Source organism: Nelumbo nucifera, chromosome 3 (genome assembly GCF_055504915.1).
Source record: "Nelumbo nucifera cultivar China Antique chromosome 3, China Antique-T2T, whole genome shotgun sequence".
Classification (NCBI taxonomy): domain Eukaryota; kingdom Viridiplantae; phylum Streptophyta; class Magnoliopsida; order Proteales; family Nelumbonaceae; genus Nelumbo; species Nelumbo nucifera.
Window position 1 is genome coordinate 84,302,415 of NC_142651.1, and position 288,358 is coordinate 84,590,772.

General features: G+C 38.6%; 5 protein-coding genes, 1 long non-coding RNA gene and 1 pseudogene across 12 annotated transcripts; 4 read left to right on the forward strand and 3 right to left on the reverse strand.

Annotated features, from left to right (window-relative positions):
• The first annotated feature begins 19,582 nt into the window (after positions 1-19,582).
• LOC104585964 (solanesyl-diphosphate synthase 2, chloroplastic-like) lies at positions 19,583-43,318 on the forward strand. 2 transcript variants are annotated; one of them, XM_088901925.1, is made up of 6 exons: positions 19,583-20,307; positions 20,435-20,547; positions 37,835-37,962; positions 38,050-38,153; positions 42,497-42,624; positions 42,721-43,318. In XM_088901925.1, the coding sequence occupies exons 1-6, from the start codon at positions 20,070-20,072 to the stop codon at positions 43,267-43,269; spliced, it is 1,260 nt and encodes a 419-aa protein (XP_088758051.1). In that variant the 5' UTR covers positions 19,583-20,069; the 3' UTR covers positions 43,270-43,318. The 2 variants fall into 2 exon arrangements, with proteins under 2 accessions (XP_088758051.1, XP_010241326.1); XM_010243024.3 differs by having other exon boundaries at positions 19,586-20,307; positions 20,423-20,547.
• A 10,279-nt stretch (positions 43,319-53,597) lies between these two features.
• Positions 53,598-54,413, forward strand: LOC104585963 (large ribosomal subunit protein P2B-like). Its single transcript, XM_010243023.3, has 3 exons — positions 53,598-53,758; positions 53,855-54,090; positions 54,211-54,413. Exons 1-3 carry the CDS (start codon positions 53,671-53,673, stop codon positions 54,235-54,237), a joined length of 351 nt encoding a protein of 116 aa, XP_010241325.1. The 5' UTR covers positions 53,598-53,670; the 3' UTR covers positions 54,238-54,413.
• A 5,069-nt stretch (positions 54,414-59,482) lies between these two features.
• On the forward strand, positions 59,483-66,628 carry LOC148801555 (ammonium transporter 1 member 2 pseudogene; annotated as a pseudogene).
• Positions 66,629-82,991: 16,363 nt separating this feature from the next.
• On the forward strand, positions 82,992-88,286 carry LOC104585962 (mitochondrial ATP-independent inner membrane protease subunit 1a). Of its 3 annotated transcripts, none has more exons than XM_088900952.1 (5): positions 82,992-83,234; positions 83,347-83,571; positions 83,757-83,867; positions 84,285-84,348; positions 87,879-88,286. In XM_088900952.1, exons 1-4 carry the CDS (start codon positions 83,121-83,123, stop codon positions 84,327-84,329), a joined length of 495 nt encoding a protein of 164 aa, XP_088757078.1. In that variant the 5' UTR covers positions 82,992-83,120; the 3' UTR covers positions 84,330-84,348; positions 87,879-88,286. The 3 variants fall into 3 exon arrangements, with proteins under 3 accessions (XP_088757078.1, XP_088757077.1, XP_010241323.1); XM_088900951.1 differs by having other exon boundaries at positions 82,993-83,234; positions 87,884-88,286; XM_010243021.2 differs by lacking the exon at positions 87,879-88,286 and having other exon boundaries at positions 82,994-83,234; positions 84,285-84,585.
• A 2,605-nt stretch (positions 88,287-90,891) lies between these two features.
• On the reverse strand, positions 90,892-185,564 carry CAND3 (tobamovirus multiplication protein). Of its 3 annotated transcripts, none has more exons than XM_010243020.2 (14): positions 185,185-185,313; positions 184,637-184,694; positions 156,097-156,147; positions 140,984-141,017; positions 138,947-139,033; positions 138,773-138,824; positions 103,591-103,768; positions 103,341-103,436; positions 100,053-100,113; positions 97,908-97,972; positions 97,398-97,472; positions 97,236-97,311; positions 95,179-95,345; positions 90,892-91,344 (listed from the first exon to the last, which is right to left on the reverse strand). In XM_010243020.2, exons 4-14 carry the CDS (start codon positions 141,003-141,005, stop codon positions 91,321-91,323), a joined length of 903 nt encoding a protein of 300 aa, XP_010241322.1. In that variant the 5' UTR covers positions 141,006-141,017; positions 156,097-156,147; positions 184,637-184,694; positions 185,185-185,313; the 3' UTR covers positions 90,892-91,320. The 3 variants fall into 3 exon arrangements, with proteins under 3 accessions (XP_010241322.1, XP_088757076.1, XP_010241320.1); XM_088900950.1 differs by lacking the exon at positions 184,637-184,694 and adding an exon at positions 156,394-156,456 and having other exon boundaries at positions 185,185-185,290; XM_010243018.3 differs by lacking the exon at positions 184,637-184,694 and having other exon boundaries at positions 185,185-185,564.
• A 92,746-nt stretch (positions 185,565-278,310) lies between these two features.
• Positions 278,311-281,775, reverse strand: LOC148801556 (uncharacterized). The gene is made up of 2 exons (XR_016084740.1): positions 281,631-281,775; positions 278,311-278,545 (listed from the first exon to the last, which is right to left on the reverse strand). It is a non-coding gene; the product is annotated as an uncharacterized LOC148801556 (long non-coding RNA).
• Positions 279,419-281,632, reverse strand: LOC104585958 (transcription termination factor MTERF15, mitochondrial-like). 2 transcript variants are annotated; one of them, XM_010243016.3, is made up of 2 exons: positions 280,466-281,632; positions 279,419-280,252 (listed from the first exon to the last, which is right to left on the reverse strand). In XM_010243016.3, the coding sequence occupies exons 1-2, from the start codon at positions 281,589-281,591 to the stop codon at positions 280,209-280,211; spliced, it is 1,170 nt and encodes a 389-aa protein (XP_010241318.1). In that variant the 5' UTR covers positions 281,592-281,632; the 3' UTR covers positions 279,419-280,208. The 2 variants fall into 2 exon arrangements, with proteins under 2 accessions (XP_010241318.1, XP_088758449.1); XM_088902323.1 differs by having other exon boundaries at positions 279,419-279,626; positions 279,758-281,632.
• Positions 281,776-288,358: the final 6,583 nt, after the last annotated feature.

Genomic DNA, 288,358 nt, shown 5'->3' on the forward strand with positions numbered 1-288,358 from the left:
GAGCAAGTGAAGGCCCTTGCCTAAAAGTATTAAATTCCTCGGAACTATAGGCTTAGGGTCCCAAACAACGGTGATCGGCCATGGACGCCGAAGGAGGGCGAAATCTGCGTCTACCAACACTACTTAGAGTTCGGCCTTAGGTTTCCTCTTCCCCCCTGAGCTGCTGAGGTGGTAGAACATCACAATCAGCCAGCTAGCCCCAAACGTCCTCGGGACCATAATGGCAGTGCTGGTGATGGCTTGGCTCCGAGATATCAAGTTGACCGAAAAGGTCTTCTGAGGCATGTACGTGTCGAGGTCGCACCCTCAAGAGGCAGGCATATATTATTTCCAGGCTCGCCACGGCTGAGCTGTCGACAACCCTACGTCTGTGCACAATTGGAAGAGGAAATTCTTCTTTGTTTTCTATCTTGAGGATTGGTCGTTTAGGTCAGGTTGGGGGGAGCTGAACCTGACTGTCGAGAAGGCAACTCCTATCTTCGGGATGATGAAGCCGAGGTTATTACCCGCATTCGAGTGTAAGGGATGATCCGGGCCAAGCCCTTGTTGGAGGAGGAGTTACCCTTGGTGTTGGCTGGTCTCATCCTCGCTTGCCTCGGTAAGAGAGCTCCTGCTGTCAGCTTTCCTTCTCTTTCGTGTGAGTACTGATACGTTTTCTTTGTTTCTTTGCAGAGATGCCTCTCGATGCCAATCAGATGTTGCTAGAGAAGGCTAAGTCCTTAAAGAAGACGTCAGGCGATGGCCCGTCATAGAGACAGGCATCGAGGGAGGTAGTGCTAGCCAAGAGAGCCCCTTGGCCACCAGTGCCTGCTAGTGCTGGGGCCGATCGAGGGAAGAGACCGGTCGAGGGGGACTGGCACCGAGAGTCTGGCCAGAAGAGGCCAACTGATTCTTCTTAACCCCTAGTGGGCAAGAGGTTGGCAGATAAGGACCGCCCAGATGAGGGCAGGAACAGAGGAGGAAAAGGCGGCAACATGCCGAGGGGCCACAGGGGGTCTCATCCTTCGGACCCTCAACCTTCACCCAAGTCGCGGGGTGAAAGTCAGTTGGTGATGCAACGCACATACTGCCCTTAGTGGAGCATCAAAGAGGGGGATTCCCTCAACCAAAGGGGCGTCGGGAGAACCTTGGTGACTGGGATGATCCCTCAAGGGGATCATCTTGCAATAACAAACCAGGGCCTGCAGGATCTTCACAATAGTGCTCTAGACCACTTGGTCGAGGTAGGTTGCATTCTTGTCTCACAGTGAAACTTTGTCTTTTTTTTTTTACCTTAAGTTACTTAGGAAGGTGTTCTTGTTGTAGACGTCCCGCTACTTCGTTGGCCTATGTAACAAGGTCGAAGTTCTTCTACAGTAGTTGATGAACTCCGAAAAGAAGAGGGAGCAGCTCAAGGTGCGGGTTGCCAAGGCTGAGAGTAGCCGAGACTCAACTGTCTCAGCCGTGAACAAGAAGGAGATGAGGAAGGTCCTGGAGGAGGATCTTAAGGCGGAGAAGGTTCTCATTACAGAGCTGAAGGAAGCCTTGAAGAAGGCCGATGACATGCTGAAGCAGTCTGAGCTGGGGCGTGTCCAGCTGGACGAGGCTCTGATGGTTGCCTGGGCACAAGTGCTGGAGGCTGAAGAGAAGGCCAATAACGTTGTCAAGGTGTGGAAGACGACAATCGACTACAAGATGGCGCTCACCGACTATGCAGCCGAGTCTTACTTAGAAGGCATCGAGGACACCAAGCTTTAGGTGTTATGGCTGATACTTGATTTTCTGGTCCACCAGTTGGGGTTCCCTGAAGCCGAGGCCCCTTTTGCTGAAGTACCCACTGTTGAGATCGATAATGCCGAGGCCCCAGCTACTGACGTCCCTCCTTCCACCGAGGTTCTTTCTCCCACCGAGGATGTCGCCTGAGTTGCTCCTTTTTCCTTTTTGTTTAGAACCTATTGTAAGGGGCTCGGCCTCCCCCAACCAAGGCCAGATTTTTGTAAAGCCGAACAAACAATATTAATGAAACTCTTTTTGCATAACATGTGCCTTTGTTTCTTGCTGTGTTTGTTTGTTTGTTTGTTTTCTTTTTACTTAGGGGCCGATGCCCCCTTCCGAGAGGTCACAAGTAGCAAAGAAGTTGTCCGAAGTGGCTTGTTACTTAGACGTTCGCTTAGGAAGCTAAGTTAAAGGAGTTCAGTCGAGGCCGAGCTATGCCACTGAGAGGGAAAGGGAGGCGAAGGCCTTAGCTCTCTTGGCTTGTTCTCCACCCCCATCAGAAATTGGTTGAACGAGGCTGAACTAAGCCGCCGAGAGGTCGGGGCCCCTTTCCTTATTGAGAAGGGGAGGGAGGCGAAAGCCTTAACTCTTTTTCAGCCTATTCTTCATCCTTGCCAAGGAAGCTAAGCCAAGGCTACTTGATGTTGCCGAGGAGTGTGCTTTAGTTGGCCTGACTTGGCTTTCCTTGGGGGTGTTTGGGGTGTGAGCCTTCGGGTGGCCTAAGACACGGGAGCGTGCCTGGCCGAAGTCACGGTGCGCTTCCTACTTAGCGAAGTACTTAGATTATTTTTACTGTGTCTGTTTGTGATAGGCAGAGGTCTTTGGCCGATGCTTATTGCCGAGGTCCCCGTCGTTTCTTGCCTTAGCGAGAAGGCAAAGTAGGCATATGGTTCACAAGGAACCGTGTGCCTAGACTGTCGTCCAGCTCGAGCGTGTAACCTCGGAGGAGGTTGTATGCTTCGGCTGGTCACGCGACCGAGGGGTCCTAGCAATTAGCAGAATAAGATACACTAAAGTTGGAGCCGAGGGGGAGGAACTTTGCACTTTATTCACTATTTAGCCATCAAGAAGTACATTCATTGATAATACATCCGAAGATTTTTCTGAGTTCCAGGTCTGAGGAACTGGTATTCCATTCAAATGCTCGATCCGAAATGTGTCGGGGCCGACGACTTGCTAGATTCTATAGGGACCTTCCCAGTTAGGGCCGAGCTTGCCCACACCGGACTCGGGCACCAGAACTTTTCTAAGGATGAGGTCTCCTTCCTTGTAGTATCTTTCCTTCACCCGAGAGTTGTAATAGCGGGCTACCCTCTGTTGATAGCTGTGACCCTGAGTTGAGCCTACTCCTAGACTCCTTTCAACAAATCTAGGTTGGTTTTGAGTTCTTCATCATTTTTGGCTTCATTGTACGCCTCAGTTCAAAGCGTTGGCTGGTTGATCTTTGTTGGAATGACGACATCAGTGCCATAAGTTAGGTTGAATGGGGTCTTTCGCATGGCAATCCAAGGTGTTATCTGATAGGCCCATAGGACGTTGCATAGTTTGTTGGCCCAAAGGCCTTTGGCTCTGTCCAATTTGGTCTTCAATCCTTCCAGAATTGTCCTATTGGTGACCTCGGCTAGGCCATTGGTTTGTGGGTAGCCTATTGAGGTGTACTGCTACTTAATGCCGAGGCCGACACACTATTCTCTAAACCTCGCATCATCAAATTGTTTTCCATTGTCGGTGGCCAACATGTGGGGGATGCCGAAACGACAGATGATGTTCTTCCAAAAGAAGTTTTGAATCATTCTGGCTATGATGGTGGCTAAGGGCTCAACCTCCACCCACTTAGTGAAGTAGTCGATGGCGACGACGAGGCACTTCCTATTTTCAGCGGCTTAAGGGAAGGGATTGAGGAGATCCATACCCCACTTGGCAAAGGGCCATGGACTACTGAGAGCTGAGAGAGTTGTGGCTAGTCGATGGGAGATGTTGGAATCACTCGTCACACTTTTGTACTAGCTCGGTTGCGTCCTTTTGTACTATCGGCCAGAAATATCCCTACCTTAGTGCTTTTTAGGCCAATGCTCTACCTCCGAAGTGGTTTCTGCAGATGCCTTCATGGATGTCTAGGAGCACATACTCGCCCTCCTCCTAATAGAGGCATTGGAGGTATGGTAAAGTGAAAGACCTTCAGTACAGTTTTCCCTCGAAGAGTTTGTAATGGGATACTTGCCGTTGGATTCTCCTAGCTTCATTTCTATCTTCGGGCAATTGCTCGTACAACAAATAGGCAATGATGGGGTCCATCCAATAGGGCTCGGTTTACACAGGAAGTACTTGGACTTCTTTAATGCTGGGCATGCTAACTTCTCAACATAGACTGTGCGGTCGAGGGCTACACCGGAGGTGATTGCTAATTTGGATAGGGCGTCGGCCCTCATGTTCTTGAACTACGGGACTTGCTGCAAAGTGAAGTGTTGGAAGTGGCTGGCGAGCTCTTGCACCTTGGCCAGGTATTTGGTCATGCTATGCTCTTTGGCTTCATATTCACCGTTAACTTGGTTCACCACCAGCTGTGAGTCGTTGAAGGCTTCAATGCATTGGGAGCCGAGGTCCTTGGCGAGCTGCAGGCCTGCGAGTAGAGCTTCATACTTAGCTTCATTATTAGAGGCCGAGAAGTTGAACCTCAACACATACTCTACTTTAGTGTTGTCTGGGGTGAGGAGTATGAGACCTACTCCACTTTTCTTGGAGTTGGAGGATCCATCAACGAAAAGCTTCCAGGTCGACCGAGGATCTTCGGTCGACCGGGGTCCCTTTGCTTCTTCTGGGGCCTGGCCGAGGGCTCGACTGAAGGTGCATTCTATTATGAAGTCAGCTAAGGCCTGTGCTTTGGTTACAGGCATTGACTGATACTGTAGGTGAAACTCAAACAATCCGATGGCCCACTTAGTTAGCCGTCCCGAAGTCTCTAGCTTAGCGAGGACGGTCCTGGGGGGTTGGTTAGTTAAGACTATAATGTTGTGGGCTTGGAAATACGGCTTGAGCTTCCTAGACGAGACCACTAAGGCAAAGGCCAACTTCTCCACTTTGGGGTAGTGGGTCTCAACGTCGTAGGACCTTGCTGACATAGTAGATAGGCCTTTGCACTCCATCTTCTCTTATCAACACTGAGCTAACTGCCTCGTCCCCGACCGAGAGGTATATGTCTCTTGGAAGCGGCCGAATAAGCAGAGGGGGCGAGGCAATGTAAGACTTCATCTAGTCAAAGGCATGCTAGCACTCTTTTGTCCACTAGAAGTTCTTTAGTTTCTTGATGGCTCAGAAGAAAGGTAGGCAGCGGTCGTCTGACTTCGACATGAAACGGATGAGGGTGGCCACTCGTCCGGTAAGTCTCTAAGTCTCCCTGACTAACCGAGGTGGTGCCATGTCAAGGATAGCCTGAATCTTCTCTAGATTGTCCTCTATACCCCGTTGCGTGACGACGAAGCCTAGGAATTTGCCCGAGGTGACACCGAAGGTACATTTGCTAGGATTTAGCTTCATGTTATACATCCATAAGGTGTCAAAAGTCTCGGCTAGGTCTGAGGTGTGTTGGTCGGCTTTCAGGCTCTTCACAACCATCTCGTCTACATAGGCTTCGATGTTCCTCCCCATTTGGTGCTTGAAGACCTTGTTCACTAGCCATTGGTAGGTGGCCCCAACGTTTTGGGAGCCGAAGGGCATGACCCTATTAACAGTATGTGCCATGCTCGGTGATGAAGGAGGTCTTCTCCTCGTCCTCGGGGTGCATTTTGATCCGATTATACCCGGAGAAGGCATCCATAAAGATGAGTACCCTGCAGTGGTGTCGACGAGGTGGTCAATTCTCGGCAAAGGAAAATTGTCTTTGGGGTAGGCTCAGTTAAGGTCTGTGAAGTCAATACAGATCCACTATTTCTTATTAGCTTTCTTTACCATAACCACATTGGACAACCAATTATACCTCTCGGATGAAGCCGACATTGAGTAGCTTGTCAACTTCCTCTCCTATGGTTTTCCATTGCTCTGGTGTAAAGTTCCTCTTCTTCTACCAAACTAGCCTAGAGCTCAGGTCCACGCTCAACAAGTAATGACCAAAGGGTCAATTCCGGGCATGTCAGTTGCAGACCAAGCAAAGACGTCGGCATTAGCTTTAAGGAAACTTACCAATTTGGAAGGGCTGTTTGGAGGAAGGTTGGACCCAACGTGCACCGTTTTCTCGAGCTCAGTCTCATCTAGGGGTACCGAGACAAGATCCTCGGTCGGTTGGCCTCGGCTCGCTAGTTCCTCCCTGAGGTCGAGGCCCTCCAATGGTAAGGCTTCTTTTTTCTTGCCCTTTAGTGCCACCACATAGCACTGGCGGGCAGTTTGTTGATCCCCTCGGACAACTCTGATGCCGTGTTCGATGGGGAACTTAGATGGATGCCTTGAGCGCATGGAGGGTCAGTCGTCCGATGATAGCATTGTAGGAGGAGCCAATCTTCACGACTAGGAACTCATTCATCCTCGTCACCTGCTGGGGTTCTGTCCCTACCGTAACTGGTAGGGTGATTCTTCCCTCCACTTTAACAACATTCCCAAAGAAGCCGACGAGTGACACGTCGGCAGGCTAGAGGCACTCGGGCGCCAACTTCATCTTTTGGAAGGCGTCATAGAAGAGGATGTTGGTTGAGGAACTGCTATCAACCAGTATCCTTTTCACCATGAAGTTTGCGACAACGACCGATACTACCAGTACGTCGTCATGGGGGACTGAGATCCCCTTCAAGTCTTCGTCCGAAAAGGTGAGGGCTTCGTGTTGCTTTGGCTTCTTGGAAGGTGGCCCCTGGATGTTTAGCTGCCTGGCATAGGCCATTCGGGCCGAGGCGGAGGCGCCACCCGAGGTCGTGCCCTCGATGATGACATCGATGATGCTGACTAATTGGTGTTGTTACGAGGATGAGGCGTCGGCGTCGCTACCCATGTACTGCTTCAAGTGGCCACAGCAGATGAGGGACTCGATCTCATTCTTCAAGTCATAGTTTTCCTCAGTGTCGTGGACGGTGCTGCGATGGTACTTGTAGTACTTCTTCAGGCTACCCCTCTTGGGGTTCCTCTTCATCTTCTCCAGCCACTTTACGTACTCCTCCTTCCTTACTTGCATGAGGATTTCTGTTCGGGTGGAGTTGAGTGGTGTGTATTTGTTCTAAGCCAGGGCTGAGGCCGATGGCTTCTTGTTGTCCTTGTTGTTATTGTTGTTGTTGTTGTTGCCATTGTGGTCATCTCCATTTCTCCTCTTCTTCTCCGGGCCTCCACGGTGATGGTCAGCCTTTCCTTCCAGGCGGTCGTCGGCTGAGGCCTCCTCGGCGGCGATGTACTTCAGGGCCTTCTTCAAAAACTCCGCCTTGGATTTAGGCGAGGTTTTGGCAACAAAGCATTTGAGGGCCGATCCCGGTAGGATGTCGTTAATGGCCACGTGCATGGAGACCATGGGGTCATGGTCCCGGACCTCGAGCTCCTCCTTCTCGAAGCGGTCGATGTAGGACTGCAGGATCTTGTTGCATTTTTTCCGAACGGTCATGAGTCAGACGACAATCTTCTGGAACCGTCGGCTGCTAATGAAGTGGGGAAGGAAGAGATTGGAGAACTGCTCCAATGAGTTGATGGATTGGGGGGGAGCCCAAAAAACCATCGATGGGCTGCCCCCTTGAAGTTCACCTGGAAGGTTTGGCATGTCAAGGCATCGGAATACCCATAGAGGAGCATGAGTGCCTTGAATATTTCCAAGTGGTCATCCGGGTCGGAGGTTCCGTCATACGTCTTGAGCATTAGAGCTTTGAAGTGCGGTGCGAGGGGCTGCGAGGTGATGTTGGCTGCGAAGGCGTCCATCTTCCCGAACGAGGGGTTTGGACTTGCCGAGGCATTGGCTCGACTTTCCCTCACTAGGCGGAGTTCATCTTTGATGGTGCCGAGCTTTGCTTGTAAGTCGATGATCTTTTGGTCGATAGGGGCCTTGTCCTTGTCTTGGTTCTCCTGAACTCGGAACGGGTCAGCCTTATTCCCTAAGTACTCCGACACGGGCGCATTGCGGTTTCTTTTGGCGCGCCGGCCATTTAGGAGCTCTCGGAGGTCCAAGACACAGGAGGGAGAGGCCCAGCGTTGGCCCTCAACCCTTGGAGGTGGATTGTGGTGGCTCGATCGCTTGCCTTTGTCCCGAGGGCTTTCCTGTTGGTGGAGATGTCCTTGGTCTCGACGGTGATTGTGAGACTGTGCTGAGTCGTCCCCTCGTTGACTAGGGGGTCAGGAGGTCCTCAGCGGCTGATTGGAGGAACAACTACTATTGGACTCTAAGGGGTCGGCCCTATTGGGTTTGACTGGGCATATAGCTAGCGAGTTTGGAGACGATCGTCCGCTATGATGCTCCAAGCTCCTAGCTGGGCAGCTACCCTATGGGCGACCTCCTGCCGGGCGCCCCACCTCATCCAACCTCTATGTGAGGTTGTCGAGCCGGTCGAGGAACACTTGGAATTGGTCCATCGTGACCAAGTTCTGAGTATTTCTTGTGTTTCTTGCCATCTCGGTAGAAGACTAGAGTTTGATTTTAAGATGAGTTTTTAAGTTCAAGTTAAGTTGGGGGAAGTCTTAGCAGTCGTTCCCATAGACGACACCAATTGTTGCAGCCTTGGATGGGTCAAGGGAAACAAGGTAATTTTGCTTCCGAGCTAAGGGCTGATTGATGAGTCCGAGGTCTGCTGTGGCCGAGGGCCTGTAGGTCAGTCCTATAGAGAGAGAGAAGACGTTAGAGGTCTCGGGTGCTAACCCAAGGCAGAGACTCCGATAGTCAAGTTAGTGAGAGTGTAATGAGAGGTGGACAAGGCCTGAACTAGGACAACTCAGACGAGGTCACGATGGAAGTAAGTATATTCTCAATGGTGGAGAGTCCGGATCCCTCACCAGAGGGGGGTCACCCCCTATTTATACTTGGGAGTCCGGCTTTGTGTGCGTGGCCATCCGAGGTTGGCCCATGTGGCCGTGCCATTGGGCCCACGTTGCATGTCGGCTTTTGCTCCGCACAACGTCCCTATTGGGTCTGCGCTGTACGCCACCCTTGGTCTGCTACGCGCGTGCGTACCATTGGTTTGCCATAAGCGCCTACATTAGATGTTAAATGCAAAATAGTTGAAGGAGAAACTTAAAATTTAATTATAGCAGACCACCAGGAGCTATATTTGGTAAACATGTAGGAGCAACAGTTAAAGGTTGAACACAAAATGCAACACCATATTCAAACATTTATGAAAGGGAATATCTGAGTGATCACTTTGCGGACTAAGAATGGGGGTACCTAAACAAGTAGGTCTATGAGACTGGAAAATTTTAATTTTATTGCCATATTCAAACTTTTAGAACTCTAATTATACCTAATTAGCTCTCAAAGTCTTCAATTAACTGTTCAGGTTTTTCACAATGCTTTGCCAGTGAGTAATTAAAGCCTGCTGAGCAATTGCATTTGTCTGAAATATGGAATTGAAATAGGAACAACCGCCATTAAAGTGAACGGTTGAGGCAGTTGCTTTTGAAATGGGAGAATGGGGCAGCCATGCTGGGCATGGGGGTTGGAATTTGGAGAGAAAGAGAGAAGGGGGAGGGTAACGTTTAACGGTAACGATGTTAACGTCTTTCTTATTTTAAATGAATTTCTTTTTTGAAATGTGATTTAAATTTTTGTTTTTGAAATGGTTACCTGGGATAACCCGTATTCACCAAAACAGAAAGTCGAATGTTGATTGATCCATCTCATCCGATATGATATGAAAAAAATACTTTTTCTATATGATAGATTTTCCCTTTGGCAAAACATAGCTAAGCCTAACTTATGGATTGAGAGACTGCATCAGTCAAAAATTAGGAAGTTGCTATATACTTTCTTGAAAATCTTCTTGTTTCATGTAAATAGATCAGAAAATCAATCTACTCATATACTAGCTTATGTGGCATGTAAAGCAGAAGTATCTATAGGAACTAGTCTAGATAAGAACTCTAATGTAACTATTACTACATATAAATAAAGCTGCCTTCTTTTTGAGAAAAAAATGTACCCTAGGTTTTTCAAAAAGACTTAAATATACATTGTAACGTTTTATCCTTTCATTTTCTTTCAGATTTTCCAAATATAGTATGTCTGAATTTTTCAAACTTATGTGGGTGTTGGGCATATCAGTAAAATAATATGACGACTGAAATTTTGTTCATTTATATGTAAATCCATCCTATCTCTAACTCAATTTTTTTTTTCTTTATATGATTATTCATGTATTATAGATTTTTGGAACCATGGAAATGGTTTCCAGCCAAGAGTTGAAGATGAATAAAATGAACCTACTATTGGGTGTTAATATCTTGTAAAATACATTTCTTTATTTCTATTTCTTTCTAGAAGGGTAAAATAGGATTTTTTTTTCACAAATTTAAATGAATTTACATGTAATGTTTCATTGATGAAGGGTATGTTTAAGTTCAATAGGGTCAGCCCACAAGGTATATTTAAGTATTTTTTAAAACTTAGGGAATTAGGTTGGGTATGTTTAAGCCTTTTTCCCCATAAAGAAAGAAAGAAAAAAACTCTACCTAGTTTTGAAGGTTTATGCACCAAGATTTAGCAATATAGATGCATAATGGATTCATCTTCAGATTCATAGGTAGGACAAAATTTTTCATTAATAATAGCTTTACTAACAAACGCTACGCATTATACCATCAAACCATCTAGGGATCCGCCACAAAAGTAATTTGAACCCAGGAGGGAGTTTCCATTCACATAGTTTTTTTATACAAGATTGAATATAACCCCAAATAAATTTAAGCCATACTTTTGCCACTCAATCCAAAAACAATCTTTAACAGAAAACTTGCCACCTTGTGCAACAGTTCAAATTAATTTGTCATTAGTTGTATTTTTAAAAAAGATGCAAGTATTCATGATATCATGAATCGTATTAAAATGCCTGAGACTTATTAAACTTTATTGATTGACTAGACAACCTTTGAAACTCATTAAGAACATCAATCAAATCAACCACTTCCAGCCTAAATGTCCTGTGAAAACTAGTACATCATTCACAAAAGGAGGTGATAAATTATAGGGGTAATGGAAATGCCCTTCAATTTGTTCTCTCTCCACTTTAAAGAATAATCTAGATAAACCTATCATGGTTAACATAAACAGGTAAGGAGAGATAGAGCCACCTTAACGCAGACCCATTGAGGAAAGCAAAAAGAAAAAAAAAAAAAAAGCTTCTCACACCACTTATCACAAAAACCTAAAGATTTAAGAACCTAAAGAAAATAAGTTATAGGATTCAGAACGATCTAATTTAACAGCCATGCACCCACAACTAGAGGTGATCATTTTCAATTCCCTGGCCCAGCCCAGCCCAGCCCAGAAATTATATGCTTGGGCCTAGGTTTTATGTTTAAGTCCAGCCTAGGCCTGCAAATTTCAGGGTCAGGCTTGGGGCCAATACTTCAGGCCCAGCCTGACCTGCAGGTATGAATGCCTAACCCAGCCCATGATCGATCACCCTAGCTACCCATAACTAGATTTCTTACTTTTTCAAATGACTAGTGAGTGTGCATATGCATTTCATGTGGTAATTTTTTATGATGACGATGATGACGATGATAGTAAATAATATGTTTCCAAAATTTCTTATAATTTTTTTTTTATATTTCTATGTATATAAAAGTTATTCTTATTATTTGTCACACTTATTTTTGTTTAATACGATGAATATATGATATTAATTATGTGCCTAAGGCTCAGTTTGGAAGAAGTACAAATACAAAATTGTAGAGTGCAAAGTCTTACATTTTCTATTATTTTGTATGTATTTGTACTGTACATATTTGCATTTGCACTCCTTCCAAACTGATTCTAAATGTTTTCAATATTTTTTTTTGTATTTTTTTATATTTTATGTTTTCATTTTTTTTTTAATTTTTATTAGGGTAAATTTCCTAAACTACCCTTCTGGTTTAACTAATTAACTAAACATACCCTTACTGTTTCGAAAAATTACCATGCCACTAAAATATTAACAGTAAGACTGAAATATCCGTTTTGCCCTGAAATCAAATTCGAAGATCCTCAAATTCTTCTTCTAGGGTTTCTCTTAACGAGATTAACGGGTAGACTGTGCACAAGACATCTAGCACAATTGTTGAATGAGTAATGTTAATAGAAGAACCGCCATTAATGACCTCCCCATTGGCCCTTAAAACGTCTCCCGGTGGGTGGTAGCAGTAGAGACATTGTCAAGAACGGAATCAACTGCGACATCAGCCAAAAAGTTTCCGACTTGAATAACGCCATATTGCAAAACCTTTGTTTTGAATATTAGAAAGGAAGAGAAGCGTCAAATTCTCCATCCTTATCTCCAACACATCCACTCGGTCTCAAACGAGAACAAGCAGCAGAGAAAAGACGTAAAGTCTAATCTCAACACCATCGCCATGGATTCTGATATATAAGGTCAAGTCCGATCTTGAATTGTTTCTTAAATCAAAGCTACCCAGATCTAAGCAAAAGCTTGTTTAACTTCTCCTATTGTCTTATTTCTTGAAAGATAAGAGCATCAAGCTTTGTACACCCAAGGTAACTCTTCTTGCTATAGGGTACAGATCGGATTTGTTTCTCCGTTCTTGTTCCACTTGGGCTTGATGGTTAGAATCTTAGAAGCTCCATTCTTGCCATCAGGTATTATCACTCTCTCTTAGCTAGAAACTTTAGAAGCTCTAGGTTAGCTTTATCCAAGCTATTAAGCGATGGTTTCTTTTTGGGCTTCGACTTCCGAGTAGTAGCAAATATCTTAGACATCGATTGGAGGTATCTATTGTCCAACCACTTGGGTTCCTCCATTCTAAGAAATCCATTCCTGTTCACTTGCAAAAGTCAAAGAAAGTCGCCACCTTTTCTGCCATCGCAAAAAGAGATCTTCGTTCCTCTGCATTTGCGGGTGAAGGAGATGGGGATGGGGAAGAGGTAAGGGAGAAACCCATCCACCGAATCCGACAGGGGTGTGGCATTTGATCAGAGCTCCACCCAGAAAGACGTCCGATAGTTAGATATTGCTCGGACAGTCACGTTGCTCGGAGATTATCGGTCCTCCATTTTATTGTCATCACTCCGATGACTTGCGCCCTGAACTAGGAGAAATAGGAGAGAGAGGGGTCCGCCGTTGCAGTAGAGGTGATGAAATAGGAGAGATAGGGAGAGAGAACGAAGGGGAAGAAGGGGAGACAGAGAGAGAGAGAGGAGGAGGTGGAGGTGGCTATCGCCACCGGTTAAGGACCGAGCTAGCTCAGTTTGACGCTATTGAAAGGAATAAGAGGATAAGGGTAAAATTGGGTTTTAAAAAATATACATCACGTGTGCATGAATTTTGACGGATGTTAATGGTAAGGGTAGAGCTAGTCAATTGTTAGAAACAATAGGGGTACCGTTAGACAATAGTCAAACAGTAAGGGGGCTATCGCCACCGGTTAAGGACTGAGGTAGCTTGGTTTGCCATTGTTGAAAGGAAGAAGAGGGTATGGGTAAAATTGGGCCGGGTTTAAAAAAAAAAATTATATATCACGTGTATATGGGTTTTGATGGAATATTAACGGATGTTAATGGTAAGGGTAGAGCTAGTCAATTGTCAGAAATAGTACGGGTACTATTAGACAATAGTCAAATAGTAAGAGTATACTTAGTCAATTAGCTAAACCATAAGGGTAGTTTAAGAAATTTACCCTTTCTATTATTAATTAACCATGACATCAAGGGTTAACACATTTTGACCCCAAAAGTTGAATTGTTGATTTGCCACTAAACAGAAAAACAACTCTATTTTTTTGGTGAGTTTTAAATTTGTATTTTATTTTTAGGTCATTATTTAGGCACCTCTTATAGTCTTACATATTTGCTAAAACCTACCCTCTAGTTTGTGTTTTACTACAACTCCCCTATAGTTTGGAATTACTTTACTTATTCAACCCTCTGTTAGGAACCTCTTATATTTCTATTTGGGAATGGCCACTTTACCTCTTAAAGTGAGTGGAAAATGTGAAAGGGAATAGACCCAAGGGTTTTTATTCCAAAAATGCCCCTAAAAGTTCTCATATCACATGTAGTCTAACCCCTTTTCTAAGCAAAGTTATAATGTGGGAAAAGGGTTTATTTGTTTTCTAAAAGGCTGATAAGAGAATTATTAGGAATATTTTTGGAATAAAAACCTTGGACTAATGCCCCTTCATATTTTTGGCACACCTTAAGGGGTCATATGGCCATTCTGAGATGGAAATACAAATAGTTCTTGATGGAGGGTCAATTAAGTAAACCATATGCAAACTATAGGGGGTGTTTTAGTAATAAACAAAATAGAGGATAGGTTTTAGTAAATATGTGAAATCATAGATGGTGTCTAAGTAAAGGATCCTTATTTTTATCATCAATAAAAACAATTATTCTTTGTCACACTTATTTTTCTTATGGTTTATAGGATTCAATGAAAGAATGGGAGTTAATAACCTAAATATAAGGCTTAATGAGTGGGAGTTAAATGAGAAGAAATGTAGTAGTCCAAATTATATTAATTTTGTGCCCTGGCAATTAGAGAGGGGCCAAATTCAGAAATAAGAGTATTCTATCTCCTCTAGAATAAGATTCAATGAATCTTAGTGAGAGTTAATACATTAAATATAAGACTTGATTAGAGGGTTTTGAATGAGGAGAAAATTCATTATTCAAATTACATTTATGTCCTTACAATTAAAGAGGGACCAAATACAAAATTTAGGGTATTTTAGTCAAACAAAAGTTCCTGACTCTCATTCACACTTTTAAGGGCCCGTTTGCTTAACAGTTGGAATCATAATCAGAATCGAAGTTGAAATCCTTTGAAATCAAAATCGGAATGGTCTATTCCCATAGTTTGTTTGGTTCAAACAGGAATGGAAATGAGAATTGATATCAGCAGGAATGGGATTTCATTCCCAAGGAAGGAGCAGGGAATGACCATTCCCTTAAAGCTCAAATGGGGGAATGCCATTCCAGTAGGAATATGAATGAGATTCCGATTCCGATTCCAAACCTCTATTCCCATGAACCAAACATGGCCTAATAGTAGTATAGATTTATTAATGCATAAACAATTATAAATTATCATTAAATAAACAATTATAACATTATCATTAAATTGCTTGTTTGGGAATGAAAGCAACATGGAATGGAGATGTACATTTATGCAAAATAGATATTTAAGCCAATTCATTCTATAATCATTGGCTTAGGAAGGGTTATTTTGTTTTGGATACAAGGGTAAAGAAAGTGTGATTACTTTTTCAAGGATTATTTTATTTTTAAAAGTCTACAGACAAATTCATGAATATCCTCACAATCTTCTTCTAAAAGTTTCGTATATATACTAAGGTAAGGAAACCATTGGAGACTTTCAAATTTTCAATACACTCAATAACATATTGATTTTCTTCAAGAGTAGGTATCGGCAACAATATTGAATTATTTATATCACAAATAGCAGGTTTAAGCTGATCAGAAATAGGATTAAAGGTTTTGATCCTTTTTTTCAGCAAAATAAACTTTTGTGATAATCCACAAAAATATTGACAATACGTTCATGGTTATGAGTCCATTTCCCATCAAACTTTCTAATACAATCAATTCTATTTAGGAGCAATGGGTGGGGCGGGGCTGGGTAGATACTCCCCATCCTTGTCTCTACCAATTAGGGGTTTGTTTGGCACGTCTTTTTGGAAAGAGTAGTTTTGATAGTCAAAAGATGCATTGAGCTTTTGCACGAAGATCTGAGTAGGTAGAAGGTAGTTTGGCAAATACACGTCTTTCCGTGTGTCTTTCTGGGCGAAAATACAACGTAAAAAACGTGAAAAGCTTCATTTGGAGCTTTCCGAAATCAGCCCAAAATGGGTTTCTCACGTCTTTTCGGTGCTCCGGCTTTTGGTGGCTAAATCTTCCACAAACCAAATGGGAATAAACCAAAAGTCGGTTTGCCTGGCTTCTAAACTGTCGAAAGACCGTATGGAAAGACGTGCCAAATGGGCCCTAGGTATGGGATTTCTCCATCTCCACCCCTATGGGGATCCCCACTCCTTGCCATGTTTTGGTGTTGTTAAATTCATTTTATTTGTGTTTTATTTCACTTAAAAAATTAAGGGTTATGTTTTACTAAAACACCCCTATAATTCGTAGTTGATTTACTTAATTGACCTTCCATTAGGTTGAAGTGGAAAATGACAGTTTTGTCTTTAACATCCATTTGGACCAATTTAATCTACATAAAATACAAATGAAAATGCCACTCTTGCCCTTAGTAAAACATAGCAAAAGCTCTTTTCAATCAATTTTATTCTCTATTTGAAGAAGGAAGACATGTTGCGAATTAATTACTCAAGATGCATTCTTCTCTCTTCTTCTTCATTCTACGGAAACCAAATATTATGTGGTAGATTTGAAAAATCTATCAATAGTTCATTTTAGAAGCTTGATGTGAAACAATATTTTGAAAGCTGACCCGAAAATGGAACCGTTTTTCCCTCCAGGTCATGGGTCAATGGTTCAACCATCTAAGTCAATGGTTTAACCCGTAATTGCATTATAACCTTTAGATCATGATCTTGAATATACTGCGTTAGATCTAGGTTTATTGGGTTAGAAGAGAAAATAAGAGGGAAAGAGAGGGAGGGGAGGTTTATTGAGTAGATGGTAAAATAAGAGGGAAAAAAAGGGAGGGGAGAACCGGAGAAAGATTAAGATTGGAGATTTGTAGGTATCAAAGATTGGGAGAGAAAGGGAGGGAAGAAAAAGTTCAAGCAGCCACAACCGGTAGGCTGACAGTGGCTCTCTTGCTAGTTGCAATAGAAGCGGATGAAGGAGCACATGAGCAGTGGAAATTGCAGATCCAACTTAGCAGTTTCCCTTCGGTTGTTGCAGAGGAATAGTGGTGGCACAACACAGATCTACAGTGGTTGTAACTTGTAAAGCATTGATGGTGGCAAAAGATCTGCACTGACAAAAGTGGATTTGAGAAAAAATAAAAAAAAACAAAAGAATAAGTGGGAATAAGAAAAGGAGTCAAAAGAGATTTAGGGTTAGCTCTTATATACATGGTCTGAACTGTGACCCAACAACGGTTCAAATGGTTCATCGGTTTGACTGTTTGGGTCAATAATTTTGACCAAATTCAACGTTTTTTTTTTCAAACACCGGGTTTATTGTGAAATGGACCCATTTTTTTATCCAGTTGATGGTTCAAATGGTCCAACTGAATGGGTCAACAACAGTTTAAAAACATTGATATGAAGTTTTAGGGGTACTTTCGAAATAAAATACCATAGGCTCAAGTTCTTTAGCATTTTCCACTCAATATAGGCGGTCAAGTTACCATTTCCAAACAACAATACAAAAGATTCTTGATAAGAGGTCGATTAAGTAAATTGTAAATCGGTTGCAAACTAAAGGGGGGGGGGGGGGGGGGTTAGTAAAACATAAACTATAGGGTAACTCAGTGTTTTAAAAACTGACTAGGAGGTCGAACCGTTTTTGCCTCCAGGTCGTAGGTCACCGGTTCGATCGGTCGGGTTAGACTGTGCCACATCAGCCATATATATATATATATATGTGTGTGTGTGTGTGTGTGTGTAAACATGTATTTTATCAATAAATAATGTATAATTATATTTTACATGTAATATATGAAATATTTTATATTTAATTTATGTTTTTAATTCAATTTTAAATATTTTTACTTGTAAAAAATATTAAAAATTGAAATTTGAGGCCAAAAAGGGGGTTTTGGAAAAATAACGGGACAAGGGGACGCATAGATCTCGAAAAGTTATCCAAAATAATAAAAAAATCACCTAAATCTGACATCAGAATGCAAAGTTATGACCTCCTAAAGTTTGCATAGTAGGGGTGAGCATGGGTCGATTCGGTTTGGTTACATGGCAGAACCTAGAACCTACCCAGTTCCAGGTTTTTGGAACCAGAATCTACCTTGTGAAGGTCAGTTCTAGCCTTGGCAGTTCTAACTTCTAAGGTTGATTCCAAGGTCTACCCATGGAACCTGTTCTTTCTTTACTCTCCCCCGTCAAGAAAGAAAAATGAAACATGTCCTTCAAAAACTTGATTTTCAATATTGATAATATATAGTTTAAAACTTATATTTTCTTTATTGATTAAAATGATTAATTTAATATGTAGGGATGGTAATTTTCCCCATTTCCTTGATCCCCGTGAGGACCCACCCCTAATGGAGTGAGGATGGGGATAGGGAAATTTTCATCCCTGTTGGCAGGGATGGGGCGGGGATGAGGAGAGCACTCCCCACCTCGTGGGATCCCGCTAATATATATGTATATATGTATACATACGTTTATATATTAATATTTTTAAAAATATGGTTTAATATGTTTGAATCTTTTTTAGTAGGGTAGTAAATTTTAATTATTTTATTTTTAACTTTTTAAATAAAATAAAAAACAAAAACAAAACGATAAACATTATAAAAAATCATGGGGAGTGGGGATCCTCATGGGGATGGGGATGGGAATAACTTTGTCCCTGTTGGCGGGGGGACAGGGACAGGGACGAGGATGGGGAGTGGCTCCTGGTCCCTGCCCCACCCTATTGCCATTCCTATTAATATGTAGATTATCCTAATATATTAATATATGGTTGAAATTTTGTAAATATTACCTTTTACATTGTTTATTATACACATACAAATATTAAAATGAAAACAAATGTTCAAATCACTTAAGTAACTTGATGGCCAAGTGAGACCATGGCTTTTGTAACCATGAGTGCTTGGCCTCAAATCCTCACATCCTTAAAAATATTTTGGGGTTTATTTCAAGGCAAGTTTGATATCAAGACCAGTTCCACCAAGACCAATCAAGGTCAGTTCATCGGATTGGTTCGGGTAGGGTAAACCCCTAGACCTTGGAACTGACTTGGGTGGGGGTCAGTTCCAAGAATTTGGATCCAAACCCTATCCTTTAACAAATCGGGTAGGGTTGGTTCAAGGCCGTTTCGAGGTCGATTCCAGATAGAACCTTCCTATTTGTTCACGGCTCAATCTCACCCCTAGTTAGTATGTAACTTGCAACTCGGTCAATGGTCTAACCATTTGTGTTAGACGAACGATTTTTGACCAAATCAATAATTTTTTAACCTTCTCTGAGTTTTACTCAAATTGGACCCAAAATCTTGACTAGGTGACGGTTTGATCTGTTTAACTGATCGGGTCAACGACTGGTTGAAAACATTAGGATAGCTTTTAATAAATATATGAAGTATGAGGGTGTATTAGTCAATAACCAAAAAATTAAAAATAAAATAATTACAATTTACTGTCCCATCAAAATCATATTGAATATATTTATATTCTTAAATGACGAGAGAGGTAAATAACAAAAAAGGACATAAGTAAAAGAAATACAAATAATTTAACGATGAAAATACAGATTGGCAAAACCGATGATTAAATCATATTATTGAGAATATGAACACAAATTCATTACTAATAACAAATCATTTATTAGACTTATTACAAGAGTAAAGCTTTACACGGACTTATGACGGGTGCAATGACTGTTGCTTCACATGTCTGTACGTGTACCTTCTCTTCTTTTCTTAATATTTTTAAATGGTTGCACGTAACCATAGTACACATGGCACAACCTGAAGCCTTCACCTCCAGTGTATACAGTGCTATGTCTTCAATTTATTTCCTCGCTCTTTCTCCAAACCTCTTTAATCCAGAAACTGATAAACCAGACAATCAACTTCAATTTTCAAATGGTACGTACCCCAGCCAAAGATAAGAAATAGTATTGAAGTACTCGTAGCAGCTAGCACATGTGAACTTCATGGATCCATTGAAAATATCTCCCACCCAATAACGAGTTCTCCTTTAATTTAATATCTTCCCTCTTATCCTCTCTTTGATTATGAGATCGATTCTTTCCATATGTCTCGCCTACTCATTTAATTGTTGGGTCGTTTCTTTCCATGATTTACCTACCCATTTGAATTTTGAAGTTTGAACTACTTGATTCTTTTATCGTTTCTCACTTCTCTTGCCTGATCGACCCTGTTTCTGCTTTTCATTTGGGCGATTCATTTATTTTTTTGACAGTTAGCATGCTATGGAACTGGGTCTTGACTGAGGGGAGGAGGGGTTTTCTTGGTTTGTGACTGTGATCAGAATTTCTGTGTTCTGGGGTGGTGTTGAGGCTTGAGAATGGTGTTCTTGGCCTGCCGGAACTTCGATCCCAGTCCGTCGAGGTTGGACTTGGTGGCTTCTCGTTGTCGTTGGAGTTCCAATCGGTGCGGAATGTCATCAGTTAACAGATTTTCCTTCAGGAACTATGGAACGGGAGTAGATACTGGTGCCTGCAAATTGGCCTGGATCAGGCCGGGAATTGCTGGTGCTGGGTGTAGAGTTTCTTCGTTTCAGACGCCCCAGTCAAGGCTGAGTGGTACTGTTTGTTCTCTTTAATCCAGACCAGTCACTTCAATTTCTCTGTGCGTTCAAACTTCAAACAGTTTTGTGTTACGTTGTTTTTACTTACTGATCTTATTACGTATTCCTAGTGGTTGCTCAAGATTCTGCATCAACATTAGATGTCAGTCCAAAGCCTAGAAGCCCTGTTTCGGTATCAAATCTTTTGCAAGTGGTTTCTGACGACCTCCGAACTCTGAACCAAAACCTCAAGTCGGTGAGTAATCACCTCTCTGCCCTGAAATTTCTTTAAGTATTTTTGATACTTAGCTACAAATGAATGCTCTATCTGTTTGAACCCGTCCAAATCAAAATCAATTTGTATGGATTGGATGGACCCATAAGACATTGAATTGGACCAGTCTAGAATTAATGGTCCAAATATATTTGTTAGATTGGATTAGACCATTTGTAATGGGTTAATTTATATTGGATTGGGTAGGAAGGATTAAGCAATATCCGGTGCATTAGTAGAAGATAATAAGAATATAAATGAATCAGGTTTGGGCTGGAACCAATCTAAATTAAAACCAATTTGAACAGATTGAATGCTCCAGACATTGAATTGGACCAGTTCAAAATGATCTAAAATATTTATTGGATTGAATTAGACCTGGTCCATCTGTGATGGACTCATATTGAACTTAATTCGGTCCAATTGACCCCTCTCTCTCTCTCTCTCTTAAGGAGCACTTGTTATGAATTAATTCTAGTTATAGCTTTTAGAATAAATTTCACTTGATGTAGTGGAAACACAGAAGAATCATAGTATAGAAGTCAACTTGAACAATTAGAATAAAGCAGAACACTCTGGACCCATTAGACTTCTGCATTTTAAAGTGTTTCTGGAACAAGGAATCTTAAAACCTATTAGAAAGCGTACAATTTTGCTAAAGAGAAAGATAGTAGAAGGAACAGATAGTCTAACGAACATCATGAAGACAGCAAAGGAATTAAGTTTGTTGTGTAAATGAATATATTCTTCTTTCTATTTGCTTTTCTGTTTCATTAAGATGAAGTGATCATTAAAAAGATATGAGTTATGAATTCTACTTCCTTGTATTGATTGAATAGACAACCTTTGTCATTCGTTAAGCACAACAACCAAATCAACCACTTCAAGCCTAAAAGCCCGACAAAAAACCAACACATCATTTGCAAAAGGAAGTGATGATTTTTAAGGAGAATTTCTTCTTCAATTTGTTCTCAAAGATGAATCCTCTATGGCTAAGATAAACAGGTAAGGAGAGAGAATCACCTTGACAGAGACCCACGTCCCCTTGAGGAATCAAAAAAAAAAAAGCACCCAAAGCTGCCACTAATAAACACAGAAACATTAACCATAGAGATATATTCCAAAACAATCTCACACCACTCCTCACAAAAGCCTAAGGATTTGAGAACCCAAAGCAAATGGTCCCATTCAAGGCTGTTATAAGCTTAGATTACTTTAATGGTCATGAACCCATATTTATGCAAAATAGAGATTTAAGCCTATTAGTCATTAACTTAATTATAGTTTTACACACAAGACATTGCAAAGACCAATAAATCTATAACCATTATTGGCCTAGGAAAGTTTATCTGTTTTGGGTATGAAGGTAAGGCTGTGTTTGGTTGCTGTGCAAATTTATTTACACTGATGCAAAACCATGGTAGTATAAATGATCTTGGTGCAAATTATGATTTACTTTTGTTTCAAAATTTATCATCTTTTGTTTGATTGATTGTAGTACAAATGAAGTATAAAATAAGACCTGAAGCACACCAAAGTAAACTCCAAAACAAAATTAGACCAGAATTTGCCATTTTTAATTTTTTTCATTTGCATTTCCATACTTTTGTATTAGTACAAATAAAATTGCACTGCAACTAAACACATTCTAAGGAAAGTATGATTAATTCTTCTAGGGATTCTTTTATTTTAAAAGTCTCACAAATAAATTCATAGATATCCTCACTCATCTCCTTCCAAAAGTTTTGTATACTAAGGTAAGGATACCATGATTTTCTTCTATAGTAGGTATTGACAACATCAATATAATTGTCTATATCGGTAATAGCAAGCTCAAACAGCTCAGGAATAAGATTAAAGGGTGGTTCAGTCATTTTTTAGATTTTTTTTTTGTAATAATCTCAATATTTTCATGGTTATGAATCCATTTTCCATCCTACTTTTCAATTCAATTAATTTTAGGGTAAATTTTTTAAACTACCCTTATGGTTTGGCTAATTGACTAAGTGCACTTACTGTTTAAAAATTGACTAACACTACCCTTATTGTTTCTGACAATTGACTAATTTTTCCAAATATCCGTTAACAGAAAGGCAAAAAAGACTATTTCATCCTTTCTTCAAATTTTCAAAATAAAACAGAGAAAAGGGGAAAGAACACTGAACTCAGCACTTGCGTCCCTGTCATTTTTGCACCTAAAAACCCCTTTCATAACATCGGATTTTGCCTGGCGGAGAATCTACAGTTTTCCGCCGCTGTGACGTTAGCTCGAGTTTGGGAGTTTGACGATGGTGAACAACGATCCAAAATGCAAAAATAAATGAGGGAAGGGGTGGGAAAAAAGATAGGGAAGAAAGAGACAAAGAGGCGGCGAACCAGCAGCACCCCTCTTCGAACACTAAAGAGTGAAGATGCCGCTGCACACAACGGCGAACAGCGGCACTGGATCCACATTTTTCTAGAACCAGCTGGGTTAGCAATATTAGAGATATAGGCCACGATGCGGAGGATGTTATTGATGAATTTATCACCCGTGAAGAGAGACGGAGGCTTAAAACCCTCTGTCACTAGATCCGCATTTTTTCTAGCTTATCACAAAGTTGGGAAAAAGATGGAGTACATCAATAAAAGGTTTACGAGGATTGCAGAGAAAAGATCAACATTCAATAATCTTGAACCCACAAATAGGGATGATCATTCGGTTTCTCGTCCTGCAGCGGAGGGGAGGGAAGCTCCGAGAGATAGATAAGTCGATGTGGTGGGCTTTCAACAGGATGCTAAAACGATAGCTAGTTGGTTGATTCAACCTAAAGATATGGAGGATGGGCAATTGGGATTCTTTAAAAGGAGCTTTAGTCTTGGAAGATGATAAGAGCAACAGACTGTTGCTAACTAGTCATAGCAGAGATGTGGCCGAGCATGTGGGAAGATGAATCGAACTATCAACCGAAATCCATGAACTTAGCCTTCTGGATGAAAGCGAAAGCCTTGAGCTCTTCGGGAAGAGGGTTGGATGTAAAGAACTTGTTCCAAATGAATTGCATGATCTGGGAGAGGAAATGGTGAAGAAGTGTGGTAGATTACCATTGGCCATTGTAGTACTGGCAGGTCTCTTGTCCACCAAATTGAATTTACGTGGCGGTACAGTAGCCAGTCTTAATGCGTAGAAAAGAATTTCTGATAGTGTAATGGGTAACCTGCAAGAAGGTTGTTAAAAGATTTTGGCTTTAAGTTATCATCACTTGTCTCATTCCTTAAAGTCCTTCTCTTTGTACAAAGCCCGCTCCTATCCATAGCCGAATGAGTCTTTCACATTCTATCTCAAAGTCTTCTGGAAAGGAGAAGGTTCCATTGTTAGATGGATGGATCATCACGGACGACCACTGTTATCGCTGGTTTTGCCTTTGGTCTCTTGGTCTGTCTCTCTCTCTCTAAATCAGATTGAAAAAGGAAATGTTAAAACTGCAAGCCTGTGGGCTTTAATGGTCTTGAATGAATCTTTCTGTGTTATATTAGTTGGGGATGGCGAGCGCATTAGAGACGTTGTGTGGGCAGGCTTTCAGAGCAAAGAGGTACCACATGTTGGGGATCTATATGCAACTCTCATGGATAGTTCTGGTCCTCTGTGCGGTTCTGCTCCTCCTGCCCATGTACATATTCGCCACGCCTATTCTAAAGTTATTGGGGCAACCCACATATGTGGCAGAGCAAGCGGGGTTGGTGTCTATGTGTTCAATCCTACTTCACTTCAGCTTTGCTTTTCAGTTTCCATTGCAGAGGTTCTTGTCGAGCCAATTTAAGACAGTCGTGATTGCCTGGGTGTCGTTGGCAGCTCTGGTGGTTCACGTCTTCGTGATCTGGTTATTTGTTTACGGGCTTAAGTTTGGTGTGGTGGGAATTAGTATGCAAGCATACAATGAGAGAAAGATAGAAATAGAGGAAGAGAGAAGGGGAGAAAGACGAGAGGCAGAGTGGGAGGTTTGAGAATGGAGAGAGAGACAGAGGCAGAGGGGGAGGTCTTAGAAGAGAGAGAGTGGGGGCTCAGGGTACGAGGGTAATATTGGGTTTTAAAAAAATTGTATAGGTCACGTGGGGTCACATAAGCATAGATTGTGACGGAGCATTAACGTACAATAAGGGTAGTGTTAGTCAACTTTCAAACAGTAAGAGTACATTTAGTCAATTAGCTAAACCATAAGGGTAGTTTAAGAAATTTACCCTTAATTCTATCCCTCTTCCCAAGGATAATGATGAAATTAGGAAATACATACCTAGTATTCATATCCCTTTAGATAGTTATAACTACCTAAACTTTTGCTTCCAAAATTATTAAACTCTGTGGTTATAATCAATGTTTTAAAAATCGACCTTAAGGCCGAACCCTTTTTGCCTCCGACCTCGAGGTCGAACCCTTTTTGCCTCTAGGTCACAGGTCACTGGTTTGATTGCCCAGGTCAAACGGGTTAGATTGTGTCATATCATCATCTATGTATTTAACATATATATATATATGGTATATATTTATATATTTATCCTTTATATACATATATGTGTATAAATATATATTTTACCAAAAAATATATAATTATGTTTTAGATATGTTATATATATATATATATATATAATTTTATATTTAACTTATGCTTTTTAATTCAGTTTTTAATTTTTTTTATTTATAAAAATATTAAAAATTGTGATTTGAGGCAAAAAAAGGGGCTTTTCACAAAAATAGTAAGGCAAGGAGCATGTGGCACCTTGGGACACATAGATCTTGAAAAGTTACCCAAAATAAAAAAAAAAGGATCACCCCAATCGAATGTCGGTATACAAAGTTATGGCCCCTAAAAGTTTGCATGCATTGAGTATGCAACCCACAACCCATTGGACGGGTGGACGGTTGAACCGGTCGGGTCAAATGGTTTTTGACCAAGTCAACGGTTTTTGATTGACTGATGGGTTTTGATGAGGGCAGATTTGGCCCTCCTATGACATTGTGACACATGGCACCTCAGAACAACTAGGTGACACCCAGAACCACTCAGGCAACAACTTGCCAAGTTGATGGTGTCCAACCTAGCGGCATGGCCTAGGCGCGGCATGGCACGGCCTAGCCCAGGCGTAGCCTGGCGGCCTGGCCCAAGCGCAACTTGGCGACCTGCGAGACGTGCTCGGTGACAAATTCGGCATGCATATCGAAACACTCCCACGATCCTTGGAAGTTGGCCCACGTGCCGAACGATCCGGAGGGTTGTCAACGTGCATGGCAGTTACCTCCGGGAATCTCGGACCACTTAGATGACTACTCAGAAATCTCGGATATGGTGCGTGAAGCCCACGCCAAACAATGCCTATATAAAGGCACCAACCCCAATGGCATGGGGGGTGGCAAGTAAGCATATTCTAGCTCTCATACTTTGTGATTTTTAGCTCGCATTCTATTATGAGAGTACTGACTTAAGAATCAGAGCAACCTCGCCGGGTTAGCCACCCCGGGTCCTCTGACATTGATTCTTTACAGGTCTCTGAAGAACTATGAAGCTCAACAATCAATTCAGCTCGCCACCAACCAGCTCGGCACTCTGGTCAGCTCGGCACCCAATAGGCAGCTTGGCACTCTAGTAAGCTCGACAACTAATAGGCAACTCGGCCCTCTGGTCAGCTCGTCACCTAACCTGCCTAGCTCGGCCCAGTCAGCTCGTCACCTAATCTGCCCCCAACTCAGATCAAATGACGAAGTACTTAGCCAAAAAATTGATACAACACCAAAAATCAATTCATCAATTGGCGCCGTTTGTGGGAAACACTACAAAAAGCTAAGTTCTCATCCTCCGAAAGGCTAAGTCCTCTTCTTCCAGAAAGCTAAGTTCTCACCTTTTAGAAACTAAAAGCTCTCACTTTCTAGTTTCCATTTTTTATGAACTCAAAGACTATGCAGGAAGTTGATGGCCAACAAACTAAGTAGCTCTATCAACTTTATTTTAACTCGGATAAAGCCTCATCAGTCCTCTTCGAGAGGTACCCTCTACAAAGATGAGCTCTTTGTGGCTTCCGCGTGAGTAGGCGGCCAACAGACTGCATGGACACCCCTGCCGGTCGAGCCTTCCAAGGCTCCCGTTCGAGCTGGTGACCTAAAGTCAGTAGTGCTGCCCCCGTAGGTCGAGCTGGTGACCTAAAGTCAGTAGTGCTGCCCCCGTAGGTCGAGCTCCTAGTAGCTTCTTGTAGGAATGGGTAACCGACGTCACTAACAAGGCTGATGTAGCACAGCCGTAGCTCTAAGGCGCGACCTGACGAGTTAATAAAAGACTTTGGCTCCACATAAGACCCAGTTGCAGTCGCCTCTTCGATATGGGCAAAATCAAAGGTTAAGGAGAGTGGACTACGAGTCGCTCCTAGAGCCAAAGGGCTAGAGTGTCAAACTGGCAAAGACTTCGGCACCACATAAGACCCAGTTGCCTCTTCGGCATGGGCAAAATCAAATATCAAGGAGAGTGGACTACGAATCGCTCCCAGAGCCTAAGGGCTAAAGTGTCGCACTGGCAAAGACTTCGGCTCCACATATGACCCAGTCGCCTCTTCGGCATGGGAAAAATCAAAGATCAAGGAGAGTGGACTACGAGTCGCTCCTAGAGCCTAAGGGCTAAAGTGCCGAACTGATAAAAGACATCGGCACCACATAAGTCCCAGTTGCCTCTTTGGCATGGGCATACAAGTCCCAGTCACCTCCTTGGCATGGGCACATAAGACCTAGTCGCCTCTTCGGCATGGGCAAAATCAAAGATCAAGGAGAGTGGACTACGAGTCACTCCCAGAGCCTAAGGGCTAAAGTGTCGAATTGGCAAAGACTTCGACACTACATAAGACCCAGTCGCATCTTCGGCATGGGCAAAATCAATGAGTGAACTGCGAGTCGCTCCCAGAGCCTAAGGAATTGAATCGACGTTTACGAGCTCATTGAATTATTCATTTCGAGCCAAAAGGAAAAATTTACTCCCTTCGCCGAGTTACTTTCAGCTTGGGAGTGGGGGGCAAATGCTGAGGGTGGATTTGGCCCTCCTATGACATTGTGACACATGGCACCTCAGAACAACTAGGTGACACCCGGAACCACTCAGGCAACAACTTGCCAAGTTGATGGTGTCCAACCTGGCGGCCTAGCCCAGTGCGACCTGGCGGCATGGCCCAGGCGCAGGCCTGGCAGCCTGGCCCATGTGCGGCCTAGCAGCCTGGCCCAGGCGCGACTAGGCGGCCTGGCACAGGCACCGACCTAGCAACCTGTGAGACGTGTTCGACGACAAATTCGGCATGCATATCCAAACACTCCCACGATCCTTGGAAGTTGGCCCACGTGCCGAACGATTCGGAGGGTGGTCAACGTGCATGGCGGTTACCTCCGGGAATCTCAGACCACTTAGACAACTTCTCAGAAATCTCGGATATGGTGCGTGAAGCCCACGCCAAACAATGCCTATATAAAGGCACCAACCCCAAATGGCACGGGGGGTCAAGTAAGCATATTCTAGCTCTCATACTTTGTGATTTTTAGCTTGCAGTCTATTATGAGAGTACTGACTTAAGCATCAGAGCGACCTTGCCGGGTTAGCCACCCCGGGTCCTCTGACATTGATTCCTTGCAGGTCTTTGACGAACTATGAAGCTCAACAATCAATCCAGCTCGCCACCAGCCAGCTTGGCACTCTAGTCAGCTTGGCACCCAATAGGCTGCTCGACAACTAATAGGCAGCTCGGCCCTCTGGTAAGCTCGTCACCTAACTTGCCTAGCTCGGCCCAGTCAGCTCGTCACCTAATCTGCCCCCAATCAGCTCGTCACCTAACCTGCCTAGCTCGGCCCAATCAGCTTGTCACCTAATCTGCCCCCAACACAGATCAAATGACGAGGTACTTATCCAAAAAATTGGTATATCACCAAAAAATTGATTCATCAGGTTTTAACAAAATCGGACATAGAATCTTGGCCCGTTGATGGTTCGAACAATTCAACTAGTTGGGTCAACAACAACTTGAAAACACTTGTTATAATTGCCTAAACTTTTACTTCCAAAATTGTTCTTACTATTGTAAGTACAAGTTCTTCATTTCGGATAAATTGTGTAGTTATAACTGCCTAAACTTTTACTTCAAAAATTGCCCATACTATTATAAGTGTAAGTACTTAATTTCCAATAAATTCTGAATTTGAAGCTTTTGCCTAATCCATTCAACATTTTTTTGAATAATAGTAATTAGGAGTGTTTGGCAAGCTATTTTGTGTGGTCTTTTGGGATTTTTCTAAACTTGAAAGGCCAAAATTTGGTCTTTCTCCATTTTGAAGTTTTAAATGAAACTTCCTATCTTTTTGCACCTAAAATATTTCATTTAAAAGTTTTGTAGATCATCGTAAATAAGGATATTTACCAATTGGTCTATATCTTTAAAGATAAGGCCCCAAAAACTCATTACATCTTTTGGCCATTTAGGCTGTTCCGAATATCTTCATGAAAGGATTCACATTAATTAATTGTCCAAGTCACATTTCTCACGTTGCTTCTCAATTCCTTCAGAATTTTATGATTTTTATGAATTTTTAAAAATAAAACACGGAGCTGTTTACTTTTAATTATCACAACCAACTGAGATTAAAAAAAAAAACTAAATGTAGCATGGACATCTTTTTAACACCATAAATGGCGCCATGTCATATTGCCTCTCCTTATTCCAATCCCTCCTAATTTTTCTCTTTTTTTTTGAAAATTATTCTTTTTTTTTCAAAAAAAAAAACGCATCACGTCAAAAGTTACAATTGTCACATAGAAGCTTCACATATTCTATGAACTCCTACTCCTTACAAAAGAGAAAAGAAAAACAAGGTTAGTTTTGAGAGCTTCAGGTCCAAAAGTTGTAATCTATCACTAGGAAATCTCATTTCATAGGAACATTAATGGAACATAGAGACAGGAATGTTATTGAGCATTGAAATGTTTGATAGATTGTTGGCAAATATTAATGTAATATGGTTGTAAAATAGATCAAACCAGATTCCAAACAAATTAGTTCTGAATTGGAGGAAAATATATGTAGTAAACTAATAAGAAACATATGGAAAACTTATTAGTAACAGTTGAGTTATGACAAGTGTCTGTTCTCCTTAAAATCGATTTTGTTGTCTCGTGGAGTATTCCCATTGGTGTAGAATGTTTCCGATGGTTGGCCTCTAAGATACAACAGCTCTCAGCCTTGCCATTGTGTGCACTCACAGCCCAAAGCAGCGAACCAAATTGTTATGTATGCCCAACACGATTCAACAGTGAGGAAAACAATGTAAGAGAGAGCAAACTCGAAGAACAGACGCTAATTTTTCAATGTACACCAAATTATTGTTATCTTAGTAATTAAGCAAGCTTATTGCCACAACAAAAATGTCTTCCACTAATGTGAGAGTTCTCCCACGATTAGGAGAGTGCCGCGGTTACAAAGTAACGTTAGGGGTGGCAAATGGGTGGGTGGGTTGGATTGGGTTGGGTGTGGGTTGACCCTCTAACCCACCCATATTGACCCTCTAACCCATTTGCCACCCATATTTATTGATGTTAGTGGGTCACAACCCACCCTGACCCAAACCCACCCCATATGACCCATTTGACCCACCCTAACCTAAATTGTGACAATTTTTTAATTTTTCTCTATTTAATATCAACTAAGAGAACATAAAAATGATAGAAAGTTCAAAAAATATTTTTAAATAAAAATAAAAATGAATATAAAACATAAAAAATTATAGAAAAATAAAAATTTAAATGGAAGTATCATTTCACATTTTCACATAAAAACAGAAAATTGCAAAAAAATACAAATTGCAGAAATTTAGAAAAATATAAAATACGAAAAATAGAAATTACATAAAAATCGAAGAAATTATAAAAATATAGAAAAAACACAAAAATTACAAATAAAAAACAAAAGAAATCAGGAAAATGTATAAGATGGAAAAAAGCAATACAATATACAATAAACACAAATTTGAAAAAAATATATCAAAATCCATCTTCTTTTACATGCGAACCCAGATTTGTCTTCACCGAGAAATACAAATATACAATGAACACAAATTTGGGTTTGAACCAGATCTATCGCGATCTCCTCCTCTATAGGCGGTGGACCTATTTAGCAAAACCAGATCTGTATTCACATACGAAGATGATGAAGTTTTGAACGAGATCTATGATCTCTTCCTTTACAGGCGGTGGATCTATATTTTCAATAGAGGAAGATAATGAACACAGATCTAGGTTTGAACTAGATGTAGTGTGAATCTAATATTGAATGCAACCTCTGCCATGGCGGAAAAAGCAGAGAGAGATCTGTTATGCGAACTCAACCTCTCTCATGGTGGAAAAAGCAAAGAGAGATCTGCTATGCGAACCCAAGTTTTGGAAGAGAAGAAGAAGAAGAAGAAGAAGTGGAGAGAGGGAGAGAGAAAGAAAAAAGGGAGAAGGGAGAAAATCACCAGCAGTTTTGATGAGAATGGCAACCTAACTTTCTCCCCTCAACCTGGCGATTTGGCAGTACAGAGAACAACACAGTTGAGACTCCACCCAGCTTGACCCTTTCCCCTACAGTTTCAACCCAATTGACCCTAACCCTTTACAACCGAATGGGTACTCTTAACCCAACCCACCCTGACCCTCTTTTTCTGACCCAAATGGATGACTCAACCCATAATGACCCTCATCTTAAATGGATGGGTCAAGTGGGTAATATTGCCACCCCTAAGTAACGTTAGGAAAAATGACTTAATTAAAACGTTAAAACACCATAAACAAAAAAAGGTAAATAAATTAAGGTAGGAACAGGGGTCTTAGACCCACGTGCATGGTACAACACAACATGGCACGACATGGCAGGCAGGTGTGCGTGTGTTGAACCAGCCTAACCCGACCTGGCACGTGTATGTGAGTGGTGGTCCAGGTGCACTCTCTCCAAAAAACCCTATAAGACATAAACCAAGAGCACAAGACAATAGATAAACTTAAGAGGAGTGCTCTTCCGAGTCCATATAGGACTCAGGTCACTCGCTAACAAACAAAACAAAAAAGAAACAAAGGACAAAAAGCTATTAATTTGAATCTCTGTGGTTCAAATTAAAACAACACAAATTGGACACACTTGGAGAAACAAAACAAATTAGTGGTGATATCTTGTGGACTTGAATCCACACCTAGTGCTTATAAGGCATGTGTTATTAAAATTTGGTGAAACTAAGTCTTGAACCAAATTCTTTGTATATAACCTAATGCACTTATAACACATTAATAGGCTTTTGTTCTCTCTCCGTCTCTCAATCATGAGCTTTAAATTTTCTTTTTTAGTTCTGTTTCAAGGTTTCCTATGATTTTTTATGGTTTTGAGTAGCTTCTACCAATAATGTCAATAAAAGGGAAATATTGGATTTTTAATATATTTAATGATACACGAGGGTATATGTGATTAGATTTATTCTTAATGTAGGGGAAGTTTTTGTCCAATAACGTCATCCATAGGGGAGATATTAATCCATTTTGAAAAGAGAAGGGAGGTCTTTGCATTAATCCCAAAAACATATCAATGGAAGAACTAACTTAGTACCTATCATTAACTAGTCATCAGTTATGTATATCACATGACATCATCAGTGATTTAAAATTTTTGAAAATATTAAAATTATCCTTCAAAATAAAATACTGTTCATTATCTTTTTCCTCAAGAAGAAGAAACAAAGGTAAAAAACAGTGAACCACATGGGTGGTTTTCTCCAAATAGCTAAAGCTTTTCCGCCGGCGTTGAATCAAACAACAAACATTGAAACGTGTTCTCCGTGAAACTGACCTGTCTGAGCTGTATGACGAGGGAACGGATTTTGTGATATGCAACACGGTACAGGGGCTCGAACCAGAGACAATCTCAACTCTGTAGCTGGAGAAGTCATTCTTTGCTATTGGACCAATCTTCTCATTTAGTTTCACCAAGAGTATGGTCGCCACCAGCCTGTGGGCGGAGTCCGACTGTGCCAAGTGGCTTGACACCAAGCCTTATGGTTCTGTCTTTCTGTTACAATCAAATTACTCAGTAACAGTAAACAAAACCAACCCACCTCAACAGTTTCCTTCAAACTTATAGACCAACCACTCTTTACGATAAGAGTCAAAATCCAGGTCTCTTTAATCATTAATTTCTTCTTATCCCTTCTTGACTATTTAATCATCGAAAGGATCAGTCTAGTGGAGAAGTAGAGATGAATCATTGGTTCTTATGTTCATAGCCCCCCTTAACAGTCATCCCATTCAGTTAATCTAATGCCATGTTTTGGTGTGCTTAAAAATAAGTGTTTATTCGTAATAACTGCTTATTTGGGTTGGGATCACACCATTAAACACTTATTGGTGTTTGAAAAATAAACTCAAAATAAATGCTTATTTTTTAAGCCCTAAATTTTAGCTTTTTTTAAGTGCTTATACTGTATACAATAAGCACTTATTCAAATTTTTAGAATACCAATTAACCCTTTCAATTCGTAGGAATTTTAAAATACCAATTAACTCATACGAAAGCACTTTTATGAAAATACTTTTATATGAAAACACTTTTAAGAAAGCACTTTTATGAAAGTACTTTTATATTAACGAAAGTATTTTTGCAAAAGCACTTTTACGAAATAACTTTTATTAAAGCACTTTTATTAAAACACTTTTATTAAAGACCTCATATTAAAGAGGAGTGATTGCATATTTGGTAAAGGCCCATGAGGAAGCCATTACATTAGCTTTCCTAATAGTAAAGTAGCTCATGTTTGATTTTTATTTTATTTTTTAAATAAAAAATCCATATAATTTTAAAGGGGCTGGGAAGCAAAAGAGAGTAAGACAACTGCATTTTAGAATATAGTATAGTAAATAAATTGTTATTAAATATTTTTAATAATCAATGATAACCACGTATTTATTTTCTTTATTATTAAACAAATTAATAGTAAATTAATAAATGTAAAATTAATAGTAATATATTAGTGACAGTAATTCAAAAGAAATTAGTATTAACATAAAGGTAACAGTAAATTAATAGTAAAAATTAAAAGAAAAATAACATAAAATTAACAGAAACGTAAAGAGAAAATTTTAAGATAATACTAATAAACAAGAGAAAATGTTATATTAAATGTACACAAAATCTACCGCAAGCAAAAACTCTGCGTCGATAGAGGTGTTTAACATTGATGTTGTTGCTTTAAAGCCATTTTATGAGAAAACGGTGTTGTATGGATGAGGATTGGTTGCACCATTTTTTGAGAAAATGGCTCTTTTTTTTCTGTTTGGCATGATGTTGCCACATAGGATGCTTTTTGGGGAAACAATACTGGTTTTATTTGGTATAAGTGTTGTATAACTGTTTTTAGCATAGGTTTACATTATCCAACACTTAAGATGATGCCACATTGGTGCTACGTCATTGTATCATTGGAAGCAAGGGTTCTGAAAATGAGAAAACGCCAAAGACCACACCTTCTCGAATTCCAAGGCATGGTTGTTTTCTTTGCATTTTCTAGAGCCACGGTCCTAAACAAGTACGTGCTTCTTGGTGCACCAATTTTTTTTTTTTTTACGTGTCACCAACATGAAGCCATTTTCTGAGGCAACAACATCAATGCCAAACACTGCCAAAATGCATGCCGCACATTAGGAATATCTTTCGTACATAGACATTAAATTCGTACAGATGTTTCTAATGTGCGGCTGGATTCCATTCTTGTGTGTAGAGTTTTTGCATGCAGGAATCCCATTGCTAAATGAGATGCATGGGCCTGATATATATAAAAGCAAGATCCTCAAGTGAGAAGAAGAAGAAGAAGAAGAATAAAGAGAAACACGGTGATGAAATCAAATGATTTATTGAAGCAACAAAATCTGAAAAGCTCTTATTAATAGTGCCTAGGGAAGAATACAAAACAGTATAGAAGAAAAAAAAAAAATCCCTTTTCTTGCATTTGCAAAAGGATTTCTACTCCTTGACTGAAGAGCAGTCTATTCTTGCATGTCTCTTGTTAATGGCATCTGCCCATCTAGGGTTTTGCAAGCAAGCCCTTCGTTTGAGTTTTCCATTTGTTTTGTTTATCCTCTCTCATTCTTCAAATTACACAGTCGAATTCCTTTTTTTTCTTTTTTTTCTTGAGTTCCAAAAAAAGAATTTTAGAGAAATAACACTCCTAACTTGCCGTTTAATTAATTCACACATGTAAGACAGGGAAGCATGCAGAATATGACATGGTTGAATCTGATTAGATGTGCACCACCTCCCACACCAAAAGCAAGTGTAGGAAATTCGGGTTCTTTTCTCAATGGCATTTTTATGAACCCGGGTTTCTTGCACTCGCTTTTGGTGTGGGAGGTGGTGCACTTCTAATCAGATTCAACCACGCCATATTCTGCATGGTCCTCTGTCTTATATGTGTGAATTAAATTCAACGACAAGTTAGGGGTGTTATTTCTCTAACTTTCTTTTTTTGGAACTGAAGAAAAAAGAAAAAAGAAAGTAAAAAAAAAAAAAGGAATTTGACTGTGTAATTTGAAGAATGAATGGGGAAACTCAAACGAATGGCTTGCTTGCAAAACCCTAGATGGGCAGATGCCATTAACAAGAGATATACAAGAATAGACTGCTCTTCAGTCAAGGAGTAGAAATCCTTTTGCAAATGCAAGAAAAGGGATTTTTTTTTTCTTCTATACTGTTTTGTATTCTTCCCTAGGCACCATTAATAAGAGCTTTGCAGAGTTTGTTTCTTCAATAAATCGTTTGCTTTTTTACAAATGAAGCTACAACAAGAGTATTATGTTAAGCAACAGACCAGAATCCTTCAAATATAAACCACCCATGTGCTTATGTGAATTAGATTCAGTACTGAATCCTTCAAAGGAGTTAGGTTTATAAAATTTTGGTTATTTTTTTCTAGTAATAATGATTCTGAGAAAATGTCTTCTTAGTTCTATACTCTAAATGCATTTGAATGCAAATAAATTCCATGACTAGAAGTTTAATTGAATTCTATGCCTTGGCTGAAGAACAATCTACCCCTACAAATCGTTTTTTAATGGTGTACGCTTGTGACTGAAAATTTTCTGATAGCAATGGTTCCTTCTTGATTGAAGAACAATCTATTCCTACAGATCGTTTTTTAACGGTGTATTTTCATGACTGAAGCTTTTTGTATTATAATGGTTTTGAGAAAAATGTCTCTTTGTTTACCTCTTCCATCTATCGAACTTGATAGTCAATTTTTTAAAAAATGAATTTTATAGACAAAACGTCCCAAACTTTCCATTTAGTTTAATTCAAACATGCGAAATAGAGGACCATGACGAAGGGGACGTGGTTGAATATGATTAGAAGTGCACCACGTCCCACACCAAAGCAAGTGCAAGAAACCCGGGTTCGGAAAGAAAAGTGTTTTTTAGTGTTATGGGAGGAGGTTAGGTTTGGTGAGATTGGCACTACAACCTAAAGGATGTTACTTCACAGATTTTTCTTGAGAAACAATGGAAGGGGAGTAACTACTGGTGCATGCAAATTGACCTGGGCAGACTGGAAATTGTTGGGTATGGAGTTTCTTCGGTTCAGTCCCCCCCCCCCCCCCCCCCCCAGTCAATGTTGAGTGGTACTGTTGTTTGGTTCATTCACCACTGGTTCAACCCTTATCAACATGTCATTAGTCATGCCAAGACCTTATTGTATTTGGGCTCTTGGTTTTGCCTCACCTCAAATTTTTATGCCTTAGGGATCTTAAGAAACACTTGTTATGAATTAATTGTAGTTCTATTAAAATAATTTAACTTGATGCAGTGAAAACTAAGAGCATCTTAGTATAAAGGTCAATCTTGAACAATTAGAATAAAGCAGAACACTCTGAGACCCATTAAACTTCTATATTTTAAAACGTTTCTAGAACAAGGAACCTTAAGACCTATTAGAAAGCACAAAATACTGCTTAACAAAAAGAAAGTAAAAGGAATAGATAGGTTTCTAATACTTTCTACTGCTCTGCTTTCTTGTTCAGTTTAACCTAGTGTAACAAACATCACAAAATAATCTTTTCTGTTTCATTTAGATGATCTGATCATTAAAGAGAAATTCTACTTTCTTATATTGACGTCTGTGTTCATGAGTATTCATATGCTACCTGACCGGTAACCATGATGAGTAATCAATATATAAAATTGATGTTATTGCACTTATAGTGGAGTATATAATTTAAATGTAAGTAAATTTCACTCTGGACAACCCCATTATTGTTAGTCTACTCATAGGCTATCTGTTGAAGGGAAGAAATCCTTTCTTGGTCCAAATATATTTGTGTCGATGGTTCAACTCTAACACTATCTATGCATTAACATCTTAGGGGGCATTCTTTTTTCGGATTTTGACAGGGGGGGAAGTTGGTCAATGGGATTTTGGTTCCCGTTGACCAAGAATCCCATGTTTTTTTTTCAGATTTATGTGGGGACTAGGGAAAGTTTATTTTCCTGGGTATCACCTACCCGGGTAAGTGATACCCATCTCCTAGGTGGGTAAACAACTTTCCCACCTAGGGGGAAAGTTGCCAACACTTGGATGGAACAAAAATGCCCCTTTTAATAATGGATTTTTATGACTAAAATGGCCATTACTTTATTTACATGAGAAATAAAAGAACATGGGTAAATGCACTTACCCGGGTAAGTGTTTCCCAAGAAAAATTTACCCAGATAACTGCATTTACCTGGGTAAGCAACTTACCGAAAAACAAATGGGGCCTTACTACTAATAGACAAGGTAAAAACAAATGGGGCCTTACTACTCATGGGCCATCATACCCCATGAGTAGCTCCATTCCTGCCTACAAATGCAAATATTCAACCCTATTTTATTTATGTTATCTTGTGATTATGAGCATTTTCTTTTGAGATTAGCAATTCAATTTAGCATTTCTTGGTACCAAATTCTCTATCCTTTTGGTGTTTCCTGTAAGCAACTTCCTTTTTTCTTCCATTCTTTGTGAAGATAGAATAAAAAAATGTTATATCATAATGTAGAATTCTAATTTAGTAACTTCCTTATCTTCATTCAATATTTGCTCCTTCTATATGTAGCATGTTTACCTTTTATTCTATTTGCAATTTTCTTCACTTTGTCAATCTGAATGTGACTTTGCAATAATCATTTAACATCTTCTCACAAGTCACAATTATATCTGATTAAAATGTCCAACTAGATCACTGGTGCAGACAATCCAGTTTTAGTTTCTGCAGCAGAACAGATATTTAATGCTGGTGGGAAGAGACTAAGACCAGCTTTAGTATTCCTTGTTTCGAGAGCCACAACAGAAATAGCAGGGATAAAGTAAGTATTCTCTGATTTTTTTTCAAGCATTTGCAGTCTGTGCTTTCAAAAGAAATGTATAGTTTATTTGTTTACTATTTAATCCAGGGAACTTACCCTACAACATCAACGCTTGGCAGAGATAATCGAGATGATTCATACTGCAAGCTTAATACATGATGATGTAATAGATGACAGTAACATACGAAGAGGTATGCATCAATATCTTTCAATAGAAGCCCCTTTTTACATATTCCATATGTGTTCTGCCCTATCAAAATATACTCTATTTTCAGGTCTACCTTTTGCATTGGAAGAGATTATTAGAGCACCTATTTTAGATTAAATGCATTTCATAAAATCTTACAAATAATGTGAATAGTCTTCTTAAAGTTAATTTTCTTGCAAGTCATGAACAACTTACTTTATGCCATTGTGAATAGAACATTTCATATGAAACTTAACTAGGAAGAAGGAAAACTAAGAGGAAGAAAGTATCGATAGACCCGATAAGCACAAACTTGTGTATTGAGTGTTTCAACAGCTTATAACTTGTTTTTTTTGTAGCTTTTTTTTTTTCAAAAATGGTCAGGAGGTTGATCTTAGACCTATCTAACCCCTAAAAAGACCAAAATTCTTAAAAGTCCATTGTTTCCTGTATTGGCTAGCTCCTGATACGATACAAAACGCCCGATACGGGGCGCATTGTGTTGGAATTTTGAACCTTGACTAGACAACCTAGTCAAATGATTGGTCATCCTTGATGACTACATCATGAGTATCGATCAACTAGTTAGTGATGCAATTGATCTAGCCCTTTAATTGACTAGTTGGTTGAGTAGTTCAACTAGATGATGCTTTGGTAACATTGGTCCTATCTACCATTCCAATTCCATCTGTCTCAACATCCTTATCTTAGCTACACTAATTTTTTGAACATGTTATTTCTTGTTTACCCAACACTCTTTACAGGCAATATATCATAGATAATAAAATCATCCATTGTGTTCAGTTGGTTTATGAGCCTTCTATTTTGTGGAATTCCATGGGGTCATCTGTTTTTTGTTTTCCCTATTGGAAGAGACAACTTTCTCTGCACTATATAATGAAGGGTATCCCTCCCCCCAAATCCTCAAACCCTCATGAAGCTGGGATTCAATCCTAGGTCTGCACTTCAACCAGCAGGATACTTTACTAGCAAGGTAGCTAGTGAAGTTTTGAATAAGAATATGTCCAGGAGTTTGTGTGGTATGCCAAGAACTACAAGTGCAAGCTTGAAATGGTATAGCAAAAATAATTAAATCATCTACATTGGCTGCTTATGTAGCAGAAAAGGCTCTACAAATTAAATGTTGTTTGGTTGCCATCCAGTTTTGTTATGGCTGCTCGAAAAATGGTGAATGTTTTTAATTGGCAATAGTAGTCTAGTATAAGTTTCAGAAATGGAGTTGGGACACATGGTGTTGACCTTATCTGATTATTAGCAAAAACATTTTAGCAGATATAAATTATTGAGAGAGCAGAGAAACAAATCTTAAAATTGTGGAGGCAATCTCAAATAACAAAACAATTGTATGTGATTGATGACTTGAGAATTGACCGCTCTATCAAGACCATTAGTGCTAAGAATAAGGTAAAGAACCTTGTAGTTTTTTATGGTAAAAAGAAAATTCATTAAAAAAAGGAAAATATTACAATCCAGAAGGTGATGAAGGAAGATTTGGCTCGACCTCGCAATCACTCCACGTGGCAAAAACAAATAGCTCGGCACTTAAAACAGCGTACCCAGGGCACAAGCACCAAAGGGAAGAAACCAGCAGTCCGAACTCCCTTCGAGGAGACCGAACTCCCTTCGAGGAGCCCGAACTCCCTACGAGGAGCCCGACCTCCCTACTAAGAGCTTGAACTCCCTACGAGGAGCTCGAACTCTCCCTTAGGCCCCGAGCCTCACAAAGCAGTGACCCGAACTGGCCCGCCTCATGGCAGTTCGGGACACTGCCCTATCCGAACTCAAGACTTCACCTCGCACACCACCCCAGCACTTCGCCTCCAGGACGTCGAACTAGACAAACCACACCGTACTTGACACCGAAGGAGTCCGTATCCAAGGGCGGCGGACCTGACTGACTTGGGATCTGATGCTTGACAGCCGCACTTCAACGGCCACCTGCCACCGCCACCTGCCACCGTCATCTCCAGTTACAGAGACAGCTCCGACAAAAGGAGCAGTGGCGGTTCTGCCCCAACAGAGGTGATGACACCCGAACTGGCAGAAGCACGGAAGTAATCATACCCGACCTGACAGAAGCCTAGGAGTGAGTGTGCGGGGTGGTTATAAAAGGCTCTCTACCCCCCAAGAACAAGGTATGCAAACTTTGCGCTATCTAGTTTTATCTTGCCTTTGAAGGATTCTAACTTGAGCTTCGGAGCCTTTATACTGGGTTCCCCCCGGAGCTTCCTCATCTTCTCCATTTCAGGTTCCCTGCAATCCAATTCAGAGGCAAGGTCATTGACAGTTAAGACCGGCCGAATTGCGCACCATCAGAAGGTGATAAGGAATCACCCACAAACAAAACAACAGAACAATATTGCTAGTGAGAAGAATAAAAATAGGCCTCCAAGTTACAAAGTTGAACTCCCAAAATATCTCCCATTTTGTTCCCCAAATCCTCGCTAGAAACATGGTTAATTTCTAGAGATGACAAACCCAGTCTACAACTGAGTTGTTAACAGCTGCCACAATCTTGTCCAGATTCCAATATTTGTCAATACAATTCCAGAGAAATCTAGCTTTCTTGCTTCCTCTTAACTCCGGCCATGTAGAAAAAAATTTCTGCTGCAGATTCTGGCTGAAAGTATGTTAATCCGAAATTTCTTGCTTCCTCTGCCGATTCCCCACTATAATCACCCCAAATTTTGTTCTTTATTTTCAAACTGAAAACCTCCAACTTCGATTCCTGCAATAGAACTACATCTGGCACAATCTTTCTTAATACATTCCTAACTATTGTTCTTCTTTCTTCTCTCAGCCCCCTCACATTCCAGGAAACCAGTTTCACTAATTTAAAAAAAGATAAAAAGAAACATGCTAGGTTTATATAAGCACTATGATATTTTTAAAGCCAGGATATATAACAGTACTGAAGGTTTTAGATGTTGGCTATGATATGGAACTGCATATTGCATAGGGATATGAGCTTTGACGCCTACTGGTAGAAAAGACCACTAATCAGTTATATGATTCTGTATTGCGTTACTCTTCATCCATTCAGGCCTACCTTTTTCCTCACGTTATACTATTATCATTATGATGAGGAAGATCTTGTGTATTTGGAGGTTGAATGGATAATTATCATTCTCTGTGATGCATAAATCTTGACTGTGCATATTTGAAATGATAAGCAATGTGTGACTTTCTTTGATATTGCTTTCATATGTGAGAAAGGTGGACCAGAATTTTGTTACAAGTCTCTACTTCAGTGTTCCTCTCTCTTCCTCATTAAGTAAGATTCAACAACCAAATACACAAGATCTTCCTCATCAAAATGATACTAGTACAATGTGAGGAAAAAAGGTAAGCTTGAATGGATGAAGAGTAACACAATACAGAATCAAATAACTGCTTGGTGTTGTCTTTTCCACCAATAGGCATCAAAGCTCACATCTCTACGCAATATGTAGTTCCATAACTTTTAACTTCCAATGTCAAGTTAAGGGTTTGACTATGATACCAGAAAAACTTGCAACCAATGAACTGGTATAATAAAAGTGGCAATCAATCAGGTTGGTATTTATCAAAATTCAGCAGGTGGGGTGGAGTATGACTGGTCAAAGCTTTTCTTGTATCATGTCTTTCCAGCATCATAATTTTAGTCCTAGCTCCATCGTACAGTTGGGGGTAGGTGCAGCTCGGAATTGATGCCAATTCACGGCTGGATATGGGTGTTATAGGTGGAGCTGTTTGTAATTTTGAATTGTTGTAGGTCCTTTTCTTGTATCATGTCTTTCCAGCATCATAATTTTAGTCTTAAGTTAAAGGGGTTGTTATTGTTCAGTCCACCCCAGAAATCCTAGCTCCATCGTACAGTTGGGGGTAGGTGCCAGCTCGAAATTGATGCCAATTCATAGGTGGATATGGGTGTTATAGATGGAACTGTTTATAATTTTGAATTGTTGTAGGTCTGTAGTTTAAATCAGAATTCTGAAGTGGAGTGCAGTTTAAAAATCCCTAAGTTAAATAGTGAAAGAGAATCTAAATCAAACAGAAGTTGAAATGTACTAAAACAAACTAGCCAGACAGTGAAAAGTAGTCATAATGATTCTGGCACTTCACTTTCTGAGTTGCCCATGTTGCACCCCCTCTGTATTTCATTACATTACTAATTAAAACTTATTTTACTTATGCAAGAGGATGCGTTGAAAGCTAATACATAAAGAATAGCCCAAGGAGAGCATGATCTCCGGCGGGATAATATATTGACAGAGGGTAGATGATGAAACTAGTTCATCATTTTCCATGTTTAAGGGAATTTCTAGGGTTTTCCTTACCTTGCAGGAAAGGACACCATTCACCAACTATATGGTACACGGGTGGCAGTATTGACAGGAGATTTCATGTTCGCACAATCTTCATGGCACCTTGCAAATCTTGAAAACATCGAAGTCATAAAGCTCATTAGCCAGGTCTGCATCTGCAAGGGAAGTTGCTTTCATTTCTTGTCATGTAACAATCTCATCATGGAACCTGGTGAAATTTTCTATTATTTATTTTTCTGACAGGTAATTAAAGATTTTGCGAGTGGTGAAATAAAGCAGGCATCAAGCCTTTTTGATTGTGATGTTAAACTTGAGGAATATTTGATCAAGAGCTACTACAAAACAGCTTCCTTGATTGCGGCAAGCACAAAAGCTGCTGCTATTTTTAGTGGGGTTGATGGCAGCATATGTGAGAAGATGTTTGAATATGGAAGGAACCTTGGATTATCGTTCCAGGTAGTTGATGACATCTTGGATTTCACTGAGTCAGAAGAACAGCTAGGGAAACCGGCTGTCAGTGATCTGGAAAAAGGAAACCTCACTGCACCTGTCATTTTTGCTCTAGAAAAGGAGCCAAAACTTAGAGAGATCATTGAATCAGAGTTTGTTGAAGATGGATCCTTGGATGAGGCTATTGAATTGGTTAATAAGTGTGGGGGGATTGATAGAGCACGAGATCTAGCGAAAGAGACAGCCAAACTTGCAATCCAGAGCCTGCAATGTCTTCCTGTGAGTAAGTTCAGATCTGCACTTGAAGGAATTGTGAATTACAATCTTGAGCGAATTGACTAGACATCTATACAATTGAAATGAATAATGGCACTGCACTCCATGGCTCCTCCGTCCTAGGTGCAATTGCATCTGCTTCTTCATTTTTTTTTCTTGATTTTTTTTCTATGATCTAGGGGAATGTTCTCATTTCTTGTAATCAAGGGTTCTGCTAAGTGTCGGTATTACTGCTGTTAAGAGACAAGGATAATGGCGATACGTCTGGTAGCAGTAGGATCTAAAGCGTTTGAGTTTGATCTTTATTCCAACAAAAATTTCGATGAGTTAGGGATAACAGAAAGAGGACGAGGAGTTGACAGATGGGGAAGGCTCATCAGGGTAAGCCGATGGGAGGTTACAGATAAAATGCGCAGCATCTGCATTCCTGAAGAAGCAAACAAAAGCGGTTGGAAATCTTCCGTCCTTTCACTGGAACCTTTTCTGCATCTGGAGAGAAAAAGCAGAGTAGTGGCAATGGGGGGGTTCAGTTCATATTTTCGTTGTACATCAAACCAGCCCCTTTGGTAGTTGGAAATCAGCCTTCGTGTGCACTAAACAAGAGGATTTGATCTGGAAGCAAGTAGAGCTAGGGCTCACGACAAACTTCCATGTTTCTGAGTTAATAAGCCGAAAACCTATTGATTCGAACAGAGCTGTGGGCTTCGCCCCTTCATAAGTCTCTGTCTTTGGTAAATGGTATCGATTTCTCGTTGGTGGCCGATGGTGAATGCAGCTCCCTCTTATCTGAAGTTCAGCAGGTGGATTGTTGTTCAAGGTCTTCCGTTCCATTTGTGGACATAGGAGATGTTTGAGCTTATTGGAAGCTTGGGAGCTGGGCTTGTAGAAATCGATGCTAGAACCAAAGAATTATAGGAGTTGAGTTTTGCTCGATTAAAGGGTAGGAATAGGGGGACTCACTCCATTCCTCATCTGTTCGTATCCTTGGAAGGAATGCCGGGTTTTCTTGTTAATAGAGGGAGTCGGGATCTCCTGCCCACGGTACAGAGGGGTAAGAGCAGTGAACTCTGAGCGAATCAATATGGACTTAATTTAGACCCAACATTTATTCCTAAATTATAATTGAATTTATTCATCTACGAAGACCAAATGATATCAACAAACAATTAGAACAGGTCCCAATCAAATAACAATGATTCGAAGCACTTCTTTTTACACTATTTCGGAAACCCAAGGACTCAATCGTATGGATATGTAAAATACAGGATTTCCAATCCTAGCAAGAAAATGAGGGAAACGGATCAATTTAAAGTGAGTAAACAGAATTCCATATTCGATCTCATAGATACATATAGAATTCTGTGGAAAGCCGTATTCGATGAAAATGGATTTAAGTGAGATAAATCCTATGAGGTAATTAATCTTGTAATGATCTCTTATAATAATCAAAACACTGTTCAATAAGAAAGGACATCTCCCTTGGCTATAAGGTGTAGTGTCACACTCTTTGCTTAGATGAATCCTATGATTAAAATATTTTTCATAGAATAGTAGTATACAATATATAAATACATTTTGCAAAAACATATTTCAAATATAATTGAAATCCACTGTCGCTAGTTTAGGTTTCTATCTAAGAGAATATAAACCCTGATATTCACTTTGTCTAACTAGGGATGGCAATTTTTCCTATCCCTGACGGGGACTCGACTTCCCCAACCCGACTAGGTCGGGATCGAGGATGGGGGATTGAGGTCCCTACCACGACCCTGATTATATATATATATATATATATATATATATATATATATATATCAAAACATTGTTTATAATTTAATATTTTTATTCATTTTAAATAAATTTATTTAAAAAAACTATTATCTAAAAAAAAATTGAGGATTCAGGTCCCTGCGGGGAATCCATCCCCGTTAGGGATCGGGGATGGAAGACAAATTTTATCCCCAACAGGGATTGGGGACGGGGATGGGGGTTAATTTTAGAATCAGGGTCGAGGATGGGGAATATGATCCCCACCCCGACCCCACCTTGTTGTCATTCTTATATTTGATAAAGGGGCCAATCCTATCACTATGATCACCCACTTAAGTGAATTCTCAAACTGTTCCAACATACCCAGGTATTGGGATTGGGGACGAGGATGGGGGTTAATTTTAGAATCAGGGTCGAGGATGGGGAATATGATCCCTGCCCCAAACCCACCTCGTTGTCATTCCTATGTCTGATAAAATGGCCAATCATATCACTATGATCACCCACTTAAGTGAATTTTCAAACTGTCCCAACATGCCCAGGTGTTGACCCTTGATGGATCTCACTGATTGGTACATCAAAGACAACCTAATACAACACTTAATACAATACCATAATCAAGTTTGATGTTATATGTAACTTTCCAATTTTGTCCATCAATCTCTAAGGTTCAGGGCATAAATGGAAAATGATTTGGGTTCAGTGTTTCATCCACACACACATTGCATGTGCTTCGGTTTTAACCTTAGCAGTTGAGATAATCTGCCCTAACTTCTTTGCCAACACATCAATGTCACCCTTGGCAAGATAGACTCTCTAAGTCTATTCAACGACTAAGAAATATTCTAAAGTAACATGAGTATCATAAAATGTCTAGTTTAAGGGGTAATACACAAAAAACATACCAATATCAACATGAAACAATAATGTACTTTATTCATTTACAAAATAAATGTTTATGTACATCAATTTGATTGGAGCTAAAGACATATACTGTCTAACAATTTGGGCATTGAACTAAGAGAAGTTCAAAGGTGTTTTCTTAAATGACCTTCAAAGAAGCACAATAGAGATCTTGCATTCTTTTCCAACTTCTTTAAAAGCAATTAGTATCCCCCAACCAAGCGAAGAAGAGGAGGTGACTCTAAACTTTGATGGAAGTGCTCTTGGGAACCCTAGTTTAGCTTGGATTGGGGGCGTATTTAAGGGAAGGGATGGGAATTTACTGTGGGCTTATAGTGGACTAATCAAGATGGCAGATTCTACAAAGGTTGAAATGTTAGCAGTGCTAACTGGTCTCCGGATTGCAAGAAACCTTGGATTGTCTTCCCTTGTCATCAAAGGAAACTCGAGAAACACCATTGGATGGATAGGACCATGGAGACTCACTCATTATTTGGATAAGGCTAGGGATCTTCGAGAATCCTTAAATGTTAATATGGTCTGGATTCCTAGAGAGCTAAACTCAGTAGCAGACTGGTTGGGTAAATCGGGTGCCAATAGGGATGTTTTACATAGTGAGAGATGTTGTAATTTGTGTGCTTCCTGTTGTACATCCTCTCATGTACCACTTTTAGGGGTGTAAATGGATCGAATTCGAATTGGATCAGGCAATATTCGAATTTGAATCCGATTAGAAAATCTGATATCCGAATTCGATTCAATATTCGATGGATATTGAAAATTAATATCCGAATTCGAATCCGATTAAATATTCAAATATTCAATTCAAAGTCGATTAATTAATTATTTTAGATAATTAATAAATATATAAAATAAATATTTTATTGATATAAAGTATATAAATATATAAATTATTTATATAACTTGATTATTATATGTAAATTATATAAAATATTTTATACAAGAATTAAATAATCGATCGAATTCAGATATTTATTGAATCGAATCAGGTCATATCCGAATTCGAATCCAATTAACTATCTGATAAGAATAGGATATTCAAATTCGACCGATTAGATATTCGAATTATCTGAATTCGATTCAATTATGTTGAATATCGAATTCGAAATTGGATTTTTGAATACCGTTGACACCCCTAACCACTTTATCCTTCTAGTTTAATAAAATCTATTATCCTTCATCTCAAAAAAGAAAAAAAAATTAGTAATAAGGAACACATTAGGTGGCCCTTGGATTTTTTTACATAAGAAATCTATCAAATTGGATGAATTAATCAATTGCATCGTCTTTGAATTGTCAAAGAACAAAGAATTCTTTGAAGGATTATCCATTCATTTGATATTTAAGGACATCCAATTAAGTTAGATTATGCATAGTTGCATACTACCCTTTTGTTTGAGATCTTTTAGCCTTAGTAGGTATCCTCCTCTTCTTTCTTACTAAGGCCCCATTTGGTTTGTAGGAATAGGGATTGGAATCAGAATTGGAATGGGTTATTTCGATTCCAACTGTTTGTTTGGGAAGAATCGGAATTTCATTTTCATTTCTGTTGGAATGGCATTTCCCCATTTGAGGGAATGGCCATTATTCCCTGCCCCTCCCTTGGGAATAAAATCCCAGTCTTGCTGATTTTAATTTTCATTCCCATTCCTATATGAATCAAACAGATTATGGGAATTGACCATTCTGATTCTGATTCTAGTGGATTCCAATTCCGATTCCGATTCTGATTCTGATTCTGACTGTGAACCAAACGGACCCTAAATTCTTCATTCATCGGATGCCCAAGCAATTAAGCACCATACTGGCATTTCTATATTTGAAGAAAATGTGATTAAAGTTTCAAACCCTTTTTTTTTCTAGCAAACACATTTGTTGGAAAAACAAATGGGACGGGGGAGAAAGATAAAGCATAAAAGTCCAAAACGAAAGACAACTTATTCATAAATAGTGGTTTACTGCATCGTGAACAGGATGGTTTTTTTTATTCTTATTCGGTAGTTTGATGAATCATTTGGGTGGTCTTAGGCCACGGAGGAGAAAGATAAAGCATAAAAGTCCAAAAGCAAAGGCTCTCTAATGAATAGAAAAAGAACCATTTGGTGGGTCAGCATCTACCCCTATCGAGTAATTCAATCCAGTCGGTCCTCAGGCTCTGTAATGAATAGTTGTCTATTACTGCTCATTAGGGGTGGATTTGAGCCGAATCGAATAGTATAAGGCTTGAGCTCGGTTCAAGCTTGAGCTCAGTTCAAGCCAGAACCTTGAGCATGAGCTCGGTTTGAATAAAAAATTCATAAGCTCGAGCTCGACTTGGCTCGAAAATGATTTTGAGAAAAAATATTTTATAAAAATAAAAAATTATATATATAAATATTTTATAATATTTTTATTGTATATATAATAATTATAATATATATATATATATATATTCGAGCCAGTTCGCGAGCCTTACGAACCGAGCTCTAGTAGGCTCGAGCTCAACTCGTTTCATAGTCAAGCCAATGAATTGGGCTCGAGTTCGAGCTCGGTTGAAATCAAGCCAAACCAAACTTGAATAACTCGTAAAAAGCTCAACTCGTTGCCACCCCTACAGCTCATAGGGGTATTGTCAAACACAATATACTTAGGCCACAACAACAGAGCAGACAGTTGTATTTGTCGTGAACTCGAGCAGAGATTTTGATCTTTGTTGATGGTGCAGCTAAAGATCATAAGGCAACTAGTGCATGAACATTGATTCATTGGTTGAGAAGGACCTACATTTTATTGAGGCTAGAGTCGATGCATTAGAGGTTGTAGACATTGAATATGCTGAGGTATATGTAGTCTATAAGGTGGTGTTTTGTACAGAGAAATACCATTGCAATGGAATTTGGCACCATACGTCAGGCAAATATTTGGGGTACCCAAGGGTCCCCCAAATCCGAATAGTATTTCCATAACCAACTTTTCTAATACACTCCTTCAACACATATCTTGTCAAGCTTACAAATTCCTTTCCACACTCAACAATTTCCGGTTCTAGGAGTGGCCCCTATGAAATCATCATGTGAAAAGTGCTTTGCCTTAAGAATAATTGTCCAAATAGATTAGGTTTAAGAAGGATTCTCCACCCAATTTTTTCTAGAAATGTATCATTTATGTATTCTACGCTCCAACCAATTGGAGCATGACATTCTTCACCTTCACCCTTGCATGAACCACCTCACTAACCGCTCCATATCATCGCACACAATAGATGTAAGGGTCGAAATAGACATATTATAAGATGGAACTACAACAACTAAATCTTTAAAAAGAGCAAAGCATCAATGTTTCAAATTTCGATACGATACACCCGATATCATATCTTCAAAAGTTTGATATGAGATACGATGAAAAATTTACAGTATTGTCTTTTTTCCATCGTATTGGGGTGTATTAGGGCATATCAAAAGTGTATTGATCGATACGTTACAAAAAAGATACGACCAAAAACTAAAAAAGAAAAAAACTTCTTTCCCCTGAAGCAAATCTTCTTTCATCCCCCAAATAAAACTCCAAACCTCATTCCTAGAGTGATAAATATGAAAAAATTTGCAAGAAACAAGTGTGAATCGTTGTTTTTTAAGATTTTCAAAATTTGAAAAATATGAAAAAAATATGTAAGTTTTTCAATTTTTTTATAATATATTGTGATTTCTTTTTTTCTTGAATGTTTAAATCTATGTTGATCTACATTTCTTACATTCAAAATCACAATTTTTTTTTTTGTGTTATGAGTAGATCTACGGAAATTTCATGAAGATATTTAAGGAAAATATAAATTAAGATAAATTTGAAAATGTAATTTTTTCTCTACCTATAAAGACTTAATATGATTTATATCTATGGATTTATCTATCATATCCATAGAGCAGCTGAAATTTATTCTTTAATATTTTTTTTTATTTTTATATTTTTAGAATTAAAAAATAAATAATAATTAAATATATTTTATCATTTTATCACAATGATTGAATATTTTATAATTCTATGGATGATCTATCATATCCACAAAGCAATTGAAATTTCTTCTTTAATAACTATTTTTTGAATATATTGTATAATGTTTATATATTTTTTATTTTTTATAATTTTTGAAAAAAAGTAATAGTTATCTAAATAATAAATAATCATTAATTATATTTTCACTTAGAAGTTGTGCTAATGTATGTTTTATGGTTGGATAAGGGAGTTGGGTTTTTCCCATTCCATAAAACTTAAGAATTTTAGTTTATAAATTATAGCTAAGCACAGATTTTTTAATGAAATTATAATTAACTATAGTGTATTTCTTTATAAAACCATTAAAATATATTAATTTAATGTATATATACTTCATTGAGGTCTTAAATTTAATGTTATTGATGTATTTTTATGATTTATTGAAATATTTATAGTATTTTCGTGTATATCTATGTGTATCTTAAATTTTCTTTGATATGCAAGTTTATCCAAGGTGTATCTCGATACATCTCTTAAAATTGCCTTTTCGATACATTTGGCGATATTTTGGACCTTGCAAAACAGCCAGCAAATGACAAGATATTGACTTTCCAACAAACTAGATGATCATGCACCTGTCGAATGCTTCCTTATCCCATCTAATAAATAACAGAGCACCAAGATACTTCTCCTTCCTATAAATGAACTTCACATGTAATGATTGTGCCATCAAATTCCTTATACCCCTGGGGACATTTTTACTTAAAAAAATGCTAGATTTAGAGCAATTTACCTCTTCTAAGTTTTCACCAAGAAGCTTGAGAGCCTCTTTGATTATACCCAATTCCCCCAAGGATGCTTTGCCAAAAGCAATTAAGTCATCCACGAATATCATGTGAGAGATAGTGAGGCACCACGCAAATTCTTAATAACTTCTCTTCATGAACCAACTTACTCATTAGTAAAGAGAGAACATTCTTACAAATTATGAACAAATAGGCAGAAATTGGGTTGCCTTGATAGAAACCCTGGCCTACTACTAGAGAACTTCTTAGATTGTTCACCATTCACCCAAATAGAAAAGGAGTGAGTGGAAGTGCAAAGTTTGAATAAGTGGGTCCAACTAGCAAGGAACCCCAAAGACTCTAGAGTTTTAATAAGGAACACCCATTCAACTTTATTATTCACTTTTGCCATATCAACCTTCAAGGCAAAAGCCCCATTCTTCCTCTCTTTTTAATGTAATGTAGAAATTCATGAGTAATCAACACATTATTAAGAATTTGCGTCCTAGGGATAAATGCAGCTTGACAAGGAGAAATAATCTTGTCTAACAAAGGCCTTAGTCTATTAGCCAGTTATTTAAAAATTGTTTTGTAAATTACTTTACAAAGATAATAGAACTGAATTGTTGTATTGTTTTTGGATGGTTCATTGAGAAAAGAATAGCTTGCTCATCTTCTTACAAAAGCATTAGGTGTTGATTAGTTCTCTACTTTAACTCACAAGTTGGGGATTTGTTCTTCACATGCTCCAACTTGAGGGGGCTAATAGACAAATAGAGTCGGTGCAATCTGTTATAATTTGTTAAACAATTATGTGGTTATTATGCCATGTTTGATTATCTTATATATGTATGTATGTATGTATGTATGTATGTATGTATGTATGTATGTATGTATGTATGCATGCATGTATGTATCAAATCCCATAAATAAATTAATTGGTTGCCGATTGTTTTCCACTACAAGTTTATTAGGGTGGATCCATTTGAACTAGATGATTAAACCACTAACTTGAATGATTTTTAAAACATGGGTAAATTGTCGAAACCTTGAAATTTCTTATAGTGACTGATACCTCTCCTAAAGCTTTAAGTGTGGCAAACAACTCCCCTTAGACTTTTGACATCTTGGCATCTACACCCATCCATTAGAAAGATATAAAAAATGCTAATGTTAGGTTCTTAACATTTATAAAATATCGAAATTGTCCTTACATGGTATGACTCACCTCAAAGCTTATTGGAAATGGTTCCACTTCCAAACGGGAAGTAGGTGAGCGACAATAGCTGCCCAGTCCCCTCCTCTATTTTCTTCTTCTTCTTCTTCTTTGTTCTTTCTATCATCCCCCACCTCTCCGTTGATGCAACCAACCCAGGAGTAGAGCCATTCTCCCTCTATATTCCCATAACAAATGGAGGAATTAAAACTCATAGTAGGGTGGGGGAAAATGAAGGGAAAGGAAACCAATTATAGAATTCAAGTATTCATTAAATTCACTCTTTAATTCATTGATCTCAATCTTCTGTTATCTTTTGATCTTCCTTTTCTACAATTCTTTGCAAATGAACAAATTTGAGATAACAATAATGATGAAAAAGTCAAAGAGACAAAAGAGTGAGAAAGTAGAGCATCTTCACATCCCAGAGTTGTGTTAGCAACCGAGAAGCCATTCCCCTAAACTATGCACCAATTTCTCTCCTTTCATCTGCTTGGCATCCACATTCTCATCCTCTACCTCACTTTCACTTTCCTTCTTCCCTTCTCAATGCTACCACCACCACCACTTCCAGTGATTGGCTTTGTATTTCTACTTATCGTCGTCAATGTGGTTTGTTTGTCTATTCATAGTTTTTCAAATTTTATATTTCTTGTCCTGTTTAATTGCTCAACTGAAAGTTGTTTTTGAGTTGCATATCCTTTGAATTGAATTCCTTACTTTTTATTTTTTCTTTAGGCTGTGTTTGGTTGCAATGCAAATGCAAAACCATGGCAGTGCAAATGATTTGAGTGTAAATTCTGACCTATTTATGTTTCTAATTGTAACTTATTTTGTTTGATTTCAATACAAATGAAGTAAATTAAAACATGAAGAGAATAAAGTAAAATCCAAAATAAAATTAAACAAGAATTTGCATTTTTTACATTTGTACTCCCATGCATTTGTATTTTATACTAGTGCAAATAAATTTGCATTGCAACCAAACTCCCATGCTTTTGGCTCCCAACAAAAGCACACCCCACACATGCCCCATAACACATCCCAAACGTGCATAGGGAATAGGGAGATGTTCCTAATGCATGTTTGAGAGAGCCAATGCACTTTACTAAATTTATCAATGATGGAAAAGAAGAGGGAGTTTTACATCAATTTTATCAATGATAAACTTTTCATTTAATTTTTATGTAAAATTTACTGAAAATGGAATTTTTCTCCTCTATTTGCACTGCAAACAAACGTGGCCTAGAGCATTTAAACTTCAGATATGATATCTACGAGATATCATAAATTTTAGAGGTTTTAACAATTTATCCAAACATTGGATCACATGGTTGTAAAAAAAGGGTTTTTACTGTTCAGTCCACCCCAGAAAATCCTAGTTCCACCAGTTCAGAATTGATGCCAATTTAAAGACGAGTATGGGTGTCATAAGTGGAGCTGTTTATAATTTTGAATTGTTATAAGTCTGTATTTTAAATCAGAATTCTGAGAAGTTGGGACGGTTCCAACACATTTGAACGTGATATGTATCCGTACATCTCATACATTGACTGTTACCAAGAAGATGATTTATGTCCGCACATGAAGTTGGGACGGTTATTTTGTTGGAAGGAGATCCTAAGTCCTAACTGGGCTAGTGTTTTGTCCTTTTTAGCGCGTATTTCTACTCGAGTTCCGGTAGCACTCTCCAAACTTATTGATGGGAATGTAAAATCCTATATAAACCTTATTTTCGCTCCACGCAGTCTTTCGCCCTAGCCACTGCTCTCTTCTCTTTTCTATTGTCTCCCGGAATCCGAGATGAAGGTCATCGCTGCGTACTTGCTCGCTGTCTTGGGCGGAAACCTCCAGCCCTCCGCCGATGACCTCAAAACCATCCTGGGATCAGGTATTCTAATCTGGGTTTTATAGATCTGGAGTTGGGTTTTTGCATCCTCTTCTTCATTCTAAATCCTTTTGGATCTTATTTCTTTTTATCGTACAGTCGGGGCAGAAGCAGAAGATGATAGAATAAAACTCCTTCTTACTGAAGTCAAGGGGAAGGACATCACCGAGCTCATCGCCTCTGGTAGGGAGAAGCTTGCCTCGGTTCCTTCCGGCGGTGGTGTCGCTGTTGCTGTTTCTGCCGGTAGTGGTGCTGGTGCCGGAGCAGCCGCTGCACCTGCTGCAGCAGAGTCAAAGAAGGAAGAGAAGGTTGAAGAGAAGGAAGAGTCTGATGAGGTATTGCTTTAAACCGAGTTAGCTACGATGCATTTATTTCTGTTTGGCTTATACTTTAGAATATATGTCGATTGCTTGAACGATGTTATCGATCGTCTCTCTTTTTTTTGTTATCTGCAGGATATGGGCTTCAGTTTGTTCGATTGAGGAGTTGGGGTTATGAAATTTCGCTTTTTTTTGGTAGGTATTAGAGCTCCCATTACGCGCAGTTGTTGCTTTCTAGTTTGAACAATATTGAGATGATTAGTTGTCAACGCTGGCATTTTAACAATTCTGTTATCATTTGATTCAATACAATTTTTGGCATTCTGTTTCTTCTATCATCTTCTGCCTCTTTATCTTGTAAAGCTTAGATCAATTTTTGCATTAAGTTTATTGTAAACTATACAGTTTTTGGGGAGCCATGAAAAAAACTGGAAACTGGTGACAGTAAGTAGTGGTCTAAGTGTTCTACAGTGAAAATGCCCATGTGGGTAGAACGTAAAATGGAACTTAGGCCAATGGGGTAACGGATTAGTGCTTTATTATAGTAAGAATCATCTTCAGAAAACGCAAATGGGACATGACCTATTGTTTAGTCCTTCGAGAGGCCAGTTTTGAGCTTCTTTACGAGCAAAAAGCTATAATGGATTTCTTTATGGTTTGTCTGGTGTTTTCATGTAAATGGTTTACGGTTGAAACCTAAATGTTGAATGCTGCAGCACATCTTCTTTGTCATTTGCTCACTGATGCTATAACCCATTTTTGTCACTCTTCAACATGGATCAGATTCGAATTAATGTCTTGATAACCCATTTTTAGCATTCTTCTGACATGGATCAGATTTGAATTAATGCCTTTGATTCCCTACCCAAATTTCTACTCAAAGATTGCGGTGTTCCCACTTCCCATGTATGTTACCCATTTGCTTTCTGATCATCTTGAAATCACTCGATATCAATTTGTCTCCTTTTGGTGTATTGGACCTCCCTTTCATTGTTTGACTTTGTAAGCAAATATTTGATTCATGGAGGGGTATGAAACTCTGTTTGGTTCTGGCTCAAAACAAGGTTGTTGCCCTGAATATGAGACTCTAGTCTCTCATGTTTATCTTTAACCCTGTGCCAGGACCTTGAGTTTTCTTCTTCTACCTACCAATTTCATATCTTATAAGATCGAACTTTGTGGTTTGAGCCTTTTGTGTATAATGGTTGATTTGTGTTCCACCGTGAATCAATCGTCATTTTGCAGCCACAGATCTTGTAAAGCCATGTTTCTTATTGTGTTTTCATCCCCATGTACATCCTATGAAACTCTTGAGGGTTGGGCGGTGTTTGCCAATATTTATGTTTTCAATGGCCACACCAACAAAAAGTAAAATGATTTTGCCGATGAGGCAGTTTCATTTGAGAAAGTGAAACCATGTATTATATTGGCCAACATCTTAGATCCTCGTGAACCATGGTTATCCATCTAAAACGACCATGAGAAATGAGGGTTGGATGGATTTAGTTTCTGAACCTTCTGGTTCTGAGTTCTGTCTGTAACTATTATATTTTTTGAATCTTATTTTTTTTATTTAAATAAGATTAACTAAACATTAGCTAGTGGCTAATCAATCAGCTACATTCTCTAAACAGATGCTCACAAAGTTTGTTGTGCAAGTGATGACTTTTGGTACTCGGTCCACGCGTTAGTGGTGTAGATTGCATGATTGGTGAGGCCTTCTAGTACCAACTCTGAAGGCTGAACTCTCGTATTGGTATTGCTAGTCTTTTGAATACGAACTCATTTCACGAAATCTGAATGAAATATTCATAAAAAAATAGCTAGCAACACTTATCAGTTCTCTAAACCATGGGGTTCAGAGCTGTGGCGGCCATCTCTCCTGATATAGCCTGTTTGCGTTCTACAACTCATTTAAGAGGCATAAACAGGATCCTCACCATTTACAATATTATTACGACTAATCCATCGTAGCCAAGCAATGGTCATTGGTCAAGAAGGAACATAGTAAAGATCTGCGGTGGCATTTGTTGATGTCTTGTCGAGGATGAGATGTTGTTCATGTGTGACTGAGATGTTATGTGGGTAGACGTGGGTAGAGTTTGTGTGGGCAGGAGATCTGGATTCATCTTTGAGCAGTGGAAAGATCAAAATTCCAATAAAATGTAGACTAGCAACTCACATTCAAACAGAGTATGAATAACCGATTTAGCATTCATTTTGCATGCAAAGCAAGTAGGTCTAGGATCATCAACTACCTTTTCCTTAAAGAGATTGAAGTTCACATTCAAACCATTGTGCATGCCCCTCCATAACAAAGGCCTTGATCTTAGGAGCTACATCAGCACAGACCAAACTGCCTTCAAAATTATCAGATAGTAAGTTGAGTGAACTGAGAAGCTCCTAGTCCGTTCATTAGGCTCAAATTATATCATCATCCTGATTAGAAGCAGGAATGTAGATTTCTAAGATTTTATCAATAACAGCAGTAGGAAAGGTATTCTCTCCTCTAGAGAGTTAATTAAAAGAGGAGCTGGAGTGGTTATTGGCAATGGCAACTCAGTTAGACCAATGAGGGCTGTCTCGTTGGTGTGTTAGCTGGGTTGTTTCAGCATTGACACGGAATCGAATCCAGCAATCAGCACTCTGGGGAAAAAAGGGGGTAAAAGGGAATAAGTAATCAAAAAATGGCAACTCAATTAGGTTCTGGTTGGATAATTGGGTGAATGGAAAACCCTAATCAATTCAATTGATGAAAAGGTGAAAACACAGTTTCTACTATTAACCTCAAAGTTAGTGAGGTGATAAGGAGAGACTCGCTCACCTGGGATGTGAAAAATAAGATTAAGTCCATTTTTATCCCTTCAAGTGATGTGAAAAATAAACAAATCTGAAGACCTAATCCGAGTGGTAAATTCTCTATTAAATTTGCATATAATGAGACTTGCTTAATGCATTGGTCATATTTTGAGGCCTATGAATGGCACCAATAAAATATGGGGTATGAAAACTCCTCCAAAATATAAGTATTTCCTATTCCTCCTTAATAATAAACTTCCCATAAAAAAAATTCTGATTGTGAGAGGTCTGGATATTGATGGATCTTGTGTTATATGTGGGGAAGAAGAAGATATGAACCGCATTTTATTTGGACCACTTTTTTATATACTGCCCTGTAGCTAAACAAGTTTGGCTTAATATTAGAGAACTAGTTCAGGTCCCTTCTAACTTTACTGGAACTGTAAGTGAATGGTGGAAAATATTTGGCTTGAAACATTTTGGCCCAGAGAGATTATGGATTAGAGATCAATCTCCAAACCTCTTTGACAAGTAGAGCGAGATTGAAACATCTAGAGTCTCTAAGTCCATCACACACCTCCCTCCCATGAATCCAATGATATTTTTTTTTATCATTAGAATGACCCCACCAAAGGTTCCCTTGCAAAGTTGCAATCTCACAATGTCATCATATAGTTCATTAGGCAAAAGAAAGCAAGACATTGTGTAAATGGGAAGAACACTAGCTACAAATTTGATTAGGATTTATTTCCTTGCTACATTTAAAATTTTCTCCTTCCACTCTACCACCCTGTTAGACACCTCCCCAAGTTCACCCCTAGATGACTCTTTTAACTTTCAACACTTTAGAGAGTAATCTTTGAATTTTTGGGGGAGTGTTTGGCATTGATGCTGGGTGGATGGTTCTAGAAGGAGAGCCATTAATGAGCACTTTCTTAAAAATTGCTTAATCTATCCTCTCTACTGTCACCAAACCCCCATCTGAATCATCACTCCATAAGGAAGTCCTACTAATCCTATCATATCCACCAAAGCTACTAAATCATTTCGTTCAGACTACTAAATCAATATTCTTTTCCTTTTTAGTAATGTGCTACACAATAGGTGGTGGCTCTCTCACAAACCCATAGTCCCTAGACCCCCCCAACCCAAGTGAAGGTGGGACTTGATCCTGATCCCATGTCTCCCCTACAACCAGTTAGAGACTTTAGTAGCATGGTAAGTTGGAACCTTCTAAATCAATATTCATTTTCCACTTGGAAGGGCTTTTGGGCAGTGGCTTCTAGCATTTCGAGGTGGGGTCTATATAGAAACCCCATAAATTATATATATGTTTGGCATTGATGCTATAGATACAACACCGTTTTCTCAGGTAAGAAGTACCGTTTTATGAGAAAACAGTGTCTTTTTATTTGTTTTGAAACGTTGCTGTCAGGTAGGATGTTTCCTGAAGCAACAACAACACTTTCTGTTTAGTATCAGTGTTCCATGTCTGTTTTCAGCACTAGTACCCATTATAGGAAGTCCACTTCACTGCCACATCACGTCCTTATTGGAAGCAACGAGCTGCAATCTGAGAAAATGCCAAATTCGGCATTGCTCCAAACCATACCTTCTCGATTTCCAAAGCATGGCTTGGAGAACCATTTTTTATGAAAAAACGGTACCAAACAAACAGACATTTCCTGGAGCGCTGTTTTTCCCGATGTGATACTGATGTATCACTGTTTTCTGGAGCAACGGCATCGATGCCAAACAGACATATGTTTGGTGAAAGTTTGGAAAGTCCACATCAGTGCTCAAAATTCCAGTTGAGCGACTAAACACTAAGCTTCTTTGATTAGCATATTTGGAACATGAATGCTAAATATGAACGGCTTCTCTATAACAGCTCAACCCAAACGCAAAAGCCCTCCCAAACTGCCTAAGAAACCAACTTGTATAAGCTTATATTACAATTGGGCTATTGTAAAAGGCAAAGCTGATCCTATCTTTCATTGTTGGATGCTGATTCTAACAATGCCGACAATGAAAAGAATCCCCCCCCCCCCTATTAGGCCCCTAAAAGCCTTTAAGTTACATTTGATGAAAAAGTTGGAGATTGCAAATTAATTGTTGCCTCTTATCAAAAAATAAAATAAATAAATAAATAATTGTTTCCATTTGAAGGGCTGTCTCCACTTCAGCTCAGTTTGAAAAGAATATAAATGCAAATATGTACAGCAGCATAAATACATACAAAATAGGGTAAATTACAAAGACCCCCTTGTACTATGGGGTCTATGACAAAGACGCCCCGTACTATGACCATGAAACAAAGACCCCCTTTGACCGTTAAGTCAGATGACGGAATGCATTAAATTACCAAAATACCCCATTAAACTTTTTCTATTTTCTTTTTTTTGCTCTTTTTCTCTTAAGACCTATTTAGCTTATTGTTTTCCCTTTCTTCTCTTCTTTTCCCCTCCCTTACCATCCTCTCTCATTCTTTCTCTCTCCCAACTCTTTGAAATGAAAGGATGGAGGGAACCCATTTCTCATCTTCCCTTTCTTCTCTTCTCCGTTCGAGCCAAGAACACCATGAACATAATGCTAACCAACGTGCTCAATGCGGTTGCTGGGGGTCTGTTTTTTACTATCTCTTCAGGTTCGCCTTTGCCTTCGATTCTCCTTCCAACGGCTTCATCAGCCGTCACTTCTTGGGCATGAAGGCGTTACCATCAGAGCTGTTCGATTGCAATAACTTCCTGTATCAATGGGATTTTGCCATCGCTGCTGCCGGGATCACTAGCGGCTCTATAGCGGAGAGAACGCAGTTCGTCGCTTACCTCATTTACTCAGCTGGACTGTAGTGACCACGACCTTGGCCGGTTGCACGGCTGCGCTGACCACTCTGTTTAGGAAAAGGTTGATTTCAAGACATTGGAACGTTACCGATGTGTGCAATGGGTTGCTTGGTGGGTTTGCGGCAATCACCTCTGGCTACTCGGTGGTGGAGCCATGGGCTGCTATCGTTTGCGGTTTCATCACCTCCTGGGTCTTGATTGGATGCAACAAGCTTGCTAAGAAGTTCAAATATGATGACCCACTGGAGGTTGCGCAATTGCACGGTGGCTGTGGAAGTTGGGGTCTTATATTCACGGGCTTGTTTGCAAGGGACATATATGTGTAAGAGGTATACCAAGCCACATGGAGGCCATATGGGCTGTTCATGGGAGGAGTTGAAAAGCTCTTAGCTGCTCAAATTATCCAAATTTTGATGATTTTTGGGTGGGTGAGTGCCACCATGGGTCCTATGTTTTATGTGTTAAATAAGATGAATTTGTTGAGGATATCGGCTGAGGATAAGATGGCTAGAATGGATATGACCCGACACGGTGGCTTTGCATATGTATACCATGATGAAGATGAGCAGTCGCAGAAGCAGGGAGGTTTAATGATGAGAAGAATAGAACCAGCTAATGGCACTCCCACTGCTAATCGAAGTCCATCCCAAGCTGTGTGATTATTTGCCGCTCTCGGTGCAAATCCCAACCTTTAGAACCTTCGTCATAACAGCTATGGCGCTCCTAGAATGCCCAAAACCTATCATGTTGCAATTTCGCGGTGGCAGAAGTTGCCTATCCAGCTGTATTTGAGGATGGGTTGAAAGTTTTGAACTGGTTAGGGAAGCAGGCAAATGGAGAGACAAAGAGAGAGAGAGAGATCGGGATCTGAAGAAAGCAGTAATGGAGAGAGAGATCGGGATTGAATTAAATGGGTTCAATCCCGACACTATTAAGGGGAAGGGCAAGAAGAGAGATCGGGGGAGAGAGAGGGAGAGATAGAAACATGAAGGAATGGAAGGGTAGTATCGAAAGGTCAGGGAAGATGAACAATGTTTTTCTCATCTAGTTTTTACAAGGGTAGTATGGGGATTAAAAAATATTGTAATGGCCTTTTTGGACAGAAGGCTAACAGAAGGGGGTCTTTGTCTCACGATCATAGTACAAGGGGGGTCTTTGTTGCAAAACAAAGTGCAGGGGTCTTTGAGATAGACCCCATAGTACAAGGGGGCTCTTTGTAATTTACCCTACAAAATAATACAAAATATAAGGTTTTGCACTCTACATATTTCCATTTGTACTCCTTCCAAACTCAGCCTTCAACCTCTTTGAATAGATTATTCGAAAAGATGAAAGCAATTGAACCAGCTTAGCTGAATCTTTAGCTCAACCCTCTCCCAAACACACACCTATTTTCTTTTGCTTTTCTCCACAACTTTACAACCAAACACAGTCTAAGTGATGATTTACTTTTCTGCATCGAAAGCTACAATTAGACTAAGAGCTTAGCTTTAAAGCCTTAACCTTAGAGACTCAGTTGCACCCAAACCTGCCAAGCTTGGGACTTGACCTTAGAGACTCAGATTGCACCCAAGCCTGCCAAAGCCTTGACCTTAAATAGAGTTGAATGATCAACCCATAATTCCACATTATCACCATTTGAGGCTTGAGGTCAGCTTGGGCTTACTTGAGTGGGAAAAGCTGAGGTAAAGCTATAAAGAGGCTTTTCCCCAAAAAGAAAGAGAAAAAGGATAAGTTACAAAGACCCCATGTCCATGTGCTATGGGGTTAGTGACAATTACCCCCAAAACTTTCATTTTGGGACAAATGCCCCCTAACTATTAAGTTAGACAATGAAATGCGTTAAATTACCAAAATACTCATATGAATTTCCCTTATTTTCTTTTCCTAACCCTTTTTCTCTTAAACCCTAATTGACCTGAAAATACCTCAATTTTCTTCAAACCAAACTAGTTAAAATATCAAGAATCATTTCACTCACAAGTTTCTTTAAATTCTTGTTTCATTTCACTCACACGAATGCCTCTCTTCATCTTAAAATATAAAAGGGTAAATTGCATATTAGTACCTTGTACTTTGGAGGTAGTCTCACTTTAATACTCGAAATTCAAAAATGTGCCATTGTAGTATCTAAATTCCTGAAAACTACCACTTTAGTCTCCACTGTTAACAGTATGTCAGTTATCCGTATCATGTGGTGACATGTGTGACTAATTTTTTTTTTTAAAATAACAAAACTACCGTTATGAAGAAACATTGTTCATTGCCTTCTTCCTTGAGACTGAATCAGAGCAACAATGATCTTTTTCCAACTTCTCGGCATTTCAAACACAGACGATGGAGAAGGTGGATGATAAAACGACATGGTAGGTGGTGGATGGTGAGATGCACGAAATAGAAGAGAATAAAAACCTACTTTGCATTCGAAACCATTATCCTCCTGAAGCTCATGCCAGGCATTTGGTTTCTGTTTATCATCATTGTTACCAGATACGAAATCTCCACCATTTCATACCAAGCATCATTGTTTCTAGACATGGTATTGGTTCCTACCTATTAATAGCTTGTTTGTCATTCCTCCATGCTTGCACGCACCAAACTAGATCATGAGATCAACCACCATTCTTATGTGGAAAATGGAAGTGTTGATTCTCAATTAAGAGATCACATCCATGAGTAAGTATGGCATCGAGGCTATGTAGGATGGTCTCTTTAAAGGACAAAGATGGATTAAAGCTTGTTTAAGGTTGCAAAATGAGATAATGGGTATGTCTTCGGTCATTTAGGAGTCTCAACAGAGTCGGGTATCAATGAGAGTGATGGATGTCTTGTGGTTGTACTTTATTCCTCCTTTTATAAGGAGGATCTCGAGACCCTAAGGAGAAGGATTCAAAAGGGTCTTCATTCCCATTAGGAAAGGAAATCCTTGTCTTTATGTTGGTTATCAAGGGAACACTACTGGGACTTCACCACGTGTCTAGCAAGATCCTCTAAGGACAAAGTTTTCTTTCTCTTGAGGATTCTCATCTAGCATGTGCAGGCTACATCTTGTCGTAGATTTCCTTGTGGCCACATGGTAGAGGTGGGACCCGGGTTTGATTGGCATTTTTGGTTATGCGCCCGGTCGTCCTCAAGGTGCTGTGTCACGGCTTCCTCAAGTCTCATGTGATGTTCTGTTCGCATCATAGGTTTAGAATGGATCTTTGGGTTCATCACAGGCTTAGTATAGCCTTTTGATTCACCATAGGCTTGGGATAGCCTTATGGGCTTATCACAAGTTGTGGGTGGCTTTCTGAGCTCATCGTAAGTTTTGGGTGGCTCTCTGTGTTGTAATAGGTATACATGTGGTTTTGTTTTGATACCTTTATCATAGTTATGACAATGGAGAACTACATGTACTTACAATTAGCCCCCCTGCTTATTGGTAAGAGTATTCTTATCAATAAGCATTTTTGCAATTGGTGTGTCTTACAATTTGGTGTTTTGGAAATGGGGAAATTAATTCCTGTCGATTTTGATTTTATGACCGTGGCAAGGAGAAGGAAGTCTGGAGATCTTTCCATTTCGTTGGGGTGATGGGAGTGGTTGGTGTTTGATCCTCAAGATTGGATAGCGCATAGCGGTGGGGTTTTGTGCTTGTGGCAATGAGAGTGTAGAATGAAGCGATTGGTTGAATTGCAAGTTCGTTTTATTACCCATCGGTTGGTGACGAGGATTAGAATAGGTCCGTGCCTATTTTACTCTTCATTATGAGAGTGTGAAAATTTTGTTATGTTGGGTTTTGGACTTTGATGTTGTTGTTGAAGGCTGATCATGGAACTTGATGGGTGAAGGATTGTAGGCATTAGCTCTATAGGAAGAATATCGTCAACAACATTTTTGTTTAATGGTGTATTAGACGAGGGTGATACAATTCATTGTTTCCTCTATTGTTTATTAGCCCCCCTACTTCTTGATAGAAGACATGCTATTAAGAAGCACTAGAGAGGAGGGGATTAGATTGAAAAGTCAGCCCCCATGTTTCTTGATAGAAGGCATTCTATTAAGAAACATTCGAGCAAGGGAAGAGGTCAGGTTAAAATTTTAGCTCCCATGGTTTTTGATAGAAGGCATTGTATCAAGAAGCATGATTTTGGGTACTTAGACAAGATTTGCGGCAAACCCCCTATACATATGGAAAAGACGGATTACTGGGGTTAGGCAAGTGGGGTACCCAGCCCCTCTGTGATTGGAACTAGTTGGTGACAGTTCAGTTTGCTATTGAAGAGGGGTGATTTTCCCATTGACACATTCACGCAAGTGGTGTGACAATTTATTTGAGTAATGACTATTTTTTGGGATGTAGCGGCCGTGTTTGAGTTGTTAGCAGATGTGTCCCACACTTTGTGAGGGCATTGTTGTAATTTGGGCAGCATTATGGTTCCCATTTTCTTGGTGAATGAAGTGACTGGATGGTTGTGTCTATCCTTTGCTCGCTGCATTTTAGTTCCCAATATGTGTCTATCATCTTGCATCAAGGGTTTTTGTTTGTTGTAGAGCCTCTATTGTTTTCACTAGGTTTTGCTTTCTTTTGTGACTGTCCTCCATCTTTATAGTCCTTATGTTTCCTTTATCTTGTGAGAATGGCCCCTCATAAGTAGAAGAAGGTAGTGAGAGATGTCTATCATTTTGTTAATTTTGTGCAAGAGGTGGATACAACAGAGCTTTTGTCTGAGTATGAGGCTGTCAAAGTGTCTGATCTTAGCAAGGGTTTCTGGCCTCTCGTGCCTGTATCTAAGGGGAAAGACAACACGTTTGATGTCGTGGATGAGAATGAACTTCTAGAAGAGGGATACTATATTTTTATGAACAGTATGACCCAAAAATTATTCACTGTGATGTGAAGGCAACTAACGTTCTACTTAATGAATACTTTGAAGAAATTAATTGTTGGAGATTTTGGGTTGGGGAAGCTCTTGGATCGTTGGGATTCTCACCACAACTGTCCATGTCACTATTGGCCACATAATGAAGGGATGGGAGATCCATCATATGGATAGCCGAACCATGCAGGATGGCTGGGCGAAATTTCAAAAATTTCTTTCTCCCATCTAGGAATTCTATTCCCTAATTTAGAATAACTGCATTTTTCAAGGTTCGTTCTCGAAATAAACCGGACTAGATCTAAAACCAAAAGGAAGCAAATAAGGGTGTACCTGATACGGAATAACAGTAACACCCAACGTAGGTGTTCACGCCCAAAGAGGTGACCAAAACCCGCCTCCACTAGAAATGACACAGCTTATTGTGATGCAAGATTAGCAAAGTGGTTCTTCAGCAAGAACCCTAATTCTTTAGCAAAAATCACGCAAGGGGCTGGTGAGCACAACTTTAGATTGTTTCTTCTAGCAAGAAACAATATCAAGAACTATTCTTGATCAGATCCAAAAGTGGAAATCGAACTGGGTAGGGGCAACAAGAACTGGAGGAGAATTCTACAGATTGTTGAGTGCATAAACTAGTGAATTTGCCCCCTATTTATAACCTTTTTTGGATCAGCTTCCTAATCCAATTAGGAAAGAGTTTCTTGATCCAAATCTGATATTTGGATCTTGACTCTTAAATGGATAAGACTTATCTTATCCTTTAGCTAATCCTGATTAGATTATAAATCAGAATTCACCCCCTTTTAATTAACTCACTTAAGCCCAGTTCGAAATGGGCTTTAGGCCCATTTAGTCACATAACTCACTTTCCCTTTAAATACTGGCTAGTTTCGCTCTCTTCGTATGGCATGGGGCCCTAGCATTGATCTAGACATCAGTCACATGGGTTCAGTCCAATCTCTATTACAAGGCCTGGCCGAGTTCATTGCAGAACACAGTGAACCCCTAAGTCCATCAGTATGGGCTCTTAATGGGCCCAACATTTACACTAAATGATCCTTGGGTCCAGCCACCTTATGAAGGCCCAAGGACTGTGGGTAGATGCAAGGTTAGACCATCAGGTATTACCCTTAATGGTCTTACACTTAACCTCCCAGCCCATAATGATCAAACATTACCCAACAAGAGAGGACCTCTCCCTCGGTTGCAAGGTACAGTGTTGCACTCTCTACTCACATGGATCTTGGGAATTAAAACCTTTTGTAAACATTTTGTGAAATCATAATGTATATCTCTATATAAATATATTTTGCAAAACAAATCTCAACAATTTGAAATCAACTACTAGTAGTTTAGTTTTCCATCAGGGAGAGTGCATTCCCTGATCGTTCACTTTGTCCAACAAAGGGGCTGATCCTGTCACTATGATCACCCACTCAGGTGAATTCTCAGACTGTCCCAACATACCCAGGTTTTGACCCGGTCAAGGATCTCATTGATTGACATATCAAAGACAACCCAATCCAACACCTAGTGCAGTACCAAAATCGAGTCTAGGGGTCAGGTGTAACATTCCAGTTTTGCCCATCTGTCTCCAAGGTCTAGGGCAATACTGAAATTTGGTCCGATTCAAGGTTTCAAGAAAACACACACTGTATGTACCTCAGGTCTCACCCTGGTAGCTGATGAAAGCATGAAGATGTATACCTAAAAAGTGCTCAACAATTGACATTTGTAAAATAAAGAGCTTAAAAATAGTATTTTTCCATAGTAAATTTACAAATGTCAATTTTATCATTTGTGCAATTTTTATGCTGGAAGGATTAATAATTGAATGGAGGAAAGCCCAAACATATGTCCAAGAAACCCAAGCCCAAGTTCCATGACCCAAGTATGATTGCTGATTCGTTTCCCGTTTTACATTGAACATGGTTTGGTATTTTGGGCATATTTTTCTCTATAGATGTTGAAATTTAATTATTCTTGAAGATATGAATAGATAAGAAATAGGGCTACAATTCATCTGTTGATAACTTTTTCTAAATCAATCTCTATCAAGGCGAAAATTAGAGGGTAAGACGCGAGTCTGAGCTAAGCAGATTGAGGAGCCTGGCAGCACAATAAAAAGGGAAAAATCTAACCTAAAAGGGGGACGACTTCTAGAGGTTATTTTGGTATTATTTTCTCAGCCTTTCACAGAAGAGAAGAGGGGAGAATAACGTCCAAGCACGGCTAAAGCTTCAACAAGGCTAGGGAGGATCTTGATCGATGAGTTTTACTTGTTATTTTCTTTGATTCCTTGAGAGATTTCAATGTTTAATTTTGTTCATGAGAGACTTTTTTTATTATTTTTTTGATAAACTCAGAAATTATATTCTTCAATTTCCATATAAGATTAGCCATGCTCTTTTTATGTGCAATTTGTTAGAAAATAATTGATTGGGTAGATTTATTTTATGGGTTGATCCTTTACTGCAATACTGTCAGTTTGATATATTGTCGTTCTTGGATAGCTTGTAAGAATAGATCATTCTATTCTTCATTGAAATTAATTTTCTTAGAACAAATACTTTTGTTCTTGCTGTTGGTTTTTAAAGTTATATTTTCCGATTGTTTATTTAGGATGTGAAACTTGCAATTTAGTAGTAAATATGAATCAAAGTTGAGAACAGTTGAACAAATCGATCAAGTGAATCTCGAAGCCTTGTTCATCGCAATACTACTTTTCATCCTTTAATCATTATTACTTTTATTCGAATACGCTTATTCTTATTTATAGAAAATCATTTTTTAGGTTATTTACTCTTAGAGATAACTCCTTTTGTTGGTTTAATTAGCTTCTCTGTGGATTCGACACCTAAAGCTACATTTCAACGACCGCTTAGCCAAGGGTAATAATTTTGGGTGAGACAGTAGCTGAGACAAGCCACCCCAACCCGCTTGGTGGCACATTAGCGTTAGCCTTGGCAGGATAAATCTCCCCAAATCTATCCAATGGTTGTGAAGATTCTAAACTAATACGAGTCTCATAAGTGTCCAGTTTAAGGGTATTACACAGAAACATAACAAAATAACATGAATCAATTATGCACTTTATTCATTTACAATAAATGTCAATAAGTACATCAATTTGATTAGAGATAAGGGCATAATTGTCTAACACATAACTCTTAAGTACTTATCAACAAGCCAATCATCAAGAAAAAACAAATGTATTTAGTTTTGGCATCTTGCTCCTTGACCTTATTATAGTTCAAAAGGCTTTATTTTGGTCGAGTGAAAAATCATAGAGGAGTAATGCTCAATCAAATGCTGAAAGCTAGTTGATTAAAGGATATGGTTCAGGTGGCTCTTTTGTGTACAAAGTTCCATCCTTCACAGTATCCAAAAATGTGTGAAGTGTTAAGGAGACATTGGAAGGTGATGGCCTAGCAGAGAAGTGGGAAGCCTCATAGAACGTTGAGACACCATGATGCTGGTCATTTAAAATAGGTAGCTCTGCTTTTCTTTTACCTTTAGATTCTCATCCATAGTTTTCCAAATCCTATTTATGCATTGTTCAATCGTCACCCTTCTCTTTTCATTCTTATCAATCGACTTTAACGGGATAACCATTCTCTTATACACCATTCAGTACAGTCTTCTTCTTGTTCTTTTTCTTTTCACCAATACAAGACATTTCATTTAAGTGGATGTGCTAATAATGGATACTAGAATGTTATGGTTGTGCCTTGAATTCTTTGTTGCAACCCGCTTCATGAACCCGCTCCGAATTAAGTTGAGTTGCAGAAACCAGGGTTTCAAGAGAGAGAAAGAAAGAAGAGAAGAAAAGAAGAAGAAGAGGAAGAAGAAAGCAATGTGTCGAGAGGTGTGTGAAGTTCACTATTCACACCCTCAAAAGTTCACTTTATAATTAAAAATTAATAATTACAAGAAGGCCCCTACCTGGGTGCCCAAATACAAAGAGGGTATAAGAAATGAGAAAATGACAAAAAACACCCTATCTAACCATTCTCAACACTCCCCTTCAAGATAAGCATATATTGTCAATCATGCCCAGCTTGGCAAGGTTCTTAACAAACTTTGGATGGTGAACACCTTTAGTGAGGCAATCAGCTATTTGGTCTTCTGACCTTACAATATGAAGGCAAATCTCTCCGCTAGCAATTCTTTATCTAATAAATTGTCTATTCACCTCAATATGCTTTGTATGATCATGTTGAACAGGATTGTGAGCAATATTTATGGCTGCTTGATTGTCACAATATAGTCTCATTGGAACATCTGCTTGGATGCCCATCTCAGTCAATAAGGTCTTCAACCAGAGTAGTTCAGACACTCTATGAGCCATTGCCTTGTAATCTGCCTCAACACTAGAACGAGAAACCACATATTGTTTCTTACTTCTCTAGGAAACCACATTGCCTCCAACTAAGGCATAATAACAAGACGTAGATATTCTATCATCGATGGGCCCTGCCCAATCAACATCTGTGTAAGTCTCAATCTTTAGATGGCCATGGTTGGAATACAACATCCCTTTGCCAAGGCATCCTTTCAGGTAGGCTAAAATCCTATTAACTGCTTGCATATGAGATGTCCTGGGTTCACGCATATATTGGCTAACCACTCCAACAATATAGTAATTGTTAGGTCTAGTTAAACAAAGATGCAGAAGGTGTTCCACCAATCTATAATATACCCCCTAGCTGGAAGAACTTCTCTTTTAGTAGAGTTCAACTTGTGGTTGTGATCAATTGGAATTTTTACAAGCTTACACCCTAATTTCCCAACCTCATGAAGAAAATCAAGTACATATTTCTTTTGTGACAAAAAAATCCCCTTTTTGGATCTTGCAACCTCAAAGCCAAGAAAGTATCGGAGAACACCAAGGTCCTTAATCTCAAATTCAGAAGCAAGGAATTACTTTAACTGAGAGATACCTGTGATATCATCACTTGTCACAACAATGTCATCAACGTATACTATCAACATTGTTACTCTACCATCAACTCTTCTAATAAATAAGGTGTGGTCAGCCTGAGATTGAGAAAAACCAATTTTTAAGATGGCATTCCTGAACCTGTCTAACCATGCTCTTGGAGACTATTTTAGCCCATACAAAGAGTTTTTCAAGTGGTACACTTTTCCAACACTGTTAGGGAAACGTACCCCAGGTGGTAAGTCCATATACACTTCCTCTTGTAAGTCCCCATTATGGAAGGTGTTCTTTACATCCATTTAATATAAGGCCACGAGTAATGGGCAACAAGAAACATGATCACACGAATAGAGTTCATTTTAGCAACTAGAACAAAGGTTTCCAGATAATCAATGCCATAAGTCTGAGTGTATCCTTTGGCTACAATCCGAGCTTTGTATCTTTCAATTAAGCCATTTGCCTTGTGCTTAATAGTATAAACCTACTTACACCCAACAGGAATCTTATCTTTAGGGTAATGAACAATCTCTCAAGTCTGATTCTTTATTAGGGCCTCCATTTCTTGGTTCATAGCTTCTTTCCAATTGGGGCACTGCATTGCCTCTATAACACTACGAGGGAAGGAAACAAAAGATATAGCAGAAATATAGGGACAATAGGAAGGGGAGAGAGCATCATAAGACACATAGTTAGTGATAGGATCTTTGCTACATGTCATCTTCCCTTTTCGAATGGCAATAGGAAAATCAAGGTCAGAATCAATAATAGGGTTTTCAGGAGATTCAAGATTACTTGAGTCTAGAGAATTAGATTGTGATGGACATTCTTCTTCAAGAGCCACCTTCTTACTATGTTTGATGAAAAACTATTACCAAGACCGAGGTCGATACATAGGAGGAGGAGGAGGAGGAGGAGGAGGAGAAGGAATAGAGGTAGGAACAGGAAGGCAGAAGGGAGTCTGATCTTCACTTACATTCTCCTCCTAAAGAGAATGATGGGATGACTGGAAAAAGGAAGAGGATTCCAAAAAGGTAACATCCTTAAAGACATATCTCTTTCAAAAGAGAACATCAAAGCATCTATAGCATTTTTGGACTAGAGAGTAACCAAGGAATACACACTTAATGGATTTAGGGTCAAACTTGCGCCGAGTAGGATTCATATCATGAACAAAACAAACACAACTAAAGACCTTAAGGGGTAGATTAAAAGGATGTTCATTAGGGAAGAGTAGTTGATGAGGAGAATGAAGGTTAATGACCCTTGATGGGAGTCTGTTAATGAGATATACAACTATCTCAATAGATTTACCCTAGAAATGAGTTGGAACATGAGTTTGGAACAATAAACCTCGAGCAACTTCAACCATATGCCTATTTTTTCTTTCAGCCACCCTATTTTGTTGTGGAGTATGACTATATGAATTTTGGTGAATAGTGTCGTTGTCTTCAAGATGCAAGTGATGTTCAAAGTATTCCTTAGCATTGTCAGATCTTATTATCTTAACTCTTTTCTCAAACTGTGTCTCGACTATATTCATAAAGTTTTGAACAATCATAGGAACTTTATCTCTACTTTTCATCAAGTAAATCCCATATATACCAGATGCAGTCATCAATGAAGAGAATGAATATCTGTACCCCCCATAAATGGGACAACATATGGGCCCCAAACATCAGTATGGATCAAATGGAAAGCAACATTATTTGTTTTACTATTTACAAAACATGTGTTTGTACATTGTTTGGATAAATGACAAACTTCACATTCAAAATTCGATTTGGACGCAAAATCAAACAAGTTTGGAAACAAAAGCTTGACAGAATTGATAGACATATGACCAACGCAACAATGCCATAATTTCAAAAGACTTATTTTCTCATTGGAACAAGACTCAATCTAACTTGACAATCCATGCTCTGAAGGTCCATACAGGAGGTAGACTCCATCCACTTCATGCCCACTTCTAATCGTCTTTCCCGTGCTCCAATCTTAAAAAACACAATGGATGGGAAAAAAGGTCTCCGAGCAATTGTGGGATTTTGTTAGAGAACTAACAGACAATAATTTTTTTTTTTTTGTAGCTGGGGCACATGTAGGACAGAGTCAAGAGAAAGGTTATTAATGATTCTGACTTCACCCTAACCCGAGATTGGGTCTAAGATCCATCCGCAACAATAATCTTGTCCTTCCCTAGGGTTAACTTATATGAGGTAAAATGTGAAAGCATACCAGTCATATGGGCACTGGCCCCAGAATCTACGATCCATGGGCTAAAGGAGGTGGAACAAACAATTGTAGTACCTGTCTTGGCATATGAACTAGATAGATCACTAAGTCTAGAACCAGATGATGAGGATGTACCACCCTTCTTTAGGTGCAATAATATATTCCTGAGTTTGTCCATCACATCAACAGAGTCAAGCACATTTGAGGGCTGAGCATCATTACCAATTATAGCCAAGTGAGCATTACCCTTCTTCCCAGTTTTGTACTTCTCCGGTTTTAGATGAGGATTAAGCTTCCAACCCCTTTCTTTAGTATGTCTTGGCTTCTTGTAGTACTCACAAATAATATCCTCTACCTTCTCTGCAGTGGGATGTTTGCTAGTATTTTGCTTGGGTCGAGATGACATAAAGGCAGAATGATCACTCATAGAGGATTGCATCAAGGCGGTTTTTCGGCTTTCTTCCCCTTGTACAAGAGAGTAAGAAGTAGCAAGAGAAACAACGCCTGCACTAAGAATGTGTTGTCTGGTGAAATCAAACTCTGGGTTCAAACCAGTGAAAAAATCAAAGACTTTATTCTCCTCTCTGTACTTCCGATACTACTCACCATCTTCAGGGTCCTTCCAAACTAGAGCTTTCAAGTGATCTATTTCTTCCCATATAGACTATAGAGAAGAGAAATACATAGCAATAGATCTCTCTCCCTGACGCATACTGCAAGCTTCCCTTTGAATCAGATACACTCTAGCAGTATTGTTAACTTGGGAATAAGTAGCAACTACCCTATCCCAAATATCCTTGGTAGATGGAAGAAACATGTAAGTTCAGGCAATATGAAGTTGCATTGAGCAAATCAGCCATGACATAACAAGGGAGTTGTCATGTTCCCACCTTGCAAATTCCAGGTCTTTAGGACTCGACTTCACTTCCCTTCCTGTCATGAATCCCAGTTTACCCCTCCCAGTAATGGTAAGTTTAGCAAACTGAGACTACTCTAAAAAATTAGTTCCATCCAGTTTAATAATAGTTATCATACCATTGGAAATATCTACAGTTCATGGGAGCACATCGGGGACCATCTAAAAATCCTTAGATGATTCCATATTCTGACAAGACACATATTCACCAACCAAAAAGGACCCCCAACACTTTAACCAAGGTTCCAGACCCAAAAGCAAGTCACCCCATGGTTAAGAACCAAAAGAAGACCCAAAAAACTAGGTTGGTAGAAAAATAGAGGGAGAAAAAATCTCCCAAAAATCACATAGTGCTAAGAAAATTACGGGACCACTTCCCGTCAATCCCAAATTGAAAAAAAAACCTGAATGGTCTAGGTTTTACAACAAAAAAATCATTAAACCTATTGTACATGGCTTGACATCAGATATGGAATTTCTATGATTTTTTCCTTGAAAAATCAACAAAAAATCATAGAAGTTTCATATAACGACAAGAGTCATACTGAAATTTTTCTAAAATCAGAGCGAATCAAACTGTGCTAGTTTCATAGGCTGCCGCCGACACCTGTATAGATTGCTAATGTCATCCGATGGCGGTCTAACGTCAGTAGTTCGCCTTTGGGTAAGAGATCAGCAAAAAATTCACTCCCAGATGCTTCTACCCACTTTGAAACCAAGTTGCAGAAACTAGGGTTTCAAGAGAGAAAGAAAGAAGAGAAGAAAAAGAAGAAGAAGAGGAAGAAGAAAGCAATGTGTCGAGAGGTGTGTGAGGTTCACTATTCACACCCTCAAAAGTTCACTTTATAATTGAAAATTAATAATTACAAGAAGGGCCCTATCTGGGTGCCCAAATACAGAGAGAGTATAAGAAAGGAGAAAATGACAAAAAACGCCCCTATCTAACCATTCTCAATAGAGAAAAACACAAGCAAAATTTTATAGTGGTTTGTGGTGGAAAATGTAATGCTTGGGCCGCCATATTCAGATTATGAGTTCAAACCGCATATGAAGAGTTGTGTATTTTGGAGGCTTTATCTCTTATATACTTAGTCTTTTATCTTGTGACAAAGGGTGAGATTTTGTGTGTATTTGGGGTTTTGGGTTTCCTCTAAATGAGGTTGTGAGTGCACAATTCTGTATTCCTCTCCACTACAAATTACATAGTGGAATTTTGCTCCTCCTTCACCCATAGACGTAGCCTATAAGACAAACCACGTAAATTTATTTGTTCTTTTTGCTTGTTTTTCTTTCAATTTTGGATGCCACTCGGATCTGTATTTTTGGGTTTTGCGCAACATAGAAGCAATTTGGTATTTGGACGATGCTGCCCTACAACAATTCTTTTGTAATTTCATCTATCTGAGTGCTCTCTTCAATTCAGAAATTCCTCTGTCCATTGCTTATATCTCAATGCATGCCCGTCAAATTTCAAGAATGGTGATTAACTTCATAAAAAGCTACCAAACTTTTAGTCCTGTTTCCACCACGATCAACACTTCTGGTTTTCATCTCCCCTACAGTTGAAATTGGTCACCGCCACCTCATAGAGCCAAACCATATTGTCTTTTGTATCATCGTTGGACGAGGAAGCCAAAAATGCTTCCTTGTTTTCTTATTTGAGTCAATTTCTCTTCCCCTCTCGATTGTATTTGTTTCAACAAAACCAAGTGACAAAACTACTCTAGCACATTCGTAGGTTGGATAGATGGCTGTTAAACCTAAAACAGAATTTCTGTATGTATATTCAATTGAATCAATAGGTGTCTATAATATTAAACACTAGTACCTTTTACTTGTTGTAACCAGGAGCTAAACAAGGAAAGAAGAAATAAATAAAGGAAAAAAATATACAAGGTAATGTTTGTTGGACACAAAAGGTAAACATACAACAGTATACAAGGTAATAATGCAATACTCCCCCTCAAGTTGGAGCATAAATGTCGAGAATGCCCACCTTGCATGTAAGATGATGAAGTTGTGCTGCACCCAAGGGTTAGGTAAGAACATCAACAAGTTGATTAAAAGTTGAAACATGTACAGTGTGAATCAAGCCTTGCTGAAGCTTTTCTCGTATGATGTAACAATCAATCTCTATGTGTTTCGTGCGTTCGTGAAACATAGGATTAGCAACAATGTGTAGAGCAGCTTGATTGTCATAGTATAGGAAGGCAGGATGATGATGAGATACTTGTAAATCTTGCAATAAACAAAATAACCATTGGAGTTCACAACAAGTAAAGGCCATAGCTCTGTATTCCGCTTTAGTAGAGGAGCGGGAAATTGTGCTTTGTTTCTTTGATTTCCACAAGATGGGTGATGCCCCAAGAAAGATACAATAACTTGAAACAGAGTGACGAGACTCGGAGCAACTGGCCCAATTAGAATCACAATACGCACGAAGCTACAAAGAACTAGAAGTAGAAAATAGTATTCTTTGTCCTGGAGCCATCTTAATATAATTCAAGATTCGGTGAGCCGCATTAGAATCACAATACGCACGAAGCTACAAAGAACTAGAAGTAGAAAATAGTATTCCTTGTCCTGGAGCCATCTTAATATAATTCAAGATCTGGTGAGCCGCATCAAGATGCGGCTGGCATAGCTTGTCCATATATTGGTTCAACACTTGCATAGAGTAGGCAATGTCGGGCCGTGTAATGGTGAGGTAGAGAAGACGTCCCACCAACTGGCAATGGGAAGAAAGATTAGAGAGCAGAGTTCCATTAGTGGAGGTAAGCTTGAGTCGTTTTTCCATGGGAAAAGGAGAAGGTCGAGACCAAGAAAACTAGCATCATTAAGTATTTCTAAAGCATATTTGCGTTGGGATAAGTGAATCCCACTAGAAGAACGAGCAATCTCGAAACCAAGGAAATATTTCAACGGCCAAGGTTTTAATTTGAAATTGGTGGTGTAGGTGATCTTTAAGTTGCTAAATAAGAGAAAAATCATTTTCGGCCAAGATAATATCATCAACATATATGAGAACAGCAGTAAAAGAAGTGGCAGTCAAGCATGCGAAGAGGGAGCGATTAGCTTGTGACTGAGTGTACCCTCCTGCAATTAAGGTAGTAGATAATTTGGCAACCATTGTTGAGATGCTTGTTTAAGACCATAAAGTAATTTGTTCAATTTGCATACCTTATGCTCCCCTGTCAAGAAAAACCGGGAGGGATATCCATGTAAACTTCTTCTTCTAGGTCTCCATGGAGGAAAGTATTATTGACATCAAGTTGATATAAATGCCAATTGCGGACTGCAACAATCGCAAAGAGACAACAAACAATGACAAGCTTTGCTACAGGACAAAAAGTCTGATGATTATTCCCTTAGAAACAAGGTGAACTTTATATCTTTCAATGGAACCATCATATTTATACTTGATTTTGTGAACACATTTGCATCCAATGGATAATTTATTTGGAGGTAGTGAAGTTAGGGTCCAAGTATTATTAACTTCAATAGCTTGAATCTCCTTAACCACAACCTCTCTCCATAAGGGATTATGCGTAGCCTGCTGGAAACTATGAGATTCTTGGGTGGAAGAGATAGATGCCGAAAATTCTTTGTGAGCAGGGGATAATTTATCATATAATAAAACACAAGAGAGAGGGTGTGATGTACTTATAGATGTTCCTATCAAGGAAGTAGATGATGGATTGAGCAAGGAGTTAGTAGCAATTTGACAATGATAATCTTGCAAGTATGAGATGGTGCATGCCACTCTCTTGTGGACCCCCTGGGGGGTGGGGGGGGGGAAGACTCCAATGAGGGAGAAATTGGCAGAGAAGGTGAAGAGAGACCTAAGGATGACTCATGCAAAGATGATGGAGCCACCGATCCAATAGGTGGAGTAATAGGTAAGTCTGGCATGGGTAATGGTAAAATAGGAGAACTAGTTTCACTTGATGATAAGGGGAAGGAATCTTCATAAAAGACAACATCATGAGAGATAAAGGTTGTTTGAGTTTCAAGGTGATAAACTCGATACCCTAAAAAAATGCACTTATGTGCACATGGATCAAAAATTTGGTTCGAATAGGATTTGTTATAGTTGCATAGCACAAACAACCAAACACACAGAGGTATGTATATGAAGGCTTTGAACCAAAAAGGACTTCATATGGGCTTTTACCAGAAAGAAGTGGAGTGGGTGTTCAATTGATGAGATAGGTAGCTGTTAACACACTATCTCCCCAAAAATAAGTGGGTAGTTTGGCCTGAAACAAAAAGGCATGAGCAACTTCAATGATGTGGCGGTGATTTTGCTCAACAAGTCCATTTTGTTGTGGAGTATGAACACAACTCTGTTGGTGAACAATTATCATCCAAGCCAAACTCGAGGCCATTGTCACTTCTAACTTGTTGGATTCGGTGACCGAATTGGGTTTCAATGAGTTTGTAAAAAGAAATAAAAATAGCATGAGTTTTAGATTTATGATGCATTAAATAAACCCAAGTGCTTCATGAAAAATCATCAACTATACTCAAAAAATAATGAGAGCCATATCATAATGAACAAGTTAAAAAGGTCTTGTTGTAGTAATTGAACATTGTTATTGCTAGAAGGATGTTCCACCCGTTTGTGCCAGATGTCATGAGAAATAACAGTGGCTATGGTATGCTTCTTAGTATGAAAAAAAGAGAGCCCACCTTCCACCTTGCTCCAATCATTGTCTTCAATGATACATCCTGTATAAGACAATGATCATGAGAGAAAGTTACAACACATTGGCATTATGTGATGAGTTTGTGCACTGAAATAAGGTTAAAACCCAAAGATGGAACACAAAGAACTCCTGTTCTAATATGGGTAACAGTATCATGTGTCTTAACTAATATATCCATTGAGTGGGTGAAGAAATTGAAGTGAGACCAAGAGAGATACCTAATAACATGTTATCTGATTGAGAATTTATTACTTTGTATATTATTGTTGTATGTTTACCTTTTGTGTCCGAGCAAAAGCAAACATTACCTTGTATATTTTTCTCCTTTCTTGATTTCATTTTTCCCTATTTAGCTATTTGGTTACCAAAAGTAAAAGGTACCAGTGTCTATTTATTGTAAACACCTATTGATTCAATTGAATATACATACAGAAATATTTCTGTTTTGTGCTTAACTTTTTCTCATGGTATCAGAGCCATCTTCGGCTTTGAGTCTTTAAGATCTCAGCTTGGTCATTTCACCGTTTGGATCCAATGGCGTCAAGTGGGACAACATCCAACACCTTTAGCAAGACTGATGACCCCTCAAGCCCTTGTTTCATATCATCTATGACAATGGCCCTTGTTTCCAAGAACAAACAGGGTTTCACTGATGGCACTAAGGAGATTATTGCTGGTTGTATAGTCTATGGATATTCGGCATTGCAAATCTAGGACGATTTGAAACTATATTTCTTTCATCAACAAAAAAAAAAAATGGTTCTTTCAAATTGATGGCCTTAGAACTTTTCAAATCCAACCATGGTTCAAAGTATTGATACGTTTTTGTATATCGGTATAGGCGTAGCGGTACTTAGATACACACAGAAATGGTTTTTTTTAGTTTTTTTTTTCAAAATTTGGTTTTTGAGGAGTTAAAAAAGAGTAATTTTTATTAAAAAGTAGTGGGATATGATACATCCGATGCGGAGCATATCATATCGATTTTTTGAACCTTGAATCCAACATGAAATTTCTAATTTGCAACAGGAACATTAATTGGTTTCACTTTATTTCACCAAGCTGAAAACTCTATGGGATGACAAAGATGCAATGACACAAAAGAAGAAAGGAATAGGAAGACGAGAATGACCCACTTGTGATCACTGTGGACAGTCTCTATAAGAAGATGTCTCACATTCTAATGTAAATCAGGTTTGATGTGAAACTAATACAAACCAATTTGCTGGAAACTTTCCCTACTCTCAGTCTTAGAGGTGCCTACTTAGAATACATATGTTTGGTTTACAAGTCTTAGAGGTGTCTATGTCTCTCCCTCATTCAAAACTTGATGGGCACTTTTGTCATCTCACCTTCCATCCAACCCTAACCCTAACCTTAACTAAATCCTTCAACCCTAAATCTTCAGGTTGAGCCCAACTCAACCTTCTTCCCATCCCTTATAATCTTATAGAGCTTCTTAATCTCATATCTTAACTCAACTTTCACTACATATATTAATCATATTTTTTGTTAGTATTTGTTTGTTGATGTTTTTATTGGTTCTTTTAAGTACAAAATTCATAAAAAAAAGTGTTTGAAATTTTCTCATTTTTTTGAAATTTGTACTTTTTTTTATTCCATGTCATTTTTTAAAAGAAACAATGAAATGCTCTCCTTCCCCAACAATCTCTTCTCCTAAAATTTATCCTAAACTAACTTCCCCACTTTCTCCTAAATCATCTCTAATTCCTATTTATTTCCTAACTTATCTCTAATTTACTAGAGAATTTCTCTCCAAATTATCTCTAATTCCTATTTATCCTCTTTGCCACTTTTTATCTATTTCTATCTAAAGAAATTTTAAAAATTATTTAAATATTTTAACAAATTATATTATAACTTTAAATTATTTATTAAAAACACAAAAAATAATTATAATAGATTTAATAATATTCATATTATTAATAATTTTATATTTCTACAAAATTCATCACGAAATTATGTACTAACAATATAAATTATGACCTTCTAGACTATTCAAATTAAATGTTATTCAAATAGTAGAAACTTAACATTAAAAAATAAAATATTATTTCAACATTTCAATAACTAAATATCTTAAATTCAATTAATGAATATTTTAAAGATTTTATATATTATTTAAATATTTAAATAACTAAATATTTTAAACAATGAAATATTTAACATAACTATATTTTAAATAGTTAAAATAACAAAATTATGCAATAAAATAAAAAAAAAATCATAACATAATATTCAAATTAATAATAATTTAATATTTTTACAAAATTAATAATGGAATTATGTAATATAGTATAAACTTTAAAATAATTATTAAAAACACAAAAAAAATAATTATAATAGATTTAATAATATTCATATTATTAATAGTTTTGTATTTTTACAAAATTCATCACGAAAATATGTATTAACAATATAAATTACGACTTTCCAGATTATTCAAATTAAATGTTATTCGAATAATAGAAATTTAACATTAAAAATATTATTTCAATTTTTCAATAACTAAATATCTTAATAAATAAAATACTAAAAATAGGTAAATAATTACATAGAAAAATATTTAACTATTTAACTATTTCAATTACTAAATATCTTAAGTGCAAATAATCGGTATTTTTAAATATCTTATATATTATTTAAATAATTAAATAGCAAAATATTTAACATAACTATATTTTAAATAGTTAAAATAACAAAATTATGCAATAAAATAAGAAAAATCTTAAGATAAAAAAATCATAACAAATATTCAAATTAATATTAATTTAATATTTTTACAAAATCAATAATGAAATTATGTAATAATAGTATAAACTTTAAAATAATTATTAGAAACACAAAAAATAATTATAATAGATTTAATAATATTCATATTACTAATAGTTTTATATTTTTACAAATTTCATCACGATCTTTTGTACTAACAATATAAATTATGATTTTCTAGATTATTCAAATTAAATGTTATTCAAATAAAAGAAATTTAACATTAAAAAATAAAATATTATTTGAATATTTCAATAGCTAAATACCTTAAATAATAAAATACTAAAAATAGCTATATAATTACATATAAAAATGTTTGATTATTAAATATTTCAAAAAATAAATATCTTAAATTCAAATAATGAGTATTTTTAAATATTCTATGTATTATTTAAATAACTAAGTATTTTAAATAACGGAATATTTAACATAACTATATTTTGAATAGTTAAAATAACGAAATTATGCAATAAAATAACAAATCTTAAAATAAAATAATCATAACATAATATTCAAATTAATAATAATTTAATATTTTTACAAAATTAATAATGAAATTATGCAATAATAGTATAAACTTTAAAATATTTATTAAAAACACAAAAAATAATTATTATAGATTTAATAATATTTATATTATTAATAGTTTTACATTTTTACAAAATTCATCACGAAATTATTTACTAAAAATATAAATTATGATTTTTCAGATTATTCAAATTAACTGTTATTCAAATAATAGAAATTTAACATTAAAAAAACAAAATATCATTTAAATATTTCAATAACTAATATCTTAAATTCAAATAATGAGTAATTTAAATATTTTATATACTATTTAAATAAATAAATAAATAAATATTTTAAATAATGAAATGTTTAACATAACTATATTTTCAATAGTTAAAATAACGAAATTATGCAAAATTAATAATGTATTTTATAATAATAGAATAAATTATAAATTTATAGTCTATTAAATTCAATTAATAATTAAAATTATAAAATTTAAAGAAGGATATTATTTAAATAACTAAATAATATTTTAAATTACCAATTTCACTTATATCAATTAATACTTCTAGAAAAATAACTTTCAGAAAAATAATATTCATTAATAATGATTTTAAAATCTTAATCTATATTTTTTTTTATATTTAAAATACTAAAACTAATATTTATTCCATTTTCAACAATTATTTATAGTCTTTTTATATATTTTCAATAATTATGTATAAATCTTTATTTTCTTTGTTGTTCAACATAAAATTTTTAATAATTATTGGATATTAAACTACCGTTATTTAACTTTTTAAATTTAATTTATTATACTTATTGTATTTATTGTATTTTTGAGATTACAATATTTATTGACTAAATATATTTTTTTATTATTTTTAGTATTTTTATAATTATTTTAATTTTATTAGTTATTTATTTTATTTCTATTATCAATATATTTTCAATTGTTGTGCATTTTCGCTATAATTTTTTAATAGTTATTGGAGATTAAAGTACTTTTATTTATTAGAGATTAAAATATTAATTTAGATGAAATTAGGAGTGTTGATAACGGTCTGGTTTAGTTCGGTTATAGGTTATTTGGCCAACCAAATTTGCATGGTCAGGTTGGGGAGTTGGTTACCTAAAATCTACTAACCATTAGTGAAAAGCAATTAAACCGGGTTGTATTGGTTTGGTTTGATTTTCGATTTGCTCAATTGGTTTAAAAGATTACATTGAAAACTTAAACTACTTTTATTTATCAGAGATTAAAATATTAATTTAGATGAAATTAGGAGTGTTGATCACGGCTTGGTTTAGTTCGGTTATAGGCTATTTGGCCAACCAAATTGACATGGTCAAGTTGGGGAGTTGGTTACCCGAAATCTACTCATCATTAGTGAAAACCAACTAAATTGGGTTGTATTGGTTTGGGTTGATTTTTGGTTTGCTCAATTGGTTTAAAAGATTACATTGAAAAATTAATTTTAAATTTTAAAAATTACATTAACATTATTAAAAAATTAAATTTATAATATAAGATATTTGAGACTAAGAAATACGGGAATTTTCCCACTTTCCCCTATTAAAAAATTATATTTAAAATATAAAAATATTAATATATATATATATATATATATGTGTGTGTGTGTGTGTGTGTGTGTGTGTGTGATTGGGTCATTCGATTTTGATCAATTTACAAATGGTCACAATGAAACTGATCCCAATTTCAATTGGAAATATTAGAAACTGAGCAATTCGGGTCAAGTTGGTTGGTTTCATCAGTTCGATGATTTAGCAGAAATAAATTATTGTTATTTTTGTATTGTAATAAGTTATTAAAAGTATTATAAAATATAAATAATTAATTATTATTTAAACAATTAGAAATATAAAACAATTGTATACTCTTATCTGTTTTATTATTTATCTTTCCATAACAAATTTCATGCATTGCACGGGTCCCCACTAGTAAATCTTTTATGGACAACATACAGGTGGCAAACAAAAGAGGAGATAAAGAATAAAATATTCAAAAACATAAAATATGTTATTAAGGTTTTAATATTTTTAATTGAGATTAATCGAATTGATTATCTTAAAAGAAATAAATGATAATATGTGATGGGGCTATACAATTATCATGCATAGAATGATATACCATATATAATATTATTATATTTATATAGAGTCCGATACGAATTGGGTCGGGTTGCCCTCCTAACCCAACCCGAGTAAAATTGAATTCATAAATTTCAACTCTTACCCTAATCCAAGCATCAACCCTACCCAACCTAACCCTGACATTTTCGGGTTGGGTTCGGTCCAATCCGGCCCAAGTTGCAGCCTTACCTGGAACGCTAAATGCCTAAAACCCAACGGCGTGCGGCCAACAGCGGCAGCGCCTAGCGGTAGCGGAGGAGGAAGAGATGTGATGAGAAGATGACGGTGCAATGGTGGAGCATAGCGAAGGAAGCGTTGGATCGAACATTCATAGTTGCCAAGTTCCTCTGCGTTCTCCACGTCACCAACACTTACATCTGCACTCCCACTCTCGTATCTTCTTATTCTTCTTCTTCTTCTTCTTCTTCTTCTTCTCTCAGTCGAGTATAGTTCTCGATTTCTTTGAAGGTGGCAAGTATAATGGGGTTTGAAATTGGAATTGCAGGTGTACGGTCCAAGTATGCTACCTACCTTGAATCTGACGGGCGACCTGCTTTTGACGGAGAGGATATCTACCAGGCTCGGGAAGGTGGGTCCCGGCGACATCGTCCTCGTACGGTCGCCGGAAAACCCTAGGAAGACTGTTACCAAGCGTGTGATGGGTATGGAAAGCGATCGAGTGACCTTCCTTGTCGACCCCAAGAACAGCGACCGATGCCAGACTGTCGTTGTATGCTACTTCCCTCTTTCCGTGCTTTCTCACTTCTCTTTTCAATTGGGGTTCTGGAATTTTATCGTTAATACTAGGATTTATATTTTGTTTTTTGTGGTGCTATCTGGACTTTCATGGTTTTCAGAATTTCTTTCTTCTCTTTTAGGATTTATTTACTTATTTATTTGTTTTTACATGGAAAGGTGCCGAAAGGCCATGTTTGGATTCAGGGGGACAACATATATGCCTCCAATGATTCAAGACACTTTGGAGCTGTTCCGTATGGACTGATTCAAGGAAAAGTGTTTTTCAGGGTGAGTTTCTCTTCCTGAATTGGGCAATTGCAGAATGAAAACTTTTATTATTTTATTATTTTTTAATTTTTTTACTGAAGTTGTATCTCTTATGAAACGAAGTTCAGTAAGGCTGTTCAATTGATTTCTGATACTAATTGGAGGCACCTTGAGAGTTGTATACTGTGTCTCTAAAATGGGAAACTAGAAATAGAGATACCAAAACATAAACCTGGTTCTAAGATGTTAATAGTTCATAGCTTCTGCATGTTAAGAAGTTTTTGAGACTTGACACTTCTCATGTGAATTAACGTCGGAACGGACCTTGCATGCTTTCTTTTCTTAGTGGCTTACTGATAACTTCATTGCAGCAAAGCTTTTTTCATCCGACTAATTAACATTTAGGAATTAAAGCTTTCTTTGGGTTTGCATCTTCAGATATGGCCACCTGAAGGTTTCGGATCATTGGGACAACGAGAGTAAAAGTCATTGCATCTTGCAGGTACAACTGTAGCTACGTATTGTTTACCCATTTGAACCATTTTTTAAAACCCTGGATGTGCCAGCTTTACTCAATTCGTCAGGATTTCAGAATATATTAAAAAAGGCATGAGAAAATGGTGTACTTTGGGGAGCATATTAGTAGTAGTACAAAGCTAAGATCTTATTAAATTTCATCGGAACAAACGATTTGTGATGATTGCTACTAGTATTTTTCAATTTTTTTTTTCAAGGACCATGGTTATAATTGTTTATCTGATTGGGTGAGTCACAATAGTGACCGTTTATCTCAATGAACTCTAACTCTTTGAACCTGACAAACAGAAATTCCACTTAATCACTTGAGACTCCTCCCTCCTAAGTCCTAAGTTCTAATATATTGGGAAACTCTAATTGCAATCTAGTCAAAAATGACTCAAAAGAATGGGTCTTAGTGGTGAAGAAAGAGTACCATTTCTTCTAAAAGTTGCAAAAACTAGCTGACAAGCCACATCTCCACATGAATCTTGCTTACTACATAGCTAGGGCTTAAGCTCCCAAAGGAGACTTGGCATATCAGCATGCAATAGCAAAAAGGTGTTGAAGGGGTTACCAAATAAAGTGTTCCTGTTTTGTATTCTATCTATGGCCGGGCAGTCTCCTGCAGCTTGCACAACCTCTACGAGAAACTCTTTCATAATTATTCCATTCTTTTGGTGTCCTTGACATGACATCAATCAGAAAAAGGGGAAATGGTATTTGACAGGAACCCTAAAAATTGAGAGAAAGCAAATTGGAAAACCTCAAATTGATGTGATGGAAATATATATAATGCTCACTCTAGTTCATTTGAGGGGGAAAAATGAAATATAAAGGCTATTGTATTAAAGGGAAAATGCAAGACATGGTGAGGTATGAGCTTTATGTGGACAGTAAAACTATATACATGGATAATCTAGTGTGTGCTTCTTCAGATGGATGTCTAGAGCTTCCGTGTCAGTTATCCACATCATAGGAAATCCATGTAACCACATAGACCTGAAAGTCCATGGTGACATGATGGAATGCTTTTGCCATTTTTTTAAATCAATCAAAACTTAATCTCAATAATATCATGAGGGATAAAAAATAGTAGTACTTTGTCTATTATTCTTTTTGGGGGGCAGGGTTGGGACTTGGGACACATTAATTTCATGCATATTTTTGTGTAGAATAAAAAACACACTAGGTCATGCTGTTAGCACGATATGCCATATGAGCAAGGTATTTTATGCATTTCCGATAGTGTTTTAAAAGCGCAAGGTGCGAAAAAGGCGTAGGGGTCAATTTGTGCCCGAGGCGCAAGGCGAGGTGCGCGCCTTTTTGAAGCAAGGCGCAAAAATACAAAAAATGCTAAAAAATAAAAAAAAATGTCAAAAAATTCAAAAAATAAAGAAAATAAAAATAATTAAACATAATATTAATAAAAAATATAAAATTAAATTTTAAAATAATGTTTTAAAAAACCTATTATCTAAAATTAAAATACATAAATATAAGATGTAAAGCATATTCAAATGAGAATTTAAAAATAAAATCAAACATATAAAACATTTTCAAGCATGTAAAACCTCTAATATCTTTTTTCACTCAATTGCATTACTTCACATAGCTAATGTAATGTAAAACGTATTACATTCCTGATTCTCCGAGAACCCCCAATTTGGTAATGTTGTTCATTCATTCATCCTAATAAAATGTCTTAATAAAAAGCAATTAAAACTATAAAATCACTATTTTTTTGTGTGAAAAGTAAGAATCTAAGACCTAATGTGCACTTGTTTGGGCTTGCCTCGAGGGGTGTGGCACGGAGGTCCGGGGGCGGAGCCCCCAGCCCAGCAGTTATGTTCAAAAAAAGCAAAAAAGCATCAAATTTTCAAAAGGTGCACGCCTAGGCGCACCAGGCGTGCACCTTTTGAAAGGGCTGCACCTAGGACCTAGGCGAGGCACATACCCTGAAATGCGCCTTGCCTGTGCACCTAGGCACGCCTGAGGCGTGCCTTTTAAATCACTGTTTCCGATGGCTGCTAAAGGAAGTCACTCTTAAAATATGGTTAAGTGGCTACTAGATTATGTGGAAGTGGCTATTACTAACATAAGAAAATGAGCGAGTAAAAGTTACAACATTTTTCCTTCTAGACTAGTTGAAGTGTCAATACTGTATTTGAGTCATCTGATCTGCAGCCAACCTTAGGAGTAGAGAAAAGGAGAAAACAGGAGAAAGAGAAGAGAGGTCAAAGGATTTGCTGATAAAAAAAAAAAAGAAAAAAAAAGGGGACAAAAGACTAAACGGGATATTATGGGAAGAGACTAGAGAGTGATCTACCCCACTCAAATCCCACTATATAAATACTACTCATCCTTTTAGTTACATGGACCACAACTTAAAAAAAAAAAAAAAACAGTCTGCTCTTGTAAATACTACACAACATAAACATTCTGCTCCAAAACTACCCCCAAGCTGGTGAGTATATGCTGAATCTAGGAGTACTCAACCTGCCCATTATGGCAGTAAATCATCCCAGTATGGCAGTGCTATAAATATACTTTTCCAATATGGACCAACCTGCCCATTATACAGGAATCTCTTTTTTTTTTTTTATATTCAAATCAATAGCCAGTTTTTTCTCCTTTAAGCCAAGAAGGTGACATCATAAGGGGCCATTACTTGGTGCAATGGTAAAATCTTGGTCTATAAGACTAAAATTTGAGAATATGGGTTCCAAGTTTAGCTCAACAATATGGAATCAGATTTAAAGCAGGAGATAGAAGAAGAATCAGATTCTGATTAGACCAGTGGACTGGTGAAAGCACTCTAAAAGAGTTGTTCCCTGCCTTGTATAATGTGGCTTCAGAATAGGAAGCCTTAGTGGCTGATTCTTTCATGATTTATGAAAGTAGATTGTGCTAGACTCCTTCCTTTAGGAGGAGTTTTAGTGACTGGGAGATTCAACAGGATGCAGATTTCCTTGCTCTGTTACAAAACCAGCAGTTAAATCTTCATTTGCAGGACTCAAGAGTTTGGAAGTGGACCAAGTCAGGTGAATTCACAGTTAAATCCTTTTACAATTTTCTAGTGGGAAGACTGAAGTCCCTTTTCCCAGTCAGGCCATTTTGGGGAATATGGTTCCTTCAAAAGTCAAGTTTTTTGTTTGGGTGACAGCTTTGGTGAGGTGCCTGTCCAAAGAGATGTTCAGAAAAAGGCTTTAACATTTCAGACTTGTGTTGTTTATGCAATATGGAGGTGGAGTCCTCTGGGCATGTATTCCTTCACTGCAAAGTTTAGCTCAACAGTTTGGAATCTTTTTTTTTTAAAGCTCTGAACCTAGATTTGTGCATGCCAGTCTCAGTTAAAGCTCTGTTGGAGGAGTGGCATCTACCTAGATTAACCAAGAAAGTGAAAATCTACTGGTTTTCCATCCCTTCGGCAGTGCTATGGGCTGTGTGGTCAGAAAGGAACAAAAGGATTTTTGAGAACAAATCTGCTACTGAAGCCAAGGTCATTAATTTGAGTACAGGTTGAAAGAGTCAAGGGATCAAGATTCATTGCTTTTCTAATCTTCAATCAAGGTGGGCAAAGAAAACAGCTTGAACTAGAGAAACTTCTTGCGTGGATGGGAATTTCTTTCTCTTTCACCACCTCAGAATTGAATTTCCGACGGAACTGAGCTACGAGTTCAACCTCACATACAACCGAGAGCTTAATTATAATTGTTTCCTAATCTAGCAGAAAAGGATTATGATTGTGAACTAAAACTCCTTGTACTCTGTTTTCTCTTTTAGCTGGTCCAATTTTGGATGTGTTTCTTTAGCATGTTGATAATCTCTACAATTCTTTCATTTATTTAGCATGTTGCCCAACAACTATTTGGAGACTAACAATGGAGTCGGGGGAATGTTAAGCCATGAAATTTGTGAATACACCAATAGTATCCACAGTACGTCTCTTTTTGTTATGAATTAAAACAATGGAATTGAATTTGAAATTTTGAATTACAACCATATTAAGTGCAAACAAAGAACCCTTGAACTCAAAATGCCAGACTTAAAGAGATGGTTTCATTTTCAGAGAGAGAGAGAGAGAGAGAGATGATTTAAAAAGATACAATTGGAAATCCCAAATTCATTCTGGAAACGTGTATACATATAGCGGCCAGTTTGGTTAACCACAATTTTTTAATAGGTTAATTGAAAACTTGAAAATTGGACTTTTTGCATAAAATTTGACCAATTTTGTCAATTGACACTTTTAGTTATGTTTTAGAAATAATAGCAAATTGAGTGAGTGGGATAAAACATGAAGTTTTTAGGACAAAGTTACCTATTTGTTGAAAACAAAATCCATTGAATCCAAAAAGCATTCATGTTTTGTTCGTCTTCTCCAACTTCGAATTCGACTCCATCCATTCAAACTGCAATTGGTTGGAGGCATTGATTCTAGTCATTCAAACGATTTCAGATTGGGAAGCATCGACTCCATATGACTGGGAAGCATCAACTCGATCGATTCAAACTGCGGTTGGCTAGGAAGCATCAACTCCATCCATTAAAACGACTTCAGATTGGGAAGCATTGATTCTATTTGGTTGAGAAGCATCAACTCTACCAATTCAAACTACGATTGGCTAGGAAGCATCGACTCCATCTTCAAAGCAAGTGTACTAGAGGAAGGTGGTGAATGATAATGCCAAATTGGCTAAAACAACAAGACAATTGAATAAAGCTCATAATGCTTATCTCTGTAATTAATACCCAAACTAAATATCTACTTATATGATCAACAATAAGAACAAATTAAGTGCCTAGATTGTCTGGTATGGAACAACCTAGGTGGTGTTTAACAGATGCAGGCACCATTCGGCATGGAGAAGACCAAATGGTTTATTATAGAGTTGGAAAGCATTCAACATTACACAGTCTGGATGGTTTATTACAAAGTTAGAAACCATCCAACATCACACAGATCAGATAGTGTTTTACAGAGTTGGAAACCATCTGGCATTACATAGATTGGATAGTGTTTTACAGAATTGGAAACCATCTGACATTACATAGACTGGATGGTTTATTACAGTTTTGAATCTTCGATTACAGTTGTAAATTTCAGCCCCTCAGGTGATAAAATAGTATTTACACTATTTGTTCTGTATGATTCTTATACGCTTACAGACTTAGAAACCATCTGGCACTAAACAAAATAGACAATTGTTTGCAATTTTGATACATAAATTATAGTTTTGAACATCTATCCCCCACAAGTAGTTACACCATCAAAACCATTTAGAACTCAATGAACCTCTTAGTTCTATATGATTCTCATATTTATAGACTTTGAAACCCAAATTGCATCATGCATCTATTGGACTGGTTCAGGGGATTGAGGGGTACTAGATTGGCTCCCCTAAACCAGTTTTGAAAAAAAATAAAAAAAAGTAAAAAAACGAGTACTGAAACGCCCCCACCAGCGTTTCGATATTTTGAACCTTGCTTCTAACCAGCTGCAATTTGAATGGATAGAGTGGATATCAAACTTGGAGATGCTTCCAACTAGCCACAATTTGAATGGATGGTGCCGCACAAATGAAACATGAATGCTCTTTGGATTCAATGGATTCTGACATTCTATTTTTAACAAAAGGGTAATTTTGTCCTAAAAACGTCATGTTTCCTCCCTCTCACTCAATTTGCTATTACTTTTAAAACATAACTGAAATTGTCAATTGACTAAACTTGATCAATTTTTTTGCAAAAAAGTCCACTGAGAATTTGCAAAATAAAAAACCAAAACCGAATCGACTGGTTTGATTAATTGGATTTTTTGGTTCAACTTTTGGTTTTCCGATTTTTTGAGTACCCCTAATTTGGGCATCAAGCATCACCACTAATTTGGCTTGTTAGACAATTGACGTGAGCCCACGAATCCATGATAGAATCCATTGCTTTGTCAAGTCCCTTGGGATCCATGACTTCATATTACGTAATAAAACTTCCCATGGACCATGGCTTATTAGGACCACCCCCCCGTTGGTAGATCTGTAAATCGTTGTACCAGAGGCCTCGGATCAAATCCACTGCCACCAGGGTTGGGGACCTTGGGGTTGGGGGGGTTTAAGAGGATGGGTAAGGACCACCCCCCCGTTGTGTAGCCCCATGAAGCCAAAAAAGAAAAAGAAAAAGAAAAAAGGCTACTCTGTTTTTACATGAATTTCTTCTCTTCTCCTCTTTTCTCTTTTTTTCATGACTTAGACCATTCATCATGAGCAATAGGTCATTTAAAAATCATGAAATAGTAACCTTAATAAGCCATGGCAGTTTATAATTAACCACAGGATTGAACTGTTGGAACGTTTGGATGCTGACTCATGGTCTCAAGCGTGAAAATCATGTAGGTGTCCATCAGAATGCACTGATCTTTCTGGTGCTGTGCTTGTATATCTTTTGCGGTTCACTCCCTGCTGAGACTTCCTATTGTTGGCCCCAGATCACCTGTCGAAAAGAAAATTCGGGGAAGAAAACAAACACCAAGGAAAAACAAAAAACACAACCCTTTCCTCTCCTTCTAACCCTGGCTCAAAAATAATCACTTGCTTGAACAAACCCAGCTTGATTGGGATAGAAGATGTCCATGATGCATGGGAGCATAAAGTTGACATTCCATAGTGATTTTACACAAATATGAAAGTAAGAGAGATGTGAGACACGTATTTGGTGATTAGAAGTCTGTGACAAATTTGTGGCTATTTACACGTGTAGGGTGCCAAAACATGGCAACAACCACAACCTTAATGGCTGTATCCCAAGTGCCTCTCAAGAGTATCACCAGCCCCAGTTGACCTTGCAGTCTCATGGTTGAAGTCCAACCCTTTCTCTTGTATGCTTTTCTGCATATGCTTCCTTTTTATCCATGAATTGGCACAAGCAAGATATTCTCACATGGCATCCACATATTGCAAATTTATATTGGACTTACTCCCGTGACCTGTGCAATTATAAGGCAGTATAAGTATACAGATCTGACCTGCCAAGTGTCATAACTTTTTGTTTGCAGTAGAAGATAAAAAAAAGAAAACGATGACACTGTCCATTATGAAGCATAAATGGAGGAAAAAAGTCTGAATAAGGCCCATATGATCGAATGTTCTCGACAAAATATGCACACCCCAGAAAGTTGTTGCTTCATTCACATCTATTCAGTGCTGGAACCCATTTGCGTTGCATAAGATTTCTAAACTAGAGCCCAAACAGATCAAAGTGTTCATTATTTGCAGTGTAAGTGCAAAAACCTTGGTCTTGGATTGTTTTTGCTTTCTTTCCTTTAGACAACATTTTATTAATGAAAAGGATCAGCTTATATGAGACAGGTATACAGTGTAAATGTAACCAGGTTGGTCAGTAGCTATCAACCATGGAAGACATTGTACAAGATCCGGTTAACTTTTTATGCCTGATTCAATTCTAGAAGCCAACACAGGAGTCCATGGATAGTCACTGCATCAGAAACTGCTTTAATTTGATCTAGACCAACTTCGGTAGCAGACTATAGTCTGCAAAGTGGATTTTTATTGAACATTTAACAATACGAGGTTTACAATGTAGAAATTCCTTTTCTGCCTGTACTACAATGTATGTTTTGCTGATTAATTATATGGAAACAGACCAACTCACTAAGTCACATGTTTTATCATATTAGGACATTTATTATAAGATAAAATTTTAAGAGAGGATTTATAACAATGAAATTCCCATAAAATTATATAAGAATATCTTATAATATAACACAAATTCACAATGTCCAAGTTTATGAACTAGGAGGCTGCATATCTTTTGATGGCACATCCCTACCTAAAATATCTTTTCCACAAAAACAGAAAGTATTTCTCATGAAAGAAATAATTCATGTCACAGACCTATTAGACAAGGAACAATAAAACAGAGGATACATGATAGCAACTAATAATAGGAAAAAAGAGGGCCCATAATTGATTATGTATCAATTTGATATTTTAAACATTAATTAAAAAACTTGGAAGGCAAGATAAGAACTACAAAAAGGCTACTCTTATACCAGCAATGCAGTATAAAATATCTATAGGAGAAGAAAAAGCAGAATACAAGAAGAAAAATGGGGAGGAACCTATAGAAACCAGCTTCAGCCACTGAAAAGAAAACCTGGACTCTTATCCAAACTCTGGCAACACTCCCGCCCCACTGAAAAGAAAAGTCATATAGAAACCCCAAGTATCAGCACCAGCACACACTAAGAAGAACTGGACTTTACCTCCAAAAATGTAGAGCTAGACAACTAGTGCCCTGAAGAATCTGAAAGCACCAAAACCAACTTCAGCCACTTAGAAGACTCTGCAAGATCCCTTTGAGATCAACCCCATTACTTTCCTCCAGTTGCCTTCCCTGTTTGAACCCTTTCCCTTCTTGGTTCCCTCTGATGTCGGCATCAAGATAGTCAGTATTCTTGATTATTTTACTTGTATGCTTTTTAAATAATTTCTGTTTTAGGGTTGTTTTTGATAGGTTTACTTAATGCCAGTGGAGTCTAGACTGACAGTTATGCTACCCCTCCTGAGATCCCAGATAGCTGGAACCAACATTTGTGATCACCTTTCTAGGATAAAAAGGAATAAGAAATATAATTTTCTTTGGGTTGCAGTGACATTTCTGTAGTTTTGATGAATAGTAACACAAGCTCTATTATCTTTCTATAAAAGGATCTTGTAAGTGATGTTTTATGGAATAGTGAATTGAAAGAGCTCTCTTGAAGTGATGCAAGTTTTACTTGTGTTTTTCTTCTTAACATAAACCACTGTTCTCCCTATCTCATCTTTGTATATTCTTTTTTCTCTTCTAATTCTCTGTTACTGTTTTAATCAAGAACCTTTAGACCAGTATCTTCTTTAGAGGAAGCTCTCGTCGCTTGGAACAATCTACCGGAAGAAGCTACTTGGGAAGAGTATTCTTGCTTTCAGCAGGAATTTTTTGTCTTGAGACCGCGGGCGGGGGGGGGGGGGGGCATACTGCTAGGCCCATCTCCACTAATCGGTCCACTACCATGGTCCCCATCCAGCATATCCAAAGGCATATGTGAGAGAATCTCATTAGCAAGTCAGTTACTACTGAAAATCCCCCCATGTGATGTAATTCTTATATATACAACATATCTGCAATAAAAGGGATTACCTTTTGAGTGCATAAACCCTAATTCCCTCGTCTCTCTTCTCTGTAGGAAGCCTGAGCTCCCTTGAAGAAGCTCCAGAGATAGGCTGAACCTATCAAGGAGTTTTAGAAATTATTTAGTTCCTTAGTTGTATTAGGTGGCAGGGTATGCGTATTTTTATCTTTTCTTTTAGTTCTCTTTTTAATTGTTAATTAAGTAGAGGTATTTCAGACTTTGTACACAGGTTTATTGTTATAAACTTGTAATAAAAGTGGGGCAGGAATTAGAGGATGTTAGTCTTTCTCTTCCTCTCTTCCACAGCCCTATTTTCTTTTCTCCTTCTCTTGTTCTCTTCTCTTCTAATCCCAAATTAAATTTGTTTTAGGACAGACCACACAACTGTTACAAATTACAGCCTGGCACTAGGCACCCCCATTCTAAAACTTCTTTCCCAACCCCTTCTCTTGCCAAAGAAGCACCCAATTGAATGAGGACTTAAAGAAGCACCTAGAGAGCAAGCCACCCTCACCTAATGTCTGAATTCCCAAGGGATTTCATCTTGTGCTTTCATTCGTAGAATTGTAGTTTGCAATCATCTTCCACTTCCACATTTCTCATTCCCTGCAACTCTAATAATTTTAAACCTTGAATTAAGCCAATAACTCAGCCCTCAAAGAATTACCCCCACCAACTGGGCCTGAGTAGCTGAAAATTAGATTACCACAATGATAACTTACCACTCCCCTCATACCTGAAACCCCTGTATTTCCCAGGCAGCACCCATCGTTAAGTTTAACCATCTCATCTGCAGGATAGGTCCATTCCACAACCCTATCGAATTGGAGTTCAGCCACAATATGCCATCCCATAAGTAGGTCATTGAGAAAAATACCTCTAAATTCCTCACAAATTACAGCTCAATGAGCTACCCTAATTTTATGAGTTCAAATAGCTTCCCTACGTGGGCCTTGGCACAATGGTTGGGTGCTCCATAGTGACCTCGGTGACCAGGGTTCAAAATCTTGGAAACAGCCTCTCTGTGTGTTTGCAGGGGTAAGGCTGTTACATCTGTCCCTCCCCAGACCCCTCATGGGTGGAAATCTCATGCACTAGGCTGCCCTTTAAATAGCTCCTTTACCTGTCTATATTTCTCCCAAAAAATCCTGGCATTTCTTTCACCCCATAACACAACACCCTGCACACACTATCACAAGACCTTTTACCTCCGAGTGCACCACCTATCAAATCATTTTTAAACAAGTCAATTACAAATGGGCCTACCGATGTTTTTCCCAAACAGCATAAAGAATAGATCCCACAATCTAGAGGCATAAGAACAATGCACAAAGAGATGGTTGGTTTTTTCCCCGTTCTTGAAGCAGCTCTTTTGGATCCTTTCATAGGTTTAATGATTTGGTTGACAGCCTCCCAACAAAAAATCTTGACTTTAGGAGGAGTAAGTTGGGATAACACATGGATGATGATGATGATAATGATTAAATATATCTATTTAGTTGAAAAAGGAAGAGAAGAGTACCCATTTTACTTCACAAGAAAAAAACTAAAGATAAAACAGATGTCTTTAGTTAAATTGTAAATAATTGGATGTCATAAATAACAAAGAAAAAAACTCAATTGCAAAACCTGGTTTTGTGAGCTTGTGGCAGTGGTCCAGTGCTGAGGATGATGTGTTGCAGTTGATCTATTACTGATGAATGTCACTACTCTTGATTGTGTTTGTCTATCAACCGCAAGTGGAGGGGGCATTTCTCTCATGACCCATAGCACAAAGGCTGAAGGTACTGATGAACCTGAAAGAAGTGTGTGAAATTTGCTTGAAATATTTGGCAGAATATTTGAATTGTACTGTTTATAAGAGTTTGTGCATGCTCAAAACAAGATAAAATTATAAAAATATGCACTTAAGCAATTCAGGTAAATTTATTCTTATCTCACTGATCAAATTAATTAACAAAGATGTGGTTAAATTATGCTCTAACATCAAATCAAATTATGCTTTCATTATATAAAGAAAACAAAAAAGCCATGTACAACTAGAGGCTGTACACAGGGAATTTACAAAACAATACATACAGAAAGTATTCCTATACCACCAACCCGCAGTGTTTACAAGATGATTTTCAAAGGCAAACTGCCACATTTCTGCTCTATTAAAACTTCTATCAGTTCTATGTCCTGCTATTCAAGAATGCAGTTTGCCCAATATTTTTTTTGATTAATCTAGGAAAAATGAATTTGCTAATCAGATCACAAAAAATGCATACTATTTTCTATTTTCCAATTGTTTGCCCAATATTTTCTGCCATACATCCTCTTCTGAGCAGCCTTAGTTCTAAAACCCCCCACTGTTTACAAGAAGATTTTCAAGGCAAAAAAGTGCTGCATTCTGATCTGTGAAACTTCTATCAGTTCTATGTGCTGCTATTCAACAATGCAGTTTGCCCAGTATTTTCTGCCATACATCCTCTGCTGGGCAGCCTTAGTTCTAAAACGTCATAGAATCTCTCCTGCCAAATTACCCAAAAGATAACCCATGGAATCATTTGCCATATGATTTTCCTTTTCTTGCTCAAAACATGCAGGTAACATCATTTCAACACCTTCCACTTTTATCCCTGGAGAATCTACATTATAATAGTTGAAGGACAGACATTCTATGGTGCCAAGCACCCCCATAAGCAGGGTTTCCTTGCAATATAGGAAATAATAAGTTTCCATGATGAACAACCTACAAATTATCTACTAATGTTCCCCAATATATTATGCATGTAGACTTTCATTGTTTTAGTTCAGCATTTTTTTTTATGAATGATTTACTACTTAAGATTTGGAAAACTTGAAATGGAGAAATGTTTAGTGAATAAAATCACAACCCTATATTTGCAGTGGTCCCCAGTTGATTTTGTTTTGTTCTCTTTCTTTTTCTGGTTCAGTGACAATCAAATGGATTTCTTTTTTTTTTTTTTTTGAAAAAAGGTTAAGGTAGGGTTAGAATGGATAGTGATCAAAGACGACCAAGTTTGGTAAAGTTCGGAGCATGTTTGGCATAAAAGGAAAAAAAATGTTAGAATTGGGAAAAGAATTAAAAAAAAACTGAGGAATTTAGGGTTCTAGGTGAAAGTCTGGGAGATATTTGGAGGGATGAAAGGATTTAAGGAGATACGGGGGCATTCAAATATGGGAGGGACAGGAGATGGTTTGACATCAAAAGTCAAAATGGCCAAAATAGAAAATTTCCAATTTTGCTAAAAGTTAAAGGAAAAACTCATCAAGATCAGTTCCGATTCTTTGAAAACAGTGAGTGAATGTCATTTGATGAAGAACTTATGGAAGTTGATAGCAGTAATGGCTTCTTGAAAGATTAAAAAGATAAAACAGATAGAAAACCCAGAGTCACTCAAAGGGGTGCCTATGGCATTAAAATCACTCACCACACATAGCATAAGATGCAAAATCTCAAATCACTCACCACAAATAGCATAAGTTCTAGTAGGCTACAATGCTACATATATACATACATAAACTACTTAACCAATGACTCTAAAAGTTTAAACATGACTAAACTATAACTAGACAAATAGAACTATTAGAATGGACCTACAGACAACAGATAAACTACATTCAAAATATATAAAAATACATAAAATCAACTTGAGAACATGTTGGGGAAACTACAGTACCTATGAAGTAATATAATACTACTAAAAGAGATGTATTTACACCATCAATGTATTTCTGACACCAATGATAAAGCACCTACAATCAGAAATTTATATGTTAAAATTTGAACACTGCCAAACTTAAAAAAAAAAAAATAGATCTTGCAGATAACAAGTACATACAGGAATATCAGTAACAAGAGACACTAAGGCACTTGACGTGAAGCATACAACAGAGACAACTGCCAGACCTGCAACCTGCACGCAATAGCAAAATTTTCAACAAGTTACAAGCAGGAGCAGTAAATAATTGGCAACAAATTAAGGACCCAAACAACTAGTAAAACAATGATAATAATGCAAACATAAAAATGAAAGTAGTCAAAAATTAGCAAAAGCAAAAAAAAAATTCAAAACTATATAATACACAAGGATTGTATTAACAGTGTCACAGGGGAACTGGTTAAGGTGATTAAGCATTTAAACATTCTGGGTCAAAGGGGGTTAAGTATGAATAGAGGGAAGCAAAATTGCTCAAAATAGCTACCAGAGAGTGCACCAATTGCCCTTAACCAGATTCCTTAATACATACATAAAATAGAATAAATAACTAGTTAGATCTTACATCAATATTTAAACAGTAAAAAAAGTGAATAAAAAAAATGTTTTAAAGAATAACCATATAGAAAATACCTTCCACATTTCAGATGAAGCTTTTTCTGATCGTACTCTGCTCATTTTCAAGAAGAGTAGAAGTCCTGGCATTGTAATGCAATGAAAAAAAAGTTTATAATTACTCTGCTCATTTCAGATGAAAGCATGATGAGTTTATAATTACAATGCACTAATATTTTCGATAGGACAAGACCACAAATCTTATACACAACCCAATTTATCAACTATGTTAATATTTGTGCCTTGAATATCAAAAAGCTAGGTTTTTTATAGACAACAGTTAAGCATTACTAATCGTGATAAAAGAATATTCTATATACAACAGAAGGTGCCAAGAACTTCCAAATGTAAACTAGCTTCAGCTACCTAGCTTTCTAGCCCTTTTCTTTGTAGCTCATAAGCTTATTTTATAATTTTGCCCAGAAAATTTGATCCTCGTTCACCACTTTATTTGGCCATTGTATTAGCCAACCATTTGCAGATCCATGAATAACAGATGGAGAAGGAAGGATTTTTGTATAGGCAGAAGGGTGCAAAGAGACTTGAAATCATTATTGGTGGGGTGGAGTGAATAGAGTATCAAGAATCTCCTGAAATTTACAAAAAATCTTTCATAATTTTCTCCAATATTTTGGCAATGAGAGCTGGCACTTTAAACACCGAAAGGTAATAGATTGGTAGGTTGGCGAGGGTTTATTTTATTACGGTGATTATGCCCCTAAACAATACATAGTTTGAATTACAGGTGGAAGGTTTTTTTATAGGGCCTGTCAAAACCGAATCCAAAAAACTAGATTGAAAATTGCCTCCAAGAGGGAGCCGTATAAAACAGAGAAGCCAATTTTTGGAACTGCAGTTTTGCATTTCTTATTTTGACTCCACATAAAGTGTCACATAGATGCTGACCTTTTTTAAGATAAATAAAAAAAGAAATTTTGTTAAGGAAAAAGATTGAAGATACATCAGGGTGATAAGAAGTCACCCAATCAAAGGAAAGATCAAGATTGTCTCTCAAATAGATGATGACTTTTAACATACAAAAATATGTATTTAGTTAAGTGTAGTTAACTTGAAATGGCTACACCACATTTTTAAATTGGGGTATGTGCATGGGGTGCAGTGTTTTAAAAGAACAAGAGGCAATTTGTGCCCGAGGTGCAAGGCGAGGCACATGCCTTTTTGAAGCAAGGCGCAAAATACAAAAAAAAAATGCCAAAAAAAATAAAACAAACTGTCAGAAAATTCAAAACAAAATATTAATAAAAATATTAACTTAAATTTTAAAATAAATGTTTAAAAAACCTATTATCTAAAATTAAAATACATAAACATAACATGTAAAGCATATTCAAATGAAAATTTAAAAATAAAATCAAACATATAAAACATTTCCAAACATGTAAAACCCACAAACTCCTTTTTTACTCAATTGCATTACTTCAAGTAGCTAATGTGATGTAAAACATATTGCATTCCTAATTCTACGAGCCGCCTTTGTACCAAGCCCCTCAAGGCAAGCCCAAACAAGTCCATGTTAGGGTCTTAAATTCATAATTCTCATACAAAAAATAATGATTTTATAATTTTAATTGCCTTTTAAGAAGATATTTTATTAGGATGAATGAATGAACAACATTGTCCCAGCCGCTAGGTTCAAAAAAAGAAAAAAGTTTAAAAATTTTAAAAGGCACATGCCTGGGCTGAGGTGCAAGGTGCATCGGCGTGCACCTTTTGAAAGTGTGGTGCCTAGGACCTAGGTGAGGCACATACCCTAAATGTGCGCCTAGGTGCACCTGCCTTGGCATTAAAAAGTTTTTTGTATTTTTTGGGTTCTTGGCATTGGGTTATGTGCATGGGTTGTTGGGGCCTTGGCATAAAAAACTAATGGCACCTACATGTTTATAATAAACTATTGTGCAGTGTGTTTTGTGACAAAACATCTCATTTTCTCAATTCTCAATGTCATGATTAAGTTGGAACATTGTTAAAACACTCTGGTACCAAACACCATCTTAATCATTTTATGAAGTAAACCAATAAGAGTATATTCCATGGGTTTAAAAGTTAAGACAAAATTCACGACAGTATATGCAACAATCAAGAAAAGGAATGTGCAAAACACAAGCTTATAGGAAAATATAATGGAAGATGATCATTTCTCACCATAGCAAGCTAAAGCTCCACCAAGCAAAAGGATTGCAATGGAAAAAATATCTATATAGACCTGCAAGATTATTACAATTGTTAGACCATAAATACACTTGTCAATAAATACAACCGACTGAAATTAAGTTTGGCAACAAATTAAGACATTTTAACCATTCCATTACACCATAACTATTTTATTGGATAAGACAAGAAATAGTATTTTGAAACCTAAAGAGATAGGCAGCTTTTTTAATGAGTGATAAAAGTTTTATTAAACTGCTTTAGAATTGTAACATCATACAATAACCCATGGAGAGGTGCAAGCTGCAGCCTCTCCTGATAGCTCATAAATAAAGTAGTAATGAATTACATAAATCACAGCTGAGCCCAAAACAATTCTTCCCTATTTACCCCTTGTTTGGCTAACACATCATCTAAAGTATCTATTGATCTCCCCACCCACTGTATGGAAACCAACATGTTCCTTGTCAAACAAATAAATTTCTAAATTTCATTCTTGTAGCACCATATTGTATCCTCGGGGTTTTTTAGCCAGCCCACAACCACCTTGGAATCATAGTTTTCAAGGTGCCAAGGTGAGGCTAGGCAACAAGGGGGCACCTTGTCGCCTAATCGCCTAGGCGATGGATTTTTTTAAGTAAAAACATGTATCCTAGGGTAGTTCCTAGGTTCCATAATCATATTTCCTTAATAAACATCCATAATTTTCATAAGAAAAGTATAAACTTCATGTTAAATTATAGAAAATCAACACATTCCAACATATTCATGAGAAGAAAAAGAAGAATGAAAAGAAAATTCAAAAAATATAGGGGCTGAACCCCTATTTCTGTTATAGGAAAATAAGAAAAGAAAAGGTGGAAGAAGAAGAAGAAGAAGAAGAAGTGTTGATTGGACAACATTTTATGTTCTTCCTTACTTATTGGTTCAGGTTTTGAAGTCTTTGAGGGTTCAATACAACATTTAGCAATGTTTGTGTTGATTAAACTCTAACAAATAAGAAAATAATAATAAGGAATTAGTATATACACAAAATGAATATTTTAGTTTAAAAATGTCTATTTTATAATTATAACCTAAAAAAATTAAGAATATAAAAGTTTTTTATATTCAATGATTAAATGCTCTACCCCCAATTGGTTTGCAAACTGCACCCCTTGTACAGAAGCTAAAAGCTCTTACCTAATAGAATCTTCAACTCCTAAAGGACCTGAGTAGAGCAGTACCACCTCTCCAAACTCATTCCTCAAAGCACACCCCATTCCAGATAGCCCTGGATTGTCCAAACTACTTTCATCGATGTTCAGCTTTAAAGATCCCTCAGATGGAGGAGACCACCTTGTAATTGTCTTATTTTTAATGGAGGAGCACCTCGCTATTTGTTCCCAGTTTCTCCAAAGGTCGTCATAGGAGAATTGCTGAAAGATTTCCAAAGTCTTTAGCCACAGAATTGCCCTATTTAACACACATTCTTTCAGTTCCTGCATTCTCCTTTCCTTCTGTTGAAAAACTCTACCATTCCTTTTCCCATAAAGTCCAAATCAAGGCAGCACGAGCATATCTCCACATAATTCTCCCTCTTTTAGTAGGCCAAGGGAAAGTAGAGCATTCAAAAATCAAGGCAGACTTCAGCTGGAAAGCTCCAAATACTCCCAAACAACGAGAGTAGCCAAGCCCGCCCATAAGTCTGCAGAGAATGGACAAGATATTAGTAGATGATAACAATCCTCCCCATGAGATCTACAAAGGGTACACCAGTTGGAAGAAATATAAAGGAAAGGTCTTCGCTTTAGTAGGTTATATAAAGTGTTTGCTTTCCCATAATACACTTCCCAACAAAATGCGAAAATCTTTGGGGGAACCGGCCTGCACCAAATTTCCTTTGAAGGAAAAGGTTGTGGAATAGAGGACTGGGAAATGGACTTGAAAAAAGAAGCACAAGTAAAGGTCCCTTTGGGTCTAGGAGCCCACTCCCTTTTGTCTGGCTTGGAGGGATCTAAACAAACCTGGTTAAGGAAACACAGTAAATCAGAGAGGGATTCAATTTCATCATCCCTTAAACCTCTACGGAAACCAAAGTCCTAGGTAGGATCCAAATGTCTTCCCAATGTCTTCCCAAAACCAGACAGCATTACCAAAGCAAACATCCTACCTAACAAACCTAAGGAAATGAGGAAGGGTGTTGTAAATGGACTTCCAAGGTGCTACCAAGTTAGCCTGCCTTGATACGCCAGCATCCTACCCACTTGCTGAACTCCAGTGATTGCTTCCCACCACTTCATGCCAAAGCCTCTCACTCTCCAATGGTCATCGCCAAAGCCATTTCCCCAAAAAAGCTTTTTTTTTCAACCCCCCCCCCGCCCCTCTTCTTTACTTATACACACAATTTTCCACTTAATTAAATGATCCTTTTTTCCTTGTCCCGGTTCCCGTAGGAAATCTCTCATTAACTTCTCTAGCTTCCTAGCTTCCCTAGGTGGTATCCTAAAGACAAAGAATAAGTGGGTAAGTTTGGCAATGTAGATCTTATTAAGGTGATTCTACCAATGAGATGTAATTCTTCTCCCACGAGGATAGTTTTCTAGCACTGGATTCCAAAATCTGCTCTCCTTAGGATTTGCCCCTAATAGAAGCCCTAGATAGGACATAGGCCAGGGAAAGATGGAACACTCAAGACACTCTGCAATAGCCTCAACCTCTCCATCCTCCAACCTGCTATGCAACTCTTTTCCAAATTTATTTTCAGATTGGAAATCCTTTAAAAACCTTTGATTAGCTCTACCCCCTTCACAAAAGATCATGAGGTCATCTTCAAATTGAAGGTGGGTAACTGGGATCTGGTTCCTCCCTACTCTCCACCCCCTAATGATATCTTCTCTATCAGCCTTGGTAATGATTCGACTAATCACATTAGCTACTGAAGTAAAGAGAAAGGGAGAGAGGGGATCAACTTGCCTAACACCCCTGCCAGCTAGAAAAAGAATCCACCACATCATTAACAAGCAAGGCAGTGTGTTGATCTACCATGATTTATGCAAGTTCACCAAAATTTGGGATTGATTCCTACCTTCAGCAAGGTTAAGGGATTATAACGTTTGGAGGATGGGCTGCCCCACTGAGTGAAAAAATAAATAAATAAATAAATAAAAAGCATAAAGCTTCCAATCATCATCATCATCTAATCCTTGTCCCAACTATATGGGGTCAGATACAGCATAAACCTTCCAATGGTTTTGAGAAAATGAGAATAAACTTCTTATATAAAAATGAGAATAACCATACCCGGGCCAGTGTTGAAGAATCAATGGGATTCTTTCCCATGCCAATCCAGATTAACACAGCAAATGTTATCATTAAGACAAAGACTAGCACAATCACCTGGTAAAAGATGTATCAAATTAGTTTGATTCTGTCCAATAAAATCAGTCAAGTGCTTCTAAATTTGTTGTTGTAACATCAATAACAGATATTGAAAACTTATTATGAAAACTATCTAAATATATACAACATGAAACTATTATCATCAACATACCACAATCACAAACTTTTGTCTACTGCCAATATGAATAGATGGAAAAGGGCAACATTTTCTATGGCCATCCATGTTAGATGGACCTGGTTCATTCTTTGACCTTTCCAACAAAGCATCTCGACAACTATTGTCTTCATCTTCTTCATCTTCATCATTTGCCTGATGGCAAAGGTCAACCCTATAAAACCATTCCCATAGAAGCATTAATGAGTTTAAACCTAAAATATATTTTATAAACAAGATCCAAAAAGTAAACCTTCACATAGTACTTGTAGCTTTCAGTACCAAGTTTTTTTAAAGCCAAAAGGCAAGGTTTATTAATAAATGCTCACATTACATATTGAAGATAAAAAATCAAAAAGAAAAGTGAAAATATACAACATAAAAAATCAAACTCAACATTCTAAGAAATAATGCAATAATCATATTAATGCATGTAGTAAATATTAAGTACATTTTAATGGCATCTGATCCAAGTCCTGATTCTTGATGTTATTTAATATATAGATTAGATTGTAAAATTATCAGATTGGCATAAACAGCATCAATAGGATAGATGTTTATGAGTCAATGTTATGAAAATTGTAGTCATATTATAAATCGTAGAGAAAGCTGAATCAAATCAAATCATGAATCATATCATATATCGAAAGATTGTTTCTATTTTTACAAACTTAAAAAAGTTAAATGTAGATTTTCTAAACAGATAAACATATATAGGAAAGTGATTTTATCATATTATTAAGCAATATTTACCATATATATACCTAAAACCATAGAATTCACTAGTCACTGGCCAGGAAATTGTTGTGGTCCCCTGTTCTTTGCCTCAAAACCCAGGTACATGTGTAAATTCGGTCTTGGTTACTGACTTGGGAATTGAGCCTGTTACAGGTGTTTCTATCATCCATCCAGGTGCCTTGCCTTAGAGAGAAGGGGTGGATAGAGGTTTGGTGGTTGAGAAAGGGGAAGTAGGATAAAGTGGGGGGCAAGAAAGAGAAGAAATTGATAGGGTCTAGGCTCTAAAAAGTGCTTTGTTTGAAGAGCTTAAAGAAAAGGAATTAGCTGAAGAAGAGGAGACATGTTGTAGATAGGATAGTGAAGTTAGAGAGGGAAGATTCTTAGTGAGGGAAATCCCTAAGGAGTGTGAGCTAATTCCGATAGGTAAGGGGAAGAGAAGGAGAGGAAGAGGAAAGGGAAGGAGGCAATGAAGGTCTACTCTAGGAAGAGTGAGGAAAAGAAGAGAGGGAGAAGAAAGAAGAGACCAGAAGTGGAGAGGTTGTTATTTGATGTGGAAGGGGATATAGAATATAGTGGAAGGAGGGAAGGAGAAAAGGTACAAAGTAGGAATTCATCCTGAGATTAGGGGTACAAAGTTAGTAATATGGAATGTTAGACGATTGGAGAGTGGAAGAAAGAGGAGGTTAATCAAGGATTTGCTCAGAAGAGAAAGACCAAACATTGTCATGATTCAAGAAACACAATTAGGAGAGTTGGATTATAAGTATATGGGGTTCAAGAGGCATTAGTCGCTTAGTGGTCCCCTCTCAGAGGCTTCAAGGGGAGTGTTAACCATGTGGAGAAATGAAATATTGGAGTCAGTGGAGGAATTAATTGCAAGGTTCTCTGTCTCAATGAAATGCAGAAATCTTGACGATGGTTTTATTTTGGTTTTAACCAATGTGTATGGAAATACTAGATACTTCCATGCTTAGGCTAACGGTAGGAGACGAAAAAATGTGGACAAGTTGGAGGTAAATGGAGCAATGGTTTCAAGTCAAGAAGAAATTGCTAAAGCTTTAGTTGATCAATTTCAATGCATATACAGAAGACCCTTGAACCAAAGAGAGAGTTTGGAAGGTTTTGCTTGGTCTTTTTTTTTTGTCCCATAGGTAGCAAGGTGGCTGGATAGGAATTTTGAAGAGATGGAAAGTAAGAACATTGTTGTCTTGATAAATAGATCTAAGGCCCCTGTCAAACTCAGCATTATTCCTGTCTGTCAAACTATTTGGCAGCTTCGGAGAGTTAACTTCCTCCAATCTCAGATCAACATCAAAGAGAAGGCTAGTGTCAAGCACATCTTCTTCCAATAAAACCACTTGCATAATCTCTTCTAGTTTATCTGTATCTGATCCAGACAATAAAGAATCTTCCTCTTCATCAAACATTTCACAATCAATCCACCTGCCATCTTCCACATCTCTCTCCTCTTTGTGTGTCCTAGCATATCTCGGATTTGGGCGATCCAAACTTGTACTGTCTTCCTCTTGGTATTTTAGGGTTCTTGGAACCCATTGAAAGTTTTCCTTGTTCGGCATACTCAGGTTGTTCTTCAACTGGGTCTTCTTTGGGTAAGAAGATAGACCCAGACTTTTGTATATAGTCCCTCCCCTCTTTCTTACTCTCATGTGACTATTGAGTGAGTCACGTGAGACCTCCGCCCGGTTCAACCCCTTGGCCTGACTGGCATGTTCCTGTTTGGTTCAGGCTTATTACCTTCCACAACTCGCCCCTGGTCTGACCCCCTTATGACTACATCGGCAAAGGATGGCCCCACCTGATTTTTTAAATTTAAATTTTTTTAATTAGGCTGCCGCTCAATAAATCCCTGCTGCTCGACTTTTCCTTTCCCCTAATTAACTTCTTTATTTTCACCCTCTCTCTTCATGCCACATGGGTTTGTAGACTCCACATCATCATTGTCTTCCTCCTTCGAACATTGGCTCCACAACATCGCTTCAGCTTCCATCAGGATCCAAATTTTCCTCAAAAGGCCATCGAAGAAGATAGCCACCACCCAAGGAACCTCTTTCAGCTTCAACGCATGCAGCTTCACTTCAACTGCTCGCAAATTGCCAAAGTTGCAATCCACCATCAAGCCCCCCATTGTAGAGATTATCTTCTCAATGATCGTCTTCCTCCAGAAGTTAAATGGCAGCCCTACTAACTTTATGTTGAGATTTCCCACTGATATGTCCTACTCATTACAAGACATATGCCACTCTTCGATAGTAATCAAACCTGCCTGGATTACAAGTGAAGATAGCTCAGTCTTCTCGCCCCCTGCATCTAGAACAGCTTTTTCTCACTAAAAGGCACTACCATTGCATCCAAAGGAAGCCTAAACTTCTTTGCAATATCATCGACAATCGGCTGCTAGTCTACAATCTTCTTGCCAGTAGTTACCACATATCTGTTCTACCATGCCCCTTTCACCACTCCGAACTCCATCTTTTGTGTTTTCAGTGAGTAGGAAATCATAGGTTTTAGGCTCTGTTCTACAATTACCGTTTGTCTTTCCTTTACATCACTGTTCACCATTTCATCCCCTATTGACACCTCCACTTCTTTCTCCTGTATAATCCTTTGCACCCCATTCTTCACCTCCTCTGTCAAAACTAGGTATTCCTCTAACCTCCCCACAAAGAGTCTCCAACCATTCTTTTTATTTCCTTCTGGAATACAGACAATCTTCCTCTTCCCTTGCCTGAAACACTCTGTTAATATTATGTACCAGCCTTTCTTGTTGTTTCTCAGTTCAAGTGGCCCTTCCATCCATTTTCTTTCTTCATATAAGTGGCTCCATCCATGAATCCTTTCACCCACACCACAGCATCCCTGAATAGATAGACAGTGGTTTTTTCTCTCTTCTCTAATCTTCAGAAAAGCTTGGTCATTGTTTCTGCGGTCCTCAAACACATACTTCTTTGCTTTGAACTCCATCTCGCAGTCGGCTTGAATCCTTTGCTCCCCATAACCCCTTCTATTTGGCCTTTCATCATCTTCTTTTATTCACCTCTTACCAACTCCTTTCTAGTCGGGACAAGATATCCCTGGCTGATGGCTCTCTTGCTCCTCTCACAGGAAAGGGAGACATCAAAACATCACATGTCCTGACTTTGTCATCTATTCTTCATATACCTAAACTTAATATCAATCTGCTTTCAGTTAGTAAATTAACTAAGTCTCTGAATTGCAATGTGACCTTTTACCCTTCATATTTTGTTTTTCAGGACATGAAATCTTAGAAGGTGATTGGGAGTTGCCATGAGGCAAATGGGATATATCTTTTAGACATGCCTAAGCAGCGCAAAGTACAACATCAAAGAACTACTTTTGCTTCAGAGTCCACTAGTCATATTCAAGGTTTAAAATGTCAATGTCGATGGAAATGTCGCTCACCCAAATAAAGGACATATGTCGAATGGAAATATTGTAAAAAGTATAGACATTGGGGAAATATTGTGAAATATATGAAAATATGCACTAATATTTTGTGAAATGATTGAAGAAACATAATTACACCTTTCTAGATTATTATGCATATTCCAAACCATCATAGAAAGCTAAGCAACTAATATTAAGAACAAAATGATGAACAACAGGTTGTCCTATAGATTTCAACCATTTAATATTTTAACATTTTATTACTATGAAATAATATCACATGCATGTATCTCATTTGGTTCTAATAAATAATTAGAATAAAATCATATAAACCTTTAAATATTTGTATTATTATAAAATATTTTATTTTCTTCTAATAATTAATTATAGTCGATCAAGACTACAATCAGTCTTGAATCCAAAAGTAAAAAAAAAGGGTTTCAGATGGAGAAAAGAAGAAGAGGGAAAGGAGAAAAGAGAGAAGCAGAAGTACACAAGGGTTTTAGAAAAGGAGTGTGCTGTCATACGAACACAGTGGGGACCACAGCCGTGGGGTCCACATCAGTGTTCTCTACACTCCCCCTCAAGTTGGGAATAGATATTTGTCATTCCCAACTTGCATAGGTCTGCCTCTAACTTCTTCCTTGGAACAGCCTTGGTGAGAAGATCTACAAGCTGCATGTTGGAGGTGATATACGTGAGACACACTTCTTGAGATGAAACCCTTTCTCTGACAAAATGTCGATCAACTTCGATATGCTTAGTTCTGCCATGCTGTACCAGATTGTGAGCTATATTAATAGCAGCCTGATTATCACAATACATCATCAAGGGCTTCTCATAATCAATACCCAACTCTTCAAGTAATGACTTCAGCCATAGGATCTCAGCCACACCATTAGCCATCGATCTATATTCAGCTTCAGCACTAGAGCGAGAAACAACACTTTGTTTCTTACTCCTCCAAGAGACAAGGTTACCTCCTACAAAGGCACAATATCCAGAGGTAGACCTCCTGTCATCAGCACTTCCAGCCCAATCAGCATCTGTATAGACCTCTATCTTCATGTGATCATTATTCTTGAATAATATACCTCTACCTGGACATCTCTTCAAATATGCTAATATTCTCTCAACTGCAAGGAGATGAGTAGTTCTAGGAGAATGCATGTATTGACTGATAACGTTGACTGCAAAACTGATGTCTGGTCATGTGAGACAAAGATATAGGAGTTTTCCAACCAACCGTTGGAACATAGCTTTGTCTTCAAGAGGCTCTCCACCCTCTGCACTGATCTTGTGATTCTGTTCAATAGGTCCATCTGCAGGCTTGACATCCAACTTTCCAGTTTCTGCTAATAGATCTAGAACATACTTCCTCTGAGAAATAAAGATCCCATGTTTAAATCTAGCAACCTCAATACCCAAGAAGTATCGTAGTGCACCCAGATCTTTCACCTCAAACTCTTGATGAAGGAGTTGTTCGAGGGACTCAATCTCACTATTATCATTCCCTGTCACCACAATATCATCCACATATACAGCAAGCAAGGTTAAAGAAGAGTCCACTCTTTTAATGAACAAAGTATGGTCTGACTGGGCTTGTACATAGCCGAATTTTCCAAGAGATTGTCTGAATCTACCAAACCAAGCTCTGGGGGACTGTTTTAGTCCATACAAGGCTTTATTCAGCCGGCAAACCTTCTTACCTGTCTCTGCATCATAAAATCCAGGGGGTGATTGCAAATAGACTTCTTCCTGTAAGTCTCCATTTAGAAAGGCATTTTTAACATCCATCTGGAACAAAGGCCAAGAATAACTCTCTGCAAGGGCTAACAGAACTCGAATAGTGGTCATCTTTGCCACTGGAGCAAAAGTTTCCAAGTAGTCTATACCATAAGTCTGAGTAAATCCTTTTGCAACTAACCGGGCTTTATACCTCTCAATGGAACCATCAGCATTATGTTTCACGGTAAATATCCATCTACATCCAACCGGTTTCTTTCCTTTGGGCTGGTCAACTAACTCCCAAGTATTATTCTTCAGAAGGGCATCCATTTCAACCTTCATTGCATCTTTCCACTCAGGAACTGACAAGGCTTCCTGCACTGTTCTGGGGATAGGAATCTCAGCAATGGAAGTGAAAAAGGACCTATAAGAGAGAGATAGGCAATCATAGGACAGAAACTGGGAAATGCAGTGAGTTGTGGATGTGGTGCAACGCCGTTTCCCTTTACGGACCGCAATAGAGAGGTCAAGGTCATCCGAAGAAAGTGAAGTAGCAACAGTGGAAGGTATCTCAGTGGGACCTAGATCTGATAAGGGGACTGTAGTACTTGGATCTGGATCCGCAGAAGGAACTGGGGCTGGCCTGGACTGCTGATGACCGAAATCAACTTGCCTCCACCGCCTGTGATAGACTTTCAACTCCTGACACCTCTGACAACCCTCCCCATTACAACCCTCATCACTCAATGGAATGGGTTAAGGAACTTCAGATGAGTTAACCCCACTCTCATTGCTCTCCCCCTGAGGAAAAAACCCCCCATTCTCACTACTCTCCCCTTGAGTAGGAACCCTAGGGTAATAGGGTACCTCCTCAAAGAAAGTAATATCCATTGAGACAAATCTCCTCCCGGAAGTAGGTTCATAGCAGCAATAACCCTTTTGAGTTTGTGCATAACCGAGAAAAATGCATTTGGAGGCCTTAGGGTCAAATTTGGAACGATGAGGTCCAAGAATCTGAACAAAGCAGGTGCAACCGAAGGTTTTAAGGGGAACAGTAAATAATTCGTCATCTGGGTACAGAAGGGTAAACGGAGGCTTCATGTCAAGAACCCATGAAGGAACCCGATTAATGAGATACACTGCTGTGAGAATAGCATCGCCCCAAAAACGGATAGGTACATTGGAGATAAACATAATGCTTCTAGCCACCTCCAAAATGTGCCTATTCTTCCTCTCGGCAACCCCATTCTGCTGTGGTGTATAAGGACAAGTGCTCTGGTGAATAATCTCATGATCAAGTAGATAAGAGGCCAGTGGCTTGGTAAAGTACTCTTTCGCATTATCAGATCTGAGGATTTTGATTTTAACCCCGAACTGGGTTAAAATCATCTGATGAAATGTCTGGGTCAGAGCAGGAACCTCATCTCGAGAACGCATAAGGTAAACCCAAGAAAAATAGGTATAGTCATCAATAAACAACAAGAAATATCTGTACCCCCCCCCCCCATAGAAGGGATGTGATACGGGTCCCAAACATCAGTGTGCACAACATCAAAAGAATTACTACTTCTTTTATTACTCAAGGAATAAGATGTTCTACAATGCTTTGCAAGCTCACAACTCTCACATCTCAAATTTGACATTTGAACAGACTCAAACAAATTAGGAAACAAACTCTTCAAGACCGAAATGATAAATGACCTAACCGATTATGCCAAAGCATAACCGGACTAATAGACTGAGAAACAAAAGACTTCTTATCTTCATGATCTTTCCAATGAGAACTCTCTCCAAGCAGATAGATCCCATTCGTCTCACGGCCAGTCCCAATCACCTTCCTTGTCTCCAAGTCCTGAAAAATACATCGGTCAGGGAAGAAGGTTACTGAACAGTTCTGATGTTTTGTAATACTACTGACTGAAAGCAAATTAGTATCAAGCTTAGGGACATGCAAAACTGAGGATAAGGAAATGGTATTAGACAACTTGATGTCTCCCTTGCCAGAAATGGGAACAAGGGAACCATCAACAATGGACACTTTATCTCTACCAGAAGATAAGTGATAGGTAGTGAACAGTGATGGAAAGCTAGTCATATGGTCAGATGCACCTGAGTCTATTACCCAACAATGCTCAGTGTTACCTGGAGCTGAAGCATGGTAAGCTGAGGCCCGAGTACCTGAATGAGCAAAGGCTGATGTGGCAGGAGCTGATGATGACTGAGATGACTGAGCTGAATTCCAAACCTCCTTTTCCAATTGTATTAGGGCAGCCCGAACAGCGGCTAAGGTGTCTAGGGGCGTGCCTTTTGTGCCCGATGAGGATGCAGAATCTGTATTAACAGCCATATGAGCATTACCCCTTTTGTTCCTCAGTTTTGCTAGGACTAGATGAGGGTGCAGCTTCCAACATGTGTCTTTAGTATAAATGGGTTTCTTGCAATGTTCACACACTAGGTCCCTCTTATCTTCCTTCTTCACATCCCTTTCTGTATCACCCGCAGACTTAGGTTTAACTGCTGCCAGGGCTGGTGGGAAGGGTTGATGCTGCATCATAACCTTTCTCCTAGTCTCTTCACTATGCACCAAGGAGTAGGCTTGAGATAAGGTCACACTGTCCCTTGTTAATATCTATTGTCTCACAATATCATAATCAGAATTCAGACCAGCTAGAAATTCAAACACCCTATTAGTCTCAACTTGCTTTCTGAGTCTGTGCATCCTTCTGACTTTCCCACTCAAGTGTTTCCAGATGATCAATTTCATGCCACAGAGATTTCAAAGTAGAGAAGTAAATGGAGACTGGTTTCTCTCCTTGCTTGAGGTTATTAACCTCACACTTCAATTCATAGGCTCTAGCAACATTAAGAGGTTGGGAGTAGGTCTCTTTCATGACATCCCAGATTTCCTTGGTTGTTTTTGCCCACAAATAGTTTCGCCTGATATGCGGCTGCATAGAGTTGCACAGCCATGTCATAACCAAGTAGTTCTCCTGAACCCACTTGGTATACATTTGGTCCTCCTTGGATGGTTCTTTCGCATCTCCCAATATGTAGCTAAGTTTTCCTCTTCCCCCAATAGCCATCATGGCCGACTGGGCCCATTCTAAGTATTTGGATCCATCAAACCTCACAGTTGTAATCTGAAATGCAGTCTCAGACATATTACCAGAATTGCTAGTCCCAAAAACTCCTTCCCCCTGATTCTTGAACTCCATTCTTGGTTAAGAATTACTAATCAAAAACCGTTAGAGCTACTGTAATAGAAAACAACACTTAAACAACTGATCACAGCCAGCCCAGGTCTTCCACAAACAAAGGGAAACAAAATTCTGTATGAACTCAGTTCAGAATTCTGATCTGAAACCAATCGACAGTTCGGAATGTAAGCAGTCCAATTCTTGATAAAGGTTCTCACCCCAAAAACAGGCTTTGAAGCCGAAACAAGTCTAGAACTCACTTAGAAAACAATCTGGAATGCTGAAACAGATTTAGGGTTTGATCGTAGTGTTAAGGAAACCTTTGTGAGAACAAAACAGTGCTCAGTCGCACCTTCCAAATAGGTCCACAATCAAGTCTGGTCGTAGGGTTAAGGACAAACCCTAGAAAAAAAACCAGAGAACTCTGATCACCTCTAAGAAAATAAAGGAGAGCTCAGCCGCTCCTCCTAGATAAGTCCAACCTATCTTCGACTGATGACAATCCCAAGAAAAGATAAAAACTTACCCAGAAAATTCTGATCGCCACCTTCAATCTTGGCCTGAACCCTAATATTGATCCTTTTAACCTTCTCTGATTCTTCCTGATTACCAAAACACTCTCCAAGCCTCTACAAGCCTTTGGACAGCTGCTAAACCCTTCTGGTAACCTCCAAGAATCAGCCAACGAACAGTTCTTTCTAAGCTTCCAGCCCTAGGCAATTCTCATGTGGTCGGCTGAACTAGACACACATGAGAAACCCTAGATTGGCTCTGATACCAAGTAGTCGATCAAGACTACAATCAGTCTTGAATCCAAAAGTAAAAAAAAAAAGGGTTTTAGATGGAGAAAAGAAGAAGAAAAGAAGGAGAAAAGAGAGAAGCAGAAGTACACAAGGGTTTTAGAAAAGGAGAAAGGGACAAATTAATTAATCTGCCGACCTACTCTTACTATTTATATGTTTACTAATTGTAGAAAAAAGGCAGAATTGCCCTTAATGCTTACACGGCAAATAAACTAATAATAAGACTGAAATAACAGGCTGTAACAACAAAACTGAAATAACTACCAACTAACACTGACATAACTAACAAAGAATACATGCTGTGCTGTCATACAAACACAGTGGGGACCACAGCCGTGGGGTCCACATCAGTGTTCTCTACAATTAGTTTAGTCATTTTTATTTTTTCTGAGCATTTTATCTTTAGTATTAACCTTCCTATTATTTATTCATTTTTATTGGCTTTAGAATGAGAGTCTACAATATTACCATATAAAGTATTTAATTTTTTATTATTATAAATATTTTATTTATGCATTTTATTTTTTTCTAATGTGTAATTAATTTAGTCATTTGCTTTTATTTTTGTTTTCTAATGAATATTGTATATTTTATCTCAAATATTAATTTTCTTATTATTTATTCATTTTTAGTGGCTTTTGTAGTGAGGGTCTACAATATTACCATAAACCTTCATGTACTGTAAGTAAAGATTCTTTTTATTTATACGTTTTCATTTATGAGGTCTATAATATTACAATACACCCTCTTGCATTGTAGCATGTTTATAAAGGTGTTTTAAAGATTCCATTTCTGGGCTTGCTATTGTGATGATCCATATGCTTCCATAGACCATCATGGATTGTGGCAAGTCTTTAAAATTTAAACAAACTTAAGAGTTAAGGCTTAAGGATTCAATATTCATTCGAACGAACCCTTTAGCCTCCTAAAATCTCAAAGAGATGCAGAGTGTGTCTGCAAGCAGTGAGCAGCAAACCAACACTCATTGAAAGAAGAAGACCAAGAGCATTCTCCTCCTCCACCTTCTCTCTCTCTCTCTCTCTCTCTCTCTCTCTCTCTCTCTCTCTCTCTCCTTTTTTCCTAGGTTTTTCATGGTTATTCACTGTGAGAGAGAAATAGGGTTATTGCATACCTAAATCGAGATGAGAGCAAAATGGGAGCAATTTCTTCAAGGTTTCATAAGCCAAATGTCCTGCTTCCAAGAAAAAGGTATTTTAGCACATGACGACTCTTGAGCTTGGTTAGATCCTAAAGTCGTAAAGCTCCAACTCCAGGTACACAAGCTAAAATCCTCTTATTTTTTCCCCTTTAACATCTCTTTTTGTTTGACATGAGATGTTTGTAGTTCATATATATGTTGAGTTGTCGACATATACTTGGAAATATTTCAAAATATTATACATTTTGGAACGATATGGTCGACACTTACCGAAATGGTCAAAATATCGATCGATATATTGTATTTTTTAATTCATGTGAAAGTTTCGTCTTTGGGTCTCGACACTGACATATGTTGGGCGACATTTTAAACCATGGTATTATGTTATGTCATCATCATTTAGGTCATTTGTCTTCTTCTTCATCAAGTCATTGTTTCCAAAACTGTTTAAAGGAATAAGTCTGTGAAGTCTACATTGTGAGTCTTGTGAGTTCTCAAAGCATCATAAGAACACTTATTCTGTAAGCAATAAAAGATCAATTATTCCTTTCAATATTGTTCACTCTGATGTGCAGGGGCCTTTCAATATTTGTGTGGGTGATACAAATATTTCAGCATATTTATTGATGATTTTTCACAATATACCTGGATCTACCTTATGCGCTCTTGTGCTTAAATGCTTAAACTTGTGCAATGGTTTCACGAATATATACTCACCCAATTTGACACCCATGTTGACAGATGTTGTTGTACACAGGTTTAGTACCACAAGGGTACTGTTGTAATTTCCCCATATTTTATGTTGTACGACCAGACTAGTATAAATAATAACTACTACACACGCCTGCAGTACTTTTTTTGGGGCTTTCAGTCCTCTCGCCTCTCCTCTCTTCTCTTCCTCTCTTCCTCCTCTCTTCTCTTGCTCTTGCTCAACATGGTATCAGAGCAAGTTGTCCAGGCCTGAAGGCTGGTGTCAAGAAAATCTGTTGTGTTCAATATCGAGCAGTTAGTCTCTTCATCTCCCAGAGCTGTATCCATCGAACTGCAAATTTGTTGTGCTCAGTTCGACCTTATGCAAGAAGATGCCTGCCTGACTTTTCATCTTCCAGCGCAGAAAAGGGTACTAGTTATAGAGACTTTTCATCTTCCAGCCCAGAAGTTGTATCCATTGTCTGTTCGACCGTAGATAGGCTATCATCTGATGTTCGTAGAGGAAGTTCTGGTTTACAGAGAGGCTATCATCTGATGTTCAAGAAGGTACTGTTCATCTACTGCTCGGGTTCCCTAGTATTCAACTGAATTTTTTTTGTATTTCTTTGCACCCTTTGATGGACTGTTGATGCCCTGAAGTTGGTATTGTATTTTCCGTTGACTGTTCGGCTACCCTATTGATTGACTGTTCGGTTACCAGGTCTGCCGATTAGGTGTGTGGTGAACTTCACCTTGTATTTTCCATTCTGTTTGGGGGTCATATGACTTCTGTAACATCGTAGGTCATACAGACCTGGTTATGTATTGCAACTGCAGTGTTGTTTTTTTTTTTCGGATTCCTACAAAATCGTAGGTCATACAAACCTGTTCAAGTGCTGCAACAGCAGTGTTTGATCTTGGCTCCCAGTGAAACCGTAGGTCAGTAGGACCTGGTTGTGTGCTGAAACAGCAAGTGTTCTTTCTTTTGTGAACTGAAAGTCATAAGGACCTGTTTCTGTAACAGCTTTGTAAGGCAGTACTCCTTTGGTTGTTGTCTTCTCTTAAACCCGAAATCATGAGGAGTGAAGATTCAGCCACATCTGGAGTTTCCTCAATGCTGAATGGAATGGGTGGGGGTAACCTATCCTTTCATATGGTTGTTGTCCCTCTTGATGGTTTAAATTACCTAGAGTGGTCAAGAGGGATCAAGTTATACATCACTACAAGGGGGAAGATAGGCTATATTAATGGGAGAATCAAAGAACCACCTTTTGGGAATGTTGAATATGACAGATGGAATCAGGAGAACAGTATGGTTATGTCTTGGCTCTTGGTTTCCATGCAACCTCAAATAAGGAAGAATTTCATGTGGGCTGAAACCGCAAATGAGATCTGGGAACAAGCAAAATCTACATATTCAGAATTGCGACACTATGCCAAGATCTATCAACTGCAGGCAGCATCATCTACTTGTAGACAGGGGGAGAGATGTTTATCAGTATATTACTCTGACTTGACTTCTGTCTGGAAGGAGTTGGACCATTACCAGAATGTGGATTGGAAGTGTGATGAGGATGCCAAAATGTATAAGAAACTTGTTTCCCAGCAAAGAGTGTTTGCCTTCTTACATGGTCTGAATCCTATGTATGAATCTATCAGAGTACAGATTCTCAGCTCCAAGGATCTCCCATCAGTTCAAAAAATCTATGCTCTTGTACAATCTTAAGAGAGCAGAAGGAATTTGATGAACAACCCTGGTGGGGATGCAGTTGTGTTCGCAGCAAAAGGGGGTGTCTCTACTAGTGTGGGATCTTCTTCCAGGAAAGGAGATCTCCAGAAAAAAGCAGAAGATAAGGACAAATTGTGGTGCCCTCATTGCCAGAAACCCCAACACACCAAAGATACATGTTGGGATCTTCATGGGAAACCAAAATGGGCTCAAGATCTGACTAAGAAGCAAGGTTTAGATGTGAATAAGAGGTCCGGACAGCAAGGTACAAAGAAATACCACATGGCCAACATGGTTACTCGGGAGAATCAGCCTCCCATTTCTACTGTGACTCAGACACATCTCACCGGATCTGACCCGAGGGAGGATATTATGAATTCCTTCCGTGACCATTTAAAGCTCTATGGTAGAGCAATTCGCCAGATGGATGCTCCTCCATCTACCTCATTTGCATCTACGTCAGGTAACCCTGCCACAGCTTTCCATGTTGCTTCTCACACCCCTGACTCTCCATGGATCATTGATTATAGAGCATCAAAACACATGACCGGTACGTCCTCTTACTTTCAAACCTATCACCTTCTTTCTGGAAGAGACAAGGTGAGACTAGCCGATGGATCATACACTTCCATAGCTGGTCAAGGAACCCTCTCTCTTTCTCTTGGTCTTACCCTTTCTGATGTCTTTCATGTTCCAAAATTTCCCATTAATTTGTTCTCTGTTAGTAATGTTACTAATTCCTTAAATTGCTCCGTGACTTTTTTCCCTTCTCATTGTGTGATTCAGGATCTGACCTCGGGGAGGACGATTGGTAGGGGACGTATGGTTGATAGACTTTACATGCTGGAGAATAAGGTTGGTCTTCATGTTGCAGAGTCTGAGTTAGTCTTGTAAGAGTAAAGTTTATTTATGGCATTGTCGTCTTGGTCATTTGTCTTTTGAGTCTTTGAAAGTTGTATTCCCAGAACTGTTTAAGTCAATGTCTTTCCGATTTTTCTTGTCAAACGTGTTAGTAAAGTAAACATTGTAGAACTCATTTTCTTCAGAAAAATAGTAAATCTGAATTTCCTTTTCACATTGTTCATTCTAATGTATGGGGCCCTATTACTTTACCATCTGAGAGTGGCTACAAGTATTTCATTACCCTCATTGATGATTATTCTAGATATACTTGGGTATATCCGATGCACACCAGGAAGTACCAAAAATTATTCAAGATTTCCAGCGGATGGTCTTCACTCAATTTCAGACTGAAATCCAAATTTTTCAGTCAGACAATGCAAAGGAATTTTTTCATAGTGATCTCACGGAGTTCTTTGCTTCACGTGGTTCACTTCACCGTAGCTCTTGTGCCCGAACACCACAACAAAATGGTGTGGCCGAACGGAAGAACCGACATCTCCTTGAAGTGGCTCGGGGTTTACTACTTCATATGAATGTCCCCAAACGTTTTTGGCTTGAGGTTGTTCTTTATTCTACTTACCTCATAAACCGTATGCCCTCTCGTTGGTTAGAGTACAAAGCCCCACATCAGCTTCTCTTTCCTAAGGCTCCCCTTCTTTCTATTCCTCCTTGTGTATTTGGTTGTCGGTGCTTTGTCCAACATCTGTCTTCCACCCGTGGGAAATTGGATTCTCGTGCTATCCCTTGCATATTTCTTGGTTACTCCTTCACTCAAAAGGGGTACCGTTGTTTTGATCCTGTTTCTCGGAAATTCTATGTCTCCATGGATGTTTCTTTCTTTGAAGATGAGCATTTTTTTCCTGTTTCTCCTCAGGGGGAGTGTAGGCATGAGGAGAAACTGGTTCAACTCCCTTCTCTTCCTGATCCTCCGCCTTTTCGTGTCTTCTCTCGTCGCCGCAAAGGCCAACCAAATTCAAGAGCTGTGGAGAATCTAGAAGTTGTACCTCCAGTGCCATCAAACTCCTCGGGGGAGGATCATACCCACTCAGGTAACTTGGCTCCCAATGATGTTCCTGATTCTATTGAAAATGATTCCTCTACTACAAATGACCTTGACCTTCCTATTGCTCATAGGAAAGGTGTTAGATTGTGCACCACTAAACATCCCATTTCCAACTTTGTTTCCTATGTGTAATCTGAAGAGCTATACTCAAAGTACCAAAAAAGAGAAGAGAACCACAGAACTGAAGAGAATGTCGAACTGTACTAGCCAGTCGACCAGTCTTTTATTTATAGATGGATGTAGTACAAGGTACAAGAAATTACTGGGATGCCCCTGATTAGTGATGGGACACCCAGATGACTTAAATCATTAAACAGGATCAGGCCCATTAACACAGGCCCAGTTACAAGATAAGTTAGACATAAGACTGGGCTAATAAGAACTCCTATCAGCCGAACATCACTCTAACATTCTAACACTCCCCCTCAAGCTAAGCATGGATATCAATCATGTTTAGCTTGCCAAGTATGTCCCTGAACTTTGTTGTTGCCAACCCTTTTGTCAATACATTTGCAATCTGCATCTCTGATGGTGTATAAGGCATACAAAGTTCTCCTGAAATAATTCTCTCTCTGACAAAGTGTCGATCAATTTCAATATGTTTTGTCCTGTCATGCTGCACGGGATTGTTGGCGATGTTGATAGCAGCTTTATTATCACAATATAGCTTGAGAGGACTCTCAGTCTTGATACCAAGCCCATTAAGGAGAGTTCTCAGCCATAAGAGTTTAGCAACCCCGTGTGCCATAGCCCGGTATTCTGCTTCTGCACGTGATCTAGCCACAACATTCAGCTTCTTACTGCGCCATGTGACTAGGTTTCCTCCCAAGAATGTACAGTAACCTGAGGTTGATTTTCTATCTCCAACAGACCCAGCCCAATCAGCATCAGTGTAGGCTTCAATTTCAAGTCTGTCGTTTTTCCTGAATAGAATTCCTTTCCCTAGGCAAGTCTTTAAATATCTGAGAATTCTTTCCACTACTCTCATATGAGGGGTCTTTGGTGAGTTAATGAATTGACTGACAACATGCACTGCATAGGCAATGTCTGGCCGAGTAAGGGATAAGTATATCAGTTTTCCTACCAATTTTTGGTACCTTTCCTTATCACAATATTCCTCACCCATTGATTCTTGTAATCCATGGCTTGGTTCTATTGGAATGTCTGCTGGCCTGCACCCCATCATGCCTGTTTCCTCTAGGAGATCTAGCACATACTTTCTTTGACATATGTAGATTCCTTCTCTTGATCTAGCAACTTCAATCCCAAGAAAGTATCTCAAATTCTGAAGCTAAGAACTCCTTCAGCCTCTTCATCTCTTTTACATCATTTCCAGTAATCACCATATCATCCACATACACAATGAGTGTTGTAAGTTTGTCATCCTGTCTCCTTGTAAACAATGTATGATCTGCACTACTCTGAGTGTACCCTACTTTCTTCATGGCCAAACAAAGTCTCTCAAACCATGCCCGGGGAGATTGCTTCAAACCATATAATGCTTTCTTTAGTTTACATACCTTCTTTCCAACATCATATCCAGGTGGGGGTTCCATGAATCTCTTCATGAAGATCACCATTTAGGAAGGCATTCTTCACATCCAGCTGATGAAGTTCCCAAGAGAATTTTGCTGCTAGTGACAGAAGAACCCTGATTGTGTTGAGCTTTGCTACTGAGGCAAAGGTTTCCTTGTAGTCAATTCCTTCCTTTTGTGTAAATCCCTTTGCCACAAGTCTGGCCTTGTACCTCTCAATTGACCCATCTTCCCTGTGCTTTACTGTGAATACCCACTTGCACCCAACAGTGCCTTTCCCCTCTGGCAGGTCCACCAATTCCCATGTTCTTGCTTTCATTAGGGCTTTCATCTCCTCATTCATGGCTTCTTTCCACCTTGGATCAGATGCCGCCTCTGAATACCTAAAAGGGACACTTACAGAGGAAAGAGCAGACACAAAGGAATGATAAGTAGGGGATAAGTGTGAGTAAGAAACATAATCAGCTATGGGATGTCGAGTGGTACAAGAACGAACAGGCTTACGGAGAGCAATAGGAAGATCCAAATCTGAATTGAGTGAGTCAGAATTACCTTGGATTGCAAAGACAGATTGATCTGAGTTCAACTGGTTGCAATCACGAGGTTGAGGGCCCTTCTTCCTTCTACTATATGTAAGTATCTCTTTCTCTTGTTTACTGGAACCTTCAGAAGCATCAGCCGAATCTGGAGAAGTAACTGGCACAGTGGGAGTCTCACTAGGTTGACCCGGAATGTTATAGCTAGTAGTAGTGGAAGGTGATGAAATGGGAACAAAAAGGAAGGGAGAATGAGAATCCTCTTCCAACCCACTACTCTCCCCCTGAAGAGGATTCTGAGAGGACTGGAAATAAGGTTGAGACTCAAAAAAGACTACATCTCTGGTGACAAATTTTTTCTTGGAGACAGGATCATAACACTTATACCCCTTTCGTGTAGGAGAGTACCCCAAAAATATCCCCTTTGTAGCTATTAGTGGTATTAGTGAAGGGGTATTTCGGTCTTTGTACTTGTTGAGAATGTTGATGTGTACTGTTATGTTAGTTCGAGTGCCTCTTACTTAAAGAAGGGCACTTAAGTCTTTTCCAATAAGTTAATAATATAATAACAGGTCTGGCCAAATCTAGGGAGAACTTTTTTCTCTAATTCGAACCAGCCTTTCTCTCTTTCCTCTCTTTTCTCTCTTCCTCTTTCCTCTCCTACTTCTTGCTGTTTACTTTACAGTCAACGAACAAGACAGAATTCTAGGGCAGGTCAAACTTTAACATGGTATCAGAGCGAGGTTCAACAAATCAAACTTGCTAGAATTTTGTCTTCTGCGAATTCGAATTAGGGTTTCTCTTGGGTTCTCAGCTGTGAGTTGGAGACTGGGAAAAGGGCTGAAAAGGAGTGATCGCCCTCTTCCCTAGGAGGTTCCTATGCCTCCGATTGTATCGTTGGTGATTGGTTGCTGTGGTTTCTAAGCCCTAGTTAGGGCTGGTATGTGTGGTGCAGTGGTGTCTCAGCCCTTCGTGTGGTTGGCCTTCAGGCGATGAGGTAAAGATTTTTTTTTATGCATATTATCTGTTATGGAATACATGAGAGGTGTAGTACAGTTCGCATGATGGGTTTTCAGATTGCAGTATGCTAGGGTTTATGCTAGGGTTTTTTTTCTGGTTTGTGTGTGATTCGAAGGGCAATAGTGTCTACTTAATGGTGTTGCAGTTTTCAGCATTTAATACTGCTGAAATCAGTGTGCAGACTTCGGTGAGTAGGGTTTGTGGTGTTGCAGTTCTCAGCATTTAATACTGCTGAAACCAGTGTGCAGATTTCGGTGAGTAGGGCTTGTGGTGTTGCAGTTCTCAGCATTTATTACTGCTGAAATCAGTGTGCAGATTTCGGTGAAGTGTCTGTGTGTAGTGTGCAGTGTGTAGTGCTCAAAATTCAGTGATAAGGGAGTTCGGCAATGGCAGATAATAGTGATAGTAAACCTAGTGTCATGATATCTACTGACTACCTGAATGTCCAAATTACCTCCATTAAACTGAATGGAGAGAATTATGTCCCTTGGGCCAAGTCTGTAGAGGTTTTTCTGAAGGCGAAGAAGAAAGTGAAGCATATAAGAGAGGAGAAACCCCCCGCTAATTCTCAGGAGTATGAAGACTGGGAACAGGAAGATGCACAGATCATTACATGGTTGTGGAACAGTATGGAACCCAAAATCAATGTGAACTTCATGTTTCTTGACACGGCCAAAGAGGTGTGGGATCATGCCAAGAAACTATATTCAGGTCAGGATAATACCACTAGGGTATATCAACTGTATCAGGAATACTTCAATCTGTAACAGGGAAATCAGAGCCTTGAGGAGTACTATGCTAGTGTGAGGAATATCCGTAACGAGTTAAATGTCTATCATCCTCTCACTTCTGATGTCAAAGTTCAACAGCAACAGCGAGAGCAGCTTGATGTGACACGGTTTCTGGTGGGGCTGAAGTCTGAGTATGAACCAGTACGAGCCCAGATACTAGGGGGATCTGCTCTTCCAGCTTTAGAGGTGTTTGCTCGTCTTCGGAGGGCTTCCATTGGATCTATGGATTCTAATGTCTCCGATAAATCAGCATTCGCAGTGTCAAGAGGCCGAGGTGGCAGAAGTGGGACTCGAGGAACCCAGCCTGGCAGGAGTGGTAGTGGTGGATCTACACATATCCGTGGTGGTGGTCGTACTGGAGGCAGAGATTCAGGGGGAGCTCGTGGTAGAGGACGTGGCTCGGGTCCACGGAAGTGTACTCACTGTGGTTTGGGTGGACATACCATTAACTACTGCTATGACTTACATGGTCCTCCCTCGACGTGGGCCAACCATGCCATGACTAGTGACACCAGTTTCAGCCCTACACAGGAGAAACGGTCAGCTGACCCGATGCCTTCTACTCCCTCAGATGGTCCAGGCAAGGAGATGGTGAGTGTTCCTCGGAATGAGTATGAGAGGTTTGTTCAATCCAAGTCGCAGCAAAACACAGCTTCCTTTGCACACTCAGGTATGGCTTGTTTGGCATCCACACCCAACCCCTAGATTATTGACTCTAGAGCCTCCGATCACATGACGGGAACTCCAGGTGTGTTTTCATCTCTCACTCATTGCTCAACATCACAATCTGTTACCCTTGCTAATGGCTCCACATCATCTATATGTGGTGTTGGTAATGTTGACCTAGACCCTGTATCCCTATCCTCTGTTTTATATGTACCTAAGCTTCCATTTAATCTTATGTCTGTTAGTAAGCTGACCAAGTCCCTTAAGTGCTCCATCACTTTTTACCCTTCTATGTGTGTTTTTCAAGATCTCAAGACGGGGATGAAGATTGGTGGAGGGCATGAAGCCAGTGGACTGTATTATCTTGATGGTGGTGGACGAACGTCAACGGCCCTTCAGTCATCCATTTCTCCTCTCCAATGGCATTGTAGATTTGGTCATCCTTCGCTGAAAGTGTTGCAGTCCTTAGTCCCTTCATTGAGTCAACTTTCTGTTTTAGATTGTGAGTCATGTCAATTTGGGAAACACCATCGTATTCCCTTTGTCCTAGGGTCGATAACCGTGTGTCGAGTCTTTTTTCTTTAATTCATTTAGATGTTTGGGGTCCTTATAAAGTGATGTCATATAATGGATACCGATATTTTGTTATTTTTGTTGATGACTGTTCAAGAATGACGTGGCTCTATTTAATGAAAGAAAGAAGTGAATTATTTGCCATCTTCCAGAAATTTTATGCTGAGATCCGCAATCAATTTGGCGTTCACATCAAAATTTTCCGTTCTGATAATGGTCGTGAATACTTGTCTTCATCTTTTCAAGAATACTTGGACCAACATGGCATTATACACCAAACTTCATGTACCTACACTCCGCAACAAAATGGGGTTGCTGAGAGAAAGAACCGCCATCTTGTAGAAACGGCACGCTCCCTCATGCACCACATGAATGTTCCCAAAATCTTTTGGAGCGATGCAATGCTCACCTCTTGTTTCTTAATTAATCAGATGCCCACGTCTATCCTTGATGGTCGTTCTCCTTTTAGTGTCTTATTTCCCAACATGTCTCCGTTTCCGCTTTCTCCTCGGGTATTTGGGTGTGTCTGCTTCGTTCATAATCTAGGTCCCGGGACTGACAAGTTAGATGCACGTTCCCTGAAGTGTATCTTCCTTGGCTATTCCCGAACTCAGAAAGGGTACAAGTGTTATCATCCCAGTTCTCGTCGTTCCTTGGTATGTGCTGATGTTACATTCTTCGAGTCTACTCCGTTCTTCGTGGGGTCCGGTGCTGCTGCTTCCTCCACATCACCACCTCCTCTTCCTCTTCCTGTGGTTAATCCACTTCCTCTGGTTCCAGTCATGCCTACGTCCTTGCCTCCGGTGCCACCGTCGGTTGATCGTCCACCCATCCGTCACGTGTATACACATCGCCCGCGTGTACCGGCTGCAGCTCCTCCAACTTCATCACCATCGACAGATCCAACTCCAGCTCCGACACCAGCCTCCGACCTAGATCTTCCTATTGCCTTCCGGAAAGGTAAACGTACTTGCACCCTTCACCCTATTTCCAATTTTGTTTCACTTACCCACCTCTCCGCCTCCCATCGCTAGTTCATCTCTTTGTTATCCTCCGTGGTTGTTCCTAAGGATGTCCAGGAAGCCCTTACCTCTCCAGAGTGGTGTCGTGCTATGGAAGAAGAGCTCTCTACTCTGCATCATAATCACACTTGGGATCTCACCGCTCTCTCTCCTGGGAAGCAAGCTGTCGGTTGTAAGTGGGTGTATAGTGTTAAGTACTTGTCAGTTCGTGTCATCATCTCCCTTGCAGCTATGTATGCTTGGCCTCTCCATTAGCTAGATATCAAAAATGCTTTTTTGCATGGTGATTTGTTCGAGGAGGTCTACATGGAGCAACCACCAGGGTTTGTTGCTCAGGGGGAGGATGGTAAGGTATGCAGACTTAAGAAGGCTATTTATGGACTTAAACAGTCCCCTCGAGCATGGTTTGGTAGGTTCAGTGAGGTGGTCAAGAAGTTTGGAATGAAACAGTGCCATGTTGATCACTCTGTCTTCAGTTTTGACTCGTCGGCAGGCAAAATAATATTGGTGGTGTATGTGGATGATATCGTTGTGACTGGGAATGATAAAATGGGCATTGACAGATTGAAGGCATTCCTACAGGAACACTTTCAGACAAAGGACCTTGGCAAGTAGAAATACTTTTTGGGCATAGAGGTAGCAAGATCTAAGCATGGCATTAATTTGTGTTAGAGGAAATATGTGCTTGATTTACTGGAAGAAACAGGGTTGTTGGGTACTAAACCGGATGAGACACCTATGGAAACAAATATGAGGCTCAGCAGTGATATAGGTGAAGTATTTGAAGACCCTGGCAGATACCGACGACTTGTAGGCAAACTAAACTATCTAACCATTATTCGGCCAGATATTTCATTTGCAGTTAGTGTGGTGAGTCAGTTCATGCAGAAACCTTTGGTCCCACATTGGAATGCAGTGCTAAGGATTGTGAGGTATCTGAAAGGAGCTCCTGGTCGTGGTTTGCTGTATAGGAGTGGTGGAAAACTGGTAGTAGAAGGATACACCGATGCTGATTGGGCAGGTTCTATGTCTGATAGACGATCTACCACAGGCTATTACACCTTTCTGGGGGGTAACCTGGTAACGTGGAAAAGTAAGAAGCAAATAGTTGTGGCAAGAAGCAGTGCAGAAGCAGAATATAGGGCCATGGCACATACTGCTTGTGAATTAGTGTGGCTGAGGAACCTTCTACAGGAGATAGGATATGACATCAGTACTCCAATGAAGCTCTATTGTGACAATCAGGCAGCGGTTCATATCTCTTCCAATCCGGTGTTTCATGAAAGAACCAAGCACATCGAAATTGACTGTCATTTTGTGAGAGAGAAGGTGCTGAATGGGGTGATAGAAACTGCATATGTTAGTACGGAAAACCAGTGGGCAGACTTGTTTACAAAAGGTTTGAGTCGGGGGAGAGTGGACTACATATGTAACAAGTTGGGATTATATGATATATACTCACCAGCTTGAGGGGGAGTGTTGGTGGTGTTAGTGAAGGGGTATTTCGGTCTTTGTACTTGTTGAGAATGTTGATGTGTACTGTTATGTTAGTTCGAGTGCCTCTTACTTAAAGAAGAGCACTTAAGTCTTTTCCAATAAGTTAATAATATAATAACAGGTCTGGCCGAATCTAGGGAGAACTTTTTTCTCTAATTCGAACCAGCCTTTCTCTCTTTCCTCTCTTTTCTCTCTTCCTCTTTCCTCTCCCACTTCTTGCTGTTTACTTTACAGTCAACAAACAAGACAGAATTCTAGGGTAGGTCAAACTTTAACAGTAGCTTTAGGATCCAGCTTAGTTTTCTTTGGATCCTTCACATGTATGAAGCATGTACAGCCAAAAACCCGTGGGGGAAGAGGAAACTCTGGAAGAGTGGGACACAAAACAGAGAAAGGGGTCTTCATACCCAGTACCTTAGATGGCATCCGATTTATCAGGTATGATGCAGTGAGAACAGCTTGAGACCAATATTGCTTGGGCACATTGTGCTGGACAAGAAGGGTTCGAGCTGTCTCCAGTAGGTGCCTGTTCTTGCGCTCAGCAACCCCATTTTGCTGAGGGGTGTAAGCACATGATAATTGATGTAACATGCCTACATCTTCCATGAATGAGTTCAGGGATCTTTCAAAGTATTCAGCTGCATTGTCTGAACGGAATTGCTTGATCTTTTTATCAAATTGTGTTTCAACCATCTTGCAAAACATCATAGTTATCCGGGGAACTTCATCACATCCTTTCAACAGATAAATCCAAGTGCACCGAGAATAATGGTCAATAAAACTGATAAAGTAACGGAAGCCATCAATGGAAACAATGGGTGAAGGACCCCAAACATCAAAATGAATCAAATCAAAAGGGGCTTGAACTTCATTACTAGAAATTGGATACATTGATCTACATTGTTTTGACATTTGACACACATCACAAATTAAATTCTGACTCGGAATGCCCTTACATAGTTCGGGAAACAACATTGCTAAAGAAGAAAAGGACAAATGACCTAGCCTAGCATGCCACAAGTGCAGCCTAGCTATTGACTCCACACTTTCCGGACTAGTAGTAGAAGCTTGCAAGGCTGAGCTGACATCTTCATCAAAATAGTAGAGGCCCCCATACTCATGACCACTCCCAATCGTTCTCCTAGTCAATCTGTCCTGGAAGACACAATGAGAAGGAAAGAAAGTTATACTGCAGTTCAAATTTTTTGTAAGCTTTGAAACAGACAACAGATTTGAGTAAGACGAGGAACATGTAGGACTGATTTAAGTGAGAGGTCCTTGCTTAGGTCAACCACCCCCTTTCCAGAGATGGTGGAGAGGGACCCATCAGCTACTCTCATCTTATCCTGGCCAGACAACAAATGATATGTAGAGAATAAGGAGGACATATGTGTCATATGGTCAGTGGCTCTGGAATCAATCACCCAAGAGGTGGAATTAATGGAACTAGTCGCACTAAATGCGGAGGTTGTACCTGATTTGGCAAGAGAGGTGGAAGCTAAAGGATTGTTCTTCAGACGGGCTAATGCTCGGCTGAGAACCTCTACCTCACTAGCTGTGAAGCCCGAAGTACTTGGTTCAGAGGAGTCGGCAGCCTGCCTTGTGGTGGAAGAGGACACTGTTTGAGTACTCTGTGAGTTGTCACTACTGTTGTTGGTGGCAAGATTCCCACTTGCTGTGTGACCCTTATGTTGCCTTTTGTCCTTTCTCAGAGCAGCTGGCTTCAGATGAGGGTACAAGACCCAACATTTCTCCTTTGTGTGTTTCTCACCACCGCAATGGGTACACTTGAGGGACTTCTTGTCTGAAAATCTATTCCGCTTAGTGGAGACTAAGGCTGAATGTTCTCCAGGTAGTTCTGTTGACTGTGTCTGGGAGTCAACTTGCATCTCCTTTCTCCTTACTTCTTCATTCCTCACCAGGTAGTAGACATGGTGAAGCTCAAGTAATTCATCTCTCCCTAGAATCTGTGACCTTATACCTTCATATACAGGGTCAAGACCCGCCAGAAACTTGAAGGCTCTGCCCTCCTCAATCTACTTGTCATGCCTCCCTTTATCATTGGCATTTTCCCAATCCAAAATCAAGTGGTGGTCGAGCTCTTCCCAGAGGCCTTCCAGAGTTGCAAAGTAGGTTGCCACGGACATGTCTCCTTGCCTTAGGGCTGCAATGTCTTGATTCAGCCTGTAGATTCTAGCATTGTTCTTTTTTTGGCCGTATGTCTTAGATACTTTCTCCCAAATTTTAGCGGCTGTAGGGAAGTGATGAACAGTTCTGGCCACCCTAGGAGTCATGGAGGCCAGCAACCAAGACATGACTGTGGCATTTTCCTTGCGCCACATGGTGTATTCAGGACTGCCAATTTCTGGTTGTTTCTTGTCTCCATCCAGATAGCCTGTGAGATCGCGAGAGGTAATGAATAGCATTGCTAAGACAGACCACTCTCTGAAGTTATACTCATCTAGCAGCACACTTGTAATTTGCAAGCTGTGCAGATTAGGGTTTTCCAGGTTTGAGGACCTTGTAACAGGTCTGTTATCTCTAGAGGAAACTTCACCGGATAGTGAGGACATCCTGACTTCAGTCCAAGAGTTGTTCATAGTGCTGTAGGTGGTTCTGTTTAGGACTGGCCGAAGTGGTCACAGTGTTCACAGTGCTGGTAGAAGTGTTCACAGTTCGGGTACTGTGCAGTGCTGTTTAGGACTGGCCGAAGTAGCAAGTAAGGGGCTGTAACTGAACCAGTTCACAATGCTGGTAAAGGTTTAAGGCTGTAACTGAACCAGTTCACAGTGCTAGTAACTGAAGTTACTTCAGTTAGGGCTTGTTCTGCGACCTAAAGTAATTGTGCAGTGCAGTAACTGAAGTTCACCAAGTAGGGTTGATAACCGACCTTAAGAAAATCTGTAACTGAAGTTACCACAGTTCTGCGCAAGTCTTGCTGGGGCACGAAGCTGCAACTGTAGAGAAGGCTAAGTCTTTACCACTTGTTCTGCGCAAGTCTTGCTGGAGCACGAAGCTGCAACTATAGAGGACGCTCTCCCCCTTTCGGCTAGTGCTAGGACTGCTGAAATCAGTCCTCAACTAGGTTTGTCTTATACAGACCTCTCTTAGTAGCCCAATAGCTACTACTTGCTGAGAAAAAAAAAAACTAGTAGGACATCTACTTCTGGGTCTTACTTCCCTTGAGTCCTACAACCAAGAGAAACCCTAGGTTCGAACTTGCTTTACTCTCTTACACTCCTAGGTATTTACTGCAGCAACCCAGAAAAGGAAGAGAGAAGATGAAAAGACAGCAAGAGAAGAGAGTGCGCCTACTGAAACCAAGAAGGAGCTAATGCTCTGATACCATGTAATCTGAAGAGCTATACTCGAAGTAGCAAAGAAGAGAAGAGAACCACAGAACTGAAGAGAATGTCGAACTGTACTAGCCAGTCGACCAGTCTTTTATTTATAGATGGATGTAGTACAAGGTACAAGAAATTACTGGGATACCCCTGATTAGTGATGGGACACCCAGATGACTTAAATCATTAAACAGGATTAGGCCCATTAACACAGGCCCAGTTACAAGATAAGTTAGACATAAGACTGGGTTAATAAGAACTCTTATCAGCCGAACATCACTCTAACATTCTAACACTATGAGAACATTTCACCCTCATTTCGTGCTTTCCTTACCTCTATTGACAGTGTCCCTATCACCAAGAATGTGGCAAAAGCTCTTTCAATACCTGAATGGACAAATTCCATGAAGGAAGAAATTAATGCCCTTCATAAAAATGGCACATGGGAACTTGTTGATCCTCCTAAGGGAAAGGTTCCAATTGGATGTAAATGGGTGTTCACTGTCAAGCATAGGGCTGATAGAACGGTGGAGAGGTATAAAGCTCGCTTAGTGGCAAAGCGGTTTACTCAAGTGTACGGAGTTGATTATGCAGAAACTTTTGCCCCTGTTGCCAAGATGAACTCCATTAGAGTTCTTTTCTCTCTTGCTGCTAATCTGGATTGGGATCTACATCAGCTTGACATCAAGAATGCATTCTTGAATGGTGACCTTGAAGAGGAAGTTTACATGATTCAACCCCCTGGTTTTCTGACTCAAGGCAATGAACAGAAAGTGTGCAAGTTGAAGAAGTCTTTATACGGGCTGAAACAATCACCAAGAGCTTGGTTCAGCAAATTCCATGTTGCGGTTCAGCAGAAAGGATACAAGCAATGTCAATCAGATCACACACTGTTTGTGAAAAGAGGAAAAGGTAAAATTGCTGCCTTAATAGTATATGTGGATGACATAATTGTTATTGGTGACTGGAAGGATGAAATTCAGAGGTTGAAGTTTTTTCTTGCCACTCGGTTTGAAGTAAATGATCTAGGACCTGCCAGATACTTCCTTGGAATTGAAGTTGCCCGATCAAAAAGGGGTATCTTCATTTATCAAAGGAAATATGTCCTAGATTTACTTCAGGACATTGGAAAGATGGGGGTGAAGCCCATTGACTCTCCCATTGACCCCAACCATAAATTAGGTGACAGCCAAGGTGAACCTCTCAAGGATGTGAAACAGTTTCAGAGGCTTGTAGGGAGATTGTTATACCTTTCTATGACTCGTCCAGACATTGCATATGCTGTTGGTGTCCTCAATCAGTTCATGCATGCACCTAGGTCCTCTCATCTTGAAGCAGCAGAGAGAATCTTCCGATATCTAAAGAAGTTTCCAGGTGCTGGCTTGTTATTTCAAAGGCATGAGCATTTGAAAGTTGAAGTTTATACAGATGTAGATTGGGCTAGATCTCAAAGTGACAGAAAGTCTACTAGTGGCTACTGCACCTTTATAGGAGGGAACCTTGTTACATGGAGGAGTAAAAAGCAAAACGTGGTGGCTAGATCCAGTGCTGAAGCTGAATATCGTGCTATGGCCCATGGAGTAGCTGAAGGTATGTGGATAAAGAATCTGTTGAGTGAGTTGGGTTTCCCAATGGACAAACCTATGACTCTATTCTGTGATAACAAAGCAGCTATAAGCATTGTTGCCAATCCAGTGCTACATGATAGAACAAAACACATCGAAAGTGACAAGCATTTTAGCTGAGAGAAAGTCATCACAGGCGAAGTATGTACTCCCTATGTCAGCTCTGAGAACCAACTTGCAGACATCTTTACAAAAGGGCTATACCATTCCAAACATCATGATCTCTGTGACAAGTTGGGCATGATTGATATCTATGCTCCAACTTGAGGGGGGAGTTTTGACAGATGTTGTTGTACACAGGTTTAGTACCGCAAGGGTACTGTTGTAATTTCCCCATATTTTATGTTGTACGACCAGACTAGTATAAATAATAACTACTACACACGCCTACAGTACTTTTTTGGGGCTTTCAGTCCTCTCACCTCTCCTCTCTTCTCTTCCTCTCTTCCTCCTCTCTTCTCTTGCTCTTGCTCAACAACTCACATCAAAATATTCCTATCTGACAATGCTAAGGAATATTTTGAGAAGGATCTTACCTCCTACCTTGATAGATTTGGAGTAGTCCATCAAAGCTCTTGTGCACGTACTCAGAAAGGAAAAATAGACATCATGGAAGTTGTAAAGAATATTCTTTTTGCTACCCATGTTCTAGTGAGACTTCGGGATGACACAATTTTAACAACCACCTATCTTATTAACTGTATGCCTTCTCAAGTCTTGTGGTTAAAGTCTCCTTTTGGTGTCATCTTTGCTAGTGCTAGTGTTTTCTCCATTCCTCTATGTGTCTTTCGTTGCACTTGCTATGTCCATATTCCCAATTCCTAGAAACATAAGTTTGAACCCAAGGCTCAAAAGTGTATCTTCCTTGGTTATGCCTCCACACAAAAAAGGTCTACTGTTTTGATCCCATTAGTGGCACCCGGTTTGTGTCCATAGGTGTCACCTTTGCAGAGTCGGTTCCCTTTTATAGTCATTCTTCTAAGGGGGAGAGTCCTATAGAACTGTTTTCTTCACCCCTTCCTTTATCGCTCCAATTGAGTCTTGTGTTGAGTCCTCCACAGTTACTTCCATTCCTATGGAGGGCTCCTCTCCTTCAGGGTCTCCCATTCCTGCTCCTCTTGCTAGTCCTCCAGATTTTACCATTCATCCGATTCTCCAAAGGTGGTACCAACGGAAAAGACTAAGAAATCCAAGGCTTGTTCCCACATCTCCAATTGAGTCTCAGATGCTTCAAATCACTAAAGAGAGGGCAGGTCTGACATCTCCACCACCAGCACCATCTTTTCCATACCTTGACCTTCTTATTACTCTAAGGAAAGGTAAGAGGAAATGTACAGCTCATTGTATTTCCAAATACCTTTCTTTTAGCTTGTTGTCCCCATCCTACTATCCTTTCTAGCCTCCATTTGCTCTCAACCCATCCCAAAGTCAGTGATTGAAGCCTTAGCCAAACCAGAGTGGACGAATGGCATGAGGACTAAAATAGAAGCACTTCATAAAAATAATACTTGGGATATTATTCACTTACCAGTTGGGAAGGAACCCGTTGGGTGCAAGTGGGTTTACATTATCAAGTATCATGCTGATGGGACCATTCAGAGATATAAGGCACATCTCATTGCCAAGGGATATACCCAGGTGTATGGGATAGATTATAGTGAGACTTGTCTTGTTGCTAAGATGACTTCTGTGAGAAATCTTTTATCTTTAGCAATAAGCTATGATTGGCCTCTTTATCAGTTTGATGTTAAGAATGCATTCCTGAATGGTGATCTCATTGAAGAGGTATATATGTCCCTTACCCCTGGTATATATGGTAAGGAGATGCAAGGAAATGTGTGCAGATTGAAGAAATCACTTTATGGCTTGAAACAATCTCAACATGCTTGGTTTGATAGGTTTAGGGCAGCCGTTTTGCGGTTTGGATACACTCAGGCTCAATCAAATCATACCCTCTTTGTTAAGATGAGAAACAATCTGGTCACATTTGTTATTGCTTATGTGGATGATATTGTTGTTGCTGGCAGTGATACATAAGAAGTTAGTGATCTCAAGAAGTTCCTCAATTCTAAATTTGAGATCAAAGACTTAAGGGTGTTCTAGTATTTTCTAGGCATTAAAGTTGCTAGATCCAAAGAGGTTATCTTTATTTCTCGGTGGAAGTATGTGCTAGATCTTCACACTGAGACTAGGAAACTTGGTGCTAAATCTGCCTCCACTCCTATTGATGTGAATTATAAACTCTCAACTAATGATGGAGAGTTTTTAGCTAACAGGGGAGTAATTCAAAGATTATTGAGGGAAACTTCTTTACCTATGTATGACTTGTCCAGATATTTCATATGCTGTGAATGTAATCAGCCAGTTCATGCATGCTCACTCCTAGAGACACATATGGCTGTTGTAGAAAGGGTACTATCCTATCTTAAAGGAACTCCTGAGAAGGGTATATTATTTGCTAAACATGGTCATATGAAGGTGGAAGCATATAGAGATGTTGATTAGGCATGTAATGTTGATGACAGGAGGTCCACATCAGGCTATTGTGCTATGGTAGCTAGGAATATTGTTTCCTAGAGGAGTAAAAAGCAGTCAATGGTTGCTAGACTTTAGTTGAAGCAAAGTACAGGGCTATGGCCCATAGGGTTTCTAAGTTGTTATGGCTTAGATCTCTCCTTGAGATGGGTGTTGTGTGTGACAAGCCACTGATGTTATATTGTGATAACAAGCTGCTATTAACATTTCTACAACCCAGTTCAGCATGATAAAACTAAGCACATTGAAGTAGACAAACACTTTATACGGGAGAGGGTGGCTTTAGGAGAGGTTTGCCTTCCTTACATTGCACCAGAGGAGCAGCTAGCAAATTTTCTAACTAAAGGAGTTTCAAAAGCAAAGCTTCAATATTATGTAAGCAAGTTGGGCATGATTGACATCTATGCTCAGCTTGAGGGGGAGTGTAGTGAGAACGGGCCGAGTGGGCCTTAACTTCTTTATTTACTTAAGTAATGTTGTGTTTTGTGTTCTTTTAGTTATTGGGCCTTAGTTATGAGCCTCTTTTAAGTTCCTTCACCAAGACCAACATCTACTAAAACAGCAATCCTTAATTCATCATTAACATTGAACTTCCGGTTCCCTTTTCCTCCAATCTTCAAAAACTCCTGCAGGTCTCACAGATCTCCTTCCACCCCTCACCAAAAAATAAAATCATAAAGAGTTGTGTATCTCCTTTTTAAGTTTTCCCGTCTTTGTGCATTGTAACTTCTTTCCATTTCTACTTCCGTCTTTCTCCAACCTACATTTATTTTTTACCGTAAAGATCCTTCCACAAAAAGAGAAAACCACTCTATTTTTTTATAAGTAAAAATTCATTAAAAATCAAATGGGGTAGTACAATCTGATAGCTGACAAGTCATCACCCTAATGCACTGCAATCAGAAAATCAGAATGAGTTTTCCACATTACATAATTGAATACCCAGAACCTCACTTAACTTAATCCCCAGATCCTCCTTATCAGCTTGCCTAAATTCTGGGAGGACCAAGACCCAGTCTCCCACAGATCTGCTAACACCAGCTACCATCCAAACCCTACAGCAAGCTCTGCCCTCACAGTTCTTCTGTTACTCTCCTTCCATATGTTCCGAACTATAGCAAGAGGGATGCAGATCCAATTCAGTTTCGCCTTATTACTTCCGACCAACTTAGGCCGCGAAGCAAAGATATCTGCAACCTAAAACTGGGTGGTATCCAAAAAACCCCAAACATAGTAGTAAATATTCGCCACATGAAGCTAGCAACCTTGCAGGTGATAAATAGATGATTGACATTTTCCTCCTGCACTTCACATTCCAAATGTGTTTCTTGTAAACAACATCAGGGTTGTGATTTCTCAGAAATTTTTTTACCATCTCCCTTCTTCTTCCATCCCTCAAGCCTCTCACTTTCCAAGAAATCAACTTCCCTCCCAACCAAGAACACCATCACCATGTTTGTTTCTCTGACCTTTAGTGTTAACTTTCCATTTAAATTGGGACTCTTAATGACAAACCTCTTTGCTTTGATATGCAAACTCTTCTTCATGTTATTTTATCAAAACCTCAATCTTCCATGAATTAACCTTCTCCCAACTTGTATAAATTGTAAGGTTTATGAATCAAATCATAGGATTCAAACAGAAACTGTAAGATTTTTGAAGAAAAGGATTCAAACATAACATCGAAATAGAAATCCTCGGGATTCACAATTCAAATCATGAAGCATATCATTAATTGTATGGTTTTGACAACATTAATATAAGCATTACCATGCCTACAAGCGAATAAAGAAAAGTAAAAAACAAACAAACAATAGAAAAATGTAGTAATATCAACATATAATTGAATGGAGGGGATTTTTATAATTCTACCAAATATTAAGTATGACCAGTGCAATAAAATATCCTAACCAATAGACTCATTTTTCCCTAAGTTTTTTCATGTTCTCTACTTTCTTCTTCTCTCCTTTACTTCTTTCCCAGTTGTGTGCAGCTCCTGATTTCTAGCAAAAATAATCCATGATTAAGTCCAAGTTGAAGGTGCAGGATTTCCAGATTGGAAGGAAAAGGAAGTAGCCAAAAAATGTATTACTAGTACTAACAAGAGATGTTGCAAATTATGAGGCCCAGATACTGATATGGGCATGGAGATGGATACAGGAAATGGAAATACAACTCCATTCCAAAAATTCCTAGACACAGATCCGAGTACAGCTATCCTATGTAACATGTTTTTCTTTGAAGGATAAAATAAAAAAATTTATTAAAGAGAAAAGAAAAGAAATACATCAGAAAGGTGATAAGGAGGCATCACCAGGAGAAGAATAACAGCCTCAAGGCCCCCCAAACAAACCCTCTAACCTCACACTTTACAAATATTAGATTACCCCACCCATTCCAAGCAAATATCAAAGCAAAGCCCCAAGAAAACCCAACAATACAAAGGCCCTCAACCCAAGATCTGAACCAAATCAAAAACCCCTCCTCGCAGCCCAACCAAGACTTCAGTCTTCATCTTGAGCAAATCTTCCTAGATTGAAAATTCCTCATCCCATGACTTAGCTCCTTCCCGATAGGCTTTATTCAACTTCTCTTCCTTTTTTTTCTTTCGAATTCCTCAAAAGCCCTTCTGGCAAACTCCTCACCACCCCAAAAGCACAGACCCAGGCTTTTACCAATGGTAACCTCTCTTTCTACTATTTTCTGGATATTCACTCCACCTGAAACCCCGTTATTTTCATCATTATTTTGCTGCAACTAGTTCATATCAGGCTCAGAATCCACAACACTTAATTTGTTTCCCTGTTGTTCCTTCTCCGAAAGGGAAAACAAAGGCTGAACTTGCATCAATGTCCCCCTATAATCAGAGACAAGTGTCATGATTCCTCTCAATCTTTTCCTCCTATAGACCCATTTATAATTTTTTGTAGGTCTTGGCCCTGCCAAGCCGAGTTTTAGCTTAGAGAATATCTTTGTGACATGCACAATATTATGATTTCTAGAGCTATGCGGTTTCCTACTGACTATCCCGATGATCTATTCCCCTTCTTTCTCTTCAGTGTTGCTCCTTCAGCCCAAGTCAACACCCAACCTTACAATCCTCACCTCTTCAAAATGCAAAACAATCTCGGCGAAGTTGTCAACCTGAACACCGGTGGCTTTCCTAACACCTGAGGCTTCCTTGCCTACAATCTCATCTTTACTCGCAACCTTAACACCGCCACTGCCACTCCTTTTTCCATCCTTCTCCTCCCCCTTTCCAGCTTCTCTGAACCAACTGCACCATCCTTGTGCAAAGTCAAAAACCCTGATCTTTCACTGCCACAACGAGCTGTAGCTGAAACACCAGGCTCGGAGGAGGCGTGCTATCACCAAAGAAGGTGTGCAATTGTCAAAACTCTCTTCTGGATCGCCAACAACCCTCTTCTTGCCACTTTTATCAAACTTTGTAATCACCCATATCCATCTTTCACCCTTTCTATCTCTAAACTCCGTCAAGGTGCTCCTACATACAGTTCTGCTTTTTAAACTTGGTCTGTTGAGCCCTAGAAGCACTCCTCTACTAGATTTCTTAGCTTTGCTTTCCTGTCTTCCACTGTGCCCATAGCCGTTGAGATCTTGAGCTCCATTCGAAAGTCTTTTTGGATGAGCCGAACACTTCAGCCGTTCATGCTGACCAGAGGTAGAAGATGATCTCTCTACTTGAGTCATGTAATGATCTAAGAAGTCACCTGACCATCTTGCAAGAAGGCCCCTTGGTTGAAAGTGATTGAGGGCAGAACCTTTTTAAGCCTCAAAGAGAAGACCTTGGCAATGATCTTATAGATGCTGGTTACAAAACTGATGGGTCTAAAATCCTTTGGGTGACAGGCTCCATCTTTTTGGGAATCAATGCTAAAAATGTTGCATTCACCCCTAAGTTAATAACACTCCTACCAAAGAATTCGATGAAAACATCAAAGAGGTCCATTTTTTACAATCTTCCTAACAATCCTGGTAAAAAAGACATGGTAAAACTATCAGGTCCTGGTGCCTTGGGTCTATTCATAGAAAAAACAGCCTCCTTAATCTCTTCCAACCCAACTTTTTTCTATGTGATCCCTGAACTCCTAACTCAAGCATGGCCAATCCAACCCTTACACACTTAGACTCCCAATTAAAAGCCATCTAAAAATAGACTTGAAATGGTCCACAAAGGCCTTCAGCATCTCCTCCTGTTGATTAATCACAACTTCAATATCCAATCTTGAGATAAAGTTCTTCCTTCTATCATTGGCCACAACATAAAAAACCTAGTGTTCCCATATAATCTCTTAAAACATGAATCAGTAATCATTTCTCAAAATAAATACCATTTTACATATTTTACAAGTGTTAATGCTATATAGTACATGTAGAAGTACCGATGCATTATCCAGTATTGTATTCCAACACTCATAAAATAGGCATGCACATGTATCCAGGTATCATAGGATGCAAAGCCTAACAAGGGAATAGAAAATATCAGGTGTATGATACCAAGAAACAAGTTCCAATCATGACAAGTTACTAAAACAGAAACCTCAGCATTTTACAAGTAGTAACAAGTAGAGAACATACCAGAAAGATAATAATAGAAGAAATGCTGCTAGAAAAAGAATGCTAGGAAAGGCTGCAATAGAAAAATATATATCATTGAGAGCTCTGGCAGTACATGCTGATCTATATATTGACCCAACTATAGCAGGTTGTAGATGATTTCAAGCGTCAACATATCAGAGCACAACAACATACCCATAAGTATAAACCCACAAGCATGTGACCAGCACAACCATCCCTTGCAAGTAGCAACAAGGGTCGATATAAAGTAAACAAAGTAACCTGCCCAAGGTGAAACTAATTTAAGCAATCTCATAATTAAACTAAAGATGAAAAGGAAGTAGACAATGGATGTTAGACATCTATTAACCATCCAATCGTGGGTCGCAAGGAAGTATACTTTGTTAGACATCAGAAACTTAAAGTATCAAAATGATCACGAAAAGAAATAAGAAAAGATATGCATCACAGTTCACACAATATGATGAACCAATTAGACACAGAAGGATATATGAATTTTGGACTAAACTGAAAGAATTTAAAGATGAAAAATCAGAAATGAAAGATGAAAAACAAATGGCTAGACTATATGATAGTAATGATGAACAGAGATTTCAGCGGCCAGAGATTAGAAGAAAGACAAATAAAGAAAGAAGAGTTTCTGTAATAGAGAGAAAACAGAAAGCTTAAAAAAATAAGAAAAGATGGAGAATTACCAGGAGGAAGAGCTTCCACAATCAAAATTAACATTATTTAATACGTCAAATCAGACTCCTAGTTTTAATTACAATAATTCTATTTATATACTCAAATTATAAGGTCAGATCAACTTCTTTAGAATCCAAACACAATTTGAGAACTGCTAAACAAGAAATTCTAATTGGAATAGGTCTAAGACTACCCTGTATATAACCCATACAAACATTCATATAGTAACTCATAATTCCTACTACAACTCCAAAATCAAGATCAAAAATACCATCAGTTTTTCAATGTTATCAATCACCAATTCAATGGAACTACTCTTTCTAGATTCATGTTGCCAGCCTCATTTATGTGGGAAAGGTATAGATGAACATCACATCCACACATCCGCAGATGCACATTTTTACAAATGTAAGGTCATTATCCAAAGTTGGTCTCAACTGTCTGTGGTCTTGGGAGTGGTGGACTGGATACAGAGATTTTACAAATGTAAGGTCACATCCACACAAAGTAGCTGCTCTCAAACTCAAACCCATGTTCTCACACTTGTCATCCTGAGATTTTACCATTACAGCAAGCAATGACCCTTACATATTTTTACAAAATAGTGAGGATAATTCCACATGGAATGTATAGCATCTTTACTGGTGGAAATATCATGCTTCGGAAGAGCATGAGAACTCTCTAATGCTTGAGAAAGAAATTCCAAAATGGCATTTGACATATACCACTTCTAATATTGGTTGATATGTACAGTATAGTACTAAGTTTTAAATGGTCCATTAGAAGACATAGCTCTTGATAGTGTAATGATGGAACAAGTTCATGTAGCTTAACCCAAATAGTTGGGATATGGCTTTAGCTGTGTGGTTTAGTTGAGTATTATGTCAGATGATGAACCTTATATCATGAGTACCATGGAGGAACAATGAATATAACTTTGAAACATACTTCAGCAATCAAGAGAAACAGTTGACCTTTTCCTGCTATGAGATATTCAGCATTACTTATCTTCAGATGGAGATGATCAGATGATAGAACATCTATATAAGGAAAACATCCATGATCCACCCTTAGCCAGATACCTGAAAATGTTACTCAGTTGGGCTGTTTGGGTGATTGTAATAACCCATTCTTTGCAATGTTTGGGGTTTTTCTGTTCTTGAAGTTAACAAAAGTTATCATTCATTGATGCTAATGAAATATATATACATATATATATATATATTACCAAGTCCTAAGAATGTGATTGCAGAAAACAATGCATATCTTTATCTGCTTTTTGCATCAGAACACACAAGCCACACAAGCCCTATTTACCTGAACAGGGAAATTTCACAGATAATCTACAAAAGGTTAATTGCTCCAAAATGGAGCACTTAAAGTCCATAAGAACCTACTATAATGATATAACTAGAATGACATATTCATATTCGAGTTTGAGCAAATAATGCTTAAACAATGGCCAAGTTTAAGTTCAATAGACCCCACACCAAAAGCTCCTTTAAAGTTCGATAAGGATCTTACCTAGGTTGGCTGAGCCAATCATGAGATGGAATACCTGCAATTTAACATTACTTGCATCAAACACCGCATCTCTTGGATTAAATGATATAAAATGAAGAATCAAGAAGAACCATTATAGCACTTACAACTAAAATCAAATGGTGATATATATTTATGCTTATATGTTGATCTCTCTATTCAACAGGTAATCACCCCATACCAAGGCCTGTCTGCAAGCACCCTCGCTGGCTAATTACAGATCTAAAAGGGAAGCCCAGTGCACAAGGCTCCCGCCAATGCAGGGTCGGGGGAGGGACAGATGTACACAGCCTTAACCCTGCACATACAGAGAGGCTGTTTCCAAGATTTGAACCCTGGTCACCCAGGTCACCAAGGCCTGTCCAGAACATATCTGCACCCAAAACTGAGTACTGATGCCTTGCCCTTGGGCCGGATCCATTCAATTATAACAAACACTCAACCCAAGCCTGCCCAAGTTGCAATGTTACAAAATTCCATGCATTGAGACATTGGGAATTGAGTGAGGAGAGGAGGAACATCGTTTCCTTGTCATGTACATTCTATTTGGGAAGTGCTTAGGTGCTATCTCTATTCTCTACCCTTGTACTACCTATTCTTTTTCTCATAAATGAATAAATAATGCTTTATTTATTACCAATCAAAAAATCAAATAAAATAAATCTGTTTATGGCACTTGGAGTGGCTATAGAAGGATTTATGAAATTTATTGTGATAACAAAGTTGCAATTAATAGTGCTCATAATCCATATAGCATGAATGGAGTAAGCAAGTGAAAGCAATGTTTTAAAATGAGGAGGCATGACTCAAGGCACTCAACTATCCTAAGGCATAAGGAATAAAGCAGAACAGAAAAATGTGGAAGCCTCCCAAGTATGGATTTTTTTTAATTAAAAGTAAATAAATATAGTAAATATCCCAAAAAAATAGAAAACTAATAAATCATCCATAATTATAAAAGTATCATCAGCCATCAATACATTACTTGCAAAGTTGCAATCAAAATTTCTGAATTAGCAATTAACTTAACTTGCATAGAATTAACATAAAGAAGTCTGTCATCTCAAATTTAAATGAATGTAAAGCATTTTTTATAAGTAAAAATTCATTAAAATTTCATTAAATCAGTAAGGATAAGTAATTGTTACAAGCTTCATATAGGGAGGCATGAGGTGCACCCTCACTCTTAAAGAAAAAGCAGCACAAGAATTACAAATGAGCCCAAAACAACTGAACCCTAATTACCCCTTGCTTAGCTAAGGAATCAGCCAAAGCATTAGCCTCCCTCCCCACCCATTGTATAATCAAACTCATCTGTTGTGTTAACCATCTGAACTTCTTTATTTCATCACGATAACACCATATCACTGAATGAATCTGGATCTTCTAGCCAACCCACCACCACCTTGGAGTCCCCTTAGTAGGAATCTGCTGAATTAAAAAAATATGAAAAAAGTAGTTTCTTGAAAAGAGAAGGAAGAGAGAAGGAGAAGGGAAGAAGAGAAGTTGAAACGAAAAGAGAGCAATAATCTTGCCGCCCCCTTCACTTATTATTTATACTAAAATAAAAGAACAGTACAAAGACAACTATGCCCTTATAGGGCGGCAAAACGTAAAACATAATATATAACACTCAAAAAACATAATAAAATTGGACTCACATAACTACTGTGGTACCCACCTCCTATCTAACAACTAACATAAAACATCTACTCAGAAAAACACCATAAAACTAATAAATCTTCAACACTCCCCCTCAAATTGGGAGTAAATGTCACACATTCCCATCTTGCATAGATCATGTTCAAGCTTGTTCCTTGCCACCCTTTTAGTGAGAACATCAGCCAGCTACAACTCAGAAGAGACATATGGCAAACAAGCTTCCCTGATTGTTACCCTTTCTCTTATAAAGTGTCTATCAACTTCAATGTGTTTTGTCCTATCATGCTGAATTGGATTGTGGGCAATATTGATTGCAGCTTGATTGTCAAAGTATAACATCATAGGTTCCACTACTTTCACCCCAATCTCACTCAAAAGAGATCTAACCCAAAGAAGTTCTGAGACACCATGAACCATGGATCTACACTAAACCTCTGCACTTGACCTTGCCACAACCGCTTGCATCTTACTCTTCCAGGAGATCAAGTTTCCACCTACAAAGGTACACACTCCTGATGTAGACCTCCTGTCATCTAAGCATCCTGCCCAATTTGCATTTGTATATGATTCTAGCTTCAAATTCTTAGGATTTGAGAAAAGAATACCTCTGTCAGGGTGCTTTTTCAGATATGCAAGTATTCTCTCAATAGCTTCCCAGTACTGAACCCGAGGTGCATGCATGTACTAACTCACAACACTGACATCATAAGAAATATTTGGTCGTGTAATACACAAATACAGCAGTCGGCCCACCATTCTTTGATATCTCCCCACATCCTTTACCAATTTACCATCCACACCAATAATTCTATGATTTGGATCAATAGGATTGTCTGCTGGCTTGGTCCCCAGCTTCCCAGTCTCTCGCAGTAGGTCAAGTACATACTTTCTCTGTGAAATGAAGATCCCATGCTTGAATCTTGTAACTTCAATCCCTAAGACGTATTTGAGCTCACCAAGATCTTTGATCTCAAATTCTTGCTGCAATGATTTTTTGAGATCATCAATCTCCTCCAGATCATTTCCTATCACCACTATATCATCCACATACAAAACCAGAATTGACACCAGAGCATATCTCCTCTTCACAAAGAGGGTGTGATCCAGACTGTGTTTGTGTGTATCCAAAACGGATGAGTGCCCCTCTGAACCTGTCAAACCAAGCCCGAGGTGACTGTTTCAGTCCATACAAAGATTTTCTGAGTCTGCACACCTTTCCTTTACCAACATTTTCATAAAATCCTTCTGGAATGTCCATATATACCTCCTCTTGTAAATTACCATTGAGGAAAGCATTTTTGACATCAAGCTGGAACAAGGGCCATGAATAGGTGGCTGCTAGAGATAAAAGGATACGAACTGAACTCATCTTAACTACTAGTGCAAAGGTTTCCAGATAATCAACACCATAGGTCTAAGTATACCCTTTTGCTACCAACCTTGCCTTGTACCTCTCTATCTTGCCATCGGCCTTATACTTCACTGTGAATACCCATCGACATCCGACTGTCTCCTTGTCTGGGGGGAGATCAACTATTTCCCAAGTTTGGTTTTTGACCAAAGCATCCATCTCATCTTGCATGGTTGTTTTCCACTTAGGTTTGGAGAGAGCCTCAGTAACATTCCTGGGTATAGACACAGAATCCAAGGAAGAAATCAAAGCACGGTAGGAGGGTGATAAGGCACTGTAGGAAAGATGGTGTGAAATGCAGTGGGTTGTACACTTTCTCTTCCCCTTATGAAGTGCAATGGGAAGATCAAGGTCAGTGGGATCAGTTGCAACAATGGTGTTAGGGATAGAAACATTATCATTAGAAAACATAATAGGCTCAGGCTCAAGAGGAATACCTGGAATTGTATCTGCGAAATCTGGAGTTTCAGAAGGACTGACAGAGATTGGTGTGGGTTGAGGATGTTTGGAGTCAACCATCATCTGTCGGCGCAGGTGGCTCAGGTAATGAAACTGGAAGTGCAGGTGCTGGCTGAATTGATGGTGCAGGTGGTGGCTGAACTGATGGAGGCACCACAGAAACAGGAAGAGGAACAGATTGTGAGTTCTTCTCCCCAAAACTCTCCCCATGAGGAGAACCACTTGAGAAAAAGAATGTGGATTCAAAAAAGGTAACATCCATAGTGACAAATCTGCTCCTCGACACAGGGTCATAACAGCAATACCCCCTTTTTTCTAAGCATACCCAAGAAAAACACATTTCTTGGCCTTAGGATCCAATTTCTTGCGATGAGGGCCAAGAATGTGAACAAAAGAAACACAACCAAAAACCCTCAAAGGTATATGAAATATCTCTCCATCTGGAAAAAGAAGGCTAAATGGCACCTTAAACCCCAAAGTCCGTGAAGAAACACGGTTAATCACATGTACGGATGTAAGAACTGCATCTCCCCAGAACTGCACAGGAATTGAAACACACACCATAAGACTCCTTGCCACCTCCACAATGTGTGTTTTTCCTCCCAACAACTCCATTCTATTCCGGTGTATATGCACAACTGCTCTGATAAACTACACTATATTCTAAGAGATACATTAGGTCCTTATCAAAGTACTCTCTGGCATTATCTAATCTAAAAGCCTTAGTTCTCACTCCAAATTGTGTGAGAACCATCTGGTGAAATTGTCGTACTAAGTTAGGAACCTCATCACGTGATCTCATCAAATATATCCAAGAATATCGTGTATAATCATCCACAAACAAGAGAAAGTAACGGAATCCTCCCATGGAAGGGATTTGATATGGCCCTCATACATCAGTGTGAACAATATTAAAAACAGAAATACTACTTTCTTTACTCGGTTTAAAAGACTGTCTACAATGCTTTCCTAACCGACAACTCTCACACTCCAAAGTAGATAATTGAACAGACTCAAACAACTTTGGGTAAAGACATTTCAAACAACTAAAAGAAAGATGTCTCAAGCGATTGGGCCAAAGCATAATCTGGTTCACTGACTCTGACCCACTACTACAGCTGCTGCTAACATGATGGCCCTGATGTCTCGGAATATCATCCAGAAGGTAGACTCCATTCAGCTCACAACCACTCCCAATCATCTTCTTTGACTCCAAATCCTGCAAAACACAATTACCAGGAAGAAAGGTCACAGAACAATTCAAATTTTTTGTCAAAGAACTAACAGACAGTAGGTTGGTATGAAGTCTAAGGACATGTAAAACAAAAGCCAGAGTCATATCATTGGTCACTCTAACTGTCCCCTTCCCAGCAATGGGCATATGTGAACCATCTGTTGTAGAGACTGTCTCTACCAGAGCACAATTGATAGGAACTGGAAATGGTAAGGGCATTAGTCATATGCTCAGATGCTCTTGAGTCTATAATGCAGGGAAGTCCCTCCTTACCTGAAGTGGATGCAAGATCTGTAGTTGCATATGAACTACCTGTATGTGCAAAGGAAGTGGTGAAGTTGGCTCCTACATTCTGTTGTCCGTATGGAAGGCTAGAGCTGGCTGAATCTTTCTTACTCATAAGCTGTCCAAACCTCTCAAATTCTGTTCTCACTGCTGCTACTGCAATGGATTCCTAATCAGTTTGGGAGAGAGGGGCTGAAGAGTCTCCTGTAGTGGCTCCATTTGCATTTCCCTTATTGTTTCTTATCCGAGCAGGCAAAAGATTTGGATGAAGTTTCCAACAAGTGTCCCTGGTATGCTTAGGCTTCTTGCAATAATCACACACCAAGTCCTTCTTATCTTCCCTTCTAGTCTCACTACTCCCCCTATCTCCATTCGGCTTAGGTTTTGTTGTACCAACCATAGCCGACTGGTCAATCCCAGGCTGTCTCAGCATTACATTCCTCCTACTCTCCTCTCCAGAGACAAAAGCATAGGCCTGAGACAGTGTGACACCCTCCCTAGAAAGAATATGTTGCCTAGCAATGTCAAATTCAGGGTTCAGCCCTGCCAAGAACTCAAAAACCCTATTCCTCTCTACCAGTCTGTGATAAGTTGCTACATCATTTACACTTTCCCATACCACAATTTCTAAGTGATCTATTTCCTGCCATAGGGTTTTCAGCATGGAGAAATGCACAGCAAGAGGTTTTTCTCCCTGTTTAATACTTATCACTTGATTTCTTAACTGATAGGCTCTGGCTTCATTTTGCTTCTGAGAGTAGGTTTCAGTCACTCCATCCCAAATCTCCTTAGTAGTATTAGCCCATAGGAAATTTTTTGCAATATGAGGTAACATAGAATTACACAGCCAGGACATTACCATGTAATTCTCCTACACCCATCGAGAAGAGTCTGTATCGGGTTTCTTCTCCTCCCCAGTGAGATACCCTAATTTTCCACGGGCACCAATAGCCATCTTAGTTGATTGTGCCCACTCCAAATAATTTGTACAATCAAGTTTACTGTAGTAATGATCCTGAACCCAAAAATATCACTACTACCTCCAACACCCAGTCCCACAGTACCGGTAGATTTCATCTCGGTATTCCAACTCTCCATCTTACTTCAAATAGTTCAACAGTAAGAAAGAAATAGATTGGAGACCTTCAAAAAATAATTTAGTATTACACACACAGAAACCAACCCTTTCAAAAGATGAAAACCCTAGATGGAGGGAAATCTCTCTCCTCCCCACGCCTCCCAACAGAGAGAAAAGTGAATCGATCACTCCGAGAGGCTTAGAAAATTCCAGAAACCAAACCGCCCTCTTCAGAAAATCAATAGAAAACTAACAATACCTGGGCACCCAAGATCAGATAAAAAACAAAGAGTTCAACTTTTCTGGGACTCTTACCCGTACTCCAGTTGTTCCTGATTTTGATGCCGAACAGAAGATCACCTTCCTGATGTCTAGATCTTACCAAAAACTGCAAGAAGTGGGCAGTCTATAGTAGATCGATCAGCCCTTTACTACTTCATGCAGTCGGCTGATCTAGGGCTGCATGAGAATGCTTCAAGAAACCCTAGCCGATGCTCTGATACCAAGTAGGAATCTGCTGAATTAAAAAATATGAAAGAATGTAGTTTCTTGAAGAGAGAAGGAAGAGTGAAGGAGAAGAAGAGAAGAAGAGAAGTTGAAAAGAAAAGAGAGCAATAATCTGGCCGCCCCCTTCACTTATTATTTATATTAAAATAATAGAACAGTACAAAGACAACTATGCCCTTACAGGGCGGCAAAACATAAAACAGCATATATAACACTCAAAAAACATAATAAAATTTGGACTCACATAACTACTGTGGTCCCCACCTCCTATCTAACAACTAACATAAAACATCTACTCAGAAAAACATCATAAAACTAATTAATCTTCAACACCCTTCAATCACCAGGTTCTCCAAGTTCATCTCTTTTGCAATTTGAACACCTTGTAGAACTGAATACAGTTCAACCTTTACAGAGTCTCCATTCCCCATAGGTCCTGAATAAAGTGCTACCATATTCCCTTCCTTATCTCTTGTGACTCCTCCAATTCCAGAAGGACCTAGGTTGCCTTGACAGCTCCCATCAAAATTTAATTTCAAAAACATTCAAAGGGAGGTACCCGTATCAACTTTGTTAAAGGAGAACTGTCTAAACAAATCCAAAGTTAGTAGTCAATGTACAACCATGGTCATTACGCAATCCATAATTTGTTGTTTGATTCTCTCCTTCTCTTGAAAGATCCTAACATTTCTTTCTTCCTATAAGGTCCAAATCACTGTTGCTCTATGGCATCTCTACATTATTCTTCCCCCTCTCTTCGGCCACACAAAGGTAGATGGATCAAACAACATCTTAATCTCCATTGGCATGTTCCACCTACACTCAAACAAAGAAAAGAACCAATCCCAAATATCTGCAGCAAAGGAACAGGAAATTAGTGAGTGGTAACAAAATTCACCATCAAATTTACAAGTAGTGCACCAGTTCGGGGAAATACACAAAAAAATGCCTCTTCTTTTGCAAGTAATCCAGAGTGTTAACTTTCCCATAAACCACTTCCCAACAAAAACCCTTGATTTTAGGGGGAATTGGTTACACCAAACCTCCTTAACAAAAAAGGAATGGGGGATAGGGGGCTAACAAAGAGAATTAGAAAAAGAGGCATAGAAAAAAGAAACCTTTAGAACTTAAGCACCAAGCCCTTCTATCCGATTTAGAAGACTCTAAGCAAACTCCTTCAAGAAGAAAAAAAAGCTCTGACAAGCATGTGACTTCTTCATCCTTCAATCCCCTTCGAAACCCAAAATCCCAATTATGACTCAAAGGCAAAATAGGAGGGGTTAAAAATTTTGAGATACACTCATTTTTGTACAAGGAAATGGAATACAAACTTACAAAGAAGGAAACAAGTCCTTTAGAGGCCGGTCACCAAACCAAATGTCTTCCCAAAATCGAATTAAATTCCCTAAACAGACAACTGACACCATACCTGATAAACCTAAGGAAATGAGGAATAATGCTATGGATTGCTTTCCAAGGTGCTACCAAAAGTAGCTTGACATGATACACCATCATCCCATCCACTCTCCAACCTCCCATGAATATTGTCCACCACCTTGTGCCACAAGTTTTCCCTCTCTAATGGCCATCTCCATAACCACTTCCCTAAGAGAGCATATTCTTATTTCTCACACACAATCTCCCAATTAATTAAGTGATCTTTTTTGGCCACTTCCGGCTCCCAAAGGTAATCCCTCATGACTTTTTCTAATTTCTTCTCATCCCTTGGTAGAATCCTAAACATTGAGAAGTAGATTGGTAGGTTAGCCAAAGTTGATCATATTAGGGTGATCCTACCTCCCAATGATATATAATTCCTCTTCCAAGCAATCAATCCCCTTTCACATCTTTCTATAATTGGGTTCCAAAATCTACTTTCCTTAATGTTCACACCTAGGGGATGACCTAAGTAGGTCAAAGGCCAAGGGGCGATAAGACACTCTAAGCAACCCCCTACCAAATTAAGGCATTGTTCTCCATGTTAATCCTTGCTATGCAACTCTTATCTAAGTTGATTTTCAAATTTGACATCCTTTCAAACTTCTTGATCAATTCTTCTAATCTCCTCACCCTCTTAGTATCTCCTATATTGTCTGCAAATTGGAGGTGAGTAATTGGAACATTGTTTCTGCCCACTCTCCAACCCCTAAAATCATATTCCCTATCAGCCTTAGAGAGGAATCTATTATACACATCCGCCACTAAAATAAAAAAGAAAGAGCAAGAGAGGATCACCTTTTTATAGTCCTCTACAAGCTGGGAAGAAGTCTTTCACCAATCCATTAACAAGGATAGAAAAATGACAAGACTAAATACAACCAAACACCCAATTGGAACTCCCCAAGCCCATGTTGTCACATCACCTCTAATAAGAATTTTTGGTCCACCAAGTCGTATGCCTTTTCTAGGTCCAATTTGCAAACAAAACCTTCCTTCCTAGATCTCTTCATTTCCTCTACACATTCATTGGCTATTAGGATTTGGCCAATTATTTGTTCCCTTGAACAAACGCTCCTTGAAACTAACTGATGAGGAAGGGAAGTACTACTTTAATCCTCAAAGACAAGACCTTAGCAATTAGTTTTTAGATACTAGTCACCAAAGTAAAGGGTCAGAAATCCTTGGGTTAGTTGGCATCAAGTTCTTTTTTTTAATTAAAGCCAGGAAAGTTGCATTAACTCTAGGGCTGACAATATGTGTATTCGAGAATTCTTTAAAGACTTCAAATAACTCATCTTTCAACACTTCCCAACAATCCTAATAGAAAACCATTGTAAAGCCATCAGGACTTTATGTTTTAGATCTGTCCATAAAAAAAATAAAAAACCTGCTCTTTTTATTTCTTCTTCACAATCCTTTCTAGCCACCTCGATACCTCCTCTTCTAGTAAAGGCCATTCTAATCTTTCTAAATTCATTTTTTCACCCCCAAAGGTCTTCTGTAAAAGGATTTGAAAAGGTCCACAAAATCTGATCTATCTCATCCTCATTAGACATCACTTCCCCGTTTACTTCCAACCTAGCCACAAAGTTCTTACGCTTTCTACCATTGGCCATCGCATGAAAGACTTTTGCATTGCCATCCCCTTCTTTGATCCATTTATGTCTTGATTCTTGTCTCTAGCAGATTTCCTCCCTATTAATGACTTCCTCTAGTTCCTTTTTCAACTTCCATCTGAACTCCCTTTCTTCTACATTAAGGTTTCTCTCCATTTCCACTTCATCCAATTCTTCAATTTGAGGTATTCTTCCATTATGTTCCCTATTCCACTTCTTTATTTTAGATCTCAATCTTTGCAATTTTTTTGTGGAATTTTATTCCCTCCCATCTTACCCCCCCCCCCCAAAGTCCTTCCACCATTCCTCCACCTTGCGAACAAAATCCAGATGTATCAACCACATATTTTTGAATCTAAAGGGCATAAGACCATGCAAAAAATTTTTTGAACCTAATCTAATGAGATGCTGATCTGAAGTAACTCTAGGAAACACTCTAGACACCAAACTTTCTCGATGATCTTCCCATCCTATATGTTGAAGACAATCCTATTCAGTTATGAACACAATGAGTTTTCCTAAAAGTTGGACCAAGTGAACCTAGACTGCAAAAGAGGAATCTCCTTCAATTCACACATGTCTATGAATTCATTAAATTTCCTCATACTAGTGGTGATTGAATGATAGGGAATAGAAGTTTCATTGGAGAACCTTATCACGTTGAAGTCCTAGCCCAAACACCAAGCACCCTCCCACAAACACCAAATTGCATACAGTTCCCACATTTCATTCCTCTCTCTATAATTATTTGGTCCATATACGTTAGTGAACACCCAAGTCAATCCATCCTCCACATTCTTAAACTTTACCCAATACAGAATATTTGCCAATTAGCTCCCCATTGATTCCAAGACTTCGTCCTTCCACAAAGTCACTATACCCCTTGAAGCCCCCCAAGGCGGTGCCTCAATCCATCTTACACCCCTTGATCTCCACAAACTCCTAATCCACCTTCTATCCAATTCTACTAGTTTAGTCTCTTGCAACAACACGACATTAGGATTCTCTCTTTTTAATAAATCCTTTATTACCCTCATTTTCCATGCACTCCCTAGTCCTTTTACATTCGAACTGATTATTCTCATTCTTTCACCTTTGAGCTAAAACTCTCTTCCTTTTCTCACTACCCTACTTGGGTTGTTTCCTTCTACCTCCCCACCCACTAAATTCAATATCACCCTCCACATCAGAGATTAACCTCTCAACTTCTGACTTTTCCTTCTTCCTCTTTTTCCTTTTTTCTTCACCCTTCCTAGAGTACATTTTCACCTTCTGATTCCCATCCACCTTGTGAGCCTTCTGACATTGTATGTCCTCTCTTGCAGCTGTGTTAGCCTTATCTTTCTCCTTTCCCTTCTTTTCTATCCCTATCAGATTCTTGATTATTCTCCTCAACTATTTCTTCCTTTCTTTTGAAGTCCCTCTCTACATCTCCCTTCATTCATTCTGCTTCCAACCCTCTCCCTTCTTCTACTATCCTTTCAATTAGGCTTACTATTGCACCTTCTTCCTCCCTCCTCAATCCTTTGGGTTGGGTAGCTGGTGTACCTGTTTCAGGCAAAGCACACATATTAATAACCAACACTGAAGGGACACACATACCCGGATTCGGTGTGGGTTGAGCAAGTTCCAAGGAATCAGAATACCCCTGTTTGGAAGTCAAGGCATCAGACCTATCCCCTAAATTGGGCTGTTGTAAAGTAGGGGTGGGAATGATAACAACTCTGTTTGAACCAGAAACCTTTTCTACTACACCCTTCTCTGTTACCTGATGCAAACATTCCCGATATCCTCTTGTCTCACTTTCTGTGCTCCCTGTCCTTGCTGAGAGTTTGGAGGTAAATTCCTTGTGATAGGAGTAGAGGCAACCTGTTCAACTTCGACTAAGCACACTGCCGACCCAGCTTCCTGTCAGGCTCTCTTCTTTTTCTTCCAGAAACAGCTCTTCTATGTTGAAACCCTTTGCTTCATTCATACCAATCCTCATAGTTTGATCGATGCTACCCATGCTCAAGTATTCATAGGAATCTGAGTCGCAATCGCTGCTTCTACTGTCGAACTCTGAGTCTTCATCTTGATGTCACTCTTTCCCTTTGCTACTGCACCTGCTAAATCTTGGGTTACGGATTTCAGGAGAATTAATCTTCTTCCCTTTGCTAGGAGGTACCCTTTACATCAGAGTTTGCTGCCCCATCTGCTTGCATCGGCCTCCAAGGACCCCTGACTTAAATGAGGAGGAATATGATAGACAGACTTTGTTGTCTATCATCAGGCCTCCAGTTGTAGTCACATGCCCTTTAAGTTGGTTACATGCTGAGACTTCTTGAGGCCCAAGAGTTGGGCCCAGCTTCAAACTCAGTTATATTTCGCCTGTGGGCCTCAAAGGGACAGATCCAAGCCCATTTTTATTCTTCATATGGTCACTTATAGTGACATGTGACTTGTTTGACCCAAGAATTTCAGTCTGGTTCAAGGCTGGACCACTGATTTGTTGATCCATATTCTTTTTCAAATTTTGAAATTGGGCCTGCTCCACATGCCAAGTTCCACCAGTCACTGCCTCAGCGTAAGACCCAACATGCGCCAAATCCCCTCCTTTCCTTGGACTGCATTTCTTCCCCTGTGCCCTTGCATTTTCCTCTACCCAGTATTTGTTTTACTGTTTCTACGTAACTTCCAATTACTTTAGCTTCATCCTTTTGGCCTCTGCCATGTAGGAACTCTTCTTCAAACCTTTCATCTTCCTACCTTCTAGCAGCTCTCCAGGTTGTAGCTTCAATGGCAGTGGTCAACCAGACTGAGTAAACCAGTTGATCACCTGCAACTAGTATTTTCCTTGGGATTTCCTTAATCTTCTATAGTACAACTTTTCTCATTAGATATGGGCTCCATTTTGCCATTGTGAAGTTGCCAGATTCTCCGGCAACATTCAATGCAGTTACATCTACCACATCTTCTACTAATTCCAGCAGAGCTTTCTGCTTTTCAAAGGGAGCTATTATCAACCCCCCCCCCCCTTTAACTGCAAGTCCTTGATTATAGTTTCGGCTATTTTCTTCCAATTTAGTGCCAGTCGCTTCTCTCCCAATTTGCTATGGTTCTGAATATACCTCCTTTACCTGTCATAACCCGAATTTTAACATTATCTTCCTTTTCCTTCAATTCATTTTTTTCTGCCTTTTTGTCTTCCTCTGACATATTAGTTTCCCTAACCTTCAATGCTGTGTTCTATAACTCTCGAGCACAAAATTCTTTGCTTCTATCTTCAGCACTCTTCTCCAACATGCAGCATGAACAAATCTTCCCAGCTAGATCCTTCTTCAGCTATAACTCACTATCCTCCCTCCCTCCCTCCCATTGGATGGATCTGGAATCTTCTTAGCTAGATCCTTCTTCAGGCATCTGAATTCCATCTTCTCACCTCCCCCCCTCCCTCCCTCCACTATCTATAGATCCTTCTTCAGGCATCTGAATCCCATCTTCCCAGCTTCAATTCCACTCAAAGTGGCATTTAAGATGTATTTGGCTCCTTCTAATCTCTATCAGAACTTCTCTTTCTTTAAAATGAATGTAAAGCATTGAAAGCAAATAAAGCAATGATGACTCAATTTCTGTTTATAATACTTTTTACGAATATTATAATAAACAAAAAAAAAATATTATAACAAGTTTAAAGAGTTTTTCTCCTATAGATTATGTTAATATGTAAAGGGAACACAATGAAATGGTAACCCGACTTCTACTTATAATATTTTCCTATAACAATTAGCTTAAAAGTAAGAGTATATGAGGATTGTGTTTCCTTTATAAAGCACAACATAGGTGTACACCTTTCTAAGAACCTCTAGGCTAATGGCAGACACCTGAAGCTATTTTCACCATTCCTGTAGAACCTTTACACATTTGTGCGTTTCCAGGTGTATGCTTCCAACACTTTATAAAGCACAACATTTGTGCATTTCCAGGTGTATGCTTCCAGCTATTTTCACCATTCACATATCTGCCATATGTGAGAACTGAAAATCAATAGCAAACTTTTTGATCAAAGGCAGTACAAAATCAAAGTTACAGATTTTTTTTTTTTGGAAAAAGATAAGGTAAAATTTTATTTATATTAGCAGAAAGCAAATAGTACAACAGGCCAACCGGGATAGCTCCACACATGGGAGCAATAACCCCCAAGGCAGATACAACTGAAATATTCCTCAGATCCACTGAAATAAAAGGCTGCAACTTGGACTGTTGGGAAAACTCCTTGGTGGCAGAATCCCAAGATCCAATTTTGCCAATGGAGATACTAATGAATAATGAGGTCTTCCACTGCCCTGAATTTGTTTTTCATTTTTTTTTTGAAGATAAAGAAAAATTTTATTAAAACAAAAGAGGATACAAGGAAAGGTGATAAGCAATCACCAGAGGAGAAAGAAACAAGCAAGAAAACACCCAACAAGATGAAAACCAGCCAGACCACTCATGGCCAATCCCTCAAAACCAAACCCCTTCCAAATTACACATAAACAATACAAAAATAGGTTGAAAAACACCGATCTTCATAGCACAAAAATTGATTCCCTTACGCGCCCACAACCGACCCCCAACAAAAGACCCAAAAACAAAAACCCAACCCTTACTTGACTTCGACTCAATCAGTCTTCTTGTTCGAGTTTTTGAATATCTTTTCGTTCCTTTCCAATTACAGCTGCAGGGTCCACCTAAGATTGACTGCCCTGAAGAAGTGCATCCAGAGGTGGTAAACCACTTAACAATGTATGAAAAGATAATCGACACTTTCCAGGTCCTGTCTGCACAGATCACAGGCTTGATCCTGAATCTTCATTCTTCTTTGTAAGCTGTCCTCAGGGATTTGCCAAGTGCTGCAGACCAGATCAGGAAGCCAACTGTTGAAGGCACAAGAGATCTCCAGATCAGATTGCTAGGGAACATAAAGCTTTTGGTTGTTCTCATGTTTCTGGCAAATGACCTGACTGAGAAGGTACCACTGCTCTCCCATTTCCAAACCCATTCATCATCAGTGAACTCTCATTTTCTGGTCCTCCAACAGATGTAAGAACTCCAACACACTGCCCATTCCCAGTCATGAAAGCGTTTTTGACAAGTTGTGCATTTAAGATATCTATGCTCCACTTGATGGGGAGTTTAGAGAAAATAAGGCTATAAACTAGAGTCATGGGAGTCTCGAGTACTTGTCCTTTGTCCTCTCTATTTTATAATTTTTTTCTTTTAATTTACAAACAGCACATGCCACACACCAGCACACCTTTCCCAATCACAATGTTTCATCAAATATACTTGCCTATGTTGCACAACAAAGTCCAATATTTTTGTCTGCAAAAATAGATGGTTAAGAACATAAATACGGAGTTAAAAATGAAGATAAGTTACCTTTTCCCGTGTCCAGCCAAGTTGTTGAGTCCGCAAGTGTATCCTTATCAACTAGTAGAAAAAAAATGAACACAGGTTATTATGTGCACCTCGAAGAAAGTAACAGAACAAAGCCTTCCGTTTACTTTATTTTTAAATTAGTATAGCCATATGGATATCTTCTTCATTAAAGCATCTCAACCCAAGCATCATTCAGCAGCTTAAATAAGATGGGTTGATTAGTGGATACAAGGCAATAGTCACAAATTCAGAGTAAATATAAAATCAATATTGTGAGTGACATTTCAGTAGGTGCACCTTGGCTCATAGGCAAGGTTCACTTTGTAGGGTGCAACTCATTTGAACACAAGTGCAGCACACCTGGCTCATTGTCAATTTTTTTTCTGATCAGAAATAAGACTATATTTTTCATTAATATAAACAGAAAATATACATCTTTAGTACAAATCTGAGAGCATAGCCATGCTATCTCTCCCCATTATGATATTTACAAGTTTGCCCAAAATAATTGATTCCTATTCATCCCTTGCTTGGAAAACTGATCAGCCCAAGAGTTAGCTGACCTTGGAACCCATCATACTTTCACCTGCATGTTTCTTGTCAGTCACCTATATTTCTTCATCTCATTTCCAAATGTCCATAAAGCTTTTCCCCATTCTTTAGACAGTTGATTATCACCTTTTTTATCAGCAAAAGTAAATCTATTTTATTAAATTAAAAGTAGGAATGATTAATACAACTTGATTGTCTGTAGTGTCAATCCCTTTATAACCCAAGTTACATGGATGCCCAAAAGAATTGTTGCCTCATGACCCCTTGTTTTGCTCAGGAGTCAGTTAACCCATTTGCACTCCTAATACATTTGAATTCAACCTCTAAATCTCTTGCTAGCTTTTCCACTTCTCTTAGCATGTCCTGTAGGGCCCACGGGATATGCCTGTTAGATTTTGCCCATGAGATGACCACTTGTGAGTCTCCTTCCACCTCAATCATTCTAAAACCCAATTGTTTAGCTAGTCTGAGACCTTGCAAAAGAGCAAACAGTTCAGCCTTCAAAGAGTTTCTCAAACCAATTGGCCCTGAATAAAATGCCACAATCCTCCTCTCTGAGTTTCTGATGACCCCTCCTATTCCAGCCGTACCCAGGTTTTAGAGGGAACTCCCATCGAAGTTTAGTTTTACTTTATTACCCGTTGGGGCTTCCCACTCCATACAAACTGTCTTTTTACTCTCGATGAATGTGTTACTTCAGTTCAGGCCCTTGATAAGTCTGTTACTGAGAAAGTTTTGAAGATGTCTAAGGTCTTCGCCCAAAAAGCTACCTATTTTTGTAGTGTCTATCACTTCCTCCAAGGTCCTACTCTTCTGCAAGAAGATTCTACTATTCCTCTCTTCCCACACCACCCAGCAAATTGCTGCCTTAGTGGCCCTCCAAAGCACTTTCCCCCTTTTCTTAAGTTGCCTCAAGAAGTTAGGATTGAACAGACCCACCACATCTTGAGGGGGCCCCACCTGCACCCAAAGAAAGAATTGAAAAACTCCCAGAATTTAAGCACAAAGGAACAGGAGGTTAGTAGATGGGATAGGGTCTCACCACTATCCCTACACAAGAAGCACATGTGAAGAGAAAGGCACATAGAAGGCCTTCTTTTCTGTAACATATCACAAGTATTTACCTTTCCAAGAAAAAATTCCCAGCAGAAAGCTTGAATTTTAAGTGGGATAGGCTTACTCCAAATTTCTTTCACTGGGAAGTTCACCCCTTGATGGTTAGAGGAGGCAAGTAACTTAAAGAAGGAAGAACAAGTACAAAGGCCATCTGGAGATAACGTCCAAATTCTGGAATCCTCAAGGGAGGAGTCTAGCAAGATCTTCCTTAAGGTATCAAGTAAGTGTATCAAAGAAGAACACCCAAAATCCCTTAACCCTCTTCTGAACCCAAGGTTCCAATTTAATCCATTTGGAGAAGGTGTTCCTATTATTGATATGGGTTCTCCTTTAAGTTGAGAAATGCCAAAGAGATCAGGAAAGAGATCCTTAAGCGGAAATTCCCCCACCCACAAATCCTCCCAGAATCGAATTTTGTCACCCCTTCCCACATCAAACCTGACGGAGTTAATAAAGATTGGGTAAACATCATGAATTGCCTTCCATGGAGAAGCTAAGGAGGTGTGGGGAGCAATTTTTGCAACCCAGCCATTACCTTCCAACCCATTAATGCTTACCATTACCTTGTACCGCAGCCTTTCGCTCTCAAAAGGAAATCTCCATAACCATTTACCAAGTAGGGGCAATGTTTCCAAAGACAATATTCCCTAACCCTAGGCCCCCTTCTTCCTTGGGTTTGCTAACTTGTTCCCATTTTACAAGATGGTCCCTTTTTTCCTCTCTCAATTCCCACAAGAAGTCCCTTATGTACTTTTCTAATTGTCCTACTATCCTAGTTGGGATGCGAAAGATTGAAAGGAAATAAATTGGAAGATTTGCCAAAGTGGCTCTTATCAGAGTAATTCTTCCACCCAAAGAGATGAAATTCCATTTCCACAAGGCTAATTTCCTAGCAAACCTTTCCACCAGCTTCCAAAATCCATCACATCTAGGGTTCCCTCCCAAAGGCAAGCCTAGTACTTCAGCAAACCTCTACAGGCCCCTTGCATCCAAATTAATTCCTGCAATCCCACTTCTACCCCAATTAATCCTCAAACCTAACAATCCCACAAAATTATTAACCAGTGTCTTCAAATTTCTAACCATTTCTGGATCAGCTCCCTCACAAAACAAGATTGTGTCATCAACAAATTGGAGATGGGAGACTACCACTTAGTTTCTACCTACCCTCCAACGGTCCAACCCCTAATCAAACCCTGTAAATCTGCTTTCGCCGCCAGTCTGCTTAGTACCTCTACCACTAAGGTGAATAGGAAAGGGATAGGGGGTCTCCTTGCCTTATTCCTCGCTTGGATGGGAAGAAATCTTTAGCCACACCATTGATTAGGCTTCCAACAGCACTTTCTAGTTCACTAGATCTTAGGCTTTCTCTAGCCACACCAAGGAGAAGCCTGTGGAGGATAACCCTACCTATGAGAGGTAGATGCAAGAAAAGTATATAGTAAGCTGGTTAATGAATTCTATGCAACCTCATATCAATTAGCACTATTTGTGGATGGAGACTACAAAAGAGGTGTGGGATAGTGTTACAGAGACCTATTCCCAAAAGTTAAATGTTGCTAGGGCCTACAAGTTGAAGAATGATGTCAATAATTTAAGACAAAGGGAGAAACCTTTGGTTGTTTACTTCTCTATGCTGATATCTCTTCAGCAGGAGATTGACTTGATGGAGACTATTGTATGGGTTTGTACCAAAGATGCAAAGACTCGTAGGAAGCTAGTGGAGAGAAATTGGGTCTTCGAGTTCCTCACTGAACTCAATCCCAAGTATGATATTGTCATACATATTAACAAGAGATGAAGTGACCTTATCCCAAGCCTATGCCAGGGTTAGCAATGAGGAGAGTCGAAGACAGGTGCAGGTTACAGAAGTCTCAACAGATCACTTTGCCACTGTTGGGGTGAAGCCAAGGGTCGGTACTAAGAAGAAAGATGTAGTATGTAAGTATTGCAAGAAACCCAAGTACACGAACAATACATGTTGGAAGCTACATCCAGAGCTCATACCTCCTAGATTCAAGAACAGCAATAATGCTAAGAAGAGTAGGACTGGGGAGAGTGGAAATGCCAATGTAGCCACCTTTTATGAGGTTGAAAAAGGTTCTAGTAATGAGAAGTCAATGGGGGAACAGCTTGCAGCTACTAGAGCTGAGTATTAGAAGTATGGGCGAGTCATCAGCCACTTAGAGTCTACTACTGCAGCTAGTACCCCTTCAAGAAATGGTTCCTCTTCTGCATATGCCCATTCAGGTATTTGTGCTACTACAAATCATGCTTCTATCTCAGGTAATCATAGGATCCCTTGGATAATAGATTCTAGTGCATCTGACCATATGACTAGTGTGTATTTTCTACTTACTAGCTTTTATCTGGCCAAGACAAGATCTCCCTTACCTTGCCGATGGGCTCCCTTGCTCCTATCTCTGGCAAGGGAAACATCAAAGCTTCAGATACCCTCACCTTATACTCAGTTCTTCATGTTCCTAAACTAAATACTAACTTGATTGGCTACTTTCAATTAGTAATTTGACAAAATCCGTGAACTGCAATGTAACCTTTTTTTTCCTTCTTATTGTGTTTTTCAAGACATGAAATCTCAGAAGGTGATAGGGAGTGGCCATGAGGCAAATCGGATATACCTGTTGGACATAGATGTAAATCAGTCCTCTAATATCAAGTTTAAATTCAGTGATTAGCAGAATAAAACATATCTAAATAACTGTATAAGAGAAGAAGATGGCAAGGAGAAGAGGTAAGAGAAGGAGTCGAATTAATTCTCCATTCTCCTCTAACCCTATTTTATTAAGATCTAAAAAATTAATGATGACAAGTATGCCCTTAAGTGGGTGGCCAGCTTGGCAGTTACATAAAGGAAATAAACAAGAATAAATAACAGGCCCATTAAGTGTGGCCCATCAACATAAAATAAAAGATATTACAAGAGAGGTTGTTAGGGCCCATTTGGCTCAGTCTCTTTACACTCCCCCTCAAGCTGAGCATAGATGTCAATCATGCCCAACTTGCTTATATAGTATGTCAATTTCCCCCTTGGAACTCCCTTGGTCAAGATATCAGCCAGTTGCTCTTCTGATGTGATGAATGGTAAACAAACTTCTCCTGAAGAGACTCTTTCTCTTATGAAATGCCTATCAACCTCAATGTGCTTAGTTTTGTCATGTTGAACAGGATTATGTGCAATGTTGATAGCACTTGGTTGTCACAATAGAGCATCATTGGTTTCTCATAGTCCACCCCCAATTCCTCTAGAAGGGATCGTAGCCATAGTAATTCTGACACACCATGAGCCATTGCCCTGTATTCTGCTTCAGTTGAGGATCTAGCAACTACTAATTGTTTCTTACTCCTCCAAGATGCAATATTCCCAGCAACCAGAGCAAAATAACCAAAGGTGAACCTTCTGTCATCAATACATCCTGCCCAATCTGCATCAGTAAAGGCTTCCAACTTCATATGACCGTGCTTAGCAAACAGAATACCTTTCCCTGGAGTACCTTTCAAGTAGCACAGAACCCTTTCTGCAACAGCTAGATGAGTATCTCTAGGAGAACGCATAAACTGACTAATAACACTTACTGCATAGGAAATATCTGGCCGAGTCATGCAAAGGTATAACAACTTCCCAAGCAGTCTCTGAAACACTCCCTTATCAGGCAAAGGTTTACCATCTGTGGCAGAAAGCTTATAATTAGGATCACTAGGAGTGGAGATGGGTTTAGCACCAAGTTTACCAGTTTCAGCAAGAAGATCATGGACATATTTGCACTGAGATAGGAAGATATCATCCTTAGATCGAGCAACTTCAATAACCAAGAAATACCGAAGATCTCCCAAGTCTTTGATTTCAAATTCAGAGTTGAGAAATCCTTTTAGTTTTCTGGCCTCTTCAATGTCATTACCCGTGACCACAATGTCATCAACATAAACAATCAAGAAGGTCACCAGAGTCATTTTTCTTCAAGAATAGTGTATGATCAGATTGTGTTTGAATGTAGCCAAATGAGACAAGAGCAGCCCGAAATCTCTCAAACCAAGCCCGAGGAGATTGTTTGAGACCATAAATAGATCTGTGTAGTTTACACACTTTGCCTTTCATTTCTTTCCCATACACTCCTAAAGGTAGAGACATAGAGACCTCTTCATGCAGGTCTCCATTCAGGAAGGCATTTTTAACATCAAACTGGTGTAGGGGCCAGTCAAAAGTAGCTGCTAGAGAAAGTAAAACCCTGACTGAAGTCATCTTAGCAACAGGAGCAAATGTCTCAAGATAGTCAATGCCATACATTTGGGTGTAACCCTTAGCAACCAACCGAGCCTTAAATCTCTCAACAGAGCCATCAGAGTGATACTTAATGGTAAACACCCATTTACAACCCACTGGTTCCTTCCCTTCTGGCAAGTCCACAATATCCCAAGTATGGTTCTTATGCAATGCATCAAGTTCAGTCATCATAGCATCCCTCCATTCAGCTTGAGATAATGCTTCCGGTACAGACCTGGGTATCACATGGGAAGACACAAAGGCAAGAAAGCAAGTTTGGTGATACAATGGGCTGTACACTTCCGCTTGCCCTTGCGAAGAGCAATAGGAAGGTCAAGGTTTGGGACAGTCAGAGATGGGTTAGTAGAGGGCTAACCTGTTTCCTCTGGAATGATGGGAGTGGCAAGATGCTCTTCTGAAGGAGTGGAAACAACCTACACATGTCTGAATCTCTGCCTTTGGTACCACCTTTGGAGAGCAGAAGCAGAAGGAGGAGGAGGAGCTGGGATATCAGAGGTAGGTCCAGTGGAAGAGGTGGACACCCCATGATCGGACTCACAAGGGATGGGAAGAGGAACGGCTGGAGATACAGCAAAGGGCTCATCAGATTTCTCCCCCTTAGGAGGAATACTAAAGAAGGGAGTCAACTCGGCAAAGGTGACATCCCGAGATACAAAGCGGGTGCCACGAACTGGATCAAAACAGCAATAACCCTTCTGTGTGGAAGCATATCCCAGAAACACACACTTATGAGCCTTACGTTCAAACTTGTGCCTTTGGTGACTATGAATATGCACATAGCAAGTACACCCAAACACACGGAGAGGAAGAGAAAAGAGATCATCATCCGGAAAGAGAAGACTAAAAGGAGTTTTAAATCCAAGGACCCGGGAGGGCATACGGTTGATCAAAAAGGTAGCAATAAGAACAGCATCTCCCCAAAACTTTACAGGAACATGGGATGCAAACAAGAGGGATCTAGCAACCTCAACCACATGCCTGTTCTTTCTTTCCACCACCCCGTTTTGTTGTGGAGTGTAGGAACAAGAACTTTGATGAATAACCCCAAAAGTTTCAAGATAGGTGGAGAGGGTCCTCTCAAAATACTCCTTAGCATTGTCAGAGCGGAATATTTCGATACGAGTATTAAACTGGGTGAGGATGAGTTCATGAAAATTTTTCACAATAGCTGGTACTTCATCCCTGGATTTCATGAGATAAACCCAAGTGTAACGTGAATAATCATCAATAAAAAGGATAAAGTACCTGTAACCCCCCATGGTTGGCATGTGATATGGCCCCCACACATCAGAGTGAACAATATGGAAAGGAGAAAGTGATCTTTTATTGCTAATTGAATAGGAATGTCTACAATGCTTTGCCAGCTCACATGATTCACAATGAAGACTCGATAAAGACACTCCTTTAAACATATCTGGGAACAGATGACTCAAAGCAGAAAAAGGCAAGTGACCAAACCGAAAATGACATAATAAAATTTTGTTAACAGACTCTTACACGACTAACTCTAAGGCAACTCCATGAGGTGGTCCCAAAGCTTGATCTAGTGTGTCCAGCAAGTATATTCCGTTCGCCTCATGGCCACTCCCAATCATCCTCTGAGACTGCAAGTCCTGAAAAACACAATGAGTGGGAAAGAAAGTTATGCTGCAATTCATGGACTTTGTTAAGCTACTAACAGATAAGAGGTTTGTGTTAAGCTTAGGGACATGAAGAACAGAAGATAAGAACAGGGTGTCAGAGGTCTTTATATCACCTTTACCAGAGATGGGGGCAAGGGACCCATCGGCAAGGGATATTTTCTCTTTCCCAGAGAGAAGGTGATATGAGCAAAAAAGGTTAGATAGACTGGTCATATGGTCTGATGCACCGGAATCGATAATCCAAGGGATTTTATGATTACCTGAAGCTGAAGCATGATTTGCAGAAGCACGAGTACCTGAGTGAGCAAAAGCCAATGAGGATGATGTACTGTTGGAAGGGTGAGCTGAAGAAACTATAGCTTCCAAGTGATTTAGGAGTCTCCCATACTTCTCAAAATCTAGCTTCATTGCAGCCAACTGTTCAATGGTTGATTTCTCTTCACTCTCCTTACTTTCCCCTTCAGGTACTATAGCAGCATTAGTAGTCTTGGGTTTTCCCACCTGACTGCCCTTCTTAGGGTTATTATTGTTCTTAAACCTATCAGGGAGAAGTCCAGGATGAAGCTTCCAGCAGGTATCCTTTATATGTCGTGGTTTCTTGCAATATTCACACACCTGTTCTCTCTTCTCAGTAGGGCCCTTTGGTTTCATTCTCGCATGTGCAAAATGTTTTGTATGTGGACTCTACAACTGAACCTGCCGCCTACTCTCCTCACTACTTATCATAGCATATGCCTATGAAAGAGTAACCTCATCCCTGGCCAAAATATTCTGTCTGATAATATCAAACTCAAGGTTGAGTCCAGTGAGAAACTCAAACACCCTGTTTCTCTCCACCAGCTTTCTATACATTTCAGCATACTCTCCCATACCACTGTCTCCATAACATCAATTTCCTGCCATAGGGATTTTAGTATAGAGTAGTAGATTGCCACACTCTTCTCCCCCTGTCTCAGGTTTTTCACATCACTTTTCAATTTGTACGCTCTGGCTACATTTAGTTTCTATGAGTAGGTCTCAGTTACACTGTCCCATATCTCCTTGGTCGAAGACATCCAGAGATAGTGCTGGCTTATATGGGGTTGCATAGAGTTAACCAACCATCCTATAACAGTGTAGTTCTCTTGCATCCATTTTTCAAATTTAGGGTCTGTCTCTTCGGGTTTCACCTTACTGCTTGTGAGATACCCGAGTTTTCCTCTACTACAAACATAGATTTTTATAGACTGTGCCCAAGCAAGATAGTTCGTCCCATCTAGCTTAATTGTGGTCACACCAGTCAAAACGGAATCTACTGAGGCAGGTCCAGAAACCGGCACCTGCTTGAACTCACTTCCGTATGTCTCCATTAATCAAACGGAAATCAAAGAACAAAAAAATTTGACTATGTAAACTTACTTGAAGCCAAACCAGAACTTGGGTGCTTGAAAAACTAGGTTTTGCTCCGTCCAGCAGATGGGAGGAAGAGAGAAGATGCTGCCGCACCTACCAGACTAACCCAAACTCTTCCAAACCTGAACCGCCCTTCTTTAGCAGTCACAAGACACCTTCCAAGCACAGAGCGCCACACCCGAGCTTCACCTTTCCTGGTAACCTCGAAAATCTCTAGTCGGCTAGGGTTTCGGGCAGCAGCAGAACAACAACACTTCTTGGCAAAATCTAGCCAGAACTAAACTCTCCAAACCCTTCTACCAGCTAGGCAAGTGATTCTCTATACTATAGAGAACCTATCTCTCCATACACTCTTGATTTTAGAGTGTACAGGAACAAAGAAAAAGAAGGAAGAGGAACTAAACCTGCTCTGATACCAAGATGTAAATCAGTCCTCTAATATCAAGTTTAAATTCAGTGATTAGTAGAATAAAACAGATCTGAAAAACTGTATAAGAGAAGAAGATGGCAAAGAGAAGAGGTAAGAGAAGAAGGAGTCGAATTAATTCTCCATTCTCCTCTAACCCTATTTTATTAAGATCTAAAAAATTAATGATGACGAGTGTGCCCTTAAGTGGGCGGCCAGCTTGGCAGTTACATAAAGGAAATAAACAAGAATAAATAACAGGCCCATTAAGTGTGGCCCATCAACATAAAATAAAAGATATTACAAGAGAGGCTGTTAGGACCCATTCGGCCCAGTCCCTTTACAGACATGCCTAGACAAAGTCAAGTATCACCTCAGACAGCTACTTTTGGTTCTAATGTGTCAAAGTTAGTCAATCATATTTTGTTATGTCATTATCGTTTAGGTCATATTTCTTTTATTTTGTTGAGTCAGTCAATCATATTCGGTTATGTCATTATCGTTGGGTCATATTTCTTTTCTCCATTTAGTCTTTTGTTTCCAGCTCCTTTTAAAGAAACTAAGTTGTCAAGTTTATATTGTGAGTCATGTGAGTTGTCAAGTTTACATTTTGAGAGGTTTGGGGTTATACATCAGAGTTTTTGTCCCCTTACTCCAGAACATAATGGAGTGATAGAGAGAAAGAATTGACATGTTGTTGAAGTAGCCAAAAGCATTCTTTTTTCCTCCCATGTTCCAGTGAGATTTTGGGGTGATGCAGTTATGATAGTTACCTATCTTATTAGTTGCATGCCTTCTCAAGTCTTGGGATTTAAACCTCCCTTTGTTGTCTTGTTCCCTAAGGGTGAAACGTTTCCTATTCCTTTGTGCATCTTTGGTTGCACATGCTATGTTCATGTTCCTAGCTCTCAAAGACACAAGATTGAACACCAAGGCTCAAAAGTGCATTTTTCTAGGATATGCCTCCACACAAAAGGGTTATTGTTGTTTTGATCCCACCAATGGCACTCATTTTGTCTCCATGGATGTCACCTTTGCAGAGTCACTTCCTTTTCATGGTCATTCTCCTGAAAGGGAGCATCCCATTGAGTTGTTTGCTTCACCAATTCCTCTATTGTCTCCTATTGACCTTGGGGTTGAATCCCTTAGGGTTTCTTCTGTCTCAGTGATATAATCTTCGTCTCCTAGTTCATCCATTCCCGCTCCTCCTCCACCTGCTAGTCCTCTAGTTTCCATTACTCATCCTATTGTTTAGAGGTGGTACCAAAAACAAAAGCTACAACATGAACAAGTTGTCCCCCCCAGTGATTTAAAAGGCGCGCCTCAGGCGAGGCGCATTTTAAGGTAGGCGCCTAACCCAGGTCCTAGGCGCAACCCATTCAAAAGGATTACGCCTGGTGCGCCTTGCACCTTATCCTAGGCATGCGCCTTTTGAAAATTTGTCGCTTTTTCCCTTTTTTTGAGTCTGGCCACTGGGCCGGGGGCTCCACCCCCAGACCCCCGTGCCATGCCCCTTGAGGCCAGCCCAAACAAGTCCATCGCTCGCTCACCGAAGCTTCAAGAACCCCCTATTTGGTAATGTTGTCCATTCATTCATCTTAATAAAATATCTTCTTAAAAGCAATTTAAACTATAAAATTATTATTTTTTGTGTGAAATCTAAGAATTTAAGACCCTAACATGGACTTGTTTGGGCTTGCCTTGAGGGGTGTGGCACAAAGGCGGCTCGTAGAATTAGGAATGTAATATATCACATCAGCTACTTGATGCAATTGAGAAAAAAAAAGAGATTGTGGGTTTTATATGCTTGAAAATGTTTTATATGTTTGATTTCATTTTTAAATTCTCATTTGAATATGCTTTACATATTATATTTATGTATATTTAATTTTAGATAATAGGTTTTTTAAAACTTAAGTTAATATTTTTATTAATATTATGTTTTATATTTTTTTTGAATTTTTTGCATTTCTTTCGAATTTTTTGCATTTTTTTAAATTGTGTGCCTTGCCTCAAAAAGGCGCATGCCTCGCCTTGCGACTTGCGCCTCAGGCGCAAAATGGCCCTTAAGCCTTTTTTGCGCCTTGCGCTTTTAAAACACCGGTTCCCCCATCTATAGTTAAGCCTCAAACACTCCCAACTCCAAAAGAGAGGACAAGTCCTTCACCACCTGCCCTAGAACCTCCCTTCCCAGACTTGGACCTACCTATAGCTGTGAGAAAAGGAAAGAGGAACTGTACAACACACTATATTTCCAAACACCTATCTTATAGTTTGTTGTCCCCATCTTATTATTCCTTCTTAGCCTCTATTTCTTCTCAGCCCATACCCAAGTCGGTTACAGAGGCCTTGTCTAAGCCAAAATGGAAGGAGGCTATGAAAACTAAAATAGAAGTACAACGTAAAAATAATACATTAGATATTGTGGATTTGCCTCATGGAAAGGAACCAATGGGATGTAAGTGGGTGTTCACCATCAAGTATCATGTTGATGGCACCATTGAGAGGTATAAGGCCCGGCTAATAGCCAGTGGGTACACTCAAGTATATGGATTTGATTGGAGACCTTCTCACTAGTTGCAAAGATGACCACAGTGAGAGTTCTATTGTCCTTGGCAATCATGATTGGCCATTACATCAATTTGATGTTAAGAATGATTTCTTAAATGAAGATTTGATTGAAGAGGTTTATATGCCCCTTCCCCTAGGTATGTATGATAAAGAAGTGCAAGGAAAAAGGTATACAAGTTGAAGATATCCCTTTATGGCCTCAAGCAATCCCCACAAGCTTGGTTTGACAGATTCAGAGAAGCACTTGTTAAGTTTGGCTATACACAGACACAGTCTAACCAATACCTGTTTGTTAAGAGGAGAGGTACTCAAGTTACCTTATTGTTTATGTTGATGATATTGTGGTTACAATGAGTGATATAGAAGAAGTCCAGGCACTCAAAACTTTCCTTAACTCAGAATTTGAAATTAAAGATTTAGGGGAGTTGAAGTTGCCAAGTTTAAAGATGGCATCTTCATCTCCCAATGGAAGTATGTGTTAGATCTTCTCACAGAGATTGGGAAACTTGGTGCCAAACCTACTTCTACACCTATTGATGCCAATCATAAACTTTCAACTAATGATGGTGAGTTGTTGGCAGACAGGGGAGTGTTCTAGAGACTTTTGGGGAAGTTATTATATCTTTGCTTGACACGGCCAGATATTTCATATGTTGTCAGTGTGATTAGTCAATTTATGCATGCTCCTAGAGACACACATATGGCTGTTGCAAAACGAGTTCTATGTTACTTGAAGGGAACTCCAGGAAATGGTATCCTCTGCTCCAAGCATAGACACATGAAGTTAGAGGCTTATATTGATGCCAACTAGGCTGGTAATATTGATGATAGGAGGTCTACATCGGGTTATTGTGCCTTGGTTGTTAGGAATATTGTCTCCTGGAAAAGTAAGAAACAATCAGTAGTAGCCAAATCTTCAAATGAGGCAGAGTATAGGGCAATGGTACATGGAGTTTCAGAGTTGTTATGGCTTAGGTCTCTTCTAGAAGAGATGGGTATTGCACATGATAAGCCCTTAATGTTGTACTGTGATAACTAGGCTGTGATTAACATAGCTCACAATCCAATTCAACATTATAGGACAAAGCATATTGAAGTAGACCGACATTTTATAAGGGAAATGGTGGCTTCTGGAGAAGTTTGCCTTCCTTTCATCGCCTCAAAGCAACAGCTAGCAAATGTTCTAACCAAGGGTGTCCTTAAGGCAAAGTTACAGCACTGTGTAAGTAAGCTAGGCATGATTGATATCTATGCTTAGCTTGAGGTGGAGTGTAAAGAAGATGGGCCAAATGAGCCTTAGTTTCTTTACTTTCATTAGTTATATTTATTTTTAATGTTTATGAGTAATGGGCCTTTAGTTATCGGCCTATTTTTATTGTCTTTAGTGTTGGCCGCACTACTAAGGGTACACTTGTTCATATTAGAATTAGGTGAATAAAAGATAAGATTAGGGGACTGAAGAGAGGATCGAACTCTCTCTTCTTTCTTCTCTTTTCTTTCCACCTTCTTCCTCTGTCACTTCCTCTTCCATCTTCTTCTTTCTTTTTCTTCTTTTTATTTCAGATTATTGCATGTGTGATTTTCAACTATCGACATGAGATTAGTAAATGATAGTTTCATCACAAGCATTGCAAAAAAACACATCAATTAGGAGAAAGACACTAGAAAGGTCTTCTTCTTTGTAGAACATCCATTGTGTTAATGCTTTCACAAACCAATTCCCAACAAAAGCCTGAACCCTAGGTGCCTAGGCGGAATAGGCTTACACCACACCTCTTGAACAAGAAGAGGCTGAGCAAGGAGAGGAAGGAGAGCCAAAACCATAAAGGAGGCACAAGAAAAGGAGCAACAAGGACCAAGCATTCAAACCCAACTGTCCAGTTTTGAGGGATCCATAAAAAGCTTTTCTAAAATGACCAAGAAATTCATCCCATTGCATAACTTAGAATCCAAATTCCAGTTAAACCAATTTGAAGATAAAGAAGGGCAGAAAAACTTAGACATAGGATCATTCTTATAAGTGAGAAAGATTGAATAGAGAAGGAAACGAGTCTTTGAGAGTAGACTCCCTGACTACAATGTTTCAGAAAGCTGATATTATTCCCCAAATGAACTTCATACCTGATAAAAGAGAGAAAGGTAGGAATGATAACAGTGGATTACCTTCCAAGTATATGCAAGTGTAGCCCTTATAGATAATCCAGCATCCCAGTTATTATGCTCCATTCCATGAATGCTTGCCACTACCTTATGTCAAATCTTCCCCGCTTCCTTCCCATTGTATAACTTAGAATCCAAATTCCAATTAAACCAATTTGGAGATAAATAAGGGCAGAAAAACTTAGACATAGGATCATTCTTATAAGTGAGAAAGATTGAAAAGAGAGGGAAACGAGTCTTTGAGAGTAGACTCCCTGACTACAAATGTTTCAGAAAGCTGATATTATTCCCCAAATGAACTTCATACCTGATAAAAGAGAGAAAGGTAGGAATGATACAGTGGATTACCTTCCAAGTATATGCAAGTGTAGCCCTTATAGATAATCCAGCATCCCAGTTATTATGCTCCATTCCATGAATGCTTGCCACTACCTTATGTCAAATCTTCCCCGCTTCCTTCAAAGAAAATCTCCATAACCATTCTCCCAACAAAGCCACATTACTCTCCCTATTCTTACAACCCTATATTCTTTGGCTTTATTGATAACATCCCATTTAATCAAATTATCTCTCTTTCCTTCCCCCGGATCCCAAAGAAAACCTCTCATGACCTTCTACAAGTACATTAGATAGGGTGGATTTGATTAGTGTAATTCTCCCTCTTCCACACTACTAGCTTCTTGGAGAATTTTTCTAAAGTAGGGTGGTCCTATAATCTATTTTCCTTGGGGCTAGTTCTTAGAGGTAAGTCTAAGTATCTCAATGGCCAACTAGCTATTGAACGCCCTAAACAACCTGCCAACTATTCAACCACCCTATACTCTAGATTATCTCCAACAACACAACTCTCGTCTAAATTAACCTTCAAAATTGAAATATGTTCAAATAATCTCAGTACCAACTTCAAATTCCACCCAATTAGACTCCCTTTTACTAGATAAGATGATATTTTTTTTATCAATAAAAAGAAACTTTCATTAATCAGAAATGAAATTGTTGAAGATTAATTAGTTTTATGATGTTTTTCTAAGTAAATGTTTTATGTTAGTTGTTAGATAGGAGGTGGGGACCACAATAGTTATGTGAGTCCAAATTTTATTATGTTTTTGAGTGTTATATATGCTGTTTTATGTTTTGCCGCCCTATCAGGGCATAGTTGTCTTTGTACTATTCTATTATTTTAGTATAAATAATAAGTGAAGGGGGCGGCCAGATTATTGCTCTCTTTTCTTTTCAACTTCTCTTCTTCTCTTCTTCTCTTCTTCTCCTTCTCTCTTCAAGAAACTACATTCTTTCATATTTTTTAATTCAGCAAATTCCTACTTGGTACCAGAGCATCGGCTAGGGTTTCTTGAAGCATTCTCATGCAGCCCTAGATCAACCGACTGCATGAAGTAGTAAAGGGCTGAGCGATCTACTATAGACTGCCCACTTCTTGCAGTTTTTGGTAAGATCTAGACATCAGGAAGGTGATCTACTGTTTGGCATCAAAATCAGGAACAACTGGAGTACGGGGAAGAGTCCCAGAAAAGTTGGACTCTTTGTTTTTTATCTGATCTTGGGTGCCCATGTATTGTTAGTTTTCTATTGATTTTCTGAAGAGGGCGGTTTGGTTTCTGGAATTTTCTAAGCCTCTCGGAGTGATCGATTCACTTTTCTTTCTGTTGGGAGGCGTGGGGAGGAGAGAGATTTCCCTCCATCTAGGGTTTTCATCTTCCGAAAGGGTTGGTTTCTGTGTGTGTTGATGATGTGGTCTTCAATGAGACGTCTTTCTCTTACAACAATGGGTCCTCTCCACACCGCATGGCTTCATGCTCTCAGGACATGCCCTCTATATTGGGTCCGCCACCTGTTCTGGCCCCATGCCATTAGATCACTACTACTGCAACACCGCTCATCTCTCAGCCCACTACAGTCTCTTCACCGGCCCATTCTCTCTCTCCCTCAGCCCACTCTCCTATGGACTCCCTCGAGTCTTCCATGATGTAGTCCAGCACTGCCGCTCCTTCTGCACCTCTAGATCCAGATCCGACGGATTCTTCGGCCTCTACTTCCGCTCCTACTCATGGTATGCAGACCCGCTCAAAATCTGGGGTGTTCAAACCAAATCCCAGATACGCTCTCACTTCGGTTACCACTGATGTTGAGCCCACTTGCTTTACTCAAGCTGCGCGTGATCCGAAGTGGCGTGATGCCATGAATACCAAGTTCTCTGCACTGGTTCAGAACCAAACTTGGACTCTTGTTCCTCCGCCTCAAGACAAAAATATTGTGGGTTGCCGTTGGGTCTTCAAAATTAAGCTTCGCATTGATGGTATCATTGAACAATACAAAGCACGTCTCGTTGCCAAAGGGTATCATCAACAAGGGGGGATTGACTTTTCAGACACTTTCAGCCTGGTTGCTAAACTGTGCACAATCAGGTTGGTTCTCTCCATTGCCACGTCCAAGTCCTGGTCTATCCGTCAGTTGGATGTCAACAATGCGTTCCTTCATGGCTACTTAACCGAGGAAGCCTACATGAGTCAGCCACCCGGTCTTCAGCATCCATCCTACCCCGATCATGTCTGCAGATTACATCGCTCTCTATACGGCTTACGACAGGCTCCACAAGCCTGGTTCACTCGGCTCCACAATTTTTTAGTCACTCATGATTTCATTGAGTCCAAGGCTGACGCCTCACTGTTCATTCATCACACCCCTCGTGACATCACTTTGGTGCTCGTCTACATTGATGATATCATCATCACTAGCTCCAGCCCCGCTCTTGTTGATCAGTTCATTCAGGCTCTTGTTTCTAAGTCTCAGCCCACCGCCGATGGCATGATTCTCTCTCAGTCCAAGTATGCCTTAGATCTTCTTCATTGCACTCACATGGCAGATGCTAAACCGTGCACCACTCCTATGGCAGCTACTACTAAATTCTCCCTGGATGATTCGGACATCTTTGATGATCTAACATTGTACCGAAGCACGGTTGGCACTTTACAGTACCTGACCGTAACTTGGCCGGACCTAGCTTTCTCTGTGAACAAGGTGGCCCAGTTCATGTCCAAGCCCATGGTTAACCATTGGGCTGCTGCCAAGTGTATCCTACGCTACATCAAGCACACCTACACCCTTGGGCTTCATATTCGTTGCTCTCCCTCGACTCGGCTTCATGGCTATAGTGATTCGGATTGGGCCAGGTCCCATGATGACTGACGGTCTCACAACAGTTATTGCATCTACTATGGGCCCAACCTCATATCCTGGTCCTCCAAGAAGCACTCCACCGTCTCCAGGTCCAGCACTGAAGCGGAGTACATGTCCCTTGCCATCCTTGCAGCCAAACTGGTATGGATTCAGATGCTCCTTCATGAAATGGGCTTCTCATCCACATCTTCTCCAGCCTTGTGGTGTGACAATATCGGTGCCATCTACCTAGCTTCCAATCCCGTTCAACACTCTCGTAGCAAGCATGTCGAGCTAGATTATCACTTTGTATAGGACAAAGTTCAACATTGGCTCCTCGAGATCAGATTCCTCTCCACCGTTGATCAAACGACAGATATTTTCACCAAGCCCCTTCATGTTCGACGCTTCTCTTTCCTACGTGACAAGCTCTCCATGGCTAGCACGGCATCGCTTAAGGGGGCGATTTAGAATCTCACGCACTCACGTCACCTTTGCATGAATCATGCATGAGTTGTAATTCATGATAAGGATATCCTCTAGAGTTATTGTTTATCACAAACTCAATCTCAGATAGAGTTATCTAGCCAATGTACTTATCATGTAATCCACCAGCCTTGTATTTAAACCTCTGATCAATCAGTAACTAATATTGACCATTCTTATCTAATTATCAAGCTTTTCTGGGTTCCTAAATCTGCCAATAACATGGCTGACGGACTTGCAAAACAAGGAGAAACTAGAACTCAGCTTTTCTGGGGTCTGATTCCCTAAGAGGGGAATTTGTAAGAAAGATGAGTGGCTAACTAGAGCTTATATAGATTTAGGTATGGAGAACTTATATAGATTGGCTTTAATAAAAATGGTGGTGAAAATATATACTTGAGTGGTAGAAACCATCTCTAGGCTTTTAATGTTTTAACATTGGGTAGTCACTCTCAGTAAGGGGAAAGATAAAACTGTGGACAGTACTGCAACTCCTAAAACCTGCCCATACTTTGGACAGTACTGCAACTGTAGCTTCAGAGGGAAACCCTGTACCAAATGCTGAGGTACCAATAAAATTCCTATACAGATTTTGCTTGTGCTCAACAATTAAAGTCTATATTCATTTTGCATGTGGGAATAAACTGTAAGGACTGTTTTGTGGTGGCATGACACCTATACCAGACATGATACATGCCCAACATGAGCACCTTGATTTTCTTGCTTTTCTTTTTTGTTTTTGCTGTTAATCTTGTGAATGTATATTTCTATCTCTGTCACTAACTAAAAGCAATTCTAGAAATGGATGGATATATGTCAGTAAAGCTCAGGATGTTGTTGCAAGCATGCTGGCTAAAGACTCAGCTATTGGACAAGATGCCATGAATAAAGCTAAAGCCTATCAAAATCTTGCCCAAAACTTGAACCCATCCTTGTCCATGGGCTTAGACCTATCAAAATCTTAAATCTGTACCTATGCATTCTTGTGATATTTTTCCTAATGGGTAGATCAGTAAGTTTTATGGATTGGACCTGTTTCCCAACCAAGGGCCAGGCTTCCATTTTGTTTTTAATTACATTTCTGCCCAATGCAATTTAATTACTATCTTTGTCCCCTTCTTTGTAACAAACTAGTTACTATATTATCCTTTTAGCTTTTACCATAATAGAGGTTCCGCCCCTTCCATTTTTTTCTTTGTAATTAAACACATCTGTACACACTCTCTTTCATATTTATGTTGCATTCAATAGAATAGGGGCTCCATTCATTTTACCATTCTTGATTTATCAAACATATAAATGCAGTTTCTCTGATCTCCCTCTTGCATTAACAGAATTGGATTCCTCTTCCTATACTTGAGGCATTCTTAATGATGTTGCGCGATCCGGCCACTCCTAGCCGGCTGAAACTTGGCTCCTAATTGGCGATGGAGGGTACCTGAGGAGAAGGATGAGATGAAGAATCCTCAGGAATCTCGCCCGGTGGGAACACTCCGATGCTTAAGTTAGAGTTCTGTAAGAAAATGGAGAGTATGGAAGAAGCTAGGAATGTAGAAAGCACAGAGATTGGGATTACCTTGGCCCCTTGGGGGCTGTGGTCCTTTTATAATGGGCCTCTACCAAATCAGGCGCAACCGCCACTGCCAGATCGAGTGCAACCGTAACTATCCTCCTGTGACAGCCGTTGTCTCTAGGGTTGAGGTTACTAAATTATTTTTTGAAGGTCTCCAATCTATTTCTTTCTTACTGTTGAACTATTTGAAGTAAGATGGAGAGTTGGAATACCGAGATGAAATCTACCGGTACTGTGGGACTGGGTGTTGGAGGTAGTAGTGATATTTTTGGGTCCGGGATCATTACTACAGTAAACTTGATGGTACAAATTATTTGGAGTGGGCACAATCAGCTAAGATGGCTATTGGTGCTCATGGAAAATTAGGGTATCTCACTGGGGAGGAGAAGAAACACGATACAGACTCTTCTCGATGGGTGCAGGAGAATTACATGGTAATGTCCTGGCTGTGTAATTCTATGTTACCTCATATTGCAAAAAAATTCCTATGGGCTAATACTACTAAGGAGATTTGGGATGGAGTGACTGAAACCTACTCTCAAAAGCAAAATGAAGTCAGAGCCTATCAGTTAAGAAATCAGGTGATAAGTATGAAACAGGGAGAAAAACCTCTTGTTGTGCATTTCTCCATGCTGAAAACCCTATGGCAGGAAATAGATCACTTAGAAACTGTGGTATGGGAAAGTGTAAATGATGCAGCAACTTATCACAGACTGGTAGAGAGGAATAGGGTTTTTGAGTTCTTGGCAGAGCTGAACCCTGAATCTGACATTGCTAGGCAGCATATTCTTTCTAGGGAAGGTGTCACACTCTCTCAGGCCTATGCTTTTGTCTCTGGAGAGGAGAGTAGGAGGAATGTAATGTTGAGACAGCCTGGGATCGACCAGTCGGCTATGGTTGGTACAACAAAACCTAAGCTGAATGGAGACAAGGGGAGTAGTGAGACTAGAAGAGAAGATAAGAAGGACTTGGTGTGTGATTATTGCAAGAAGCCTAAGCATACCAGGGACACTTGTTGGAAACTTCATCCAAATCTCATGCCTGCTCGGATAAGAAACAATAAGGGAAATGCAAATGAAGCCACTACAGGAGACTCTTCAGCCCCTCTCCTAAACTGATTAGGAATCCATTCCAATAGCAGCAGTGAGAACAAAATTGGAGAGGTTTGGACAGCTTATGAGTAAGAAAGATTCACCCAGCTCTAGCCTTCCAGATGAACAACAGAAATGCAGGAGCTAACTACACCACTTCCTTTGCACATACAGGTAGTTCATATGCAACTGCAAATCTTGCATCCACTTCAGGTAAGGAGGGATCTCCCTGGATTATAGACTCAGGAGCATCTAAGCATATTGCTTTGGCACAATCGCTGGGGACATCTTTCTTTTAGTTCTTTGAAATGTCTTTTCCAAAAATTGTTTGAGTTTGTTCAATTATCTACTTTGGAGTGTGAGAGTTGTCAGTTAGGAAAGCATTGTAGACAGTCTTTTAAACCGAGTAATAAAAGAAGTACTTCGGCTTTTAATATTGTCCACATTGATGTATGGGGACCATATCAAATCCCTTCCATGGGAGGATTCCGTTACTTTCTCTTGTTTGTGGATGATTATACACGACATTCTTGGATAATATTTGATGAGATCACGTGATGAGGTTCCTAAATTAGTACGACAATTCCACCAGATGGTTCTCACACAATTTGAAGTGAGAACTAAGGCTTTTAGATCAGATAATGCCAGAGAGTACTTTGAGAAGGACATGACCACGTATCTCTTAGAATATGGTGTAGTTCATCAGAGCAATTGTGCATATACACCGCAACAGAATGGAGTTGCTGAGAGGAAAAACAGACACATTGTGGAGGTGGCAAGGAGTCTTATGGTGTGTGCTTCAGTTCCTGTGCAGTTTTGGGGAAATACAATTCTTACAGCCGTGCATTTGATTAACCGTGTTCCTTCACGGACTCTGGGGTTTAAGGTGCCATTTAGCCTTCTTTTTCTAGATGGAGAGATATTTCATATACCTGTGAGGGTTTTTCGGTTATGTTTCTTTTGTTCACATTCTTGGCCCTCATCGCAAGAAATTGGATCCTAGGGCCAATAAATGTGTTTTTCTTGGGTATGCTTAAAACCAAAAGGAGTATTGCTGTTATGACCCAGTGTCGAGGAGCAGATTTGTCACTATGGATGTTACCTTTTTTGAATACACATTCTTCTTCTCGAGTGGTTCTCCTCAAGGGGAGAGTTTTGGGGAGAAGAACGCACAATTTGTTCCTCTTCCTGTTTTTATGGTGCCTCCATCAGTTCAGGCAGCATCTACATCAGTTCAGCCAGCACCTACACCTCCATTTTCATTACCTAAGCCACTACGGGCAATCCCACAGCAATATCAGTGCCGGCAGATGATGGTTGACTCCACACATCCTCAACCCACACCACTCTCTGTCAGTCCTTCTGAAACTCCAGATTCAGCTGATACAGTTCCAGGTATTCCTCTTGAGCCTGAGCCTATTATGTTTTCTGATGATAATGTTTCTGTCCCTAACACCATTGTTGCAGCTGATCCTACTGACCTTGATCTTCCCATTGCACTTCGTAAGGGGAAGAGAAAGTGTACAGCCCACTGCATTTCACACAATATTTCCTATAGTGCCTTATCACCCTCCTACTGTGTTTTTCTTTCTTCCCTGGATTATGTGCCAGGAATGTTACTGAGGCTCTCTCCAAACCTGAGTGGAAAACAGCCATGCAAGATGAGATGGATGCTTTGGTCAAAAACCAAATTTGGGAAATAGTTGATCTCCCCCCAGACAAGGAGACAGTCGGATGTCGATGGGTATTCACAGTGAAGTATAAGGCCGATGACAAGATAGAGAGGTACAAGGTAGGGTTGGTAGCAAAAGGGTATACTCAGACCTATGGTGTTGATTATCTGGAAACATTTGCACCAGTAGCTAAGATGAGTTCTGTTCGTATCCTTTTATCTCTAGCAGCCACCTATTCATGGCCCTTGTTCCAGCTTGATGTCAAAAATGCTTTCCTCAATGTTGATTTACAGGAGGAGGTATATATGGACATTCCATAAGGCTTTTATGAAAATGTTGGTAAAAGAAAGGTGTGCAGATTCAGAAAATCTCTGTATGGACTGAAACAGTTACCTAGGGCTTGGTTTGACAGGTTCAGAGAGGCACTCATCCGTTTTGGATACACACAGACACAGTCTGATCACACCCTCTTTGTGAAGAGGAGAGATGCTCTGGTGTCAATTCTGATCGTGTATGTGGATGATATAGTGCTGACAGGAAATAATCTGAAGGAGATTGATGATCTCAAAAAATCATTGCAGCAAGAATTTGATATCAAAGATCTTGGTGAGCTCAAATACTTCTTAGGGATTGAAGTTGCAAGATCCAAGCATGGGATCTTCATTTCACATAGAAAGTATGTACTTGACCTACTACGAGAGACTGGAAAGCTGGGGACCAAACCAGTAGAAAATCTTATTGATCCAAATCACATAATTAATGGTGTGGATGGCGAGTTGGTAAAGGAAGTGAGAAGATATCAAAGAATGGTGGGCCGACTATTGTATTTGTGTATGAGACAACCAGATATTTCTTATGCTATCAGTGTTGTGAGTCAATACATGCATGCACTTCGGGTTCAGCACTGGGAAGCTATTGAGAGAATACTTGCATATCTGAAAAAGCACCTTGGCAGAGACATTCTTTTCTCAAATCATGAGAATCTAAAGCTAGAATCCTATACAGATGCAGACTGGGCAGGATGCTTAGATGACAGGAGGTCTACATCAGGAGTGTGTACCTTTGTAGGTGGAAACTTAATCTCCTGGAAGAGTAAGAAGCAAGCGGTTGTGGCAAGGTCAAGTGCAAAGGCTGAGTATAGATCCATGTCTCATGGTGTCTCAGAACTTCTTTGGGTTAGATCTCTTTTGATTGAGATTGGGGTGAAAGCAGAGGAACCTATGATGTTATACTGTGATAATCAGGTTGCAATCAATATTGCCCACAATCCAATTCAGCATGATAGGACAAAACACATTGAAGTTGATAGACACTTTATAAGAGAAAGGGTAACAACCAGAGAAGTTTGTTTGCCTTATGTCTCTTCAGAGTTGCAGCTGGCTGATGTTCTCACTAAAGGGGTGGCAAAGAACAAGCTTGAACATGATTTACGCAAGTTGGGAATGTGTGACATTTACTCCCAACTTGAGGGGGAGTGTTGAAGCTTAATTAGTTTTATTATGTTTTTCTGAGTAGATGTTTTATGTTAGTTGTTAGATAGGAGGTGGGGACTACAGTAGTTATGTGAGTCCAAATTTTATTATGTTTTTGAGTGTTATATATGTTGTTTTATGTTTTGCCGCCCTATAAGGGCATAGTTGTCTTTGTATTGTTCCTATTATTTTATTATAAATAATAAGTGAAGGGGGCGGCCAGATTATTGCTCACTTTTCTTTTCAACTTCTCTTCTTCTCCTTCTCTCTTCAAGAAACTACTTTCTTTCATATTTTTTAATTCAGCAGACTCCTACTGAAATTAAGCACAACAGGGGAGATAAACTATCTTAACTCCCCCCAAAGAGGTTGGGGCCCCAAACAAAAGCAGTGGAATAGAACTAAAAATAAGCCCAAAACAAAGACTCCCTAAGAACCCCTTGCTTGCCAAACCCATCTGCAAATGAGTTAGCAGGTCTCTTCACCCAACTGTACTTTATCTCAATGTCCTTGGCCAGCCATTTGAATTTTTTCCTTTCATTGCTGTAACTCCACGTACCAGCCTTGTCTTTTAACCAACCAACTACCACCTTCAATTACAAGCCTCCTTATGTTCAATTCTTTTGCTCTTTGGATTCCTTCCAATGCAGCATAAACCTCAGCCCTAAGAGAGTCAGTCGCCTTCACCAATTGGTCCTGAGAAAATTGCTGAAACATTCCCATCCTCATTCCTAAAGACTCCCCCAATACCTGATTGTCCTGGATTCCCTCTACTACTACCATCAAAGTTCAGTTTTACAAAGCCAGTAGGGGGAGGTATCCAGGAAGGATTTATAGTCCTTTTAACCTGGGCAGAAATAGCTACTTTCCAATTTCTCAGCAAATCTTCCAAAGTAACACTAGAGAAAAGATCTGAAGATTTCAGCCAATGGGCCACCCTTACATGGATTAGCTCTATTAAAGTTTCAGCACTTCTCTCCTTTTCTGAGAATATTCTTCATTTTCTTTCTTCCCACAAAGCTCAGCAAACAGCAGCCCTTATTAGCAAATTGAAGATGTGTCAACACACTCAACACCACTTCTTCTTCCACTAGATAAGATGAAGTTATTAGCAAACAGACGATGTGTCAACATACTCAACACCACATCCTCTTTCCCCACTCTCCAACATCTAATTAATTGCATCCTATCCACTTTGATTATCAATCTACCAACTTACCAAGAATATCAGCCACCAAAGTAAAGAAAAAGGGAAAAGTGGATCTCCTTGCCTTAGACCCATCTCTGCAAGAAAGAAATCCCTTACTACGTCAATCAACAGGGTTGAGTAATGGAAGGTTTGTAGACATGACAGATGGTGGTTGTGGCGATAATCACTTTATGAAAAGGTGTGGTGATAAAGTGGTGTCAAACGTTGATTGCATCTACGTCAATCCCCACTGCACTTTTAAGCAAGTGGTAGTAGCATTTCCCCTGGAGAATGACAGATTGTGGCATAAAGTGGTGTCAAGTATTCATGGGCTTTCTAGGAACAGTTGGGATGCTGGTATTCTGCAAAGAGCTAACAATGCTACACCGTGGAAAGCAATGCATGGTATTCTTCCTCAATTCCTTGAGCACATCAGGTATGACTTGGCCTCTGGTTTTAGGATCAGATTTTGGGAAGATGCATGGGTTGGGGATCTTCCCTTGAAAGTGGTGTTTCCTTCATTGTATGCTCTTTCAAGCCTTAAAGATAATCATGTTTCTAATTTTTTTAGGTCTTCTTCTTCCCCTAGGGAGGGTTGGAACTTGGAGTTTGTGAGATACCTGAGAGAATCTGAAATTCCTGCTATGTCTAACCTCTTGAATATCTTGGATAACTTGGTTTTTGATGAGTCTGGGGGAAGATAGACGCGTGCGGAATCTTATCCCCTCTGGATCTTTCACTTGTAAATCATTTTTCTCTTCACTAGTGGCCTTTCCCCCTCCCCATCCTTTCCTTGTTAAAGAAGTCCGGTGTGCCCCTGTCCCGCAAAAAATCAGTGCTTTCTATTGGGAAGCTTATTATGAGAGCATCAACACGGGTGATCTGTTGCAAAAGAAAATGCCAAATTGGTGTTTGTGTAAGTTGAATGGTGAGAGTGTTATGCATCTCTTTATTTCCTGCCCTCTTGCTTGTTGTATTTGGGATTGGTTCTACTCTCTCTTTGGTTCCAGGTGGAGCCCTCCTGTTAGTTTGAAAAGTCTCTTTAGCCCATCCTTCTTGAGATGCACAAAAAGAAGAGGTAGAATTTTGTGGAAGTGTGCAAGAGCAGCGATCGTGTGGACTTTGTGGGAAGAAAGGAACTTAAGAATTTTTTAGGATAAAGAAAGAAACAAGTAATCTTGGAGATTATTACTGTTAGAGTTGCTCATTGGGTGAGGACTTTGAAGCTTTTCTCTGATTTTTCAGTGGAGAACTTTTTCTGAAACTGGAGGTTGATTGTTTTCTCTTCATCTAGGAATCGAAAGGTCTTGAAGGTTTGGTCTCCCCAAAGTGAAGGCTGGAAGAAACTTAACTTCAATGGAAGTAGTTTTGGTAATCCAGATCCCTCTGGAATTAGAGGAGTAATTAGGGATGGGAGTGGGATCATCTGTGGCTTGTTTTCGAGGTCTATTGGGCAGGGTGATTCAGTGAGAGCTGAGCTCTTGGCGGCCATTGTTGGGGTGCAAAAAGCCAAGGAAATGGGAATTACAAGATTAATAGTAAAAGGAGATTCTAAAAGAGTCATTGGCTGGCTGAAAAAAAAATGAGAAGGGTATTATGGCAATTCAGAAATGATCTCAGGCGGTTCAAGCTGCTGTCAAGACATATGCAAATCCAGTTAAGATGGGTGAGGAGGTCTTCTAATTGTTTGGCGGATGGCTTAGCTAAACAAGGCGTGAATAGACATCATTTGTTTTGGGCTCAATGGTAGTTGGGTAGCGAGGCTCTCTGTCGTATTGGGTGTTATCTCTAACAACTTCTTGTTGTACTATTCTCCTTTTAAGTTCTAATAAATCTCTTTAAGTTGCTGATCAAAAAAAAAAGGGTTGTAGACATCCTTTAATCCATTTACACCCTCTCTCCCCAAACCCACACCTCTTGAGAACTTCAAAAATTCCCAATCTACTAGATCATATTCTTTTTCCAGATCCTACTTACACACCAATAGGGGTGTCAATGGACCAGTTTTGGTTGGACCCCGTCCAAATCAAAATCAATTTCGACGGATGGACAGACCAATAAGAGATATTGAATTGGACCAGTTCAGACTTAATGATCCAAAGTATTTATTGAATTGGATCGGACCTGGTCCATCCGTAATAGATTTATATTGGATTGGGTCGAATTGAACCAAAATCTAGTCCATTAAGAATATATCTGTCAATGGTACAGGTTTGGGTTGGAAATTTGGAATCAATCTAAATTAAAACCAATTTGAACAGATTGGATGGTCCAGATAATGAATTGGACCGGTTCAAACTATACATCAAAATGGATTGGACCTGGTCCATTTGTAATGGACTCATATTAGACTAGATCGGGTTGGACCAAATCCAGTCCAATTGACACCCCTACACACAAGTCCCTTCCTTCTAGATATTCTCATTTCCTTAACACTTTCATTTGCTATAAGAATTTTTTTTATCAATAACAACAGATTTCATTAAATAATGATAAGGTCATTTGCTAAAAGAATTTGATACATAATCTACTTATACCCAAGATTTATAATTCAAACTAATTTTCTTTGGATCAACAACCAACCATTTTATCTACACAGTAGAGAGATAAAAAAGCTTTTATCTACACATTCATTCTTTTCTTACAACTGTGCCTAAAAAAGTGATCTCTCCACACCTTATACATCATCCATACTCTTTTCTAACCTTTGTACCCATTCAAACCTCATTTCCATCTCTCTAGTCACCCATCTAAATTTTTTTAATTCATTTCTGTACTATCAAAGAGCTGCCTCTCCAATCTACAGCCACTCCATCACCATTTTTTAATCTCCTTCAATAATTAGCTTGTTGAAGTCCGTCATCCTTGCCCTTTGTACACCTTCCATGATAGCCATGACCTCAGCTCTTAGACAGTCTCCTACTCCAATCAGACCTGAAAACAGAACCATTATATGACCTTCTGCATCCCCAAAAATACTTCCTATCCCTGACGGTCCTGGATATCTCATACTGCTTCCATTAAAATTAAGCTTGAACTTGATGTAGGTTGTATCTTAAATAATTCAACCTATGTAAAACTAGAACCTGCCAAGCTACAACCTTCACATTGACACAATGCTACAACCAATTGAGCTAATAAGCTTTTAGAAATATTTTACTTCTTTCAGAATATAGATTTTCATATTATTATGTAATAAGATTTCTCTTTAATTTTTCTTAAAAGTGGCAACTAATTGAATTCGGGCATACTCCTCGCCTTGCACCTCACACCTTATGCTCTAGGAACCCTGTGTTTTTTACTTGCACTTCCAACCTTTAAAACACTGACTGTGAGCAAGTGTTGAACTTCCAAAGAACAGCCAAAATTTGAGGGGCATTCACGAGTAACTGAAAACATTATTTATGCACAATGCTTTAGATATATTTAAGGAAGCCCACCACTAATAAACTCATCATCCTGCTCAGTCTAATGACCATAGAGTGGAATTTTAACTATGGAGTTGTAGTAACTAGTACATAGATGTATACTCTAAGACCATGAAGTCTGCATGTATGTTTAGGTACAAAGAGAGGAGTTTGAATAATCTCTTCCGTGAGGATTTCAAGATTCGATCTATCAAAAAAGAAAAAGAAAAAAAAAAGATTCCAAGCTTTCTGATGTATGGAAAAGGGTAGTAGAAATATAACACTAAAAATCAAAGCCGATAGTAAATAAAGCAAAAGTGTTGGTAATTTTTTACCAATAACAAGATGAAGATTGTTCACTAGTGTCAATGTTTAGCACACCAAACTTCCATTCTACAGGGGAAAAAAAACATATTTTGTGAAGTTGACGTCTAAGGAATTTAAAGCAAAAACTGAATTCAAATGTCATTAACGGAACTGCTCATACACGCCTTGTATTCATTAACAAACAAAAAAAAAATTGAGTTGACCATTATTCTACCCAGACGAAGTTTAGCTACCTAATAACCACTGAATTGAATCTATTCCCCAATAAACAATAAAATTGTAGCAACCCAGTGTCCCATCCTGCGCAGGATCCACACCGCATTGTTGCATTCCACCCTCAATCCATATACTCTTCTTAAAATCCATCAAGAAATCGCATTTTCAAGTCATTCCCATTCCAAATTTTCAGATTTCGATTCCGCTTCTTCAATTTCATAACCCAACATACAAGACAAATAACATAATCAAAACTATCTAATTAAATACGAAAACCCCCGAATCAAAATAAAAAACAGAAACAAACAAGTTTCAAATCAGAAGCAGCAGCAATTCATACCTGCGAAAATGCAATGGCAGCGATAGAACCATCGACACAAGCAAGCACCACATTAACGACTACCAGGACCGGTGGAAAGCATCGGCCGTTCTCCAATGTGAACAGCATCTCCCAATAACGCATGCACGGAGACACCCTGAATAATCTCCTCCCCTTCCCCCACTCCCAAGTCCCACCCCCCACCCCCTCTCTCTCTCTCTCTCTTCTGTGGCTGACGATGCTGTTTGTTTTCTAAGTACGGTCAGAGTACGGTTCCGAAAGAAGAATCTTACAAAAGTTCTTGCCTCCCCCCTCCCCCCTCTCTCTCCCTGTCTCTCTTTCTCTCTCTGTCTCTGCAGATCTGCTCCTTCGATTCGCTTTTCTGTCCTCTGGTCATGGAAGAGCTAAGAAGAGAGTGCTCGGGGACAAATTTGAACCGAACGAGGTTTAGTGAATTTTGGCTTTCAAGTAGGGGCATTTTCGGCAAAATGGAGTCATCAAAGTCTGTGTCCTTGGAGTTGGAGATGCTCATGGTCTTGTCGGATACTCCCACGTGGCATGCTCTCACCGTGGAGGATCCTCGATCCGTTACAACAATGACATCTATTCCCTAGCACCCACGTAGCCCAAACGCCGATTCCAGGTTTGTAACACTCTCTCTCAGGTAGATCGCAATTATGGTCTACGAAACAAAGAGCTGGGCCCCACCGAAAAGATCCTATAGGCCCAAAATCGTGCAAGTGGTCCAGTTAAAACACGTCACATCAAACGAAAAAACATTTTTAGTTTATTATATTAATTTTATTAAAAACGTTTTATTTGCTAGTGGGGACCCCTGCATGAAGTATTGTTCTCAACCGTCCGATTGGAATTCAGGGTGGCGCTATGAAAATTTAGTTGGTCCTAGCAGTACCACGGCATAAATTTTGCCGTTTGGGACAATATTCTAAGGCCGACATCCATTTTTTTTTTTCACGTGGATGGTTCAAAGTGGCCAAGGCGGCCACGGTGGCCGGGCCCACAGTAGACTCGGAATAAGGTCGTGGCCCGGATTGAGAAATTTCACGCGTGGCCCAACTATACAAGTTGCGGAAAAAGGCATGACCTTTGACACAACATGTTGCCATAGGATGGAACATTGATTTTTAGTCAATCTAAAGGTGTCTATTTGTGGGACCTATGTTTTGATTTGAAATACCAACTCCAAGTTGTCTTTGACTAGATTGAAAGAATGATGGTGAAGGTGTACCAATTGTATCCTTGGTTTGTAATTTGTATCATCGGATGGTTAGAATAAGTGGATTAGAGTTTAAATAAGACCCCTAAAATGGTATTTGGGCTTGCTGGGTTGTGTTGGGGTAATTTGATGGGGCTATCGATTGCCACTTGGCAAAATTTTTTTCTAATAAACCTGGCAAAGCTTAAAAAACTAACCGGCCCAAGCCCACCTCTTTTAAAGAGAGACGCCTTTCATGGTGGAGCCAAGAATTTTTTATGAGGGGGGTCAAAACTTATGAATGGCCATGGGGGATGATGGCTCCTCTAGGTCCCCCTTGGCTCCACCCCTTATGTCTTTGAAACAAGCTACATTTAATGGACCCGATGTATTTGGTTTGATATAAAATAAGGAAGAAATTTTTAAATTGATAAAAAAATTAACTAATAAATTTTGTGAAACTAAAGTAAATTTGCATTTTAGTTGTTATTATTAGAGATGTAGCAAGACATTATTTATCTCTACTAAAATTATTAAGTTTGTTGTTAGATTCCAGGCAAATTCATTCTTATGATATAACAAAACCTTAGGTGAGAATTGCAATAAACAAAATTGAAGAATTTCCAAAAAAACCTTTGTGAAACAATAACAATTTAGATTGAAAGAAACAAGAGTATTCTATAATGTGAGTAGTGTAAGAAATGGATTAAATTACACCCATTTTATAGATTTTAGAGAGTTACCATAAAAAACTAACAATTGAAGAGGCTCTTCGTACAACCACATATATGAATTATGTGACTATTCACAGATAGTTAACAGTTAATGACCGTCAATATTTAAATGTTGTCCCTTGATCATACTCGATTAATTCATGACTATTGGATTTTACTTAAAATGTAAATGGTCACGTTCCTATAAGAGTTTTATCTCACCTTTGCACAAGCATGTGTGATTTGTAATTTTCATTGTATTTACACTTATGATTTATGATTGTATTTGTTTCTACGGTTTAGATTTGAAATTCAATTTAATTTGCAATGAGGATTTGTGTTGACAATCTTACCTATGATGGGTCACGCCGTCTCATCTCCAACTTTAACACACTTTCATTTTGAGTGTTGTCTCAAAATATAGAACCCCCTTATGTAGGACTGCGTGATTAGTGCGAGCAAAATGCACCTCTAAAGCACCTAAACATATTATACACACATGTGCACACATGCACAGACGTTATGTAATTACAAATCTATATATTCTCCCTGTCACACTTCTAAGGAGTGTAAATAAGCTCATATTTAAAAGCTCAAAACAAATCTTGTAAATTTTCAATGTGGGGACAATGTATAAAAAAGGAAAATAAAAGACAAATGAGAGTTTTGGTGGGGATTTTGAAAACCACTTTTCAAAGTGCATATGAAAGTGTGCTCAACTATGTAATCAATTAATCAAACACCCATGGAATTTAGTTTCTAATGAGATTATAATCCAATAATTACCATGCATTTATATCAAGGTCTGACTTTCTTTTTATCTTGACAAAAAAAATTGAAAGAAAGTTCTTATAAAATTTTGTGAAATTAAAATAAACTTACATCATAATTATCACTGCCAATTTGTATCAATATATATCTCTCATAGTCATTATTGAATCAATTGTAGAAATGTAATGAACCAGAGTTCAACAATAAAGTTGTGTTTGGTTTGATACAAAATAAGAAAGAAGAAAAAATCTAAGAGAAGTTGCAATCAATATTCTCAAGTGGAGGAAGCCCAAGAAAGAATATCTAACAACAAGAGATGTTGTAACAATCGATGATCAAAGCAACAAAATAGCACTAATTCCTCAGTTTTGCAACCCACAAAAGGCAAAATGGCCTTAACCTTTACTCACGTATAAGGTTGTAATCAGATCGAACTCGGATCGGATGTAACAAAATCTATATCCGATCTGATTACTAAGAACCTACAACCGAATCCAAACGGATTTAAAGGCTCATATTCGAATTCGAATCCTAATGGACTCGGATTGAATTCAGATTTAATTTGACTCCATTATAAATTTTCTAAAATACCAAAAAAATTAAAATTTTATTTATTTTTCAACTCTATATGTAATAAATCAATCGGATCATATGGGTCAAATCAGAATCCGATTCAATTACATAAATACATCATTTGAATCCAAGATAATCAGACCGGGTCTCAGATTTTTGGGTATCATTGACAGGCCTACTCACATAGGTGGTCATAAGAATTAGGGATTTCTCTATGTCTCTAGAACAAGACTGACAAGAAATAAGAGGAGATATAGGCCTACTCACATAGGTGGTCATAAGAATTAGGGATTTATCTATGTCTCTATAACAAGACTAACAAGAAATAAGAGGAAAATAACCAAAGATGCCTAAAGGCAACCACCTAGTTGTATTTAACATTCAAAAGATGATTTGTTATAAATCTAGTCTGCCTTCTATAATGCTAATAGAGAAGAAATACTATAAACTTCATTGTCCAAGCCTCGTAATGAAATAGATAAACAAAAGGGTGGTTGAAATGAGCAAACAAATATAAACTTATAAGGGAAACTACCGATTGGTGGAGTTTGACACATGTGCCGGATGTTAGGCTACACCTCGATGGGGAATCTATTGGTGGGCCAACTCACAGATACAAGGTGCAATGAATCTCAATTTGGGACTCATCAATTTTCTTGCTTATATATTGCCATTACCTTAGGTTGTGAATCTGTTGTCTTTACGGTTTGAGTGAGGTTGCATTGTAGTAATAGAAAATTGTAGTACAAAACAACTAGTAATCTCATTTTGAATCTATTCATAGCCTTCTTTGTAATCTTATTTGTATTTTCAAACCTTATTACAATAGGGCTTGTTCTAAAATCTTTCTCATCACTGTGGTATGTAATTTCAACAATCTTGGAATTCATGAGTTTTTGCGAGTTTTCCATCATAACTTACAATCACATGGTCTATGTTACTAATTGTACAACAGTCTTGGGCCTCGCCGTATGCATAGGTGTCATTATTGATTGCATTGCAACCATTATTGTCTTCATCGTGTATGCTACCATCCTCATCACACGCTTGGGTAATGCACGTCGCATCGATTATGCCCCCATGATCCTGGTTCTCATAATCTACAATTATGTTCTTCTTGTCCACAATCTTCTCAAATTCAATAAACTTGCAATCAATAGGGTTTGTGACTTTGTAAGGTGCATCATCCTCCTTGGGTTAAGAGAACCTCATCTTTAAGCTTGAATCTTTGCATGTGTTAATCTCACACTTGACATGATTCATCCTTTCACCATGAATCTGGATTTCGTGAATCTACGTAAACTCCTTGAGATTGATCAATATTCCAACATCGTCATTGAGTTGGTCATTGTTTTGTGAAATCTTAGCGAAACCATACTTAATTGGCGCTGTCATGCATCTAATGTTGGTATGGTTCTTTTAGCTCAATGCACTTATTATTTGATCTTGACTGAAATATGATCATCTAGTGATGATTATACATAAAAATCACCTAATAAATATAGAATGTAAAAATTAAATATTTAACAAACCCTAATGCTAAAATTTTATAACATAAGATAATTGATTTCTCTCTTGAATCATTTTGGTCCATTGGATTAAGAAATATTAAATCTTTAAATTCGAGATTAGTTTAATATATGATCTTGATCTCCACAAGTGCAAAGATCAAAGTGGTAGTTTACGCCCAAGCTTTGATGCTCCCAAGAATTATTGCAACAAGTTGAAGATGACATAACTTAGGGTTTATAGTCATCAATCTTTTTCCAACAACAAGTTGATGCCTTTATCATGATTTTGGGTGATGCTTTTCACCCAAAATACTTATAGAACAATGATAAAAAGGATATCAATTAGGTTCGGCTGAAATAGGATTTAAAACCCTAGCAAAAGGTCTTTTACAAGAGTAGGCCGAATTTAGCTATGCAAGGAAAAGAGAACACATGGTTTAATCTCATATTTTTGCTCTTTTTTTATAGATAATGGAGGTTACAAGAGTCATTTCCTAATTCATATAGGTTTATTAACATGTTTTGGATAATTTTGGAAATAATATTGCTCTACTAATTCAACTCAGATAATATAACATTTCTAGTTAAGTATCTTAATGAATTATTGTAATCAACTTTGACTTTCATGTTAGTAGTTTGACTAAGCCTCTTTAAAAAGACACCTAATTAATTTATAACATCCAAATAATTCAAGAAAAACCTTTTATTAATGGTAGATACCAACTTGTATGGTGTGGAGCCCATAACTAATGAGAGAACCAACTTAAGCCCCATGTACTTAATACTTAAGTGGGTAGGGTTAGTCACTTAAAAGTGAGGAACCCATATGGCCAATTCGCCCATAGTTGTTATATAGGCTTTAATGAATTGGACCAATAAGTGTCTAAACACTAATGTACTTAGGACCTTACCATCATAAAGGTCCAAGTCCAAATTGTTCATCCCATTGTATGATTCTTAAGTTGAAACAACCCAACAAATTATTTGCAATTAATTTCTCTGCTAATAACAATCGACACCACATATAGGAAATGAAAATTTTCCTCTTAGTCATTATCACATGGTATCCTCTAGTGTCGATAGTTAGGTATCCACCATAGAAACTATACAGAGAATTCTTTATGTTGTAATCAAGGTTCAAAGTATCGATGCACCCCTTTGTATCAATAAAGGCATATTGGTACTAAAATGCACATTGATTATATTTTTTTAGTTTTTTTTTTAATTTGGTTTCGGGGGAGGTTTCATACATATATTTTTATTAAAAAAAGAGGGGTCCTGAAACACCTGCAAACAAATGTATCGAGACCCCAAAAATACTATATGATATGCCTGTATCGTAACAAATTTTGAACATTCTTTGGTTGTAACATAGTAGCAAATCCTATCACATTGATTATCATTGGCATAACATCCTTGAATATCCCAACATAGTTATATAGTTGACCCCACAAGGATCTCATTGGTTTCCATATAAAAAAAGACAAGTTTGATACTTAGCTTAATACCAATATCAAGTATAAGGATTAAAAGAAACACCCAATTGTTCCACCTGTCATAAAGTCCAAAAACACATTAGGCTCAGCCTATTCAATGTTTCTTGCAAACATTCATTCTCACACCTCACATCACAACCTCAAAATTTGATACCTAGTGCTCCACTACCTTGGACATTATGGAAATGGCAACCTTGTTAGTAGGGGTGTCAATCGATCAGTTTTGGATTAAATCCAATCCGATCCAAACCTTATCAAATTGGATTTGGACATTCCATTATAATTATTGGATTGGGTTAATCCAAAATAAATTGGTCCATATTCTTATTAGTCTGAATTGGGCCTAAACCAAATTTCCAATAATCTGATCATGAGGCCAAACCCTCATCCAATTTGAAACTAATCAAAACTGAAGTCGGCATAAAAATACTTTTATGAAAGTACATTTACAAAAGCACTTTTATAAAAGTAATTTTTTAAAAAGTACTTTTACAAAAGCACTTTTATACGAAAGCACATTTATGAAATCACTTTTACAAAATAACTTTTATGGAAGTACTTTTATGAAAGCACTTTTAAGGAAGTACTTTTATAAAAATACTTTTATGAAAGCACTTTTATGGAAGTACTTTTATAAAATCACTTTTACGAAAGCACTTTTATTAAAGTACATTTATAAAAGCACTTCTATGAAAGATCATTTATAAAAGTACTTTTATAAAAGCACTTTTATAAAAGCACTTCTATGAATGTACATTTATTAAAGTACTTTTAAGCACTCATAAAAAAGTACTTTTATAAAAGCACTTCTATTGAAGTACTTTTATAAAACTAGTTTTACGAAAGCACTTTTAAAAAGTGCTTTTTTAAGCCAAAAGGGTATATTTTTGTAATTATCAGATTTTCTTCATTTAATATATTTTAATTTCATATATGTTCTATTTTTTTATATAATTTATGATATTTCATTTGGTTTGGATTGGAACCAATCCAGTCCATTTACATTTTAATGGATTAGATTGGATTTGGTTTATATTGGATTTGGATTGGATTGGGTCCAATCCATTTGTAAGTGGACTCACATTGGACTGGATCGGGTTGGACCAAATCCAGTCCAATTGACACCTCTACTTGTTAGGATAAACCCCCAAAGTCTATCCATAGATTGTAAACATTTAAATTCATATTGCAACAAACATGTGGCATCGTATCTAATACTAATGTAAATTGAGGGGTAATAAAGTAGAACAAACCCATGCACAAGAAATGAATGAACTTTTATTCATATTAAGTTATGTATAGAGGTGTAAAGTGGATGGCACGGCCCAGGGGTGGCCCACACAAAGTGCGGGCCGTGGGCCGAGCCTTGGGTTAGGTTGGGCCATGCATCGGGCCAAAGCTATTTATTTAAAAAAAATTGATAAAAAACTTAAAATTTTAATTTTATATGAATTTTGTGTATACAATTGCTTATATATACAATAATTAAATAAATTAGTATAATAAAATTAAAAAAAAATATTTATTTTATTAATATATTATATACTATATATTATTATATAATATATATAAATATATAAAATATGTATAAAATATATATATGGGTCATGTCGGGCCATGCTGGGCCGGGGCCCTGTCAGCCCATGGACCTAAAACTGCAGGCCCAACATGGCCCGCATGATCGTATTCACTGGTCCAAGTTTGTGCCGGGTCGTGGGTGACACGTCCCGATTTACACCTCTAGTTATGTACAATACATCAATTAGAGCTAAAGCATACACATTATCTAACACCAACTTTAATGAATATGATGTTACTAGTGCTTTGAGGTAGGTGCAACACAAGAATGGTAAGGAGAAAAAATTCCGTCTTCATTTTGTTCTTGAGTAACTCCCAACTTCTAATTTCCCATTTTCCCTGTTAATAATGGGATTGATAGAAATCAACCCACCAAGTAAACATACAACCTCACAAGTGAATGACCATTAAACTAACACTCATCTCTTATGCCATGCACCTATAGGCCAAGTACTTATCTACATTGCACAATCAGTTAATGAAATCTTTAGAGTGGACATTCCCATTAAATTCTGCAATTCCATACGTGTCTTCATCTTATAAATTTCATGTTTGATGCTTGTGAGCCATTGTAGGCCTATTGTGCTGATAAGCTTCACACCCAGTTGATCCCCAAGTAGATGAATAAGAAAATGGGTGAGGAGTCTGGTAAATAGGTAGGTGAGGACGATGAATGTGACAAGGTGAGTGAGAATATATGAGTGTTGCTTGTGGTTTATGTGCATGTAATGATAACGAGATTCTTACTTTGATGTTGTGGTTAAATAGAGCTCAAATATTGATATGGGTGGAGGGTTTATTGTAAGCAGTACCAAACGATGTGGAAAGTAATCTAGGTTGAGTCGTTGTTGGTTCTTATACCAATTGATGCAACCAGAATTCTTTAACGGAGGAAGAATCACAAAGAATATCCAACAATAACAACAAACATTGCAATAGTCAATGACTAAAGTACTAAAATAGCATTAATCCCTTGGTTTTGCAATCCACAAAGGTAGAGACCTTAACCTCTACCATAGACAATCGTAATGATTTGAAGTTTCTTTGTGGCTCTATAATGAGACCATCAAGAGAGAAGAGGAGGAGAACTAAAGACGCATAAAGGTAAATACCTACTTGTATTCAATATTCTAAAGATTACCTATTACAATGCTCAACTTGGCTTATATAATATTAAGAGAGAAGAAAATATTACAAACTTTGGTGTCAAATTATTATACCAAAATAAATAAACAAAAGGGCGTTTAAAACAAACAAACAAACAAATATAATTTTATAAGGGAAATTACCAGTTGGTGGAGTCTAACTCGTGATCTATTTGTTTGTTAAGAAATTGCTTGATTGGACATCCACATGTCAGTTAGCTCATATATACGAGGTGTAGGGGTGTAAACAGAGCGAATTTGAATCGAATCATGCTTGGTTCGAATTCAAAACCAATTAAATAAATGAATATTCGAATTCAGTTCAATATCCGACAATTTCTTAAAACAATACATCGAATTCAATTCAAAATACATTTTTAACACCAACCTCTTCACCAAGGGAAGAAGAAGAAATCTGGTTTGAAGTTGTTTTTTTTTTTCCATTCACTGTCGATCTAATATTCAAAAAACAAAGAAAAAAACAAATTATTTTTTTTTCAATCATAGCCATCTATTTGACGTCACTGCAAAAGCGTTGCTATTAGTGTGGTCTGCAATGGAGAGATTGTCCACCATGTTTGTGTGCTCTGCAACATCAAGAGGGAAAAAAGCAAGAGATAGGGAGAGATGAAGTGAGAGAAAGCGACTAAGGAACAAAGAATAAAAAACACTTGTATGTAAAAAAATAAAAAAAAATAATAAAGAGAGCAAGATTAATGTTAAAACTTATAAGTTGCATACCAAAACAAGAGAAGTTGTGAAGAAGAAATGTTGCAAATAAGAACCAAGGAAGAAGAAAGATGAACAATAAATGAAAAGTACAAAATAATTAATGAAATACATGCCTTTTGATAAAAAATATTAAAATATTATTTTGTTTGATCCAAAAATCATCATGACATCTGTATCCGTTCAATTTTTATTATTAAAATATAACAAGTATTAAAATATTACTTTATTTGACCGTAAATAGTCATAGCATCTCTTTCTTCATTCAATTCTATATTATTAAAATAATATTATAAAAGAAAATTTCAAAAGTCATCATTCGTTGTACTCCAATAAAATAATATATTAATATATTTATTTAATATGAATATAATTGCATCACTAATATCGATATATACGTATAATAAATATTATCGAATCAGATTGACTCCTATTTGAATTCGATTCGATTAATTAATCGGTAAAACGCTTCATTCAAATTCGACCGCCAATGACATTCAAATAATCCAAATTCGATTCGATTATGCCGAATCTCGAAATTTCAAATACCGTTTACACCCCTAACGAGGTATGATGTATATCAATTTGGGATTCATAAACTTTTGTAGATCATGCAAGCATGACTTCACTTCTATCCTACCCTTAGCTTGGGTTGTCTACTTGTTGTCTTTGTGATTTAAGTTAGTGTGACCATTTTATCTCAAGTCGCATAAGTCCAACCTAAAAATTCCTGGCTTGGCCCTGAGTTTTGTATTTAGGCATTTCCTATATTTGTATCCCACAAATTTTAGGGTTGAGCCTATGCTTCAAACCTGCTTGCATATACTTAAACATACACATTTTATGTATAATGTATATATTAGCGGGGACTAATGCGATGCATGGGTTTTGTTAATCAACAATAAAACAACCGAGACATATAAACAAATTAAAAGAATCAAAACAATGGTCCAATCAATTTGATATAAAAACAAAAAGAAACTATAAAAAGAATGGTCAAAGCAAAGTCAATTGCATAATTCATGGAAAAGAAAGTTAATGTAGTTCATCAATGTTTGCATAAAAGATAAAGTCAATTAAGTTCTAAATTATTAATATAATGTTGAACCATTGTAACTGCCTCATCACTGTTGTTAAGCTTGCAACAAAAAAAAAATACTGTAATCACTATTTTAGAAAATATAAATTAAAATATTGAATTAATGTATAAATATATTTATTAAAATACTATATACATAGATATAATTAAAATTTAATTACCATTATAGAAGATTGTATTCTTTTGTAGAGAAAGGATTGAAAAACAACTTCATGTTCTTAACAAAAGTAATAATAAATTGATCTATTATCATGTTTTCATGCATAAGTAATTAAGGAAGATACTTATATAATTTCAAAAACTTAAAATTAAAATTACCTTTATAATGCCCCACTTTCACACAATTTCCAATAATAATTTTGGTATCTTTTTCATTTATGGAATGTGTAAATAAATAGTATATGCAAGATGATTCCATAAAGTAAATTTTATCGGTACTAAGCTGTTGTTTACAAAAAAAATGTCAAAACTAAATAAATTAAATTTACCAATATTATGTATAAAGATAATAACAATTATATTTACTTACTGTTAATCTCATAAAAGGATATCTCTTTATTGCATTTGAGTACACTTCAGAAGTGCGACCCACATTAATAATTACTTCAATTACATTTATCATGAATAATATAGTTACAAAAAATTAATGTTTAAACAAACCGATAATATTTTCTATTAAAAGAATTTATATATACTTATAAATATATTCTTATCTACATACTCAACAATTTTATAATTTTGTCAAATGACACAAAATTGTACTTATAATTTGAGATTTGGTGCAACCTTTCATGCTTGTTACAATTTCTGTAATACTTATAAAGTAAAATTGTATAATATTTCTACTTATAGTATATTCCATGTTAGCATAATGAATTCTTAACAATGAAAACCAATACAAAAATCATTCACTAAGCACAAATTTTGTTAATTTCTATACTAAACAACTTTAACTTTACATCATCACCCTGTGAATAGAATAAAGAATAAAGAATAAACAACTTTAATTTACTTAGAAGTAAAAAAGTTAACTGATAATTAACAAATAGAATATTACAAACCTTATGGGAATGTTTGGTATTGATGTCATTTATAAAAAAAGTAGTGTCACGTCGGAGCCAATTCAAAGTTTCATCTTTTTTGTGATTTACAGTGTTGTTTTGTTCAGGTGTTTTTTGAAAAATTAGTAAAATGCATATACTCCTCTTAAATCGTGATGCTTTTAATCCATGAAACAACAAATTTGGCATTTCATGCATCAGCAAGTCATTACTACCAACGATTCTCTGTTGCGACATTGGTCATTTATACCAAATCAAAATGTATGTAAAAAAATGATGATGAAAATCGCCTTACAAACAACAAAAAAATGAAAAATGTTTCTTACTGCCTACATGGTAGAAATAGAAACAATTGTAAACAGAATAATATCCTCCACCTTGGGTGTTTTCTTTTCTAAATACTATCTATAAATCTTATCACTTGATTGGTATGTATGTATATCCAATTTTTTGATAAGACATCCCTTAAGGTCCTAATAGGGAACCAAAAGATGCATTTTATGGTGTACGACGGCATGACGTTCTATATTAAATACAAAATAGAAGTTTGTCAACAATAGAAAGTAACACCCAAAATATAAACAAATATATAAAAATGTCTCTAAAGATCAACAAATTGAATAAATATGACAAATATATTAAAATGTCTTAAAAGCACAACAAAGTCAAAGGTTCATAATAAATCTAAAATTAAAATTAAAAATCTATCAAGTATCCTAAAAATGTTTCAAAATTCATCATTTTTATTCTTAGAAACAAAAATGCTCCATGCAAGACCACCTGAGCATTTTAAAAATTAAACTTAGAATATTAGTTATATGATAAACATTGGGGCAAATTTCTTAAACTACCCCTATGGTTTAGGAAATTGACTAACTCTACCCTTATTGTTTACATATTATCTTAAGGTACCCTCAAGTTTTTTTGCAATTGTTTAAAATCTCCCTTGTTAACTTTCCGTCACACTTCAGTTACATGTGACATCACGTGTAGGGATGCAAATGGATCGGATCTAACACTGTTCATGTCGGATCTGATCAGATCAAATAGGACTCGATCTGAATTCGAATCCTATCAGATCTTTTGACTTGTTTTTTAAAATTAATAAACTATTAAAAGAAAAAGTAAAATATACCAATTTAAATAAAGAAAAAAGTAAGTATTTTAAATTATTTTCATCATATATATACATGCTTTTTATAAAAAATAAATAATATAATAAATTTATAAAATGTTATATTTATAAATAAATAAATAACATATATATGCATTATATATATTTATATTTATAAATATATAACACATTGGATCAGATCTTCTCAAATTAGATAAGGGTGATCCAAATTCGATCCGATCCGAACATCCAACCAGGGGTTATCCGAATTTGACCTAATAAGGTCGAATCTCAGATTAGATCGGATAACCATTTGTAGCCCTTATCATGTGATTGGTATATTTTTTGAAAATTCTTAAAATACCCTTTTGAAAATCATCACACTCTCTTCACAATGAAAACCCACTTCTACTTTGTGTATGTCTTTGTCTTCGAATCCGACTTTGACATCGATTCAAACTTTGTGTCCACCTCCAACTCTGAATTCGTGATGGCAGTAAGCCATTAGTGATTTTGACCCTGCAATTTTGTCTTTAATCCTCCAATTTCTTTCTGAAAAGCTTGAGATCCTTGTAGTTACAAAGTTTTTAACACTAAATACTTGTCGTTGGTTAGTGCTAGTTCATTGAATTCAAGGCATGAATCATGTCTAGCATATTTAGGGAGGATTTCTGATTTAGGTGCATCTTCTACAAACATCATGATGGAGATGGAAACATCATTTTGCCCAAATAACTTTCCATCTAAAGTCTTCTCATAAGACTAGTTTTCTACCTCAGCTAGGCCATGATTAGGCTTAGAAACTCAATCGGGCAAAATGAGTGTTCATCTCGACTTAACTCTAATGACCATTTCTACCACAGAAAAATGGATCTGATTGTCTGAGTGCACAATAAATCTCTTGTCTTCAGCAACATCTTCATTTTTATACCTTGGGAGTCCTATAACAAAAGCCAAAGAAATGGGGTTTACACAGGGACCCATATTACTACTACTTGATTTTATGCATCAACTTTGTTGTAGTCGGTGATGTAATGACTTGGCTGAATAGATGTTAGGATCATACCGGGATTTACGTGTGCTTTGGGAGTTAATTTGTGTTGAGTAATGAGCAAATGGAAGCACTGGCCGTTGTGCTGAGATAAGTGGTTGTCGGATCCTGTGGTGCATCAAGGAGGCCACCGGAACAGTGGAAGCGATTCAATGATCGTGTAAGTTTTATTTTGAAAAATTGAGGAATAATGGGAGACAAATTTGATATTTCATTTTTTAGTGCTTAACGGCGATGTCAATTGTTAGAAAACTTGGGGGGTACTTTAAGGCAATACATAAATAGTAAGGCTAGAATTAGTCAATTTCCTAACCCATAGGGGTACTATAAGAAATTTGCCCTAAGCATTAAAAAATGATGATACATGTTATATTAGAAAAATAATTAAATACTAGTTAACGCTACTCAATGTTGGGCCTCATTAAGAAGATTCAAATTATGTTCAACTTCTACTACAACAACCATCATTGCATCTTCCTCATATTACTTCAAGACATGCATTATCTCAAGGAGTTCAAAAGGCGTTTGTTCTACAATTTTTCTTAAATCTATTTTCAATAATGGTGGTGGTAATGTCAATGCATACACATGGTGATAAATATCACATGACGTTGAAAAACTACATTGCTTTAATAGCTTAAACAAATATAGTTTGGTGTAATAGTGATCTTTGAGAGATGCCCCTTATTCTTCTGGCTTTTGCTCAAATTCAATCCATAATGTATTGATATCATGCTCCTCATCCATCAAAAGATCTATTAACTCTAAGGGGTTGTCTAAATTTCCATGAGAGGATATGTTTACAGTTGTGCCCTCTCATTTTGGTCCAAGAGTGTTGACAATAGCATCTATTATAGATCAAGTGGTATGTGTAGGGATGGCAATTTTCCCCATACGAGGACCCGATTTCCCCGACCCCATGGGTATTGTTTTGGTGGGGCGGGGATGAATAGGAATCCTTGATTAGGGTCGGGGTTGGGGATGGGGATTGAGGTCCCCGCCCCGACCCCGATTATATATTTATATATACATTTAAATGTTATTTATATTATATTTTATATACATATATATATATATATATCAAAACATATTTAAAATATTATTTATAATTTAAAATTTTTATTTATTTTAAGTAAATTTATTTTTTTAAATCTATTATCTAAAAGAAATTTGGGGATTCAGGTCTCCACGGGAACCCATCCCCGTCGGGGATTAGGGATGGATGACAAATTTTATCCCCAGTAGGGATTGTGGACGGGAATGGGGGTTAATTTCAAAATCAGGGGCAGGGACGGGGAATATGATCCCCGCCCCGTTGCCATTCCTAGGTATCTGGAAACCATAATCTTGTAATTATGATGCCACTTGAATTTTTTAAGGGCAAATTTCTTAAACTACCCCTATTGTATAGCTAATTGACTAACTCTACCCTAATTGTTTAACTATTGTCTTAGAATACCCTTACTGTTTCTGACAATTGCTATTGTCGTTAAATCATAACGGAAAAGGAAAAAATGTCCTTTTTGCCCTTAAGTGAACAACTCCCTCTTCCCCGACTTTTTCTCATTATCTCATTTCTCTCTCCCTCTCTCCCTCTCTCCCATCAACAAATCTACTATTCACTGTCTTCTTCATTTGGACCCAGAAGACAACGGAGAAGCATCACCATGCATCTTCTCTTAATGTAAAATCTAGAGTATTTATTTATAGGAAGAAGTTCAGTTCGTATAAATTAAACTACTCATTTTGTTCTAAATCAGATCGAGTTAACACAACTATCGATCTCTTACCAATTAATTTCAGGAAGATTTTCATTTCTTGAAGAACATGGGCATCAAATCTAATAGAGTTAAAACAATTATCAATCTCTTACCACATTATTAACAGGAAGATGTTCACTGTCTTCTTCATTTGGACGCAAAAGACAACAGAGAAGCATCACTACGCATCTTCTCTTTATGTAAATTTTGGACCATTGTTCCTTTATTAATGCCAACCATCAACAACTCTCCATTGGAGAATAATCCCATTCTTCTGTGCCCTTCGGTAGATGTGAGGCACATTGACCCATCACCCTAGTGCTAGTCACTCTCTTCACGTTCACGAGTCACCTCCTATTTGTCCCAAAATCTCTCTGTCTCAACTCTCACCTCTTTGTCTCTCTCTCGCCCTTCCTCCTCACCACCACCGACCTCATTCCAACCATTTCCACTGCAAGTCAAACTAGTAGCGATAGTTGTTTCCGTTCCCTCTGCCCTGCTTCCCATTTCAACAAACGGAGAGATAGAGCTCCATCGCCATGGAACAGAGCACATCCGAGCACAAGGAGTATGATGCTCAGTTCAGGGTTGTGATGAGCATATTGGAAAGGGGGTTTGGACTGAGATCTGGGTCTCGATCACCAAATTCTAGCAAGCTTCAAATGATGTCGAAGGAGATCACCAAATTCCAGTGAGCTTCAAATGATGTCGTAGGAGTGGCATGAATCTGAGATCTAGATTGACTCCATGTCGTCTCCCTCACAGGAGTCTCAGATTTGAGATCTGGTGAGGGAGACTACATGGAGTCTGAGAGAGACGACATGGAGTCTTAGATTTGAGATTTGAAAGATACTTAGATCCAAGATTAGGATTGGATTTGGTTGCCGAAGGAGCATGGAGCTGAAGTTTTTCAACATGGAGATACTTAGATCTAAGATTTTTCGGTTAATCTTTGTTAGAGCAATCCACTATGCAAGGAAAGAGGTGAGGAGAGAGAAAGAGATTTGAAAGGGTGTTTTTGGAATTTTTTAAAAGAATATCGGTCACATGATGTCATATGTGACTGAGTGTGAATGAAAGCTAATGGTAGGGGAGGTTTTAGTCAATTGTTAAAAAACTTAAGGGTACTTTAAGCCAATAGTTAAATAGTAAGGGTAGACTTAATCAATTAGCTATACATTAGGGGTAGTTTAAGAAATTTGCCCTTTTTTAAAGCAATGATTTTTTTACCAGTATACCTTCAACCAACATTTCTTCATTAAATTCTCTCCTTATCCTTCTAATGACCAATTGATGGTTGTATTTTTTATAAACAATAGAATGATATGACAAATGACTTCAAATAACAATAAAGTAAGGCACAAAAGAGTCATATGAAACAACTATTATTATTATTATTATTATTATTATTATTATATTTTATATAATGTAACAATACTAATAATTTAATAATAATAATAATAATAAATCATAAATTATTATATTACTATTATTTATATATTACTTGTTTTTCTTTAATTTCTATTCTTCCAAAATCTATGCATTTGTTAACAAAAAAAAGTGGAAGTTTAATCTCCTACCTGATGTTTGGAAGAGTTTGCAACCTTGGATGAAAATGTGGACTGTTGAAATTTTGAAATGTTTGCAACGTTGCAACCTCGGAAGAATTTACAAGTTGAAAGTTTTCATTCATAGTTTAAAAGAGTCCAAAATTTGGAAGATTTGAATATGCTCAACCAAGAACCTACAATTTTTGAGTAGTTTGAAACATGGAAGCAAATATGTTCAACCAAGTAGAACATGAGATGGGTTTCAGATGTTTGAAAGAGAAGACAAAAATGTTTAAAACTTACAACGAATGCGTAGTGGCAGAAAATAAATTGCAGTGACTGAAACGATTTTGAGAGGATGTAAGGGTTGATTTTGAGAGGATGTAAGAGAAGAATGCAAGAATGGGAGAAACACATTCATTTGAGATGTTTTGGCTCCCAAAGGTGTCTTTGGGAGTTCAAACACCCAATCCCAAGTGATGTGGAATTATTAAATTATTTTTTTGAAAAAATGAAAAAAACTCAAAATAAACTGGAGGTGACAAAGTGTGTCCCCAAGTTAACTAAAACACATCAATGTGCCAGCTCAACATAGTGCAATTTAATATAAAGATGTAGAAATGTACACATGTTATTTTATTTTTTATAAATAAACATTATAATATAACAATTATCATTTATATTATATAATGTATAAAATAAGTTTATTGTATGTTATATGTCATTTAATATAGAGTATTTTATATATGAAAGACATAGGCCTAAAATCAAGCCAGACTTATGTTTCAATCATGGAACCCAAATTGGGTTGGGCTTAGTCCTATGCTATAGCCCTTAATTTGCAAATCCTGTTCCGACCCGACCCATGATCACCCCTAGTTTTGAGCGAGGCTATGATACGGAATTGTAGTGCAATACAATGAATGCAAATTTTGCTTTGGACCTATCCATAGCCTTTTTTGTGGTCTCACAACCTATAGTCTTGTTGGTTCTTTTCGGCTTTTGCTGCAAAAAGGCTTGTTTGTGGTCACTTATTGCTAAGGTATACAATCTCTACATAATCTCAGATCTCATGAGTCTCACAATTTTCTTTATCTCAACCTGCAATTTCTTGGCCAATTTTACTAATTGTATTGCAATAATGACACTCATTACATGCATTAATGTTCTCATTGCAATTCATGATCCCATAGGTGTTGTTATTGATCACATTGCAACCATCATTGTCTTTGTTGTGTATGCTATCATCCTCAACGCAACCTTGGATACTTTGGGTTGCATCAATTAAGATCCTGCAATGTAGGGTCTTGCTATTTGCGGTTACTCTCATGTTGTTCATCGTCTTGCTACCCTCCGTGAATTCATAGTTTGCAGCCACACGCCTGCATCACTAGGACGGTGTTTGGTAAAATTGACAACTAATTACTAAAAAAGTAGAAAACCTTTACAAATTTGATATTTGAAAACAGTAAATCTATTTTTTATTAACTTTCTAAAGACTAAAATATTTAAAAAATGAGGACATTTAAATCATTATGAGCATCTAAAACATGTATGAATGCATTTCATGCACAAGCCATCTCTTATTATATTAGATCTATTATCACATTTTTCAAATCTACGGTTAAGACGTTAAAACGAATGAGATCAATCCTATAAAAAGCATGTTTCTCAAATAAAAGCCAAAAAAAAAAATTTCATTAAGCTTATTTATACCCCTACAATTTTTTGCATTAATGTAGGTGAAATTTCACCCAAAACATATTAACCAAGGCTTGAGGAATTTTGTAAAATTAAGGTCAGCTTTTCGTTCGATTTATTAAGGTCTTTTTCCCCCCCCCCCCCTCTCTCTCTAAGTCAATGACTCATAAAAAACATGTATCTTCATCACCATCCATCTAACACACAAACAAACACACACACACTTATACACACATATTACATATATTCGATAAGTTAAAAAGAGATTCATTTGCCATACTTGCCACATGATGAGCAAATAAAGTAGCATTGAAAGGAATATGGGTCAATTTGAAGGAGAAGAGTTGCTTTGCTTGTAGGCCCTGTTCGCTTTTTGGGATGTTATTTACCCAAGTAAGTCCATTTACCCATGTTCTTTTGTTTTCCAAGTAAATAACACAATGACCATTGTAGGCATAAAAATCTATTATTAAAAGGGGCAATTTTGTCCATTCAAGTGTTAGCAACTTTCCCCTAGGTGGGAAAGTTACTTACCTACGTAGGAGATGGGTATCACTTTGATACCTAGGGAAAATAAATTTTTCGTGGACCACACTTAAATCTGAAAAAAGAACATGGATACAATCCCATTGACCAACTTCCCCCTCTTAAAATCTAAAAAATGAACATGCCTAAGTTTACAATCTTCGATTGCCTAAAGGGTCATCCAAGTTTTGATACGTATCGGGCCATATCGGCCGATACACATCGTATCGGGGGCTTCCAGATATGCCCCTACAAGGGGTGTTTCGAGGTTTAACCCAGTTCATGGGGGTAGACAAGCCTTAAACCGACCCCTCTAAACCAGGTTTAAAAAATTAAAAAAAAAGAGAAATTAACTTCGATACAAGCCAATACGCCCCTACCAGTGTATCGACCATATCGATATTTTGAACCTTGGGGTTATCTATGAAGTTTAGGACTGCTTCCATGACTAACTTTGGCATCAGGCTCTAACCACAACTACCCTACCCCCAAAGGCTGATCCCACAAGGTTAAAATGAATTCCTTTTCATTCCGCATCCAATGTTGAACAACAATGGGCCACTTGAAATGTTTTTGGTTGATTAATATAAACCAGTGATAGATATGTGTTGTTGCTTCATACATAATCACTTCAACTAGAATGATTAGACTTCACTCTCTTGAACAAAAAAAATCAATTTGACATTTCTACAAACAACCTTCCATGCATGAATTTTCAAGGCGTGCCTACTTCAATTATAAACAACCTCAAATAAAGTTGAATGCCAATTGATATTGATCAATCCAAAACGTTTCAAATATAAACAAACATTGGTACAAACCATTAATAAAAGTATCATAATCAAAGTTGGCATCATCATTAGCCTTAACCCAATGCTTAGTGGAAGGGACTATCACAACTCTTGTGAAGAAATGGCTCTCCCAATCACTTGATGTTGCTCCAGTCTTGGTGATTAAGGAGGAGTTTCCCCAATAGTTTTAGGTATTCATCCTAGCTTTCCAATGGGTGGGTTCATTTTATACGGAATATTAGCTTGTTTTTCAAATTCTAAATATTCCAGCACACCATAGAAAGGAAGGCTGATCCTTCCTCTCCTAATTGCACTTGAATGTCACCAAGTTTATACCATCTACACTTCAATTAGTGATAGTGATTGCATATATTATATCAATTCGCAATTTGAGAGGGCATCCAAACAGACCATACTGCTCTTGCAAAGTCAAAATGGAGGAAGACATGATCAAATGACTCATTTGTCAGACAACACCTTAAGCAAATAGGGTCAAACCCCTCTTCTTGTGAATTAGTACATTTTGGGCATTATAGCCCCCAACAACACCATATAAAATTCTTGAAAAAAAAATTCATCTCAACGGTTGTGGAGCTTTACAATGTTACTCTTGAAATCACAATTAGAAAACAAATGCAATTTTTAAGTAGGGAAAATCAAGGTTCTGTTTGTTTGTAGTGCAAATCTGAAGTGGATACAAATTTTGAACCCTAATTAGTTTATATATGTTTGTTTGTACACATGATTTGCACTCCTACTTGATACAAAATTTGTACATTTTTGTCTCATTTTCACTCATTGACAATATCACAAATTTTGCATCTCAAAAACTGATGCAAAATTTGCACCACCTTCTTCCTACTCCAGTTCTCCCATAAAGTGAGAACTATTTTATTTTACTTCTCACAAACAAATAAAAATAAAGTTAAATCTGAAGAAAAAGTAAATCAGAATTTTCACAAAGCTTATTTGCTCTCCCATACATGTAAGTGAAAATGAAATTTGCATTGCAAACAAACTAACAGGGGTAGAAGTAGCCCCCAATAAACCTGAGACATGTACGCCCACGCCTATGTGGGCATCCTTGTGACAGCCCTAGGGACAGCCACGCCTCTTCCTACGAATGCCCACCTTGGCTGATCATAGGGTTGTCAACCGAAGGACCTGAACCGATTGGGCTGGTTCTAGTTCTAGGAACCGGAACCGACGGGTTGGTTCCGAGTCCTGATATAATGTCCCGATTATTATTGGTTTGGAACTAGTTTCACCCAGTCTCGACCTGAGCTATATGCATAATATATATATATATATATATATAATGTACAATATATATTAAACATATATTTTTATTTATTTATTATAATCAGGTCTGTTGGGTTAGACCCAATTGTCCCGATAACCAATTAGTTCGATTTTGGGTCTAAAAATTATAAACCATATTGGGTCTAATTCGGTTCTGGATCCTCAATATTTCATTTCGAGTCGGTTCCGGTTTTGAATGGTCACAGCTCAAACCCGACCCATTGACAACCCTAACTGATCAGTGTCACCTTAGACCAACATGGCTCATCTTATGCCCTAGGGCTCACCTTGGACTAACGTAGCTTGCCACGGACGACCCGACCTCTACTCTAGTTAAACTATTGCGACGATAAGGGTAAAAGGCAGTTCGGCCTATGAGCCAAATTGTATGCATAAGAAAGCACATTTCCCTGAGATGAATTGCATAAGAAGAAATACACCCGAACTTCACCACATGTACGCGGAGTGACCATCCAGCAGCATTGTTTGGCAATACCATCATCACTCCTGCCCATCATGTTTGGCAACACCATCATCGTGGTTATGCATCATGTCAATCAGTGGATCCTGTGCTTCCTCCATGCACAAAGAACACGGTGCATGAACCACCTAAACATGTCCCACATCTTGTCTAGGTATTCTTGTCCCCACTACTAGGTGTCTAAGCCCACTGCCAAGTGTCTAGCACCTCTTTGACATGTTTCGTTTGGAACAAGCGTCCTTAATCTATATAAAGGTTAGTTGAGCATTCATTGTACAATTTTTGGCTTCATTAATTACCGCCCTATACACCTGGGACAACTCGACCCTTGCTAACTTGCTCATCGGAGTTATAGGCCTGGAATATCACCCCGGGCCCTTTGATTTTTTTCTCTTGTAGGTACCCTACCGATCTCCGATCTACCTCCAAGCCTAAACTACAACTTTTGATCTTCATCACAAACTAAGCCTAAGGTTCTAAAAAATCACCTTAAGTGTCAACTCTTTCATTATTCAACAAGCTACTTAAATTGAAAGGAAGTTCAACAATGATTGATTATCTATGAATGATAAACTTGATTACTGATGGAGGATGATTTGGCCTGATCCCGTGGCCCAAGGACACATGCGCGTAACCTGGCTTGGTGAACAGCTCAGTCTGACAGCGTAACCTCGACTCGATGGGAGGGATGCATCGAGTCGAGGACTGGCAACTCGGCGAGGACTAATACCTCGGTAACTTAGACTCTCGCCTAGCTCAGAGAGCCCGGGCTCCCCCCCAAGGAGCCCCGAGCTTTCCCCTGCCAAGGAGGGAGCACCTCGGTACTTCGAGGCCGGGACGGACCTGCCCCAGGCAGCCCGGTATACAGCAGCGCGGTAAGCTGCAAGAAGGAGGGCCCACCTGACACCTGTGTCCTTTGGACCTGATAGCAGGGCCCGGACCCCTCGCCAGGCAGATTTCCCCCTGCCTGGCGGCGTTCTCTTTGCCGTCTCTAGAAGGCAGGGCGCGCCTGTCAGCTCCGTACCCAGCAATGGCATCTTACAATAGCTGCCTGCATCTACCACCCCTGCCCTGGCGGTAATGTCTAGAGCAGTGGCGATTACGCCAGGTACGGTGGGATCCCAGCATAAAAGGATCCTAGCTCTTGCGAGGAGGGGATCGAAGCTTAAGCACTTTCAGCACTCCTATTCTCTTTGCTTTCTTTGAAATCTTCCCCAATTCTAACTTAGTCATCAGAGTGTTCCCACCGGGATATCTCCCCGGGAACCCTTCATTTTCTCTTTCCTCTCAGGTGCCTTTCGTCCCAGTCGGAAGCTAGGTCATAACCACCTAAGGAGTGCCCAGATCGTGCAACATCATTTGGCGTCGTCTGTGGGAAACGCTTAAGAAAAAGCCTTTCTCTAAACCTTCACAGTTCTCTCTTCCTTGAAAACTCAACACTCATGGCTTCCTCAAGCAACGTCGGACGAAGCGTGGAGATAGATAACTCCAGGGAACAGCCCCAACTTCTTACTGTCTGCATCAGACTATTCACTGTCCCCCTCTTAGCGGACAAAATCCCAAGTTTGAACGTGCCTCTTACGGGGGCACCGGTCGTTGGTCCACTCCCTACTGCAGTCGAAGTAACCTTCACCGAACCCTCGGTTGTGCCCCCAACGGCCAACCCGAATCAACTAGAGGACTTGGTGCAGTGCATGCGGGCCATGCAGGCTCAAATGCAATAGTTTCAACAGTTCCAACTCTATCAACAACAGGTGCTACACCAGGTCTCCCAGTACCAGTATCAACAGCAATTCCCTAAGCTACCTCAACCTCAACTTCAGCAACCGCAACTCCCTCCTCGGCACCAAGCCTCACAGCAGGCTAGGTCTCGCCGCCAGGAGGAGCACCTTTCTCGCCAAGGGGAGGCCCCCCAGAACCCTCCTAAGAGCCAGGCCTCGTCCCGCGGCAGGCAAGAAAGACCGACCACTCCGGTCTCACCGCGGGCAGTCAGGTCGGGAGGACCTTAGCTCGCCAGGTCCATGTCGTCTCAACCCTCAAAGCTCGATACCCCATTCCTAGAGAACCGGTTTGAGATCCTGGCCGCAGGCTCCAAGTAGAATCCCTTTGTTCGCAGCCATCACCAGTGGCCTGAGCTACTTCCTGCACACACCATTCTTGACAGCACAGAGGTGAGCAACACGAACGCTGAGCCCACCAAGAAGTAGAGACGCCGCTGCCGAGCTTTCCGATCTGCCACCCACAACCTGCCCGAGTTCGGGGGAAAAGAAGAGGTAAGCTCGGGCGAAGTCAAGGCTCCCCTCCTTTCAGTTCAATCCCCCCAATCTCCCGAGCTCTTGGCAGTCCCAATGCCTAAAGACTTCAAGCTCCCCCCTCTTGACAAGTACGACGGGTCGTTTGACCCAAATGATCACGTAGACGCCTTTCAGTCACAGATGCACCTGGCAAGAGCCAGTGAGTTGTGCATGTGCGTGGCCTTCTCCACCACTTTCAGAGGAGTAGCCCGCACATGGTACCGGAACCTGGCACCCGGATCAATAAGAAGTTGGGCACAGTTTGTGCAAGCCTTCACGTCCCACTTCATCACCAGCAAGCAGTGCCCGCAAATTGAAGAAAACCTCCTCAACATAGTGCAGAGAGAGGGAGAGTCCATCCGGAGCTATATCAAGCGGTTCAACGATGCTTGCATGCAGATACCGCGCCTGGACCCCGCCGTGCGCCTCGCAGCAGCCAAGAAAGGTGTGACACATAAAGAGTTCAAGTGGCACATGGTCGTCAACCAACCAACGACCATAACCAAATTCCTTAAGCTCGTGGATAGGTTTATAGCCATGGAGGAAGAGATCAACCAGAAGGGCGAAGACGCACCCGAGATGAGGAAAAGGGAAGGAGAGCTTTCCAGTCAAGGGGACAGCTGAAAGAAAAAAGATGCAGTTCGGGGGGCAAAGTCGGGTCAGTCGTTCCGCGCTCCAGTAGCGGACCGAACTCATTACACCCCACTGAACGCGAAGCGGGCCGAAATCCTGATGGCGATCAAGGACGCCCCGTATGTGAAGTGGCCACCCCATTTGAGGGGAAATCCAATGAAAGAAATAGGAATTTGTATTGCAGTTTTCACAGAGATCACGATCATAGTACCGAAAATTGTAAAAACCTCCGCGACGAGATTGAGGAGCTCATCCGTCGCGGATATTTAAGGAACTTTGTACAAAATAACAATAATAATAATAAAACAGGTTGGCAAGGGGAGCATGGTAAGGATGCTCCCGAGTCCAGCAGTAGGCCGGCCGAACAGTCACAGAGGCAGCCTCCAGAAGAGAGGCCGGTTCGGGGCACCGTCCACGTGATAGTGGGAGGCTCGATTGTCATGGGTTGTACTTCAGCAGTAGCTCGAACGTCAGTTCTTGAAGTTGCCCGGGAAGAACAGAATCCTCCGAAGCGGTCGAGGACAGAAGAGTCAATTTTCTTCACGGAGGATGATGCGCGAGGGGTCCACTACCCCCATGATGACATGCTTGTGATAAAGCTGAGGATCAATGACTTCGAGGTCAGGCGCATACTTGTTGACTTGGGCAGCTCGGCATATATTCTCTTCAAAGCCGCGTTTGACCAGCTTCAGTTGCAGAGAAGTGACTTGAAGCCCGCGAACACTCATTTGGTGGGCTTCAGCGGAGAAGAAGTCCAGCCCCTTGGGAAGGTAACAGTACCTGTGGAAGTCGGCACATGGCCCTGCGTAGTCAGACTCAACCACGACTTCCTGGTGGTCGCGACCCCCTCCCCTTACAATGCCATAATAGGTCGGCTGATCACCCATTTCTTATGGGCGGTGGTCTCCACCTATCATCTGGCAATGAAGTTCCCTACAGACTTCGGTGTGGGGGTAGTGTAGGGCGACCAGCTCGAGTCCCGCAAATGCTATGTCGCCGCCCTGAAGGGAAAGACCAAGGTGGCAGACGACCTCAAACTGGAGCGGCCTTCGGAGCAAGGCGAAGAACGAGCTACGCCCACGGAAGAAACAGTCGCTATCCCGACCTTAGCAGCAGATCCAGCTCGAACGCTTCAGATCGGTGCTTCCGTCCAGGAACCTCTACGATCTGAACTGGTAAGTTTCTTACTTCAAAATTTAGATATTTTTGCATGGTCCGCGAGAGAGATGCTCGGTATAGACCTCGACCTTATAACTCACAAGCTGAATATTGATCCTGTAGTTAGGCCCGCTAGACAGAAGAAACACAACCTAGCCCCGGAGCGGTGGAAAGCGGTCGTCGAGGAGGTCGAGAAGCTCATCGCAGCTGACTTCATAAGAGAAGTCCATTACCCGAGCTGGGTAGCCAACCCCGTTCCGGTAAAGAAGGCTAACGGCAAGTGGAGCATGTGTGTCGACTACACCGACCTAAACTGAGTCTGCCCGAAAGACTGGTTCCCGCTCCCTAGAATTGACCGTTTGGTGGATGCGACCTTAGGGCAAGAGTTGCTAAGTTTCTTAGATGCCTATTCGGGCTATAACCAAATCAAGATGGACCCGACGGACGAAGAAAAAGACTGCCTTCATCACGGAGTTTGGTCTATACTGTTACAAGGTTATGCCCTTCGGGTTGAAAAACGCAGGGGCAACCTTTCAAAGGCTTATAAATAAGTTGTTTGCGCCATTAATTGGCGGAAAGTAGATTGCTATGTAGACGACATTATCGTCAAAACTCAATTTTCGCATGAATTACTACAAGACTTGCATTCTGTTTTTGAAATTTTGCATTAGTTTAATATGAGATTGAACCCAAACAAGTGTGTATTCGGTGTGACCTCGAGTAAATTCCTAGGATACATCGTTAACTGGCGCAACATTGAGGCCAACTCGGATAAGATTAAGGCCATCTTAGATATGAGACCACCCCGGAAGTTGAAAGAGGTTCAGAGGTTGAATGGCCGCATAGCCGCCCTGAGCCGCTTCATGTCCAAATCGGCGGACCGATGTCTGCCATTCTTTAAGGCAATTAAGAGCAAAGGGTTCGAGTGGACCCAAGACTGCCAGCTCGCATTTGACGAGCCCAAGAAATACCTCGCTAGTATGCCAATCTTAACCCGGCCCGAGGAGGGCGATGTTTTAGAACTGTACCTCTCGGCAAGCGACGAAGTGGTCAGTTCGGTACTAATAAAGGAAGTAGATCGGGTCCAATGACCCATCTATTATGTTAGTAAAATATTGCAGGGAGTAGAGACGAGATATCTGGAGATAGAAAAGCTAGCATATGCCCTGGTAATTGCAGCTCGGAAGCTCCACCCGTACTTCCAAGCTCACACTGTTATCGTCCTCACCAACAAACCTCTAAGGCAAGTCTTACTTAAGCCTGAGGTCTCTGGTCGGTTGACTAAATGGGTCATTAAGCTCAGCGAGTACGACCTCCAGTATAAGCTGCGAACTGCCATTAAGGCCCAAGCCTTAGCAGATTTCATTGTCGAATGCATATTCAGCTTCGGAATTCTCAGGTCGGTTGAGCACGAGGTCCCCAGTTCGGGTGAGCCCGAAGCTCCCAGGCCGGCTGAGTCCGAGCCCTGTGAGGTAGTAGCCAGTGTGGCATTTCTCCTAGTTCGGCCAAGCGGAAGCTGGGATAAGGAGCCCTGGATCCTTCACGTGATGGGTCCTCGAACCAACAGGGCAGCGGAGCTGGAATTGTTCTGCACGGCCCAAATGGCACAAAACTGGAGTACGCGCTACGCTTCGAGTTCGTGACATCTAACAATGAAGCGGAGTACGAGGCATTGATAACTGGACTAGCTCTAGCCAGAGAAGTAAAATCCAAGCACATCGTTATTTGTAGCGACGCCCTGCTCGTGGTCAACCAGGTCACTGGCGAGTACAAAGCCCGCGAGCTGACCATGGTCGCCTACTTAGCCAAAGTCAGAGAGGCCCTGCCCAACTTCCAGTCACACTTTATCAGACAAATCCCTAGGTCGGAGAACACTGAGGCCGATGCCCTGTCTAGACTAGCCAGCACCAGCGACATCACCATGAGAACCGTGTACATAGAGGACTTGCCTTGGCCTAGCATTCTCGAGGGGGGGGGGCATAGGAGGTTGCTCCCGTCGTTCAAGCAGAGCCAAGCTGGATTGACCCGCTCGCGAGCTTCTTGCTACACGGGACCCTCCCTACAAATTGCAATACAGCCAGAAGGGTGCAGCGCCAGGCAGCCAAATACGTCATGATAGACGAACGGCTATACCGAAGATCTTACACGCTCCCCTACCTGCGTTGCTTGCGACCTACCGAAGCCGATCTCGTACTCCGCGACACTCGTGAGGGTCTGTGCGGCGGACACTTGTGGAGTAGGGCCCTCGCCCAAAAGGCACTTCGACAGGGGTATTATTGGTCAATGATGAAGGCAGATGCCATTGAGCTCGTTAGAAAATGTGACAAATGCCATAAGCACGCCAATATTCACCACCATCCCACTACCGACCTGAAGTATCTCACCAGCCCATGGCCTTTTGCACAATGGGGCATCGATCTACTCGGGTCATTCCCGCCAGCAACGGGTGGGAGGAAGTTCTTAGTAGTAGCTGTGGATTACTTCACCAAGTGGGTAGAAGCTGAACCCCTTGTAACGATCACAGCCCGGAACGTCCAAAACTTCTTTTGGAAGAACATCGTGTGCCGCTTCGGGTTACCTCAGGTACTGATTTCTGACAACGGCAAGCAGTTCGAGGACATCAAATTCCAAGACTAGTGCCAAGGCATGGGAATCCGACAGAATTTTACTTCAGTTTCACACCCTCAAGCAAACGGTCAGGCAAAAGTCACGAATAGAGCCATCCTCCGCGGACTGAAGGCACATTTGGACCGAGCTAAACGGTTGTGGGCAGATGAGCTACCCAGTGTTCTATGGGCCTACCGAACCACAGAGAAGACCACCATGGGAGAAACCCCCTTCAATCTCACCTACGACACCGAAGTAGTTATCCTCGCTGATGTCGAAGTACCCACGCTGCGACTAGAAGCATACAATGATCAGACGAACGAAGATGAGCTGCGTACCAACCTTGACCTACTCGACGAAGTAAGGGACCTCGCGTACATCAGGACCGTAGCCTACCAGTAGAGAGTAGCTCGGTACTATAATGCTAGGGTCAAGAAGCGGAACCTCCGCATTGGCGACCTAGTCTTTCATAAAGTTATCGTACCTGAGCCCGGCGCTGGCAAGCTCGGGTCTAACTGGGAAGGACCTTACCGAGTGAAACGAGTGCTCAGGGAAGGAACGTACGAGCTCGAGACCCTCAAAGGGAAACAAGTACCTCGGGCATGGAATATTGTCAACTTAAGACAATACTATCTGTAACTACTGAGTAGGCCACGAGCCACTCCCCTAGCCTAAGGGCCAAAGCACCGAGCTAACAAGAAGACCTCGGCACTACATAAGACCTAGCCTCCTTAATGGCATAGGCTAAGTACCCTAAATACCCAAGGCATAGGCAGCTCGGGTGTAAACCCTACGGCGCGTAGCCCACCCTGGTGTATCACAGGTTGATCTCGGTAGGGACAACCGATGTCCACCTAACCCAGATGAAGACAGGTCGGGCATATGCCCTACTATGTCACTCACCTCGATATGCCCTATCCCATCACCCCTACTAAGTATTAGGAGACAGTTCGGGGTGATGGCAGTTAAGGAACACCCACTTCGTGAATTTAACTCGATAGGTTAACAGCTTGGGGTGAGACAATCATTTCGACAAAAGTAAATTGCACAAACACTTGGCAAAAAATATTTCTTCATTACATAAATTTCATTACCTAAATATGTTCAGTACAAAAGAGAAGGTAATTGAGCTCACAGGCCCAATACAAAGGAGAAGGAAGTCAAGCTCGCAGGCCTAGAATACAAGGAGCACCTGACTATTTGGGAGGCTCATCAGCCTTACTCGGGGCTTCTTCAGGGGTCTCCTCAGAAGAATCAGTCAGATCGGTAGCGTCAACCTCCCCGTTGCTGCCATCATCTTCAGAGTCTGGGTCATTCGCGGCCTGGCGTGCCATGTCATCCGTGATGTTGAAAGAAGTGAAGGCACTTATATCCAGGTTGGGGTAGACACGCCTTATCCACCACCGGCCGAGCTTGAACCCCCTACGGTAGGCCTTTGACATTACGTTATCGAACCTCGATGACTTGACGTAGTCGATGACGGACTGAACCTTGGTCTGCTCCAAAGCGTCATCGAAGATCTCCATCTTCTCCTTGATATCGGCCTTAAGAGACTCCACCTCGTGCTCCAAGGCCTCCTTGGTTTCCTTGAGTGTCTGCATCTCGAGCTGCGAAGCCTTCTGGGCCATTTTGAGGCTTTCCACCTTGAGCTTCAGGGCTTCCTGACCAACTCGGAGCCCGTTCACCTCGGCCTTCAGCCTGTCTCGTTCACGGGCCAGCTCCTCCCTCTCTAACGCCAAGTCATCATTCAAGCTCCTCTGAGCGGCGGCAACACTCTCCAACTGATGGACCTTGTCCTGTGTTGCCTTCAACTCGGCATGAGCCACGCGGGACGACTCCTCAGCAGCCAAAGCGCACCTCAGGTGTTTGTCAGATTGGAAAGTCAAGGCGTGCATGACAGTGTTCGCCTAGCAGAAGGAAACTGGTTAGTACTAAAAAAAAAGGGGATAGAGTGTTGGCTCATGGAATACGAACTTACCACCATGATGTGGGTTGCAGCGCGGCCCCCGAGCTGACCTGGGGAGAGTTCGGCCCAACTCACGACCTTTGCATTGATGACGCCCCTCTTACTTCGGTCGAGGCTGACCTCGGGATCCAAGATGGACTCCTCCTCCTCTCCATTCCCTGAACTGGACGCCGCCGCATCTGCAGCGCGGTGAGCCGACTCTTCGGTGGCCTCGGCAGCTGCCCCAGCAGAACTCGGAGCCTCAACGGCAGCCCCGGCTGGCTCGTCCACCAACCCCTCCGCAGCCTCAGGCTTTTGGGGTGGAAAATCATCCTCCAGATCTATCACTGGAGGGGCATTGTTGAGCTTGGGCTCATGGGTGGGAACCCGGGGATGATCGGGCTCGGGGGAGGGAGCCCTCGGCGGCTCCACACGAGCCTTCTTGGCAGCCCGCTTCTTTCTCTTTTTCTTTTGGTTGAGGAGCCTAGGAGTCGTAATCCTCTCTTCTTCGTCCATGGGACCTGCAACAAAGTTAGCGTCAGTAAACCCGAAGACACCAAGCAGATAAAAGCAAAGCACCAAAAGATAGAAATAGACCTACCTGGGCTCAAACCGGCTTGAACGTCTTTTCGGTGATGTACTCCCGATGATCGAGTTCAGCCTGAGCCCACGAATGGAAGGTCTCCCACGTTTGCTGGTTGAGGGCGATGCTGGTAGCCTGGGTAGCCACCCTCCGGCTAGTAAGGAAGGACCACCCCGTGCTGGCCCAGACCACAAAATAGTCCCGCTTCCAGGCCGGGACCTTGCTCGGGAACTTATGCAATAGCTTGAAGCCTCGGCGAGGAGACAAGTAGTAGACCTGCCCATGCTCGGGGGGAGCGCTAGAGGCGCTTTTTTTTATTAACAGTATGGAGCAGTGTATGTCTGCGTCCAAAGAGAATTGCCGTTCACGACAGAGGGAAATTGTTCCCACCAAATTCTCGGGGATAAGTGGGTGAAGAGGGAGACAAAGCCCACCAACGAGTTGTTCCCTGAAGATCACGACCTCATCTGGACCGTGCTCCCAGGGGAAATTGCCGGTGGGAGGGCTGTAGGAGTACTCTGAAGGAAGGTTAAACTGCTGAATGAGGTTTTGGAGCCTCTCCAGCGTCAGAGTAGAAGGACCGAACTGGTCCGGCATCCGACCTCAATGAGAGGTGGACGCCAGTTTACCCGAGGTTGCCCGTGCCTCGTGGGAAGGCCGGGCAACAGCAGGGCCACCATGACCCGAGGTGCCCGCCTCGGGTTCGTCCGAGAAACTGCCCCCACTAGACATAAGGAAGAACGAACTGAGAAAAAAGAAAAGAGGGAAGACTCGGGACTCACCAGAAAGAGACGAAAACCGAGCTAGAAGACCCGAGCTGGAGACCTCAGACGCGAGCTCAAGACGAAAAACACTTAGCAACGAAGGAAAATGGCCAGAATCCCGCTATTTATAGCCGCGGGGCCCGGTAGCCAACGGTCAAGATTGGATCAATCCAACTGACCTCAAAGAAACCGGCTGTGGGACTCTCAAGGCGAATTTGATTTAGTGCTTTTTTGGCGTCCACGCAACATAAAGCGCGTGACGTCCGTGCGTGAATACTAAAGCAGGGCGTGCCTGTCAGCTCTGTACCCGGCAATGGCAGCTTACAACAGCTGCCTGCGCCTGCCACCCCTGCCCTGGCAGTTACGCCAGGTACGGTGGGATCCTAGCATAAAAGGATCCTAGCTCTTGCGAGGAGGGGATCGAAGCTTAAGCACTTTCAGCACTCCTATTATCTTTGCTTTCTTTGAAATCTTCCTCAGTTCTAACTTAGTCATCGGAGTGTTCCCACCGGGATATCTCCCCGGGAATCCTTCATTTTCTCTTTCCTCTTAGGTGCCTTTCGTCCCAATCGGAAGCCAGGTCATTACCAGCTAAGGAGTGCCCAAATCGTGCAGCATGAATTACTAATTAGAATTAAAGCAAAACTTACTATTGAGTTTTGATAAACTTAGTTAGATCTCCCTTTGATGAAAAGGAATCCTAGCTACCAAGATGTAAGAAACACCATGGAGTAATCATAAAATGTTCTTGAATGTTGTGGAAGGCCTCTACACATTAACCAATGGGTATACTTATTATTGACCAAAGTATATTTACAAGTTAGGTTAGATTTAGGGAAAGGGCAAAAACCCAACTTGAACCCAAGTAAAATTGACCCTAACCTAATCCAATAGAGTCAATGCATGTTTTTCATTTAACGTGATCCACTAGGATACTTAAGTTGTGTTTGGTTTGAAAGAAAAAGGTAAGAAAATCTATACATAACCATTCCTTGCCTTTTCATTCTTTTCCCTACCTTCTTCTTTCAAACCAAAAACAACCTTAACGAAGGGCATACTTCAATGGGGAAGGTGATAAGGACTACCCAAAAAAAGGATGTTCTACTATTGGGACAAACTATTTTGTAATAACAAAACAAAGACTTTTTTGCTAAAATATTTTCTCATTTTTTTTCTGATTTTTTGTGACATCTTACAATTTTTATTGACATTTGGTGGCACAAGGGTTTATCTTCTAAAGCTTTTAATATCAATTTTTCTAGGAATAAGGTGCAAGTGATTCCTGAATAGTTAGCTCTTTTCTTTTCTTTTAATTACCCTTTCATGTTGTTAACCACTCACTTAGGACCTGTATGATGCACGAGGTTTGTTAAAAGAAATTAAAACAAAAGGACCCTTTGTACAACACCCAAGATTTGTCAGAATTAGTTAATGATGGTCATGAATAGTAAAAGATGTTCAATACTTGACCACAAAGAGGAAAAATACAACCTTATAAAGATAGGTAGAAGAATGTTTCTCTAAAGAGGCCAAAGGTTCAAAACTTCATGATGGAAGCAATTTAAATAACTAAAAGACAAAGAGGGATAGTATGAGGTAATGCAATAAGGTGTGTAAACAATTACGATAGTCTAGTGCACATGGCTCTTGCCAATGCAGGGTATGGGGTGGGATAAATGTATGTAGGCTTATGACAAAGAAGCTATAATATGGTGTGTAAACAATATCTACAAAATCGATTTTATATTCAGAATTCGGTAATATCAAATTTGGATAGTTTCAATATGATTATTGGTCGAATTATGATATGACTTGATTTGATCTAATATATATTAAGGGTGGAAATTTGTGTTCTTTTGTTGTGTTGAGGCAGGAGTATTCAAATATATGGATAAAAACAAACACAACATGATTAATTAATTGTGTCAAATTTTCAAATAAAACTATGACTTGTTTATTGTGTAAGTACATTAACATGACCTGCATTCCGAATTAACACGAGTAACCCATTTAACATAGAGTCAACATGATTAACATGTTTAACTTAAACAATAAAAGGTTTAAGTATTAAATTAATCATTCTATTATTCATCACCTAAACAAATTCTTAAAAACAATTTAATGTCCTCATTTCCTACCATATTAGTATTTCATCCAAATAAAGACCTAGGATGTTTCATTTGAAACTTTGGGTCATAAATGGGTCATTTTTGAGTTAAGTGGGTCAACATGAAATTGACATGTTTATTAAGGTGAACTCAAATATACTAATTTCTTATGTTTGAGTTGTATTTATGAAGCACATGAATTGCACGTGAGAAATTTTTATTCATATTAATTAGTTTAATTTTAAATATATCATAGTTAATATAGAAATTGAACATTAACAAAAACTAACAATATGATTAAAAATAAACTTAAATTCTTGTAGTAAATGTGCATGTGCATTGCATGTGAAAATTTTAAATTACAATAACAATTATTATTATTATTATTATTATTATTATTATATTTTATATTCCATTTCTGTCATAAAGAAAAATAATTTTCATTTTAACAATTATTTTTATTTAATATTAGACTCGTTCATGGGCTGTCCCGACCTAGCCTGCTCTTAGTTGGGCTTGGACATGCTCTTAGGCATGCGGTCTTGAACTCGGGACCAAAACACCAAGCCAACCTTTTTTTTAGGCACGGGCTTGGGATTTGTCCAAAAAGCCTGACCCGACTTTATTTTCTATAGTAAAAATATATTATTTCATATATCTTAAATATTTTCATTATTACTTTGACCCAAAACCTTAATCTGACATCCCCCCTTTGACCTTTTCTCTTTAAACCAAAACTCTATTCGAAGTTTTGAAACTTGAAGTCTCCATTCTTTAACCTTCAATTTGTTTTCTTAGTCACACACACATATCACAACAACAATTGGAAGCATGAGACATCAACAACGACGTCCTCCATCTTTCTCTCTAGCGAACAATCTTCTATAGCTGCAATGGGCACTCCTAACTCATCTAATCTGATTCTAGTGACACCTTAGTACTCACTAGTCACCACTCACCACCACGATAGGGGCCACAACCCATAAGGTACCACTGCACCACCTCCCATCAAATCCTCTCTCTCTCTCTCTCCATCCCTCCCTCCCTCCCTCCCTCCCTCTTTCTTCAATTTTCTCATCACTAGTCACCACTGCCCCACTTCACACTTAACCGTCACCATCGCCCCATTTCACAATCACACACCCCCACATATCACGACAACAATCGGAAGCATGAGACATCAACAACGAAATCCTCCATCTTTCTCTCCGACGAACAATCTTCTATAGCGGCAACAAACAGTCCTAACCCATCTAATCTAGTTCTGGCAGCACCTTAGAACTTACCAGTCACCACTCACCACCATGATAGGGGACAACCCACAAGGTACCACCTGATAACTCTGCATTTTGATGTCTTAAGGGCATCAATTCAGGGGTATTTTCAGCCTTAGAGTAGTCAAATTCTGTCATTTTGCTAATTAGTTTCAATGTTGCAACCTCTGAGGGTCTCTGTGCAAATTCTGTGCAAAACTGAGAAGTTTTCATGGCTGAAATGCAACTTTTGGGAAGTTGGTGTGAAGTCCAGCTGAGAGAGAGGGTGTTTTTGTGAAAAACTGAGAGCAGGAGGGCGCCTCCTATCTGCTAAACCAAGTTTGGCGCCCCTCCTACTGTATTAGCATGCTTCCCATGCCTTAGCAAACCCTAGGGCGCCTTTTAACCCATTCTTTTCACTCTTAGCAAACCCTAGCCGCCTCTAGGTGTTTAATCTCCACCCTCCACATCTTTTAATCTCAACCACTCATTGTAGGGCACTCTTTTTGCAACTTTTAAACCCTAGGGCGCCACTTAACTACTAATCCTCACCATTCAGCCCCTCACCACTAGATCTCAGCCCTCCCTCCATCTTATATCTCAGTCATCCACTCTAGGGCACCACCGACCTTTTTTAATCTTCACCTTTCAGGCCTAGGTGCCTCAACCTCCACCATCTATTTCTGGGTGCCCAAATCTCATCCCTACATAATATTGGGCGTCCTCTTCTTTTCTTCTCAGCCCTAGGATCACCCCAGAATCATCCTAACCCTCTATTAGAAACCCTAAGGTGCCCATAACTTTGCTAAAACCCAGTTTCCGCCCCCTTCTTTCTCTCTAATCCCAATTGTATCCACCCTTCTCTATAAAAAGGACCCAAGAGCTCCTGAGAAAGGGTTGGATTCTGCCCCCAGGTAAGACGGAAGGATGATTTTGAGAAGTTCAAGGGTAGAGGAAGAGGAGGACACCTAGGAAAGATGAGGGGTTCCTACTTGCAGTTCGCCAAAGCCATTACTACCACCTTTGGATTCGAATCCCAACCACTTTTACTTTATTTTAGTTTTAACTTTTGTTCTTTCAATTCCAATTTTGTTATTCCCTTTCTGCAATTTATTTTCATTATGTTTGATCTTCATTTTATTTTATACAAATATGCAATTTGGCCAGGTAAGACGAAAGTCCTAGCTCGAGAAGTTCGAGGGTCAAAGGAGAGATGCAGAGACTGCTACCTCTGATCGGATTACATATTTTTATTTTGTTTCTTTCGTTTATTTATTTATGTTCTTGCACGTTTAGCTTTCAGTACTGTTCGAATTCTATATTTTCCTCAGTTTAATTAATTAATTTTTATATTTCTGCATTTCCTCTTGTGTTCTCTTGTCCGGATTTGAGTATGTATTAATTTTTCCCTCGCTTCCCTATGGATACGACTTGTTCTCACCCATTTTCTACATTAGTAGTTGTTTGAGAATCGAAAAAAAATTATAAATACTTAAATTGGTGTTCCGAAGTAGTTAACGACACGCTTTCGAATCACACCACCACCTCACCACCTCCCACTAGATCCTCTCTCTCTCTCTCTCTCTCTCTCTCTCTCTCTCTCTCTCTCCCCCTCTCTCCCTCCCCCTTTCTTCCCTTTTCTCATCACTAGTCACCATTCCCCACATCACACTTAACAGTCACCACCGCCCCATTTCATAGTCACCTACACCACCACTAGATCACTTATTTTTCTACATTTTGAAAATTTTTCTTTGGTGAACAAAATTATTCGAAACTTCTCAAAGACAAATACTCAAATATAAAAGCAATCGAAGAGATTCTTTGTTTTTTTGTGTGTCTTACCCAAATTAGGAAGTAATGTTTTTGTTCTATCAATTTGATCTTTCCTTAAAACAACAGAGGGATTGCAACTTGCAAGGTAATAGGTCGGGATTGGGCTCATGATTTTATGAGGGCTAGACTCAGGCCCCAATTATAGGCCTGATGGTCGGGCAAGGCTCATGCTCGGGCTTGATCAAATGGTGTTAATAACAAGTGAAAACCTGGCTCAAGCCTAGCCTAGCCCAGCTTGTGAACAAGTCTATTTAATACGATGGATATATAACATTAGAAATGTCCCTAAATGTTTTTGACAAAATTCTATATTTTTTTTTCATTTTTTTTGTTCTATTTTTTTAAACATTTATTATTCAATAATGACATCATGAGTTTCTTTGAAAAGTTGGATCAGTGACCAGCCATCTAGATAAGAAAATTGCTTTACTTTCGTATCAATTTTAAATTATATATTTCCTCTACATTATATAAATAATTTTTACTTATCACACTTAATTTTTGTTTGACATAATTAATATATAATTTTGTATATAGTTTTATATATATTATTTTGATTAGTTATACTTTTTTTTTATTTTTAAAAGATTTATTATTTAACTATCGTATCATCGATTAATTCATTTGACCCAAACCACTAACCCACCACCCAAAAAGGAAAATAGTTTGATTTCTAGGTTAGTGCTAAATTTTGTATTACATTTCTATCATTAATAAAATTATTTCTTATGTATAATACTTATTTTTTGTTCAATATAGTGAATAATATTAGATATGTGCTCAATATATTTTTTTTATAAATATATAACATTAGATATGTGCCCAAAATTTTCTCTATCTTTTTTATTTTTGTGGTTCTTTGTATTTTATATTTTTAAAAATTTTATTATTTGACAATGACATCATTTCATTTCTAGGTTAATATTAAATTTGGCATTCCATTGTCATCATTAATAAAAATACTTCTTATACATCATACTTTTTTTTTGTATAATGAATGTACAATATTAAAGATATGCTCAATTTTTTTATTTTTTGTATTATATATTTTATGTATTTTAATTTTTTATTATTTAATTGTGGAATTATTTATTAACTCATTTGACCCCAAATGGTTTAATTGTTTACTCACCAGTAAGAGGGAAGAAAATGGTTTTGTTTTCAAACTACTTTTCAAAATATTTTTTATACAAATAAAATTAATGTTGTGGATTTAATTAGTAGAATTTAATGATGGGAAAAAATATATCTTAAATATAGGAATTAATGAGAGAATATACCTTAGATATGAAGTTTAATGAGAGAGGATTGGAAAATAGCTTTATTTCCAATTGATTTTAAAATTTACATTCCATTTCCTCCATTAATAAAAACATTTCTTATTTATCATACTTATTATTATTTAATATGTTGAATATATAATGTTAAAAATGTTCCTTCCCATTTTTTAATTTCTGTATTTTTTGCATCTTATCTATTTTTGAATTTTATTATTTAATTGTAGCAACATGGATTGGGCCATTTGACCCAAATGGTTTAATTTCTTACCACCACCTAGATGAAAACACTATTTTTTGAGGTACATTTTAAAAATATTTGTTTTTATGTTATTGGAATTATTAATTTAGTATGTATGATTCACTGAAGCTGAATGTAAGTTACGACCTTAAATGTTGGAGTGGGAGGAAATTGAATGCATTAAGTATCTTAAAATTACCACTTTATTTCTTGAACATTGAATCAAATTTGAATCATCATTTCTCTAGTTCGATTTGAATTCTAAATGTGTAACTACAACCATAGTCGATGAACTCAAATTTTTTTGTGTAATAATGAGCCAATAGCCATACACACAAAGTGAGAGATTAGAGTAATTGTGAGGCACACACATTTGGTGGCTGATTTGGGGCATTATTTACAATGTTTTAAAAACTGGCCCGCTTTTGCCTCCAGGTTGCGGGTAACCAGTTCGACTATCAGGTCGAACGGGTCAGGTTGTTCCATGCCAACATATATACATATATGCGTATATATGCAAATACATATTTTTACCAATAAATTGTGTATAAATATGTTTTACATATAATATATGTTTTATTTTATGTTTAATTTATGTTTTTTGATTTTTTTTATTCATAAAAAGTATTAAAAATTGTGATTTGAGTTCAAACAAGGTTTTTTTTTTTGCAAAAATTACGGGGCAAGGCGCTTTGGGACGCATAGATCTCGAAAAGTTACCTAGTATAAAAAGAAAGACCACCCCAATTGGACATCGGAGTGCAAAGTTATGGCCTCCAAAAGTTTGCACATACATTAACTATGCAACTCGCGACCTGATGGCCGGGTTGAATGGGTCAATGGTTAAACTATCCTGATCAAATAATTTTTTATCAAGTCAATGATTTTTGACCGTATGATGGGTTTCAACAGAACCAAGCCCAATATCAAGGTCAGGGTGATAGTTGAATTGCTCAACCAGCCAAGTTAATGAGGTCAATGACAGGTTGAAAACACAGATTATTTTTGATTAAATAGCACCCCCTAATCCTAAAGCTAATCCAAACTTATGGCAAAGTTCAGTAGACTTAGGGGCCATTTGATGATGACTGAAGTTATTGAATTTAAAGACGTATCTCTTTTATCTTTTTTGTGGATAAAATAATTAAATACTAAATGATTATTTTAAGAAGTATAACCAACTTTAGCTTCGACTGAAGCCCATAACCTCCTAAAAAGACTTATTCACTAAAAGACAAACACAATAAACCTTTCAGTTCAGCCACTTCAACATTACCATTATAAAACTGGTCCGTGTTTACCTACTAAGGCAGTTGAAATCATAGGAAAAATGTATCTATAAAGCATTACTTGGATAAACATTATCTTAATAAAGATTCCTCAGTTTGTTATGGGATCCTTTCAAATTCCAAAGAACATGATTGAGGAGATTGATAGAATTCAAAGGGGTTTTCTCTGGTCCAACTCTGATGGTGGAAGCCGATTCACCTTATGAAGTGGGAAAGAGTTTGCACTCATAAAGATAAGGGTGGTTGAGGCCTTAAGAACCTTGCCTGGGTTAATGAAGCCAACCTTGAAAAATTAGGTTGGAAAATCCTTATTGGTGAAAATAATTTGTGGGTCAGAATAATTAAAAGTAAATATCTAAAAGCAAGTAAATTTCTGGATGCGAAAATCAAGAAAGGTATCTCGTGGGCTTGGGGAGGAATCCTCTAGGCTAGAGAGCTTCTTATGAAGGGTTTGGGATGGAAAATTGGTAATGGTAAATCAGCGAATTTTTGGAGAGATAGATGGATTGGAGATAAAGCTATTGCTGATTTGGTTCCTCAAGGAAACATTGGTAATGAGGGACTCTTAGTGAGTGATGTGATTGATCAAGATAGGAAAATTTGGAATAGAGAGAAAATATGCAGTCTTGTTCCTTATGATATATGGATGAAGATCAAAACTATTTTTCATCCCATCAGAATCTAAAGTGAATGAATTGGTATGGTGGTTTAATGCTAATGGTCAATTTTCTTCAAATTTTGCATATAGATTGAAGTGTGGTAGTATTTCAAATCCAATAAATAGGTTTAATTGGAATAGAAACATTTGGAATCTTAAGTGACTGTTAGACTTGTTCATGGGCCGGGCTTGGGCCGGGCTTTCACTTGTCACTAATGAAAATATACTAGGCCCGAGCCCGAGCCCAGCCCGACCAACGGGCCTAAAACTTGAGCCCGAGCCCGGCCCTGGTAAAAAGCCCAAAACCCGAGCCCGAGCCCGAGCCCAAAGCCCAAACTAATTGAAAAGAAAAACAATTTTCCCTATTCAAATTAGAATTAAAAATCTAGATAGTATTTTTTTTCTATTTAAATGAACAATGGGCTTACAAGATGGTATTTTTCCCTTTCTTTTATATTTTAAAACACAATTTTACATTCTTAAATCAAATTTTTTTTTCAAATGGACATAATCACATAACTAATTTTAAGTTTAATATTAGGTCGGGCCGGGCCGGGCTATTTTTGACAAAACTCGAGCCCGGCTCGAATTTATTGTGGGTTAGGCTTTTTGGCCCGAATTTAAGTCGGCGAGCCTGTAAGCATGTTCAAGCCCGTCCGGGGGTCAGGCCGGGCCGGGCTGGGCCCATGAACAGGTCTAGTGACCGCCTAAACTTCAAGTGTTTATGTTCTTATTGTTGAACAATCAGCTTCCCTCTAAGGCTCTTCTTAGACAAAAGGGTTTCAACATTAATGGTGGTTGTGATGTTTGTGGTGAAGATGAGGATGTGGATCATATTTTTAGAAAATGCTCTATTGCTAGGATTTGTTGGGGAATTATCCTCCAACTATTCAAGGGCATGATGATCAAGATAGGTCCATAAAAGATTGGTGGCTGGACCTTACAAAGAATTTGTTGCTCAAGGAGGATTGGCAAAAGGAAAAATGTGTTTTCTTGTTATGGCGTCTGTGGAAGAGTAAAAATTTGAGGCATTTTAAGAATATTTTGACTCCTCATTTTAAGGTCATTGATAATGTCCTAGGCTCGTTTATGGAATTTCAAGAGTGTTCAAATAAGCCTGATGGTGAAAGTTTAACCAAAGGCTATAGTTATATAAGGTGGGATCCCCTTGATTTTGGTGTGATTAAAATTAATTTTGATGCCTCTCAGATGGAGGATGGTATGTGCACCATTGCGCCTCTTGCTAAGAATCACTTGGGTGCAGTTTTGGATATTAAAGCTTATAAATTGGGTTTTATCTCCATTAATAGGATGGAAGCGTGGGCTGCTTGGGATTTAGAAATTTTACTGTAATAATTGAGGGTGACTCCAAGATAATGATATCTTATCTTAACAAGTCTAGTCTGTGTGATAGAACCTGAGGAGTGTCATTCAAGACTATTGGGAGCTCAAGGAGAGGTGCGGGAAGGGGATCATCTACAATCATTTTTATTGAGAAGCAAATCAGGCTATGGATTGCCTGGCTCATCATGCTCATGAAGCACAGTTGCCAAGTGATAGCTATGTCTCTCTGAACCTTTGTAAGTTGCCTTGGCCTTTTGCATTTATTTGTTGTAGTGATTTGTGGGGACGTGCTACTCCCGTCTTGTGTAGCCCCTTACGTTTATTATAAAAGAAAAATCATAATGAACAAGATTCTTGATTCAGATTTGATGGTTGGCCGTATTCTCTATCAAAGGGGCCGTTTCATAAAGGCTGAAGATGCTGAATTTAAAGACTTATTGTCTAGTCATTGAAATAATTAAATAATAACAATTTTAAACATATAAATATATAATAGCCTACTAACTTCAATTTCAGCCATCAAGGATAGGAATGGCAATAGGGCGCGGGTTCGGGGCGGGGATCATATTCCCCGTCCCCGTCCCCGCCCCCATTCTGAAATTAACCCCCATGCTCGTCGCTAATCCCCATTAGGGATAAATTTTGTCCTCCATCCCCAATCCCCGATGGGGATGGATTCCCCACGGGGACCCGAATCATCAAAATTCTTTTAGATAATAATGTTATTTTTTTGAAAAGTAAATTTACTTAAAATAAATAAATATTTTAAATTATCAATAATGTTTTAAATATGTTTTTATATATATATATAATATAAATAACATTTAAATGTATATATAATCGGGGTCGAGGCGGGACGGGGACCTCAATCCCCATCCTCAACCTTGACCCCAATTGGGGATTCCTATTGATCCTCGTCCCCGTCCTCGTCCCACCAAAATAATCCCCATCCCCAACCCCATCCAGTCGGGAAAGTCGGGTCCCGTTAGGGATGGAGAAAATTGCCATCTCTAATCAAAGAAATGAAAACCCTTAAAAGTTAAAACCTTATTTACTATAAAAGCAAAACATACAATAAACATTTTAGTTCAACATTTTTAACTATTTATCAAATGGCCCCTCTATCCCTAGGCCTGCAAACGGTATTCGAAAATCCGAATTCGAATCCGAGATTTGGTATAAATGAATTGAATTTGGATAATTCGAATTGAATATTCGGTCGAATTTGGATATTATTTTTTTACCGAATAAATTATCTGATCGAATTCAGATATACATTGATCCGAACCGATTATATATATAATATAAAGGTTAAAAAAAGAAAAAAAAAAGAAAATGAGAAATGAGTTTGAAAACTCATTTCAATCTTTTGAGTTCAAACCTCACCCCTATCTCTCTCAAGTTTCAACTTTCAAAACCCTAACCCTCCGTCACTCCCTTTGTTGTCGCCGGATGCCACCTGAGCAACCACCATCAGTCCATCACTGGTCACCACCCCATATCGTCTGAGTAACCACCAGCCTTTTGTCGGACGCTGTCATCGCTCATATGGACATCTTTCCTCTTACATCTATCTCTCTTCTATCAGAGTCTCAGTGAGACAGTGACCCACCGCCCAAGCAACCACCATCACTGACGACAACATCAGTGATAGTGGTCAAGCACCGATCATAGGCCATAGCTTAAGCTCAAAGCTCAAGCTCAACGCCGTCTCCTTCATTGCTATTCAAGCTCAAGCAACCCTCAACCGTCCAGCATCACCGACCATGTGATGCAACCCACGACTGCCACCGGGAACCCATCGCATTTGCACTGCCGGGAACCCACGCCGTCACACACTCACACTTGGCCCACCGTCGGGAACCCACGCCTACCACCGTCAATCCCCTGCCTCTTTTCTCAAGGTAATTTGATTTTCATAGATGGTTTATTGATTTATGAGCTAGATTCTTCAACTCATTTTCGTATGCTAAATTTCTAATGAGATAGAATAGATTACAAATTTTCGATAGTGATTTATTGGTTTTTGGTTATGAGCTAAGTTTTCCAGATTAAATGTGATAGAATAGATTACAAATTTAGGATTCGGTTTATTCATTTTCCTATTCTAATGAGATAGAATATATTACATATTTTTGAATTTTGATAGTGTTTTAGATAATGATTTATTGGTTTATTGGTTTCTGGTTATGACTTATGAGCTATATTTTTCAACTTTAAGGAGATAGAATAGATAGAATATATTACAAATTTAGGAATTGGTTTATTCATGTAGATAGTGGTTATGTTGCAATTTTTTTGTCCTAATTCCTAAATGATATTGTGAATATTTATTGCTTCTCATCTTTAGTAATTTTATTTTATGATTATCCATTTACTTTGCTAGTTTTAAACTTCTAATATTTTTTACACTTTATTTTGTGTAATCTATATTTAGGTTCCACTTTTACTGCTGAAGAAAATATTAAATGTCAGGACCGGTTAATCCTTCTCAATCTAGAATTGAACCTAATGCCAATAGTGAAAATGGTGAAAATCGAGGTTTAAAATTTCGATACGATACGCCTGATACGGGGCGTACCGTATCGTATCTTTTAAAAACCGATACAGGATATGCATAGAAATTAGACGTTTTGTATTTTTTAAAGCGTATCGAGGGCGTATCGGGTGTATCAGTAGTGTATTGACGAAAAAGATACAGCAAAAAACTAAAAAAAAAATTAAAGGGGGAAAGCAAGCTTATTTTCCCCGAAATAAGCCTTCTTTCAGCCCCAAATGACTCTAAAACTCAAAACTTCATTCCTAGAGTAGTAGATTTGCAAAATTTTGCAAGAAACAAGTGTGAATTGTTAATTTTTTTTAAATATTTTTCAAATTTTGAAAAATATGGCAAAAATGGCTAAATTTTTTCAATCTTCTATAATATCTTGTGATTTATTTATTTTTCTTGAATGTTTAAATTTATGTTGATCTACATTTCTTACATTCAAAATCACAATTTTTTTTTGTGCTATCAGTAGATTTATGGAAATTTCATGAAGATATTTGGGGAAAATATAAATTTACAAAAAATTTGAAAATGTAAGTTTTTTCTTTGCTTATAAAGACTAAATATGTTTTAGATCTATGGATTTATCTATCATATCCATAGAGCAATTGAAATTTCTTCCTTAATATATTTTTTAATTTTTATAATTTTAGAATTAAATAAGTAAATAAATAAAAAATTATATTTTATCATTTGATCACAATGATTGAACATATTATAATTCTATGGATGATATCCATAGATCAATTGAAATTTGTTCTTTAATAACTATTTTTTGAATATATTATATAATGTTTATTAATTTTTTTATAATTTTTGGAAATGAATAATAAATAATAAATGTTTAAACAATAAATAATTATTAATTATATTTTCACATAGAAGTTGTGCCAATGCATGTTTTATGGTTGGATAGGAGAGTTGGGTTTTTCTCATCCCATAAAACATTAAAACTTAAGAATTATAATTTATAAATCATAGTTAAGAATAGGATTTTTAATGAAATTATAATTAGCTATAATATATTTCTTCATAAACCATTAAAATATATTAATTTAATGTATATACACCTCATTAAGGTCTTATATTTAGTGTTGTTGATGTATTTTTATGATTTATTAAAATATTTATAGTGTTTCCAAGCGTATCTTAATTTTTCTCCTATATGCATGCGTATCTAAGGTGTATCCCGATATGTATCTTAAAATTGCCCTTCCGATACACTTGGTATTTTTGATATTTTGAACCTTGGTGAAAATGTGAATAGTCCTAATGCTGCATTGCATCCATTGGTCCGTAGAAAAAGAAAAAGAACATCTGAAGTGTGGAAGCATTTTGACATAATCCTTAATGCAAAAAATGAGGAAAGGGTTGTTTGCAATTAATGTAAACAAGATTTCAACGTAGCAAGCACTAGTGGGATCACTCATCTAGCTAATCATGTCTCAAGGTGTCCACGAAGATTACCAAAAGGACAAAGAGAAATTGGACAACAAATGTTGGCAATTTCTACAAATGTAAGTAAGTCAACCTGTAGACTAGAGGGATGGATATATGATCCCATAAAAAGTAGATATGACTTTGCAAGATACCTAATCATACATAACTAACCATTTAGCATGGCAGAGCATGAGTTTCTTGAGATTTGGGCTACTGGTCTTATTCCCATGTTTAAAATGGTTTCACACAACACAATTAGGAATTATTGCATGAAAATCTATGGGGATGAGAAAGTGAAGCTTTACGGCATTCTTGATAGGCTTGATTCCCTGGTTAGTCTCACTACTGATATGTGGACATTAGGGCAAAATATTGGATATTGTTGTTTAACTGCACATTACATTGATGATAAGTGGAAATTGAGAAAGAAGATTATATGTTTTCGAGTTGTCAGAGAAGCATGTTGTTGTAAACCTTTCTAGAGTCATCAAAGATCTTATTTTGCATTGGAACCTTGATATTAAAGTGATGACTTTCATTGTTGATAATGCCTTTGTGAATGATGTTGTAATTAGAAACATGAAGGAGTGGCTTTCTGGGTAGGGTAAACTTCTTTTGTCAAGGGAATTGTTTCATGTGCGTTGAACAACACATGTTTTGAACCTCATTGTGCAAGATGGGTTGGATGTTGTTAGGCACTTGATGGGAAAAATCAGAGAATCAATCAAATATCTACAAGCTTCAAGTCAAAGAAATCTGAAATTTGAAATGGAAAAAAGTCAATTGAAGATTCGTAATAAAAAGGAGTTGGTTTTAGATTGCCCCAAAATATGGAATACAACCTATGATATGCTCAAAACTGCACCTGAGTATAGGGTTGCATTTGCTCGATTGGAACAAATTGATGAAGAATATAATCTTAATCCATCTTCTGAGGAGTGGGATATTGGTCAAGTTGTTTATGAATGTTTACATATTTTTATGAGGTAACGAATGCATTTTCAAAGACTACATATCCAACATCCAACTTGTTTTTTCTCGATATTTGTGAGATTCGTGTGCAGATTGATGAATGGCTATTGAGCAAGTATGATTATGTTCAAGTAATGGCTGGAAAAATGTGGGGAAAGTTTAAAAAATATTGGGATGGGGTTAATTTACCTTTGGCAGTAGTAGTGGTTCTTGATCCACGATACAAGTTGGCATTTGTGAGGTATAATTTGCATAGGGTTTATGGTTATGTGGGAGAAGATGAAGTGGCAAAAGTGCGTGAATGCCTTTATAACCTTTACTCTCACTATGCAAATTATGATACCTCATCCATTCCTAATGAAGAGAGTAGTCCCCTTGAATCATGCATAACAAGTTCAGCTTCGGGTGTGATGCAAGAGAGTAAGAAAAAGTATCTCAAAGGCTTTCAAAAATGGTGCACAAGTGATGAAACAACAACATCGGTGTTCTACAACAAAAAATCAGAATTGGACCAATACTTGGAAAAATCCTTGATTCCAGAAAATGCCAAATTTTAATGTGCTAAATTGGTGGTCAATTAATTCTTTTAAGTTGAAAATTCTGTCAAAAATGGCTTGTGATGTTCTAGCAATTCAAGCAACCACTATAGCATCAGAGTCAACATTCAGTATAGGTGGTAGAGTGTTGGATCCTTATCGGTATTCATTGCTTCCAGAAACAGTGAAGGTTTTGGCTTATGCACAAGATTGGATTGAAGCACCTCCTAAACCAAAAACACCATGTAAGTAATTATATTCATATATGTTTTTGGTATTAAGCTTATTAGTGTATTAATCGTATTCTATGATTTCTTTGCATGTTTTAGTTTCTTTTGATGAAGCACCTGCTTCTTCTGTGTCTTCTATTGGTAAATCTATTGAAACTCTGAGGATTCCATCCTCAAATAAAAGTGGAAGTGAAAGTGCAAATACAAATTTTGATGAAAATGATGCTCATGAAAGTGATGCGTCTAATTAGCATATGTAAGATTGAAAATAATTTTCATTCTTTTAAATATTTATGAATTGTGATTGATGTTTTCCAAGTTTTGGTCCTTTTGGACTAACATGTGGTTTTATTCTTTTCTTGCTCTTTCTTCTTCTTCTTCGTTTTTTTTTTGTAGGCTTAAACTTTGGTCATTTGCATGAAGGATAGTATGGAGCCTTGAACAAGTTAATTGGTCATTTGCATGAAGGATAACTCATTAGCTTGAACTTTGGTCATTTTCCTTGGAGACTTGAAGCCTTGAACTATCTTTTATAGTTTGTTTGTTTTTTTTTTATGATGGTTGTATGGATAAATTGGTTATTTTAAACTATTTGGGACTGATTTTGATATATGCTAGTTAGCTTCTTTTTTTTTTTCCTTCTTTTTGGTTTTGTTGAGTTGACACTTAGTGTGGCTATGTGAGTCTTTAGTTTTGGTATTTTGATGAATATGGTTTGGACTACAATCTAAAGTAATCAAGCAACTTATGTTTCTCCTTCTCTTTAATTGATTATGGTTGTTGAAGTATTGAGTAGTTTATGCTTTGATTATAAGGGAAGCAATGAACAGGTAATACTTGAGTTTTGACATCTTTATGTTTATTTTTTCAAAGTATAGTTTCAAAGGAGTTTTATTAATTAGATTTTTAATTTTTGCAGACTTTTGATTTGAAGTTGAGGGAAAACAAGTGAGAATCCAATCCAGATGCAACCTTGGGTGATAGGCAAATGAGGGAATGGGATGTGTCATCTAACAATCCTCACCAAACAATCATACTTCAAAAGCATAATGTTGTCCTGTCACTGGTTTTTCTCTGAGGTAGACTGGGAGTTGTTAAGGCTAAGGTGAAGTGGGTGGATTTCTTTGGGAAAGAGCTGCTAGAGATCAAGAAATTTGAACCCAGGTTGGTTTAATCTCCTCTTTTCTCTTAAATACCTCAGGTTTATTCTTCTCTCGATTGATTTCCCCTTGATGGATTTTACATACTTAAATGCAATTTTTTTCTCATTAGTAATCCAAAGCATTTATATTTGAATACGTAAATCCGTAAAAACATAGCAGCGAAAAAAAACAGATAAATGCATTAACAAATTTACATTTGATGAACATATTAACCAGAAAATGGTTTAGGTGATGACATCCTTGAAATAAAGGTGCAGAATGAAGTCTTTCATGGTATAGAAATTACTACCAGGTTCACATTGGTATATATGATAGATTTTTCTGTATATATATTCTTTGAGCTGTTGTTCCTTTATTTAAATAAAATACTAGTGGTTAACTTAGAATAGATGAGTGCTCTGATTTATTCGATGCCTCAAGGTCAGACCTAAACTCGTCCGAGGATTTACAGCACTTTAGAGCTAAAGATGTAGAATTCACCAAATCTTACAACTACTTGGTTGGATAATTCTTCTGCTTTTTGGTTCATAATGCAAAAATTGATTTTACTGGAGGAACATTAATATGCCGATTTGGAAAAAAAAATTAAACATGCATTAACTAAGATTAATTGAATAGTTGTGACCTAAGCTTGATAATTTGTTGCAATGGAACCAGTTGTAGCTTTTGTATTTCCAACTGGTTTGGTTTTTGTATAGATGAGCAGTTTCACCCAATATTGTTTAGGGAGTTGGGAATTACAAACCATCCACACTTTCCCCTATAGTCATATTGCCTGGAGTTATTTACTACACTCCTCATCAGCAAGTTGGCTAGAACTGCCATGTCAATGACTTGCATATAGTGTGAACATAGGAATTTGATCACAGGGTTTAAAATGTCACTGCCATAGAGCCACTCTCCATCTGCAAATGGATCCACTCATGTGTGCAAATTCCTTTATTGCACACATGGAGAGTGGCTCTAGCGTCAATTATGCTGATACCTACTGCCATCTGATTTGGATGACAGAGGCAATGGTAGTGGGGGCTGTGCTTCTTCAGTCAAAATGTATTCAGTGTGTCCTATTGATATGTGCTTCATCCTGTATGAGACACATGGTAGATTAAGGAACAGAGACTGTTTTCAGGCCCCTTTAGCTTAAGATTGAAGTTTTTGACATCTACCCTTCAATAGAGAAACAAAAGGAAAGTATTAATCAAAGACATCTGTATTCGCTAGAAGTCCATTGACTTCCATATTTTTGATGATTTGGCCATTTGGGTCCTTTTTTTCCCTTCTTTGCGATCAATACTGGGTGTAAGTGGGTTATTGATTGAAAAACTGGAATTAATTTAATCGTATTCGAATTAATCTAACCCTTAACTTGCAAAATTTGTCTTTATAAAACAATTAATCAAATTCAAATATATTCGAAAAGCCAATCGGTCAAATTCGAATGAAATCGAATTCAAATTCATATATTTGACATCCAATGGTATATCGAATCGAATTCGAATATTAATATTTATAATCGATTTCGAATTCAAATCTATCCTGATTCGATTTGTTTATATGCCTAAATGTCCCACCTAGGCCCTTTCCCAGAGGCCCAGCAACGGATGGGCCCGCTGGGCCTGGGGCGAGTCATGATTTGAGACATTAAGAAAGATGACAAGGGCATTTTGAACAATTGCGATGTTCTTTCACTCTATAAATAAGGGTGAAATGCAAAGCTAGGGTTTTATAATTGCCTTTGAGAGAACCGGGCGAGCTTAAGCTATCCCACGCCGCTGGGTTCCGTTGCCGGCAGAAAGAAACCTCCAAAGCCTCCTTCTCTCTGCGGAAAGAGCTTCTTCCCACCTCTTTTTGCAGGATAATAGGGGTCTTAAATTTCTTCATTTTCTTGCGTTCAATGCAGACAATCGTATACTTTCTTCAGCTACACATTTTCTTCCTTCAGTTCACATCCTTTTTTTATTTTTCCGTTGGGTTGTGTTTGATTTGATAGAAAGTTGAGGGAATGTCTGTTATACTTCTTTATCCATCATCATGACCTTTTCATTCATCTCAGCAGATTTGCAGAAGAGAAGGGCTTTTTGTCTTCTTCCTCTTCTGCAAGAGAAAAGGTCTTACATAACTTCTTTTTTTTGTTCGATTTTGTTCGTTCCTCCTCGGCCGATCCAATGGGTGTTGCGTTGTAAACGGAGTATGCGATCACTCAATTTCACCCGGCCTAGATCGATAATTTTTTTGGGGCAGCCTCAAGGGTTTGACATGTTTTTTCCATCATGTTTTATTCCAGGGAAACTGCCCTAAATCACACCGTCTCTTAAGTTACAATATTTGACAAATTCTCTTCTACTTATTTTTTATTTTTTGCTTAAAATTTTGTTTTCTGTTTAATTTTCTTCCTAACACGTATCTTTGTTTGAGAAAGTTAACAAACCATTAATTGCAAAGTTTGGATTTCCATTAAAAGTAGAGGATGTAACTACCCAATTTGGGGTTGAATCAATTCGAGTGCTAACAGGGCTGCAGTTGCAGCTACCCACTGGAACAGAGGAAGGGCATTGATCAAGGAAGAATGTCACTGACTCGCAGCCTTTTCTGAATTCCAGGATCTGCATGCATGCCTGAATTTTGGGTTGTGTTCTGTAATGTATTTGTTGGAGCCCATTTTAATCTGGTCTTTGAATCATTGTTTGAATGGGTACCTATAAGCTTTCTCTGCTCTGTTTTTTTTTTCCTTGGATATGTCTGCTGTTTCTTGCTCTCAGAAGATACGCTGGTATGAAGAAGCAGACTTCTCTTTATAACTGCAGAAGCCAAGGGAAACGATTCCTTCATTGTGAATTTGTGACGAGATCATGAGAGGAGTCTTCACTCTTCACATCCATAATCCTCTTTCTGTTGCACTATGGGCTCCAAGCTTCCAAGTGTAGAAATACAAATAATATGTATTTTTAAATTGTCTATTTGCATTTTGCATTTTTGTATTTATACTCTTTCCAAATGTCAATTGGACTGCATTTAGTCCAAGTCCATTTGGTCCAATAAGATGGACAAAGCCCAATCCAATCCGATAATTATTCTGCACATATTTGGATTAGTTCAATTCAATGTCTGGACCCCGTTTATTCGTCTCAAACCTGTTCCATTGCCGCATGTATTCTTATGGATCACATTTTGCTTCCATATGGACCATTATGTACAACCACTTAAAATATGATTCACATCCTCTTCTTCCCCACAAAAATTACAGTCTCCATCAATATTCACTCTACTCCTAAGAAGAGATTTAATGGGAAGCCTATAATTTAGTAAAATGCATAAAAAGACTTGTAATTTTGGAGGGCATTTTAGATTCCAAACATTATTATTCCAATTGAAACCACTCATAGGATTCATAAAATGGTTATATTTCAAGTAGTAAGCAGATTTAGAAGAAAATGTGCCGTTAGTATTAACCACCAAATCATCCTATCATCTTTTTGGCTTAGGCTACAGATTTTCTCCCTTCTCCAATCTTTCTTTCTTGGTCAAGAACATCACTAACCAAAGGTTCTCATTCTCGATGGTTCTTTGGGGGATCATTTCGGCTAATGTCCTTCCCCTCGTCCATTTTTCATTTCAAAAGTTCACCGATCTACTATTGTTGATCTCCCAACCAAAACCCTTGTGTAAGATCTCTCTAGACTTTAATATTCCCCTCCAAGGCTACAAATCACATTTTTAAATTATAATTTCCCAAAAATTCTTTTGTTTAAGATACTTGCTTTGAACAACCTTAACCCAAAGGTTGTCCTCTTCAGTGAGTATTTTCCATCCCAATTTATCTAGGCTAGTTTCATTCACCCAAAGAAGATTTTAAAGTCCCATTCCCCTCTTGGCTTCTTGGAGTACAAATTCTTTTCCAATTCATGAGGTGAATTGGCTTTCTACCCTCTGAATTGGTCTAAAGGAAATTCCTTTGACACTTGTTTATATCATCAATCACATTTTTGGGAACTTTGAAAGACCTCATAATGAATTGGGGATCATATTTATTGTAGAATTAATGGGGACTCATGCGATGCATGGGATTTATTAAGTGAAAGCTAAATGATAGAAATGGCCATTTACTAAAATACTCCTTATAGTTTCATGGATTTACTAAAATCTACCATATAGTTAGCATTTTACTAAAACACCACTTATATAATTTGTAATGGATTTAATCAATCTTTCATTAGATGACAATGGAAAATGATAGTGTTGACTCTAATGTTCATTTAAATAAAATTAACATTTTTGCCCTTAAAAAGACACGACAACCACTTTATTGGTTACATTTGGTCAATTTTGTTTTTTTTGTACAAAAAAATTTTAAGGGTATTTTTAGAATAAAAAATCATAGGTCTAACGGCAAGACAAACACTCCGTAATGAAAGGTTGATTAACTAAATAAGTTGTAAAATATATGAGATGCTTTAGTAAAATGACAACTATAAAGTAGGTTTAAGTAAATATGTAAAACTATAAGGTGTGTTCTAGTAAATGACTAATAGAAACACATAAGAGTATACAATTGTTTTAGATTTTCAACTTTTTTAAATAATTAATAATTATTCATATTTTATATACTACTTTTAATAAATTTTTTATAATATAAAAATAACAATAATTAATTTCAGTTAGGTTTATTCATTAAATTGATGAAACCGACCAACCCAATCAACTCGACCCGAGTTGGTCAGTTTTCTAGTATTTTAGGTTGGCTTTGGTTAAAAAATTTCCCAATTTGATCAAGTTGGATCATTTTAGCCATTTGTAAACCAATCAAAATCAAATGAACCAACCATATATAGATAGATAGATAGAGAGAGAGAGAGAGAGAGAGAGAGAGATTTTATGTTTTAAATTTTTAATATGGAAAAGTGGGAAATTTCCCATATTTCTTAGTCTAAAATGTTTTATATCATAAATCTATTTTTTAAATTTATTTTTTAATAACTGCACTGTAATTTTTAAAATTAAATTAAATTTTTAACTATAAATCTTTTGATCCGATTAACCAAACCAAAAAGTCGACCCAAATTGATATAACTTGAGTGGGTCAGTTTTCACAAAAGGTTGGTCGATTTCAGCTAACCAACTCCCCAACCTAACCAAGTTAATTTGGTTAGCCAAATAGCCTACGATCGAATTGAACCAACTCATGAACATTCATAATTTCAAATAAATAAATAGTCTTATCTTTAATAAATAACAATATTTTAATCTCAAATAATTATTGAAAATTTATAGCAAAAATACATAATTATTAAAAGTATATTCATAATGAAAAATACAATAAGTACTAAAAATATATTAGCTTAGTCAACAAGTAGTATAATCTCAAATATTAATTTAATGTCTAATAAATATTAATCAATAAGTTATTACAAAAATACCACAAATACAATAACTACTATAAATTAAAATTAAATATTTCAATAATAGTAGCTTAATCTCCAATAATTATTGAAAGTTTTCTGTTAAATGACAAAACAAAATAAATTTATAAAAAATCATTGAAAATACATTTATCACAATAAATATTAATTTTAGTATATATAATTATATAGTAAATACAGATTAAGAGTTTAAATTTATTATTAATATATATAATTTTTTTTTGAAAGTTATTTTCTCAAATTATTACTTGATATAAGTGAAATTAGTTATTTACAATATTATGTAAAAATATTAAATTATTATTAATTTCAATCAGAATGATGTACTTTATGAGTTTATTGTAAATGAATAAAGATACATATTTGATTCATGTTCCCTTGGTATGTTTCTGTGTAATACCCTTAAACTGGACACTTAATGAGACTCGTGTTAGTTTAGAATGTTCACAGCCGGTGGGTCGGTCTGGGGAGACCTATCCTGATAAGGCTGACACTGTGGTGCCACCAAGTCGGTTGGGGTGGCCTGTCTCAGCTGCCAGGGTGAGACCCTAGGCACATACAGTGTAGGATTAATTGAATCTTTGAACTGGACCAGATTTCCAGTATTGCCATGGACCTTGGAGATTGATGGGCAAAACTGGAAAGTTACACCCGACCCCTAGACTCGATTATGATACTGCACTAGGTGTCGGATTGGACTATCTTTGATGTACCAATCAGTGAGATCCTTAGCGGGGGTCAAAACTTGGGTATGTTGGGACAGTCCCAGAATTCATCTGAGTGGGTGATCATAGTGACAGGATCAGCCCCTTTGTCGGACAAAGGTAATGATCGGGGATGCACTCTCACTGATGGAAACCAAGACTGCCGGCAGCTGATTTCAACCGTTGAGATTTGTTTTGCAAAATATATTTTATATAAGATATAAAAGATTATATATGGTTTCTAAAATGTTTGCAAGAAGGTTTTAATTCCCAGGATCCATATGAGTGGAGAGTGCAACACTGTTCCTTGCAGCCGAGGGAGAGGTCCCCTCTTGTCGGGCAGTGTATGATCATTATGGGCTGAGAGGTTAAGTGTAAGACCATTGAGGATAATACCTGATGGGCTAATCTTGCATCTGCCCACAGTCCCTGGGTGTTACAAGGTGGCTTGGCCCAGGGACCACTTAGTGTAAGTGTTGGGCCCATAGAGCTCATTTGATGGGTTTCAGGGGGTACACTGTCTTCAATAGTGCATTCGGCCAGGCCTTGTAATAAAGGCTGGGCTGAACCCATGTAGCTGATGTGTAGATCAATGCTTGGGTCCCACGCCATACAAGGAAGCCCAACCGGGCAGCAATTTGGAAGGTTTTTTGAGTACATAACCTAAATGGGCCTTAAGCCCATTTCGAACTGGGCTGATTTGATCAATCATTTAAAGGGGGCGAATTCTGAAGTGGGTCAGCTAAAAGGATTGGGCTTAGACCCTATCCACTCAGAGAGTCCAAGATCTAAATAAGATTTAGATCTGGAAACCTCCTAATTAGATTAGGAGATAGTTGATCTGATCTGCAGATAAGATAAGGATTATCCCTTATCACTAAGGGACTTCTAACCCAAATATGATTTGGATTAGCAACTCCTAATCTGATTAGGAGCTGAACCCTTTAAGATTATAAAAGGGGAAGGGGGCGGCAGCCTTGAAGAACACAATAACATCAATAGCATTCTTCTCTTTAAGAAAGAGAGATTAAGAGATTTCCTGCATACTGCGAATTCTCTTCTGCCGCCACCTTCCTGCCATTGCCATTCCTTCAGTTCGATCTCCAGTTCTTGGGAACAATCAAGATTGGATCTTGATTTCAATCTTTTGGGAAAAGATTGATTGGAGCTGTACTCACAAGCCGTCCAGTTGATTCTTGCGAAGGGTCAAGTTCTTTTGAAGAACATTGCTGATTCTGCTCCATCCTTCACTGCGCCATCTTCAGTGGGAGCTGATTTTGGATCCTTCCTTGGGCGTGAACACCTCCATTGGGAGATAGTATTTCTCCGTATCAGGTATTATCCTCTCCCACTCCTTTTGGTTCAGATCTGGTTCAGTTTATGGTTCAAGATTGATCATTGAAAATATGATTTTCTAAATAGGGAATACGATTCCCAGTTGAAGGGAGAGATAAAATTTTTTGAAGGTCGCCCCTTATTCCGCAATCTTTGGGCGTCCATAGGATGGATCTCTCATCCCTTCAGTTTATTCATTAAATTGATGAAACCGACCAACCCAATCAACTCGACCCGAGTTGGTCAGTTTTCTAGTATTTTAGGTTGGCTTTGGTTAAAAAATTTCCCAATTTGATCAAGTTGGATCATTTTAGCCATTTGTAAACCAATCAAAATCAAATGAACCAACCATATATAGATAGATAGATAGATAGATAGATAGATAGATAGAGAGAGAGAGAGAGAGAGAGAGAGAGAGAGAGAGAGATTTTATGTTTTAAATTTTTAATATGGAAAAGTGGGAAATTTCCCATATTTCTTAGTCTAAAATGTTTTATATCATAAATCTATTTTTTAAATTTATTTTTTAATAATTGCACTGTAATTTTTAAAATTAAATTAAATTTTTAACTATAAATCTTTTGAACCGATTAACCAAACCAAAAAGTCGACCCAAACTGATATAACTTGAGTGGGTCAGTTTTCACAAAAGGTCGGTCGGTTTCAGCTAACCTACTCCCCAACCTAACCAAGTTAATTTGGTTAGCCAAATAGCCTACGAATGAATTGAACCAACTCATGAACACTCATAATTTCAAATAAATAAATAGTCTTATCTTTAATAAATAACAATATTTTAATCTCAAATAATTATTGAAAATTTATAGCAAAAATACATAATTATTAAAAGTATATTCATAATGAAAAATACAATAAGTACTAAAAATATATTAGCTTAGTCAACAAATAGTATAATCTCAAATATTAGTTTAATGTCTAATAAATATTAATCAATAAGTTATTACAAAAATACCACAAATACAATAACTACTATAAATTAAAATTAAATATTTCAATAATAGTAGCTTAATCTCCAATAATTATTGAAAGTTTTCTGTTAAATGACAAAACAAAATAAATTTATAAAAAATCATTGAAAATACATTTATCACAAAAAACTATTATTGAAATACAATAAATATTAATTTTAGTATATATAATTATATAGTAAATATAGATTAAGAGTTTAAATTTATTATTAATATATATAATTTTTTTGAAAGTTATTTTCTCAAATTATTACTTGATATAAGTGAAATTATTTATTTACAATATTATATAAAAATATTAAATTATTATTAATTTCAATATTATGTTATAATTATTTTCTACTTTTTAAATTGTTTTTTAATAAAACTCTTATGTGTTTCTATTTGGGTCATTTACTAGAACACACCTTATAGTTTTACATATTTACTTAAACCTACTTTATAGTTTTCATTTTACTAAAGCATCCCATATATTTTACAACTTATTTACTTAATCAACCTTTCATTAAGGAGTGTTTGTTTTGCCGTTAGACCTATGATTTTTTATTCTAAAAATACTCTTAGCACTTTTTTGTACAGAAAACAAATTTGACCAAATGTAACCAATAGAGTGGTTGCCCGTGTCTTTTTAAGGGCAAAAATGTTAATTTTATTTTATTAAATTTATTTAAATGAACATTAGAGTCAATACTATCATTTTCCATTGTCATCTAATGGAAGATTGATTAAATCCATTGCAAATTATATAAGTGGTGTTTTAGTAAAATGTTAACTATAGGGTAGATTTTAGTAAATCCATGAAACTATAAGGGGTATTTTAGTAAATGACCTTTTCTATTATTTAGCTTTCACTTAATAAATCCGGTGCATCTTACGGGTCCCCACTAGTTATTTATTTAAAAATGAATAATGTGAATTATATTATTGTTAATTAATACTATCTTAAATTATTATGTTATTCAATAAATACTCTAATTATTAATTTTTGGTAATAATTGTTGTGAACAATTTAAAAGTAATTGTTGTTAATTAATAAAATACTGTATTTATTAAAAATAAAATAATTTTTATCATCATCATTATTATTATTATTATTATTATTATTATTATTATTATTATTATTATTATTATTATTATTATTATTATTATTATTATGTAATCCGTGTATTACACGGATTGCTCTACCAGTGTAATACCCGGATTGCTTTACCTGTGTATTACACAGATATCTCAACCCGCACCGTAATCCGAATAGTATTTTCGAAAACGGGTAGAAGGCGACCCCATTAGATCGTCTTCTTTACCTGCATGATAAAACGGGTCCTGTGATGACCCGCTTAATTTATTTTTACCATTTTTTCGTTTTTACATATTTTTAATCGTACTTGTCTATTTCTTCTGTTTCTTTAAGCTTTCAAAGGCTAGAACCGACTTGAATGAAGTATTTCTTGGTGAAAACGCACCTGAAAACCAACCTGGAATGGAGAGAGTTACCGAAGTTGTAAAACAAAAAAAGAAAAATGTAAAATGATGGACGAAAAACAAAGAAAAGTAAAACTTATCTCTGCAGCTTACTGTAAGATGAAAAACGAAAAACAAAGAAAAAATCACTAACCTGAAACTTATCTCCAATGTTCTCACTACCAATCTGTAAACCTCTTCAAAACTTTATTTCCAAAGTACTGAACTTCATAGAGAAATTTCCCTTCTTAATCTCGTAAACCCAGGACCAATTTACAGAAAAAACATTGATGAGAGCAAATATGAAATGCCTGCAAAAATAAAAAGAAGAATGGATAGAGCTTGACCATTGATAGGATAGAAGGGGAAATCAGATTTGATCAATGGCTTTTTGAGAAAAATAGTTCGTTCAATAGCATACCAGAGAAAAAAAAGCATTCTAACTCCAATTACTTCGTGGAGACGTGGATGATAACTCGAGTAGAATGAGAAACTCTTCCTCTGTTCTTCTTATTTTTTCCTTTGCAGGGGTTGAAAAATATATATACTCATAATACAAATATCTCCTAATTATACATAGATTCTGGTTCTACCTCTCCTAGTTACATACAACTTAAGCTAGATTTATCCCTGAATTCAAGGGATATCCCCTAGTTTTACAGCTCACGCCAATAGTGGACATTTCCATTGATATGTTCATCGATGAAGTTAGAACATGCACCCCTGATGTGCTAGACCCGTTCATGCACAGAGATAGATCTCTTCAGCTTCAGAATGTTTTTATTTTTCTTCTTACAAATGCTGTTTTGGTGGAAGAGGAAAGATCTCTTGATACTATTAATTAACATAATTAATGTAGTTTGAAAGTCAATATATATATATATATATATATATATATCAAATTGGGTCGGTTCGGTTTGATTTAGTTCAAACCGATGACCTATTTGACTACTCGGTTTAGTCATATCCCTCAATCGAACCGAACCGAACTAATTTCGGTTTGATTCGGTTTTCAGTTCAGTTGAGAGATAAATTTGACCTTAACTGGATAGTTGGATTAACTGTGAAACTGTGAACTAAAAAACTGATAAAAAAATAAAGCATAAAGATAAAGGTCATAGAAAAGTGAAAAGGAGAAGAACAACTTACTTGGATAGTTGGATTAACTGGTGCAGCTGTGCAAGTCTGAAATCTGTTCTCATCCCAGTTTGAGTCTCTGAGATCTGATCTCTTCTCTGAAACTGAAAGTCTGAAATATGTAGTCTGTACTATAGCCTATCACAGTCTCAAGAGTTTTTTTTTTGTTGTGGAAATTAAGTTTCAAGAGTCAAAAAAGGTTGTTCTTTTCTCTGAGTTTCTGGCTCTCTCGGTCTCAAACTCTCTCTCTCTCAGTCTCACGGTTTTGCTTTGCTAGTTTTAGTAGTTTGCTTGCCTCTTGAGTTTCTATTTTCCTGGAAACTTGACAGTTTGGCTCCCTCCTACATAGACTCTAGACTCCTAGTCCTAGCTCAACTCGGCAAGTCTAGCTGGCTGTGTCTTTTGAGTTTTCCACATTAATCCCAATTCGACAATTCCCACATGGCACATGCATTTTAGTAATTACAAACAAAGATTTTGATTGGGCCCAACCACCCAAAATCGTACACCCCTTTTCCTATTAACCAAATGGACCCTTAATTTACCTGATTTATTTCATACACTTTTGCTCTAGGGGGTGTTACTCAGGTGGGCCCGAGTTAGCATTTTATATTAATTTTGACTTGGGCCTTCATTCTAGGCCCATTCAAAATTTGACAAAAGCCTAAGTTGCACCCGAAAAAAAAAGGAACAGAAAAAGGAAACAAACTATATAGCGTGATAAATCACTTGTTTCAAGACCTAATCTTAAAGTTTTTAAATTTTATATTTATCTTATGATGAGAGGTAATTTGGCCCGACCTGTTGGTACGTGGACACGTAAAGCAACCTGATGATTAGATGACAGTTCAGCATTTCTGAACACCTCAGCAGGCCAGGTCAGTTCAGGCACCTTGGCTAAGACCGAGGTCCAAGTAGCTTGTGGTGTCCCGACCTGCCGAGGTGCCATGTAGCCTTCTTCTAGAAGTTAGCCATCCGTTTCCTATCTTTTCAGGATCACATCGCACGTCAGCAAGCCTTATCCTTATTCCATCTAGATCAGACGAACTCGCTAACTTAAGCATCGGAGTACCAACACCGGGTAAAGCACCCCGGGCCCTCTGATACTATGTTTCTTATAGTTCAACTGGCCACGTATTAGTCTGATGTTTGAAGTGCCTTCCAGCTAGGAACAACCAGATCGCATTTCATCATCTTACAAGCATTAAACCCTATTCCATCGGAATAAAAATTTTTCTAGGCCATATTGTCTTGTAATGTTGGCGACCAACACCAAGCAAAGACAGTCAAGTTGTCCAACTCATGAAAACAATACAATGAGTGTGTTGGTGATTCCTCTCCTTTTTCAGCCATCAATCCCATCTGTAATGTTTGAGTGAAAGCAAACCTGCTCATGATCTGCTCATCTGAATTCAAGGCACAGCCTCGGACTTATCTGGACCTTAGCCTTTGTTGACAAAGTCACAGCTCACAACCCTATTGAGAGATGAATGAACCCTTCACGAATCATGTAAATGGCCACACTCTTTTGTTTTGCTTTTATTAGGGTTTCTTTTAGGACAAGCGAGGGAGGAAAATCACTAAAGAAGAGTCCAAGATATATTTATTAATCCCACATTTTAAAATCAAATGCTTAAAGCAAATCCAATGTTCCAAACCCCTTCATAGTTTATATGACACACACATGCACAAACAAACTCTTTTTTCTTTCTTTAAGAGGGGGAATCTTGTTTGATTCTATGATTCCACTTCCATATGTTCGTTTGCATCTGAATCGAGGCCAAACAGATTTTAAAACTGTCGGTGTTCATTGACAACGCTTGAATGTGGATTGGAATCTAGCTAGTTGGGGGTTTCATGGGTTTTATCTTTATTAAAAGGAAAACGTGATCATTAGAAGAAAAAGATAATTAAAGAAAAATATGATTCTGACTACATGAAATTTCCCCTTCTCTAGCCAGCAGTAAGGCTTTGTTTGGTTTGATGAAAGGTAAGAGAGAAGTAGAAAATAAGAAATTTCTTTCATACCAGAAATAGCCCAACACTCACTGCAAGTAGCTGAAGATGTTCTTAGTCGACACTATATTCTAAAATACAGTTGTCTATGTTCTCATGTTGCTTTTCAAACCTTTTAGAATTGGGTTCAATTATGATATCGGGAAGGCATCATATCTGAAGAACTTGTGACCAATCCACCGGTGTCATAAACATGTTGACCTATTGGATGCCTTCATAGATTTTTCGGTACAATGTCTTTACAGGTGGGGTTATATTGGTCAAAGCTCTTTCGGTACAATATCTTTTAGGCATTATAGATTTTTTCTTCAGAATTTTGTATTTTTTTTGAATTTTTAAAAAAGAAAATATCTATGATACCGGAAAGACATGGTACTAGAAGAGCTTTGAGCAATCAAAGCACGCCCATGGATTTTGATAAATACCAGCCCCCTGAGTGGCCACATCTTTATAATATTGGTTGATTAGCTGTAAGTTTTTCTGGTATATAGTAGAACCCCATTTTAAAAAATATAAAGTTAAAATATAGGGTTATTTGAATTCACCCACAACCAATTCAATTAAAAACAGAATGGGGATGAGTTCAAATCAGCCCCCCCCACCCCCACCCACAAGATTGCCCCCCACAATATCTCACAGCAGTGTATTGAGAACATCTTTCGATGATAATCCCAGAAATGATGATATCATCATGGGGAGATGTTCCCAATACACGGCGGAAATGTGCTGTGGAACGTTGTGGGGTGCACTGTTGTGGAGGGGTGATTTGGTCTCGAATGAGACATAGACATCTTTTCACCACCAGCCCATGCACCATACAGGTCTCTTCTAGTAAAACATTAAATTTCTAACACACAGAAAGGAAAATGAGGCCCGTTGTATTTTTGTTTTGAATTCTTGTTTGTGCTTTATGACCAGACTGGCTTCAGAACAGATTAGCAAAACGTACAGGATTCCTGTAGCCAACTCCGTATAGTTGGGATATGGCATGGATGATGTTTCCCAACATTTGAAACAAAAGAGAGACACAAAATAGATTGAGATGGAGGGTTTTGGATGTACAGGGTGCTAAGAGCTAATATTTAAAAGAGGTTGTGTGGGGCCCTAATGAGAAGATAAAGAATTACACTCTTGCCCTAGTGCAAGGCTGTCAGTCTTTCCTTTGTATTGTACTCCTCTAATGAACGTGGAGAATTCCTCCACCCCTTCTGATTCTCCTAACCAGGGATATGAGAAACTACTTAGACATTTGTTGAGTCTGAGGTTGCCTCGCTCAGTTATTCCGATCAAAGCAACGGATACCGACCTGCTTCCCAGAGAAGATTGGAGCAGAACATTAGTCTTGAAAGTTCTTACTGATCAAAATTACAGTGGCAGGACTCAAAGAAATGATCTATAAATCATGGAAACTTGGAACTGGCGAGATTATGGACTTTGGTCCCAACTCGTATTTAGTCAAGTTCCCAAGCAGTTTTGAAAGAGATCAAATCTTGGAAAAAGGACCTTGGCTATTTGAAAAAGATCTCATTATCACTCAAAAAGGGGAGCCGAACTTCAGACCAATCAACTGTCCTCTTGATCAGGCAAGCTTTTGGGTTCATCTTACAGGTTTACCTATCGGATATCTAAACCTCAATGTTGTCAAAAAGATTGCCTCTGCTTTGGGAAAACCTTTCTAGCCTGAAAGCAAAAGCATTGCTAAATGGAGCAAATAGGCCAGAATTAGAGTCCAGATCAATGTTAACGAACCAATTCGACAAGAGGTCCCATTTACAATTCTGAATGGTGATACAATCCCGATCAATGTTCAATATGAAAGACTACCATGACATTGCAAATTTTGTGGTTTAATGGGACATGAAGATATCTCCTGTCGAACAAAGCACAAGCTTTTGGAGGCTCTAGATCGTTGCAATTTGGAAGAAGGGAGACAACAAATTCAAAATCTCCTGTCTGACTTCGTTACTCTGGAAATCAAAGCAACGCCCTTCAGCAAATTACACTCTCCCAGAGGAAAAGATGATGAGCCTGCGGAGAAACAAGACAATGGCGAATCATCCCATTCTTCACAAGGCTCACTACTAGAAAATTCGCCAGAGTTGGTCGGCGGCACTGATCTGTTAACCGGTTCAGGCAAGGAAATTCGAAAAGGCGATTGTCAAGCCGATTCTTTCGGATGTGAACCCGCCAATCCAGGCAAGTTCTCATCCCATAACTCCCCAGCTCCTGCCATTACTGCCCATCGTTCAAAATCACAAACGGATGCCCCACACTCTAATCCGTTACATATTGAAGTGAATTTCTTGAGAAGATGTGTTGACTCACCACCGAAAATCAAGGAGCTCTCCCATCCAATTTCCTTTTCGGACGACACAAGCCAACCATTAGCAGTTATTCAAGCAATTAATACGGGGGAAAATCAAGAGGCTCCGAACACAATCACATCTCAACCTTCATTAAGGGATGGCGGATTTACTACCAATCCGTTGGTTAGTAGATCCGCCAAATCAGACAAGTCTCCTAAATTCACTCTCTGTATTAATGTAGATTCGAATCCGGACAAATCAACTAATGCATCTGATTGGCATCCAACTAATTCCACAACGGAAATTCTCAGTTGGAATTGTCAGGGAGGAGGGAGTCGCCTGATAGTTCTCTACCTCAACAGGCTCCTTCCAAAGCACCATCCAGACATATTCTTTATCTCTGAAACAAAGAACAATTTGATCAAATCCAAAGCAATTCTTTGACACCTTCATAACTACCATGTCGAAGTGATCCCCACAACTGCTAGATTAGGAGGTTTGTGGTTCGGTTATTCAAAGAATGTACTGCTGTCCATCTTCTCAATTACAGACCACTCAATTTACTGCACTGTAAAGATCAGACCACAATGCCTTGAATGGGATTTACTCTGCTTCTATGTGCATCCATCCCTCAGTGTTCGAACTCAATTCAGTGATGAAATAAAATCGTTTCATGAAAATTCAACCAGGCCTTGGTGTATTTGCGGAGATCTTAATCTCATTGTTTCCAACAATGGAAAACAAGGAGGTTGTGTAGTTTCAAGGGGTGAGACAAATCTATTATCACAAGCCATAAGTGAGTGCAATCTCATTGACTTAGGCTCATCAGGCCCTCCATTTACATGGACTAACAGAAGAGATGAATCCCATCTTATTTCCAAAAGACTCGACAGATTCCTGGCCAATCAAGACTGGATTCATGAATTCCCCCATGCTCATGTCCGAAACCTGGCCTCCTGTGGAAGTGATCATCACCCCATTTTGTTAAACACCAAATGTAGTTGGCAAAATTTTGCCCAACTCCAAAGAACTGAAGAAGCTTGGACCCAGGAACCCAATTTTTTGGAAGCCTTATCCGCCTCGTTGGATAACTCAAATGGTGCTCTCCATTCTAAACTAAAATTGACTTTTGACAAAATTCGGTGTTGGGGTCAGTAAACTGGAAACATAAGGAAAAATATTGCAAATGTAGAACAGAGGTTATTGCATTGCCAATCCAATTTGCTGAATTCAGAGGCTCATATGGAAGAGAAAAATCTTAGGCAAGAACTTAAGACTTGGCTGATTCGTGAAGAAACTTACTGGAAACAAAGAGCTCGTTTAGACTGGACTCTCAAAGGTGATAGGTGCCCTAGATTCTTCCACATTACAACAACCAATAGGAAAAGGAGAAATGGACTCCTTTGCATCCGCCGAACTAATGGATCATGAACCAAAAGTGAACAAGAAATTGCTTCAATTATAAATGAGCACTTCAAACAGCTTTTTCAGTCATCCAACCCTGATTTGAGTGATCTGAACCTTCCTGACACAAGCTACTCTCTATCTGAGCAGGAAAATCTCTTATTGATGAACCCCCCTTGTGAAGAAGAAGTTAAAAATGCTTTATTTAATATTGGACCTTGGAAGGCTCCTGGCCCCGATGGGGTCCATGCGGCTATTCTGCAAAAGGGCTGGCACTTTATGGGAACAGAAATTACTCATTGGGTTCAACAAGTATTCAGAAATCCGGAAGAAATTGCTTAAGTAAATTCTACTTATTTATGTTTGATTTCCAAGACAGATTCAATTGAAACTCCAAAGGATCTTCGGCCTATTGGTTTAAGTAATGTGCTCTATAAAATTATTACAAAAATAATTACCAATTGGTTGAAGAGCATTCTCCCAAATCTGATTTCTCCAATCCAAAGTGTCTTCACTCCGGGAAGAAATATTGCAGACAATACTATAATCTCTCAAGAAGTAATTCACTCAATGAGAAAACTAAAGGGGCGTAATGGATACTTCTTGCTTAAACTTGACCTCTCTAAAGCCTATGACAGGATGGAATGGTCTTTCTTGTTGAATGTTCTCCATCACTTTGGTTTCTCTGATGATTTTTGCAATCTGATTTACTATTTCTTATCTACTGCAAATTTCTCGGTTATGTGTAATGGAAATCCTGGTGATCCATTCTCCCCCACGAGAGGTTTGAGATAGTGGTGTCCCTTATCACCCTACTTATTCATATTGTGCACAGAGATTCTTTCTTGCTTACTGGAAAAGAAGATGCAGCAAGGGCTGATTCATGGCTTCAAATTTGGAAACTCTAGTGTTCGTCTCTCGCACCTATTATTTGCTGATGACCTCATTATTTTTGGCAGATGTAACAACAGAGAAATATCCCACATCCTACAGGTATTACATCTATTCTGTAATTGGTCAGGTCAGGAAATCAACTTTCAGAAGTCATCCATTTTTTTTTCAGCTCCAATACCCAGCACTGAATTAGAATCAGAGTTGCACACCTTTTTGGCGTCAAACTCGTGAGCCCCAAAGAGAAACACCTAGGGGGGCCTCTGTTCCTAGGCCACTCAAAGAATCGAGAATGGCAATGTTTGGTGGACAGACTTAATCAAGACTTTCAGGGTGGAAGAAGAAAACTTTATCACACATGGGTAGAATAGTTCTTATCAAATCCACACTCCAATCCATGCCACAGTACATAATGCGAAATTGAACAATGTGTGTAGGGATTTTTGGTGGACTGACTCGGATAAACCCGGTCTTCATCTTAAATCCTAGGACCTATTTCTCTCACCAAAAGAACTCGGGGGTTTGGGAATCCATGATGCTATGCTTAAAAATCAAGCTTTGATTGTTAAACTAGGATGGCGATTCCTCAACTCAACTAACTTACTGTGAGCTCGTGTACTTCAAGCTAAATTTCTGAGAGATTCTTCATTTTGGTGTGCAAAGCAAAGATCATGTAACTCCTATGTCTGGAATGGCATTCTTAAATGCAAGGATTTCCTTGAAAAGGGTTGCCATTGGGTAATTGGCAATGGTTGGGTTGTGGATGCTGTAAATGACCCATGGTTACCATTCAAACCCCAATACCTGTCTTCGGAAGCTCCCCGGAGCAAGATTACAGTTGCGGAACTCATTAACCAAGACACTATGACATGGCAAAGAGAGGTAATTCACAACTTCTTTGGTTCCCGCACAGCTCAGGAAATATGTGGAATCCAGCTTCCTATTTCATTCTCAGACTTACAAGACAAACTCATTTGGAAACTCACCCCCATGGCCGTTACACTACGGCTTTTGGATACCTTTTGTTGGCATCTTCTCGGGCCTCCTCTTCTCGGGCGCATATTATTTCTAATAACTTTACTTGGCGAGACTTTTGGAAACTAAAAGGTATTCCTCCAAAAATTCATTTGTTCATCTGGCGTGCCATTCATAATATGCTGCCCACTAGAACTCGGCTGAGAAAATCTGGCAAACACATTGAAGTGCTTTGTCCATTTTGTATGGCTGAAGATACAAATAGTAGATCACATTTTCCTGTATTGTCTAGTTGCCTCAATGGTGTGGTTTGGTTCTTGCCTGGGACTCCACATTTCTAAATTTCCCAATAAAACACTATCAGACTGGATAGCTGATTGGAGCAACTTGAATGACAATGAGGATTCTGAAAACAACATGATTTGGCGTTGCTTCTCAATTATCTGGAACATTTGGTTAGCACGGAATGAGCTAATCTTTAACCAGAAATCTTGGAGCCCTGAAATGATTATCAACAAAGAAAACTCACTTTTCCTAAGCCAGAGTATTCATAATTTGCAGATTTCAAGTGCAAACACTCAGCCTACATCTACCCGAGTTTTGCAGAACCTTTGGGTTAAACCAAGTTTGGGATCCCTGAAGCTGAACTTTGATGGTGCCAATTCAACCTCTGAATCGGGTATTGGTCTGATTATTCGGGATGGGTTTGGAGAAGTTGTGGTGGCTAGGGCCATCCCTGTTGAGGCCAATTCGGCTTCTACCACTGAAGCTTTTGCGCTCTTTGAAGGTATCAAGCTTGCTTTGCAACTGGACCTCAATTTGATTATTTTTGAAGGTGATGCAAAAATTCTTATTGATTCTCTGTTGGAGATCAACCCAAATCCTCCTTGGAGCCTTCGTGTGCTCTTATCTTCCTGCAAGAATCTTCTCGACCGCCTTCCCGACTATTCAGTTACGTTCACCCCTAGATCAGGTAACAAGGTAGCCCACAAACTTGCTAGGTTTGCACTGTCTTGCTCGTCACCTAAAACTTGGTCTTCTTGTCCAAATTTCTTGAAAGATATTTTCTCCTCAGATGTAACTGATAGTTTTCTTTGAATGAATTTTCCCTCGGGCTATCAAAAAAAAAAAAATGGTTGTTCTCGTACTCCATTGTTTGATATAGCAGATTTATGTTCCTCGCATGGATGTAGGCAACAAAGACAAATCATGTTAAATCTTTGTATGCTCTATGAGTTGCTCTGTTTTTCATTTTTTTCATGCCATATTTCTTTTTGTATTGATCCCTTATTTTTGTGATCACATCTTTTAGTCATGAGCCCAATGCCTTATATTTGATAACATGCTTTTATGGTTTTACCGTTGAGGCCAATGCCTTAAAAATAGAAAATGGATATAATTACTCTTTTACCCCACACTCATGGTAACGTGTTATGCTCAAAAGAGACTCGACTATGATGCCAAAAAAAGATATGATATCAGAAAAGTTTATAGCCAATTAAGGCAGACAATTTTGACCCTGACCCATTTCATCCACCCATACCCATTCATCTCTTATGTGAGTTAATATGGGTCAAATGACCCATTTGGGGTCAAGAAAAAAGGGTCAGGGTGGGGTTGGGTCATAATCAAGGATTAAAGTATAAATATCGGACCACTCGGATATGGATACATTTTGAAAACGCATGGATATGGATGAAAAATATGAATACACCAAAAAATGCATATAAATTCCATAAACATATTAATAACATTATTTTTAAGATCAAAATAGCCATAATTAATGTATAGGCACATAGAAAATGTATATTCTAAAAGTATATGTGAATAAATATACTACAATTAATATAGTGGGATGCATAGAAATCATAAAATTTTATTGATATTGTATCATTCAAAAATCCTGGAAAATATTATATATATATTTTTAAAAATTAATACATGCACAAAGTTATTATTATGTTATTTTCTATTAAATTTCAAGGCACAAAACATATGCAAATATTGTATGTGAATTATTATGTCGATTATTTTCTATTTTACTATTTTTAATTTTTAATATTAACTGAAAATTAATTCTCAAATGTTTAGTTAACAATGTTTTTATTTTTGTAAACAATAAACACATTATTATAAAATGTAATTAAAATATAATTTAAAGATTTATAATAATATATAATATTAACTTAAAATATATCAAATATATTAAATTTTCTAAGATACACATCATATGCAAATTCATAATTTTTAATTGCTAAAATAATTATTCCATTAAATATTTTTATTTTCATAAATTTTGAGATAAAAAAATTCATTTTTTGATATAAATGTAGATTAATGGATTTGATAAATTCAATTTATATTATATTCTCGAAGTTTTTATAAATAATATTTTTATTTTATAAATAATATATATACTTTTGTTTAGTTCAAATTAAAATTTTAATTAATAATTTATAAAATTTTAAGATACCTGTCATGTTCAAATTTATAAATATTAAGTACTAAGATAATTATTCTATTATTAATATTTTTTCGTATAAATTTCTCGAAATTAAACAAATTTTTGATATAAATGTGGATTTAAGAAATTATTTATTCAATTAGTTTATAAAATATTAGTTTTGAATATTATTTTTTTATTTTGTTGAAATTGTTAAACACAAATATAAATTTGTTGCATTACATGTGGACACTAGAATAGAAAGACATTAGTTTATTTTAAAAAATTTCATAAGATGGGGATGGGCTTAATGTATCAAGCCCGTGTTTAAGGTTTTAACGCAGGGTGATTTGTGTTCAAATCAAGCAAGGCGCAACATTTTGGAAATAAACGCATGCGCAAGAAAATGCCGCCGATCCGTATTAGTCTTATTGCTCCGATACATCACGATATACAAAGGTCTGTGGTTTTGTCCCTATTCATAATTAATTAGGTTGGTTCTATTTCTTGCTTATTCCAAAACGATTGTTCAATTCATAATATATAAAGGTTTTTTAGTTATATTGTAATTTTTATTATAATTTATCTAAAAGGGTAAATTTGGTAGATAATATAAGATAATACTGGTTAAAAACTAATTTATTAATAGATAAACAATTTAAAGGTCATATTAAATCTTAAGTTGTCATTAGTAAGTATTGTAAAAAAGTCACAAAATACGGGAATGGAGCATATTCAAATCTTAGGGTCTGTTTGGTTTGCAGTTAGTTAGATTTGGAATCAGAATCAAAATCAATCAGAATTGGAATGGTCCATATACCCTGCCTGTCTGGTTCAGATGAGAATTGGAATCGGAATCAGTTGGAATAAATTCTCATTCCCAAGAGAGGGGGAGAGCATAGCCATTCCCTTAAATGGAGGAATCTCATTCCACCATGAATGGGGAGATAGGACTTTGATTCCACCCAACCAAACGGTTAGAATTGGAATGGACCATTCTTATTCCAATTCCAGACCCTTATTCCTGAGAACCAAACAGACCCTTAGTTTGACCTGTTTTATTTCATGCCCCTTTGCAGTTTGTGCTAGAGGGTGCAACTCAGGTCGTCCAGAATTTTCATTTTACATTTGAGCCTTCACCTTGGACTCACTCAAAATTTGACAAAAGCCTAACTGGAACTTCATCATCAGCAGCAACAGGAAAAATTGAGGTGCCATCGACGCTGATTCCCAAAAATCAGTGCCACACTTTGGATCCATATCAGAAATTGTAGAATTAGTGATTTTTTCCTTGTTTGGTTGGCTAATTATGCTGATTTATGGGAAATCAGCAAAAAAAAAAACCGGTTTGTGTGAGGAATTTCCACATTTAGTGATTTCCCGATTTTCAGGTGATTCCAAATTTTGTTGGGTGAGGTGACACCCTATGTGATAGGGGCGAGAAGGTGCTCTAGTGCTTTAATGAAAAATAATCACCGTTGAAAATCAGTATCAAACAATCTCAAAATTGATTTCTAAAACATCTGGTGACCTGGAGGAAATGACACTAAATATATATCTATATCTATACTACTAATAAAAGAACGAATAGTCCTAATTTCTGGACTTTTCATTAGACATTTTTACCCCTTAACTAAGCAGCATACAATGAGCATAAAAAAGGGCAAATATATCCTGTACTCTTACTCCAAAAACTGCCCACTTATAACAGTTAAGAAATTGTCCACTTATAACTGTTCAAAAACTACCCACTTATAACAGTTAAGAAACTGCCCACTTATAATTGTTCAAAAACTATTCATGAATTATAAATAGTTTTGTCTTGGAGATATTATCATGTGCAAATGCACACACATGTTTACTAGTAACAAAAAAAATAGTGACTTTTGAAAAATCACTGATTTCAAGACCTAACCATAAAGATTTTTAATTTTATATGTATCTTACAAGCATTAATCCCTATTCCATCGGAATAAAAAATTTTTCAGGGCCTCCAGGCCATATTGTATTATAATGTTGGAGACCATCAGATCAAGACCAAGCAAAGGCGGTCAAATTGTCCAACTCATGTTTGAGCTGTTCGTAAACCAAGAGAGAAAGCAAACCTACTCATATTCTGCCCATCTTAATGTTACCTGAAATTCAAGGCACAGACTGCAGGTGACTTATCTGGACGTTAGCCTCTTTGTTGACAACTTAAGTCACAACTCACAACACTCCTGAGAGATGAACGAACCCTTCACGGCTTCACAAATCATGTAAATCAAATGATTTACATTTTAAGTCCAAGATATTATTTCCACATTTTAAAATCAAATGCTTTAGGCAAACCCAACTTCCAAACCCCTTCATAGTTTATATGGCACACATGCACAAACAAACTCTTTTTCTTTCTTTTCCTTTTCCTGTTTTTTTAGGTTGTGTTTCGTTGCAATGCAAATAAATTTGCACTGATACACTATGGCAGTGCAAATGATTTATGTGTAAATTCTAACTTATTTTTGTTTTAAATTTTAGCTTGTTTTGTTTGATTGCAGTATAGATAAAGTAAATTAAGACAGCAAAATAAAATAAAATCAAATCTAAAACAAAATTAAATGAAAACTTGCATTTTTTTTATTTGCACTTTTATGCATTTGTATTAATGCAAATAAAATTGCACTTAGACTCAATTTGAAAGGTACAAATACAAATATGCACATTATTGCACAATGCAAATATATACAATATAATACAAAATACAAGATTTTGTACTCTATATATTTGCATTTATACTCTTTCCAAACAAAGGCTTAGGAGGGGAAAGCCTTATTTGATTCTATTGTTCCACTTACATAGGTTGGTTTGCGTCTGAATCGAGACCAAGAACATTTCAAAACTGTCGGTGTTCATTGACAATGCTTGAATGTGGATTGGAATCTAGCTAGTTGGGGGTTTCAAAAGAAGAGTACTCTTTCCATATGTTGGTTTCATGGGTTTTATCTTTATTAAAAGGAAAACGTGAACTTTAGAGCAAAAAGATAATTAAAGAAGAATATGATTCTGACTACATGAAATTCCCCTTCCCTAGCCAGTAGTAAGGCTTTGTTTGGTTCGATAAAGGGTAAGAGAGAGAAGCAGAAAATAAGAACTTCCTTTCACACCACAATAGCCTAACAGTCACAACAGGCAGATGAAGATGTTCTTAGTCGATATTATATTCTAAAATACAGTTGTCTATTCCAAATTTCTCATATTGCTTCTCAAACCTTCAGTCAGTGCAAGACCCATCCTAACAGTTTTTATGGCCTTGCATTTGGAATATCTCTGTACTTATATACTTTATTTGAAAGATATTCCCAGTGCAAAGCTTTAAAGACTGTTCCAACAGGTTTTGCATTGACTAAAGCTAATCTCATTTTAGAATTGGGTTTAATTATGATATTGGAAAGACATAATATCTAAAGAACTTGTGGCCAATCAATTGGTGTCATAAACATGTTAAGCTATTAAATGGTCTTTATCAGAATTTACAGGTGAGGTTATATTGGTCAAAGTGCTTTCAGGCATTATAATTTTTTCCTGATCTAGAATTTTGTGTTTTCTTTTGAATTTTAAAAGGGAAAATATCTATGGTACCGGAAAGACAGTACTAGAAGAGCTTTGACCAATCAAAGCACCCCCATGAATTGTGATAAAAACCAGCCTCTCAAATGGTTAGCTCATGTTCTTTTATTTCTCATATAGATAAAGTAATGACCATTTTAGCCATAAAAATCCATTATTAAAATGGGCATTTTTGTCCCATTCAAGTGTTGGCAACTTTCCCTGATCTCCACATAAATCTAAAAAAAAGAACATGGAATTCTTGGTCAATGGGAACCAAAATCCCATTAGCCAACTTTCCCTCCTCTCAAAATCCGAAAAAAAGAACGCCCCCCTTTATGATACACATTGATTAGTTGTAAGTTTTTCTAATATCATAGTAGAACCCTTTTTAAAAAATACAAAGTTAAATATAGGGTTATTTTAATTCACCCACAACCAATTCAATTAAAAATCTGAATGAAACATGGACATCTTTTCAAATATAGGGTTATTTATATTCACCCACAACCAATTCAATTAAAAATCTGAATGAAGCATGGACATCTTTTCAACACCAGGCCATGTATTACACGGGTCTCTTCTAGCAAAACATTAAAACCCTAACACACAAAAAGGAAAATGATGCCTGTTGCATTTGTATTTGGAATTCCTGTTTGTGTCCGGCTTCATGACCCCACCCCGTTTAGAATAAATTAGCAAAAAAGGATTCATATAGCCGACCCCATATATTTGGGAATTTGGGATAAGCAAGGTTTTTAAAATTGGATTGGACAGGGAATCATTTTGGGATCTGGTTTTCGGGTCAAATGGTTCGATTGTCTGGTCCGAACGGACAACCCGCTTTGACAAAAGAATAAAAAAAATTAAAAAACCCAAAAGACGACCACAAATCATTCCCAGGTCGAACGATTTGACCACCTGGGTCAGTAGTTCACTGACCAAATCAACGGTTTTTGGCTAAAAAGCGGTTTTGGGGTAAAACAGAACCCGTCAGGTGACTGGTTCCCAATTTTTCTGGTCTGGTATGCTTTTATAAACATCAGGGATAAGGCATGGATGATGATGATATAATGTGCCCTATTGCCTAACATTTGAAACAAAAGAGAGACATAAAACAGATAGAGATAGAGGATTTTGGATGTACACGGTGCTAAGATTTATTTAAAAGGGGTTGTTTACTTGCAATCCATTGTTTGATATAGTGGATTTCTACTCCTCTCATGGACGTAGTCATGTAGGCAATAAAGACAACTCCGGATCTCCTGCCCACGAGAACTCTGCTCATGCCTACCCACAATACACTACCCCCCCATGAATTGGGAACATCTCCCCCTGCATAATACTAAGCAGAGGATGAGATGTTCTCCATGTGTGGCTGCGATAAATGTGGGCATAGTTCTCATGTGATTTACTCTTTTTCATTTTTCTCATGCCATATTTAGTCATGAGCCCAATACCATACTTCTACGGTTTTACCGTTAAAAAAGAAGGTTGTTGAGAATGTTCTTAACCCATTCATACCCTTATTTGTATTTTTGGTCAAAAGAAAATGGATACAATTACTCTTTTACCCTACACCCATGGTAACATGTTATCCTCAGCTATGATGCTAGAAAGACATGATATTGAAAAAATTTACGGTCAATCGACCAGTATCATAAAAGAGATGACCAATCAGATGGTATTTATGGATTACCAAAAAAAATTAGGTGGTATTTAGCAACATTCATGGGATGCTTTGATTGTTCAAAAGCTCTTTTGGTACCATGTCTTTTGGCTGGGTATTGATAGATTCGATTATGATGTGGTAGAAACATCATATTGAAAAAAACTTACAGCCAATTAACTGGAATCATAAAAGAAGTGATCATTCAGTGTTATTTATCAAAATTCACAGGTGCTTTGATTGGTCAAAGCTCTATTAATATCATATCTTTCTGGTATTATAGATTTGCGATCACATCTGTGCTCCACAGAGGGTACCCCACATACACATCTCAGCGTGCATTGGGAACATCTCCCGAAATTGTCAGTGGGAGATGTTCCCAATACATGACTTGGATATACTGTGGGGCGTTAGTGGGGCGCCCTCTCTGGGAAGCAGATGTGAATTTTATAAATTTTTCCGCTCAAAAGCACCCTCAAACAATTTTTCCCCTAAAAACTGGCCTGAATGTGGACCCTGTCAGCTGCACAAGTTGTAGACCGTCCAGGTCAAACATAGTAAAAAAACTACACGTAGCATCTGAATTTGAATGACTAAGAGCCCATCCACCGAGTTCGCGAACATTTTCCATACTTGTCATTGTGAGATGTTTTAAATGCACCATTGGAATATGCTATAGGGTGCCCCATAGGTGCCAATGCAAATTCCTATCCACCTTGATGAATAGCGAGACGTATCATAGTTCTATTTTCTTAACGGCTATAATTTCACACATGTAGCCAATTAGCCGTTTCTGTTTCATATGGGCTGAAGTGTCTTAATTGAGGCCCCATTTAGTTTGCAGAAATAGGGGTCTGGAAACAGAATCCAACTGTTTGGTTGGGCAAAATTAGAATCCCACTCTCATTCTTTCCGGCATTCCCCCATTCTCATTGCTGTCTTGGAATGAAATCTCATTCTTGCTTATTTGAATTTTCATTCTCATTCCTGTCTGAAACAAATTTACAATGGGAATAGACCATTCTAATTCTGATTCGATTCCGATTCCGATTTTAGAAACCAAACGGACCTGAATGACTTAAGGGCTTTGTCTTATTGAATAAATAGAATAAGATGGTTGGGATATTAAGAAGCTAAGGAGGTAACAAAGAAATAAGATAAGTCAATCGGTTCAGCCACTTCAGCTATAATCAAATGGCTCCATGTTTTTGGTGGGTGATATCTTAGGGTTCGTTTGGTTTGAAGTTAGAATCGGAATTGGAATTAAGATTGGAATCAAAGTCCTCTAGAATCAGAATTGGAATGGTCTGTTTCCATAGTCAGTTTTGTTCAAACAGGAATGGGAATGTGAATTAGAATCAGCATGAATGAGATTTCATTTTCAAGGAAGAGGCGGGGAATGGCCATTCCCTCAAATGGGGGAATAGGAATGGGATTTCACTTCTCCCCAACCAAACAATTGGAATCGGAATAGCCCATTTCGATTCTGATTCTAAACCCCTACTCCTGCAAACCAAACGGGGCCTTAACATGTGGAAATCAATGTACACTTTATATCATTATATATATGATGGGAGTGAATTGTCATCATACACTCATACCCATCTCATAAATTGACATGTGCCCCACTTTATGATTTACTTAGCTTATCTCATCTCCAAATGAGAGGTTGAGGTTTTTCCTATCATATATAATGTACAGTGATACTCATGGGATTGTAGGACTCTATCCTTTTATGATTTATGACCAAAGTAAGGATCAGTTTAGTTTGCAGGAATAGAGGTCTGAAATCGGAATTGGAATGGGCTATTTTGATTCTAACTGTTTGGTTGGGTAGAATAGAAATTATATTTCTATTCTTATTGGAATGGCATTCCCCCATTTGAGGAAATGATCATTCTCTATCCCTCCCTTGAAAATAAAATCTCATTCCTATTAATTCTAATTTCCATTCTTATTCCTGTCTGAACAACATGAATTATGAGAATAAATCATTCCGATTCCAATTTTGACAATAACCCAAAGGGAGTCTAAAGTAAAAGAATAATTAGTATGTATAAAGGATCCATGAATCTTCATATGGTAGCTGACTAGCTGCCGAAGAAGACATCCGAGAGGTCTGGATGCATTGGCCATGTGATGTTACAATTGTTAACGTGGCACATTCAGCCAAAAAAGTGATGCCTTTTATGGGATCTTCCATGTAACTAAGGGTCCTCACAAGGTGAACCATCATGATGGAGGCCCATCCCAAGGCCCATCTCACTCCTAGGGGCGGCAGCTCCTAGGATAAGGCCAAGAGTCCAAGATAAGCCAAGGAAGGATAATTCAAGATTCATCAAGACTCTTCCAAGACTCCAAGACTTATCAAGAATCCAAGCTTATCAAGACTCTTCCAAGATAATTCAAGAATTCAAGGATTATCAAAAGAATTCAAGATCCATCAAGAATTCAAGAATTCTAGATAACCCAAGATTCATGCATGGAGAAGATCAAGGGAGATCGGACGGTGGAAGATCAAGCCCAAGAATTCCAAGAGGGTTCAACCTTATCAAGACAGCCCAAGAAGATCAAGATCAAGATCAAGATTCATGTTCTTTCCTAGTTCTTTTACAATTCCCAAATGTATTATAAATACTGCTATTTTCCCAAAGTTATTCATCAATTCATACTTCAGATTTCAGAATTTCTTCAAGTTCTCTTCTTCCTATTTTTGCCACCTTTTCTCTCTCCTAGAGAAATCGTGTTATTCGCTAGGTGCTAGCGACGCCCGGTGCTTGCATAGCCAGCTCCGGTTCTCATTGCTTCCACGCTGCGTCAGGTGGTATCAGAGCAGGGAATTCGCCCAGTCATGTCCAACCCAGACGGTAGCAGTCGCAACCCACCCCGTGACGGAGATCAGGGGTTCCCAGCTGTTTGGAGAGCAATCGAAGAGCAGCGTACAGCCACACGTAACATCGAACGACAGTTGGCAGAGGTGACTGAACAACTGCAAACCTTGTTACGGGAGGTTGTCCCACGAATCCGGGAAAATCCACAGTAGATCGCAGGAGACGACCACGACAGACCACCCATCACTACTACGTCCCGACGCCCAGTTCTTGACGACGACAGTGATGACGATTTTGAATTTGGTGGTGCTCCAGTTCTTCCCGGCAACGATAGAAACGGTAGAAATTGGCACAATCAAGGTAACTTCAATCCTCGTAGGAATAATGATGAATTTAAACTCAAGGTAGATATTCCTACTTTTAGTGGAGATCTTGGTATAGAGGGACTTTTGGATTGGATCACAGAAGTCGATAGGTTCTTTGATTACATGGAAATACCAGAGGAACGAAGGGTAAAATTAGTAGCTTTCCGATTAAAGGGAGGCGCATCTGTTTGGTGGGAACGGATGAGAGAGACCCGGATGAGAGAAGGAAGGGGTCCTGTTCGAACCTGGAGGCGCATGAAACAATTAATCAGAGGTAGATTTTTACCTCCTGACTATGAACAATATATGTTTGAATCTTATCAGAGGTGTGCGCGGGGTTCTCGTAGTGTTAATGAATATACATCTGAATTTTTGAGATTAGTTGAAAGAAATCAATTATCTGAAAGTGATAACCAACAGGTAGCTCGTTATCTAAGCGGTTTAAGACCGTCTATCAGAGATAAAATTGGTGTACAGATGGTTCTTAGTGTACAGGAAGCAAGGAACCTAGCCTTGAAGGCAGAATTAATGTTCCAGGACAAGGCACGTAGTGATAATTATCGCCGGTACAGCGGGAGCGACAACAGACCGGCAATTGTCGACAGGAACAAATCAGTTCCGGCAGTACAACCTTCTCACCCGGCAAGTACAAGTAACGCCGGTAAGGCTACTACAGGAGGACATACTCGAGGTAATCCTTCCAACCCTCCTAAACCTAGTAACCCTTATGCAAGGCCTGCTCCTATTAAATGTTTTAAATGTAATGAGGTTGGACATAGATCCAGTGACTGTCCCAGGAGGAAGGCAGTTAATATGGTAGAAAGGGAGGAGGAAGAAGATATTGAAGAAGAAGTATATTGTGGACCTGATGGGGAGGATGAAGAGGGTCCATATGAACATGAGGAGTATACTTGTGTGGTAAGAAAATTAATGTTGTCCCAGAAAAATAAGGATACTTCTCAAAGGCACAGATTATTTCGTACCAGATGTACTGTCAAGGGAAAATTATTTAATTTAATTATTGACAGTGGTAGTCAGGAAAATATTATTTGTAGGGATGTCATCCAACAGTTACAGTTGATTCCTGAAAAGCATCCCAACCCATACACAATTGGGTGGATCAAGGAAGGAGGCGACGTACGAGTGGAAGAACGCTGCAAGGTACCTTTTTCAATTGGTAAGTACCATGATGAAGCATATTGTGATATTGTAGATATGGATGCTTGCCATATTTTATTAGGGAGGCCTTGGCAATTTGATACAGATGCAAGGCACATGGGTAGGAAGAATACCTACCAACTTGAAAAAGAAAGTACGCGTTATACTTTGTTACCCATAGCAGAAAAAAATATTACAAATACTCCAAAGGCACATGAGAAAAATTTCCTTACCATCACCTATCATCATGCTGAATTTGTTAAAGAATGTAAGGATACTCATGAGATACATTTGTTAGTCGTAAAAGGAGAAGATGTTAATGATAAAAATACAATTCTAGCTGAAATACAGGGACTACTGGATGAATTTAATGATGTAGTTCCAGAGGAGTTACCAAATGAACTCCCTCCCATGAGAGATATACAACACCATATTGATTTTGTTCTAGGTGCTAGTCTACCTAACCTCCCACATTACAAGATGAGTCCCAAGGAGAATGAAATTTTACGAGAAAAGGTAGAAGAATTGTTGAAAAAGGGACACATTCAAATCTGCATGAGTCCTTGTGCAGTACCTGCCTTATTAACACCTAAGAAGGATGGTAGTTGGAGAATGTGTGTCGACAGCAGGGCCATTAACAAGATCACCATTGGGTACAAATTTCCCATTCCTAGGCTGGACGACATGCTGGACCAACTAAGCGGAGCTGTAGTTTTCTCAAAAATAGATATCAGGAGTGGATATCATCAAATCAGGATCCGCCCCGGAGATGAATGGAAGACAGCCTTCAAGACTAGAGATGGCTTGTTCGAGTGGTTGGTCATGCCCTTTGGACTAACCAACGCACCCAGCACTTTCATGAGGCTGATGAACCAGGTAGTGCGCCCCTTCATTGGTAAATTTGTGGTAGTCTATTTTGATGTTATTTTGATATACAATAAATCTATCACTGAGCATGTGGGACATATAAGGGAGGTCCTGAAAACATTGAGGGAAAATAAATTATATGCTAATTTGAAGAAATGCATCTTTATGAATGATAATTTATTATTCCTAGGATTTATTATAAGCAAGGATGGTGTGAAAGTAGATGAGGAAAAGGTGAAAGCCATTAGGGAGTAGCCGACCCCATCCACTGTCACAGATGTCAGGCGATTTCATGGGTTGGCAACCTTCTATAGGCGTTTTATTAAGAATTTTAGTAGTATCATGGCTCCCATTACTGAATGCTTGAAAAAGGGGAAATTTCAATGGGGGGAAGAACAAGAGCAAAGTTTTGCTCTCATAAAAGAAAGGTTATGTACTGTTCCTATTCTTGCCTTACCAGACTTCAACAAATTATTTGAAGTTGAATGTGATGCCAGTGGAGTTGGCATAGGGGCTGTATTGTCCCAAGAGAAAAGGCCCATTGCTTTCTTTAGTGAAAAATTATGTGAAGCCAGGAGAAAGTGGTCTACCTATGACAAGGAATTTTATGTTGTGATAAGAGCTTTGAAAACATGGGAACACTATTTAATTGCAAAATAATTTGTTCTCTATACTGACCACCAGGCCCTAAAATATCTTAGTGGGCAAAAGCAATTAATGAGTGATTTACATGCCAGATGGTCTGCTTTTCTAGACAAATTCCCATATAAAATTGTATATAAGACATGACAGCAAAATAAAGTGGCTGATGCACTTAGTAGGCGTGTAGCTCTCATCAAGACCCTCAGCGTTGAGATTGTGGGTTTTGAGTGTATGCCCAAGATGAAGACTTCCAACAGGTATGGGAGAAATGTGTGAATAAGCAGTCAGCAGAAGACTTCTTTATTTATGACGGGTTCCTTATGAAAGGGGAACAGTTGTGTATCCCTTGCACCTCCCTCCGCGAAAAGATCATCAAGGATTTGCATGGGGGTGGACTAGCAGGACACTTGGGAAGGGACAAAACAATAGAAGCTGTTAAGGGGCGATATTACTGGCCGAAATTGAGAAGGGACGTCTCTACCATCGTAAGCAGGTGCTATGTTTGTCAGACAGCTAAGGGACAAACCCAAAACACAGGTCTCTACATGCCCATGCCTGTTCCTACTGCTATATGGGAAGACTTGTCCATGGACTTTGTTCTAGGCTTGCCAAAGACCCAGAGGAACATGGACTCCGTCTTCGTGGTGGTTGATAGGTTCTCAAAAATGGCTCACTTCCTCCCATGTAAGAAAACAGCAGATGCATCCGCAATAGCCAAGTTATTTTTCAGGGAGATTGTTCGCTTACATGGGGTACCCAAGACCATCACTTTAGATCGTGACACACGGTTCCTTAGTCACTTTTGGATGACCATGTGGAGGTTGTTCGATTCATCACTTAATTTCAGCAATACAGCCCATCCGCAGACAGATGGACAAACAGAAGTGGTAAATCGAACCTTAGGGAATTTAATTCGTAGCATATGCCGGGAACGGCCGAAACAGTGGGATTTCGCCATAGCCCAGGCTGAGTTTGCCTATAACAATGCAGTGCATAGTTCTACAGGCAGATCCCCATTCTCCATCGTGTACATGAAGGTCCCTAACCATGCACTGGATTTAGTGAAACTACCCAAGGTACCCAGCGCCAGTATCTCAGTAGAGCAGATGGCAGAACAAATCCGGTCCGTCCAAGACGCCGTGAAGCAGAAGCTAGAGCAATCCAACGCCAAGTACAAGATGGCCGCAGACAAGCACCGCCGACCTCAAGTGTTTGATGTAGGTGATGAGGTTATGGTCTTCTTAAGGAAGGAAAGAATTCCCGTAGGTACCTACAACAAGTTGAAGCCTCGGAAGTATGGTCCATACAAGATTGTGAAGAAGATTAATGATAATGCCTATATAGTGGACCTACCAGATCATATGGGTATATCCAAGACCTTTAACGTTGCTGACCTTCACCGGTACCTGCCAGAGATAACACTTGCCTATCCTCGTCACGACCCGGGGTCGAGTCCTCTCCAAGTGGGGGAGAATGATGGAGGCCCATCCCAAGGCCCATCTCACTCCTAGGGGCGGCAGCTCCTAGGATAAGGCCAAGAGTCCAAGATAAGCCAAGGAAGGATAATTCAAGATCCATCAAGACCCTTCCAAGACTCCAAGACTTATCAAGAATGCAAGCTTATCAAGACTCTTCCAAGATAATTCAAGAATTCAAGAATTATCAAAAGAATTCAAGATCCATCAAGAATTCAAGAATTCTAGATAACCCAAGATTCATGCATGGAGAAGATCAAGGGAGATCGGACGGTGGAAGATCAAGCCCAAGAATTCCAAGAGGGTTCGACCTTATCAAGACAGCCCAAGAAGATCAAGATCAAGATCAAGATTCATGTTCTTTCCTAGTTCTTTTACAATTCCCAAATGTATTATAAATATTGCTATTTTCCCAAAGTTATTCATCAATTCATACTTCAGATTTCAGAATTTCTTCAAGTTCTCTTCTTCCTATTTTCGCCACCTTTTCTCTCTCCTAGAGAAATCGTGTTATTCGCTAGGTGCTAGCGACGCCCGATGCTTGCATAGCCAGCTCCGGTTCTCATTGCTTCCACGCTGTGTCACATCATCTCTCCACGTGGTAGAAATAAATGATTAGGGAAATCCAAATTAGACCTGTTCATGGCCGGGCTTTTGCTCTTTATTAATATAAATTTTTTAGGCTTGAGCCTGAGCTCGGTCCGACCAACGGGTCTAAAACTTGGGCCCGAACCCGGCCCTCATAAAAAGCCCGAAGCCAGAGCCCGAGCCCGAAGCCTGACTTAGGAGTCTGAGCCCAAGTGCCCTCTAAGGATTGAGAGAATGGTGCCTGTTGAGAATAGAAATTGAGAAAGTGAGATGATAGAAGATGACAACAGTGCCGACCAAAGAGAGAGAGAGAGAGAGAGAGAGAGAGAAAGACAGAGAGAGAGAGAGAAAGAGAGCTCACCGCTCGAGAGAGAGAGACGATCTAGATCTGGTGGTGCCTGAGTTTGCAGAATGAAAACGGTGCGCCTGGGTTCTGGTGGCATTGACTGGAGGGAGAACTGAGAAGATAGAAGACCTAGTTTTAAGAAGAGAGAGAACTGAGAATGAGAAGAAAGAAGATGAAAACGGTGCCAGATAGAGAGAGAGAGAGATCACCGCCAAAGAGAGAGATGACTAGTTCTGGTGGAGTCGGCCGTTGGTGACTGAGTTCGCAGGTGCAGTTGGGTTTGCCGGTTCTGAGAGTTGAGAGGGGGAAATGAGAGCCGCTTCTGAGAGTGAGAGTGAGAAAGGAGAATGAAAAGAAAAATTTTAAGTATTTAGGGTTAGGGTTAGACAGTTTAGGAAAAGTCAGGCCGGGCCGGGTTCGAGCCATGTTTTTTTAACAAATCCCGAGGCTGGCCCGTAAAATAGTTGGGCTCGGGCTTTTAGGCCCGAGGTCAAACCCGTGGGCTAAAACATATGCTCAAGCCCATCCGGGGGCCGGGCCGGGCCAGACCAACCCGTTGGGCTACCTGGCTCATGAACAGGTCTAATCCAAACCAAAGTAACCTTTTACTAGAGATTGTTTTGGTCAAATATTTGAACTAAAAAGTTTTACATGAGGTCAGTGAGAGGTTGAATGGTTGTAGGTCCATGTATTTCCTAATTGGTGGGGTGTGTTATTATTAGTTCTACGGCTTATTGAACAACTATTATATTCAATTAATCCTATCTCATTACAAAATGCTAATGGTCCATATCATCCATCTTGTGGGCTCGATGCATAAATTAGAGTCGTTTATTTGGATTTTTGGCCAATCCACTCGATATCAAATTGCTCATTGAGGCAAGGGTTTAAATTGCAAAAAAGCAGACTCTCCAGTGGCCTCTATATGACTATGTGCAGCCTGTCACCAATTCCACCCTTAATTAGGTCTAGAACACAAGGGGTAGCTTGTCCCCTGTATCCATATATAACCCCAACCTTGGTAAAGGTTGAATTATATTTTTTAAATGAAAGATAGTTCAAAGCTTTCTCGTAAGACTTGGAGTTGTTTGGCAAATCTTTATAGGTAGATCTTTCAATAGCTTAGTGGACGAGAAGATGCACTGAGCTTTTGGGGTCTTTGTCTTTAAAGACCAAGACTGTTTGGTGTGTGTCATGGTCTACTGAGCTAAAAACAATTAGGAAGGCTAGGATTATTTATGACCTTTAAAATATATATATCACATCATCATAGTTCAACCTCCAGTTTGACCATGATTAAACCTCTGACCTTTCCCGGTTTCATGGTTTTCAGCTTTTTTCGGTCTTTCTGCATGCTTGTCTTTGAGAATTTTGGTTCACACGACACCAAGTGGGAAAAAGATCATTTTTTGGTCTTTTAAACCTCCCACAGACCACCAACCAGGGGGCTGGCTTGTTGGTATGTTAATGGGTTTATTTCAGCATCGACACGGAATCAAATCCAGCAACCAGCACTTTGGGAAAAAAGGGCCAGGGGAAATTATTAATGGTGCATACCGCCGGATATCAAAAAAAAATAATAATAAAAAAGAAAGAACTTCCCACAGACCACCAACTCTTATTCTTGCTTGTTGCATAGACTCCAAGAGAAAAAGAACATAAGAGTTGCATAAACTCGTTTACAACAAATCTTCATTCATAATATACACTTTTACAACATGAAACTAAAATCCCTTGCCATTGTTGTTAGGTTCCAGCCTGTGGCTAAATAAAGTGGAAATCATATTTCGTGACGTGTTAAGTCTTTCGGTCTATGAGTGCAAACATTAGTATTACTCATTGGGAAGAGTTGTATAAACAAACCAATTGGGAGGCTGATTGATTGGTTGGAAATTAGTTGAGTCAATGCATCAAACCCAGGGGTTTGGGCAAGTAGGGCCCCATCTTTCTACGGACATTTCATTGGGGGATTGAGTGGGCTATACTCATTCTCTTTTTGTTCATTCCCACAATCTCTTTAAAAATCAGGATGATGAATTGATGACTTCTGGTCTTGGAAGAGGTAGACTGGAAATAGACCCAACTTTCAGCCAATTTTTGGGAAATCTTTCATTTTTTCACGAAATAGCCTTTTTTTTTTTAGAATTGAACCCATATTTTCACATATTTCTGCTTATTTTCATTGTTTTCTCATCTTTCTCATCTTTCTTTGGATGTGGAAATACATCAGAAAACATTTCTTGTAATCATATTGCATGCAACCCCCAATGAAATGCAAATACATTAACATTTGAAATAAAAAAGTCAGTTGATGGGATTTCTTGTTCTTGAGTTTATTACAAATGCTGGCATGTTTAGTTGTTTACATTTTATTGAGGAATCTCGGGATTGTTTGTGATTTATGAGAGCCTACTGTTCTACAGGTTTGAACCTGTGCCTCCTTGATGTAAGGGATGCTGAGCGACCAACTTAATCAAGTGGTCGTTGACACTTGTCTTCCTCGAAAGGAGTTTAGATCTGCTGACCACAACACATTGCTGGTCATGTTCATCCAGCCACACATCTAGAATATTGGTGACTAGAACACAACTGATATTCTATATGCATCTGAATGAGCGTGACCAGACTCCTTCGAAGGGAATTGGATGAGCTATAAACAAAGGTGACAATAGTGTAATATTGTACCATGCACCTTTGTTTTAGCTCATCTGGACACTCCATGAAGACCATAATTTCTAAGTTGGGATGAAGAAGAAGAAGATGATGACGACGACGACGATGACAAAGAAGATAAAATCTCTAATTTTTTTACCAAAAAGAAGTCCATAATCTTAATTGCCAACTTACATTTATATAAGTAATCCTTTTATCCCAACTATCATCTTATCAATATAAACTAACACATTAAAAAAAACACTAGATGGTTGTGCCCTTAGATACATGCTGGGAACTTCACCCATGTTCACTCCATACCTACTAAAGTTGTACTGCTCAAAAAGACTAGTTATTTGCGTGCCTATTAAAAATATTAGCAATACTTTACCTTCCTTTTTATCTCTTGTTATCTCTACATCTATATCCTACATTTTCTAATAATGGGGCGGCCTAAAAAGTATAAAAGAAAAATGTTAGGCATCCAAACCAATGGCAACTTTTCCTACAAAACCAGGGTCCCAACAGCCAAGCCAAACAGATAGAGATTCGATTCTTAATTACAGTCGTTCCCTTTTCTTCTTTAATAATTAACAATAGCTCAGCTCAATTTGTATAGGGCTTAGGGCTGTTTTATCACCCAAACACCCCCTATAGCATTTAAAAATAAAAAAAAAAAACACCCTGGAGTAGGGCTATTTTATCACCCATCACCCCCTCAGTTTGGCTGGAATCTGAAAGGCTGAAAGTCCTCGGCCACGGCCTGTCGTGAGTCGTGCTGGCTAAGAAATCAGGTCTCTCTCTCTCTCACTTATAAAAGAACACGTATCGGGGCCAAAAGTGCAAAACCAACTCCCAGAAGAGTGAGGAGGAAAGAAACAACTGCTCTTGGTTACCTGTCTCGGTACTCTGGGATGGGAAGAAAGCGCTGGTCCTTCAAGAATCTAGGCAAGTATTCATGGCCATGGAGGTTTAGCAGCTCTGCCTTTCGGTGGAGACGCTTAAATTTCCACCTTTTCATCCTTGACGACGTCCTCTTTAAGATTATCTCCGTCTTCGAAGCCATTATTCTCGTCTCCACCCTCTGCTTTTTCTATCTCTGTTGTGGTTGCCACTTCTGAGCCATTCCCAGACCTTTAACGTACGGAGACTCCATTATCCACCCCGAACCCATAACCCCAAGCAACATTGGAGTCATGGGTGGCGCCGTGGTTGCAAGAGCGAGATGTCCATATCGCAAATTCGCTGACTGAAGACTGGAAGTCACTTGGGTGAGCGATCTCGTGTTCACGATGGTCGGACACCCATTAGGTGTTCGATTGGGCCTGAACGAAGGTGGGGTTCTCGTCGATGCGACGAGTAGCCGCCTGATGCTTGCTAGAGAAATTGCCGTGGCTGAGCGTGCTGAAGGGTGTTGGCCCGTCGGGGCACCGGTCTCCGGCGGCGACATCGGTGCTAGAGAGGGAAAATTGGCGGTATTGTGAGGTGGTTATCACCTTTGTTTGAGGTTATGGGGAGATCAGCCTTTGTAGGGGGCATGGTGAAGGATTTCGGAATGGGTCTTGAACTCTTGATGGGGTGGTGGCGTTGCCCGGAGCAGCTTTAGCCAAGCAGTTGTTCTGGAGTATGGTGGCTAATGGTGATGGAATTAAGCTCAGCGTTCACGGTCTCATTACTGTCATTGAGAGGATAAATGGCAAGTGAAGATGGCTCTCATGAAAATAAAAATGATTTGGGTTTGTAGATTTCAGCTGGGTGTTGGCTAGGTCTGTCTTATTTTCTTTTTAACTGTTGAATAGACTTGGAAAGAGTTTGGTTGATAGAATGTTAGAATCCTGTAAAGCCATTTTTATTTTATTGTAGTGTTTTCTTCATTGCAAATTGCAATATCCTCGTTTAAGCTTTTTTTTTTCTTTGGGCTATTATACCTTTAAACCAAGCACTGTTGCAAATAATCCAGGGCATAACCGCATAAGAATTTGAATTGAATCGGTATGAATGCTGTAATCCTTCAAAGAAAGGAAAAACAAAGGAACTCTGTTTGTCCCACTTTGTCCATTCAAGCAGAAAGTGTCCTCTTTACTCGTATTTGCAAAATGGAGATATTACAACTTGTGCACAAAATATTGAAGTTCAACAAAAGTAGTAGGTACCCATTGAGGTTACTTCCAATTTCCAAATAAATGGAGATAAAGCTGGTCCACTTTGATGGGTTTTTGTAGGGGCTGTTTAACCAATAATAACACCCCACGTCATCCATTACAAACAAGTGTTCTTTTATCTTTCATTAGGTTGTACTGTTTGAATCCAGATCTCCTACCCACATTTGGAAACATCTCGCCATGAATAATAATATGTAAATAAGGAAGATGTTCCCAATGTACACCTGAAAGGGTTTGAAAAGTTAGGAATGCAAATGGATTGGATTGGATCGGATTCAAATCAGGATGTATTCGAATATGATCTGATATTGTTCATATCTGATTCGACCCGATCGGATCTGATAGGACTTGATTTGAATTCGAATCCTATTCGTAAGTCAGATAGATCTGATCGATCCAATTTGTATTCTTTAAAAATTAATAAATTATTAAAAAGAAAAATAAAATATACTAATTTAAATAAAACAAAAACAAAAAATACAAGTATTTTTTAATTATTTTCATCATATATATATATATATATGTTTTTTTATAAAAAATAAATAATATAACAAATTTTTATAAAAATATATTTATAACTAAATAAATAGCATATATATATTTATAAATATATAATATATATCGGATTGGATAGGGGTGATCCGAATCCGATCTGACCCAAAGATCCAATTAGAAGTTGGGACCGTTCCAAGATACATAAGAAGTAGAAATGATGCCACTGACCCATCTTAGTAAAAATTTACCGGTATAGCATCATCACGGGAATTCTATCTTAGTACGTTTTTACCAAGTTGGTGTCATCTCAAAGTTTCCATCTTAGTTCGTTTTTATCAAGATAGTATCATTCCGAGTTTATATTCAATTATGACTTTTCTTTTGAAGGATTTTAGTAGGATTATATTTTGGAGTGTTTTCTTAGATTAGGAATTTATTTTTAACGAGTTTTAGTAGGATTCTATTATGGAGTATTTCCATATTAGGATTTAGTAGGATTCTATTATGGAGAGTTTCCAGATTAGGATTAAGAGATATAAGGGTGTATGCCTATATAAAGAGTAGCTAAGGGAAGGTTAAGATAGTTTTCTTATTATCAATTTTCTCTTAATTATTTAGTGAAGAATTCTTCTTCCTAAAATTCAACTTCTGCTCTTTTTCTTTGAAACATTTCTCAACGTGTTTCATTTCTGTACTACGCCAGAAGTAAATAAATAAATAATTAAAATATTAGAGATTCAAAAATTTTCTACATCTTTTAATATTGAGCGAGAGTAACTTGGCTTGCTTTCGTTTCTTCTCATGTTGGAAACAAAGTTGCTTTGAAACAAGGTTCAAAATATGGGTGTATTGGATTGTATCGTGACTCGTATTCTTTTTTTTTTTAATTTTCTTCAATTTGGTTCAGAGGGATCAGTTTAAGACCCATCTACCCCTGAACCGGGTTAGATCCCAAACCACCCCCTGTAATGACGTATCGGAAAGCTCCCGATATGATATGTATCGACCGATACATATTGATATTTTGAACCTTGCTTTTAGCGTTGGGAAGAAATTTTCAATAGAAATATATTTCCAAAGGTGCAAAACATGTCTTGTAAATGTTACAAAACTTGGATAAATGATAATTCTCGCCTTCAAAGATTAAATGACAATTTTCTGTTAGTATAACATAGTTTTAAAGAGCTTATATGAGAAAATCTTCTTATGAAATCAACAAAAAAATATTCTATGGCAAATTGGCAATATCTTTGGCTTATAATCTTACAATATCTCTAGCCTTTATGTTGTGTTTGGAATTTGTGTAAAACGTCATCGGTGTAAAAGTATACCAATGATGTTTTACACTAAACTATGATAAAGTGACCGTTGTATTTTTGAAATGCATGATGGATTGGTGTAAAAATTTACATCGATTTTATCAATATAGTATTTACATCAATAACCGATGTATATTTGATGAGTTTTTACACAGATTCATGACGTAAACTCCACTATCCAAATGTATGCACAATTGAACCGGAATGGAGTTTTATGTCGTTCATGATTACACACTCTTTCCAAATGTGAATAAAACTGAATCGATATAAATGTTTACATCGTTTTTGATTTACACCGATTCCAAATACAGCCTTAATCTCACTCAAGTGGCCTACCTTTATTCATGAGAGTGTTATGATGTCTGGGTTTAAAACCTTACAGATCATATAAATATGGGGAAAGCCCTATACAAAGTGGATGTAAGGTTGGTTTGTAATACAGAGAACACAAACAAGGGGACATTGCTTGGTGCAAAGCAGCAAAGGAAGAGATTTCTGGCTGATAATTTAATCTTAGGGCATTAAGTGGGTTAATCTGACGTTGTACAATATCTCTATTTAGTAGGTTTGGTTTGCTAAAATGACCTGAATACAAAAGTTGTTATATATAGATAGGTGTAGGTGTGAGACCTAGATCCTTATTTATTTATATACTTATCGGGGTTGTAAGTTACATTTAAGGGTGATTGAGTAAATCTTTAATATAATCTCATGAATGCATTTCTACATGCATCAAAGAAGAGTCAGGATCTCTTGTCCACGAAAACCCTGTCTGTTAACGTCTACCCACAACACACTACCCCCATGAATTGGAAACATCTCCCCCTAAATAATACTATGCAAAGGATGAAATGTTCTCTATGTGTGACTGCCATAAACATGGACAGAGTTTGTGTGAACATGCAGAGGATGAGATATTCTCCACGTGTGATTGTGACTGATAAATATGGGCAGAGTTTGTGTGGGCAAGAGATCTGGACTCATCAAAGACCCCCTACCTCCTACAAGCAAAAATTCTGTGCATTCGAAATCCAATTGTTTCATACACATGTTAAATTCCTTGGAGGTGTTGACAATGTACGGTTGGATGCCCATACTTGTAGAGTGTGTACAGAATTCTTGCCTGCAAGAGATCCTATCACTGTATCAAGTACATGACAAATTTTGAGAACTGGTTGGCTTTATATCCAGATCCTATGGATACATTTGTGGGTTAAAGGATTGGAACTGGTTCGGATTATATTAAAATGATCAAATATGAAACTTACTAGTTGGATCCAGATCTGTATTGTTTATTTGTTTTTGCCACTTCGCAGTTATTTTCATTTTAAAATAAAAAAAAACAAGTTGTGAATGTTTTTATTTTCATTTGTTTTTGAAATTATTATATCAGTAACAAAAAAATAAATAAAACAAAAAAAAAAACAAACAAAAACATGTTATTCAACCGTGCAATTTGCTTTGAAATGCAAAAGTAAGTTGTTTTATTTCAAAAGGAAACTCATGTTTCTGAAACCATAAAATAATAGTTTTTAAAACTAAAAGCAAAATTTGAAGTACAGATATCGCATGATTTATGAAAGATAATATAAGATCATTAGATAAAAAACATTTTTTCCAAACCAAAAATAGAAGAAAATGCTTTGATTTCAGTTTTACAAACACACACATACATACAACCATATGTTTACCATGTTTTTGTATTAAAAACCAGATTGTCTCCAAACAAGATAGTTTTGATTTGCTTTTGGAAGCCACAAACGATTCACGTTGGAAAACATCCCCTAAATTGCTCTTTATTTATTTTAACCAAACTCTTACTAAATAATTACCTTGGCCAAGAAGTTATTGCTTAAATTACACATTAATATATAGAATTACTATGATAGTAGAAAAACATGTTACCAATAAACTGCTACCACAAAGTTGGTAATCAATCAGGTGTTATTTATCAAATCAAAGCTACTACAATGTTGGTATCATGTCTTTTTGGCATCATAGATTTTCATATCATATAAATGGTACACAGGAGGTCCACTGGCTATACCTCATAAAGCCTGCAATTTCATGGGTTTGATCCCATGGTTCCTTTTTTGAAAGGCATGGAGCAATCAACTACTGAGTCATCAGCAAACTCAAGTAGTGCCACTCAACATATCAAAATGACATCTACAAAGGAGGGATGCTATGCTGTGTTTGCATGATGAGATAGTTTATTCACTCACACCTCTATGCAGGGGCGGAACTGAGGAATAGCCCAGTTGGTGCACTGAGGATAGCTATTGATTTGACGCTGTATTGTTCACTTAAAAGAGTAAGGGGGTGTCAGGCAGTGATTAATATATAAAAAAAACCCTCTATGCAGGGGCGGAGCGAGGGGTGGCGGAGGGGAGCCATGAGCCCATGGCAAACTCTATCTCCACCCCTGCCTCTATGCATGCCTCCATTGGTAGAGATGGCCATGGTTTAAGCCAAGGCACCGAGCCCAGGCCAGATTTTAGTAGGATTATAAGAACATTTTGAGCTGCATGGCCCATATCTCGATCCTTGTTCCGTTTAGGCTGGCTAGGGTAGCTGGGCTTGCCTGCATAGACCAATGAAATAAAATCTGTTGTAAAACCTAAACTCCAACATTACAAAAAATTATAGGATTAATTACTTAAATATATCCTATGATTTGACGAAAATACTTGAGTATAAATACCATGGTTTGAAAAACTACTTGGATATATCTTATTAACAAAATTAAACCGTTAAGATTGACAGAAAAGGACAAAAACACCCTTAATTGTTCTTTAAATTTTCAAAATATGCACTTGATATCAAAGTTCTCTCTCAGAGGACCATGGAAGTTCCACAGGTTACTATCTTGGCGAATATAAACAAGTTACCATTGATTTGAGCTGAAAATTTTAACAGAACAATCACGGAATCTACCAGTTTAGATGAGATGCCTATCTGGAGAGAATGTGCCCAAGGTGCAACGTACATCAGTAAGGACCATTAGATGCCGTATAGAATTAGATAAATATCATATTAGTGGGAGCGAGCTGTACAGTCAACAGTGAGAGCAGCGTCACTGGGGTCGTTCCAACACTTGCCACCTGGTAAGAGCAGATGAATGCCTAAGAACCTTCAAAATCACCCCTGCATACGAGTCTACCTGCATGCAACAGAAGCTCTACGACCCAAAAATCCATAATCCATTGAATGTCATTACTAAGGGTGGCAGATCATTCAGTCCTAAAGAATAATCAAGGGCATAAACTTGGTAACCTGAAACTCCTAAGCAATTGGTTGGATGCACAGTCAATCTCTTGATTCTGTGGCCAAGCAATCGAGGAGTATGTCACATAAAAATCTTGATACTGTTGAAAGAAAGAGGATGATAGATTGAGGTCTGGAAGCCATCTAATGATGCAACCAATGGGATCATTATTTCTATCAGTTGGAAACTTGGAATGTATAATCAGTGGACTTCACGAAGAAGATTCCTGAAAAAGGTAGCTTCAAAGTTCAAAGCTGTTTTGTTCTTACTAAGAATAGTTCGAACCCATGACAGCTACAGGGATGGGGGTTTTCACAACTTGGCCTCTTAGCCTGAAAGGGAATCCAACAGCAAGGCCATGATGTTTGCACCTTTATACTGTGCAGTCACCTTGGCTCCCTCCAAAACATACCGGGATGAATATAAGATGAAGATGAACAACTGCACCGTGAGGTTTGTCCTAGTCAGTCCAAATTGGGTAATGTATGAACAATACAGCAGAGAGAGAGAGAGAGAGAGAGAGGGGAAAACAAACGGTCCAACATTTTGGGATGGTAATTGAATTGACATGAGGCCATAAGTTTCGGCATTATAGTAAAGATAAGTATTGATATACGCATGCAAGTGCATTTATGTGAGGAGGGAGAAAGAGAGCTAATTTTAGATTCTGCTTGGTATATCACTTTATATGGTTTGAATTTTTTAGAAATTTTGGTTACTGCTTGGACTGCCGAGATAACTCAGCAGTCTGTACTAATTACAGAATATATATGGGTTAGTGAGTCACATTCCGGAAGTAAAGGAAAAAATGTGGAGACAATAATATACTTCAGGTTATTAATCAAGGTTGCAGGGGGATGCAGATCAAAGGCCCCTGTTGGGTTGACATATCTCATTCATGCTTAGAAAAGAGTAACCTACAAAGAAAACAAATTTATCGATCTATGTGAGACAAGATTCAAGCTCCTTTAAACTGTATCATATTGGGAAATATATATCTAATTTACAAAGCTTTAAACAGTCTACATTCCACAATTGCTTAACTTACCTGTTTCCTCAGGTCTAGTGACTTTCTACTGATTGGTTATGAGCTCCTTCATGAAGTTCTTCCTCAATTTCAAAACTGTAATCACACTAAGGTTGTTGCTTGACAAATATATCAAACAAAGCATACAATGCCTATGCATTTTTTTTTTTCATTTTTCTAGGCAAACTCTTGGGTGGGGTGGCAGGATTGAACCCAAGATCAGTGAAGACTACATGCACTTAATTAGCTGAGCTGGTGGGCATGATTCATGAGCTTTTGTTGTATCTAGATGATAGATCAGACCGTTTGGCATGGTTTGACAAACAAACCAACTCTATTTGAAAGATGCAAAGCAACAAGAATCAGAGATGCAAAACTGACTGATGATCATTGTCAGCCAAATTTTGGGCCTCAGACACAGCCTCATGCATAACCACCAATCAAAGCTCTAACTGCAACAGTATCTGAGTGCCTAACTCTGGTTCTTTGTCTGCTTGTCTCCATGGTCTTCGATCTCTGTGAATGGAATCTTCTATTAAAGCGAGGTTGTAAGAATAACGCAATGGTGTTGAAAGCAAATTCAGTGAAACAGAAATAGTGGAATGTTATCAAACTAGAAAAAATTGGGAATTGAAAATCACAAAGAAATCTGTAAACTAAACCCTCGGAAACTTCTTCAGCTGCCCATTTCCTCAGACCCATTGATTAGTTCCAAGTAGTCCATCTCACCTTCAAATATCTTCAGTAGTTGTGGAATTTCCTTCTGATATCTAATTACAAACTTGTCCATAAAATCACTCTTACTAATCTTGAGAGCTCCAACCACGTTGATATCCTTGTTAATGAGACCCTTTGATAGCAAAACTTGTATTACTGAATACCATGGAATCATCCTCTTTTCCAAACTAAAACAGAGAAGTATTGGGTTTTTGGCAATAAACGATGGTTCCAAGCCCATTTTATTGATCAGAAAATCCATCACTCTTACTATCTTCTTCTCCGAGAGCGCCAGACAATTAGGATTCCTTTTTATCATTAATGTAATATCGTCCTCAGAACAACCGTATTTCTTATAGATATCAATTTTTCTTTCCCTCGTTGATTTGCTACTTAATGTTATAATTGATACTGCAAGAGCAAAAGCTAATTTTGAAGGGTCGACCCCAAGGTCCTTAATTTCTTTGGCATTCTCATTGAACAGATCAGGTGGCATCAAAAATGACTGCGGGTGCCTCTTTACAACGCTCAAGATGATCTGTTCAGGCACACCATGATCACGAAGGATCGTGATGTTTTCTTCCATACGCTTCTGCCGTTTATTTCCAAAAGCCCACCTCATGCGTCTGAGAACGGCGACGACATTGTTGTTTGTCTGAACTATGCCCTTAAGATACTGAAAACAAGGAAGAATTTGGTTTCTTAAGCTAAGTGTCAAGAAACCTGAGTCGTAATAGAGAATCCTTGCAAGGTCAGGTGGAGAAAATCCTACAGAAGATAAAAACGCAAATTTGGGTTTAAGGATTTTCTCTGGATCAAGTAACAGGAGCATTGGCCGATTTCTGATGAATTTAGAGATTTGGACACCGGTAAATCCGTAGTTTCTGAGGAAAGAGAGGACTGAGTCTGGTCTCTGCGAGGTTTCAAATTGGACCGACTTAGATGCAGATGCAGCCTCTTCCTTGGACAATCCACAAGAGTTTATGAGGTATGATACCGTAAAAGAGTGTTGATCTGTTGCCGTTGATACGCATTTTAGAAAATGATTTTGGAGAAAACTCAGATGGTTCGTCAAATCTCCAGCACTCCTAGGGTTCCTAACCAGGTCTAGCCTTCTAGCGCAATGAAGAAGAAACATTCTTCGTAGAGAAATAAGGGGGTTTTGATGAAATCTTACCTCTGCTGATGGAAGAGCCTAAGTGTGATTCTCCAACAGTTACTGAGATTTGAACACCATTCCGCTTAACGGAGGAAGCAAGGATTTCGGAGATAAACACACTTCTCCCTTCTGTGATTTTTTTATCACAGAGAAACCCGTTAGAGCTTCGTGCCCCCCCCCCCCCCCCCCCGCAGTGTAGCGGGCCGTAGCCCAGGCTTCCCAGCACGATCCCGGCCCAGCCCAACCCACGGGCTTCTGTTTTCTGGTTTTTTGCCAAGTAAAATAATTGAAAAAATAATAAAAATTTAACAAAAAACTCAACAAGGTAGAAAATAAATTGAAAAAAAGTCTAAAATTTTATTTCATTTGAACTTTAATGTGTACAATTGTTCATATTATGAAATAATAAAATGAAATTGGAATAAAAGAATATAATAAAATGGAAAATAAAAATTTACAATGGGATTGAAAAATAATAAATGACTTTTTAAATAAAATGGAAAATCAAAATTTACAATAAATCAATAATATAAAAAAATATTGTATAATTATTGAATATTCAAAAGAAATGGTTTCATTCTTTTATTCTAGTTCTACCTCCATCTCCTTAATCTTCATCTTTTGGAAATCTATTGGTCAAAGTGTCATGTCCTCCTCTATCTTGCAGTCTATCATCTGGATTTAGCCAATCCTTGAGGCATATGCACATGGGCACATCATCGGAGTTTCATTTATCATGCATCTTTTCTCCTCATCCAACACCTTGTTACATGTACTAAAATAAGACTTTTGTGGAATTGTAAACACCAAAAGGGTTAGTGGATAACATGCCATGATAACAAACATAGGATAATCTTTTTCATTTGTTTTTCAACAATCTAAAATATCAAAATTATTTAATTCCTCAGATGTGAAGAAATTGTAATATTAATTTACAAATAAAAATGAAATTCACTAAATGAACTTCATGAAGAGGAAGAAACTGGTTGTTGCTTACCTTTGCTTATTAATGGCAGAATTTATTTGTTCCACTACAAGCACTAGCAATTTGAGATGGTGTGCTTGTTCAAGTTTTTCTATGTTTTATTATTGTTTGTGACCCGTGTAAGTTATACATTTTAAATAATAAAGAATTAACTACATCTTTTTTAATCCAATATTGGATTGTTTTTCATGATAAAAACCAAGTAAAATATCTACACCATTTTTTAATCCCAAGGTCTAATATTACATCTAAACAATACAGAGAAAAAACATATTTTCCAATTTTTTTAAAACTTGTAAATTAAATTTCCATTTTTCAACAATATTTTTAAAAATAAATTAGTTGCACCATAAAAATGCTGTAAAAACTCTTTTATACAAATTTAAACATCTCTATCACCATTAGTTGTAAAGTCATTGGGAATTCTATCGTTATAAAACATGGTAAGAATTTCCCTCTATAGGATGCAACTCTCTAAAATAGAAAATGTGGAATTCCACCTATGTTGAACATCTAACATAAATGTGGAATCTCCCTATATTACATAAATTTTTAAATTCTTGTTTTCTTGCATTGGAGATTCTAATTTACATAATACAATTTCTAATTTTTGAAATATGTGGTGAAATAATATTTAAAACTTCTTGTACGCAAATTTAAAATATGGCATGCATACCTATTATGAAACAATTTTCCATTTAAAATTGGTTTTAACTGAGATTTTAAAACTAATAAAAATTCCTTTTTACAAGAATTTAAAAATTGTTGAGGCAATATGTGCACATTCAAGTCTTATAAAAGTTAAAATTATTTTTTTGCCAAAACTATGATTCATCAATAAAATGCTAGTGAAACAAATATATCTAATGTTATAGTTTGAAGTCCAAATATCAGAGGTAGGTGCAATTTTGGAAGTAAGGCTCAGTTTGGAAAGAGTACAAATACAAATATGTACAATACAAATGCATACAAAATAATACAAAAATATAAGGTTTTGCACTCCACATATTTGTATTTGTACTCCTTCCAAATTGAGCCTAAGTGCCAAAACTATGATGAATTTTTAAAGTGTCCATTCTTGTAGTATACCTAGAAACTCTTTTAAATTGAGTACAAATTATTGTAAAAATCTTTCAAGCTTAGGGTCTTTAGAAAATAAAAATGGTTGTTCAACATGTGCAATATATTTTGTTAATTCTTGTCGCATATTTTTGTTGAATATTAAAAATTAATAAAAATCCAGATGCAATTTGCATATGATTTGAATTATCATGTTTTGTAGTGTGATGCCATGTGTCTAACTAAATGGCATGTGCCACCATTGATGTGGTAGTTAAAATTACTTGTGCATTTTTGGCAAACTACTCTCTTTCCCTTTCCCTCAACTTCTATTGTGACATTTTTGAAACTTCACTAAGTTTTTTCTCTTGCACCTCCTAGGTACACTAGGAGAAGTATTATTAACAATAGCACCAACTTCAATATTAATGCTATTTAGGGGTGTTCACATTAAATGCCATACCGACCAAACTGGCCTCACCCAACCTGAGTTGGTTGGTTCTTCAAAATCACTGGTCGGTTTCGGTTTGTATGAAAAAATAAATCGACAACTCGGTCCGGTTTCGATTTTCATGTATAAAAACCGAAGCCAAACCAAACCAAACCGATCCTATATTTTTAAGTAATTATTAATTAGTCCCTACCCTATATGTTAAATGTTGATATATTTTATTTGTGTTTTGTTTCAACTTTAAAAAAATTGGTTATTTATGATAAAAACTAAAAACGTAAAACTAATACAAATATAACACAATGGTACAATATTTAATTCAGTTTTGTATAAATTTATATAGATATTGACAAAAAAATTAGTTTTTCATAAAAAATTAATCGATTTAAATATATATTTTGGTTTTGCATAAAAAAGTAAAAAGAAATAACTTAAATATAAATAGATATTTAGATAGAGATATTTTAGTTTAAAACACATATAAAAACCGACTAAAGCGATAAACCGGCCCTTTATGTTTGGGTTGGTTTTGCTTCAGGGTCAATCAGTTTCAATTTTGTTAAGGAGTAAACTGACCGTGTCGGGTCGGTTGAAAAAAATGACTCAAACCGACCCAACCCAACCAGTGAACAACCCTTATGCTATTATACTAAAATTGGACCTTGTTGAAACCATAGGAAAAGGGAGTTTGAACAAAATCAACCATTTTAATGAATATAATATATTAAACCTTAAAATTTAGTAAAAATGAGGGGGGATAAGGGATTTATAGGAGTTGGGAATTATTTAATTAACCAAAATACCCTCCTAAGCAAGTTATTTATAGTTGTTGAAAGGGGTATTTTGATCTTTTTATAAAAGTTAATTTATCATTTTACCATGGTGCCTCCCCAAACTAATTGTTATATAGCTATTGGGAAGTATTTAAGTCATTTTTGCCCCTTTAAGCCAAAACACTCAAAATCCCTCCAAACTAGCTGTTTATAATTATTGGGTTATTTCGGTAATTTTGGATCCCCTAAATCTCCTATATTCGTTCGGGTGTTATGGCCTTATTCTCATGGGTTGGTAGTTGGCACAATTGGACCCATGCCGGATTGACATGTGGGGTGTGTTGTACTGGCTTGTGGGCCTAAACCCCTTACTCCATCGGCCATGCCAAGCACGACCCTATACTCGATCCGTTTTAATTTACAACTCTACCCATTTGTAGTCTTCTACACATGGGTCATGGCCAAGGAAGTCCTAAAATTTTCAATTACGAAATGTTTACACTTTTTTTTTTCTTTTGGACAAACTACTTAAATATATCTTGTGGTTTCAATAAATAATTTTTTTTTCTCTTTTGCAAAGTGTTGCTGGTCAAAATGGGTTGAGGTCAACATTGTCAATTCACTCCTAAGCCGAGGTGTGATCGAGCTGTCCGAGGCTTGGGGTAGCCGAGGACTGATAGGTCAGTCTTGCAAGAAGTGAAGGAAAGCGAACGCCAGAGGCCTCGGGTTGGTACCCGAGGTAGAGACTCCGACGGTCAAGTTAGTACGAGGGAGGTGTAGGGTGGATGAGGCCTAAGGTGCGAGGACTTAGACGAGGCCACAAGGAAGAGTAAGGGTTCTCAAGTGCTAGCTATAGAGTCTAAGTTCCAACCCTTTACCTTGGGGGGGGGGGGTTGTCCCCTATTTATACTTGAGTCCGCCTGAAGGTAGATTTGCTCGGACGATCCGGATGCGGTGTGTATGTGAGGAGCGTGGATATCCGAGGTTGCCAGGTGACAACACGCTATTTGTTTCAGGGTGCTCGCCAAGCTATGTTCCATTCACACCCTGATTGGGTCCGCTTTGAACCGCGCTGCCTAACACGTGCAGGCCCACCATTGGATGAGGCCATGTGCGTCTACATCATTTGCCCCCCAATCTTGAGGCCATGGTGGAGGTCTAAGCTGAGGACCTCGGCTTTGGCCGAAGAGAGTGTGTCAGTTGTACTGGGAGGCATTGTTGGACCTTCTAGACATGATGTGGCCTGCGGTGGCATCGATCTGATCCTTCATCCCTTCTCTAAGGGGTTCCGTAGAGGTTCTTGATGCTAGGAGGCTTCAGCCTCGGCTTTGATGTCATTGCTGTAGGTGGACGGGAGGAGACTTTGCCCCTTGTCCTACTTCCTTATTGGTGTGGAGGCAAGTCTGTGGGGGTCTCAGCTTTGGATGTGGGTGCCATGGGCGTGACACAGGTGCCTGAGCTGGTGACTTAGCTATTTAAAGGATGGAACTCTCCATTGTCAGCCTGCAAACCTTGGAGGAGACGAGTCCTGGTGTCGGATTCCGGTCGTATGCATCACGGGTTTCCGAAATGATGAAACAGGGCCGTGTCCACAATGGGTTGCGATGTCGCGCCCGTAGGGGAGGCGGGATTCGGGTGAGCTGGGTTATGCGTCTACTGGGTCAGTACGGTTGGGCGAACCAATGAGTTACGGTGAGAGGATTAACCGGTTCACTCGGCGTCGTTTCATCTTCCTGAGGTGAGAGACGCATGTCGGTCAGCGGATAGGGACGTAGAGGTGGTCGCTGCACGATCGTTGGATCGAAAGCGATCTGGGTCATCCATTTTCCTTTAAATAGAGGCCTTAGTCACGTTTTTCCTCACCTTTTGCTTTCAAGCACCCTTGCCTTTGAGTGACCTTGCCTTCCTGGAGCCCTCAGCTTACTTTCTTTTCTTAGAACTTTCTAGCCTTCATCTTCGCTTAGGTAAACACTTCTTCATCATGTCTTATTCCAACTCTGGCCCCAAATGCTATGTTCTTCCTGACCTCTCGGGAGCGAGCTCTTATCGGACCCCATCACCCGCTAGCCCTAATCGAGATTCTTCAGTGGCTGAGGTTGAGGTACTGAGGGGGAGGATAACTTCTGAAGGTGCTGAGAGTAGCTGAGAGGGTGGTGTCTTTCCCCATGAGAGTGCTGTTCGATGAGGCCTCCGGAGGCCGGGGGTTCTCCCGCTATAGTCCAAGGGAAGGAGGTCTCCAAGCCCAGCCCCAGCACGGTGGTTGAGTATCCTGCCCAAGGGATGAACATCAATCGTCTCCCTTGTTCTGAATTTGATAGTACCCTTGGCTTCGAACAGGTGAAGGCCTTGGGTAGGAAGTATTACATACCCTGGTCCTATAGACTTAGGGTCCTTGACACTGGTGATCGGCCGTGGACACTAGAAGAGGGGGAAATCTATGTCTACCAACACTTTCTAGAGTTTGGCCTTAGATTTCCCCTCCAACACTTTCTAGGGTCCTTGACACTGGTACGGCGTAACCATTAGCCAACTAGACCTCAACGCTCTTGGGATTATTATCGCCATTCTAGTGGTGTCTTGGCTTTGGGATGTGGACCTGACACCAAAGCTGTTCCATGCTTTGTTCGTGCTGAGGCCACATGCTACTAAGACCGGTGTTTATTACTTCCACCCTCAGAGAGGCCGACCCATAGACAACCCCCTTGTCCATCCACAACTAGAAGAGCAAGTTCTTCTTCGTCTCCTGTCCTGAGGGTTGGTCATAGACAACCCCAAGCCTTTACTTCGGGTTGATGAAGCTGCTGCGGTATCCCACCTACTCGTGTTGGGGACACTCTGGGCCAAGCCCTTAGTGGAGATGGAGCTTCCTTTGGTTTTTGCTGGGTTTAGTCCCGCTCCCCTTGGTAGGAGAATTTCTACTACCGGATTTTATCATGTTGGTTTTTTGCTTTACTTGGAGGTACTGATTTCTCACTTCATCTTTTTGTAGAGATGCTAGTGGATGCGAAGAGGATGGTGTTAGAGAGCGCCCTAGCCAAGAAGAAGGCCCTGACCGAGGGCATGTCGGGGAGGTAGACGCCGAGGAGGCCTGTCGAGAGGACGCTTGCGCCTGCCAAGAGGATGTCTCGGCTTCAAGCCCTTGCTGGAGGAGGGGCAACGGGAGTCTAGCCAGAAGAGGCTGGCTGAGGCGCCTCATCCCCCTCTAGGGAAGAGGCTGGCCTACAAGGACTACCCAATTGAGGGTAGTGAGAGAGGAGGGGAGGCTGTAGCTGCTCGGAGGTGGTCGCTTGCAAGGAAGCCCATGATCGGGCCTTCGTTCGCTCCCCCCGTCTGCATTGGAGCCCGTGTAGCTGTTCGATGGGTTTTCTGCTTTGTGCTTCAGTTCTCTGACTGAGGTCTTCCTCGCTGTTGTAGTACACCCCACCATAATGGACTCACCAGTGATCATGTTGATCACCTCGCGGATTGGTCTTTCTTC

Bases quoted from the DNA above. Each gene is read 5' to 3' on its own strand.
- LOC104585964 (XM_010243024.3), top strand. From the start codon at position 20,070: ATGGTGTTCTTGGCCTGCCGGAACTTCGATCCCAGTCCGTCGAGGTTG. The intron at 20,308-20,422 runs GTACTGTTTGTT...ACGTATTCCTAG, and splicing joins GCCCCAGTCAAGGCTGAGTG to TGGTTGCTCAAGATTCTGCA. The intron at 20,548-37,834 runs GTGAGTAATCAC...ATGTCCAACTAG, and splicing joins TGAACCAAAACCTCAAGTCG to ATCACTGGTGCAGACAATCC.
- LOC104585963 (XM_010243023.3), top strand. From the start codon at position 53,671: ATGAAGGTCATCGCTGCGTACTTGCTCGCTGTCTTGGGCGGAAACCTC. The intron at 53,759-53,854 runs GTATTCTAATCT...TTTATCGTACAG, and splicing joins CAAAACCATCCTGGGATCAG to TCGGGGCAGAAGCAGAAGAT. The intron at 54,091-54,210 runs GTATTGCTTTAA...TGTTATCTGCAG, and splicing joins AGAAGGAAGAGTCTGATGAG to GATATGGGCTTCAGTTTGTT.
- LOC104585962 (XM_088900952.1), top strand. From the start codon at position 83,121: ATGACGGTGCAATGGTGGAGCATAGCGAAGGAAGCGTTGGATCGAACA. The intron at 83,235-83,346 runs GTATCTTCTTAT...TTGGAATTGCAG, and splicing joins ACATCTGCACTCCCACTCTC to GTGTACGGTCCAAGTATGCT. The intron at 83,572-83,756 runs GTATGCTACTTC...TTACATGGAAAG, and splicing joins ACCGATGCCAGACTGTCGTT to GTGCCGAAAGGCCATGTTTG.
- CAND3 (XM_010243018.3), bottom strand. From the start codon at position 185,307: ATGCGTTATTGGGAGATGCTGTTCACATTGGAGAACGGCCGATGCTTT. The intron at 103,437-103,590 runs GTATGTTGATGA...ATCTTTTACCAG, and splicing joins GACAAAAGTTTGTGATTGTG to GTGATTGTGCTAGTCTTTGT. The intron at 100,114-103,340 runs GTATGGTTATTC...ATAATCTTGCAG, and splicing joins ATTCTTCAACACTGGCCCGG to GTCTATATAGATATTTTTTC.
- LOC104585958 (XM_088902323.1), bottom strand. From the start codon at position 281,591: ATGTTTCTTCTTCATTGCGCTAGAAGGCTAGACCTGGTTAGGAACCCT.